The sequence below is a fragment of the Prionailurus bengalensis genome, chromosome A3 (assembly GCF_016509475.1).
Source record: "Prionailurus bengalensis isolate Pbe53 chromosome A3, Fcat_Pben_1.1_paternal_pri, whole genome shotgun sequence".
Lineage (NCBI taxonomy): Eukaryota > Metazoa > Chordata > Mammalia > Carnivora > Felidae > Prionailurus > Prionailurus bengalensis.
This window is the reverse complement of record NC_057354.1, coordinates 12,176,392-12,445,452: the sequence shown is the minus strand read 5'-3', so window position 1 is coordinate 12,445,452 and position 269,061 is coordinate 12,176,392. Positions and strand designations below refer to the sequence as shown.

At 48.9% G+C, this 269,061-nt stretch overlaps 4 protein-coding genes, 1 long non-coding RNA gene and 3 other non-coding genes across 11 annotated transcripts; 5 read left to right on the top strand and 3 right to left on the bottom strand.

Moving 5' to 3' along the window:
• The first annotated feature begins 9,185 nt into the window (after positions 1–9,185).
• DDX27 (DEAD-box helicase 27) lies at positions 9,186–27,544 on the top strand. Of its 2 annotated transcripts, none has more exons than XM_043553704.1 (21): positions 9,186–9,367; positions 11,301–11,447; positions 12,135–12,194; positions 12,449–12,614; positions 13,160–13,200; positions 13,327–13,413; positions 14,076–14,181; positions 15,645–15,818; positions 16,439–16,589; positions 19,137–19,236; positions 19,404–19,545; positions 20,420–20,573; positions 21,422–21,503; positions 21,603–21,780; positions 22,968–23,074; positions 23,293–23,395; positions 25,229–25,323; positions 25,418–25,541; positions 26,076–26,163; positions 27,181–27,255; positions 27,382–27,544. In XM_043553704.1, exons 1-21 carry the CDS (start codon positions 9,275–9,277, stop codon positions 27,398–27,400), a joined length of 2,292 nt encoding a protein of 763 aa, XP_043409639.1. In that variant the 5' UTR covers positions 9,186–9,274; the 3' UTR covers positions 27,401–27,544. The 2 variants fall into 2 exon arrangements, with proteins under 2 accessions (XP_043409639.1, XP_043409638.1); XM_043553703.1 differs by having other exon boundaries at positions 12,132–12,194.
• A 1,379-nt stretch (positions 27,545–28,923) lies between these two features.
• ZNFX1 (zinc finger NFX1-type containing 1) lies at positions 28,924–55,719 on the bottom strand. The gene is made up of 14 exons (XM_043553702.1): positions 55,165–55,719; positions 53,058–53,172; positions 48,450–50,258; positions 43,541–43,672; positions 41,982–42,130; positions 41,207–41,356; positions 40,036–40,150; positions 38,501–38,751; positions 36,922–37,061; positions 35,506–35,660; positions 34,992–35,137; positions 34,078–34,188; positions 33,064–33,159; positions 28,924–32,415 (listed from the first exon to the last, which is right to left on the bottom strand). Exons 2-14 carry the CDS (start codon positions 53,116–53,118, stop codon positions 29,974–29,976), a joined length of 5,757 nt encoding a protein of 1,918 aa, XP_043409637.1. The 5' UTR covers positions 53,119–53,172; positions 55,165–55,719; the 3' UTR covers positions 28,924–29,973.
• Positions 55,720–55,877: 158 nt separating this feature from the next.
• On the top strand, positions 55,878–59,133 carry LOC122467292. 2 transcript variants are annotated; one of them, XR_006292884.1, is made up of 6 exons: positions 55,878–56,013; positions 56,359–56,470; positions 57,329–57,396; positions 57,880–57,934; positions 58,386–58,465; positions 58,957–59,133. It is a non-coding gene; the product is annotated as an uncharacterized LOC122467292 (long non-coding RNA). The 2 variants fall into 2 exon arrangements; XR_006292882.1 differs by lacking the exon at positions 57,329–57,396.
• On the top strand, positions 56,195–56,285 carry LOC122467433. Its single transcript, XR_006292962.1, has one exon. It is a non-coding gene; the product is annotated as a small nucleolar SNORD12/SNORD106 (small nucleolar RNA).
• Positions 57,716–57,806, top strand: LOC122467434. Its single transcript, XR_006292963.1, has one exon. It is a non-coding gene; the product is annotated as a small nucleolar SNORD12/SNORD106 (small nucleolar RNA).
• On the top strand, positions 58,164–58,257 carry LOC122467435. Its single transcript, XR_006292964.1, has one exon. It is a non-coding gene; the product is annotated as a small nucleolar SNORD12/SNORD106 (small nucleolar RNA).
• Positions 59,134–112,664: 53,531 nt separating the features above from the next.
• Positions 112,665–213,404, bottom strand: KCNB1 (potassium voltage-gated channel subfamily B member 1). The gene is made up of 2 exons (XM_043553700.1): positions 212,682–213,404; positions 112,665–123,414 (listed from the first exon to the last, which is right to left on the bottom strand). Exons 1-2 carry the CDS (start codon positions 213,246–213,248, stop codon positions 121,408–121,410), a joined length of 2,574 nt encoding a protein of 857 aa, XP_043409635.1. The 5' UTR covers positions 213,249–213,404; the 3' UTR covers positions 112,665–121,407.
• A 9,783-nt stretch (positions 213,405–223,187) lies between these two features.
• Positions 223,188–263,479, bottom strand: PTGIS (prostaglandin I2 synthase). 2 transcript variants are annotated; one of them, XM_043553699.1, is made up of 11 exons: positions 263,290–263,462; positions 254,776–254,899; positions 253,332–253,510; positions 251,326–251,469; positions 247,825–247,976; positions 240,291–240,472; positions 232,022–232,190; positions 230,859–231,040; positions 229,079–229,230; positions 228,136–228,269; positions 226,398–226,589 (listed from the first exon to the last, which is right to left on the bottom strand). In XM_043553699.1, exons 1-10 carry the CDS (start codon positions 263,361–263,363, stop codon positions 228,146–228,148), a joined length of 1,482 nt encoding a protein of 493 aa, XP_043409634.1. In that variant the 5' UTR covers positions 263,364–263,462; the 3' UTR covers positions 226,398–226,589; positions 228,136–228,145. The 2 variants fall into 2 exon arrangements, with proteins under 2 accessions (XP_043409633.1, XP_043409634.1); XM_043553698.1 differs by lacking the exon at positions 228,136–228,269 and having other exon boundaries at positions 223,188–226,589; positions 263,290–263,479.
• Between the last annotated feature and the right edge of the window lie 5,582 nt (positions 263,480–269,061).

The window sequence follows — 269,061 nt, the reverse complement described above, 5'->3', positions numbered from 1 at the left end:
GACTTCGGCTCAGGTCATGATCTCGCAGTCTGTGGGTTCAAGCCCCACGTTGGGCTCCATGCTGACAGCTCAGAGCCTGGAGCCTGCTTGGGATTCTGTGTCTCCCTCCCTCTCTGTGCCCCGCTCCTGCTCATATTCTGTCTCTCTCTCTATCAAAAATAAACATTAAAAAAATATTATTCAAGCCTCCAAATAACCACAGCAATATTGAGAAAGAACAAAGTTGGAGGCATCATGCTTCCTGATTTTAAACTATGTTACAAAGTATGGTGTGGCATAAAAACAGACGCATAGCTCAATGGAACAGAAAGCCCAGAGATAAATCCAGATGTATGTGATCAATTAATGTACAGCAAAGGAGCCAAGGATATACAATGGGGAATCAACAGTCTCTTCAATAAATAATGTTGGGAAAACAGGACAACCACATACAAAAAAATGAAACTGGACCACTATCTCATGCCATACACAAAAATTAACTCACAATGAATTAAAGACTTGAATGGTTAAGACCTGAAACCATAAAACTCCTAAAAGAAAACACAACCAGTAAGCTCCTTGACATTGGTCTTGGTGATGACTTTTTGGATTTGACGCTAAAAGCAAAGGCAACAAAAGCAAAAAAAAAAAAAAAAAAAAAAAAAGTGGGACTACAGGGACTACACCAATCTAAAAAGCTTCTGTCCAGGGGCACCTGGGTGCTTTAGTCAGTTAAGTGTCTCACTTCAGCTCAGGTCATGGTCTCACGGTTTATGAGTTCGAGCCCCACATTGGGCTCCCTGCTGTCAGCACAGAGCCTACTTTGAATCCTCTGTCCTCCTCACTCTCTGCCCCTACCCCACTTGTCTGTCTCAAAGTAAATAAACAAAAACTTAGAAAAAAAAAAAAAGCTTCTGCCCAGCAGGGGAAACCACTGACAAAATGAAAAGGCCACTTACTGAATGGGAGAAAATATTTTCAAATTATATCTGATAAGGAGTTAATATCCAAAATACATAAAGAATTCATATAACTCAATAGCAAAAAACAAAAGCAAAAACAAAACCCCCACAAACAGCCTGATTTAAAAACGGGCAGAGGATCTGGATAGATATTTTTCCGAAGAAACATACAGATAGCCAACAGATACATGAAATGGCAGTCAACATCACTAATCATCAGGGAAATGCAAATAAAAACCACAATGAGATATCACCTCACACCTCTTAGAATGACTTTAATCAAAAAGACAAGAAATAACAAACATCGGGGAGGGTGTGGAGAAAAGGGAACTCTCATGCACTGTTGGTGGGAATGTAAATTGGTGCAGCTGCTGTGGAAAACAGTGTGGAAGTTCCTCAAAAAATGAAAAGAACTACCATATGATTCAGCAATTCCACTTCTGGGTATTTATCCAAAGGAAATGAAAATGCTAACTTGAAAAGATATCTGTTCCCCCATATTCATAGCAGCATTGTTAACAATAGCCAACACATAGAATCAATCTAAGTGTCCACCAATGTATAAATGGATAAAAAAATGTGGTATAAAAGAAAACTTAAATAAAGAAAAGAAAATGTGGTGTATATACACAATGGAATATTATTCAGCCACATTAAAGGAAATTTTGCCATTTGCAACAACATGGATGGACCTTGAGGGCATTATGCTAAGTGAAATAAGTCAGAGAAAGAAAATATCATATGATCTCACTTGTATGTGAAATCTGAAAAAAAAACACCTTCCCCTCCTCTGCTCATGTGCTTGCATGCTGCTCGTCTGCTTGTGCACACTCTCATGCACTCTTTCTAAAATAAAAAAAATAATAATAAAAAATAAGCATCTGGTACCTTGCAGTTTATACAGGTGAGGATTTCAGAAATTGGTGCAGCTACAGGGTTGTGGCTCAGGGTCTCCCAGGAAGTTGTGGTCACAATATCAGCAGGGGCTACAGTCATGTGAAGGCCTGACCGGGGCTGGATGATCTATTTTCAGGATATCTTCCTCACAAGACAGAGGCCTCAGTTTCTTACCGGCTGTTAGCAGGAGGTCTCAATTACTCATTATGTGGGCCTTTGTATAGGCTGCTGGTGTCCTCAACTCACGGCAGCTAATTTCTCCCAGAGCAGGTATTTAAGAAATCACTAAGTATAGCCACTAAATTTTTTATAAACTTCAACATCGTCACCACATTCTGTTCTTTAGAAGAAAATCACTGAGTACAGCCTACACTCAAGGGAGGGGATTCAGCTCTCCCTCTTGAAGGTAGGAAATCAAAGAGTTTGTGAACGTATTTAAAGAGTAACATACCAGGTGTTAGCAACGTAAAAGGCAAGAAGGAACACTAAGTATTATGGAAGTAGTAATTGCAAGGAACAGCCATGAGCTGGGGGGACAAAGGGAAGAGGCTGGAAACACCAACACTAACAAGTTTCGAGAAGCGGGACCTTTGCAGCAGAGAAGCACTAAGCGGCCGGTGTCTCTGAACCCAGAGAAAGTTCTCACGGGGCTGGGATCCAAAGTCCCCGTGGAGGAGGCATCACGGCTCAGCTTTGCTGGTGCTCTGAGCGGGTACACTGAAACTGGTTTCTGTGAGTGTTAAAAAGAACAGTAAAAAACTGCAAACTAGAATCTACTGGAAACTGGAATGATCAGCCATTCTAGGGCGAAGAGGAGCTGTTGGAGTGACACTCGCAGGAACAGGAGGCAAATAGAGCAGGTCCTTTCTACCTCCTCCAGCCCTCGTCTCCCCCATGCGCCCCCTACTGGCGGATCCTAACAGGGAGGCTGATAGCAACGTCCATGTACAGGTTTCCCCCGCTATTCGAAAGTAGAGCATTCCTACCGTAAGCTGAAATATCTTAAAGCGAAGGAGCAATTACTGTTAATTTATATGGATTTTTGTGAGTGGTCCAGACCCCCAAAAACAACCTCTTGGGCTTTTCTGATACTTTAGGACACATCTTGGTAACAGATGCACAAAATAAATTGAGATAAAAGTACGGATGCTCACTGACACATTTCAAAGCTATGGTGGTTTGGGACGCTTGGGTGGCTCAGTCAGCTGAGTGTCTGATTCTTGATTTAGGTTCAAGTTATGATCACAGGGACATGATCCCAGGGTCACAGGATAGAGCCCCATGTCCGGCTGTGTGCTAAGCATGGAGCCTACTTAAGATGCTCTCTCTCCCTCTTGCCCCTCTCCTGCTCACATGCACATGCACATGTGCTGGCTCTCTCTCTCTCGCTCTCAAAATTAAAAAAAAAAAATCACAAAGCTATAGTGGTTTGATGCTAAGATGCCGAGTGTAGTTCCCAGGGAAGGGGCTTGGTGGGGCCACTCAGGCTGTGGCACTGCTTCAGTAACAGCAAAGCTATTTTTGCTTTTTGCCTTTGCTTTGCTTTTTTTTTTTTAAGCGAACATCCTCTTCTGCTTTCTTTCAGTCAGCACAGCACAGCACAGCACTAACACAGGTCTTTCATAAAAGCCAAGTGGTATAACGCAAACTTTTGGAAAGCATTCATTTAATAGTAATTGACATTAAGTGCTTCCAAAGGCCAAGTGCTGTTTTAAATCATGTAATCCAAAGCTCTTAAGAGGTGGGGTGCTTGGGTGGCTCAGTTGGGTAAGCGTCTGATTCTTGATTTCAGCTCCGCTCATTATCCCTAGGTTGTGGGATCAAGCCCAGAATCAGGGTCCATGCTGAGCATGGAGCCTGCCTGGGATGCTCTCTCTCTCTCCTTCTACCCATCTCTCCCACTGCTCTCTCTCTCTCTAAAATAAATTTAAAAAAAAATTTAACTCTTAAGAGGTAGGTGTTATTTGGGGCACCAAATAACAGTTGGTTGAGTGCCCAACTCTTGGTTTCTGCTCAGGTCATGATCACACAGTTCGTGAGTCTGAGCCCTGCAGTGGGTCCAGCACTGCTGGTGCAGAGCCTGCTTGCGATTCTCTCTTTCCTTTTCTTTCTGTCCCTTTCCCCAATTGCACTCTCTCTCTCTCTCTCTCAAAATAAATAAATAATAAAACTTAAAAAAAAAAGTAGGTGTTATTCTCTTGCCATTTTACAGACAAGAAAACTGATACACAGAGAAGATAACTTCCCAAAGTCACAGCTAATAAGAGGTGGAGCCAGGATTTGAACCTAGAGAGCTAGTGTCACAAGCTGTGAACTCAGTCACTCTGCTAACCTGCCTTGGTAACAAATGTTATCATCTTGCTAGGTGGTAGAATAAAATGTTGAGCAAAAACAGACCCACTCTTGGTCTTCGTGGAGCTGATAATCTAGTGGGAGAGATCAAAAATCAGCTCACTACAAATGAAAGTAAAGTTGAACTTGTGTCTGATGCTCCAAAGAATGGCACTGATCATGACAGTGCAATTAAAGAAGGAGGAGGAGGAGGAGGAGGAGGAGGAGGAGGAGGAGGAGATTTGACCTACTTAAGGGTTGGTTGGGAGTGGGAATGGGGCTAGACCAAAGAAGGGCTTATAGGCACCAGAGGAGGACGTTTGTTTTATCCTAAAAAACAATGGAAGTCACTCAAGGATTTTCAGCAGAGCAGTGGGGATGGGAATGGTGAACCAGACTGGATGCAGGGAAGTTGGTTATGAGGTTACTATCCAGGTGAGATAATGGCGATGGTAGAGATGGGGAGAAGTAAAGGGAGCTGTAAGATGAATTAATACTGAGAGGATATGAAGATACGGGAGGTTGGAGAGAATATTGAAGGAGAGGGAGAAATCAAGTATGTAAGACTTCTTGAATGGTGTTGTCACCCATTGAACTGGAGAATGGGGGAAGGTCTCACTGGACCAGTATTTAGGCAGTGGAATAAGATAGATCTTGGAAATTGATTGGATATCAGATTCTAAAGGAGACAGAGGACTAAGTTTTCAAAGATATAACCTGAGGGGCACCTGGGTGGCTTAGTTGGTTAAGCCTCCGACTCTTGATTTCAGCTCAGGTCATGATCTCATGGTTCATGAATTTGAGCCCCATGTCAGGCTCTGTGTGGACACTGAGGAGCCTGCTTGGGATTTTCTCTCTCCCTCTCTCTGTCCCTCCCCAGCTGTGCACTCTCTCTAAATAAATAAAATAAAGTCATTTGAGAAAGATATAACTTGACACAGATGCACTATCAAAAGTATTTGCCTCTAGCCACAAGTAGCTATTTAACTTAATTAAAATAAAAATGGAAAATTCCATTCCTTAACTAGCTACATTATAATGTGCTCAACAGCCACATTTGGCTAGTGGCTGCCATATTGGGAAGGACAGATATGACATTTTAATTGCTGTAGAATGTTCCAGTGGACCTGGGTGCCTGGTGGCTCAGTTGGTTAAGCATCTGACTCTTGATCTCAGTTCAGGTCTTGATCTCACGGTAGTGAGTCCAAGCCTCATATGGGCTTTGTGCTGGGCATGGAGCCTACAGAAAAGAAAGAAAAGAAAAGAAAAGAGAAGAGAAGAGAAGAGAAGAGAAGAGAAGAGAAGAGAAGAGAAGAAAAGAAAAGAAAAGAAAAGAAAAGAAAAGAAAAGAAAAGAAAAGAAAAGAAAAGAAAACGAACCTGGGTGGCTCAGTAGGTTAAGTGTCTGACCTTGGGTCAGGTCATGATCTCACAGTTCGTGAGTTTGAGCCCTGCATTGGGCCCTCTGAGTCTACTTCAGATCATCTGTCTCCCTCTCTCTGCTCCTTCCCTGCTCTCTCTCACTCTCTAAATTAATTAATTAATTAATTAATTAACTAAGAAAGAAAGAAAGTTCTCCAATGGACAGCACTGCTCTACAATTGGCATTATTTGATGTTTTGTAGTAAACAAAGTCCATGTCCATCTTTGCTTTTAATCCAGTGTGATGTTGTCTTGGGTTTCTAAGAATTCGAGTCAATGCTCTAAACACTGACGTCTACCATGTGTTGTGCTGAGCTCTAAGACAGTAAGACTCAAAATATGGACTGTACCTGATGCCCATTTATAATCTGTTCATTACCTACTCAGGACAATACAAGTACAGAAATTGAGAATAAGATTTTAGAAAGTCTTCTAGCAAACTGACATTGCTATAAAATATAAAATTTCATTATATGTCACATAAGTACCAGTCTGCAATGGATTGTTAATTAATTTTTAATTAATTTTTACTTATTTTTTAAATATTTTATTTATTTTTTTAAGTTTACTTATAATTTTGAGAGAGAGAGAGAGAGCAAGAGAGCAATAGGGGCAGAGAGAGGAGAGAATCTCAAGCAGGCTCTGCACTGTCAGCACAGAGCCTGATGTGGGGCTTGAAGTCATGAACCATGAGATCATGACCTGAGCCAAAACCAAGAGTCGGACAGTTAACCAACTGAGCCCCCCAGGTACCCCTTTAAGATTTTATTTTTAAGTAATCTCCATACTCAACATGGAGTTCAAACTCACAACCCTGAGCCACTGAACCAGCCAGGCACCCCTGGATTGGACATTTAAAATGTTGGTCCTTTGTTACAGATGGTGAACTTGCAGTAGTGCTCCAAGGTACAAGGATGAGTTGGACATGGTTCCCCCCTCAGGTAATGAGGAAGGAGCCAGAGCTGATATAAGGTCTAGTTGAGTTGAGCAACCATTGGCATACAGACTTGATATACATCTAAAAATGATTCAAAAACACATAAGGACACTCATCTACTTGTTTATTCACCTGGCATTTACTGAGTGCCTACTATGTGCTAAGCACTATACTAAGCACTACAGATACTGCAGTGAACAAGATAGACAAGGCCCTCACCCTGCTGGAGCTCACATCTAATAAGACAGACTGTAAACAAGTTCACCAAGTTAACAAATAAAATGATCTCCAAGAGTGCTAAGTGCTAGGAGGGAAATAAGAAGGCTGGGATAGGGCACGACTGTAAGATGGGTGTTGCTGGTATACAGGGTGGTCATTGGACTCTCTATCGGAGCTGAAATCTGAGGATGGGAATGGGGCAGTCACAAATTGAAGGGAACAGCATTCTGGGCAGAGGGAATAGTCAGACAAAGGTCCTCGAGTGGGAATGAGACTGGCTTATATGGGTAATAGGAAGGGCAACGTGGCTGGAGTACAGGAAACAAGGGGGAAAGTAACAGTAGAAGCAGATGGGTTAGGCAAGAGCTAGATCATGTTGCTCAAAAGGAATCAGGATTTTATTCTAAGTGTAATGTAGTGTTCAAGCAGGGGAGCAAGGCAATATGACTTGGGTTTGTAAAAGATCTGTTGTGTGCAGAATGGACTGAAAAGAGACAAGAGTAGAATCAGGGAGACCAGTCTGCTGTTGCAGATATCCAGTTGAGAGAAGGTGGTGACTTGAATGAGATGATGGCAGCAGAAGTGAATAGAAGTGGACAGAAAGTGAATCAGATCAAGCCTCTGCTGTCCATTGCCTGGAACAGGGATTTCACTTGGGATGAGTGCATGAACTTCAGGAGGCCAAAAAGGCCCATGTAACTGTATAAAAAGCTTTATGTCTATGTGCTTATGAGAGGTAGATCTTCCATTAAGATCTATAGGTAAATAACACTCAATGTGGTGCTAGTGGTTCCTCAAAAAGCTAAACATTAGAATTATAGTATTACCCAGCAATTTCACTCTTAGATATATACCCAAAAGAAATGAAAACAGAGACTCAAATATACCCTTGTATGTCACTGTTCACTGAAGCAGTATTCACAATAGCCAAAAGGTGGAAGCAACCCAAGTGCCCATCAGCTGATGAATAAACAAAATGTGGTATATACATGCAACAGAACATCAGCCACGGTGATGTTCTGACACCTGCTACAACACATGGATGAACCCTGAAAACACCGTTCAGTGAAATAAGCCAGACATAAAAGCATAAATATTGTGTAGTTCAACTTACATGAAATACCTAGAATAGGCAAATTCATAGAGACAGAAAGTAGGTGAGAGGTTATCAAGAACTGGGGAGAGAGGAGAATGGGTTCATTTGCATTCATGAAAAAATTCTGTAAACATATAGCACTGAACTGTACACTTAAAAATGGTAAAAATCAGGGAGACTGGGTGGCTCAGACGGTTAAGTGTGGGACTTGAGCTCAGGTCATGATCTCCCAGTTCAGTTTGTTGAGTTCAAGCCCCACATTGGGCCGTGTGCTGATAGCTCCGAGCCTGGAGCCTGCTTGGGATTTTGCGTCTCCCTCTCCCTCTCTCTGGGCCAACTTCCCTGCTCGCGCTCTCTCTCTCTCTCTCAAAAATTAACATTAAAAGTTTTTTTTTTAATGGTAAAAATCGCATACACATACGGAAAAGATAACTAAACAATTGGTGTTGATATGGAAGAAGCAAATAGCTACCAAGGATAGGTAGTCTGGGAGAAGTACCCTTCCAGCAGATGTGTAGGGCAAGTTGCCTAGAGGAGGCAATCAGTGAGCAGGCAATCAATGAGCTGCATTTACCAGTAGGATTTCCGCACGCAAAAAAGGAGGAAAAGTTCCTGGTAAGCTCTGGGACCTACTTCCCAGACTCTGGAGCCACTGCCTCGGTTGTGACCTTGGGACCTCTCTGTGCCTCATTCTCCCCGTGTGTAAAATGTCGATAATAATGGTACCTTCTGCTAGGGTTGCTATGAGGACTAAATTAGTTAATGCACGTAAAAGTACCGTAATCAGTTCTAATCAGTTCTCGGCACACCGTAACTTCTATGTGTTAGCTATCTGGGGTGTCTGGGTGGCTAAGTCGGACTTCAGCTCAGGTTCCAGCCCTGAGTCGGACTCTGTGCTGACAGCTCAGATCCTGGAGCCTGCTTTAGATTCTGTGTCGCCCTCTCTGCTGCCCCTCCCCCGCTAGCACTGTGTGTTAGCTATTCTTTTTAACTTTTTTTCTTTATGAAGATAAATGTTAATGTGGAAAAAAAACTAAGAGGAAAATAAAAACACATGAATTCTAGTAGGCAGTGGCATTCCCCGCTAAGAGTTCACTGTACATTCTTCCACAACTGTCCGTAAATACACACGCACAGAGTGGGCTAGGCCGGCGCACCACCTCGCACCGCGCACACTTCGACCGGCGAACCAAGCAAGGCAAAGGACTTCACCGAAGCCCAGCCCCGCCTAGCCCGTCACCCAACACCCGTCACCCCAAGTTACCTCCTAGATTGCCGCGTGCGCACTCCGCGATGGGGGAAGGGAGCGCCACGGGGCCTGCCCCCAAGCGGAAGTGAGGTCGGCACATGCGCAGTGGCGACGAGGAGGTCTTGGGCAAGTTAAGGGCCGGCCTGCGCGCGAGCTGGTTTACGGAAGTGGTGCTGCGGCAGCATGCTGGCAGAGTTGGGTTTAATCGGGACCATAGGCGAAGATGACGAGGTGCCGGTGGAGCCTGAGTCTGACTCCGCGGACGAGGAGGAGGAGGTATGAGCCTATCTGGGTTCGGGGCGCTGCGGCGCGCATTCATATTTCTGTTACTGCTTCCTTTCTCCATGCTTCTTCAGGCCCCTGCCCTCAACTCCTCGGCGGCCTCCTGCCAGACCGGCAAGTGTCCCTGGAAGGGGGCCCCAAGATCTTCTTCAGTTTGCTCGCCACTAACTTTTCATCACCTCCGCTCCGGTGCCGGCAGCGTGCTGTGTCGTCTTGGTGAACTCAGTGTCCATCACTGACCTCATGTTGAATCCACGCCCTGCGTAGTAGAGACCCAGGGGCGAGGCCAGGCCTAATTCCTGATCAGGGATTCGTTCATTAAGCCAGTATTTATTGAACACTTACGTGTGCTACACCTAGTGTTGAGCGTTCGGGACACAGCAGTGAACAAGATGGGCAAGGACACCATTCTCCTGAAGCTCATGTTGGGTGGGACGGTTACAGACTTTAAGCACTATGGCAGTTAAAAGAGGAATCGTGTCATGAAAAAGATGCTCAGCCTTGAAAGATCCAGCCTGGGTGTTTGCCCCATGGTGGCCTCATCTGCCTACAGACACCTCCACTTGAGTGACCCGGGGCCTCAACAAATTCAGCACCAAAGTTGAACTCTGGTCTCCCTCACCTTGCCAATCTGCTCCATCTCAAGCCAGAAACCTGGGTGTCAACCTTGACAGCTTCCTCCTCACCCCCCTCCAGTCTTGTGCAGGCTAGCTCAAGAATCTCTCTTAAGCTTCTCCCCCTTTCTCCAACCACACTGCTCTCACCGTAGTCCATGCTACTGAGACCTTGTGCTTGGGGACCTAGCATCCTAACATATTTGATCTCCAGCTCTTTTCTTGCCACCTCTCTTGCACCCTCTTCCCCCAGGGTGTTCTCTGCTTAGCAGCTAGAATCTTTTTATTTCTTGAATGTAAAACTATCATAAAATGATGACGCCAAAGTTGATATATGAAGTGCTATACAGCTATCGATAGTTAAACTGAGTAGCCAAGAAATGATATGCAATCATTACTACTAACAAAGTTTAGCGTGAGAGTTCTCATGAAATTATTTAACTCAAGTAAGGAAAAAAGTCAGCATAGCACTTTGTAGTTCTTGGAAGCCATAGTTCAGCCAGTCTTCCTTCCTTTCCAGTTTTCACATGTATGGGTTTTTTGTTATTGATTAAAAAAATTTTTTTTTAATTTTAGAGAAAGCATGAGTGGGGGAGGGGGCAGAGGGAGAGAGAGAATCTTAAGAAGGCTCCATGCTCGGCACAGAGCCAGATGTAGGGCTTGATACAATGACCATGGGGTCATGACCTGAGCCAAAAGCAAGAGTCAGACGCTCAACTGACTGAGCCACTCAGGCGCCCCTTGTTACTGATTTCTAACTTAATTGAATTGCAGCAAGAGAAAATAATCTGTGTAATATTGATTCTTTGAAACTTTGAAGATTTCGGGGCACCTGGGTGGCTCAGTCGGTTAAGCGGCCGACTTCGGCTCAGGTCATGATCTCGCGGTCCGTGCTCTGTGCTGACAGCTCAGAGCCTGGAGCCTGTTTCAGATTCTGTGTCTCCCTCTCGCTGGCCCTCCCCTGTTCATGCTCTGTCTCTCTCTGTCTCAAAAATAAATAAAAACGTTAAAAAAAAATTAAAAAAAAAAGAAACTTTGAAGATTTGCTTAAAAGCCTCCTATGTGATCAGTTTTTGTACCTATTCCATGTTTGTTCCAAATACACATTCTATAATGGTGGGTGCAGTGTTCTCTACATGTTCACTGGAAAGAAGCTTATTGTACTCTTCAGGTTTTCTACAGACACTTAATTTTTGTCTGCTTAACCTATCAGTTACTGAGAGAGCTGTGTTAAAATCTGCCACAATTGTAGATTCCTGTTCTATACTCTTTCATCTCAGTACCGTAGTCACTCTGTTTCTCCCTCTTCCCAGGGGCCCATTGTACTGGGCAGAAAGCAGAAAGCCTTGCAGAAGAACCGTAGTGCCGATTTCAACCCTGACTTTGTTTTCACTGAGAAGGAGGGGGCATACGATGGCAGCTGGGCCATGGCTGATGTCATGAGCCAGCTCAAGAAGAAGGTGAGAACTGACAGAGATAGGCAGTTCCAGGCCTGGTAGAGTTGGACAGTAGGTTTCGGAGTCTAGCCTGGACCTCACTGCCTTTTGCCACTTGCTTACATTCAACAGACACTGGAACTCTTGGAAATAAACACGTGGGGTGGGGAGAAGCAGTCACAAATAACCCATAGTCTTGACTAAAACAAACGTGTAAAATATTGCAAAATAGGTGTATTACAGACTAGTTACAAACACATGAATTGATCTACAGATGATCAGAATCTGTATCAGAAATATCTTATTTTTAATGTATCAGAAATATCTTATTTCCTTCATTAGGAAAGGCATTCTCTAAAAACATACTGAAAAGGGGAAAAAAATCACAAATAAATTCTGTCTGATTGGCATGGGGAAGGGTTTTTCTAAGTAGCATTCAGATACAAATGTGACCTCTCTTGGTAATTATATTGTTGTAAATAGTAAACACCTTCTAAAATATAGATGTTCTTGGTTCCAGGTCAGGATTTTTCACAGTTGACTATTTGTTATGTTTGTTGTTGTTCTTGTTGTGAATAATCTGCAGATTGATTAATCTGTCCAAGGACAGACAAGCCTTTTCTGTAGTAACATTTGAGACCCAACCCTCAGAGAAATCTTGCTTTGTCTCTTTCCCATATGTGTTTCTTTTTCGTCTATTTTTATCAGCAGAGGGCAGCTACTACATTAGATGAGAAGATTGAGAAAGTTCGCAAGAAAAGGAAAACAGAGGTGAGAAAGCAGAGCAGGTACTTCTGTGTGTAGTTAAGCCCTGAGCTTTACCCTCAACACAACCCCACCATTTTTCTTTAAGTATGAACTGGAGAATGTCTGGTGCAGACAGGCTTCTCTTTGTCTGTGGTTAATATTCCTTAAGAATCCACATAGAGTTCTGCCCAGGCTGGGGAGCATGAGATTGCTCTTCAGAGGTTCTGGATTTCCTGAAGTTTTGTAGTTGCCTTGCTTTATTAAAATATTTTTTCCAGGATAAAGAAGCCAAGTCTGGGAAGTCAGAGAAGGACAAGGAAGCAAAGGAGGGCTCTGAACTGGAGGAGCAGGAAGACCTTGAAGGGAAGGATGAGGAAGGCCCAGAAGATGAAGACTCAGAGACTGATTACTCATCAGCTGATGAGAACATCCTCACCAAAGCAGGTGGATGCTACAGAGGCGATGTCAGAATGGGGGACAAGAAGTTGGAAAGGGTCTGCCTTTCCTCTGTAGGATTTCCTATGTTCTTCTACACAGTTCCATTTAAGATCTCCTTGTTAAACTCCTTCTAGCTTCTCTTTTTTCTTGGGATTTTGTTATGGTTGTCGTACTTTGCAGGCAGACTGTACCCTTTTCCCCATCCCCAGCCCCACTCAGCTGCTGGCACCTCTAAGATTCAGACCTATTTGGGGTGATAGGGTCCCCCACATCCCACCTCAGATGGGCCCCGCCATGAAAAGGGTGCTCTGTAATTATTTCTTGCAGAAACGAGTGCTAAAATATGATAATACAGCACGGTGGTCTCTGGGACTTGCCCGGTTTGCTGCTTGGTGTCCTCACCTGTGAACCGAGGCTAATGACAGTAGCTCCCTCAGGCTGTTGGGTAGATTCAGTGAGGTGTCCACATAAAGCACTTAGGACCGCATCTAGCAGATTGTACATGCTCAGTAAGCACAAGCCCTGATTGTCAGCTCTGTTTTTCTCCACAGATACACTCAAAGTAAAGGAGCGGAAGAAGAAGAAAGGACAGGTGCGTATGAGCGTGGACAACAGTGTGCAGCTTATTTTTGCATCCTGACTGGATTTTTGAGGCCAGTTAGTTTTCTTAGGCCCATTTTGCTGAATTCTTGGTCCATCTTTTGATTTCCCGGTGTAGGAAGCGGGAGGATTTTTTGAAGATGCATCCCAGTATGATGAAAACCTCTCCTTCCAGGACATGAACCTTTCTCGCCCTCTTCTGAAGGTATTGGCTTCTTTTGGCGACCATGGGATTATTGCAGTCACTGGGCAATAAACTGGCCCTAAACTGGGCTCTTTGCCTCCCTGAATTCTGTTGTCCACACAACTGCCAAAGAACCCTCTTACACAAAAAGTTCCCTTTTGGCTTGTAAGGCTCTGCCCCTTCTGGTCTCCTCTGATATGTCTCCTCACTCTTTGGCCTCCTCACTGGCCCTCAGAAAGGTTAGGTGTCTTCTTCTCAAGGTCTTGGCACTTCCTGCTCCCTCTGCCTGGAAGATTTTTTCAGTAATCTTGTTGGGGTGCTCCTCACCTCTTTCAGGGTTCTACTCAGTGTCCTTTGCTCAGTGAGACATTCCCTGATCCTACTGTAAATTGTCCTCCTCCCAAACCCCCTTGTCTGCTGTAGTTTTCTCCATAGCATTTATCTCCATGTGGCATGTGTTTCTTTCTGGTCTTTTTTTTTCATACCAGATTGTAAGATTGCCAAGGTGGGGTTTTTATTTCTTTGGTGTAGTGCTGTGTCCTCCATGCTTAGAACAGGCCTCCCACACAGTAGGCACTTGATAAATGCGGAATGAATGGGAGGGATTGAAGCAGTCACCACCTGCTTGTTTCATGTTGGGACTCCTCCTCCCCCTCCTGTGTGACCCTGTCTTTTCTGTTCAGGCCATTACAGCCATGGGCTTCAAGCAGCCCACCCCGATTCAGAAGGCATGCATACCTGTGGGTCTGTTGGGGAAGGATATCTGTGCCTGTGCAGCCACTGGGACAGGTAAGAGGAAGAGGCAGAAGGAGGGTGTTCAACCTGCAGCAAGGGTCTATGTTGATTTACCCAAGGGCCACCTTTGCTAAATATGCAAATATAGGGGCACCTGGGTGGCTCAGTCGGTTGAATGTCCAACTTCAGCTCAGGTCATGATCTCACGGTTCATGAGTTCGAGCCCCGTGTTGGGCTCACTGCTGTCAGCAAGGAGCCTGCTTTGGATCCTCTGTTCCCCTCTCTCTGCCCCTTCTCTCTCTCTCTCTGCCCCTCCCCTGCTCACATTCTCTCTCTCAAAAATGACTAAATATTAAAAATATATATATAAATATAAACTGTAATGCAGTAACACTGTATATTCTGTTTATTAATTTCCTTAAAAAAAAAACCCTCAACATTATATTTTCTTATTTTTAAAAAATGTTTATTTATTTATTTTGAGAGTGAGAGCAGGGGAGGGATAGAGAGAGACAGGGAGAGAAAGAATCCCAAGCAGGCTCCACTCTGTGAGAGCCCGATGCGTGTCTCGACCCCAGGAACTGCAAGATCATGACCTGAGCCAAGATCAAGAGTCTGGTGCTTAATTGACTGAGCCACTCAGGCGCTCCTACATTTTCTTATTTTTTAAAATACTCTTCATTTTTAAAAAATGGTTGCATGGTATTCTATTATGTAACTATTTTTACTCTGCAATTAACTGCACTAATATACAAGGTTGTGATGAACACTCCTTTCATAAAATCTTCACTCCTGTGACTGGGGCTTATGTATAAATAACATGACCTTCACCAGACTCCCCTGAAATCTGTGTCCTGTGAATATCCTATTAGGGTATCTCTGTGACCATGACTTCTTGTCGCTGCTCTAATGGGAATAAGGATTTTATAAAACATGTTCATCACGGTGTTTCATATCAGTACAGTTAATTATAGAGTAGAAATAGTCATGTGATAGAATATTATGCAACCATTAAAATAAACGTATTTAAAGAAACAGGAAATCCATTTATTTATTTTTTTTTTTAAGTAATCTCTACCCCCAACATGAGTCTCTTAACTCACGATCCTGAGATCAAGGGCTGCATGTTCTGCCAACTGAGCCAGCCAGGCACCGTTAACACGGTGCTTTTTTTAAACGGGGATTACTGAACAGAATATATAGTGTTATTGCCTTAAATTTGTCTTTTTATATTTCTGTCCGTTCAGAAGAATATTGGTAATATAGATACCATTATATTGGTGCTTTATCTCTGGCTGAATTGTGGGTGATTTTTATTATTTTCATATTTGTTTTTGTACTTCTCAGATTGTTTACGTGGATGCTGTGGTTTAAAACCAGAAAAAAAGCTTTATGAAAAACAAATTTGCTTCATTTCCTCCTGAACAGATACGTAGGTTTTCTGGGCTCAGGTGAATACCTGAATCTGGAAGGGACTGAAGCTCCCCTCACTGCTTTGCTGCTACCTTTTCCCGTAGGTAAAACTGCTGCTTTTGCCCTCCCTGTCTTGGAGCGTCTGATCTACAAACCCCGCCAGGCTCCTGTCACCCGCGTGCTCGTGCTGGTTCCCACCCGAGAACTGGGCATCCAGGTGCACTCTGTAACCAAGCAGCTGGCTCAGTTCTGCAACATTACCACCTGCCTGGCTGTGGGTGAGTGTCTGGCTGTCCCTGAGAGACTGTGACGTGGTGGCGGGTGGGAAAGCCTTCCTACGATTAAAACCACTGAAAAAGCAGATGAGGTGTTGTCGAAGTAGATAGTGGGGGGGGCTTAACTGAGACTTAACCAGCCTTAAAAAATGAAACTTCCAAGATTTGGGGCAAAAAAATTTTCTTGGTACTAAACCAATTTAGGATGTAATTTTTGGTTTGTATGAATAAAGAATCAAATATTTGGGGCAGAATATTTCTGATGATGTTATGTGATAACTGTTCTTTAACAGTTCCCTTCCCTGTGCAGGGGGAAGTCGGAGGTAATGTAGAAAGCATTAGTTTTCACAGCAGCTGCTTCTGTCAGTCCTTGTGTGTTTGAATCCACCTATTCTGAAGTGTCTTCCTGTCATCATCTTTTTTCACACTTAGCACGATTGTAATGTAATGATCTGCCTCTCCCAGTGTCTTTTAAATCCACACGATCAGGGCCTTTGCCAGTCTTGTCCTCTGCTCTTTCCCCTGCATCTGGGATGAGACATGGCAGGTGGCAGGGCCCAGTCAATACCGATGAACCACTGACTGAATTGACCACCTGTCGGGGGGGGGGCTCTTCTCTGCAGGGGGCCTGGATGTGAAGTCTCAGGAAGCAGCTCTTAGGGCAGCGCCTGACATCCTCATCGCCACCCCAGGCCGGCTCATCGATCACCTCCACAACTGCCCTTCCTTCCACCTGAGCAGTATCGAGGTGCTCATCCTGGATGAGGCTGACAGGTACACCTGGAATGGTGAGGCCCCAGGTGCTCTGAGGTCCTGTGGCCACCACATTATTCTGCATGGATCTTGCCATAGCCATGTGTGCGATGCCAGTTTAGCTGCTCACATTTGGACCTCTTCCTCATTAGCCTGGATTATTTTGCTTTTTTTCTCTATAATGTGACAGTGAAGAGGGAGGATAGATCAGATTCTGGCTTTGCCACTTCCTGAGATTTGGAAATATAAGTGAGGGATAAGAATAAATACCCACCAAGGGGCGCCTGGGTGCCTCAGTCAGTTGAGCGTCCGACTTCGGCTCAGGTCAAGGTCTCACAGTTCGTGGGTTTGAGAACCTCGTGGGGCTCTGTGCTGACAGCTCAGAGCCTGGAGTTCGCTTTGGATTCTGTCTCCTCTCTGCCCCTCCCCTGCTCATGCGGTTTCTCTCTCTCAAGAATAAATAAAAACATTAAAAAAAAATTTAAGAATAATACCCTCCTCATGGTGTTGAGGATTCAAGGAGTAATACAGGTGAAGTGGCAGGTGCACGGTGAGGATTCAACAGTCTGTTACTGAGATAGGGGACCCCCTCCTTCCTTCCTTTCTCTCTCTCTCTCTCTCTCTCTCTCTCTCTCTCTCTTTCTCTCTCTCTCCCCCTCTCTCCCTCCCTCTCTTTCTCTCATATGGCTCCCATCTGCTTACCTCTTTCCTTCATGACCAAACAGAATGAACCTCAACGAACCGGACTAATGATTGAGGTGGAGGCAGGGGAATGAGGCGCCTGTTCAGGTTTCCTCTCCAGTTGAAGCATCTCCAAACTAAGCAGGTCCTGAACTGAACTTCTGACCCCATATGCCCCTTCCTCTCTCTTCCCATCTCAGTGCTTGGCAGGCCTGTCTTCCAGTTGTCCTGGGAAGAATTCTTTGCATCATCTGTGTCCTCATCGTCCACCCACAAAGCAGCCATTGGGAAGTCCTGTCAGCCCATGAAGGGGCTTCTGCACTTGCTGTCCTCTCAGCTTGGACTGAACCTTTAGTTCCTCAGGTTTCTGTTCCAGCTGTTACTTACTGGAAGAGCCTTTGCTGGCCCCTCTAACACTTCTGTCTTCCATTCTCTGAGGCGTTACACCTTTCCTACCTCCTACATTGTCACCCGAATGGTTCCGTGGTGGTTGTGTCCCTCCTCTCCCCTGGAACATATTTGTGAAGAGCTTGTTGCTCTACGTCCAGGATTGTGTCTGGTATCTAGCAGATGCTTGGTAAGTGTTTATTGAATAATGGATTAAATCCCCCTGAGCAAATGAACCATTCTTGAGTCCTGAGGGAGGTAAAGGAGATCTTTCTAAGCAAAGGGAACATGATCTGATTTAGGTTTTGAAGGGGAAGGGAATTGTATTAAAAAGTGTTAATGTCTAGAGGCGCCTGGGTGGCTCAGTCAGTTAAAACGTCTGAGTCTTGATTTTGGCTCAGGTCATGATCTTGCAGTTTATGAGTTTGAGCCCTGCGGTAGGCTCTGTGCTGACAGTGCAGTGCCTGCTTGGGATTCTCTCTCTCTCTCTCTCTCTCTCTCTCTCTCTCTCTCTCTCTCTCCCCCTCCCTCCCTCCCCCCCTTCCCCCGCCCTCCCCTGCTCTCGTGCGTGCACACACTCTGTGTCTCTCTCTCAAAATAAATAAATGTTAAAAAAGTTTTTTTAAATGTTAATGTCCCAGAAGACCAAGAAAGTCTGTGGAAGGGTCTTATTAAGGCAACCAAGGACCATGACAGCTAAATGTGGTACCTGATCCTTGACTGGAGCCTGAGCTGGAGGGAGAAACACTGTAGAGGATTTGGTCAGTTGAACAAATTGGAGTTAACGTAATCCTATACTGATTAATATTATCTACAAGAAGAAAAAGGTTCCTTTACAGTGAAGAGAACTGGCAGGTCCCACCTTAATCATGTGATCAAACTCACGTCAGTGACTGTCTGTCTCCAGATGGAGAGGGAGGTGCACAGCCGCATCCCTGCACGTTCTCGCAGCAATGAGTTATTGAATCAGGTCACTGGGAAATAATCAGACAAAGACAGAATGTGAAAAAGCTTGAGGAGACTTTTCTGGATGAAGGGAGACCAAAGAAACATGACAGCCAATGCAGTGTAGGAACTTTGGTTCCTGAACTGAAAACATAAAAAGACAGCTATAAAATGACATTTTGGAGATAGTTAGGGATATTTCAATATGGACTGTAGTTTAGACACTACTCAAACACTTCAACGTTTTGGGTGTGATAACGACATTGTGATTATGTAGGAGAAGGTCCTTAGGGATTGTGCACTGAGATAGTTAGGGTCAAGGTGTGGTGATGTCTGCAACTTATAAATAGCTCTGCAAAAAAAAATAAATAAATAAATAAAAAATAAAAACAAACGTGGCCAGATGATAGTTCTTAGTGAATCTTGGTGAACGGCTAAACCAACAGTACTAATTCATAAGTCAATAAATGAGCCTGCAACATAACCAGTTACAACATCACTGCAACAGATGCAAGCTCAGTCCATTTCTCTTGATTCCTTCTCCCTGCGTATCAGGATGCTGGACGAGTACTTTGAGGAACAGATGAAGGAGATCATCCGGATGTGTTCCCACCACCGCCAGACGATGCTTTTCTCAGCCACTATGACGGACGAGGTGGGCCTCAGGAATTCTGCTGGGGTGAACGGAGGGGTGCAGAGGACCCTGCCTGGGCTGCAGCGGGGGGCCTGGGGCAAACATGGCTTGCCTCCACTGCCTCCTCCTCTCCCCACCTCCCTGCCTCCTGGCAGGCCAGTGAGCATTCGTGTCTTTGTGCTGGGCAGGTAAAAGATCTGGCTTCTGTCTCCTTGAAGAATCCCGTCCGAATATTTGTGAACAGCAACACGGATGTGGCCCCCTTCCTGAGGCAGGAGTTTGTCCGGATCCGGCCGAATCGGGAAGGGGACCGGGAAGCCATCGTGGCAGGTGAAAGCCCAGGGTGCCAGATTCCCTTGGCCTTGTGGGTGGCACACTCTAGCGGTGGGGTGTTTCCTGACACCTCCTCTCTCAGGATCCCCAGACCTGTTGCATGGTACTTGTTTATTTATTTGCTCTGCCACGTGGGCCACAGGTCCTTCCTCCCCTTTCTCTGTCACCTCACCTCTTTCCTGCTGTCCAGTCCTCTTTCGGTCCTGCTGAATACATAGCTATTTCCCCCACCACCACCCCTCTGGCCCTTGGTTCAAGCTACTGCCTCTCTTGCCTGAATTGTTGGCAGTGGCCTTGTACTTGGCTCCTACTCCCACTCTTGTTCCTTGGTAACCCTTTCTCCACACTGCTGATCATTTAAAGTGATCATTTACTAGTGAACATTTGCTCACGTTACCTCCCTATTTACAACCCTCTGGTGTCTCCCCATTGCACTTAGACCACAATCTACATTCCCTAGCAAGTCCCGTATGGTCCTCTGGGACCTGGCCCCTGCCTGCCTGGAGTCCTCAGCCTTGGTGCCTTTGCTCATGATGCCCAGCCATGCTCTCCTGCTTTCGTTGAAACCAAGTTTGTCTTGCCTCGGGGCCTTTACATTTGCTCTTTCCTCTGCCTGAAATCTTCCCCCAAATCTTGTACTTTGTCATTCAGCCTAGTATCACCTCTTTAGAGAGGCCAGCCCTAAAGCTGCCTCCCTGTCTTGCTTTCACTCTCCCACAGCATTTATCACACTTGGGAATTGGCTTCTCTTCTCTGCCCTGGAACGTGAGCCTGTCTTCTCCAGTGCCAGGCACAGCAGCCACTTCATAAGTGAGGGAGTGGAGAGTATGTATTGGAGGTGGCTTCCAGCTCACTCTTCTCTCCTCTCCAGCTCTGTTGACAAGAACCTTCACTGACCACGTGATGCTGTTCACCCAGACCAAGAAGCAGGCCCACCGCATGCACATCCTCCTGGGGCTCATGGGGCTGCAGGTGGGCGAGCTCCATGGCAACCTGTCACAGACACAGCGGCTGGAGGCCCTCCGGTAAACTTCGGGGGCCTGAGGCTCCCCTCCATCCTTCAGAGAGGGCTCTCATTTGAAAGGGGGGAAATCCCACACAGAGGTTACGTTAGAGCAGTAGCATGGAATGCAGATAGCATGACTCCCTACCTCAAAGATTTTAGTTTCACTGCTGTAAGGTTGTCTCAGACACATTCAGAACTCCTTATAGTCCCGCAGATGACACTCATGCCCTAGGATAGAGTGTGGGAACTGCTGAGGGGGCCACAGCAGGAAATTCTGATTTGGGAGGACATAGCATGTGTCTTGTTCTTTATAGGTTTTCCAGAGCAGTGGGCATACCTGGGTCTGTTAGAATGAGATTTGGAATCAAAGCCAGCCACCATTTCCTCATCATTTACTTTGCTGTGCCCTTGCCCTTTGTTTTTCCATGTGTTTTCTTGTTTAATTCTCATAGAATGGAGTCATGCTGGTAGGCAGGGAGAAACCTTTAGAATTCTCCACCTATCCCCATAGATCATAGGCAGCTGAAAGTTATTTTTATAAAGAAAGGCTGTTTTGAACGCGGAAGACATTTGCATCTGCTACTTCCTATAATCTAGCTCTGTGGTTCCTGACTTTCGTATTTGTAGAGTTGGGGCTTATGGTGGTATAAACAAAACTACATTTGTTCTGTGTTACAGGATGTTTAAGGTGTTGTGTGAAGTATTAGATGGTCTGACGTTTAGGATCTTGTCCAGATGGTCACTCTGACCATCTATACTCTGCTGCTTGACTCCAAAGGGATTGGTGTTCTCTCTGCTGGCTCAGGCTCCTGCAAGCGTTTTTGGGCTTAAGTATCCAAGTGAACATCTGTTTGTGGCTATTTCCAGGCGCTTTAAGGACGAACAGATTGACATCCTTGTGGCCACAGATGTGGCAGCCCGTGGACTTGACATCGAGGGGGTCAAAACGGTGAGCAGCTCGTATCTTCCTTGAACTTTTGGTGGGAGTCTTTGTGCCTCCTTGTGTCCCCTTTCCCTCCAACTCCCAGGTCTGACTTTGACCTTCCAGGTAATCAACTTCACGATGCCCAACACCATCAAGCATTATGTCCACCGAGTGGGGCGAACGGCGCGGGCTGGCAGGGCTGGGCGCTCAGTGTCTCTGGTGGGAGAAGAGGAGCGGAAAATGCTGAAGGAGATCGTAAAAGCCGCCAAAGCCCCTGTGAAGGCCCGGATACTTCCCCAAGGTGAGCAGGCACCACTGCAGCAGCTCAGGGTGGTTGGGGTGGGCAGGGCAGGGTCCTAGGTCAGACTCTGTGCGACAGAGCTGGGGGTAGAGGGTAATAGGTGAGAGCAGGTGCCTTGTGGTCAGGAGTCAGGTTTGAATCCCAGTCCTGCCCCTTCCTTGCTGAGTGATCCTGGGCCGGTCTCACCTTGCCTCTCTGGGCTTTGGTCTCTCTCTATGTGAAAGGGAACAGTGACAGACTTGTGCCCTGAGTGCCCCACTGTTAGGTTATTTTCCATCTTTTGGGAAGAGAAGGCTTCATTTTGGGGTAAAATCCCTACTAATCACCCTCCTTCCTTTCACAGGGGGGCAGAGGGCAGCACTTCTATGTTTTAGATATCTTTCATGCTTTTCCTTCTCCTCTGTAGGGGTCATATAAAGCACATCCTTTCTAAAAATTGTTTTTTAAAGTTATAAAAATAATATATATTCAGTATTAGAAAACAGTAAGTGGAAGAGCTCACCGTTAGCATTTGGGCCACATCCTTTGAGACCTTTATTCCGTTCACGATGTCTTTTTCCTCTCGTTTTCATTTTCATGTCATTCATTCTGTCAGCTAACAGTTCCTGGGACTACCAAGTGCCTCGTGCTGTTTATTCTAGGTATCAGGGATATAGCAGAAAGCAAAACAGCTGAGACTCTGGTGGAAAAAAGACAATAAATCATAGATGTGATCTAGCATGACAGGAGGAGAGATGCTACTTTCGAAAGCTGTTTAGGAAAGGCCTCTGAACAGATGGCATTTGAGCTGAGTCCTGAATCAGGAGAACGAGGCAGCCGTGAGTGCTCTGGAGACTGTGTGCCCAGCAGAGGAAAACAGGGTAAAGCCTCTGAGGCAGCAGACTTGGTGTGCAAATTAAACTGAAGGAAGAGCCAGAGGGCCCAGGGCACAGTGAGCAAGGTGGAGATAGGTGCTCAGAGAGGTAGGTAGGGGCCATGCTTAGGAGTTTGGATTATTCCAAGAGCAACAGGCTCTTGGGGGGGGGGGGGGGGGGGGGGGGGCGGGGGAGGGGGTTGTTGTTAAGCGGAGAAATAACATGTAAAAAATCCCCATTTTCTATCGTCACTAAATACACATTTATATTGTTTTCATCAGTTATACAGTACTTATCATCAGCTAAAAAATTGTTTTGTTCCCTTCCCTTGAGATGTCATCCTCAAGTTCCGGGACAAGATTGAGAAAATGGAGAAGGACGTGTATGCGGTTCTGCAGCTCGAGGCTGAGGAGAAAGAGTTGCAGCAGTCGGAAGTCCAGGTGTGGCCGAGTAGAGGGCTGTGGCCCGCAGTACCGTGCAGAAAGCCGACCACAGAGCAGAGCCCGCAGCCCCTGCCGGCTCTGCCCTTCCGAAATGCTGTGTCTGCCAAACGTTATCGGAGCCCCAGACATTTGCAGGCAGCGGCTTCTTGCAGCTGCCATGTTACGTATCCTCAGATGTAGGTTTCACAGCAGCCATCATTTTGCTGTTTCCACAGATCAACACAGCAAAACGGCTCCTGGAGAAGGGGAAAGAGGTGCTGAACCACGAGCCTGAGAGGAGTTGGTTCCAGACCAAGGAAGAGAGAAAGAAGGAAAAAAGTATGTTGGAGAGGTCTCTCAAAAAGCTGACCACAGAATTTTCCTGGAACCCAGCAATGCCACTGCTAGGTCTATTCCCAAAAGAACTGAGAACAGGGACTCAAATGGATACTTCTATGCCAGTATCCATTAAAGCATGATTCACAATAGCCAAGGGTTAGAAGCAACCTGTGTCTGTCAGCAGATGAACAGATACACAAAACGACACAGTACGTGGTACAACCTGATACGTGCTGCAAGGGTGAACCTTGAATACATGCCAAGTGAAATGATCCATACGCAGAAGGACAGATATCTGTGATTCTGCTTATATGAGGTACCTAGAGAGGCAAATCCATAAATGCAGAAAGTAGAATAGAGATTACCAGGGGTTGTGGGGAGGGAGTTATTATTAATGGTTACAGAGCTTTCATTTGGGATGATGAAAGAGTTACAGAAACATCACGGTGATGGTTGTGCAACACTGTGAATGTAATTAGTGCTACTGAATTGTAGATGTAGAATGCATAAAAGGGCAAATTTTGTGTTCTGTCCTTTTTGCCACAATTTAAAAAAAGTAGGTCGGGAAGATATTTATATGTATTCCCTACGCTCCCCCCTTTTTATCACACAAATGAATTCAGATTTTTCTACACCTAGTTTCTTTTCTTTTCTTTCTCGTTTCTTTCTTTCTCTCTTTCATTTTATTTATTTTGACAAGAGAGAGAGAGAGTGGGGGGGGGGGGGGGGGCAGAGAGAAAGGGAGAAAAAGAGCCCAAGCAGGCTGTGTGCTGTCAGCACAGAGCATGACACGGGGCTCAAACCCACGAACTATGAAATCATGACCTGAGCTGAAACCAAGAGTCAGAACACTTAACCAACTGACACTTAACCACCCAGGTGCCCCATATGCCTTGCTTTTTCCACTTAATTTTGTAGCTTATATTTTATACAGGTACGTACCTAGTTAACTTTTTTTTAAATGGGTGCACGGTGTTCCATCACGTGGGTAGATTATAATTTATTTAATTAGTTTACTGTTGAGGGACACTGAGGTTGTTTATAATTTCTTGCTGTTGTAAACATGTAGTGAATAACTGTACAAATGCCCTTTCACAATTAAGCAAGTATATTTGATTTGCAGGATAAATCCCTGAAAGTGAAACTGTAGGTCAGAGGGTGTGTGTATTTATTATTTTGTTAGGGATTGCAAACTTACCCTGCTAAGAGGTTGTATCCGCAGTTTAAGAAATACCACCTGTATTTGATGGGACAAAAAATTAGAGTGTGTGTACGTTAAGTTTCTGTGTTAAAAATAGTTATATTGTGGAAAGGTCTGGGACTGTAAGTGAACCAAATCATCTTTCATAACAGGAGGTAGATAATGTCTCAAATGGGTTGAGGAATAGTGCAATAAGCATGTGATTTAGTGAGATTACCACTTGGTGGAGGTAACCACCAGGAAAGGACATGATTTGCTGCTTCTCATTTTTTTTTTTTGAACTCTTACATACCAATTTAAAATACGTGCACGTCTTTAAAAAAAGATACAAAAGGGGCGCCTGGGTGGCTCAGTCGGTTGAGCGTCCGACTTCAGCTCAGGTCATGAGCTCATGGTCCGTGAGTTCGAGCCCCGCATTGGGCTCTGTGCTGACAGCTCAGAGCCTGGAGCCTGTTTCAGATTCTGTGCCTCCCTCTCTCTCTGACCCTCCCCAGTTCATGTTCTGTCTCTCTCTGTCTCAAAAATAAATAAACGTTAAGAGGAAAAAAAAAAAAAAAGTAAATTGCTTTAAAAAAAAAAAAAAAAAAGATACAAAAGAGTACCGGAAATCTCATGTTGTCTCCTCATCCTAGTTGCCAAGGCTCTGCAGGAGTTTGACTTGGCCTTAAGAGGAAAGAAGAAGAGGAAGAAGTTTATGAAGGATGCCAAGAAAAAGGGGGAGATGACAGTGAGTGGCTTTCCCTTCGGAGTTGAGTCCCGGCCCAGTGGCTTGTGTCAGGGCTTCCTGGTCTGTTCCATACTCACATCATCCTTCTTTCCAGGCAGAAGAAAGGTCCCAGTTTGAAATCCTTAAGGCACAGATGTTTGCTGAGCGGCTGGCCAAGAGGAATCGCAGAGCCAAGAGGGCCCGAGCAATGCCGGAAGAGGAGCCAGCAAGAGTCCCCGGTAGGCAGATGGGACTGCCTGGTAGGAGGCTTCTCCCTGAAACTTGTACTTGTGGTCAGGGAGAAAATTGGAGGGATGATAAGACCCTGTAGTTTTTGAGTAATGAGTGTGCACCAGTGTGTACAGCTGTCCAGTTTTGGGTTCCCAAGTGGGGAAGTGACCCCATGATTAGTGGGGACAGCTAGGATTTGAACCCAGGCATTTCTGACTCTGGAGCCTATGTCCTTACAAACTGCTACTTGGAGGAGTGGGTCAGGGTAGAAAGAAGTGAAGTCAGTCTTTCAGCCCATTTCACATTTCAGTGGTTTTTACTTTGGGATTCTGCAGTCGTCCTTTGGAGTGGTTCTTCAGATGTGGCACTTCTGAATTCCTCATCTCTTTTTTGCTGGGACCTGATTGATGTCTTGTTTCCATGTCAGTAAATCACCAGACCAGAGCATTCACTGAATTTGGAACCATTACCCTGAGCTTAAGGATTGGATTTGGGAGCTTAGGCCAAAGAGGACATATGTAACCTGTTCTTTCTCTGCACAGCCAAGAAACAAAAGCAGCTGAAGAAATCTGTATTTGATGAAGAACTTACTAACACAAGCAAGAAGGCCTTGAAACAGTATCGAGCCGGGTAGAGTTTTAAGTCATCATGGGGTTCTTCATATTATGATTAAAGCTATACACCTTCTTCCTCCTTCTGTGCTCCCCAATTCCCATATACCTGTAGCTTTATAATACTTAATTTTAAGGGCTCTTGTCTGACACCTTCCCCCCTCCACAGCCCATCTCTGGATCCCAGAGTGAGAATAGGAGGAAAGAATTAAGGCCCTCCTACCTTGGAGGAGAAACAGCACATTTCTGGTTCAGAAATAGAATAGCAGAGGATCCCTTTTTACTCATAGGAATGTGTTATACACACCCCACCCCAGGATGGGGATAGATTAAGCTTCCCAAGTAGTTTATTTTTGTAAAACTAAAAAAAAAAATTTTTTTTTAAGTTTATTTTGAGGGAGGGAGAGCAAGCGAGCAAGGGAGGGGCAGAAAGAGAGAGGGAGAGAATCCCAAGCACGCTCTGCGCTGTCAGCGCAAAGCCTGATCTGGGGCTCAAACTCGTGAACCATGAGATCATGACCTGAGCCCAAACCAAGAGTTGGACGCTTGACTGAGCCAAGCCAGTGCTCCAGTTTTGTTTTGTTTTTTAAATGTTTATTTTAGTTTTTAAAAATGTTTAATTTTTGAGAGACAGAGTGCTGAGTGTGAGCAGGGGAGGGGCAGAGAGAGGGGGTGACACAGAATCCAAAACAGCTCCAGGCTCTGAGCTGTCAGCACAGAGCCCGATGCGAGGCTCGAACCCACAAACTGTGAGATCATGACCTGAGCTGAAGTCAGAAAGTCAGAGGCTTAACCAATTGAGCCACCCAGGTGCCCCAATTAGTTTTATATGCATGAGAAGGGAGTCTTTTTTTTGGAGCTGGGCCCTGAATTCCACAGTCCTATATTTAATCAGGGGAAAACACTACGTGTAGAACCTCAGGCCCTGAAAATGATGCATTAGTGATGCCTCATGTGGGAGCAGGCGGTAGGGGTTTTGGGACATCATCTGTCTTTCCAGCAGCCATTTCAGCATCTTACCTTCTTGAACCCACAGCCCCTCCTTTGAAGAAAGGAAACAGTTGGGCTTGCACCACCAAAGACGAGGAGGAAACTTTAAATCTAAATCCAGGTAATATTTGCAGTTTTGGAGGGCCAGAGGTTATGACTGGGATTGGAGAACAAACCTTTCATGGGAAAGCTCCACCTTGTTTCTGTCTTTGGGAGCTAGTCTTCACTCTGCTGATTTTCTTTGTAGGTACAAGAGGAGGAAGTAGCTGTGGTGGCCTGGAGTTCGTGGGGCAGCCCTTAGATCCCTTCCTTATGGGAAGTCATCCTGGCTTGGTCTCTTTTCTCCATTTGTAAAAAAAACTTTAAAAAATTTAGTGTGTCATTTGTACATTAAAAAAGAAAAAAAGGTTGGGAGTGGTGGTGATATGTAGAGCTATTTCCTAAGCATCCTTGTGAGTCAGCCAAGGCTCACTTCTTACTGATTAACTTTCAAAGAGTACCTGGTTGGCTCAGCTGAAGGAGCATGTGACTCTTGATCTCGGGGTTGGGAGTTTGAGCCCTATGTTGGGTATAGAGATTAAATAAAACTTAAAAAAAAAATTACAAGTTAAAAATGTGTGTACGTGTGTATATATAATATATACTACACACACACACACCCCCAAACAGAGGAAGTATATTTTGGGAGAGAATAAACCGATCTGAATTGTAGATTTTATTCCTGTCTCTTCCCTCAATATAGTCTACCCCATATACTTCCTATGCATCTTATATGCTTATAGAGGAGTGGCTGTGGAGGATGTTCTTGCTAGAAGTTCTCTTGATGTGTCCTAAGACCTAAAAGCTATCATTTAGTGACCATCTGCCATGTACCAGACGTTTTGTGTACGGTACACAGTCTCCTTAAATTCACTACACCCTGTGAGCGAGGTAGTTAGCCCCATTTTGCAGATAAAGAAGCCAAGGGAGTAATTTTCCAGAGTTACACTGTTGGGAATTCAGGTTTTTGAAACCAGGGTCTACCTGAACCCATACTCTGACAGACTGTGCTGTGTGGAAGTGCTACTGGAGAGATGGAAGCTCAAAGGGACCTAAGGGATGAGTTAGCTCTTTGTTGCAAAAACCAGCTTTTACCCTGTAGAACAGAGGTTCTCATCCTTTCTCAATCATAGGTTCCTTTGATAATGAGAGTGAAGGGATCCCCCTTAACAAAATTGTATGTTTGTACTCTGTCCTATATAATTTCAAGGAGTATACACTTCCCCACCACCAGCTCAAAAATTTTAATAGTTACCAGTAGCACAAACCCTTGACACTTTTAATAAGTGTGTTCGAAGCTATTCATTTAGGCTGCACCTAACAGTCACCAGCAGAGGGTTTCATTCCAGTAAATAATGGCACACATGCATGATGGAGTAGGGTTCAGGCTCCTCATATGTATATGCTTACAGAAAGGTCCCCAAGCTAAGTTGTTGGGTTAAAAAAAGCCAAGTGCAGAGCTGCGTACTTTTTTCTAAGAGTTACATACATTGCATATGTATAGCTTACCTCTGGGAGGACTCATGAAGCTGTTAACAGGGTTGCCTCTAGGGAAGCAAACTTCAAGTTATGCTTTTATACAACAACAAAAAATTCTTTTTACCATAAGTACAGAGGACTCACCAGCTAAATAAAAACTCCATACCACAGAAACCAGACTGGCCTCCTCGTAGGCAGTGGCTCCATCCCCATCCTCATGGTCTCAGGCTGCCTGAGCTGTTTCTAGAAGCTGACAAACATGGACCACTGATTTTCTCAATCATCATTTTTATTAATTGGCTTTATAGGCTAAAGTGCATAGTAAAGACAAAAAAGGAAATGCATACATAGGAAAAGGATATTTTTCTCACCAACATTAGAAAGACCTGAGATGCCTAAGTGTCTGTTCTAGGAACACTGGACTGAGGGAATATGTATGCAGGCAGCAGCAGGCCTGGGGGCTGGCTTCTGGCAGGGGTCTGGGGCCTGCAGAAGCTGCTGGCATGCTAACCCTGCCCAGGCAAAAGCTGTAGTAGTGTTGGGACAAAAGGTCATACTTTGGATAGGTGCTGCTGGTTTAGTTCCATTCAGGGCCTTGGGGAACCAGCACTGCTACTGAACTCCTGCAGGCAAAGAAACCACCATTCCAAAGTGCCAGTCACAGGAGAGGGTATGAGGGATCACTCCTTAGTCAGCCTGGGCCTGCTGCAGAGCCCCCAGCTGTGGGTAGTCGCACTTTCCCACTCTGTGAACATGTAACTGGGTCAGGGTTAGTCACGGAAGTCTTTGTCTTATCACATGCCTCCATCTCCGGGAGTGAGGATGCCCCAGGAGGAGAGTGGGAGGGATTTTTGTGCTCCTTGAAAGGATAAGCAGTTCATAAACAACTCCTCTGGGCCTCTGTTTATTGGAATTAAAGTTAGTCTACAAGTTAGGGCCTGGCAATTAGAATGAGTCTGCTTCACTTGAGTTCATACTCTGTGCCCCCGGAGCACTGCATTAAAAATATCTGAGTCAGGACCCAGAGATACCAGTAGGTAGCCCTAGGTGGAAGCCCCAAACATGCTCCAGAGAGCCTGTCCACTAACTTGCAGGAGAAAAAAAGAAGGTATCTGTTAACTTTGCTCTCAGTTCTGGAGGTAAAGTGCTTATTCTAGCGCAGGGGAAATCTAGAAACAAACGTGGGCAATCCCTAAAAGTGGATCCTTAAATAGGTACTAAGACTAAAGGACAATAATAAAAAACAAACTTCGGTTCCTTCGTAAGGGAGCCGATCCCAGCCGGGTGGTGGCTAGGCACAAGGCAGCGGTGCACCATCTTCCTACATCATCCTCCGGATCTCCTCAAAGTTCATCAAGTTGTTGGCCGTGTCAGACCAGGCAGGGTGCTGGGCTCCATCCATCTCAGAAGCAAGCTGATTGCTCCTTTCCAGAGTATGATTTATGCCCCCGATCACCTCCTTGCAGTCAGGACATGTGCCCCTCTGCATGGCTCCCCCACAATCGCTAATCACGTAGATGTGACCATTGGGGCACTTGAACCAGTGGCCCCGAGGATAACCCATAGCATTGACTATCTGCACTCGTTCTTCCTCTGAGATGCCCAGGCCAGAGCAGGGAAGAATGGTTTTCAGAGCTTCCATCTTTTTCTGCACAAACTTTTCATCCTCCTGGGTGAACTTACATGTTCTCTCGAGGATCTTCCGGACACTGTAGACCTCTTCTGCTGTGCTACCTCTCAGCTTCCCCTCTGCTATCTTGCAGCGGGACAGGAGGTTCACCAGGTATGTGAGCCTCTGGATTTCACTTTGGAGGTCATCCAATTCCTGGCTGGTAAAGCTCAAACGCTTCTTGGCTAGCCAGTCATGGACTTGCTCTAGTCGACTCCTCACTCTCTCTTGTTCTAAGACATGCACCTTTTTCAGAGAGTCTGACAGGCCAGCCAAGCGGTCGTAGAAGCTGATGTAATTCTCAACAAGGCCCAGGTCCTTCACTGACAGATTCTTCTGGGCCAGCTTCTCCTTTAACATCAGAAAGTCTGTAGGAAGCAGCTGGTGGAGGAGGCTCTTGCTCTCCAGGAGGGCCCTAAGTCGTTCCTGGCTGGTTGCAATTTCCCCTGCTGAGCCCTGAATCTTTTCCTTGACGATTTCAATCTCTTCCAGCCGCCGTTTGATGCTGGTTCCATACCTCAGGTTTTTGCGGATGGGCACCTGGCAGATAGGGCACACTTTCAACTTGATGGCAACTTCATCATCTTTCTGCTCATTCATGTAGAAGTCCAGGGCTTGCACCTCAAAGATGTGGCTGCAGTCTTCTAGCTGCACAAAGCGGGCGTCAGGCTCATCTTCAAAGCCAAAGAAGATCTGGGTGACTTCTTCCTGGTGGCAGACACGGCACTTCTTGGGGCACGGTTCCCCACACAAACCGATGCAGGGGTGGCCACAGGCCAGCAGCTTAGTACAAGGCACGTAGCATGGGGGTCGGTCGCAGGGCTCAGAGCAGAGTTTGGTGCACTGGTAGTGCTGGCAGCGCCAGACACAGGGCTCTACGCAGGGGCTGCACAGTTCCCCACACTTCTTCTTGCACTGGCTGTGGACACAGCGGTTCTGACAGGTCCGTTGGCAGGGTGGGCACTCGCCGATGCACGGCTCCTGGCACTTGTGTGAGCAGATGAGCAGGCGCTTGCAGGGCTGCTGACAGCGCTCATGAAAGCGCCCTTCGAAGCAGCTGTGGCAGGTCCCGGGACAAGGATGCCCACAGTCCAAGATCGTGCCACACTTGGTGGTGCACTTGACTGGCAGGTCATACACGAGGTCTTCCACATTACCACATTTCACCTGCTGGCTGTGCCCACACTTGAGTTTCACGGTGACCATTTCTGAGCAAAACCGCACACAGTCTTCACCGCAGGGATGGCTACATCTGTGCCCACATTTCAGAACCTTGGGGCAAGGTTCTTGGCAGCAAAAATCTGACTCAGGCATGGAACAAGGAACCATTTGTTCGTGACCGCACCGAGGAATGATTTTGCGCACCTTCACCTGACAAGGCTGACACTCCTGGAAGCAAACAAGAGGGCACCGGTGCCCGTCTTGACAGATAACCTTCTGGCAGGGCTTCATGCATTGGAACTCCTTGTGTGAGGAATCATAGGGGTGGCAGGCACGGGTGCAGACATGTCCACAGCCCAGCCGGAACTCACAGGGTAGGCTGCAGCCTCCTTCGGGCACTTTTTGGAAATCAGAAGCTTTGGATACTAAGGTGTGGGTATCAGGATGGTTCTGGCAGCACAGCTGGAGTGTGCGGCCTATTTGATTGTTCTCTCGAAGGGTATGGATGATCTTGCTCCACAAGGGCACCTTGGCTAGCATCTGCATGTTTCCGATGCAGTACATACCCTTCTTGGCACGGGACAAGGCCACACAGATGCGGTTGGATATCTGGAGAAAACCCACCTTGCCCTCCTGGTTGCTCCGCACTAATGAGAGGAGGATGATGTCATTCTCTTCCCCTTGGTATTTGTCAACTACATGGACCTTGACGCCAGCAAATGTCTTGGCTGGCATGAGTTTGCGCAGGCAGAATAGCTGCCCCGTGTAGGTGGTGAGGATGGTGATCTGGGAGGGGAGGTACTCCTGGCACAGGAAGTACTTGCACAATTCTACCACAAAGCGAGCCTCATGCTGGTTCTGGTGGCTTTTGCCTTCTTGGATTTCCTGTTCAGGAAAGTTGTGTTCTACAAAGAAAAGGTTGGAAGCGACCCCCTAGAAAGGAAAAGAAATGGTATGTCAGAAGGTTCACTCATACAGTTCTTCCTATTTTCAGATGTACTGGCCACTGACCCTATTCCAGGGAGAGACTTAGCGAGGCTTTTTGTATACTCTGTACCATAATCTTTAATTCTGGTGTCAGTCACTACTGTACGTTTTCTTTTGGGACCATGGCAAGTAGGAAAATGGATACAGAATTTGTCTATTTTAACTTCTAATATATTTGATATTATAATTTCCAACAGCCATCCATAATCCAACTATTACGGTTCAGCAAACAGGCAGAAGTTATGATGATGTTGAGCGAGCAGCTAACTTACAAGCACTCCACTGTGCTGATTGCTTTACACACATTATCTCCCTCAAGACAATAATGTAACGAGGCAGTACCCATTATTCTCACTGTACAGAAGATCAGGACATTCAGAATTGGTGTTATCACTTGCTCAACAGTTACACAGCTGCAGAGCTGGGATTCAAAACCCACGTCTGTATCTCTCAACTTCTACACCATTTCTACTTAGTGACGAGCTTTTAAAAAAGTTGGCTCTAGATCCTTCTGAAAACCCTTTTTCATCCTAAGGTAATACAGCCTCCTTGGTTGTTGATACATCACAGAAAGATCAAATAGGACAGACTCACCTTTATCTTCTCATATTTGAGAACAGAGGGATGATTCTCCAGATCCTGGTAAATGTAGGGGGTCAAAAGCCGGGCAATTTCAGGGCGCATGCGGTGCTGAAATAAGACACACAGGTCATTAGAAACATGGGCAGAAAGAAGGTGCCTGGCTGGCTCAAGTTGGTATAGTGTGTGACTCTTGATCTCAGGGTTGTGAGTTCAAGCCTCACATAGGGTGTAGAGCCTACTTAAAAAGAAAAGAAAGAAACATGGGCAGAGAATAAAGGGACAGTTTTCTAAAGACTAGGTTGCTGGTGGAAAATCTGGAGGTAATGTGAAAGAATAAGGAGAAAAGAGCAGACTGTAAACAGCTCTTTCATCCAACACAAACTCAGCTCATCTTGTGGTATTTTATTTTTTTTAATTTTTTTTTTCAACGTTTATTTATTTTTGGGACAGAGAGAGACAGAGCATGAACGGGCGAGGGGCAGAGAGAGAGGGAGACACAGAATCGGAAACAGGCTCCAGGCTCTGAGCCATCAGCCCAGAGCCCGACGCGGGGCTCGAACTCACGGACCGCGAGATCGTGACCTGGCTGAAGTCGGGCGCTTAACCGACTGCGCCACCCAGGCGCCCCTCATCTTGTGGTATTTTAAAACAGAAAAGAAAAAAAGTCTAACAGTCATTGAATTACTAAGCCAGTTTTTTTTTATTTAAAAACAAAATTTTTTTTAAATGTTTTTATTTATTTTTGAAGGAGAGAGAGAGCATGAGTGGGGGAGGAGCAGAGAGGGAGATACAGAATCCGAAGCAGGCTCCAGGGTCTGAGCTGGTAGCACAGAGCCCAATGCGGGGTTCGAACTCACGAACTGAAATCATGACCTGAGCCGAAGTCGGACACTTAACCAACTGAGCCATCCAGGCGCCCCTAAGCCAGTTTTATTTTTATGAGACCTTTCTTGCTGGCAACTGGCAGGCTCCCAGGAGACTTCTCCTGAACATGTGGTAGGTAATAAGAGAGGTCCGGCTTCTTACCTGGTAATTTAGACGGACGAAGGGAATGTTTACTTTCACCAGTCGTTCAAAGAGGGACACCTCAAGGTTGAAATTCTTGGCTAGATCATACACATTGGCGCTGGGACGCAGCTGAGAAAACAAACATGTTTGAGGACTCTCTACTGACTTATTTTATCCATCCAATCATATACTCACTTAACCACCAACCTACCCATCAAATGTTTTTCAAGTGCCTTCTATAGGCCAGGCACTGCTCTAGGTACTGACAGGCTAAGGATAAAGAGTGACAAGGACATGAAGGCAAGAAATAAGGGTGATGTGATGGAGTGCCCAGGAGTGGTGGTTCCTTAAATAGGCCTCCCTAAAGAGTGACACCTGAGGTGATGCCAGCATGGAGGAAGTTGCCTATCATTTGAAAAGCAAGGTATGAGGGAGCAGGAAGGAGGGCAGGTGGTGGGAACACAGTGAGCAAATGATGGTGATATGAGAAGTCAGAGAAGCAGGCTGAACCTGAGAATATCTGCCTCTTTAGGCTACTTTAAGAAGCTTGATTTCTGTATTAAGTCAATGGGAAACCACTGGAGGGTTTTAAGCTATAGAGTGTCATGATCTTACTTTTTAAAAAAATTTCACTTTGGCCCCTTTACAAAGAATAGATTAGAGGACAGCAAAAATCAAAGTAGGGGAACAAGAAGGAGGCTGTTTTAATAGTCCACTTGAAAGGTCATTATGAAATGAATGATACTATCTCTCAAATATACCCGATATCTAAGAGCACCTGCTCTTAGATTGAATGTGGGAGGTGAGGGAAAGAATCACAGAGAGCTACTAATAAGTTTGAGGACTGGTGAAGCAGAGAGGCCAGGGTCTTCTGTCTGAGTGCAACCCTCCAAGAGCCCTCTCTCTTCATCTTCCAGGGGCACCTGCCCTACCTGCTGGTGGTCCCCAATCAGAATGAGGTGCTGGCAAGCTTTGCTCAATGTAGCAATGGTGTGGGCCTCAAGGACTTCAGCAGCCTCTTCCACAATGACAATCCGAGGCTCTACCTTCTGCAGGATCTGACGGTATTTGGCAGCACCTGGAGTCAAGAGAGAAGAGGCTCCTCTAAGCTGATGCACTGGAGGCTGGAATCTGAGTCTGTGAAAACTGAGTCCTCACATCCATCCAGGGCTGTGGTGGCCACTGAATGAGAGAATAAGTGCTAATGAGTGGTCTCCAGACCACCAACACCCATGTTGGTCATTGTCAGGTTATCGAATGCAGCAGGGACAAGTGGGTGCATTTTATCACGAGTTCCCTAAACATAATACACTTTTAATAGCTTTTCATGGCCTTTCCCTCTAACCTCCTAAAAAAGCTTCTCTTTACCTATCCTAGATAATCTGATAAGAGCTTGGCACCAGGAGTGAATGGCTGGATCTGGTAAACTTCCCCAAGCTTTCTTACCTGTGGTTGTCATTCCTACAACCTGGGCATCTTTCAGGATGTGCAGGTCTTCCTGGAGCCTCAGCTCAGCCATTCTCTCTGCTGACGTGCGGTACTGGCGCTCATAGTTGAGGATCTTTCGGCGGGTGTCAGCCTGGTACATCTGTAGCCACAGCCTGGAGAATGTGAAGAACCAGAGAAAGAAGATGTGTGCTCTTTAAGATGGTGGAGGAACCCCCTGCAGTGTGTATGAGGTGGAACCGAGACCCTTGAGGAGCTTACGGGCCACAGAGGGAGAGGAAGGAGAGACCTAGGTTTGCAGGGAACCAAGATTCCAAAATGCCCAACAAAAAGAAGTACAGAGAGATGTACACAGGTGGCTAGGAGCTAAGGAGGAGAGTAGAATAAAGAATATGGGTTAATTATTGAGAAGAGAGTAAGGGACTTCAAAAGCTTCAAGAATTTCTCACAAATTCTCCTTGGCACATCTCTGAGTCCCGTTCCCTAATTCTCCAGTCTCATTTTACAAGTAAAACAGATCATGTCACTACTCTGCTACAGAATGTTCCAAGAGCTTTTCGGTACTTTTTGAAAAGTGGCTTTTGATAACCCGGCTCCTCACCTTTGCCCCATGAGTCCCTGCAGTTAGGCCCCTCCCACCTCTCTGACCTCACTTTCCATTTCTCTGAGCCACAGCTATGCTGGCTGCCTTCTTTCAATTTCTCAAATAGACATACTCCTTTCCACGTCAAGGCCTTTGTGTATGTGGTCCCCATAATTTCATCTGCTCCCCATTCCCTGCTGGTCTTGTTAATGTCTACTAATCCTTCACATCTTGCCTTGTCACGTTCCTGGATACCTCAGACCAGCTCAAATCCCGTGTTCATATTCTTAGCACTCATTGTTCTTTTATTTCTTAGCGGTTATGCCCATTTGTTAACTTTTTATTTGTGGAATTAACTAATTTGTCTCCCTGGATAAACTCTAAGCTCCATTTAAAGGTAGAGCCAAGGGGCGCCTGGGTGGCTCAGTCGGTTAAGCGTCCGACTTCGGCTCAGGTCACGATCTCTCGGTCTGTGGGTTTGAGCCCCGCGTCAGGCTCTGGGCTGATGGCTCAGAGCCTGGAGCCTGCTTCCGATTCTGTGTCTCCCTCTCTCTCTGTCCCTCCCCCATTCATGCTCTGTCTCTCTCTGTCTCAAAAATAAATAAACGTTAAAAAAAAAAAAAAAAAAGGTAGAGGCAAGTGTCTATTTTATCCCATGTCTGCACCCCTAGCACTCAGTTCACTGGGGATATGCAACCAATCATTAGTTAACACTGTTGAAGGTTGGGGTGGAGGGATGGGGGGGTTATGTTGCAGGAACAGAAAAGGAACCCTTTGGGGTAATCACGTGCACTGGTTGGGAGTTAGGGGGAGGAGGCAATGGGCATAAATACCTATATAGCTGCCAGCGAGAATTCAGGTCCAGCTGCCAAACATCTTGGATTTCACTGGCCTCAGCCTCAGTCATGGTGTTGAGTTTGCGAAGTTCAACCTTCACTTTCTTTTTCATTTTCTTTTTCTGGCTGCGCTGAGTCTGTGGACATCATTAACAGCCAGGGTTACCATCTGAGCAGAAACTGGCTCAGTTCTAAGACCAAGGTTGAGACCAGAGCACATTAAAAAGGGGCTGTCACCTCGGAAGAACTTCCTTGAATGTCTCAAACTCTTCTAACACATATCCATTGCAAAGTGGCTAATTGGGGGCTCTGGATCCAGTCTGCCTGGGTTCAAAGCCGCATCTACCTCTAGAGTAAGTTACTCAACCTTTATGTACCTCAGCATCGCCTGCTACAAAATGAGGAATAATAACAATACATCTTTGCAGGGTTGCTGACTTGACTAAAGGAATAAATACAAGAAAGCACTTAGAATAGTATTGACACTTGTTATCACTGAATGTCCTTTGACCACATTCTATTTCTCATTCCTAAAACATGTCATGAAAAGTAGTACAGGTAGGTCTTTCTTGTTAAATGCTGTACAGGGCCTGCTAAGATGGTCTTAATGCCATCATATCGAGACAGTACCTTTCACAAGAGGGTGAAAGGCACCATTTAGGAGAAAGTGCTCTCCCCTGGCTCTGTCACTAAGGACTGGCATGAAAGATGGATGTCACAATGTTATGAACTTCCCCTTAGTTCCAAACCAAACCAATCAACTCCCCCTGAGGCCACGTGGCAGAGAGATGCCCAACCCATAATTCCAAGTATTAGGATCAGATTTGAACTAGAAGATCAAGTTAAAAGCTAGCAGACCAGGGAAAATTGCATCCAAAGTTGACTTTGAAAGTCTCTTAAATCATGAGTTTAGAAAATGTTATTTTGAGTATCCAGTACTCTACCGTCATAGTAATGAATGGTAAATTTGGAGGACCACTTGGTTCTACCAAAGGAATGACCAGAGGAAAGTCTGGGCATTCACATTATTCTGGCTTTAAGAGAAATATCCAATTCCAGAGTGAATAAAGGATGAGTACTCCCTCCAGCCTGTAAGGCTTGCTTCATTCTGCTTTACTTGAATTCTCTAAAATCTTAATGTATTTTTCATAGATTCATTCGTACTTGAGAAGATAATATCCATGAAAGCATCAAGCACTGAGACTGTAAGTGTTTGATCTGACCCATATGTGGTGCATTTTTCTGAAAGTTCAAGAGAAGCCATTTGGCCACCTGCTTCCTGTTTTTCTAAGTTGGAATTTCTTGCCAGCGCCCCTCTGAAGGGTCATAATTTTTATACTCTTGGGAACTGGACCCATCTTATACTACAGTGAGGACAAGGTGAATACCTTGTGAGGACAAGGTGAATACGCTGCTATAACAGAAATGGGTGAAAATAAGGGGCTGCAGTTCTAGTCAGAACAGATGTTCTCAGGCCTGTTTCAGGAGAGTTTAACCCCACCATCTGGCAGTAATAACTGAACTCCCATTTCCCATTCTGTCAGGGCTTCCAGAGGCCATGAGGAAGTGAGCTTACCTCCCACTCTCCTCCAGTTTGCTCCTGACCACCTGTTGTCCCGGGGCCATAGTTATCGAGCCTCATGGCCAGAAGCACTTTAGCCAACTCCTGGACTGCCCCATTCTCTTCCTTCTTCCGCCGACGAAGTCTAACCACCTCTTCCTCCTCAATCACCCGGTCTGCTTGAATTAGGTCAGCCTCCTCGGCGATCTCAATCAGCGAACCCTCCTCTTCTCCTTCTTCTTCCTCCTCCTCCCCTTCTGCCTGGGCTAAGAGGAAAGCAGGCAAGACAGGGGTGAAACTCTTGAAGCCAAAGAATGGAAGGGGACACTTATAAGAACTTAGATGTACGAAAACATTCTCAAGGGGTTTAAGTGGTTACTTCTAGCAGGGGAAACTGGGAGAAATGAGTGTTAGGGGAGGGAGACTTAGGTTTCCTTATATACTTTTTTGTTATATTTTTAAATATCATATAAACATATCCCTTTTTAAGAAAGGTTTCACTTATGTCAAATACACAAAGGAAGATATATGATGTAAACGGGCAACTTAAAGGATAATAACAATACATAAAATGAACATCCAGGGTTGCCTCGGTGGCTCAGCTGGTTAAGCACCCGACTTTGGTTCAGGTCATGATCTTGCAGTTTGTGGGTTTGAGCCCTGTGTTGGGCGCTGTGCTGACAGCTCAGAACCTGGAGCCTGCTTCAGATTCTGTGTCTCCTTCTCTCTGCCCCCATTCCCGCCCCCGCTCATGCCCTCTCTCTAAAATAAAAACATTAAGAAAAAAAAAAAAATGAACAACTAGGTACGTCCCACCCAATTTGAGGAGAAAATCCCCAATTTCTCGAAGACACTTGTGGGCCTGTCTAACCTGAATTTTGTATTGCTCATTCCCTTCCCTAGCTTTTTGAAATAACCTTACTATATACATAATGCATACACATCTCTAAACAACACATCATCTAATTTTGGCTTTTTTTTTTCATTTCTTGAGCTCTACATAAATGGAATATATGTATTTTCCTATACCTTGCTTTTTCATTCAGCCTGTTTTTGAGATTCATGTTGCCATATATGCTGTAATTCATTCCTTTTCACTGCTGTACAGTATTTCATGATCTGAATGGACAGTAACTGATCCATGTGCTGTACAAATATTGATGAATATTTGAGTTTTCTTTTTCTATTATTTGAAAGTGGTGTACCAATTAATATCCCCACTAGCAGTGTATCATAGTTCCTACTGCTCCACCTTCTTGTCAATATAGCAAACTTGAAAATTTTTGGCAATCTGATGTGTAACAGCATCTCATTGTGGTTTTATTAGCTCTTTTCTAATGAGTACTTTCCATATGTTTATTGACCATTACAATTTCCTATTTTGTGATGTGCTTGTTAAGTGTCTTTTATTTACTTTACTATCAAGCTATTGTCTTTCTCTAATTGATTACAGCTCTTTATATATTCTAGGTATTACTTTCAAGTTTTAGTCTCCGGTCTTTACCATGTTCCACCTTAAGATGTGATTCTTGGTAAACATGCACTCTTACCTGTATTTTCAGGTCCTGCTGGAGCAACACTTTGGGTGAAAGAACCGACACCCAGGCCCAGCCACTCCAGCATCATGGAATGCTTCCAGCCCTGGAAGCAAATCCATTCACTATCCTGAGGAAGGAATTAATTATCAGTCATGAGAATTCCATGACAACCAGTGTAAAGGAAAGGTTTCTGAGAAGGATCAAAAGTAGTTCTCTTAAAATTCAGAGGCTGCAAGCTGGCAACCCTTGGGCAACGGGACCATTAAATACAACTTGTAGAGAATTTTAAAAATAAAAATTTCTGCTCTTGACAAAATCAGGATCTATGGCAGCAATGAGCCTGCATCTGAGATGGCAACAAATGGCTAAGAGTGGGTTGCTACCATTTCTTTTCCAGTCTGCCAAGTCCTCTCTACTTTCCAATGTCTCACACCCAGCTTGCTTTAGTCATTTATAGATTGACTGACTGACCCCTTCAGGCTTCTGGGTAACCCTAGAAATCACCAACTCAATGATAACAGAGCTACCATTTCAATGGGTTCCTGGCCAACCACTTTACAGGAATTGTGTCAGTTACTACTTAGAACATCCTTTGAACGCAGGCATTATTACCCGTTTGACTGTTGAGAGACTGCTGACTATCATACTGGCCATGGCACACAGTCTATGTTACCTTAGGTCACTAAGGTCACTAAGCCTGACTTCCAGGCTCTCTATATAGGCTGGGTTGCCTTATGATTTTGCTTTATAGAATAATCTCTTATAGCATACTAATTAAGTGGTTTATAAATACTAACTTGTTTATCCAAATAATAGTCCTATACCAATTACATTGATCTGTTACAAACCGCCATTTCTGCAAGTCAAATTTACAAATATTAGCAATTTCATATGGTTCAACTTAATGTTATTATTATCCCCACTCTATAAAACAGGAAGCAGGCACAGAACAATTAAGTAACTTGCCAAGTGCAAAATCAGAATTCACATCCAGCATGCTGACTCCAGAGTCTTGCTCTTGACTAGTATACTCAGCCACCTCTCCTCATGAAAAGGGACTTCTCACATTATGGCAGCATCAGATTATCCTAACAGCTAATGCTTCGCATTGTTGCTTCTGCTAGAGACTGCCTCCAAGTACTGAGGCAAGAGAAATGCTTACAGCCCCCAGGATGACCCCTACCTGTACTGGTCCATTCATCAGGCTTTTCCAATGCTGGGGGGAGATGTACTTCTCCAGGTGCTGTTCCCGTAGTACACCACGCATGGTACACTCCAGGGTCTGGGCCCCTTCATGCAGCTCTTGCTCTGACTCCTTCATTTGTGTCACAATCTGCCAAAAACAGAGGGAAAGAAATGATAAGCAAGTGAGATCATCCCCTAAACTCAGTTTCTGCCATGAGGGAAAACAAAGCTAAAACAGGAACAGCAAGAGAGAAGAAATAAATAGACCAGTCAAAAAAGTCTTAATTTAAATAATCTTAAAACTGAAGGGTTACTATCTAAAACGTCTAACAGACTCCTACCAACCAGTAAGAAAAGGAACAAATAACACAACAGAAAAACAGGCTAAGGATACTGTTGTGGAGACTACTTCTCTTTTTCTTGGTAATAGGGACTCAGAGTTTTGCTTGGGTACACTGCTGCCCTGCTAGAAGATGACATTACGCTGGCCAATGGGCTGTAAATAGGGCTGTTGGTGGTTTGCGGGGGGAGTAGCCTTAAAAGGTCCTGGCAGGGGCTGGGAGGGGTGGTATGCTCCTTTCTGCCCTTTTTCCATCTTGATTTTGAGGGCAAAGGTCACACCATGGGATTAACAGATGGAATGCTGGAAGGAACCTGAGTCCTTCACCACTTTGTGGAGCACCTATTTCCTCTGGACTGCCTACCCAGAAAGCCACTGCTACCTAGTCTATTTCTACCATGAACTATCTCAGATATCCAAAGCTGGGACTCACACTCATGTAGGCCCTTCGGAGGTGCATGGGGAGGTTGCGACGGAATTCCCGCTTGTTCCTCAGCTCCCTCAGGGTGAACTGCTTCAGGATTTCACTGTTACTCCTTCCACCCACCCGCACGATGCTGGTCTTTTGACACTTGTAGATGCCTATGGAGCAAAGTGGAGCATAGCAGAGGTGAGAGGAGCCACGCTGGATTCCCTCAGGTGAGAGCTGTATGTGTTTCGGATTGTTATCTCAGCTGGTTCCTTAGGGAACAAACTGGTACCTACAGGAATCCACCCTATTAATGACCAAAAAAGCCTCAGAGATGATATGACCTGTAGAGCAGTAAAATGTGTACTTAAGAACACAGGCTTTATTTTTTTGAGAGAGTGAGCGAGAGCAAGCTGGGGAGAGGGACAGAAGGAGAGAGAAAGAATCTCAAGCAGGCCTCACATTCAGCACGGAGCCCAATGCAGGGCTCGATCTCACAACCGTGAGACCGTGACCTGAGCTGAAATCAAGAGCTCAACCAATGGAACCACCCAGGCACCCCAGAACATAGGTTTAGAATCAGATATCTGGGAACCCAAACCTTGACTTCACCACTATTGCTATGTAAACTGGGGCAAGTTTCTAAACTTAAGGCTTCAGTTCTTCATCTGTGATTTGAAAGTAAGCACTTAGTAAATGTTCTCTGTTATTCACTCTACAGGTATTTACCAACTGGTCACTATGTGCCAGGCATGTGCTAGGTTCTTAAGATATAGCAGGTAAAGCACAGACTCTATTCCTAATTTGTTCTCAGGTCTCACACTCTGGCACAGAAGATACACGTTAAACAATTTCTCATAATAGCAATAAGTACAGTAAGTACTGTAAGTACATGATGCTGTAAATATATAAGAGGGCAACTTACCTAGTTTGGGTGGGGTAATCTAATATTTAAACTGAGATATTTAATCTGGGTGAAAGGAAGATATGGAAAATAATATTCAAGGAAAAGGAAAAACATATATTTATTCATTCATTAATACAATTAGTATTTTTTTGAGTGCTAGAATCCATAAATATAGCAAGAAAGAGGACCAACCCACACAGTGTTTATGGTCTAGGGTAGAAACTCATACAATAAATTGTTACATATGTATTAAGTCTCTGAAGAAAAAATACAAAAGGAGGCTTAACTTTGTCTGGGGGCAACTGGAAAAATACACCTGAAGAGATATTTAAGGGGAGATCTAAAGAATGAGTTGGAGTCAACCAGGCTAGATGATAGATGAAGTCAAGATGCAGAGAGAAAAAGTGTCTTCTAGAGATGGGGGAACAGCATGGCCCAAGGGAGAAGCTGGAGGAATTCAAGGAACTGCAGACAAATCAGTGTTGTTGGAGTTAGGAAGAACAAGGGAAGAGGAAGGAGATAAGGTTCAGAGTTGGCTGGAGCAGACCAGACAGAGCCTGCAGGTCATGGACAGGACTACGGGCTTAGTTTAAATAGCAATAAAATTTAAGCTACCGAAGTTGGTGACGGTTCAACTATAAATGTCTTGATAGAGAATAATTTTGCCTAGAATTACCTTCCAGAAACTGGTCCAAAGCATGATTAGTATAACATACAACCAAGATGGGGAATTTCTGGACGCTAATTTGCCAGACAGGCTCATTGGTTAGAAGTGCCTGAACGATTTTTAGACCAACGTAGGTTTTGCCTAAAAAAGAAAGAAAAAGGAGAGTTAAAAAAAAAAAATAAAGACTTTCTAGAAGGCGTAATTAATTACTTACAGCAAATTATTATTAAAAAAAATTTGAAGTCATACACTGAGATGGTTTAAAAATCCAAGAAGCACAAATGAGTATTTTACAAAAAGTGTCCCTGCTCTTCTCCCAGTCATCCAGTTCCTCTCTGGGAAGCAAACCAGTATTACCAGTTTCTCCTGTAACTTTCCAGAGTTAGTCATTCTATGCAAATGCAAACAAAAAATGAATATAGTCTTTCTCTAGCCTTCCCTTTTTTTTTCAATGCAAATAGCTGCAGACTATTTTCACTACTCTACATCTTGCTTTTTCACCCAATGTACCTTGGAGATAGCTATCAGCACATAAAAAGAATCCCTTCTGTTTTTTGCAGCTTTAAGATATTTTTTCACAACTGTAAGGTATTTTTTAGCCAGTTGTTTACTGGCTACTTGCTAACTCTCATCTAGCAAATTATTTAGAAATGCTTTCAATATACCACAGACTTGCCTTTGTGAAAGGAGGGAAAAACTCAGAAAAATCAACATTCAAGTTAGAGTTATGGGCTCATTAGTAAATGGCCAATAATTAATTAATTATGTCTACAAATAGCTAAATCCTTACACTGTCAGGTTGAGAAGTTAGCCACTGTTCTCAAAAAATCAAAGGTGAGTGAGGTAGCAATACAAGAAAATCAAAGATTTCAGTATAGCAAGATAAATAACAACAATTTCTTCCTTCCTTTTTTCCCTTCGTTTGGGTTTTTTTTTTTTTAAATGAAGTAGGCTCCACACCCAACATGGGATTTGAACTCACGACCCTGAGAGCAAGAATCTTGTGCTCCACAGGGGTGCCTGGATGGGTTAGTCACCTTTTTCCCCTTCAAGTAAGTATTGAGTGCCTAACAGGTGTCAGGCACTGGGTTAGATGCAAGAAATACCATAGTGAGCATAACAACTATGGTTCTTATTTTCCTGGAAAATACAGACTTGTAGAAGAGAAAGATAATCACAGAAACAAATGTAAAATCATAAATGTGGGAAATGAGAAATACCCAGTACCAAAAAACCCATATAATTGGGATTCTGGCCTAGTCAGAGGTTAGAAGAGACTTCTCTGGGGAAGTGAAAACTGAGTTAAGAGTGGGCAAGAAGGAATAGGGATAGGGTTGGGAGGTTTCTGCCATATTCCAGGCTAAGGCTTGACTTCAGCGGGAGACGGGAGATAAATAGGCAGACAGGGGAGAAGTTTCAGAGGTAACATTGACTGGAATTTGATAATGGTTTGGCTAGGGTGGGGAACAGAAAAGGAAAATTAGGTTTCTAGTTGCAGGACTGGATGGATAAGGATACCTCAGAAGGAAAGAAAATCTTTATAATTTAACATTTACTTTGGCTCCTTCCTTTCCCTTAGAATAGATACTTTTTGGGATTCCCACCTCAAAAAGGACCCCCTTTACTGCTTCCCCCTCATATTCACCAGTTCTTCCCTAGTAACCATTTATGTGTGTGGCTTAAGCTAGCCTGAAATTATTACTACACTTGGAACTAATGAGTCCTAATTCAAATGATAACATTAAGGGAAATTAACTGCAACATGTAGATTTTGAATATACAAAAAGCTCCTCCAAAGCAGTAAGAAGTCATTCAAAAAGAACCCAATCCACAGAAGTAGTAATATAAATAGCCAATAAACTGACAAAAGGATATTTAATTTCATTCTTTCAAAAAAAAATTTTTTTTTTTTTTTTTTTAAGAGAGAAAGAGCAAGAGACTGCGAGCGGGTGAGAGGGGCAGAGGGAGAGAGAAAGAATCTTAAGCAGGGCTTAAGGAGCTTGGCGCAGGGCTCGATCACACGACCCTGGGATCATGACCTGAGCTGAAATGAAGAATTGGATGCTTAGAGCGCCTGGGTGGCTCAGTTGGTTATGCAACTGACTTCGGCTCAGATCATGGTCTCACAGTTCATGAGTTTGAGCCCCACGCTGGGCTCTGCACTGACAGCTCAGAGCCTGGAGCCTGCAGCCCTCTTTGGATTCTGTGTCTCCCTCACTCTGTCTCTCTCAAAAGTAAATAAACGTTAAAAAGAAAAAAAAAATGTTGGATGCTCAACTGACTGAGCCACCCAGGTGCCCTTCTAATCTCATTCTTAATGAAAAAAATACAAATTAACCACCGTGACATAATTTCCAGGGAGTGATTTGGCAATATCTATTAAAATTACACAATTATATATTCTTTGATCAGGTTAGGAAATTTCTCTTCTGCATATGTTTTGTTTGTATATGAAATGATTCACAAACAAGGCTATTCACTGAAATATTGTTTGTACTAATAAATCTTTCCACACGGGACTGGTTAAAGACATTATTCCACTGTATGGAATATTATGCAATCATAAACAAGAGTTACTACTTATGTACCAATATGAAAGGAACACCAAGATATTTTCTAAATGGACCAAGCAACATGTACAAGATGATTTCTAGCGTAATGGGTTAAAAAAAAAGTAAGGGGTGGGGTGCCTGGCTAGCTCAGTCAGTGGAGCACACAACTCCTGGTCTTGGGGTTGTGGGTTCAAACAAGCCCATGTTGGGTAGAGAGATTACTTAAAAATAAAATCTTAAAAAAAACAAACAAAAAGAGGGGTGCCTGGGTGGCTCAGTTGGTTAAGTGTCTGACTTCAACTCAGGTCATGATCTCACAGTTCCTGAGTTCAAGCCCCACATTGGGTTCTCTGCTGTCAGCACAGAGCTCACTTCAGATCCTCTGTCCCTCGCTCTTCCCTGCCCTCCCCCGTTCTGTCAAAATAAACTTTAAAAAATTTACAATAAATAAATAGAAAGAAAGAAAATCATAAAGTACAATAAATATATTCAATTCAACCATTTGCTTGAATATTTATAGAATACCTGTGGAAGGATCAACAGGAAGATAACATTGTTTTAGGGAAAGGAACTGAGTGGAATGGTGGGAAGAGAGATTTAAAAAAATTTTTTGAACCATTTTTACTAAAACATAAAAAATAATGGTTCAAATTTTTTAACCTCACAGATCAGCAAAACCTGCTGATCAGCAAAAAACATTGAGATAACACACAATACTGGAGAAGATATAAGGAAATTGGAACACTAGTTCATTCTTGGTGAGAGTGTAAACTGGTACATCCTTTTTTTCTTTTTTAAGCCTTGAAAGCATCTCTTTAATTATGCATATTTTTCCATTATATAGGTGTTTCTTATCAGAAAAAAGTTTCCATTCAGTTACATAACTTTTTTTTTTTAACGTTTATTTATTTTTGAGAGAGAGTGAGCCAGCAAATGGAGAAGAGGCAGAGAGAGAGGGAGACAGAATCTGAAGGAGGCTGTAGGCTCTGAGCAGTCAGCAAAGAGCCCGATGCTGGGCTCGAACTCACAAACGTTAGATCCTGACCTGAGCCAAAGTCGGAAGCTTAATAACTGAGCCACTCAGGTGCCCCAGGTTATATAACTTTTTATTGTGAGTTGCTATTACTTTATCTGTGTTTTTTATTTTTCTAAAGATTTTAAGTAAATTCTACACCCAAGATGGGGCTCGAACTCAGAACCCTGAAATCAAGGGTCACGTGCTCTACTGACTGAGCCAGCCAGTCAATAACCCTATTAGTGTTTTTTAAAGACCTCTTTCCAGGGTTTTTTTGTTTTTTGTTTTTTTGCATGTGTGTGTATCCTTTATGGAGGATAATTTAGCAGTACACACTATAACTATTAATGTGAATTCCCACTTTAGGAAATAATAAGAATACCTAAATATAAACACATACCAGATACATAGATATATAGATGATGGACACTTACCAAAGCACTCTATGTAATGACAAAACAAACAAACAGACAAACAAAAAACATCATGGTACACTCACTCCTTACAGTGAATGCAGGCATAGTAAAAAGAGTGAGACACATTTCTAAATGTGACTGGAGTGTAACGAATGTAAAAAATGTCTGTAACATGTTATAAAAATAACTGACCATTTATGTTATTGAAAGAAAACAAAAAGTATGAGTGCATGTATGTAAACATAAGAATACAGACACAGAGATAGATCAATGGTCACCTTTGAGAACATCTGGAAAGATACACATCAAACAATAGCAATTATCACCACAAAGTAGGATTTAGAGTGGCATATGGGGATGAGGGTGCAGAGAGGCATATTTCCATGAGAAGTATGGTGTAGTAGTTACAAGAGGCAGGACTCTATAGAGTCAGTGCCTGAGTTCAAGTCCTAGGTCTATCACTTACCACCTTTATGAACTTCAACATATTATTCAACCTCTTTGTCTTAGTTTTTCATCTGTAAAATAGAATGGTTTCTACTTCACAGAGCTGTTGTGAGGATGCAATCAGTAGATACAACACTACTAGCAAGTAGTAAAATGCTACTTGGCACACAGTGCTAATGTTATGTATTTGATATTATTTAATTTAAAGTAATATAAAATTAAATAAAAATTAACATAGCCTTTGATGAAGCAAAGGTCATGCATCTTCCTAAATTTGACCCCTCAGCAGTCTTCTCTAACCTAGTGACTTTTATTACTATGCATACCAATGGCTGCCTACTGGAAAATCACCATGAACAGCTTTGTAAGTAGGTTTGATGCCCATTTCAGGAGAATGTTTCTAATCAAGACACTCAAGAAACCTAGAGACAAGCCTCCCTTACCTATCTCATAGGGAAGAGGTCACGTGATCTGAAAAATTCTCTTACCTGTTCCAGGAGGTCCTTGAATAATAGCCAGTTCCCTTGTGAGAGCAAACTGCAAGGCTTCCATTTGGGAGTCATCCAGCTTCAGGGCTTCTTTTGAGGGCCACTGGCTAGGATCTAAGACATTCACTCTGGGATATCTTAAGCCTTCGGCATTCCTCAGAGAATCCTCAGTGGCTGAGGGATTCTTCATTAAGGGAGTGAAATCATATCTGCCCCCCATTAGCAAGTACCTTGGCTCCCTCACGTAAGAGTCACATTCCACAATGTTCCTCTGGAAGGGGACATCCTCCTCCTGGACCTCCTGAAGTCCTTCCAGGACATGCCTATAGGCCTCAAAGTATGCAGTTGTCTCCACCATAAGGAAAGAGTCAGAGGGCTGGACCTCCGCTAGCAGCTGTTGGCTCTGCTCATTGAAAGAGAGCTGGACAATTCCTCGGCAGAGATCTTCCTGCTCCCGATTAGACACGGTGGCAAAAAGAAATGTTTCAAAGTTGTCCTTGGACATGCACACCAAAGATCCATAGAGCAACCGCTTGGAATTCTGCCAGCGAACAAACTTTAGTGGTTTTGTGTCAAACTGCACCTTGTAGACAATGCCTGATGAGGAACACACGGGGGTGATAATCCTGGTATCAAAGTAGATTCGAATGTCATCAAATTTTCTCTTCCTGAGGCCTTGGTCTTCAAAGCTTTGGAGAAGTTCCAAAATGCCTTCACGTAGGGGTCTAACAAAATCTTCTCTCAGGAGTCGGAAGTGGGTATCCAGATAGATAGCAGTGCTGTCGTATTTTCCGGTAATGATGTTGGGACGAAGGAATGGCCTCTCATCCAAGTGCACTTCATTGTAAGTAGGATAAATGGGCATGGTCCTGTAGCTCTCAACGTGGTCCTCTGCCTCAGGCTGCACTAGAGTGTAGGTATCCACTCTTAAAGTGCCCTCTCGCCTCTTCTCCTGCAGATGTTCGATGATGGTCTGCACCTTTTCCAGGTTCTTCTCTGTCTCCTCTTCTATGTCAACCCCAGAGGCTCTCAAAGCGTTAAGAGAAGCTGGCAGGAGGGAAATGAGCATGGAAGTTTCCTGCACAGAGCTGGCGGGGAAGACACTTACAAGGTCCTGGAGGAGAGAGATGATGTTGCTAATGTGTTCTGGATATTGGTTTCGAATGTCAGGGATGGGTTCAGTGACCATTCCTACCACATAAGTTGGTAGGCAGACTTTGAGGAATTTGGAGTTCTTCAGTATGCCCAGGACATGGAGAACACTCTGGCGGTCCATTTTGGAACTGCAAGCCTTCCTAAGAACCTGGCAGATGAGCTCAAGGAAGTTGGATTTCATAAAAGAATGAGACAGGAGCTCTTTCAGCCCTAAACTTGTGGCAAGAGTGATGACCACCTCAGAAGGGTCTTTCTGCAGAAGACTTTCTAGGAATTTGTAGCCCAGTTTCTTCACTTGCTGTGGTTGTTCTGCAGGCTTCTGGTGTGGGGTTCGCCACTGCTGGAAGTTTTCATCAGACCACGGTGGTCTGTGGTTCCTTCCCTCCTGGTTGCCATTTCTCCGCCTAGCATCATTTTCCTGACCACGTCTTTGGCCTCTAGGTTCATCACTAGTGCGCCCCTCATGGTTTCTCCTTCCCTGATGTGGATTCCTGCCCATAGCCCCAAACCTTTCTTCTCTTTGCCGTACAGGAACAGCATGGTTGGTGGCCCTAGGCTGCCTTCCAGGCTGGTTAGCTCCTCCTCTGAGAGCATTCACTGGTGAGTTATTGGCCTGATTTCTAGCTCTTGGTGGTAATTCTCCATCCACAGGCCCTAAACCACACAATGGGAATACTGGGTAAGCACAAAAGTCAAGGTACAAGGAAATCTAACAGAACAACAAGGGACATACTCTCATTTTCCAAAACAACAAAGGAACTTAGTAGGTTTTCTTTGCAGAGAAAAAAGACTTCCTATGAAATCATGTAATAAATGCAAAATAGATTACTGTGGTTGCAGCACATACTATGAAAACATTGTTTTTTCAAAGGGTGCAAAAGGGAAAAAGAATAAACATTTGTTGGGGCGCCTGGCTGGCTCAGTCAGAAGAGCATGCAACTCTTGACCTTGGGGTTGTGAGTTCAAGCCTCATGGTGGGTATAGAGATTACTTAAATACATAAACTTTAAAAAAAAAAAAAAAAAAAGAGAAACATTTGTTGAGTGCCTAATCCGTGTTAGAGGATAAATACTTGCAGTATCTCATTTAATCCTCATGAGCTGAGATTATTTCAGAGGGTCAAAAAGATCAGTTCATTGCTTCTGAGTCTTCTGCCAGTACCAAATAATAGCCAAAGCATGAATTTCAGAGCAAAACAGTCCTGATTCAAATCTTGCCCTTGCCACTTCCTCACTGTATAACCTTGAACAAGTCAAATACTTTCTTTAAGCCTAAGTATCTATGTAGGTGTAAAGACTAAACGTTTGTAAGATGCTTAATAGTATACCCAACATGTAAAAAGTTCTCATTAATGTTATTACTAGTGGCACTAGTAATACTTTTCCATTGGGAATACTCTATTGATTTCCAGGCCACTGGATCTGCCACTAAACAATTATGTTACAGTACAGGCAACACAGGCATCAAGTGGGATAAAATTACAGGAGAAATGCTTCTTGAAATTTGTCCAGCATCAGATGGCAAGGGGGAAGGTGGGGTTTCCTTTACCAAGATGTTTTTGAGCTAGTCAATACATTGAGAATGAAACCGAAAAAGGAAACTCAAATTTGTTTTAGGAAACTGAAAAATGAAACTCAAGTTTTTCTCCTTTCTGAAGCACAAGTTCATCCACATAGTATTATTTACTACCAGCCCTCAGATAAGAAGTTGTTGGGGGAAGGAGGAGATATACCAAGTCCACACATGAAAGCTAACATCACCCTGTGGATGAAGCTGAACTTGTCTTCCTTAATTTGCCACACCTTTCAGAAGTAAATTTGGCCAAATTAACCAAGAGCCCACTGTCTTTCACTTTCGTTTCCTATAAAATTGATGGAGCTGACCCAACTTGGCAGAATTACTTGGAGCTTTTAAATACAAACAAAATAAGATTGTGTACAATGATGTGAGAATAAAAATGTTATGAATGCACATCATATTCAAGATGACTGTACCATTTCATGACATTAGATGCTAAATCTATTTATGTGCACTTTTCCTTGTTTTGTACTTTGCAGAGAAAATTTTGAGGTGACAACATAAAGGAACATTTGGCAAAATATAAACCCTGTATTACTGAAGTCTAAATTTTATAAGTGTTACCTTATTTACTTTTCAAATTCTCAAAATATCAAAAGAAAGTCCTTCTAATATTTCAATCTGACCCAAAGACTTGATGTTTTGAAGAATTAAAATTGGTATTGTTTCTCATTCTTTGAATAGTCACACAGCTCATAAAATTCTACAGTTCTTCCTCAATTATTCTACAGCTAAAACTCAGATGACATGTTGCAAACTTAGGGAAAAACAGGAATCCATTTGGTTTTGTTTGAAAGTTCTAAGCAAATAGAAAAATCATAGCAGTAGAGTAATGTTTTTGGAATGAGCTTTACTTTGGTGACTAGGATTCTAGACATATGCCATTAAATTAAATACATATCCATTAGCCATGTATGGTTATTAAGAATCTTAGACATGGTTAGCCTGAATTAAGATGTGTAACTTTGAACACTGAATACCAAAAATAGGGTAAACATCTCATTAAAGTTTCTTTATACTGATAACACCTTAAAATGATAATATTTGAGGAGCGCCTGGCTGGCTCAGTCAGAAGAACAGGCGACTCCTGATGTCAGGGAGGGGGGTGGGGGGGTGTCATCAGTTAGAGTCCCACCTTGGGTGTAGAGATTACTTAAAAATAAAATCTTTAAAAAAATGATAATGTTTGAGTATTTAGGGAAGTAAAAATACTGAAATTATTAAAGTACTTGACAATAAAATGTTTGTATTCAGTTACTACAATAAATGACATTATTTGGATATACTCATTTAAACACATGTTAAATTACTATTAAATTTTTAAAATGGATTTCATGTGTTTCTTTTTGCTTTTTAAAAAATGTTTATTTATTTATGTTTGAGAGAGCAAATAGCATGAGTAGGGAAGGGGCAGAGAGAGAGGGAGACAGAGACTCCCAAGCAGGCTCCGTGATGTCAGCACAAGGCCAGATGCGGGGCTTGAACTCACAAACCACAGGATCATGATCCAAGCCAAAACCAAGAGTTGGGACACTTAACCAACTGAGCCACCCAGGCACCCCCATCTTTTTACTTTTTTAAATGATGCTACTAGAAAATGAAAAATTACATTTCTGGCTTGCATTATGTTTCTTTTGGGTAGTACTGCTCTAAAAATTATTTCCAATTCAGACACCTTATCGCTGTCTTTGTTAATGTGAACTATACCCATTCATCAGCTCTTAGGAAAAAGAGAGGGTTGTCTATTTTTCAGTCATTCATGCTGTGGCTAAGGAATAAGCCATTCTTTACTTAAGAGAGGCTGTTAGTCTTAGGCGGGTCTGCTCATCCATAGGAATTCAATTTCCTTCCCATTAAGTAGAAAATCTTGCTCACCTCTGTGGTTAGTATAGGGATTTCTTGGCCTGGCCTCCAAACAAGGTCTTCTGTCCTCCATGTCTGAGTTACCTGAATTCCTCCACGCTCACGTTATTTTCGGTTATCTGGAAATCTGCACAGATTGAGAGAGATCAAGGGCCCTGAAACACAGCAGCTAGCAGAAAAATACCCAAAACAGCATCAAGCCAATCCTCCTGCTTCCACATCTTAATGATTTGTAAACTAAGAGTTAAACACAGATTTAATCACAGGCACAAGTGTTCAACTCTGTGAATGCCCAGTATGATATAAAATGTTAAATTCACCATTTAGGTGATTTCAAATTCCTCCCTCCCTCTTATCCTTGCACTTCGTTGGGGCAGAGGGAGTGTCATCAATTCCCATTCAGAACTACTGTTTGGTTTATGTCTTTAGCCAAGTTACTTAATCGGTTGCTAGGTTTCATTTTCCTCTCCCACGAGGCAGACAAATATTGTTGCCAGGGAAGAAAGAAGCACATTTTTGTTAATCCAAAAACCATGTATTCACCATGCCATCCAACAGTTATGCTATACAGAACTCTATAGCTTACAGTATTCTACAGTTTGTAAATAATTAGTGAGCAGTTATCCCTTATCCTATCGTTTGGAACGCAGCCAAACCGATTAAGCCCTCTGTTCTACTGAATCAAAGAGAAAAAATTACATATTTCAATAACCAGAGGCTTAGCATCTACAGAATGCTGTTTCCCCAGGACCAGCTAGAAATCTGCAGTTTTTTCCTTCTCCTTTCTTCTTAAAGATTTTTGACAGTGATCCTGTAAGAGGAAGAGGAAGCCCCTTTAAGGGAACTTCTCAATGCAACCCATACATGTCATATGAGCCGAGGCTAGGGAATGAGTGGGTGACTCAGAGTCCCCAGCAAAGGGATTTTTGAGACTGTCCCTGTAACTGACTTTTAAAATATTCATAGTTGGAAACTGTGAATAGATTTGGCATTATATGAGGAGTAGCTTTTATCCTCTTCAGAAAAAGGAGTCCTTTTCCTTCCTGCCGGGAATATTTTGGGTGAATCTCTTCTCTCATCTTATCAAACCCAGCTCTCAAGTGCATTCAGTATTTTGGGTGTGTGTGTGTGTGTATGTGTGTGTGTGTGTGTTTTAATTAAAAAAAAAATTCTGAGGAGAAAATGCCTTCTCCTCTGGTTGAAAAATACTAAAACAGAAACTCAAATTTTCTGAAAAGGGGTAAAAGAAATGGGAAAAAAGAAAAAGGGAGGAGCAGAGAGAACAGGAAATGCTATGAAAAAAGGCAGACTAAAGTGAGTTTCTTTGGGAATCAAGGCCTAAAAGGGCAGGAAGAAGAAAATCAGTGATGGTCAAGGTGGTAGAGGGGTCATATCAGAGAAGGGTAATGGGGGGGGGGGGTAGGAGGGGGGATGGAGGAGGCTGAAACCAGAGGCCGGAGGTGGGTTATCAGGGGGATTCTCCAGGGTCCCGAGAGGATAGAAGGAGGGACGGAGGGGTCACCGGCAACCAGGAGCCCAGGAGTTTCTGATGGAGATATTATGGGGTCGGTGGGGGGGGGGGGGGGTTAGGGTTAGGACCGGGAAGTGGCTAGGCTGGGGCGGAAATGGCAGGGAGGTAGAGGGGCTTCAAGAAGGTCTGGCTGAGCCCCGCTGGGGGGGGGGGGGGGAGGCCGGTGTTGGAAATGGGGATGAGGAACCCAGGTGCTGAGGGTGAAGGAGGCGGTGGCCGGGGAGGACACAGGAAGACGAAGGGGGCGGCCGGGGCAGAAAATGAGGGCAGACATGGGGGTGGGAGGCGGAACTAGCTGATGGGGCCGGAGGCAGAGGTGGCGACGGGGGCGCCGAGGGGGTGGAGGGGCTCTGAGGGACGAACGTGGGGCTCTGAGGTGGGTGATGGGGCGGCGTCCTGAGGGGGCGGCGGGGATGCTGAGGCAGGTAGGGGGCACTGGGGGCTGAGGAGGCGGCGGGGACGCTGAGGCGGGCGCCGGGGCTCGTGGCGGCAGATGTAGTGGCGGGGCGGCGCGGGCGCCGGGGCTCGCGGCGGGCAGAAGCAGGTTCGGGGCCGGGGCGCGGGACGGGGGGGGGGGGGGTCACTCACCCGGCTCCGGCGCTTCTTCTCGCAGCCACAGCCGCCGCCGCGACTGGTGCTCGGACTCCGGCCCAGGCTGGTCCGCGGCCCCGCCCGGCGCCGCGCACTTTCGGTTTCCTTTCCCCCCGCAGACACTGGGCGGGGCGAGGGGCCGAGAGGAGGGGAGGAGGAAGAGGGGAAACAGTGGAGTTGAGCGGGGGCGGGGAGGAGGAGGAGGAGGAAGAGAAGGAGGAAGAGGAGGAGGAGGAAGAGGAGGAAGAGGAGGAGGAGGAGGAGGAGGAGGGGACCTCTGGGCTGCGAACGATGCTCTGCCGGCGCCTCCGCCCTCAGGCCCGGCAGGGGCGGGTGGACGGACTGGTGTCGCCTCAGCTCCCCACGGCGGCGGGGCCGGCGGGCTCGGGCGGGCGCGGCTGAGGGGAGGGGACTGAGGAGGGCGGGTTAACAGCGCCCAGGGCCGTCGCAGGCCTGAGCCCGCCCCGGAGGAGGGGGAACCCGCCGGGTGGCTTGGTGCGTGTGAAGCGCGACATGGCGGCGAGGCCGACGAGCCCTTGTGGCCCGGAGTGTACCGGGAAGAGGGCGGGGCTAGGGCGGCCTTGACAACCATAAGATAGCCTTCGCCTCGGCGACCCCGAGACTACATTTCCCAGAGAGCCCCGCGTGGCGCGGGAGGGAACGGGAAGTGCCACCGGCACAGTGCGCAGGCGCGAGAGCCTCCTCTGGTTATATAAGAGAGGTCTAGGGCGTTTCTCGTTCTTTCGCGTCTTTGGCCCTGGTTCTTCTACCTCGTGTTGGGTCGCACCTCAGCCGACCCATCCGATGAAGTCTGGGCCCGGAAACTCGGGTTTGCTACTGTGTGTGGTGAGTGGAGATCCTGTTGTTTTCTCTTCGAGATCTCTGTTCCTCCTTTTTCCTCTTTGATGTCGCCCCTGCCCGGTCTCTCTCTACTGACCTTAAATGGGCCTTAAGGCTTTGAGGAGACGAGTTTAAACTGGGAAAAATCCGCGCCTGCCTGCGGACCTGAGGAGTCCTTGGCTGGTGGGCTGGTGTAAATGATGACTTCGCTTTTTTCCCCATCAGATCGACAATGGTGATGTCTTTGAACACTTGCCAGTTAGTTCTGATACACCAGCCTCACGAGGCCCGGCCATGTTCTTTTCCAACCGTGGGAAGGATGGCGATTGATGCCCCTTTTTTGGTTCGCAGGTTAGCGCGATCAGAGGGTACCGAATGGATCTTGGAGGAGGGAGGCACTCCCTGCTGGGCCTCCAAGAGACCCCCACGTAGACGTCTCCAGCCTTCGGTCTCCTGACTTGGGGTAAGCATAGGTCTCCTGGCCTATTGTAGGAAATGCGTGCTGTGGGGAGCCTTTTCACCTGCTAAGCAGACTTGGGGGGAAAGAAATGATTTTAATTTTTGACAGAGCGTGAGTGGGGGAGGAGCAACAGAGAAGACAGGATCTGAAGCGGGCTCCGTGCCCATTGCAGTGAGCCCCATGCAGGACTGGAACTCGCCAACTGTGAGTCGTGACCTGAGCCAAAGTAGGACGCTCAATGGACTGAGCCACCCAGGTGCCTCTCTCTGTCGTAATGTTTATTTTGAGAGAGCATTCCCCTGAGTGCAGAGCCAGATGAGCGACTTGATCTCATGAATTGTAAGATCAAGGCCTGAGCAGAAATCCGGAGTTAAGAGGCTCAACTGACTGAACCACCCAGACGATCCAAGGAATGATCTCTTTAAGGTGAATAGATGCTAATTTTTTAAGGCTTATTTTGAGAGTACGTGGGAGCGGAGGTGAGACCAAGAGAGAGGGGGTAAGAGAATCCTGACTGAGCCACCCGGGGCCCCTAGCTCATTGTTAAATGCCTTAGTGCTCCTGAAAGCACATTTTTGGGTCCCATTTCTTCACATGTGATGTGGGTTTTTTGGTTTTCGTTTTTGTGATACACCGTTGTGTGCACTTAGATTTCCAAGTGGATGGATAACACGAGCATGGGGCAGCCTGGTGCGGTGGAGGCCGAGGCTGTGTGTGCTGGTGGTGAAAGGGTTCACCTAAGGCAGAACAAGGGAGATGGAATACGCTGCAAGGGAGAGACCGGCAGGAGGCAGTGCGGGGGTGGGGGTGTAGTTACGAGAGACTTTAAAATTCTAAGTAGTCTCTACACCCTTTGTGTAGCTTGGATTCCCGACTCCAAGATCGAGTCACATGCTCTACCAACCCAGCCAGCCAGATCGATGCCCCACGTAAGGATTTTTTTTTATTTTTAAAGAAAAGCGAAGTGTGTTGACCTAGACGCTCAAGCTAATCTTGCACTGTATACCCTTTAAATTCACTTGAGTCCAGGAATGACCTAAGCATAGGGCTTAACTGGAGGGACAGATTTTTCTTAAAACCTGCAGTCCCAGAGTGTTTCTGTAAGTACACCCTCAGAAAGCAGGGGTGTCTTAGTTGTTACTGCCAACAGAATACAGGTGCGTTCAAACATTGACTATGCAGGTGTTAGAAGTAGATCAAGCAAATATTCCTTGTTCAGTCCTTTTTCTGTGAGAACAAGAGCTCCCTACTGGCATATATGATGACTGAACTTTTTTCCCCAACAGATCGACCATGTTGATCTAACTTTTCTAAGCCAGTTTTTGTCTGATATGCCAGTTGGAGCAGCTCCTCTATTCCCCACACCCTTGGGCATCTAGCTGATTGGGACCTCCTGTTTTTTTTCATTTCAGATTTACTGTTGGCAGAAAGCAGGCTTCCAAGTGGACCCGGAGTGGGAAGGGCTTGGTAAGTGATGTCCACGTGGCTGAGTAGACACAGGATCTGGAGAAGGGAGAGGTAGTAACTGCTTTTCTTTTAAATTGTAAGTGATCTCTACACCCAGCATGCAGCTCAAACTCAGGACACTGAAATCAAGAGTTGCATACTCTTCGGACTAAGCCATCCAGGCACCCCTACTTTCACTTTAATTTTAAATGTGGGGATTGTCCTCGTGTTCTGTTCTAACTCAAATTTGGCCATTGCAGCTGATGACATAACTTTTTTCCCCATCAGATCGACCCTGTTGATCTAACTGAACCATTAGCCAGTGTTTTGTCTGATGCTTTGGCCCCAGAGATAACTTCTATCTCTATCCTTCTATGTGGGTTTTGTTTTTAGTGGGGTTTGAGCTTGCTCTGCTTTTTTCCTCCCAGGAATTGGGTCCTTTATCTTGGTTTTATCTGCTAACTTCTTACAGGTCCGCAGCCCTGTGAGGCACAGGGCAGTAAGTCAATTGATGTAGACTGATCTGCTTGTTTCAAGTCTGTCCCATAACAGGTGAGGTTTCTGCAAATGGCATTATTTGTCAGTCCCCTTGTAAGAAGGTTAAATGTGCTTCTTCCCCCCCCCCCCCAGTAGTGGTGTTGCATTTGCCCGCTAGGGAATAACCTAGGAACCCATTTCCCAAGTGGGTGTATAAAACAGGAGGGGAGAATTGAAGAAGACTGTTAACCTATTGGTACTGCTAGGTCTTGGAAGAAGGGAAAAAATGAAGTTAATTCTGTCTGTCTTGGCAGAAAATACAAAAAAGCAGGAAGCTCCAGGTCATGTTTCAATTGGGATTCTTTTTTGTAAGAAAATCCTTGCTACATGGACCTCCTCTTGAACATGGCAGCTTGCTTCTAGAATGTTTGGTACTTATTTGTACATCCACCTAGTTCCTGAAGTCTTAACCAGATGTCTCATATCCTAAACAAGGAGCATTTTATATCAGAATTACATGTCAGTATTACTGATTGTAATCTTTTTTTTTTTTTTTTTTTTTTAAGGACTTTCTCAACTGGAGTTTGAATACAAGCCTCGAAAAAGATTGGCCTTGACCTTGTGCTTTTCTGAGAAAGGATAATTAATAGTTCTGGATGAATCAGTCTCACAAGGCTTTTGTGTAACCTGAAGACTGTCTAGGGGCCTGTGTGCATTTTGAAGAATAAAGAATTATTGTTGAACTGTGGTAAAATTTCTAACTTGTATCTCCCAATCTGGAGTAAGAAAATAAAATTCTTCAAATAAAAATGCTCTTATAGTTGGTTAACAGATAAACCTTGAACCCAGGGGTAATTAACAAAATGTCTACAGGGGTCAAACTCCAGGGACAGAGCAAATGGAGGGCAGATCCCAAACTTGGACAAACAGGATTGTATACACTAAAGTACAGATTCTTTGCTTTATAGGTGACTTAATGAGATTAGTAAATGGGATTGGGGCTATACTTGATTTGGAAAATACCAGACTGGCCAATTTTCCTTCTCCTTTGTCTCCTAGTGTTTCTTCCCCTTGCCCAATAATTGTAACAAATGTCCTAAGAGTCTAACCTGAGAAAGATGGCATTCCACACTAGGCCATTTAGCTAGCATTTTTTTTTTTTTTATTTTTGGGACAGAGAGAGACAGAGCATGAACGGGGGAGGGGCAGAGAGAGGGAGACAGAATCTGAAACAGGCTCCAGGCTCTGAGCCTGACGCGGGGCTCGAACTCACAGACCGCAAGATCGTGACCTGGCTGAAGTCGGACGCTTAACGGACTGGGCCACCCAGGCGCCCCCTCACACTAGGCCATTTATATTGCGCCTTATAAGCTAGCTCTTGGTATTGACTTCGGTGATCACCTCTCCTTGAGTGTGTTGGACCTAGTGATTCCAGTGACTAGAAAAACACAGAAGAGGGTAGGTCATGAGATTAGATTCCTGATTTGCTAATTCTCTGGCTAGTTCCCTTCATATCTGTCTTTGTTGAAGCAAGCTCTCCTGTGAAACATCTATGCAACAAGGTGGACTCCAGCCACGGACTGAATTGGGGAGCAGATCCTTCCCCAGACAAATTCTAAGATTAAGTCCCTGAATTCAGCCAGCTGACCTTCCTGAATTTCTTGTCAGCACATTAGAAACTGGTCCCCAAGCTACATTTCCAGACTTGTGTTCCCCTTCCTGTATTCAATTTAAACTTAAAAAGCTGAGCTGATCCCTCCCCACTGCCCCTCCCGCAGTCGTATCCCAGGTATTGGCAACACCTTCAGTCTAGTTGCTCAGGCTGAAAACCTTGGGAATTAACCCTTGACATTTTGCTTGTGTGAATCCTGTTGGTTTCTGCCTTCAAATTAATCTGAAGTTTGCCCCTCTTACCATCTGTTTCTGTCACTGCTGATTCAAACCATCCTCCAAGCTTTCATTACTGTCCTTTCTACTACCACTCCCCCTTAAGATCTGTTACGCAGCTGGAGTGATCTTGAAAACCAAAGAATCACTCCCATGTCCAGCGTCCCCACCTCACGCAGAGTAGAAGCCAGTCAGCAGCCCGCACCATCTTCCTTGATTTCTGACCTCCCATCCCTTTGTCTCAGCCATCAAACTTCCTTCCACTTGAGGATCACTCCTACTTCAGAATATTTGGACTTGATGTTCCCTCTGCCTGGAGTGACCAATCCTAGCCTCTTCATATCTTTGCCTGGTTCACTCCCTTGTCTCAATCAGCTGTTTATTCAATGTCACCCTCTCTGGGGACCTATCTAAAATAATCTGTTCCCTTTCTATTCCTTTACCCTGTATTTTATTTTCATATTACTACTGCCTAATAAATAGTACCTATGCATGTGACATTTTTAATACATATATATATATATAGTGTGTGTGTATATATATACATATGATATATAGTATGTGTGTGTGTATATATATGTATATATACATAGTATGTGTATATAGTGTATTGTCAATGTTCCCTCACCCCCGCCCCTATTAAACCAGAACTCCATGTAAGTAGCAACTTTCCCTTTGTAGCCCCTCCACAGCAAGTGGCACAGTCCCTGGCATGTGGTAGGCCACTCACTAGGTATTTGTTAAATGAAAGAATGAATCACACACTTCGCCTTTTGGCTGGACTGTGCTAAAGCACTTGACATGCACACTTTGTTACTCATCACAACAGCCCAGTGAGGAGAAAACTGGCATGATTCTTACCCCAATTGTACAGGTGGGGGAGTGACCAGTCAGTTCCCCAGCTCTATACAAGAGACAGAATTGGGTCACCAACTGATGTGTTTGATTCCAAAGCGCCCCTCCTTTTTCCTCTCCAACTTATTGCCTTCTACTAGAACAGGAAGGTTTTCTGTTCTTATCCTCTGCAGTTTCCAGACCTATTCCTTGCATATAGTAGGTGCTCAATAAGGCAAAAATGGCCAAATGATTCCTTTGGTCATTGAATTATCACTCACAAACTGGCAGCATGAAGACATAATCCATTCCATAAGTATTGAGTGCCTACCATGTGCCAGGCTCTGTTCTAGGTGTGAGAATATAAATAGTGTGTGTGTGTGTGGGGGGGGGGGTTATTGCCAACGTGGAAAATGAACTTGCCAATGGAGGAAAGAAGAATAAAAAATAATAGTATGTTGGGGTGCCTGTGTGGCTTAGTTGGTTGAACTCTTGGTTTCAGTTCAGGTCACGATCTTGTGGTTCGTGGGATGGAGCCCTGTGTCGGGGTCTGCTGACAGTGTGGAGCCTGTCTTTCTCCCCACCTCTCTGCCCCACCCTCGCTCATTCTCGCCCTCTCAAAGTAAAAAATTAAAAAAAAAAAATAGTAGCCTGTTATTTAATGATGAATACAATAGAGAAAACCCATTACAGTGGGGAAAAGGGATAAAAATGGAAATGTCAAGGTGGACATTTGGGTACAGAGCTGAACTAGATCAGAGGGTAAGTTGTGTGAATATCAGTGGGATAGTACATTGCAGGCCAGTGCAAAGGCCTTGAGGCAAAAACATGCCTGTTGGTTGCTGTGTTGAGAGTAGAAAGGAGGCCAGCGTGGCTTTGAGTGGAAAATTGGAAGGTCTGGTCATCGTGGACTCGTTTTCCTACCTGGTAATAATGACTGTGGCTGAGTAACATCCATCCCTTTGGGCGGGGATGCCCTTGTGCTTTCCAGGTCACCACAGGTCTCACCATGGTCTGCTTCCCTCTTAGGTACCGGCCCCTGCAGTAATAATCATAGTAACCACGGCTAACATTTACTGAGCCCTCACTATGTGTTAATTACAGTTCTTTACATGTAATAAAATATTCTTCCAACAACCCTGTGAGGCAGGCTGTGTTATTAACCTCATTTGACAATTGAAGGAATTGTCTCAGGTGAAACAACTTGCCCAAGGTCAACACAGCTGGTAAGAGTGGCAGAGCCAGGATTCGAGCCCTGTCCGTCTGGCTCTTAAGTGCAGCCAATAGCTCGTATGCCGCCTAATGGATGTAGGAAAGAGTCAATTTTTGGCTCTTAAAAGTTCAAATGCTTTTGCTGGGTTTCCTTGTTGGAAGAAGTGGCCCCAAATGCCTGCCAGCTAGGGACCAAAGAAGCTCCTGAGAAATCTCCCACCCACCTTGTTTCTTGGGTTTGCTGTCACTGCTTCCCTGAGCTCCAGGGCCAATGGTAGGTCTCGGATACCCGAATTCTGCATCCTGTCTCCCTAGCTTCAGTCCCACCAAACAGTTGATGCTTCAGTCTTATTTTACTTCTTTGTCCTAGCAGAGGGATCTGGCAAATAACTTCACCTCTACAAGCCTCAGTTTCCTCATGTGTGAAATAGGGGTTCATAACAATATCTACTTCCGATAATTTGTAAGGTTCACTAAACTCATGTCTGCAAAGCATTTAGCCCAAGGCCTGGAAAATAGTAGGGACGCAATACATAACTAGTGAATAAACAAATCTTCCTGCCACACTGAGATGGAAGGAGGTCTGTGTTAGGGTACTACAGGGATAAATGTGTTCATTGAGTGCTTATCATGTGTGATATTTTGTTAATTATTATTTAATCTATATCCCAACCCTGCTTGTTATTACCCCATTTTATTTTTATTTTTACTATCCCATTTTAAAGACAGGAAAACTGAGGCTCAGGGAGGTTTACCAGCTTACTTGATGTTACACACCTTGGGAGTGACAGCTAGGATTTGAACTCCATCCTGGGCCCCTAATTTCTATGCTCTACTGTCTTGCAAGGGCTTTTGCTTGAGACCCTCACTAGCTGCATGAATGGAATCACAAGCATTTCTGGGAGGCTGTGGGGAAAGATAAAGACCCACAGATCATCTTGCAGAATTCCAGCCAGGAGATGGTATTGTCTCCCCCACACCTCACTTTTTGTTGTCCGGGAACAGAGCAATTTTATAAATGGTTCTGAGTCTCGGACTAGTCCTAACCCCTGGCATACAGCCTGTGACTTCTACCAATCTCCCATCTATAAAATGGGTATAACATTACCTTCCTCTTCAGAATCTGTGAGGATCAAATGAGATAATGTCAAAATGCTTAGTATAGCCTTGGCACAGGTTAAGTGTTCAATTAGTTATAACCATCTTCACCTAAGTAAAAAGGAATAAACTTGTGATACAGGTAACAATTTGGATGAATCCCAAGATCTGCGGAGTGAGGGAAACTAGCCTCAAATGGTTACATACTGCATGATTCTATTTATTTGATATTCTTGGAAAGAAAAAACTATAGTGATGGGGAACAGTGGTTGCCAGAGTTAGGATGAGTAGGGGATGTGAATATAAAGGAATAGCACAAGGAAGTTTTGGGGTATCCTTATTGTGGTGGTGGTAACATGACTTTATACATTTTTTAAAGTTTATTTATTCTGAGTGGGGGGGGGGGAGCAGGGAGTGGCAGAGAGAGGGAGAGAGAGAATACCAAGCAGGTTCTGCACTGTCATTGTGGAGCTGATGCAGGGCTTGAACTCAGTGAAACCGTGACCTGAGCCAAAATTGAGTCAAAACCAGTTGCCCCTATACATATGTCAAAGTTTGTAGAACTGTGCACCAGAAGAAAAACTAAAGTCAACCTTATTGTATGATAATATTAAAAAATATTAACAACAGGGGCACCTGGGTGGCTCAGTCAGTTAAGCATCTGACTCTTGATTTTGATCAGGTAATGATCTCATGGTTCGTGAGTTCGAGCCCCGAATCAGGCTCTTTGCTGTCGGCATGGAGCCTGCTTCAGATCCTCTGTCCCTCTCTCTCTCTCTGTCCCATTCCTGCTTCCACATGCATGAGTGCTCTCCCTCCCTCTCAAAATAAATAAACATGAAAAAAATATATATTAACAAAAAACATGGGCTGTAGACTTGCATTTCTTGGGTTTGAATCATAGCTCTGCCCTTTATTAACCATGCAGCTTTGAGCAAATGATTCACATCTCTGAGCCTCAGTTTCTTCATTTGCAAAGTAGGAACATGGATAGTATCCAGCCTTTGGGGATCTTTTGAGGCATAAAAGAACACATAACTCTGCTTGGAACATGGAAAGAACTTCTCACACGCTTGTTATTTTTTAGTTTCTTTTAATCTTCCTTTTTTCTCCTTCTAGATTTTGTCTACCTCATTTCTAATTATGGCTACACAATTGCCAGGGAAGATGGAGAGGGGTGCCTTCCAGGACTTGCAACTCCAGCCTGTGTCTCTAGGCGGCACTGTGGGCACATATTTCTCCAACTGGTGGGAGCAAAGCCTCCACCCTTGTGCTGGGAAGAAGGAAGATGGCCTGGTAGTGGCCTTGCAGATGGGCGAGCTTTTCAGATCGTGCAGCTAGCACTTCTGGGGTCGAGTGCAGCAGCGAAGCCTGAGAAAGGGCACATTCCCCAGGCCCGAAACGTGGGCTACTAATGGTGCCACCACTAGGCTCATGCAACAAACCAGCCAGAAACAAGTGTACCCACAATCCCTTCAATCTAACACATCAGTGATCAGTTTTCACTTTCCCACGTTCCCTTCTGTCCCCATTATGTTATCATAGGAGGGTGGTTAGTAGCAGCACGGCTGGAGCTTCCCATTCTTAAAGGAAGCCAGAAATCCTTAAACTGTTCTCAACCGATTCCAATTTTACTAACTGCGAAGACTTAGAAAATGCACATGTATGGGCCTCAGATGTCCAGGAGGCTGCCAGTTTGAGCCTGTGTCCACAGGCTCGGTTTGGGCTGTGTCCCTTCAGGACCGCCCTCATCATTCCTGAGCCCAATAAAGCACCTGATGCCCTGTTAAATGTGAATTTCAGATAAATAACAAATAATCTTTTAGTGTAAGTGCATCCCATGCAATATTTGGGACACAGTTAAAATTGTTCGTTGTTTATCTGAAATTCACACCTGACTGGGCATTCTGTATTTTTTTTTTGAACTTTATGTATTTATTTTGAGAGAGCAAGAGAGAGCTAGAGCACATGCACAGGGGAGGGGCAGAGAGAGAGGGAAACAGAGAGAGAATCCCAAGCAGTTTCCGCACTGTCAGTGCAGATCCTGATGTGGGGCATCATCCCATGAACCTGTGAGATCATGACCTGAGCCGAAATCAAGAGTCAGTGGCTTAACCGACTGAAGAGCCCCAAGCATTCCATATTTTTATTTGCTGAATCTGTCAACCTAATTCCTTGGGGGCACCTGGCTTGGGAACATGGCATCTACTCTTTAAGATGAAGATTTGATGGACTTTGTATGTTCCGAGTAACTCATTTCTCCGTCAACTTGGGTATTTTCCTTCAAGATTGTCTGGTGTGGGTGGGAGGGGGTGGGAATTGGGTTTTTCGGGTTTTCCCAACAGTTTCTAAACTGGCTTCAAAGCCTGGGTGGATGGAATTGGCAGGCCCTGTGGCCCACCCATTGGATGGGTCCCCCAATCAATTCCTCCCAAGTTCCCAATGTTAATTAATTGCTGGTCTATTTAGAAGGTGACTGTCTTTTCTTTTATCTGTTAGTCATGGCAGAAACAGACCATCTTGGGCTTATTTATATCTGTGGCTTTTTTTAAAAGAGAGAAAAGGAGGAATCTGGATCCTCTCACTTGGCAGGCTCATTTAAACAAATGGTCCTTTTGCTAAAACAGACCTGTACCACGGGGCCACAGTTTGCAGATGGGAAGGCTTGGGTTGGGGGTGGTCCTAGCAGGTGAGAGCTTTTCTTTTTTCTCTCCAATGTTAAAGTGGCAGTTGGTGCCGTCTGGAGTTCTGACATCAATTTTGGCTCTGCCTAGGTTGACCCGATGATTTTACAGCAAGAGGAGCTATGTATGAAGTGTGGTGGTATTTGTCATAGTACCTGATGCATAGAGAGCATACCTCTCTCTAAGCCCCATTACTCCCTACTCAAGTCATTCTTGTCATGACCATCATCTGTAATTGTCATTTATTGAAATGTCCTGCCGGGCTCCACACTAGGTACTTCACATAATTTATTCCCTACCTCAATTCTACAAAGGAGGCAATATTATCATCCCGACTTTATGGATGAGAAAATGGAGCTTTCTCCATTTTCTCCAGAGAGGGGAGTGATTTACCTAAGCCAAACAGGTAGTTAATGGCTCTGCCAAGGTCTTCCCTTGCCTCCTCACCCTAGTCTACCTTGCTCAGTGCTCCTGGAGCATGGACAGCCAGAGCCCGTGCTGGGAGCTTCAATAGGAGATTGGAAGGGGGAGTGGTAATTGAAGTTGAGCTGGCCATTCCCCTGGCCTCACCCTGCAGGGTGCTTCTCCACCTAACTCTTCTTCCGGGTTATGGTAGCTTCTCCTTCCCTGGCTCCTTCACCCCCTTAGGGGGTGCCCCCTTCTATTTCCAGCTCCAGCGTTCCTCACTAGCCCTGGTGGTTTCCTTGTATTCTGCACACACACTTGCGGTATTCTCTAAATACAGTCTGCCGGAATTGTTCTCTTTCCAAGGGGCTATGACTGGTACAGAGGCAGAGCTGGATTCGAACCCAAGGACTCCAAAATAACTCTTTGCCAGTGGTCTCCCAGAGATCCTTGCAGATTGCTCCTTCCAGGCACCATGTCTGCCTTTGGCACAGACCGTAATCTGCTCTCATTTCCAGCATTTTCCCACAACAATTGCAGGCAATGTTGTTAAATGTACTTTCTATGCCTGCCAGTGTATATTAAAAACATACACACAAACTGATGCTAGTTTTATATGATGTGTTTTGAGGAGCGAGCTCCTAGTGAATACTTGCACTCCCTCCCCCATGTGCTTGATTAGAATCATTTCAGGACCAAATCATTGAGGTGAGCCAAAGAGGCAACAAGAAGGATAATTATCCGTCAGTTTCTGCCCTAAAATAGCTCACAGCCAAGTCACCAACTCCCTGGTTAATTTTTCAGGCTAGACTATCATGGGGGATAAAACCAAACATGTGGTTTCCAAATCCTATCCTCACATTTGGAAACAGGGACACACACACACACACACACACACACACACACACACACACACGAATTAAAACCATATATGTTAATCAACACCCAGAAAACAAATAAGTCAATTAAAAAATGGGCAGAAGACATTAACAGACCTCTCTCTAAAGAACACATCCAGATGGCCAATGGATACAAGATGCTCAACATCACTCATCATCAGGGAAATACAAATCAAAACTACAATGAGGTATCACCTCACACTTGTCAGAATGGCTGAAATCAACAATACAAGAAATAACAGGTGTTGGGAGAGGATGTGGAGAAAGGAGAACCCTCTTGCATTGTTGGTGGGAAGGCAAACTAGTGCAGCCACTGTGGAAAACAGCATGGAGGTTCCTCAAAAAGTTAAAAATGATCCAGTAATCATACTACAGTGTACCCCAAAATACAAAAACATGAATTCAAAGGAATATATGCACTCCTATGTTTATTGCAGTATTATTTACAGTAGCCAAATTAGGAAACAGCCCAAGTGTCCATTGATTGATGAATGGATAAAGAAGGTATATATATATATGTATATATACATATGTATATATATACATATACATGTATACATATACATACATGTATACATATACACATACATACATGTATACATATACATGTACATATATATATATACAATGGAATATTATCCAGCCATAAATAAGAATGAAATCTTGCCATTTGCAACAACACGGATGGAGCTAGAGAATATAATGCTAAGTAAAATAAGTCAGTCAGAGAAAGACAAATACCATACGATTTCACTCATACGTGGAATTTAAGAAACAAAAGAGCAAAGGAAAAAAAAGAGAGAGAGACAAACCAAGAAACAGACTCTTAACTATAGAGAACACACTGATGGTTACCAGAGGGGAGGGGGGGATGGGTGAAATAGGTGATGGGGATTAAAGAGTAGATTTATGATGAGCACTGAGTAATGCATAGAATTGTTGAATTGGCGCCTGGCTGGCTCACTCAGTAGAGTGCAACTCTTGATATCAGGGTTGTGAGTTCAAGTCCCATGTTGGGTGTGGAGCTTACTTTAAAAAAAAAAAAAAAAAAAAAGGACGCCTGGGTAGCTCAGTTGGTTAAGCGTCTGACTTGGGCTCAGGTCATGATCTCGCAGTTTGTGGGTTCAAGCCCCACGTTGGGCTCCGTGCTGACAGCTCGGAGCTTGGAGCCTGCTTCAGGTTATGTGTCTCCCTCTCTCTCTGCCTCTCCCCCTTTTGTGCTCTGTTTCTCTCTCTCTCTCTCTCTCAAAAATAAACATTAAAAAAAAAGAATTGTTGAATTGCTATATTGTACACCTGAAGCTAATATACACTATGTTAACTATGCTGGAATTAAAAAACTTAATAAAAAACATATATATTAGAGTTCAGGTGGGATATATACTCAAATATATTCTTATTAAAGGGGCATCTGTGTGGCTCAGTTGGTTAAATGTTTGACTCTTGATTTTGGCTCAGGTCATGATCTCACAATTCGTGTGTTCGAGCCCTGCATCAGGCTTTTTTTTTTTTTTAATGTTTTTATATTTTTGAGACAGAGAGAGAGAGTGGGGGAGGGCAGAGAGAAAGGGAGGCACAGAATCCCAAGCAGGCTCCAGGCTCTGAGCTGTTAGCACAGAGCCCGACGCAGGGCTTGAACTCATGAATTGTGAGATCATGACCTGAGCCGAAGTCAGAGGCTTAACCCACTGAGCCACCCAGGAGTCCCCTTGCAACAGGCTTTTGACAGAGACTGCTTGGGATTCTCTCTCCTTCTCTCTCTGCCCCTCCCCACCTCAAAATAAATAAACATTAAAAAATATTTATTATGAACTATGATAACATGCAACAACCTAGACTGATCTCAAGGGTATTATGCTTATTGACAAAAGTCAATTTTTGTCAATTGCATATGTATGATCATTGCATATGTATGATCATTTATATTACATTCTTGAAATGACCAAATTACAGAGGTGGAGAACAGATTAGTGGTTGCCTGGGTATAGGGACTGGGAAGAGGCGTGTAATCCTAAATGGATACCACAATGGAATTCCTTTGTGTCTTGTTTGTGGTGGTTACATGCATATATGAATCTATTTATCACGGAATAAAAACATATAGAATAATACTTGTGTACACGCATACACAAATAAAGATACAAAAAAATGGTGACAACAGAATGAGGTCTGTGGTCTAGTTAAACGTATTGTAACAAAGTTGATTCCCTCATTTTTATATCCTACTACAATTATACAGGATAGCACTCTTGGGGGAAGTTAGGTGAAGGATACACGATAGTCTATGTACTATCTTGCAGCTTCCTGTGAGCCTATAATTATGTCAAAATAAAAAGTTTAGGGGCCCCTGGGTGGTTCAGACAGTTAAGCGCCCAACTTTGGCTCAGGTCATGATCTTGCAGTTCATGAGTTCGAGCCCCGAGTTGGGCTCTGTGCTGACAGCTCAGAGCCTGGAGCCTCCTTTAGATTCTGCATCTCCTTCTCTCTCTGCCCCTCCCCATTCGCACTCTGTCTCTCTCTCTCAAAAGTAAATAAACATTAACAAAAAAATGTTTTTAAATACAAAGTTTTAAAAAAAAACCTTTCATTGTTATCAGAGCAGAATAAGGGCATTATAGAAAGCCATAAATGTAGAACAAAAATAAATAAAACACTGTTACGTAACTCAGAAACTCCACTGTTAAACCTTATTGTATATCTTTCTAGATCTTTTATGTACTTATACATACTATATGTATTTTGGGGGGGGCTATTTTATTTTATTTTATTTTTTTAACGTTTATTTATTTTTTAAACATTTATTTATTTTTGAGACAGAGAGAGACAGAGCATGAACGGGGGAGGGTCAGAGAGAGGGAGACACAGAATCCGAAACAGGCTCCAGGCTCCGAGCTGTCAGCACAGAGCCCGACGCGGGGCTTGAACTCACGGACCGTGAGATCATGACCTGAGCCAAAGTCGGCCGCTCAACCGACTGAGCCACCCAGGCGCCCCATGGAGGGGGTGGGGCTATTTTAAAGAGGATAATATTTTAGAGCAGTTTTTGGTTTACAACAAAATTGAGAGGAAAATGCAGAGATATCCCATATGCCCTCTGCCCCCACTCATGCACAGCCTCTCATGCACCTACACCGACACATCATAATCACCCAAAGTCTGTAGTTTACTTTAGAGTTCTCTGTTGGTGTTGTACATTCTATGCGTTTGGACAAAGGTATAATGACATATAGTTGACTCTTGAACAACATGGGTTTGACCTGCATGATCTGCTTATACATGAATTTTTTACAGTATGGTACTGCAAATGTATTTTCTCTTCTTTATGATTTTCTTTTATTTATTAAGAGATGTACTTTATTTATTTTGAGAGAGAGAGAAACAGAGAGAGCATGAGTGGGGGAGGGGCAAAGGGGGAGAGAGAGAGAGAGAGAGAGAGAGAGAGAGAGAGAGAGAGAGAGAATTCTAAGGAGGTTCTGCGCTGACACAGTGCAGAGCCCAACACGGGGCTCGAACTCACGAACCGTGAGATCATGCCCTGAGCCGAAATCAAGAGTCAGACCCTTAACTGACTGAGCCAACCAGGTGCCCCAATTTTCTTACTTTTTTTTTAATTTACTTTTAAGTGATCACTACACCCAACATGGGCTTGAACTTACAACCCCGAGATCAAGAGTTGCAAGCTCCACTGGCTGAGCAAGCCATGGTTTTCTTATGATTTTTAAAAAATGTTTATTTATTTATTTTTGAGAGCAAGTGTGAGTGGGCAAGGGGCACAGAGAGAGGGAGACAGAGAATCTCAAGCAGGCTCCCGACTGTCAGCACAGAGCCCAATGTGGGCTTCGAACTCATGAACTGTGAGATCATGACCTGAGTTGAAACTAAGAGTTGGATGCTTAACTGACTGAGCCACCCAGGCGCCCCATCTTATGATTTTCTTAATAACATTTTCTTTTCTTTATCTTACTTTATTGTAAGAATACATATATAATACATATACAAAGTAAGTGCCAATCAATTGTTTTATTAGTAAGGCTTCTGGTTCACATAGGCTATTAGTAGTTCAGTTTGGGGGGAGTCAAAAGTTATCCAGAGATTTACAACTGTGCAGAGGGTCAGTGCCCCTATCCCCTGCATTTTTCAAGGGTTGACTGTATATCCAACATTATTGTATCATACAGAGTATTTTCACTAAAAATCCTCTGTGCTCTGCCTATCCACTTCTCTCCTCACCCCACCGCTTGCAACCACTGATCTTTTCATTGTGTCCATATTTTTACCTTTTCCAGAATGTCATATAATTAGAATCATACAGTATGCTACATACATATAGTTAGTATCATCCAGCAACGTTTTGAGATGGGCTTCTTTGGCTTAGCAATATACATTCAAAGTTCCCTCCATGTCTTTTCGTGGCTTGAGAGCTCACTTCTTTTTGGCAGTGAAAAATATGCCACTGTCTGGGTGTACCACAGTTTAGCAATTCATCAACTGAGTGACATCTTGGGTGCTTTCAAGCTTTGCCAATTATGAATAAAACTGCTACAAACATCCTTGTGCAGGTCTTTGTGTGAATGTAAGTTTTCAACTCCTTTGGGTCTTTGCAGGCAGAGCCTGTCTCCCACAATAGAGAGAAATGAAGCCAGGCACCCGCCTTCCAAGCCTCACTGGCAGCTGAAGCATGTAGTCTAGTTCTGACCAATGAGTCACAAAGGAAGCTCAGCTAGAGGGCTCCTGTAGGCAGTGCCACGGCATCTTTTCATATGATTATTAGCAATGACGTGGTTTCATGCAGCGATCAGTTGGGGGAGGTGGCCCGTAGAAGGGTGCAGAAAATCCAAAGCCTGTGTGCTGCTGATAGTTAGAGCAGTGCTTCTCAGACCCGACTGTGGACATCTTGTGAACATGCAGATTCTGGCTCAGTAAGTCTGTGGTGGGGCCCAAGAGTCTGCGTTTCTTGAGGTAAAGTTAATTCGTGTATCAGGACCCCCTACAAGAATGGAGGCTGTCCTACTGGCCCAGCCCAGGTCACGAATCCGGCCCGAAGCCAGCCTGCACTTACAGGAAGCACCTGTCAAGAAATCTAACACGCACCAGCCATATCCTTCAACTCTGCTTTAGTTAGCTTACCACACCCTAGAAATAGGACCTCCTAGCCCATCATCCTTCTGTTTCGAGTTGCCATTGCCTCTTCTAAGCTCTATAAAACTCGAGCTTGCCCCTAATCCCTTAGGAACAGTGCTCTGCTGCTTGCACTGTTTCCCTTTGAATAAAGGGCATTAGACATCATTTGAAACCAACAAGTTTCCCGGGGATGCCAATGCTGCTGATTGTTGGACCACAAATTGAACAGCAGGGTATTACATGCTTTTCACCACAAATCAGAGAGAACCCAATTATATGTGACTGAAACCAAAAGGAAAGACATTCCTGAGAAGGTCGTATAAGATTGGTCGACGCTGTAGTTCAGCAGTCTCTTCAGGGACTCAGGCTCTCTCCCCCTTCCTCTCCCCTACCCTGCTTGGTTTGTGTTTAGTCCTCAGGCTTGTTGTTTCAAGGTCATGAGGCAGCTCCAGGGGCCATGCCCAGACGCTGCTGGACTTTCAAAAGAAGAGAGCATCCCCTTCCATGCATCTCTCCATCGGTGAAAAAATATTACCTAGGATCCACACCCCCACACCCCCACCCTCATCCCAGGGCTAGGGATTTGCACAATCCAGGGGTACCGTTTTAACAGACTACCTGAGTAGTGCATCCCGGGAGGTGCTGGGAAGTCTTCTCCTCGTGCCCGTTGGCCAGAAGTGTGTAATGTGTTCAAGCCTAAACCCGGATGGCAAGGGGAGAATTCCTGTGCTTGGCTTAGACCTGTAGCTCTCAAAGGAAGGCACTTAGAGCAGTAGCATCAGCATCACCTGGGAAGCTTGTTAGAAATGCAAATTCTTGGCTCCACTCCAGACCTACTGAGTTAGAAAGTGTAGGAGTAAAAGGCCCAGCAATAATTTCACAGGGTCCCCACGTGTTTCTGTTGCTGGGTCAGCCCTGGCTGCACATTAAAGTCATCTGGGGGGACGCTTAAACGTACCTGCTAGATAAGAGGCAGGATAATGTTTCCCCCTGGAGGTGGGCTGGAGTATAGACCTGGAAGGAGTATGAGCAACTTGTCCTGGCTTTCCCCGGGGCTCTCTGTTTTGCTACTGAGAGTCCCATGTCCCGGAAAGACCCCTCAGTCCTGGACAAACTGGGACGGCCCATCACCCTACCTTGAAGGGACAAAATGGAACTTTGTGGGGTGCTCTGGGAAATGTTATGTTATTATCCGGGTGGTTACGTGGGTATGTACACGTGTGTAAAAAATACTAAGCTATTCACCTGAAGTTAGTGTATTTTACTAAATGTATGTTATACCATAAAAAATAGTGATGTCCAGGCTGTATTCCAGATCAACCGAATCGAAATTTCAGCAAAGGATCCTAGGTATTGGTATTACGGGAAACTCTCTTCAGGTGTTTCTAATGCCCAGCCAGGGTTGAGAACTAATGTGTTTAAATCACCAGAGATCTTGTTGAAACGGAAATTCTGGCTCAGTAAATCTGGGATGGGGCCTGAGATTCTGCTTTTCCAACAAGCTCCCAGGTGATGCCGAGGCTGGGCTGTGCTCTGGGTAGCGAGGGCCAAGTTGATTAAAAGCTTATCTTCTCGGGGTGCCTGGCTGGCTCACTCGGAAGAGCAAGGGACTCTTGATCTCTGGGTTGTGAGTTCGAGTCCCACGTTGGGTGCAGAGATTACTAACAATAAATAAAAACTTAAAAAAGATTGGAGGGCATTCCCCTGAAACATCTTGGTGCTAGTTATGGAGGAGGGAAAAAAGTTGGGGGGGAGAGATGGACCAGCTGTGGGGTGCAGAACTCTTGTGGTGTAAAGGAACCAATGTTTAGGGTAAAGTTAGAAAGAATAGAAGGGCCCCGTGGGCAACCACACAAACACAGAAGCTCAGACAACTGTTCCCAACCACTGACATGCCAACACGTCCATATTTGCTTGAGTCCTGAACCTAGCAAGTCGGGGCCAAGAACCCCAGCCTGGGCTCAGCTGGCTTGTCCTAAAGTCACCCAGGAACCTATCCCTCTGGAGACGCCAAGTGCGGCAGCCAGAGGTGCTCCGTCCTTCTGCCCCGCAGACTCCACGGAGACCTGACATGGGACTGCCAATTGATTTAATTATCCAGATGGGAAGTTGGCAGGGGGAGCCCAGTCTTGGGCAGAGATTAATGACTCCATTATCTTCCTGGGCAATCATCCTGTCCAGGCCCCAGTCTGGAATGTAGATATTAGGTGTAAATAAAGTCCTGTTCTGAGGAGCACATTCTTCATTGTCTCCAGATGGGAACTTGCCCTCAGAAACCCTTGGCTCAAATCCAGCAGGTGACTTTGTTTGGCAGAATGACCTCGTCCATTTGGGGTCACCTGGGTGGCTCAGTTGGTCAAGCCTCTGATTTCAGCTCAGGGCATCATCTCACAGTCTGTGGGTTCGAGCCCCACGTCAGGGTCTGTGCTGACAGCTCAGAGCCTGGAGCCTGCTTCACATTGTGTGTTTCTCTATCTGCCCCTTCTCCAGTTGTGCTCTTTCTCTCTCTCAAAAGTGAATAAACATTTTTTTTAAAAGATAATAATAAATCGTTATTTTAAGCCTGCATATTCTGGGGTGGTTCATTATGCAACAATAGATAATTGAGGCAGGGGTGAAGGGAGACTGAGCAGCCTTCCTGCCCCCACCCAGAGCACAGTGCCCTGCGGCCCAGACCCGTGGGGAGAGGGGTGCCACCCCTCAGCTGGACAGCTCATTGCATTCTGACGGGTCCGTTTCTCCCTGCTACGAGGTGAATGAGCTTCTCTCTGTGCCCACAAATGTGGCATCTGCCAAGAGCCCCACAGCCCCCAGGACCCTCACAAAAGGGCAGCATGGGAGGTTTCCTGGGAACTGGGTCACCAGTTACTTGGATGCTTCAAACCCGGCAGGACAGAGAGAAGCCACATAAGGAGGGGGGGGACTGAAAACTAAAGGAAGCTGCTGGTCCTCGTCATGGGGCATGCTCGGGGACATGCCATGGTCAGGAGTGGCTGCTTGCCCCCACTTGACCCTTACATCAACAGAGACTGCCTCTCTTTCTCTCTCTCTGCCTCTCTTTCTTGGTAGTGAAAACGTTTGTAAATCAATATTCTATATTATATCAATATTATATATAATATTGCATATTATATATCTTTTATTATATGTGTAATTAAAATCCACCACCCCTTCCCACCCTTCCCACCCCCATTCAGTTCTCTAGAGGCAATCACTTTTTTTTCCCACATTTATTTGAATAGGTAATATAGGCATGAGGTAAACACTTCCAAAAATACCACTTGGCTCCTCTCCCCAAAGGCAACCATTCTTACCAATTTATTACACCCCCTTCCAGAGATATGCTTTGCATATGTCATATAATATAAATATACTTTAACAACAGAAATGGTGACCTGTTACATTGCTATGCACCTTGCTTTTTTGCCTCACAGTGAATCTCGAAGATCTAACACATAAGTACATCAACTGCTTTATTAATTTAGGAGACTGTACAATATCCCCTGATAGGGATGGATCATGATAGATTTAACCAGCCCCTACTCAGGGACGGTGAGAGTGACGCCAACTTTTTGACATTACAATGAAGTAGCAAAGAACCTTGTTCTAATGTTTCCCTGCACATGAGTGCCTCTATCTGTAAGGATCCCTGAGTCAAAAGTATGTGCTCTTATAGTGTTGGTAGCTAATGACAAACTGTCCTCCAAAAAGATTGTGTGGATGTACTTGCCCACCACCTTCGTACTCAAGGGTTCCTTTCTTCTCACCCTCCTCAATTCTATTTAAATAAAAACCAACCTTTCAGACCTTTGCTGGTGTCTCCGTACTTTGATATTTGCAGTGTCTTATTAGGAGAGCATCTTCATATGTTTAGTTGGCATGACAACCACTTCTAACCTTTATAGCTATTTCTTCTAGTTGTTATTTCCATATAGCTAAATAATGTACTTATGTGGACATTTTGTTGATTTATCAGTTTAGACATTATCTATTGATTTTTGCCCCAATACATGAGGCTTTAGTTCACTTATAGTATCCCTGTGTGTCCTTTGTCTTTGTGCCCTTCCTTCCTCCTCCCTTTATTTATGAAAAATATTAATGACTTCCCACTTTTCTTTTGGGGGTGGCTGGGTGGCTCAGTCAGTTAAGCATCTGACTTTGGCTCAGGTCATGGTCTCGGGGCTCGTGAGTTCAAGCCCTGTGTCAGGCTCTGTGCTGACAGCTCAGAGCTTGGAGCCTGCTTGAGATTCTGTGTCTCTGTCTCTCTCTGCCCCTCCCCTGCTCGCACTCTGTCTGTCTGTCTCTCTCTCAAAAATAAATAAACATTAAAAATTGTATTAAAATAGACTTCCATTTGTTAGAGAAGTTTTAGATTCAGAGTACAATTGAACAAAAAGCACAGAGTTCCTATATAGCTCCTGCTCCCCACCCAGATTCCACCACTATCAACATCCCCCACCAAAGTGGTACATTTGTTACAATCATGAACCTACATGGACACATCATTATCACCCAAGTCCATAGTTTACATTATGGTTCAGTCTTGGTATTAGCAGTAGATTCTATGGGTTTTGACAGTGAATAATGACTTGTATCCACTGTTATAGTATCATACAGAACAGAATAGTTTTACTGTCTAAAGATCTTTCATTGCTCCTTTTCGCCAACCCTGGAAACCACTGATATTTTTACTCTCTCCATGGTTTTGACTTTTCTAAATGTCATATAATTGGAATCATGCAGTATGTAGCCTTTTCATATTGGCTTCTTTTACTCAGTAACATGCCTTTAAATTTCCTCCATGTCTTTTCATGGCTTGATAGCTCATTTCTTTTTAGTGCTGAATAATATTCCATTGTCTGGATGTACCACAGTTTATCCATTCACCTACTGAAGGATATGTTGGTTGCTTCCAAGTTTCGACAATTATGAATGAAGCTGCTATAAACACCCGTGTGAAGGTTTTTGAATGACATAAGCTTTCAACTCATTTGGGTAAATAACTCATTTGGGTCAATACCAAGGAGTGCAATTTACTGGATCGTATGCTAAGACTATATTTAGTTTTCTAAGAAACCGCTAAACTGTCTTCCCAAGTGGCTGTGCCATTTTGCATTCCTACCGGTGGTAATGAGAGTTCCTGTGGCTCCACATCCTCGTCAGCATTTGGTGTGGTCAGTGTTTTGAATTTTAGCCACCCTAATAGGTATATAGTGGTATCTCATTGTTGTTTTAATTTGCAATTTCCTAATGACACATGATGTTGAGTATCTTTTCATATACTTACTTGCAATCCATATATCTTCTTCTGTAGGGTGTCTGTTTAGATCTTTTGCCCACTTTTATTTTTATTTTTTTATTTAAATTTTTTAAATGTTTATTTATTTTGAGAGAGAGTGAGCGAGTGAATAGGGGAGAGGCAGAGAGAGAGGGAGACACAGAATCTGAAACAGCCTCCAGGCTCTGAGCTGTCAGCACAGAGACAGACAGGACCCGAGATCTCGACTTGAGCCGAAGTGGGACGCTTACCAGACTGAGCCACCCAGGCGCCCCTACCTTTTCATTAAGAAAAAGAAATTATAAACATTTTAAATGTTTGCACCCTTTTTTACATTTTATTTTTTAGTTTAATTAAAAAAATTTTTTGAGAGACAGTGTGAGCATAGGAGGGGCAGAGGGAGAGGCAGAGGGAGAGATTCTTAAGCAGGCTCCACGGCCAAGGTGGAGCCCAATACAGGGCTGGATCTCATGACTATGAGACCATGACCTGAGCGGAAATCAAGAGTCCAAGGCTTAACCGACTGAGCTATCCAGGCACCCCCAGATAATTCTTCTTTAATGTGTCTTTTGCAAATTCTTTTCTTCCAGTCTACAGCTTGTCTTCTCATCCTCTTGAGTGATATGGTTTTGTTAAAAAAAAAAAAAAAACACAACTATTTTAAGTTTTAAAAGTGAGTCTATTCAAAGAAAAATATTGGTAGGGATATAGCAAAAGATAAAGGTACATCCGAGGGACCCAGGTTTGGACAATCCTGACGACACTCCTAAAGTACGGTAACGCAGCCTGGCTCCCAGGCTCCTTTCCTGGCAATGACTATGCCCACTACTATTTTTAATAGTATTGACAGCTATTGTTGGTATTACTGGTCATATGATTATGATTAGTGGCTATTACCGTTATCACTATAACAATACACAGCACTATCGTCATCTCTTACAACACACTGCTTTGATGAGCCTCTACTCCCTCTAGCTCCCTGGAAACCGGGGGCCGCGGGCCCCCCTTGCGAAGTTGTTGAGGTTATGACCTTTATCTTGGTTCCACTAGCTGTGCAAAGTTTGGATCGGACCGATGGGCGACGGGCATCAGCTCCTTGACAGGTGGGAGGTGGGTCTGGGGACGGGTCGGGCCCGTAGCCTCCGCCCCAAGACGGGGCGGGCCAGGTGGGGTCGGTCCCCGCCGGCGTCCGTGTTCGGTCCCCAGCCTGAGCCCGGCCACGGCCTTGCGCAGCGCGACGCGGGTCCTGCCCCTGGCCCTCGCCCTGACGGTGGCGGCCCGGGTGTCCTGGGCCCGGGGGCCGTCGGGCGCGCTCTGGCCCGGGCAGGGCTGCGCCGCGCTGGGCCGCTGCTGTCCCGGCCGCGATCCGACCTGCGTCGCCCGCGGGCCCCCGCGCTGCTTCTGCGACCAGGCGTGCGGTGCGCTGCGGGACTGCCGCGCGGACTACGCGCGGGTCCGCCCAGGTGCGCCAGGAGGAGCCCACGGGGCCATGGGCGCGGAGGGGAGCGGGATTAAGGGGGTGCGGCGGCGGCAGGAAGGAAGCCGCCCACGGAGGGGCCCTGGGCACAGAGAAGCGCGCGAGCAAGGCGCGAGGGGGGCTCCCGCGCGCAGGACGCAGCAGGGAAGAGCTGGCTGTGCGGCTGCGGGCGGACTGAGATGCGTGCGGCGTGGACAGGGTTGGCCGAATGGAGAAGGACGCGTGGAGAGTTAAGGGCTGTTTGGGAGGTGGGGGCGCAAGGACCGCGCGCGGGTCCAGGGGGGCGGCACGAGGGTGGGGTGCCTCGTGGAAGAGGGGCGCTCGCCAGGCACGGGTGGGGGCGTAGAGCACCGAACGGAAATGGGCGGGTCGGGGCACACAGGGCGAGAGAGGAGGGGGCGCGTGAGGTCAGAGGAGCTCGGGAAGCATCGAGGGGTGCGAGGGAGGGAAGGGCGCTTGGATTGGGGTAGGGTGGCCAGATCTGGCAAATTCAAACACAGGATGCCCATTTAGACGCAAATTTTAGATAAAAAATCGTTTTCAGTCTAAGTATATCCTAAATATTGCATGGGCCATATTGATGTTAAAAAGAGATTGTTTTTCTGAAATTCGAATCTAACTGGGCGTCCCGGATTTTATCTGGCAACGCTGGATGGGGCAAGGATAGAGGGTCACGGATGGGGTGCGGCCGGGGAGCGGGCCGGGAGTTCACAAGGCACAGGGAGAAGGTGATGAGAACCGAGGGGGGCGCTGAAACCTGGAAGGAGCTTGGAGTGGAGGGACCCGGGGCTGGGTGGTCTGGGAAGGGCGGAGGAACTGGGGGTGTGGGGTGTGGCGGGGAGCAGGTTAAAATTTGGGTAGGCCGGGCAGAGGCAGAGGGACCTGATCCATAAGTAGGTAACACAGGCCTGTGGTCGCCAGACCAAGATGTGAACACGCCCTCTAATAAAACCCTGCCAGAGTGGTATCCACTAGGCTTGGAAATTAGGGGCTGCCTTTTTATTTTATTTTGTTTTTTAAAGTAAGCTCTAAGCCCAAAGTAGGGCTTGAACTCATGACCTGGAGATCAAGAGTCCCATGCTTCACTGACTGAACCAGCCACGTGCCCCAGGGTCTGCTTCTGAGATAGTAATGGGAGGACTCTGCCTTTTTCATATTCTGGAAGGAAATTTTTCACAGCCACTGGAGACAAAAATCTAAATTGTGGCACCCTGTGAAGTGATGCGATCCAAATTTCCTTTGTCAGGGAGAAAAGTTGGTGGACTCTTGCACCCTGAGACATCAGTGGGGCTTCTTTCAGGAAATTTACATTTAAAAGAGGGGACGATTTTTAAAAATTCAAAATTGAAGGGACCTGACTTTTGTTATCACCTACCTACTCTGTGCCCATGGGCTGCACTGGGTGTCTCATCAAATCTGATTACTTTCTGCCAGCACTCTGGGGTTCTGGCCTACAATAATGTGCCTGTTCAGTAGGGGCGGGGGGGGGGGGAAGCTTAGCTTGGGGGAGAGGGTTTTGGCCAGCCAAGGCCATCTGGCGGGATTTGGGTCTGGATCCAATCCTATGTCTTCTAGCTCTTAGTGCTAGCTTCCCACAAGTTTGAGTGGCTAATGGTGGACATTCGGGCAACAGTGAGAGGGAAAAGTAATTTGGGGCATGGTATATTCCTAAATCATAGCAAGTGAGCCTCCCCCCCAGATTAAATTTGCTGAAGGACTGTCTTGGGACAACTTTTGTACTCCTTTGCTTTCTATGCAGAGAGAGCAGGCAGCCATGGGGTCATTTAGAGTGTGGGGCTGACATCTCTCCTTTCCCTGTAGCCACAGGAGCTCCCCTGCCACAGCCCAGGAATGGGGGCCTCAGGAAGAGGACCAGGCAGAGGGATCAGAGGGATCACTTTCCCACGGTCTGACCCACACCTACAGAATCACAGGATTTTATCAGCTCTCTAGCGTATTCCTTTGCATAAAGAGCTTGGGCTCATGGGCCCAGGAGCCTCAAAGCTTTGCCTTCCTCTTTGTTTTGTTCTTTTGGGAAGGCAGCAAAAAAGCAGCAGGCCTAGGATCTGCCCCTGTGTCTGGGCTGGGCGGAGCCGAGGGCTTGAATGGAGCCGGGATAGGTTCACTTTCCCACCACCCAGGGGAGCAGGGCAGGAGGGGATGCGGGGACCAGTAGGGAGGCAAGAGATGGGGAGGAGAGAAGAGTGTGTTTTTTTATGAGATATATAGGAGTTCAAATTTACTGACTTCAGTAATCGATGGTAGTGGGCAGTGATGTTGAGGATGATTAAAAACCCCGTAACGTTTACTGAGTACATACCGAGTGACAGGGAGGTACTGTTTTAAGCGCTTTAAATAAATTGTCTCCTTTAAGCCTCATAACGGCCTTACAGAATAGATGGGGTTGTTGTGTCCATTTCACAGATGAAGCACAGAGAGGTGGTGCCCTGCTCCAAGTTGCAAGGTATTAAGCAGCAGATACGGGATTTGGACCCCAGCAGGCTGGCTCCAGACCACAGTATTATATGGTTGCTCGAGGGAGGGGGCGTCTGAGGCATGTTGGCGAGGGAGGCTCGACCCTCCAGGTGAAAGAGCGGCCCTTGACATTTCCCGCATCTTGTGCGGTACAGCAGGTGGTCATCTGCTGTGTGCCCAGGCCAGCGAGAAACAGTCGGGTCTAGGAAGATGAGGCTGTGGTTCGCCTCAGGCTTACAGTCCATGTTTGGGTAGCTACGAAAGAAATAAACACTTTCAGTCAGAGCAAGATGCAGCTTAGCAATGGTTGGCGAGGATGGAGTGGGGGCAGGGAGAGGGTTGCGCTGGAGCCATTAGTTAGAAACCAGTTTCACATTTTTCAAGTTCTTTACCGAATGTTTTCACGTATTTTATACTTTTTTTTTCAATTTTTTTTTTGAGGGACAGAGACAGAGCATGAGTGGGGGAGGGGCAGAGAGAGAGGGAGACACAGAATCCGAAGCAGGCTCCAGGCTCTGAGCTGTCAGCACAGAGCCCGTCGTGGGGCTCGAACCCATGAACCGTGAGATCATGACCTGAGCCGAAGTCGGACGCTTAACCGACTGAGCCACCCGGGCGCCCTATATTCTCTTTAATTCCCACTTCAGGGGCCCCCCGGGTGGCTCAGTGGGTTGAGCGTCCGACTTCCACTCAGGTCATGATCTCACAGTCCGTAAGTTCGAGCCCCGTGTCGGGCTCTGTGCTGACAGCTCAGAGCCTGAAGTCTGTTTCGGATTCTGTGTCTCCCTCTGTCTCCGCCCCACCCCTGCTCATGCTCTGTCTCTGTCTCAAAAATAAAAAAACATAAATAAATAAGAACATTAAAAAAAAATTCCCACTTCAACCCTGTGAGGATCAATGTCCTCACTTATGCACTTGAGTCCTCTTCAGGCATGGCTGATCCCAGGACTCCACGGATGTCGTCACGATTCTTTCCACCACTCAGTTCTGCTTGTGTTAGCTCATTTTCAGGCATACTGTCACCAGGTGGTGGCAGAGGTAGTACCCAACAGCTCCAGACTGTGTCCCTCGTGAAATGAGAGCATCCTTTTCCCAGCTGTTCCAATCAAAATCCTAGGGATGGTTCTGTTAGGCCCCACTGGGTCACAGGCTCATTCCAGATCCAGTCAATTGCTGAGCTGAGGGAGAAGGAATATGCAATTGGCCCTGTCTGGGTCACATACTCCATCCTAGGAATGAGAGCGTGAGGTCAACTCTGTTCAAACCATGTGGGTGGAGAGTGGGGAGGGTTGGTTCCCCAAAAGAAAACTTGAGGTGGTGTTACCAGAAGATGAGGGTAAGGAGGCTGGGAGGGCAGAAATGACAGCTGCCCAAAGTTGAGCTGTGGGAGACCATGCGTTTCAGGAAACTCAAAGTGAAAACCGTGCTGAGATATTAAATGGGAGGAGTGAGTGAGTGACTGCGGTGTGTTGTAGGAACACTTATGAGTTTTAGTCACTAGGCTTGGGGATCTCTATGATCCACTATCAAAAAAGACCTTTGGTGAACACTGCAATGAATAGGAGACAGGAAACACAAAGGATTTCAGGTAACAGTCTAGAGCTAGAACTACATTCCGGAAAAATCCTTTTGGTAAGCAGTGAGGAGGATGGACAGTCAGGGGGCTGGGCAATGGGGTTCAGAGAAGAAGGTGGGGTTTTGATTATTCAGAAAGGATTTCCCCAGGAGCTTGGGCCTGTTGGAGTAGGGGCAGGGGTCCAAAGGGACTGTGGGAAGTTTGGTCTGGCTCCAGCAGGCTCAGATGGCACGATGTTATCTGAGTCTCCAGGGTTGGGTGAGCAACCTTAAACCACCCCCCAACCCCTCTTTTTTTGCTAGAATTTCTCCTTTGCTCAGAAAAAAGGGGCATGGCCTTTTTTGAGAAACACTGCCATCTGGTGGTGTCTTTTTGCAACGCCAACTTGTGGTCCTGTTTCTTTTGCTGTTGCTAAGGCAAGATTTGCTCGTTTGTTATTCACGGACTCAGGACTTACTGGGTCCCTGTGTGCCAGGAACTGTGCTTGGCACTGGGATTCAGCAGGGAACAGGGGCCCTGCTTCCGGGGAGCTGACATTCTAGTGGAGGAGGCTGATGACATACGATTAATCACATGAATGTATTGAGGTCACGACCCCAGGCCCAGGTGAGACGTGATGACCGTTCCCTGGGAGTGTCACATGTGTATCCTCCTTGCTGACTTCACAGATGCCAGCAACATGGAAAGGAATCTGCAGAGTGGTGCTTGCCTAATTTTCTGCAAAATCTCTCACCTGCTTGGTAGGCAGGGTAGGGGATCATGGTGGGACTTTGCCAAGCCAATGCCTGACTGTGATCTGCAGTCTGCCTGCCAGGTTGTCCAGCCACTCTGTGAGCACTTCCAGTGACATAGAACTCCTTTCTTCTAGAAGCTTCTTCTACTGTAGATTATCTGTTCTTGTCTGGACAACAGCAGTGGCAGTCTTCCTGGTCTCCCTCTTTCTGTTCTCACCCGCATGCAGCAGCCAGAGACATCCTGTTAAAACCTGAAATGTGGGGGCGGCTGGGTGGCTCAGTCAGTTAAGCGTCCAACTCTTGATTTTGGCTCAGGTCATGATCTCACGGTTTGCGAGTTTGAGCCCCTCGTCGGGCTCTGCACTGACCCTGTGGAGCCTGCTTGGGATTCTCTGTCTTTCCCTCTCTCTCTGCCCCTCCCCTGCTCATGCTCTCTCTCTCTCTTCCTTCTCTCTCTCTCTCCAAAAATAGATAAATAAACATTAAAAAAACCCAAACCCTGAAATGTGATCGTGTCACTCCTCTGCTCAGAATTTGGCAATGGCTTGGGGCGCCTGGGTGGCGCAGTCGGTTAAACATCTGACTTCAGCCAGGTCACGATCTCGCGGTCTGTGAGTTCGAGCCCCGCGTCGGGCTCTGGGCTGATGGCTCAGAGCCTGGAGCCTGTTTCCGATTCTGTGTCTCCCTCTCTCTCTGCCCCTCCCCTGTTCATGCTCTGTCTCTCTCTGTCCCAAAAATAAATAAACGTTGAAAAAAAAAATTAAAAAAAAAAAAAAGAATTTGGCAATGGCTCTTTTTCATGCTTAGAATAAAATCCAAACTCCCTATAGCAGTCATCAGAGCCCTGGATGCTATCACTATTTCTCCCTCTCCGACCTCACTTCCTATCACTTTCCTTCTGCTTGTTCTGCTCCAGCCACTCTGTCCCTCCAGCATCCAACCTTGACCCTGCCTCGGGGCCTTTGCACCGCCTGATCCCTCTGCCTGGAACACTTCCCCCCCAGACGCTTACACAGCCCCCTGTCTCACCTCCTCAGACATCCTTTGTCACAGGAGCCTTCTGTGACTCCTCCATCTGAAACAGTGTCTTATCACCCACCGCTGCCCCTCTTATTCTGCTTTGTTCGTTGCCAGAGCATCAGTCACTGAACTTGGATAATGTGCTGTTTGCTGTCCGTTTCCCGGATGGAATGTCAGCTGCTCGAGGGCACGGCTTTTTCTGCTTTGCTCGTCTGTGTTCCCAGAACCCAGACCACTGCTTAGCACACGGTAGGCCCTAAATGCATCAAGACCCCTGTCGTATTGAGCATTTACAGTCTGCACAGTGCTTCTCATTTGTCATTGCGCCGATCCTGTGAGACTGCAGTTTGAATCCAACTTCGACGCCAACGCCTTGCCTCGGCTCAGATATTCCACCCCCTTAAGCCCCACTTGCCTCCCCTGCAAGATGGATTTGACAACAGTGCAAATACATTTGGAGCCGGGGTCTTGGCAGGCGACAGATGGTACACCCAGAACAGTTGAATGGAAGAGAATTTGATGAGGGCTCTATTCACAAAGGTGAGGGCAGGGGGGCAGGAGGAAATGGTGTTCTGGGAGCCTGGTGAGAGCGGGATCCGTGGCTGAGACTCCCCCCACCCAGGAGGGAGGGCTGGGCTCTCTTCCCTGCTGGTTCCTGCCCCCCCCCACCCCCTCCCCCAAGTCACCTGGCAGCCAGCTGCCCAGGGAGCCTCTGTGATGCACAGGTTTCCTGAGGGCACAGGACAAAGAAGGATCCAGGAGAGCACAACATCCTAAGATTGTTGGCAGGATTACATGAGGTCAGTATGTGACTTGCCTGGTCCAGCACCAGCGACATAATCAGTGTCGTTATTAGGTGGATGGTGAAAGCAGTCAACAATTTTGAGGTGGTCATACCTCATTCATGTTGCTGAATTGGGACATGTCTCATAGGTGATGAGTGCTTTGCATGAGGACAGACTTCATCTTCCTTGTTCACCCCTGGACAGTGCCTGGCTCATAGCAGACTCTTGGTAAGTATTTGTGGAATGAGTGAATGAATTCTGACAGTTGTAACTGCCTTGTGTGTGTGTGCGCGCGCATGCGCGTGTGTGTGTGTGAGTGTGCTGACACATCTGTAGAAATTCTCTTCCTGGTGAAGTTCTCAGATCCTGTGTTTTGGCTTGATTCCCTTCTCTGTCTCATTTGGTCCCGTTCTGATCCGGGACTATGGAATTGGATAAAGATGTTGAAGGTCCCAGGGGCTCCATCATCAGCAAATACCTACCCAACACAGCCCCCAACCGTGGTAGGCACACAGAGCATCTCAAGGACCCGGACACCCAGCGCCTTCCCTCTTTCATTGTGATGAGCCATTTCAGACATGCTCCACTACAACAAACCATCATGCGAAGCTAAGAAACAAGTCTTGAGGAATGCCACTGTGGCACTTCTGAGTTCCCCTCCCCTCTCCCCCACCCAGTGGCTCTCCTTCCTTCTCTCCTCAGAGGTAACTGCTATGCTGAATTTGGTATTTACAGTTCCCCTGCATATGTACGCCTGTGTTTACATACACAAATATATGCAATGAATACATATGTACGGTCTGTTCTCATGATTCACAGTAGTTATGTTCCATGAAATCACAGCAAACACTGACTTAATGAATACCGAACCATTGCTCCTAGGGAAATAAGCACACCTATATCTCACAGAGACTATGATCTTAAATCCTAAAGCCACTCATTTTGGTAGATTCTATTTCCTTTGGTTTACAAAAGAGGAAGCTGAGGTTCAGGGGTGTCAAGGGGTTGGCCCGAAGCCGCCTCCCTACCGGGAGCCAGAGCTGGGATTCAGACCGGGTAGACCTGGCCCCAGGGCTGAAGCTCCACCCGCGGCCTCCACCCAAGAAGGCACATCGGCCTGTTTGACGTCAGCCGAGAACGTGTGACTCAGAATTTTTACTGCTCTGCCCGTGTCGGTGAACGGCCGCCGAAGCACCTTAAAGTATTGATTTGGGGGTTACAAATAAATTTTAGCAGAAGGTGAATTGGCAAATACAGAATCTGGGAATAATGAGGATTGACCATATATATTCTCATGTATATGAGTCCTGTATGAATTAATTTTTTTGAGTTTTATTATTTATCTATTTAGAGAGAGAGTGCGAGCCGGGGGAGGGGCAGGGAGAGAGGGAGAGGGAGAGAATCCCAAGCAGGCTCCACACCAGCAGGACGGAGCCCGATGCAGGGTTCGAACCCACGAACCGTGAGATCAGGATCTGAGCCGAAACCCAGAGTCAGACACTCAACTGATTGAGCCACCCAGGTGCCCCTACCTGTACGAATTCTTAAACACCGTAGAGCACCGTCTTGCAGGTTCTAAAACTGTAAATACTATCACGCCAGAACTGGCTTCTGCAAGAGGTTTCCTTCCACCCCATGATGTTGCTAGTGCAGCTGTGGTTCGTTTCACTGCTGCAACAGAAAAGCTAGTGTTTATTGAGTACTTGCTATGTGCCAGGAGCAAGCGCTTTATGTTCATATCTGACTGAATCCTCAAGGCCCCCCTATCACATGAATATTGCTATTATTTCTGTTTGACAAAGGAAGAAACTGAGGGATGGGGAGGTGAAATCAGTTGCCATTAAGAGCTTAGGAAACATTTAATTGTTTAAAAAATGTTTCTTTTATTTTTGAGAGAGAGAGAGAGGGAGAGAGAGAGTAGGAGGGGGAGGGGCAGAAAGAGGGGGAGAGAGGATTCAAAGCAGGCTCTGTGCTGACAGCAGAGAGCCCGATGTGGGGCTCGAATTCACAAACGCTGAGATCATGTCCTGAGCCGAAGTCAGATGCTTAACCGACTGAACCGCCCAGGCGCCCCAGGAAACACTGATTGAAAGAATGAGTGATGAGACAGCCCAATGGTCACCGGCAGGATGATGGGTAAATAAAACATGAAATTCCAAGTTTCCTTGGACCTATAAACAGTGGTCATAGAGGAACTTTCAAGGAAGGCAGGGACTCAGGTTTGCACGAGTTCTAGGGGCCATGTGGTGTTTTGGGGGGGTTGTGTGGGGAAGGTGAAGACCTGGCCGCTGGCCAGCCACATTCCGCACAAGTTACCCTTGGAGACCCCGCCTTCTCTTCCAGGGGTCTCCTGTGTCGTGGCCGAGTGGAGTGGCTGGGGTCGCTGTCTCAAGCCCTGCCAGCTCTCCCATCGCGTCCGCCAGAGGCATGTCCTGCGGGAGCCAAGGAACGGGGGTGCCCCCTGCCCCCCGCTGGAAGAGCGGGCCGGCTGTGTGGATGACCAGAGGCCCCAGGGAGCAGAGTGCCAGCAGTCTCTAAGTGAGTTGGAGCGGCGCCGGGGTGGTGGTGTGGGGCAGCTGTCGGGGGGAACCACCTGGCTGGACGTGGGGGTCTGGGTGGGGTCTGAGTTTAGGACTTTTGTCTTCGCTTACCCTGATTTGCCCTCCTCACCTTGTGAATGAGGTGAGGAGCTCTGGCTTCCTCTGGGCATCTCGGTGCCAAGCACTTTGCCACATTATTGACTCTATGAGGCCAGTGTTACTGTTTCCATTTTACCGAAGGGAAACCGAGACTCAGAGAGGCGCAAAACTTGCCCAGGGTGCACGGCTCGTTCTGTAACATCTTATTCAGCTCTCACCATAACTCTATGAATAGGTACTAATATCATCCCCATTTTGCTGACGAGGAGACTGAGGCTCAGAGAGGAGTAGGAACTTGACCAACATCACTCAGCTGTAAGAGGGAGAGCTTCTCTGCACTCTCCTCAGGGCCGTAGGTTGCACCAAAAAAGGCACTACGGATGTTGGAAGAGAGGAGGAAAGGCCAATTGTTATTACATATGTTATGGCAAAGACCAAACCCAGTCCTAATGGCAGCAGCAGGGAGAGAGGCCTGGGATGCCCTGGTGCGGCCCTCGTCTAGGTCACAAGCATCATTTAGTTCAACGCCGAATCATTCAGGGAATGGGGCAAGGTAGGGAATGTCCTTTGGCTTTTTTCTTTTTTTAATTTTTTTTTTAACGTTTATTTATTTTTGAGACAGAGAGAGACAGAGCATGAACGGGGGAGGGGCAGAGAGAGGGAGACACAGAATCTGAAACAGGCTCCAGGCTCTGAGCTGTCAGCACAGAGCCCGACGCGGGGCTCGAACTCACGGACCGCGAGATCGTGACCTGAGCCGAAGTCGGCCGCTTAACCGACTGAGCCACCCAGGCGCCCCTCCTTTGGCTTTTTACTTTTCCTGAGGAATCTCCACTCTCTTATGGACCAACTCTCTGTTCACCTCCTCTTTGCTCTCTGTCTGCTCTAGGAAGAAAGAAACCTGGCAGTTGGCTCAACAAAATATTTTTATTGGTTCATTTATCCATTCCCCTGTACCTTCTTTCTTCCATCCTTCCATCTTCCTATCCACTCATTCGTCTGCTCATCCGTCTACCTTTCCGTCTATCGATTTCTTTTCTTCATTCATCTATCCATCCACCTGTCATCTCTCCATCCATCCTTCTTTCCATTCATCAGCTCTTCTACCAATCATCTATCCTCCCACTTCCCCATTTATTTATCCGTCAGCCATCCATTCTCCCTTTCTTTCTTCCATCATTTCAGCTAGCCAGCCATCCACTCACTCCGCTGGGAGGTTTTATCTACTCTGTTTTACTCATTCATTCATGGAAATCATTCATTTGAAACCCTTTTATTGAGACCCACTCCGCAGCCCACTGTGCTAGTCCCTGAGACACAGAGATCAATCTGACCCTGCCCCCAGCGTTGCTAAATGGTACAAGTGGGGCTCACCTACCCAGTTACCAGATCCCACGTTCTCCTTTGGGTTGCCATAGAAATAGCTCAAACACCAGCAGTATCTGACCCTGCTTCCTGTGGTGTCATAGTCTGGGGGGTGCTGGGCTACCTAACTCTGTTTTCTCCTTGGCCCACAGTCCCTGCTCTGATAGCCACAGATAGCTATGGGAAAGAGCGGAAAAAGCAAGGTGTCCCCAAGGAGCAGGAGACACTAGGGTAAGTGAATGCAAATAAACCCAAAGTCAAGGTAAAATTTGTGAACACTTTTCCTTGGATTAAATTTCCATCCTGTCCCTTTCTCTTACTTTGATAGCATCAGCACCTCCCCATTTCTTGTCCTGGTTCATTTGTAAGCTCATTAACATGGATTTTGAAGTCCTTAATAATGGGTCTCCATTCAACTTTGTTTATTTGTTCATTCATTCACTCGGTGTTTATTAAATGCCCGTTATAGGACAGGTACTTGGGGCTAAAGCAAGGAACAAAAAAGGACAGAACTACTTGCAGGGTACTCACAGGATGAGGGCAAGAATCCTCCAAATAAACCACCAAAAGGGGAAGAGAAAGTGTACTGGGAAGACAAATGTTCCAATTTCCACAGGCTTTTGGTAAGAGACAGATTCTGGAGGGTTCTGGGGCAGCACAGAATGGAAGGGGCTGTGGACAGCTCTGGCTTGTCCTGGAAAAGTCTATTCCTCAGGCCTCCCAGAGGCTGCAGCCACCAGGGGGCAGCAGCCCCACACAGAGTCTCCCCCAAGTGCTCCACAGGCTGTGTCTCTTCCCCAAGGACCGGGGCGGTGGGGGGGGGGGGGGGGGGGGGGGGGGGGGGGGGGGGGGGGGGGGGGGGGGGGGGGCATTTCCTGCTAATTGTAGAAGAAGTTGGGTAGAAGTAAAATTGTAATTCGCTCATTATTTCAGATACTCCAGAATGGGGGACTGCCCTTTTAAATAATTCTCCCGATACATCTTTTCTATAGAAGAGGATTTTTTTGTAAACTGCAGTGGCACCCTCAAGAGTGTCAGCTTGGGCTTTTTTGGGTTTAGGTGGTTCCATTTTAGGCACCGCCACTTAGTTGCTGTGTGACTCTAGGCACGTTATCTCTCTGATGCTCAGTTTCCTAATCTGTAAAGTGGGGCAACACTTCAATGATTCATTCAGCAAATTTTTATGGAGCTGGATACTATTCTAGGAGTTGGACACACCTGTGACCAGAATAAACAGGAGTTGTGCCCTTGTGGCACTGGCATTAGAGTGGGGACGCAGGTGAGAAATAAGCCACATAATCTTTTGGATGTGATGCTTGAAGAGGCTTGATACACAGAAATCCTCAGTGATGTTAGTTTTTTTTTTTAATGTTTATTCATTTTTGAAAGACAGAGCACAAGCAGGGGTGGGGCGGAGAGAGAGGGGGACACAGAATCCGAAGGAGGCCCCAGGGTCTGAGCTGTCAGCACCAGAACCCGACATGGGGCTCGAACTCACGAACCGTGAGATCATGACCTGAGCCGAAGTCGGACGCTCAACCGACTGAGCCACCCAGGCGCCCCCTCAGTGAGGTTAGTTTTAAAGAGTAGAGCCGGTCTTTTGTTTTATGCAACCATATTCAATTGATGAATATTGGGCTGCCAGGAAGGTTTCTATTCTCAGGGAGAGACTGTACCAACGTGGGTCTACGTAAGGCTAGGTACCCAGCAGGTGCTCCATAAATGCTCACGGGTGTTTGGGGGTGGTGTCTCCCTGTGTGGCTGCAGGTCCTGTGTTCGGTTCCAGCTGGGGCCCATTCCAGGGAGCTGCCGGCAGGTGAGGGCACTGCATGCCCGGTGGACGAGGTACCTGACCCGAGGCCACACGGTTTGTGTGAGGTGTGAGTGGCCTGCCCAGGACGCCAGGAGCCGGTGCTGCTGTGGGGATGGCGGTGGGGCTGGAGGGTAAGCAGCGGAACTTGGGCTTGGGGAAGTATGATTGTAGAGCCTGCTGCCTGGGAGACAGAGGTGCTGTAGGAGTGAGATGCTGATTCCTGGCTGGCGTGGGGCCCGTGAGGGTCCTGGCCCCAGTGTCCTAGAAGGAGCAGCTCCTGCTTCTTCCAGCTGCGTGACCTGGGGCAACCTCTCTGAACTCCAGTTTCTTCATCTGAAAATGCAGCTAATAAGAGGGCCTCCTCATGGGACAATGGTAAGGGTTAAACGGAATTTTGCAAATTGAAGGGAGAGCATAGTTGCTGGCATCCAGAAAGCACTCAAGGGAAGGGAGCTGGTATTATTATTGAATCCTCACAATTCCCTTAAAAGCCAGCTTTGGCTACCCTCATTTTATAGATGGGGAAACCAAGGCTCAGAGAGGCAGTGTGACTTAGTCAAGATCACACGGCAGGATTTGACCCAGATTTGGCTTTTGTCAGCCTCTTACACTGCCTCCTAGAAAGGTAGATGTCTCAGAAAACACTTAGTATATTAGTTATAATAGTAGCTAACACTTACTGAGTGCTTACTATGTGCTGAGCATTATTCTAAGGTCTTTTTTTTTTTAATTAATTCATTCATTCATTCAGTAAATATTTGTTGAGCACTTACTATTGAGCATGTGCCAGGCAATGTTTTGGGCACTGGGGAGACGCAATGAACAAAGCAGATGTGGTCTCTTCTCTTATGGAAACAACATTCTGCTGTGTGGAGACAGACATTAGGCAAGTAAGTCTGTAATTTGTCAGATGCGAGATACGCGTTAGGGAAAGAAAGCAAAACCGGGCGAAATTTTGTTATTTTTCGCGGAAAGCGATACTAAGGAGGTGACATTTGAACAGAAATCTGAAGGGAATGAGGACATGGCCATGTGGCTATCTGGGGAAAGGGAATTCCGGGCAGAAGGAACAGCAAGTGCAAAGGCCCTGAGGTGGGAGCGTGCCTCCATCATGACCAGAGTGGAGTGAAAACATGGGGGAGTGTGGAAGGAAGTGGGGACACATTAACACATATGATGCCATTGAAACATTCCAAGAACTCAAAGTGGACACTTTTAGGACTCTCTCTTTCCATCTGGGGAGATGGAGGTGTAGAGAGGTGCCTAGGGTCACACACCTAGCAAGTGGCAGGAACGGGATTTGAACCCGAACTGATCCGACCCCCGAGCTCTAGAGACTACACTGTTTCTCGCTGACAGCGCTTTCCTAATTCGGGGACTATTATATGAGAGTCTCTCTTCTGGGGTCTGACCGGGGAGTTATTCTCACACTTGCAAGGGTACTAATTTCCTTCCTTTCCAAATTGAGCGGCCCTGGAGCAGGGAATGCCAATGCCAGATGGCGCGTCAGGGACGGATGTATCTGAACAACAGGCATTGTCACTGCACAGATCTGGGTTCCAAACGCTGCCTTTGGCCCTTCCTAGCCGCGTGGCTCCGAGCAAGCCTTCCTCCTGACCCCGACGGTCTCCACCTCTCAGACCGGCAGAAAGATCCTGAGGCCTTTGCACAGCACTTGGCCCCTCGGAGATGCTTAGTGGTGGAAGCCGCTATCATCACACCTAACCTATAAAAATAGGTATAATAATATGTACTTTGTGAAAATGAGATGGAGTGGGCGTGGTGACTCTGGTGCGCAGTAGGTATCCAATAAACAAGTGGCAGTCATTACGATCACCCTCTAGGGAGGCCCTGTCTGCCCACCTGCCTCCAGCTTCTCTCCCACTTACCTTAGACCGGAGGCTTTGCCATTACAGATTTGTTCTTTGGGTTAGATGCTCGTTACTTAGAGCCTCCGTCTTTCCGTGCATTTTTGGATAAGCCTTTCTAGCCCCCAAACTCTGATTAGTCTTCAGTTTCTCTTTTGGATGCAAACGCTCCAGGATGAGGAACGTGGCACTTTGGTGAGGCTGAGATGGGGGTCACAGGAAGCCCTGCTCCCACTGGGGATGGGCAGCATGGAAAGCAGAGTCTGGGCCGTGCTGGGGACACATCTCTTCCCACCCCGCCCTACCGGGGGCCAGGCTCCCAGAACAGGTGATGGAAGGTCTGATTGGGACATGAGCTCACCAGGCAGGACTGGGCAGGAGGGGGATCAGAGCGGGGATGGAGACAAGCTGTCAGCCGGATTCTTTCCGCGGGCAGCTGGTGAGGGCGGGCATGCAAAGGGCATGGGCCTGGGGAGGGATTAGCCTGTCGGTTGGGGATTTCAGGAGGGTTTATTTAGGCTGAGAAGTGTCCGTGAGTTGGGGACAGGCGGGAGGAACACCTGCCGTAGCCATGCACCTACTGTGTGCCGTGTGCCAAGTAGGTGCTTTACACGTGAGTGCTCATTCAGAGCTCACAAGCCCTTTTGAGGCAAGGGGCATTAACTATTTATGTAATGAGGTTGGCAACAATAATGGTACTTCGTGAAGTCCCTGTTATGTGCCAAGCTTAGGACGGTGCCCGACATATAATAGGCCCCAAATCAGTGTTGGCTGTCATTGTTAGTTCTTATTTTGCATTTTGTAAAGATTTGAATTATACCTACAGAGAATTGGTGGAAACATATACAAACAGCTTAACACATGTTTGGGGGCACCTGGGTGGCTCAATGGGTTGAGCGACCGACTTCGGTTCAGGTCATGATCTCACGGTTCGTGAGTTCGAGCTCCGCGTCGGGCTCTGTGCTGACAGCTCGGAGCCTGGAGCCTGCTTTGGATTCTGTGTCTCCCTCTCTCTCTGCCCCTACCCCGTTCACGCTCTGTCTCTGTCTCTCTCTCTCAAGAATAAATAAATATTTTTTAAAAATGTTTTTAAACGCTAATGTTTGGAAAGGAGACACGCATGGATAGTCACCACCCAGGCAAGAAACAGAACCTGGGCAGCCCCCCTCCCCCCGCCCCTGCTAACCGCAACCCTTCCCTTCCCCATAAAGGACACAACCATCCCGACTTTTATGGTAATCCATTATATAGTTTTCTTTTCTTTTTTTAAGTTTATTTATCTTTGAGAGAGAAAGAAAGCGTGCGTGCAAGCGAGGGAGGGGCAGAGAGAGAGGGAGACAGAGAATCCCAAGCAGGCTCAGCATAGTGCCTGTATCGGGGCTCAAACTCACAAACCCATGGGCTCATGACCTGAGCCGATATCAAGAGTCAGATGCTTAACTGACTGAGCCACCCAGGTGCCCCCCCCCCCTTAAAGTTTATTACAGCTTTCTTCTTTTTTTAATTTTTTAATGTTTATTTATCTTTGAGAGACAGAGAACAAGCAGGGGAGGGGCAGACAGAGAGAGGGAGACACAGAATCTGAAGCAGGTTCCAGGCTCTGAGCTGTCGGCACAGAGCCTGACGCGGGGCTCGAACTCACAACCGTGAGATCATGACCTGAGCTGAAGTTGGACGCTTAACCCACTGAGCCACCCAGGCGCCCCTACAGCGTTCATTCTTGTTGCCGAGATGGTTAGCTGATGTGTCCTGATCGTTTTTATTTCCTCTGCACAAAGCATCTCTCAGAACCCCGCCAGCGCTTCAGAGGAATGAAGGTTATGGACAGGCGTGGGCACTTCCAGGAGCTGGGTCGCACACACCATTGATTCCAGAGCCTGTGTTCTTCATCGCTGCACTGTGTTGCCTTCCAGCAGGAGGGGGAGGGGAAACAGGGAAGTTAAGCAACTTGCCCAGTTTGCCCAGCAAGGATGTGACCGTGTCACCTGACCAGACCCTCCGAGCTGAGTCTGGATTGCTCCCTTGTGGCCTCTGGGGTCAGTGCTGTGCCGTCAGCTCGGGACTAACTCCTCTATCAGGCCGCAGCGCCCGCACGCTTTTAGGGCCCACGAAAATGCTTTGATTTTAACTTCTTTTAAAATCAGAAGAAAAAAGATGAATAATAATAATGAAGATCTAATTGTAAGTCCAGCTTGGATTATATTTGTCTTTACACGATACAGCCGCACGCTATGAACATAAAACATTTTCTCGGGCCGAAGGGGCTCACAAAGGCAAGCGTCTCTGGAGCCCGGGGAGTCCTAAGGCCACTGAGTCAGTCCTGTGTCTCCCGGTGCCGAGGGACCTGGGAGAGGCTCGGGCAGCTCCGGGACTGTTCCTGCCCCGAGGTCCACAGCCTCGTCTTCATCTAGCGCCCGGAGCCCCGTCACTGCCTAGAGCCCCTCTTTCCCGAGCCTCCCTGGCTGGCAGGGAGATCCCCCAGGGCTTGGGCTCCCAAGGAGAAGGCAGTGGGGAGAAGTGTGCCAATGTGGGACTGGAGGAGCTGCCCTGTCCTGCTGACACTGAAAATAGCTTTGTGCTTCCCTCCGTGCTGGCTGAGTCACAGCCTTGCTGACATCTCCTGCCAGTTCAGGGCGGCCCGAATTTCATCTCTGAAAAACACACTCGCCTGACTTTTACCCTATTCTCCTTGCCTGTAGACTTACCTTTTCATGTTTTGACTCTCCCCCCCTACTTTTTTTTTAAGATTTTATTTTGAAGCAATCTCTACATCCAACATGGGGCTCAAACTCACAACCCCAAGGCCAAGAGCCACATGCGCCTCTGAATGAGCCAGTCAGGTGCCCTCACCCCTACCTTTTTTTTTTTTTTTTTTTTTTTACTTAAATAGATTTGTTTTAAAAGGAAGCTTACACTAAAATGCAGGTGTTTGAAGAGGGAGTGTTTTGTCCTCAGAAATAAGAACAAACAACGGCAGCCAACTTGTTTCAAGTACTTACAGTGCGTCAAACACTGTCCTGACCCTTGAAACCTGTTGCCTCGCTGGATCCTGAGTGAGGATCTTGAGGCCCGGAGAGGTGAAGCCACGAGTCCGAGGTCACACAGGTAGTGGCAGAGTGAGGCATCTGAACCCAAGAGCGACATCTCCTGCTGAGATTCCCTGCTTTAGTAATGCATCAGCTCCGTGAGGGCAAGGTTTTTGTCTTGTTCCCTGCTGTGTCCCCTGTGTTTAGAACATGCAGTAATGCTCAGGACATATTTGTTGAATAAATAACTGAACGAGTGAGTAGATGAATGGTCTGTTGCCATACCTCGAAGGCAATCAGAAAAACAAATACAGCGGGAACCAAACAAACCTGCCCAAGGAGTTGAGCATGGAGTCTGCTCTCTTCTCCTTCAAACAGGAAATTAGCATGAGTCTAACGGAGACTTGTTCTTTGACAAATGGAAAGAATTATATAAGGGGCTTGAAAGAGGGACTGATTTCTCCCTTTGGGAGTCAACTGTTATCAATATACTTTTAAACACCTTTACTGAGATAAAATTCACGTACTGTACCATTCACTCATTTGAAGCGGACCATTCCGTCCATTCGTAAGGTATATATATTCTGTATATTCATAGGGGTTGTATAAACATCCCATGGTCTAATTTTAGAACACTTTTTAAACTCTCCCCCCACCCCCCCCCCCGCAAGAAGTCTCCTATCAAGAGTCCTTACCCCCGACTCATCAGATCCCTCCAGTCCTTAGCAACCACTAATCTGCTTTACGTTTCAAAGAATTCGCCTATTCTGGACATGTATGAATAGAATCATACAAATGGTCTTTTGTGTCTGGTTTCTTTCACCTAGCATCATGGTTTCAAGGTTCACCCATCTTGGAGCAGGTAGCTGTCCAAGAATCAGTTCTTCCACGCCCCATGCTGGGTTTGTGTAAAATCATCTCAACAACCACTTTGGGAGGCATCGCTGCAACGGAGAGTTGTGGCTCGCTCCCTGCTCAGAGTGGTGCTGGCCCAGCTTTCCCTGCCTTTGGACCCAGGAGCTCCAAGGTTGGAGCTGGGGGAGGGGTGTATCTTTCAGCTGTCCTTGGGCCTGGGCAGGAACTGGCCCACAGGTGGCTTCTACCTAGCTCTCCTTCCTCAATCAGGACTCTGGGCACTCCTGGGAATCGCTGTCTGTTCCCCTCTCTGGGAGTGCGAATGAGTCACTGGGCAAACCTTTGAGAAACACCTGTGTGTGCCAGTCTGGGGCAGGAGCTGGGGGCAGTGGAGGGGAGAGAGGTGCACATGGGCCAGGAGGCGAGGGAGGGCACGGCTTGACTCACATCCAGGCCAGGCTTTCCCTGCCTTTGACCCCTCCACTTGACTGCAGGAGGCTTGTGTGTGTGTGTGTGTGTGTGTGTGTAGATCCTTTTGTGTGTGTTTAGCTGCTGTCTTCCCAAGCCAACCATAAGTGCCTGAATTGCCCAAGCTCTGAAGTATGTACTTTTTGGAGCCCTTCATAGCTACCACTCTTACAGCCCCCAAGGAGTGATGCCTGTTCTAATCCCCTCAAGGACCGTGTAAGTTAGGTGATCTTTTCCCCATTTTCGGAAGAGGAAACTGAGGCTGAGGAAAGTCAGGTGACAAGGTCTCATCAGAACAAGGTCTCATGATTAGGAAATGCTGGAGCTGGGATTCAAACTGGACTCCAAAGCCTGTGCTCTTGACCGAACAGGAAGGCAGAGGCTGTAGAGATGCACAGCTGGGTAACGGGTGTCCAGAAGGCAGAGCCGTCTCTCGGGTATCCCGAAATGGGGCATTTTCCTTGGGTACCCCCTCTGGAGAATGTTGCTGGAGCTTGCGCAGAGTTGGGGAATCTGCTGAGGAGGGGGAGGTATCTCCATGCAGCCAATACTTTAAAAAGATCAGAAATGTGTTGAAGACGGAGATGGGGAGTGAGCAGTGTGGTGTTCCTGGAACCTTGCCCCACACTACGGACTTCAAGTCAAAGGCCTTTGGGGATGAGTGACCGAACTCAACCAACTTTAGCAAAAATGGAAGACCACTGACTCATTCAACTAAAATATCCAGAATAGGTCGACCTTCAGGTTTGGCTGGATCTAGCGTTTTAAAGTTTGAAGCTCATCGTATCCTTTTCCTTTGGCCATGCTCTCCTCTGTGTTGGCTTTATTCTTAGGCAGACATCTTGTGGTGGCATCGATGGCTGCCGGGAGCTGTAGACTTTCTTCCTCCCAGTCCAGCATCTCATTCCCAAAAGCCTTATCCTTAGCTAAAGTGCTGGGGTCGCTACTTACTTGTCTGGCTCATCTCACTTGCTTATCCCTGAACCAATCAGGCAGTAAGTAGGGAATGGACTGCTCTGATTGACTGGGACTGCACCGAGCATGCGTCCCTGGAGATAGGGGAGGGGGTCACTTCTTGAACCATTTAGACCAAGAATGGGGAAGGGGTGGTACCCTCAAGGAAAATGCAAGGTGCTGGTAGCAGCAACAGCAGGAATGAGAGCTGGGCAGGTCCCAAGACCACAGATGTCTTCCTCCTGGCAAGTGGAGGGGCTGTTATCCAGCTGTTTGGCTTTGCCACCAACTTGCCGTGTGGCCTCGAGCAAGCCCTTTCATCTCCCTGAGCCTCAGTTTCCCCGTCTGTATAGCGATCATCTCCACGGATTCATCCAGCTCTGCGCTTCTGAGGCCAATAGGCTTCACTTAGCCAATGGCCCTGCCTCCTAGCTTAACAGATGCGAGCTGCGGCTAAGGAATGCATGGCCTTCACAAACCCTGAGGTTGAACTTGGGACGGGACACCCAGCCTCCCGTTCTGCCCATCCTGGCAGGGTACAGCCTGTGATGGTGGGAGGGTAGGGCTCCAAGGAGGTTTCTTTGCACATCTCCAGTGTTCTCCATCTATAATTGGCTCCGAATGAAATGATCTCATCTCTGAACACTGAGGAAGAAGGGCGGCTTGGGGGGGGGGGGGGGGACAGCTCACTGGCAGCATCTGACATAATTTGTGACTAACCCGTTTCTCTCCGGAAAGAGAGATGGTCTGCTTGCTCGAAGAAGACGTAAAAGTCTGAAAGAATGCCTTGGTAATCCATTGAGAAGCCTCCAGCTTTTCAGGCTTTTGAGAGGCCCGAGGTGTTTCTCCTCTCCGTCTAAACCAGGTATCTTCTGAGTGTTGCTCCCAAGTCCACTTGACCGCCTGTCACGTCAGCCGCTGGTCAGGGAGGAGGGGAGCGTGGCCAGTCCATCAAGCAATTTATCTCGTATGGATTCTTGATGGGCTTTTGTGGCCAGCTGAAACTCGTTTAAATGCCCATACATTAATTTTGAAAGATGGGCTCCTAATCAACTTTGAAAAAGCTTGTCACAGCACCATCTGTTTGGCGTTTCTCACTATTGCATTACATAAGAGGAAAGACATTTTTAAAGAATGCGGCTGCATTTAGTAATTGGATCGCCGGAGAGGAGCCAAGCCGGGGCGGATGGCACCGTGATTCAGAAATGCCACAGGCCCTTCTCCCGGGTGCGGTGGCCTCCCCAGATTCCACTCAGTTTTGTCAGAGACCAGCTTGGGGGGGGGGGGGGGGAAGGCCCGAGACGGCTTCTTTTCTTCTTATCTTTCTCTTCCTCTCTTATTCTCCCCTTCCTCCCATTTGTTCTCCCTCACCTGCCACCTCAGATCAGTTCCAGCAAATATTAGCAACAGCCAAGTGACTTCACTTCCCTAAGCCCCGATTTCCTCATCTGGAAAATGGGAATAATAATATAGTGTTGCTGTGCAGGTTAAATGCATTAATATATCCAGCTTCACACTTTGGGCCTACCCTTGTAGAGTTATAAACATCATTTTGAGGGAAAGAGCTTCTGTTCCTTAAATAGGCCAAGTCACCCCTGCCTCAGGGCCTTTGCACACGCTGCTCTTTCTTCCTGACATACTCTTTCCCTATATCTTTGCATGGCTGTCTTCTTATTTTGGTCTAGCTCAGGTGTCATCTCCTCAGAGAGGCCTCCCCCAACCACCTTTAGTAAAGTAGTCACACACATTCACCTATGTTATTTTCTTCCCAGAACTTGTTTTCCGTCTCCCAGAGGACCTGGTCTGTCTTGGTCACTGCTGTATCCTCAGCACCTAGACTGTTGCTTGGCACATGGTAGGTGCTCAATAATTATTTGTTGAATGAATGGCTGAACTCATTAACTCTTCATGACTGTCCTGCAAAACAGGGGCAGGAGGGGAAGTGACTACTCAGGGTCACAGACCCAGGGAAGGGGCAGGAAGGGAGATGGGGATCTAGGTGCCCTGCTTCCAAGCTTCCTGTGGCCCCCAGGTGGGAACAGCATAGACATGTGGACCTTTGGGCCCACCCTGCCTCCCTGGAGGGTTCAAGCGAGGAGTAAGGCCCAGGGAGCAGCCTCTGAGAGTGGTAAGAGTGAGCCAGCCAGGCAGCCAGGAGGCAAGACTATTTACAGGAGCTGGGGCCATCTCCATGACAACTGGACAACCCACAGCTTCCTGCATCCCTAGGGAGGAGGTCTACTCTTGGCTGGGATGCAGTCGGGACAATGGGGACCCTAAACGCCCAGTATGGGGGAAGGAGGCCTTGTTTCTGAGAGTTGCCTAAAGGCTGGAAGGGTCTAATGAGGCTACGTAAGTCTGTGTGCGTGTGCATGTGTGTGTGCGTGCATGTGTGTGCACGCGCGTGTGTAGGGGAGAGTCTGGGCTGTGTGCAGCCAAGCTGCCTGATTTGAATCCTGACTGTACCACTTCTGCACCGTGACACCTTGTGCAAGTGAATTATTCTTCTGGTGCCCAAATTCCCTTCAATGTAAAGACAGCATAAACAGTAGTGTCTTAGAGGGTCGTTGGGATGATTAAATGACAGAGTACTCTTATAGCCCTTAGAATGTGCCCGGCATGGTTACTGAGTTCTGGAAATCAGCTTACATCTGACTTCAGGTGGCCTTCCTGCAGCAGTAGTGGGGAATGTGTTCTCCGTCATTCTCTGGGATCTCCACTTCCCTGGCTTTTTGCATTCATTTAACAAATATTTATTGAGCAGCCACTATGTGCCAGGCAATGTTCTAGAAGCTGGGAACACAGCAGGGAACAAAGCAGACAAAAATCTCTGCTTGCGTAGAGCTGACGTTTTTGCAGGATAGATAGACATTAAATATGAGAAAAAGGAAACATGCTATGTCAGATGATTTTAAGTGTTAAGAAGAAAAATAAAACAAGGTTGGGGGATGTGGACTGGGAAGCAGGGGTTACAGTTTCAGACAGTGGCAGGATGTGAGGGGGCCAGAGTTTCAATAAGAAAGGGACCTTTGGGCACAAGTTAAAGGAGGTGAAAGAGGGAGCAGTGTGGCTAACTGGGGCAAGAGCATCCTAGGCAAAGGGAACTGCAAGTGCAAAGGCCCTGGGGCAGGAAAGTGAGCATGTGTGGCATTGTATAGTGTAGTTATATCTCTTGGCATGTCCGCATGTGATGTTAGGTGACACACATTTAGTGGTATGTGGGTGGTTCTGGATGGAGATGTTTGTACATGTTTGTTCATGCACAGGCCTGCTGTGTCCAGCCGGAGGCTGTGCCTGAACAATTCAGGGGATGCCATCCATGTAGATTACAATGGAATGCGACATCCTAGAGGTGGCCCCATGCATATTTGTGAGTAAATATTATAAAAACATGTCTGTAAAAATGTCTACAAGTGCATGTGTCTGGACATTTGGATATAAATGATACGTAAATGTGTGTATATGGATATATCTTTATTTAAAATGTTAATATTTTGTTTATCATGCATTTTTGCATTCATGTTGATTTTTAAAAATAGGATTTATCTCAATTACTGAGTTTTTTTGGTGCCCTCTTACATTTTATGCCATGGCAAGTGCCTTACTCTCCTCACCTTAGTCCTGGCCCTACTCTGGCCCAGGGATGGAAAATGAATGTGGGGGAGGCTGGCTGAGGCAAGGGAAGCCTTTCCTTCCAGTTTCTTCCAGCGTCTGTGCTCAACCAGAATCCAAACCCAGTCTGAGCACTTCCTGTTCCTTGAAGATAAGATCTACTGAGTGCTGACTACATACCAGGGACTTGCATACATTATTTCGTTTTATTCTTACAACCAGCTTCTGGTGTAGATATTTGTTCATTTGACTGAACATATATTTATTTAGGGCCTACTATGTGCCAGGAGTATCATTTGGTATTCCTGCTCATCCAGCATCTATGCCTTATTTTTCTGGTAACAGCACCCCAGTTTTTCTTTAGGGAACCTAGTCTCTTCCCCTCACAGTCCAAGTGGTTCAACCTGGGCTTTCTGTACCCCTCCCCCAGCTCCACAGGTAGGCATGCAACTTGGGCGGCCCAATCAGCATAGTCTATCCCTCCGGCTATAGAGATGGAGAGATTGATTATGGGATGAGCATATGACCCACATTGTTCCAGAGTGAATTCTGGCTCTTTTTGCTGCCTTTCTGGGAAAAAAAAGACCTCTCTTTCAACTAAGATTTGTAGCAATATGAATGGTATAACCCTGGAGCTCCTAGTGAAGGTCCGGTACACGGAGAGGAGTAAAAAACTGAGCCCTTATAACATTTTTAGAGCCCCTGGATCCAGCCATACCTGAAGCCATTACCCTAACACTTTCCAGTTCTAAGACTTTACTTAAAAAACTTTTTTTAATTAAGCCAGTTTGAGAGGGCATCTGAAATCCTGTGCTTGGCATCTTTATACATTATCTCCTTGAATTCAGAGATGAACTCTGTGAAAAAGGGGCTAGGATTCAAAGAAACTGAGCCTCGGGGGGGGGGGGGGGTAAGTGGCCTGTCCAGGGCCACACAGCAGGTCAGTAGCTGGAGCTTGGACTTGAACCCAGGTCATTCTGACTCCTGAGACTTTCTTCCATTCCACATTGTCCGAGCTCTGGACAAGAGGCTCTGCGGGGGTAATAGACAAAAGAACTGAGTCTCAAATTAGCCACCATTTTTCTGTGTGACCTTGATCAAGTAATTTCTTCAATATGAGCCTCAGTCTCCCCATTTGTGAAATGGGGAAAATGGTGGTGGCTATCCCACTAGGTTGTCGTGAGGGTTAAATGTGATAACCAATGTAAGTAAAGTGCTTAGAACAGGGCTGGGCTTGAAGCAGTGAGCATGAGCTGTTGTTACCATGGCTCTTTTTCTGAGGGAAGGAATGGGTCTGGGGGCTTCACCCCTTGCCCACAGCCAACGTGCTCCCTGCCCCCCTGCTGGTCACAGGCTCCCAGCAGCCCTCAGGTGGTGCCCTCGCCCATCTCCTGCCAGATGCGCAGACCTGGCTCATTGACCCGGGAAGTGGGCACTTAAGAGCCACTTCCCCAGTTTCTCTTTTAATTTTCGTTACATAAATTTCACATTTCCTGGAATAGAGATCTTGAACGGCTGGACTCATTTGGAAATCGAGTCTGCAAAGGACCTCATTTATATTAATGGGACCTCGAGTCTGGCTTGTAGGGAGGCTGAGACGAGGATGGATGGTAGGGACTCCCGGGCTGAGCTGCTCCAGGCCGAGCCCAGACGCTGCCTTGGATAAGCAGATGCCTATAGATTTAGGCTGGGACCATTCCTATTATGTGGGAGGCTCCTGGATGCAAGGACTGTGTTGCTATCTGGCTTACCTCCCCCAGTGGCTGCCCACTGCTCAAAGTAACCCTGCTTGACAAGGTGCTGTGTGATGGGCCCCAGCTGACCTCTCCCATGTCCTACCTACCCCTCTTCTCATACATCCCTCTCCAGCCAAGATGGCCTCCTGAGAGTATTCCTGCCTCAGGGCCTTTGCACTTGCTGTGCCCTCTGCCTAAAATGCCATTCTGCCAGCTCTTGGTGTGGGTGGCTCTTTACTGCCAATCAGATCTCGTCTTATGATCACCACCTCTTGGGAGGCCTTCCCTGATTGCCCATCTAGAGTCCTCAGTCACCCTGTATCTTACAGCTTACAATCTGGTGCAGAGAGGGACAAGCCACAGTAACAAACACACGTTACTGCTATGACAAGGACTTTACAAGACATAACACAATCAGCCCTCACCAAAGCCCTTGGAACTAGCTGTTTCTAGTACTAGTTCAGGTAGCACAGAGAGGTGAAATAACTTGCCCAAGTTTACACAGCCAGAGACTAGAGGAGCCAGGATTTGAACGCAGGCCATCTTGCTCCCACATTGGCTGGGTTAACCAGCTCACTGAAATCACAGGAAGTTAGAGCCTCCTGCTGTAAGGGCTGCACTGGTGTAAGCTTAGGAGGCCGTGGGAGGCCAGGGAAAAAAACGCCTGATCCTGCCTTTGAAGGATCAACAAAACTCCCTAAGAGGTGGTGCCTTAGCTGTGTCTGGAATTTACTTATTTTTAAGTTTACATTACAGCTTAAGAATTTTTAACATCTCCACACCGTCCACAGCTAAATTTTTAAGTAATGCATATTATTCTGGGGAGAGACAGTGCTATTCGTCATTCTGGGCAGGTGTGTGCTTGCAATTTTGATGTTCTCCCAAATGCTCCAAGGATCGACTCCCTAAGCTTAGTGAGGCAATGGAGGCCTTAAAAGCTTGGGCTCCAGACCTGGTTTCAAATCCCAGCTCCTCCCCTTGGCTCCAGGGGCGTCTCCAAAGTCACTAAGGTGGTTCAATCATCGATAACCAGAAGACCCTGCCCCCTGCCCCTCCACGGTCTATGCTGTGGTGCCAGGTGAGAGCCAGGCTCCCCAGACCCAGGAGAGGCTGAGTTGACCTCTTCTCCTGCTTGGCAGATCCTCGGAAATTAGGTTGGTTTAAGAAAATAAAGAAATGTGGCATTTCTTTTTTTTTTTTTTTTCAACGTTTATTTATTTTTGGGGACAGAGAGAGACAGAGCATGAACGGGGGAGGGGCAGAGAGAGAGGGAGACACAGAATCGGAAACAGGCTCCAGGCTCCGAGCCGTCAGCCCAGAGCCGACGGGGGGCTCGAACTCACGCGAGATCACTCGAGATCTCGCGAGATCGTGAACTCCCGGACCGCGACGCTTAACCGACTGCGCCACCCAGGTGCCCCGAAATGTGGCATTTCAATGAGAACTCGTAAGAGTAGCTGGTTCTGCAGAGGGAAACTGGGTGGTGAGTGAACGGGGTGTGAGGGAGATTCTCCTTGCGGACCCTTTCACACCTTTCCAATTGGCATCTCTTGAAATTATTACCTGGTAAATAAGTAAACATTAAAAAAAAACTTGAAGGGAATGTGTTATTTTCACATACCTCTGTGCATTAAGCTTCATTTAGTGTGTTCATTTTCTTTACTCCCCTCAACAACCTGGGAAGTAATTATTGCCCCTGCCTGATAGCTGAGGGAATTGAGGCCTGGAGGGGGGAGGCAGGGCCTTGCCTAGGGTCACATGGTAAGTGAATTAGTGACACTCCAACCCAGGCCTCCTGACCTTCTCTCCAGTGGAAGCCGCGTTGAGGTGTGGATTGAGGGGTGCTAATACCATAGAATGGGTATACCTCAACTCATCGTGATGTGGGTTCAAGTCCAGGGTCTGTCACTTGCCTGTTGTGGGACCTTAGGTAAATCACCAACCCCCTGGGGACCCAGTTCTGCAGTGGCCAGCCTGCAAGACGGCGTCCAGTGATTCCCGTCTCCTCCTTTTCACTCCTTTGGGTCATCTCCTTCCACAGTGAATAGAGCTGACCTGCGTGGCCTATAGGATATTGCAGAAGGGGCAGTGTGTGTGTGACTTCCAAGTCTGGATAATAAAAAGACAAGACAGTGGAGTATTATTGAGCCTTAACAAGGAAGGGAATTTTGACACAGGTTACAACATGGATGAACCTTGAGGACATTATGGTGAGTGAAACAAGCCAGGCACAAAAGGACCCATACTGCGTGATTCCGTTTATGTGAGGTACTGAGAGCTGTCAAAGTCATAGAGATGGAAAGTAGAGGTGTGTTGGGGCGCCTGGGTGGCTCAGTCAGTTAAGCATCGGAATCTTGATTTCAGCTCAGGCCATGATCTCACGGTTCGTGGGCTTGAGTCCTGTCAGTGGGGAGCCTGCTTGAGATTCTCTTTCCCTCTCTCCCTGCCCCTTCCCTGCTCGCTTACTCTCTCTCTCTCTCTCTCTCTCAAAAATAAATAAATAAACTTAAAAAAAAGAAAGTCAAAGCATGGTTTCCAGGGGCTGCATGGGGGGAGAGAGTGGGGAGTTCTTATTTAATGGGGACAGAGTTTCAGTTTTGCAAGATGAAAAACTCTGGGGATGGACGGTGGGGATGGTTGCACAACAGTGTGGGTATAATTAATGCCACTAAACTGCACATTTAAAAATGGTGGGGAGGGCTCCTGGCTGACTCAGCCGGTGGAGCATGTGACTCTTGGTCTTAGGGTTGTGAATTTGAGCCCCATGTTGGGTGTAGAGATGGCTTAAAAATAATCTTTGGGGAAAGAATGGCTGGGGATGGTAAGGTTTATATGATGTGTATTTTGTCACAAAAAAATAATTGGGAGGGGCGCCTGGGTGGCGCAGTCGGTTAAGCGTCCGACTTCAGCCAGGTCGCGATCTCGCGGTCCGTGAGTTCGAGCCCCGCGTCAGGCTCTGGGCTGATGGCTCAGAGCCTGGAGCTTGTTTCCGATTCTGTGTCTCCCTCTCTCTCTGCCCCTCCCCCATTCATGCTCTGTCTCTCTCTGTCCCAAAAATAAATAAACGTTGAAAAAAAAAATTAAAAAAAAAAAATAATAATTGGGAGGAAACACATTGTAGCTTCTGTCTTTCTCTTGGATCATTCACTCTGGGGAAGCCCCCACTGGTACATAAGGATGCTCGCTCAAGGACCCCTGTGGACCAGTTCACCTGGTGAAGCACAGAGGCTTCCTGCCATCAGCTCTACATCTCAGCCTGATAACCATGTGGAGACGCCATCTTAGAAGTCCGCCCTCCACCCGTCAAGCCTTCAGATCCGGCTGACATCTTCATTGTAACCTCATAAGTTCCAGAGTCACGCAGCTAAGCCACTCCCAAATTCCTGAGCCACAGACCCTGTGTGAGATAATAAATACTGTGTTGGGATAATTTGTTACTCAGCAGTAGATAACTGACATGTTTCCTCGTCTGTAGAATGAGGATGATGTTCAGTTCACAGGGTTGTTGGTAATGATAATCTTCTGATGATACCCACGATGATAATTTCACAGGCTGTATTTCATAGAGTTGTTGCTAAGAATTAGCGAATGCATGTAAAGTGCTTGGAGCAGTGCCTGACGTGCAGTAAACCTTCTGTAAATGTTAAGTGGTATGGTTTCATGTGCTCCGTGATTTCTGGCATTGGTAGGAGCTCAGCCTAGACAATAGATCTCTATGAAAGAATGGGTCTAGGCTGTATGTTGTAGTGGCAATAAAAATTGTGGTAGCTATGAGAGCTACAGCTCTATCCCAAGACTTGGGCTAAGCAATTTACGTCTTTTCATTGCAGCCCTCCAGCAGCCCCTTGAAGTGCATGCTATTGTTTTCCTATTTTACAGACTAGAAAACCAAGGTCCAGAGAGGGAAAATGACTTGCCCTAGGTCACACAGCAAGGAAGTGCCATAGCCAGAATTTGAACTCAGATGCTTCGGACCCCAAGTTTTCTCTTGGGCACCACTAGCCCAAGCTGCAGATTGACGTACCCCCCCTCCCACCCCAAAGCCCATTGTTCTCCCTCAGCCATTTCCTGTTCATCAGCACAGCGGTAAAGTTGCCAACACATTTGACCAGCAAATAATTTGCTCCTGCGTCTCCCTTCTGCAAATGTCAAGCTCCCGTTCCCTCCGGAGACCAGAGAGCGGGTCCCTTAGAAATTTTCTTCTTCTGATTCCAGTGTCCTCTCCCAGACCCGCTCCTTCCATATCCAGGGTTGGGAACAAGAAGAACACACACATCCAGAAAAGCACAAAACTGCCTGCTCAGCCCTCGTTCCCTGTGGTGGCTCCTCAGAGGCAGCTTAATTAGCCCCAAACCTTTGCAGCCAGGCACTTCCAGACACGCTGCCAGCTGGCTCCTCACAAAAGCTCTCCTAATATTTGCTGTGGGGACATGTGGCCATCAGGAGGGGCATGTCCCCAGACAGACGATGAGCTCAGGACATGGGCATCGCCACACCTGCTCCTCTCCCCGAGGAGGGGGGGGGGGGGAGAACAGTTGGGTAACCCCTGATAACACAGCCTTTTCTGAGTCTGTGTGTGTACTTGTGTATGGGCAGGAGGGCAAATGGGGCCTCGAGGGAGGGACAAGGGTGCTTGCACCTGCAGTGTGCTAGTGGCTGTGCTGGGTCTGCTTTCTCCCATGTCACTGCTTCTCAGCTATTTCTGAATTGCAGGAAGAAGTACATTTTTTCGCCATGACCTGTAACACACACAATTGGAAGGGAAGTTTCATGAATCTGAACCCACATTATGAGCAATGCATGTTCTGTTCTATTCTATTCTGTTCTATTCTATTCTATTCTATTCTGTTCTATTCTATTCTGTTCTAGTCTGTTTCACCATGACCTGTAACACACACAATTGAAAGGGAAGCTTCATGAATCTGTACCCACATTATGAGCAATGCATGTTCTGTTCCATTCTGTTCTATTCTATTCTATCCTATCCTATTCTGTTCTATTCTATTCTGTGCTATTCTATTCTATTCTATTCTGTTCTATTCTATTCTGTGCTATTCTATTCTATTCTGTTCTGTTCTATTCTGTTCTATTCTATTCTGTTCTATTCTGTTCTGTTCTATTCTGTTCTGTTCTATTCTACTCTATTCCGGCCTATACTGTTCTTTCATTTAAAAAGTACTAGTCATGGGGCACCTTGGTGGCTCAGTTGGTTACGTGTCCAACCCTTGATTTTGGTCCAGGTCATGATCTCACAGTTGGTGGGTTCGAGCCCTACATTGGGCTCTGCGCTGACCATGGGGAGCCTGCTTGGGATTCTCTCCCTCCTCTCTCTCTCTCTCTGTTCCTCCTCTGTTCTCTCTCTCTCTCAAAATAAATAAATAAACAAAAAAAAAGTACTAGTCATGACCCATGAAATAAATTTCAAAGTTCCCTAATACCAGGTTTATGACGTGGGTCTGTGAACTTGCATGGGACAAAATTCTGTATCTTTATCTTCACTGACCTCTGGCTGAAATGCAACACTTCCTTCAGTTATGAATATGGGCAGCAAATCATAGTAGTATTAACAGTACTTGCGACATCGTCACTAATAGAAATCATAGATTTTTCTGTATTGCATTATGGCTGTTGCAGATGACTCAAAGCAGCATTTACGCTCTGCATGACCTCAATGTTTTGGTAATTACTAGACCCACTGCTAGATCTTGTTATTTGTTAATAAGGAGGCACATGTATTACTATATCACAGTGTTAAAATATTTCAATAGGCTTCTTTTGTAAACCCATGTATTTTATTTCATGCATTTAAAATTATTTTTTTGAGGTGACCATGGGGTTCATCAGACTGCATGGGGGGACAGGGCACACAAAGTTGAAGAGCCCCTGCATGAGTGGGCCCCAGCTCATGGTTTATGAAACACTGTCCTAAGCTGTAAGCGTCAGGGGAGCAGTGCCCTGGGGTGTCTAACCCGTGTGTGGTCCCTGAGCCAGCACTGAAACCACATTAATAGCCAACGTTTGTGCAACAAGGTACTTAATGCAGATCATTCAGTTTAATCTTTACACCAACCTTATAAGGTGGGTGCTATTTTGTTGCCCCATTTCTCTCTTTACCCAATTTTATCTTTTCTTCTTTGCAGCCTCCCTCTCTAGGACCTGTTATTCTTTTCACATTTCTTGCAAGGCAGGTCTCCTGGCAACAAATTCCTTCAATTTTTGTCTAAGAAAGTCATTATTTCTCTTGCACGTTTGAAGGGTAATTTTGCAGGGTATAGAATTCTAGGTTGGTGGGTCCCCCTCCCCGCCCCCCCCCGCATCCCCCCCTCTGTACCCCCTCCTCCCCCCGCCAACACTTGAAATCTTCAATTCCACTCACTTCCTGTTGCATGGTTTCTGAGAAGTCAGATGTGATTCTTATCTTGGGTCCTTTATAGGGTGTGGTGTTTTTTCCTTTGGATTCTTTCAGGATTTTTTCTTATCTTTGATTTTTCTGTAGTTTGAAAATGACATGCCTACTGTAGTTATTTTGGGAAAGTAATGCTTCTTGGTGCTTCCTGGATCTGTGGTTCTGTGTCTGATTTTAACTTTTGGAAATTCTCAGTCATTATCATTTCAAATATTTCTTCTGTTTCCCTCTTTCTTTCTTCTCTTTCTGGTATTCCCATTATGCAGATGTTATTCCTTTGGTAACTGTCCCACAGTCCTTGGATCTTCTGTTTCTTTTAGTCTTTATCCTCTTTGATTTTTAGTTTTTGAATTTATGCTTTACTGAAGGGAGGGATTTATGATCTATTGGAGGGAAGTGAAATATAGTGTGTCAGAGATAGTGTTATGGAGAAACAACAAACGCATAAGGGGACAGAGGTGACAGGTGCACGTGTGTGTGCGGGGGGCGGGGAGGTTGCCATTATACCTAGGATTTTCAGATAAAGGGGATGCTGAGAAGGTGAACTTGAAGCTGGTGAGGGAATGAACCATGTGGCTAGCTTGGAAAAGATGTGCTAGGTAGAGGGGACAGCCAGTGCAAAGGCCTTGGGGTGGAAGTGTGCTTGGCGTATTCGAAAATTGAATGGTGGCCACTGTGTCTGAAGGGGAGTGAGGGAAGGGAAGAGTAATAAGCTAGGGGATCAAAGAGGATTGAAGAGTCTGGGAGGGAGGCTGGAAAGGGACAGCGTCACTGGGCGAGTCCACACTGGGCATGTCTGAGGAACAGTGAGGAGACCAGCGACAATGGAGCCCAGCACCCTCAGGGGACAGCAATGGGAAGTGAAATCAAAGAGACAGGTGGGACCAGGGGATGTAAGGCCTTGCAGATAGTGCCAAGGACTTTGGAGTTTATTCAAAACGTGATGAGAAGCCTTTGGAACATTTTGATGACGAAGTGACATGATCAGACTGACAGTTTGACAGGATCCCTCTGGCCACTGTGCTGAGAAGAGCCTGAAAGGGATCGAGGGTGGAACCGGGAATGTGGTCTGGAGGCTGCTGTAATCATTAGGCAATAGACAATGACGGTGTGGCCCAGAGCTGTGGCAGTGCAGGGCCGAGGAGCACAGATTCCAAATCTATTTTGGAGGCAGAGCCCACAGGAACCGCTGACAGGCCATTCATTTTAGCACTGTTTGTTATCACAAAAGTTTGGAAGCAACCTTAATGGTCAGCTGTAGGAGACTGGCCATTACTGTGCATAATAGCACACAGCACAGGCTTCCCAGGAGAATGAGAAAGCTCTTCGTGCATTAATACAGAAATACAGAATGATTTTCAAGATATATTAAATGACAAAAGCAATATGCAGAACAGTTTATGGTATGTTACTATTTGTGTGGGGCAAAAAAAAGAAAAAAAAAGCAAAACACACAGATACACACGTGGTCCTTGGATGTTCTGTTTTGTTTTTGTTGTTGTTGCTGTTTTGTTTTTTCAGTCTTTATTCTCTCCGCTTTCCAGGTTTGGAATCTGTGTTCCTCGGCCCTGCACTGCCACAGCTCTGGGCCACACTGGAGGGAGGGATTTATGTTCGATTGAAGGGAGGTAAACAATAAACAAAATACACAAATAAAATATAGTGTGTCAGAGGTGGTGTTATGGAGAACAATGAGGCAGAGAAGGGGACAGATTGTAAAAGTTGTGTGTGTGTGTGTGTGTGTGTGTGTCCCCAAGGCCCCATGAGACACTTTGATGAGAGAGTGGTCGTACGGCCGAGAATACCCAGGTACAGCTGACACGAGAGCCAAATAACCAGAATTTGGACTTTGGTCCATGAACACAGCATGGGGTGGGTTACCGCTGCTTGCCTACTGGGGTGACAAGCCAGTTACATTTTCGTACCCTCTTTCAGGTGAAGGCAATCAGTGCTGCCCCCACGTCCCCCAATTCAGCCTCTTGTGCAGATCTTCACCCGCCCCCCATCTCCCTGTGCCCTCCGGAAAATAAAACAAACCCCACCAAGCTTGTTTTCTCCATACCTTTTTATTGAACTGTGCATACTTCATTAAAGGACCATTTGCTTAGAAATTCTTAAACATTTGGACATATTTTACAAGACAGGACAGCAGCTGGAGGTCACAATTTCATCCCATCACATGCATAAAAAGACACGGGTTTTTCTGTTTGGTTTCTTTGTGTGTGTGTGTGTGTGTGTGTGTGTGTGTGTGCCTGAGCACGCACACACAATGCTCATTGTCACCTTTACAGGAAGGACTAGAGACATCAACTGACCAGAGATGAACAGGACCCACAAATGCGACCCCGAGAGAAGAGCGGCTAAGGACATTGGTCACTTATGGCTAATGTGATTGGCTTGGCCCCCATCATGGGTGGGGTAATCAGAATGGCTTTGCTGGCAGAAAAGCCTCAACCTCACACCATAGTTCCTGGGCGAGACAGAGGGTCTTAGCTAATGGAGTTGGGGCACATGCTACCAAGGGAGACACTGGGGCTCAGAAAATAGGAAAACCCGTTGGCTCTCAAAGTTGGAGGGCAGGCTGGCCCTCTTTTCCAGCTGGACTCCCATGGCTCAGGGATTGCAATCCAGTTTCCAGATGTCAGCTCCCAAATTCCTGCCCCAGCAAGTCCCAGACCAGGAGAAATCCCTTCTTTGTGAGCTAAACTAGAACATGAGGCTGAAAATGCAGGATAGGAGAGTAGGAAGGAGGCTGGGGCTGCCCCATGGGGCCCCTGGAAGTGTTGCTCTGAGAAGACCAGGGCCCTGAGGGCAGACAAGTGTCAAATGTGGACATCACCTTGGCCCCTAATTGAATCAAAGGCTAGATGGCATTGGTGGAGCTTAACAGGTTTTAATGAGAGCCCCCTCTCCCCGCCCCATTTCTCTTTCCTTCCCAGTTAGCAATACCTCAAGCTGGGTAAGAACTAATGAACTCCTGTATTCACTCACACATTCGCTCATTCAGAAGTCAATCATTTACACATTCATTCACTCAAAGGAACACGGGTTGGGTGACCACTATGTGCCAAGGGCATACACTGGGGGATAACCCTGAGTTCCTGGTGCAGAAAATGGTGTTTCCAGCTCTTGCCTTTGGATCAAAGCCAGGAGGTCTGGAGAGCAAAGAGACCAACTTGCTCCCAGCTCAGCAGCTGCTGATTTTCCTTTTCTCCACCCATCAGGCACCCGGAGCTTAGATGTCAAGCCTACCAAAGAGAGAGCCCGAAACCCTAGTGAAGCCTTAGGGGCCCACGATCCAAAGCCATAGAGAAGTCTGAATCTCTTGGGCATCTTCTCTTGTGCTTCCTTCCTTGTCCAAACCTGGATTAGCTCAGGAGGCAAGAAGCGTGGGACGATCCACATATGATCCTCGAGAGCATCTTAATGGAACAGAATTGGGAGCCTCCTTCATTTTCTAGAACCGTCATGCCTCTGGAGCCGTTAATGTGAGCTATTTCTGCAGGACAGGGCCTCAAAGGGGGATCTTGGGAACTGGGTTTTTGTTTCATTTTGTTTTGAAGGCAAGTAGCTGATCAGGCTATCCATGCAAACCTATTGTCCTGCCTCACTTCATAATAAAACCACCTATCACTGCCTGGACTTGGGGTCTTCCTGAGGAGGAAGGCCCACCTCCTCCAAACCCACCAGACATAGTTGTGTGTGTGTGTGTGTGGGGGGGGGTACTTTAAAACTTCTTCTGTCAAATGGTCTCCTTGGAGAATGCAGTATCCAGACCCACTTGGGAAGGGGCTAGAGATGTGGGCGACCGGGCAGCTGAAGCCTAGTTTTGCTGTAAAAATGGATTACATCTGCTTCTCTCTTTTGGTCCTTCTGGATTTACTTCATTGGGTGGGGATTTTCAAACATCTTAAATGGGATTTTCTGTTTTGTTTGCCGGTTGGGGGGGGAGCCCTTTTGGAATGGTGCCATTTGCTGTTGCCTAGGTAGTTAGGCGGCTGGCTAATGGATAAAAGATCATTGCATCTCTTGCACAGAAAGCCTCAGGCCCATGAGGGCACAGGGTCTGGGCAGAAGAGCAGCACCGTGACATGGTCAGCCAGAGAGGGACTGTTCCTTGGCTGGTCTGGGGAGGGCAGCATAAGCCTCATCCCAGCCAGTGTGGCTCCTGTTAGGGCACTGGGGACAGGTTGGGTCATTAAAATTACCCAAGATAGGAAGCAGAGGGGAAGCAGGGTATCTTGCTGCCACTTCCTTCCCTGGCACCCCTGCAGAAAACTCCAAATCCTAGAATTTGAATTCCTGCTAACTGTATTCCCTGCTTTTGCCTCAAGGCTTTGAGCCTGTGCCTAGACGTCCAAACCACACACACACACACACACACCCCAGAGAGAGAAGGAGAATTGCCCTGGTTGTTCAGTCCACTTGCCATGCAAAGTGAGGGTCTCTCTGCAACATCCATTTTGTGCATGAACCACCCTCTTTTTATCAGCTCATCCCCCAACACGGCACCGACTTCCATGGTGAGGCAGCCCCACCTGCGGGAAGCACTTTCTTAACTTGAGCTGAAACTGACCACCTTGTTCCTCTCACTCAAGAGAGAGGCTTCACTCAGAGGCTTGCTCTCAGCCATCCCGCAGGCAGATGACGTCTTCTTCAGGAGAACTGCCCCCCTCCCTCCCCATCCTGGCCAGCCCTTAGAAGATCTTTTCGGGATCTCCGCAGAGAAGAATGGAGAGTTAGAATCGGAGGGAAGAAAAAGATGAGGGACCGCTGGATTCACCAGAGCCCCTTCCAAATCCATTTCGTCAGGTTGGCATTTGGGGAAGTCCAGGAGAAATTCCAGGTTAAGACAAAAGCAGGGGCAGTGGAGGGAAGCCCAAATGACACAATCTCTCTCTAGATGAAAACAGCCACAGGCTAGACTGTTTGCTTATCTGGGCATCAAACCTAGCAAACTACTAGGAGACAATTTTGTTTTGTTCTTGTGCAAAAGTTTTTAAAAATCTCGTCTGTTTTATTTGGCTCTGGTCCAAACCAGATTACCAGGAACTTTTGGGGGTAGCAAAACTCCAATTAGGGTCATAGTCCAGAATAATACATTTGTCCTTCGATTGGTTTCCTCTTGGGGTTTATCCAAAGGGATGGTTCACTGCCATGGGGGTCCAGATTCGGCTCAAATCTCTGATCTGGCCAGAGGCCACAGTCCTGAAGCCAACAGTGAGGCAGGTGGGGGTATGAACACCTAAATGAATGGAAGCTGAAGATTATCTGGGTTTTCTTCAATTTCCTGTAGGAGTTGAAGAGTGGAGAATCACTTTCTGCTGAAGATCCTGCTTCCTGAGATGTCCTCTGCCCACCTGAGGCTGGAAGCTGCTTGGGGGGGGATTCATCAGGACACTCCAGAAACTCCCCGGGGCCTGGATAGGTGGGAACTGGAGAAACACCACTGCCCTTGCCACACGTCTCGGGTGCTAGGGAGCCAGGCGGCTGGGAAGGGGAGGGCAGATGTGCTGGCAGGTTCTGGGGGACACGTCTTCTCAGGGTTCGGCTGCAAGCTTGTCTATTGCTTTTTGGTGAGGCTGTTGGAAATGGATTAAAATGAGGACCTGGTAACAAGTTCATGAGATCTGAGGCCCCAGCATGTTCTCCGAGGTTTGCAAGAACCTGAAAATGCTCTGGCCTTCGGATCCAACTGATGTTACAAGGGAGCAGGGGTGTTGCAACAGGCCAGCTGAGAGGGGCTTAGGTGTATCCTGGACCCCAGCAGGAAGTTTGCTTGCAAGAGATTTTTGGTTCCAAGATCTCTGGGGATGAGAAAATTCAGTCTCTTCCAAGTGCCAGCAGGGTGGGGAGAATGAGCTGAACCAGCCCACATTCTATCCCCATCTTGAGGGCCATCCACGGCCCTGCTTCTCCTGGTCTCACTCCTGCATCCAGGCCCAGGATTGTTAAGAACAGAAGAAACACACGGAACGAGGGAAGTAACAGTGTCCACAGACTCTAGGCCAAGTGTCAGGAAACGCCTGCGTGAGCAGGTCAGAACCCCAAGTCTTTCCCTATCCCCAGAAAGTCAGAATCAAAAGGAAGAAAAGAAAGCAAGCCCAAGGGGCAATGGGAGGAAATGAAAAAGACCAGAGAGTATCAGCTATGGTGATGACCCAACAATTAAACTCCTAAGACGTTATTCTAGATTACAAAAGTAGCCATGAGACGAAGCGGCCCTATTACAAATTGGCTAAAAACACCTATGTACCTATATACTTTTTATCTGAACAGAAAAAGAGGCTACTCTGAGACACATGGATATCCTACGATGTAGACCCGCGTCAGACACTTCTAGAGCCAGAAAAACAGCAACAGAAAATGCAGAGGTAACTTTTTTATTTCTGGGCGTAGCCAGGCTGGGCTGGGTCCCCCTGGCTGAGCGAAAGCATTTGGATGCGGTCATGTATGTGGTGAGAAACGGGAAACTGTAACTCAGGGCTGGAGGCTCTCCACTGTCCGGTTGGGGGTGGCGGAGGTGACCTCTTCTTCCTCTGGCCACAGGAAGAGCCATTTCCCAAAAAGGATCATGCCCCTCGAGGCGGTTTGCCTGGCTCTCCTCAGATTCAAAGTTACCTAACTGGAGGCTGAAGCCTGGGGTTATGTTACTTGGGGCTAGTTAGCAGAGAACTAAGAAGCGAGGGAGGGGGTGGGGGGGGGGAGGAGGAGAGAGACGGGGAGAGAGAGAGAGACCTGGCTCCAGTGACCCTTGTCCGCGATGAAGTTTGAATTTCCCCTTGTCCATGGACTAGACACTCCAGCCATGACTTGGAGCAAGACAGAAACGTACGATAGTTACAAACATGAATATGTCACAGTTTTACAGAAGAGAATACTGTTTCTTTTTCTCCTCAGAAAAGGGGATCTTATTAGGAGAGAGGGCAGGGCTGAAGCTAGTCACCAAGAGGCGGTGGAGGAGAGCTGGGAGTCAGTTTGGCCAAGTTTGTGGTCGCCAGCACTTTGGGGGCGGGGGTGGGGGGTGGGGTGGGGGTCAAGCCGGGTGAGTTGAAAGGAAGTGGTCTCCTCAGGATTTTGCCGTTCTCCGTCGTCTTCTTTCTTCTTGATCCCCAGTGCTTCTAGAGAAAGGGCCTTCACGGGAACAAACGTCCTCTCCTCTTCTTTCTTTCCCCGTTAAGTGTGCTTAAGATAAAATTCCTAAAGAAGGCACTGAGAAATCTACTGCACCAAAGCCCTGTTTTTTTCTTTTCTTTTTTTTTTATCCAAAGATAAAAAAAAAAAAAAAAAAAAGTGAAAAAACCGACTCCTCCAGAGCTGGCCCTCCTCTCTCTGCAGGTCGCAGACTCCCCTGTGTGATCGGGACACACAGCCGCCTGGTCCCTAGCCCTTACTGATAATGGCGGAAGTTGGAAGCCAAGTTCGGCTGGGTTCTCGGCGAATTTCACGGAGTTCGCCAAAGGGACCAGGCATCCACCCGCGCGAGCCCCTAGCTTGGTTTCTTTGGGTTGACTTGTTTTTTTCCTCCCCACCCCCCCCCCCCACGCCGTTTTTGTTGGTTCAGGAATGGGTGCCATATGGATCACCAAGGTAAAGTGGTATTTGCCTCCAGACCATGCCTTCCTCTCTTCCGTGAGGACCTGTCTGTCAAGGTCAGCTTCTCAGTGGAGACTCTTAGGTAGATTTCCCAGTGCATATACACAGGTACAGGTAGGGTGTACACGTATTAAAAATCGGGGTATGCTCCTTTTTGGCAGGTGGGGCCTGGGAAAACTTACAATACTCTATTTTGAATTGGGCACAGGGGAAAAGCTATATTCCCACAATACATACACAAGTAAAAGGAAAAAAAAAAAACAAAACATAATGCAATACTTTCTAAGCATAGTATATGCTGAGTTTCAATTATTCTGTTTCTATAAGAACTCTATAGGACTCTGGCTAGTAAGCCTGAAAAGGTAGGTTCTTAATGATACTTCTGAATTCGTCCTTCAAAAGTGACTCCATAAAATGCTACTTTAAGGTCAGACAAACTACACAGGGAAGGAAGGGCCAGGTCCTGTGTGACCACACAAGGCAGAAAGGGCCTTTGGTTACAAGGAGAGTTGCACCAATTGGTTATTAGTTAAAAAAAAAAGAAAAAGAAAGAAAAAAAAATCATATCCAATCTGTACACTTCTCATCGGCTTCAACCAACAAATGAAATGCCTTGATTTGAAGAAGGGGTGGTAAGTTCCTTCTCGCTGTATATGGCTATATTTAAACATGTTCACTTTCCTGATATGTAAAATAGACTATATTACTATTGTTACTAATTTTTACAGATAGCATCAGCTCTAAAAATATCGGAATCGGAAATCACAACTATTTACTTTTATCAAAAAGCATTTGTTTTCCCTGAATTTTCACGTTTGTGCTGATGGCCGACGTAAATGGTCACGAAAACAAAGAAGAGGCAGGTGAGATGAGATGGGCCGGGGAGGACTGTCCGTCGGCCGCTCCTCAGTAGGCCCCCAGCCCGCGCTGTGTGCCCGGCAAAGCGCTTGGGGGCGTGGCTGCTTCCTCTCTCTCTGGTGCTACCAGCACAGGATGACCTCACACTTTCCCTGCCCCTTAAGTCCCTTTGCAGTGGCTGCGAGGATGCTCTGAAGATACCTCAGAGTGGCAAGATACTTCGGCATCGGCATCGTAGCCTTTGTTAACACAGCAGAGAACAGGACTGCACCCTCTTGGAAGGATCCACAGTCCCCGGAGACACTGAGAAGCAGTAGGAACCAGGTACATATTCAGCAGAGCACAGGTGTTTTTAAGGGCGGTGGGATGACTCCCGTGGACACCTGTGACAGGTGGTCCAACCGCATGCCATTGTGCAGAGGGCAGGCAGAATGACTCTGATTATTTGTGTACTGTCAGGTGGCTCATGCCATCACACTCACAGGCAGACCAATGACACATTGTATGAGGAACAGGAGACCCACACCATGTTTGTTCCATCAGGAAGACGTGTGCCTGTCACCGTGTTGTGGACCGGCAGATCTACACTACTGTACTTGGGACATCGTCCATCCACGTTGTATTTAGGGAACGACATCGGTCCGTTGTACTAAAGACAGGCAGATAGGTCATCTTGACTGACAGATGGGCCAACAGCAGGGCATCATGCTAACCGGTGGCTCAACCCAATGTGTCTGAACTGAGGAACGGCCAACACCACTGTCCTTACTGGACCCAAATCAGGCAGGCCAACGCCAAGTCGTCGAACTAGGACAGGGAGACCAACACCAAGAAATACACCGGAACCACTCACAACGCACACAAATACTTATTGCTTTTGTCTGTACTAGCTGCATTGATGGCTGCAGAAAGGAGAGCTGAGTTTTAGTACAGACAGTGACACTGAACACATACCAACAGCTGGTTGACGAGAAAGAGAACAGAGTAAACACCCAGTGCCCACCGCCTACTGTGTTCTTCCGAGATGCGCGTGTCTCCTGCACACGGGACTCTGTGAGAGGCCCCACTCCAGGGCTCAAGTACCCTTCCTCGCAAGGGGGCCAACAGGAAGCTTCAGAGGGACAGGGAAGGAGCCCACAGACTTCAACATGGCGGACAGCAATACCCGCACAACATCACCCACCGTGGCCCGACACAGGCATGTAGTTAACAGCCCAACTGTAGTCCCCAAAAGTGGCCCACGGGAAATAGTGCTTGTTTTTAAAGTGCAAGATGTTGACACTGTCCCTGGTAGAACCTATTTTGAAAAACATAAAGTGCTTTTTATTTTAACTTTTTTTTTTTTTTAAACTTGAATACCACAGGAAACAAAAAAGAATTTCTATCATAGTAGATGCTTTCCCTGCTGCCACAGGAAGTATTCAAAAGTCTGAACTGGGCATTTCAGTTGGGGATTTTTTTTTTTTTCCATTTTTGCAGGTTAAAAAAAAAATCAGATTTTATTCTGTTCTTCGGTAACATACAGTCTCTTTGAATAAGCTATTTCTTTTGCATATTTGACTCTTGCATATCTTTTGAGTCTGCTAGTGATGTACAGAGAGGGTTTTCCTTATACAACCCTAAAGCAATGTTCACAGTTCACACTGTTGGCTGAGTGCCTGCCGTCTGAACCCTTCCCACGTTGCCGGGGGGCAATTAGAATCGGGAACAAGTGGTGCAACTCACCCTGATGATATCTCAAAATAAAATCTCAGGTACTACGGAACACTGAAGTCGATGAAGACATCTGAGGAAGGGTTTTGCGCTGGGACCGTGGTTTATGGCGCAGAAGTTTCCCCACGACACAAGCATCCTCTGCAGCCTTCTGACAGTGGGATCCATCCAGGAGGCGATGGACAGGAGTTCCTAGAGGTGGATGGGCAATGCCCAAAACGAAATTGGTCAACCCGGCCACTTGTTGTTGTCCAGCGTCCGTCTCCAGCCGAAGCCCAAGGGATGGAGATGTTGCCCCCTGAGGCTGCGATGGACAGCCGTGACAGAAAAGTGGGGACTAGGTAGTCTTGGTGAGGTCTAGCATGTGGTAGTGGTGGCTATGAGTTCTGCCCATGTCATCTCCCAAAGAGGGCAGCAGAGTTGTTACAAGGAGACGCCATAGCCTGTGGCTTGGCCCACTTCGTCCTGCTGTACCTGTCATGGCTCTCCAGGCCCTAGGGAGCCTCCTCTGGAGTCTCTCTTCTGCCTGGGGGCTCTGCAGAGCCTGTCTGTCTCTGCGGCAGGTCAGCTGAACGGCACGCCTCTTAGGTCTTGCCACAAGTCTCTGCTGCAGGAAGGGTAGCTCAGAGGCTCTGATCCCGTGTGCTTCCGTGGGCTCCTCCCCCTGGCAACACGCGGACGTCGGGGGAGATGTGGTTCTCGAGTTTGCACTTTTCCTGACCACTGGGGCCTTTTCCAGTCAATGCTTCTGTCGAGTAAATACAGTTCTGCCTTAAGAACTTAGGGGAGGTGGGTAAGGGGGAGCTTTCAAAGTGGTTCTTCTCTGATCTTGTCCCGACGCTGAACTTGGGACTGGTGCTCACATGCACGCTCTTGGGAGGGCTGGAATCTACACTGTAGAGAACCTGCCCCTCATCGTCTGTGTCCGCATCAATGTACTGGTGGATACCTGCTTCGAAGTTGAATGCTATTGCTGTGTGTTTCTCAGGCGACCGGGGGGGTGTCCTAGCACTTGCTGTGGTATAGATGGAGGACTCTGGGCTCAGTACAGGCCTGTCCAAGAGTGTGGCACACTCTAGCCCAGCGACAGCAGCTGCACCCCCCCGGTTCCTAAGAGGGTCATGGTACATCCCCAGAACGGGGACTAGTGGACTGGGGTCACCCTCCATGAAGTTGACTTTAAGTGCTCGTAGCTTCAGGGGGTTATTCGTCTTCATAGAACTCTTGGGGCTCTCAATGAAGAAAGAAGAGCATTGGCTGGCATCAGGGGTGGGGTTGGCCTCCACAAATCTCCCACCACTGGCACCCAGAGCTCCCCGCCAGCCCACCTCTGGGGCCATGCTACCCCCAGTCTTGCTGGGGAGTGAGGCCAAAGGGCTGTGGGAGAATCTGGTGGCTTCGGGGAAGTCTGTGGCACAGCTAATGAAGCTATCGATGCTCGACATGCTTCGCATGTCGATGACCCCTTCTGTACGAGTGGGCAGAGGGGCTACAGGGCTGGGGATACTCTCCATTTCAAGTTCTTCCTTTGGTTTGCTCTGTGTTGTTGACTCCTTGGTATTGAGGATGGGTTGAGATTGGGTCTTGGCCATCTTATTGTACATGTCTTCCAACTGCTGGACGTTCAGGTGCTGAGGACTGGAAGATGATCTGGCCTTCTCAGGGGATCCCTGCTCCTTGGTTTCAAAGGACTTACTTGAGCTAGTTTCAGATAGTGTCCTCTTTGTCCATTTCCATTTGTTGGGAGACAAGTGATTATCTTGTACTTTGTCCTTCTTACTCATATTTTCTCCATTTTTCTCTACCACAATGTCCATCATCTCGATGCTCCGGGCGAAAGCATCTTTCATGTTCATGGAGACAATGCTGCCATTCCTCTTGGCTCTCTCCAGAGCCTCCCTCCGCTTGATTGCTTTCTCCTGCCTCTTCTGCTCCTTGTAGAACTCAGAGAAGTTATTGACAATGATCGGGATGGGAAGAGCAATCACCAGGACACCTGCAATGCAGCAGAGTCCTCCGACAATCTTCCCCAGGAGAGTCTTGGGGTAGATGTCTCCATACCCAACCGTCGTCATGGTGATGGTGGCCCACCAGAAAGAGGCCGGGATGCTTTTGAACTTGGTGTCATCCTCGTCCTTCTCGGCAAAGAAGACAAGGCTGGAGAAGATCATGATGCCCATGGCGAGGAAAAGGATGAGCAAGCCCAGCTCATTGTAGCTCCTTCGCAGGGTGAAGCCCAAGGACTGGAGGCCGGTGGAGTGGCGCGCGAGCTTGAGGATGCGGAGGATACGCATGATGCGGAAGATCTGGACCACGCGGCGGACATTCTGGAACTGCAGCACGCTCTTGTTGGATTCGGTGAGGAAGATGGTGACATAGTAGGGCAAGATGGCCAACAAGTCAATGGCGTTGAGTGGGCCCTTGAAGAACTTCCACTTCTTGGGTGAGGAGAGGAACCGCAGCAGGTACTCCATGGTGAACCACGCGATGCACACGGCCTCCACGTGAGCCAGCTGGGGGTTGTCTGTGGTCTGGCCGAACTCGTCAAGACTCTGCAGCTCGGGCAGCGTGTTGAGCGACAGGGCAATGGTGGAGAGGACGATGAACATGATGGAAATGATGGCAAGGATCTGCAAGGAGAAGAGAGCGGGACTTAGTTACCGACCTCCAGTAGGATGATCATCCTAACACCCTGACTCTGCGGGGTGCTCGTCAACAGTTCAAGGGCACTGTCACATCTCACTTGTCACGTAATGACTGGTTGTTCGAGCTAAAAAGATCATTTATTCAAATCCGTTTTTGTTTTTTTGAATCCATTCAAAACCAAAGCCCGGAGACCGCAATGATTTCAAGCTAACTATTCTAGCCCGAGGGGTCAGCAGTGAGGACCCAGCAGGTTTGAAAGACAGCGTGAGGAGCAACAATTTAAGAGCTTGGACTCTGGTGTCAGGTTGTTTTGGGTTTAAATCCCAGCTCTGCCACTTCCTTGCCTGGAGCCAGGTGTTTATCCTAAGCCTCAGTTTCTTCATCTGCAAAATGGGAGGGCAAATACAGTGTCTATTTCAGAGAGCTGCTATGAAAAGTCAAGGCGTTAACGTGTGCAAAGTGCTTAGGACAGCTTCCAGCAGCACACGGGGAGTGTCTGATAAACACCCGCTATCTTCGTGGGGGTGACCTCTCAGCCCTCACCCCACAACATGCCGTCAGCTGAGACCACCCAGGCTCTGCGTGGCTCAGCTGGCCTTTGTTTCCTGCCCTGTCCCCGAATGTCCTGTTATATCCTGTGAGCAAATGCCACTGCTGCTTGCATGTGAGAGTTTTCCGTCCTTTGCAATCAGTCCTCACGCACAACACAGGGTGGTCAAGCCTACATTTCTACTTCGACCCCTCTCTTTGGGTCTCTCCTGCCACAGGTTCCCAAACGTCACACTTCTCTGGCCACACGCCATTTTTGGCCCATCCCGCATGTCTGTGCCATCTTTAAAAACCCAGCCCACGTGACCCCTCTCTGTAGAGGTCATTCCTGGTGGGACTGGCCGCTCCGTCCTTCGGGGTCCCTCACCACTTCGCCTTCCCTTGCGTGCTTTTACAACACATCCCATTACAGAGGCGTGTGTGTTCATCACTGCCCAGAATCCGCGAGCTTCTGGGGGGACGAGGGATGGGTTCAGAGCTTTGTCTCTGCACCCCTCGCACCTAGCCCAGGGCAGGGGCTAGTCCAAGTTCACAGAGTGACAAGCGGAAGGAACAGGACCAGAATTCAGTTGTCAATCTGGCTACTATTTATTGATCATGTACAACATGTGAAGCACTTTGCTAGGCACCGGGGGCACCATTAGCAGCAAGAAAGCTCTTTCTCCACCAGCCCAGATGCCGAAAGGATGTGTTATGCATTTCTCCAACCTCAGGTGCTCTATCAACTTCCTGGGGTTTTTTTTGTTGTTGTTTTTTTTTTGTTTTGTTTTTTTGTTTTTTTTTTTTTCAACGTTTATTTATTTTTGGGACAGAGAGAGACAGAGCATGAACGGGGGAGGGGCAGAGAGAGAGGGAGACACAGAATCGGAAACAGGCTCCAGGCTCTGAGCCATCAGCCCAGAGCCCGACGCGGGGCTCGAACTCACGGAGCGCGAGATCGTGACCTGGCTGAAGTCGGACGCTTAACTGACTGCGCCACCCAGGCGCCCCTTTTTTTTTTTTTTTTTTTTTTTTTTGCTGTACTCATGTTCAACGTATTCTGTGTCTTTTATTTTTTCTTTTATTTATTTTTAATGTTTTTTTTTTAAATCTTTGAGAGAGAGAGTATGAGCATGGGACAGGCAGAAAGAGGAGACAGAGGATCCAAAGCAGGCTGCATGCTGACAGCAGAGAACCCCATGCGGGGCACGAACTCGTGAACTGTGAGATCATGACCTGAGCCGAAGTCGGACACTTAACCGACCGAGCCACACCAGGTGTCCCCCCCAAGTACCCTGTGTCTTTTAAACAAAAGCTTTTGAGTGTTAATACCTTGATTTGCACTCACCGGAAAAGTAAAATTCTGTAATCACTTTATAAAAAGAAATATCCGATACACAAAAGTAGGTCAAGTTTATATATATTTCCGAACCATAATCAAAAGAACACCCACGAACCCACCACCCAGGCGAAGAAACAGGGTACACAACAGAAATGTTGACACTTCTCACAGGTCCTTCCCCACCCTGTGGGTAACCAGAAATTTTTCTCCTCCCTTGTCTTTTCTGTAGAGTTTTTTTTTTTTAATTTTTTTTTAACGTTTATTTATTTTTGAGACAGAGACACAGCATGAACAGGGGAGGAGCAGAGAAAGAGGGAGACACAGAATCGGAAGCAGGCTCCAAGCTCTGAGCCGTCAGCCCAGAGCCCGACGCGGGGCTCGAACTCGTGGACCGCGAGATCGTGACCTGAGCTGAAGTTGGATGCTTAACCGACTGCGCCACCCAGGCGCCCCAGAGTTTTTTGTTTTTTTTTTTAAGAGAGAGAACTCGAGCAGGGGAGGAGCAGAGGGAGAGGTAGAAAGAGAATTCCAAGCAGGCTCCACAGTGACAGTGCAGAACCGATGTGGGGCTCAAACCCACGAACCGTGAGATCGTAACCTGAGCCGAAACCGAGTCGGATGCTTCAGTGACCAAGCCATGCAGGTGCCCCATCTGTAGTGTTTAATGCAGAGGCAGATGGCCCTCACAAACTAGTACTGTGTCTTGCTCAGGACTGACGTCCTACTGTATGTGTCCTTTTGCTGCCTGTGCTCTTTACTCAGTAGCAAAACAACAACAACAACAACAACAAACACGGCTCACCTTCCTGTTCTATTTTAGTCTCGTCCTGAGAAATGACATTTGCAAAGATGCTGAGTTTGGGTGCCAGGGAAAGGGATGTTAAACATTCATCAACACAAATATGTGCTTATTGGAATAAAGCATTTGGGCAGCATACTTTGGCAACTCCTGCACTGAGTTAGGAGCGTGGGTCCTAGAGGTAGAACCCAGCTGGGTGGCCTTGGCATTGAAACTTTGCCTGCCTCAGTTTTCAAATGTGTAAAGTGGGGATATTCTAGTCATTCATGACTGGGGATGATTTTGACCCCCCCTCCCAGGGGATATTTGGCAAACTGCACAGAAATTTTTGGTTGTCGCAACTTGGGGGAGGAAGATCACGGGACAGCCTCACAATGAAGAATTACCTGGCTCGAAATGTCGATAGTACCACGGTTGAGAAACCCTGGGGAATACTGGTAGCCAGCCCCTTATAAATTGTAGAGTGGGGGACAAGGAGATTACGCACGTAGAGTTACCAGCACAGGTGGGCCTGACTTTGTGGGGGCGGCCAGCCAGGGTCTTGGGCTGAGCCCGGCAGGCTGCGGTTCTAGGCGCTGACCCCCCAGCCAGGAGGGAGCCTGCAGGAAAGGAGCTGATTCCCGATTCCTGGGGAGCCTGTTCCTTTAACAGCTGGGAGGTCCCATTTCCCCCAGAGGCTGGCAAGGGAAGCCCGAGCCAGTTTCCAACCCCTAGACAACTCCAGGGAAGGCCCACATAATTGCTGTTCTGCTGACAGACGCATGAATTATGCACCCGGCATATTATGTACAGTCCTTAGGGCTTGTTATTTTAAGGCGGGCACCACCTTTGTACCTGAGAATGCGCCCTCCCCGTCCCTCCTCTCAGCCTCAGGATGCCTAGAAAAGAAGAAAAGGGGGCGGCGGCCTCACTGGGTCCTGGGGGAGGGCTGCCTGCTGCTCAGGGCTGTGTTGGGAAGGTCAGAGCACCTCAAGCCTCCTTCCCCGAAGGCAGCGTGCAGGGTCTTTCTCTGCACCCTCTCCTGGCCCTGCTCACAAGATAGTTTTCTTTCCTGAACCCACTTGAAGCCTTTAGAGTCAGGGCCACACTTCCCCAGCCAGGAAGTGGCTGGGGACCTTCCAAATGGGTGTTGAACCTTCTGTGCCTCAGTTTCCTTATCTGTAAGACTGAGGGGTGGGGGAGGAGGTGTCCGGGGCAAGGCTGCAATGAGAATTCAGTGAATTCTCAGCTTTTGTTGCTATTATCCCCAGCCTTACACTTATTTATGAGCTGGTTGGACAAATCATTTCCCCTCTCGGAACCTCCATTTCCTTGTGTCTAGAATGGAGATGGAAGCAATTGAGCACTCACCACATAACAGCCACTTAATACACATTATGTTACTAAGTTATTATCTGGGTAGTTTATCATCACCCCCACCCCCAGCCCCTGGACTGGTTGCTTAGGTCTGTGGACCCCAGTGCCTGGCTAAGGCAGCAGACATCCTACAAGCTTGGGCTCTGTTCTCAAACCCAGACAGTTTTGACCCAGTCTCCGGATGGACCCCAGGGATGGGGGGACTGGCCAACACCCAGAGCCCTCCCAGGTTTTGCTCAAAACTCTGTCTGGGCCTCTGCATCTCCAGCCCTGTTTGCCTGGGATCTGAGCCCAATCAGGTTTGGGCAGGACTCCAGGAACCCGGGGAGCAAAGGCAAAAGCCGGGACAAGGGACTTGGAGGCAGTCCTCAAATTCCCTCCCTGTGAGGAGATTCTGGATCCTGGAACCCACCTGTCTGCACCAAAATGGGGGAGGAGGCTTGGGCTCTCTCGGGGGAAGAGAGCAGCAGCGGGAGTCCTCAGGGTGGGACCCAGGGGGTGCTGGAGCCAAGCCCTCCTCCTAATTGTCGGCTCTGGTGGCTGATCACGGGGATGCCCACCTTTGGCTCAGCAGCTATAAATACAAACTGTTTATCATTTCCTGCACACATTCCCCTGCTCTTCCAGGAATGTGAACAAGGCACAGAATATCTGTGCATAAAAGGGCACAGGCTCCTGTCTGGAAAGATGGGGAGACTCAAGCAGAGAGGGAAGGGACCCTTTCATGGTCACACAGCCCACTGGGGTCAAATCCGTACAGTGACCAGAGGCTCTGCAAGCTGAGAGCTGTTCAGGGCTTGGAAGCTGCCCCACCCTTTTTTAAAAAACAAATGTCATAAACAATTCTTCTAATTTTAACTCCAATATAGCTAACATACAACAGTTCTCTTAGTTTCAGTGTACAATACAGCGATTCAACGATTCGATACATTAATACATTACTCGGTGCTCATTGTGGTAAGCGCACTCTTATGAGGAAACTTCTTCATGCACAAGCATGTTCATAGCAACATTATCCGTAAATTAAAAAGTGGAGTGAACCCAATGTCCATCACCTGATGACTGGACAAGCCGTGGTCTATCCACACAGTGGAATAGTATTTATCCAGAAAAAGGGACGAGGTGCTGACATCTGCTACAAGGCAGATGAACCTTGACAACATGACACTAAGTGAAACAAGCTAGACACAAAAGGCCACATACTGATTGGTTCCATTTAAATAAATTATCCAGGGGCGCCTGGGTGGCGCAGTCGGTTAAGCGTCCGACTTTGGCTCAGGTCATGATCTCACAGTCCATGAGTTCGGGCCCCGCGTCGGGCTCTGTGCTGACAGCTCGGAGCCTGGAGCCTGCTTCGGACTCTGTGTCTCCCTCTCTCTGCCCCTCCCCTCCTCATGCTCTCTCTCTCAGAAATAAACATTAAAAACAATTTAAATAAAGTGTCCAGAGAAGGCAAATCTAGAGGGATACAAAGCAAATTAGCGGCTGCCAGGGTGGGACTATGGATTAACCGTTGTCAATGGGCATGAGGCATCTCACTGGGTGACAAAAGTGCTCTAACACTGAGGTAAGGGCGATGGCTGCACAACTTGGCAAGTTCACTAAAAAAAAAAAATCACTGAGCTGCACAGAAGGGGGGGAATTGTATGATATGTAAACTAAGCCTTGGTAAAGTTATAAAATTTTTGCTTTCCATAAGGAGTATCCCATTGCCTTTTTTATTTAAAATTTTTTTTTATATTTATTTAATTTTGAGAGACAGAGCACAAGTCAGGGAGGGGCAGAGAGAGAGAGGGAGACACAGAATCTGAAGAAGGTTCCAGGCTCTGAGCTGATAGCACACAGCCTGATGCGGGGCTCAAACTCACAAACCATAATATCATGACCCAAGTCGAAGTCGGACGCTTAACCAACTGAGCCACCCGGGCACCCCTGTTTTTGTTTTTGTTTTTGTTTTTAAGTAGGCTTCACATCCAGTGTGGAGCCCAATGTGGGGCTCGAACTCATGACCCTGAGATCAAGACCTGAGCTAAGATCAAGAGTTGGATGCTCAGGGCACCTGGGTGGCTCAGTCGGTTAAGCATCTAACTTTGGCTCAGGTCATGATCTCACAGTTTGTGAGTCTGAGCCCCATTTTGGGTGAGCTTGAGCCCCACATCAGGTGGGCTCAAGCCCCATATCGGGTGAGCCCTGCTTCTCTCTCTCTCCCTCTCTCTTTGCCCCTTGCTAACTTGCACCTTCTCTCTCAAAAAAAAAAAAAAAAAAGTCAGATGCTCCCCTGAGCCACCCTATCCCATTGCTTTTGATGTTCACAGTCATATTGATAGATCATAGGGGAGAAGCAAAAATCCAAGCAAGCCATAGCCCTGCTGTCAACCCTGCATGGCTCTCCAAGCTCTTGGATAATGTTCTAATTCTCTGCATATAGTTGGCATGCGTTTACTGAGCACTTACCAAATGCTATGCTAGTTGCTGGGGATGCAGCACGGATAAGAAAGACCATTTTCTGTGGCCTCAAGGAGCCGCTAGGGAGAAGTGGACAAAATAATCCATAGGCCCAGAAAGAACAAGATGATGTCAGATAGTGTTACGTACTACACGTTACTGAGAAAAACAAACCAGGGGGAATCAGTGAAGAGGCAAGGAGGGCTGTCCACGTGAGGTTGGGTAGTCAGAGCAGACCTATTTTGGGAGGTATCCTGGTTGCTTAGACTTGAGGATGATCAGTGCGTCGTTCAAAGATCTGAGCATGCCAGGCAGAAGGCATAGCATGTGCAAAGGCCCTGAGGTGGGAATGAGTTTGGCCTGATCAAGCCATGGAAAGAAGCTCAGTGTAGGTGGGACTGAGTGAGTAGGAGGGAGAGTTGGAGGAGATGAGGTTGGAGAGGCAGGAGGAACTGATGAAGAATGATAAAGAGATTTGGATTTTTATATTGACTACCTCTCTTCTCTCTCTCCATATTTTTCTGAATTTCCCACTGCATATTCCATACCGAATCCTGCTGTACCACCCTGGTTGCTCATACGTTGATATTCTCACCATGCTGTTCCCTCTGCTCTTCCTCCCCCACTTCTCCTGGCTGATTCCTACTGCCCCATGAGGCCCCAGCTCAGGGGCCATTGCTCTAGTGAGCCTGCTCTGACCCCCAGGTCTAGGTTGGGTATGTCCATCCTCCAAAGCCCCACATAGCACTGATGTTGCTGAGCTGGAATTTTCTCCTCTGTGCCCTGCAAAGAATGTCAGTTCCTGAGGACCCAGGCTGAGTCTGTCTTCCACTGCTGTGGCCTTGGTTCCTGAAACAGTGCCTGGCACAGCGTATGTGCTCCCTAAATAGTTGACGAATGAATGAACAAGCAGATGAATGAAACGGAGGCCCAGAAAATGAAGTGACTTTTCCAGGGCCACACAACACGTGAGAGGTAGATCTGGTCCGTGGGTGTCCTGAAGATGTTTTCAAGGACACAGGAGGAGGCAGCTTCCGGACCATCAAACCTTTCGCTCCTTTTATGGCCCTTCCGCTTCCGCAGCTTTAAAGGGGGATTACAGCCGGGGAGTTTTAATTAGAAGGGTCACTGGTGCAGATCCGATTAAAGGGATTGGGAGCAGGCTGATGGTCTGTCCCCCCTCCCCGGCTGGTGGGGGCCGGCAGTGGGGGATAGGTAAGAAGTTGGAATCAGAAGCCTGCAGGTGGCGCTCCTGGGCACAAAGGGACGGGAATCCAGGGACCGTGTGCTTGGACAACAAAAGAGGAAGGCAGAGGCCTTGGGGTGAGCCAAGCAACAGCGGCCTTCGCCATCAGAGGGCAACCGAGTCACAAAGGTGGAAAAGGCAAGGTACAGTGGCTTGGCTGGGGTATCCTAAGCATTATAAACCAGAGGCCTTGGGGCTAAGAAGTTTATTTTTACTTATTTGCCTAAGTTTCAAAATTGCAAGATTTCACATAAAAATCTAGATTTTCACATTCCCTTGGAAAATCAGATGATACCTACACTCACCCTGCATTCCTGACAGCAACCACTGCCAGGAGCTAAGGAGCAGCTGCCCCTTTAGACAGGGCATGGGCTCCCCAGTTTCCCTAGAGGCCCCTTGACTCCTTTTGTTATCTGTCAGGTCACTGTAGGGGTTGGGCTTGCAGTTCTAGACCCACTGACACAATATCGAAGATCGTAACCACTTAATGACTTGCTACTGTATATGAAGAACTTTCCAGACAAGATTTGCATCTAATTGCACAAGAGAGGAACCTAGGGGTCCCCCTCGTCCCCATATCCAACCCCCCACCAAGTTGTGTCAATTCTGGCTCACAAACATCTTTGGGTCTGTTCCATTCCCTCTACCTGTGAGCCACCACCCTGCCCCAAGCCACCATCACCTCCCACTGGACCCCTGCAAACAGACATCTTCCTGGTTTCCCCAAAGACACTCTGGCTCACTGTGGCAAAGACCACTAGATGTCCTCAATCTCTGTTCTTCCCTTCTTCCGTTGTCATAAAGTTTTAGCTAGACACGAGCTACCCAGAATGAAGACTACATTTCCCAGCTTCCCTTGCAGTTCAGTGTGGTCATGTGACTAAGTCTGGCCAATGGAACACGAGCAGAAATGAAGCCTGTCTTTGTGTCCTCTTTCTTGCTGGCTGGGAGGCAGAGGTGATGGGCAGAGTTGAAGCAACTATCTTGGATCTGAGACGGAAGCTAATCCCAGCCCTAGACTGGCCCTTTAGTGAAAAAGTTTGCCAACTCCTGGTCTACCTTATAGTATCTATCTTGTTTAAGCCACTGTATTTTGAGGTCTCCCTGTTACAATCACTTAGTCTATACTCTGCTGAACTCTCCAGCCTCATCTTGTACCACGCTCCCCTTTGCTCTTTCACCTCAGGTGCATGAGTCTTCCTTTGGTCCCTCACGGTTCTCATGATCCTTCTTGCCACAGGGCCTTTGCCCATGCTGTTTCTTCTGTCTGGAATGCTTTTACCTCCGCTCTGTCTGGTCAGCTCCTAGTCATCCTTCTTAGCACAGGCATCACCTCCTCCAGGAAGCCAACCCTGACCCTGATTTGCTCAGATCAGATCCCTGATTACAGGCTTTCTGAGTACATGTCCTTCTATTCATAATGCTGTCCAAGTTGCAATTTTACAATAACGTCCACCTCTACAGAACGTAAACAATTTAAGGGCAGGGGCTTTGTCTGATTTTTCTGAATCTCGAATCCTCAGAGCACACCATAGATTCCTGATCCGTATTTACAGAACGAAGAATCATTTCATCCCAAAACCCACCTGCAGGTTGTGCTGTGCCCTTGCCACCATTTTATAATTGGGGAAACTGAGGCTTGGAAAGACAATATCCAAAGTGACAACGAGGGAAGTGGCTGAGGCAGCGTTTCATACCATATCTACTAGTCTCTAAAGCCCTTCTTTGTTTTAACACACGAGGACCTTTCTTACCCTAGAATCCTGGGGTTCAGGTTATAGTTTCTAACATGTCCTCACTCGAACCATCTCCCCCAGGTGACCTGACTCTTCTCTGGGTTGGGCATCCTTCGCCTAACCGGTCAGTTAAGCTCCCGTGAGCCCTGTCAAAGCAGGGATTCTGGGAGCTGGTGACGTTACAACCTCCTGCCCATCGAAGGACAATGTCTCTGGTGGTGGTGGTGGCGGTGGAGACCTGACTCCGGTCCCTGCAGAGGAAGGGGGTGATAGTGAGGAGCGTGATCAGAGCAGTGTCCTTCCTGCCTGAGTGATCGCCAATTCCCTGTATTGGCTGAAGGCGTGCGGAACTGAGGAAGGGACCGTCGGTCTCAACAGTGATGAATGGTATCAGTCCATCCATGCTGCAGAGAGCAGTGTATTGAATAAAAACGAAGAGAACAGGAAATGTTAGGTAAGGATAGTGTCCACGGGTCCTGCTGAGCCACAAAGCTGTCCCCTTGCCCCCTGAATCTGGCAGGATGGGGAGCGGGGTGGGTAATGTTTGAGAGCCTGGCCAGAGCAGCTGGGGGTGTTAAGGGAAGCTAAATACATTAGTCTGGATGCTGGGATTGGACACCACTCTGGCTAATGTCAGAATGATGGTTCCATGAGTGGTCATTCTCAAAAATAGCCATATTTGCTGGTTAATGTCCAATTTACATTTAGAAGGAGACAGTGGGGTGGCTTAACAAGAGATCTTTCTCATGTAGCATTTTTTTTTAATGTTCAGTTTTGAGAGAGAGAGAGAGAGAGAGAGAGAAAGCACGGGGGAGAGAGAGAGGGAAACAGAGGATCAGAAGCGGGCTCCATGCTGACAGCAGAGAGAGCTCACGTGCTCACAAGCCGTGAGATCACGACCTGAGCGCAGTTGGACACATAACTGACTGAGCCACCAGGTGCTTCTTTCAGGTAGTATTTTAGTCTCACTAGAGATTCACGCTGAGGTTAAATGGACGCGCACCGAGGCAAGTGTCTTCGCATCTCTGGTCTTTCTCGCCGAACAGCCACTGAGAGTCTGCTGGGTCTCCAGCATAGCTCCTTTCCAAGCGGCGACTCAGGGAACCGGTGGCTCTATCCTCTCAATCTGTGGCCTCCATGCTTGCCAAGGCATGGGAAGGGATAGCATGGAGAAGTCACACTTGCCCGTGGCCAGAAATGACACAGGTCATTCCCTCCCCTGACAGTGAGGTCTGAGATCTACACCCTGCCTCCCTCATGGGGAGGAAGTAAGTGCTCTGAGACCTATAAAATGCTTCACGAAGGCTAAGGAGATGGCCTCCAATGCAGGTGTGTGCAATGTGATGCACTGGGGAGGTGCAGGATGAAGTGGCTGGCACTTGGTGAGGAAGTCCTAGACGCCTGCCAGCCAGCATTGCACCCAGAGTCAACAACACCGCAAAGCACACTAACAAGAGGGCAGATCTCGCACTGAGTGTTCTCATAATAAAAATAACTGGGATAGATTTAATGAAAAATGATACCATTAGAGGCAGATTTAAAAAAAAGAGAGAAAATGCCGGCATTTCTACTTTTTAATGTAAAGAAAATAAGGGGGCGCCCGGGTGGCTCAGTCGGTTGAGCTTTCGACTTCAGCTCGGGTCATGATCTTGCGGTAAACGAGTTCAAGCCCCACGTCGGGCTCTGTGCTGACAGCTCAGAGCCTGGAGCCTGCTTCAGATTCTGTGTGTGTGTGTGTGTGTGTGTGTGTGTGTATGTATCACTCTCTCTCTGCCCCTCCCCTGCTCACGCTCTCTCAAAAATAGATAAAACATTAAAAAAATTAAAAAAAAAAAAAAAGAGGGGCGCCTGGGTGGCTCAGTCGGTTAAGTGGCCGACTTCGGCTCAGGTCATGATCTTGCGGTCCGTGAGTTTGAGCCCCGCATCGCACTCTGTGCTGACAGCTGGGAGCCTGGAGCCTGCTTCGGATTCTGTGTCTCCCTCTCTCTGACCCTCCCCTGTTCATGCTCTGTCTCTCTCTGTCTCAAAAAAATAAATAAACGTTAAAAAAATTTAAAAAAGGAAGAAAATAAGAAATCCAGTTTCACTGACATTGAGTCCACGTATCAACTCTGGCATCCTGGTCACTCTGTACATGAGACAGCAGTAGGGGAAACAGAAGTGCCCTGAAGAAGGCAAGGGAGACCTTCCTTGGCTCAGCGGGTTGGCAAAGAAACCCTCACATCTTTGACTGCAGCAATGCAGTATATATATGCCTGGGGTGGAAGAACCTTCTAGCACTCACTCCTATCTGGCTCTTGTCTTCTTCCTGGGCACGTTGGAAGGCTCTGTTTTCTCTGTGCAGAAGGTGTGGCAGGCTGTGGTCCATGGGCTGTGTGCAGAGATGATGTAGGTCGCTTCTGGGCTGAGCGTGAGTGAATGTGGTTGTCTTCCTGTCCTCAGCAAGAATGGAGGTCTTGGGCACCTGGATGGCTCAGTCAGTCGAGTGTCTGATCTTGATTTTGGCTCAGGTCATGATTCCTGGGGCATGGATGGAGCCCCACATTGGGCTCTATGCTGAGTGTGGAGCCTGCTTAAGATTCCCTCTCTTGTTCTGTCTCTATCTCTCCCCCCTCTACTGCTCCTCTCCCCCCCCCCCCGTTCCTTTCCCCTGCTTGTGCATCCACGCTCTAAAATTAAAAAAAAGAATGGAGGTCTCATGTTGAGATGACAGCTATCGGATCCTGAGTCACCACTTGGAAGAGAGCGGTGCTGCATGGTTCCCGGATCCTTAGTGGCAATCACACAAGTGAGAAACAAAACTTCAAAGTGTCAAGTCATGAGATGGTGTGTTTCTTCATCACTGCAGCATAATCTAGCGTATTCTGGCTAATTCATCTAGTTGAGTTGGAGTGCAGATTCTGTTCTCCATTTTTAAGCAAACTAGTCCTTGCAGACAAAGACTAATGGCTTACAAAGGTCCTTGTAAAGACACAACAGCTTGGAGGAGGTATTAGAGATGTGAGCCCAGGTAAGCATCAAGATAAGAGCTAAACTGATACCCCTCCTGGTATGAGCCCATCGGGGACTGACAACATGAGGTTAAAGACAATGATGGTCTCATCAGATCAGACAAAAAGTTAACTAAAAGGGTCAAAATTACCAGGAAGACTCTGTAATCTGAATTTCTGAATTTCATCCTGTCTTTTACAGTGAACCCTGTCTTCATTCATCTATCGAACACAGAAGGAAGGCAAGATAAATGAATAGAAAAACGAATGAATAAACTAAGTCCAGCAGGAGGGAGGCACTAGAATGTATCGGTTAAGAACTTGGACCTGCATTCTAATCCCAGCTTCCCAATTTTCCAGCTGTGCAACCTTGGAAAAGTTACTTAACCTCTCTGAGCCTCAATTTCTTCATCTGTGCAATGGAGATCACCATAGTTCCTACTTCATTAAGGATTCAATGAGATGATGCATGCATGTGGTGCCTGCATGTAGTAAGGGCCCAGGGAATGTTTGCTGCTTACTTGTTTTAAACTGGAAGAAAGATGCGAGCTCAATGTAAGACCATTCTAATGCAGGCACTGTTGCAATAAGCTATTATTACTATTCATTGGCAGGGCTACTGAAGAAAAGAGTGGAGTTGGTGAGGTCTGGGTTCAAGTCCTGCCCCTGGACAATCAATGTTCCCCATGGGCCCCTTACACAGCTGTATTAAGTTTACACAAGAAACTTCACCTGAGCTTCCATTCCCTCATCTATAAAAAGGGAATAATCATATGTACAAGGTCAGATTTTCATAAGGATTAAACTCGCTTGTTCATTGGTCCATCCATCCATCCATCCATCCATCCATCCATCCATCCATTCGTTCAATGATGTGCCAGGTACCACCTGAGGTTCCGGATACAGCAACGAACAAAGCAGGCAGAAATCCTAGCTTGTGTGGAGCTGACCATCTTATAAAGGGAAAGGATACACGGTGAACAATAAAGGATCAACAGGACAATTCTGGGTGATGCCAACTGCTTCGAAAAAATTAAGCAGGTTGGTAGGAAGGGAAATGACTAGGAGATGTGTTTACTTTACCTGAGGTGGTCAGGTAGGGCCTCTCGGTGGAGGTGACATTTGAGCGGAGACTCGAATAAGGAGGAGCTGCGCATGTGACCATCAGCGGGAAAAGCATTCTAGGCGGAGGGAACAGCAAGTGCAAAGGCCCTGAAGTGGGAACATGCTGGGCTAGCGTGGTTCGAGTAGGGCAAGTGAAGAGAAGATGCATGAGGCAGGACAGGGAACGGGGGCAGAACTTCAAGGGTCTTCAGGCCTCCCACGCACAGTGCAGAACACCGTATGGTTCTCATTAATATAGTTAGCAGTAGTCTTCCTCTGACTCCTTCTTAATGCCCCACCAAGGGCCTGCTTTGGACAATAAGGACAATCATTCTCGTGTCCAAGAAGAGTCCCTCAGATGTTCAGATACTCAGCCAGAATCCCCCCTCCCCCATTTTTAAAAAACTTTACTTTGAAAGAGTGTGAACAGGGGAGGGGCAGAGAGAGAGGATAAGACAGAAGCCCAAGCAGACTCCATGCTGCCAGCCTGGAGCCTGATGTGGGGCTTGATCCCATGACATGACCTGAGCCAAAATCCAGGGTCAGATGCTTAACTGACTGAGCCACCCGGGCGCCCCCAGAATCCCCCTTAATGTGCTGTTTTCTCTTAGTGATTTTCCAGCCACTCCTTGGCTGTAAATTCCCACTGGCCTGGGCTGTACTGGGAGCCGAGTCCAACCTCTCTCCCCGCGGTAAGATCCCATCGCGGTGGTCCCTATACGGAGCGCAATGTCCTGGATAAAGTCCGCCTTATTGTCTAGAGCAAGTGTCATTAAGTACCTTTAACACCTTCCTTCTCTGGATCCTCTGTAGCCTCTCATTTTCCTGTTATAAAAGAGAAGTCAGCAGAGCCCTCAGCACGATGCCTTTGCTGTCCCTTGGGCCTGGAGAGCCCCTTTCCCGTCCCCTCTTGCACACCCAGTTGGCTTTGTCTTTCTTCCAGGACTTGGCAGAAACGTCATCTCAGAGAAGCCTTTCCAACTTTTCCCCAGACTGAATTACATCCCCTTCTAATGTGTCACTCAACCCTTTCATTGTCCTTGTCATAGCAGTCTTTAAGGGAGGAACTAGGTCTTGTCACTCTCTTTCTTAAAACCCTCCAGTGGCTTCCTCCTGCACTCAAAACAAGGTCCAAACTCTTACGGGGCTTACAAAGCCCTGCCCGATCTGGTCCCCATGTTGACCTCTTATATTTGCTCTTTCCCACTCTCCTCCAGCCACTCTAGCCATCGATCTGCCCCTCAACATGCCAAGATCATCTCTGCCTCAGGACCTTTGCACTTGCTATCTTCTCTGCCTGTGATGCCCTCCTTCCAGATTTCTCTAAGGCTGGCTCCTTCATATCCCTCATATTCCCTCCTTACAGGGGCTGTCCCTGACAACCTGATTCAAAATAAACACCCCCCCGGGGGCTCTTGGCTGTTTTAGTTGGGGGAGCAAGTGACTCAGGGTTATAGGTTCGAACCCCATGTTGGATGTACAGATTACTTAAAAATAAAGTCTTAAAAAAAATAAACTCTTCCCATTACTCATTCTTCCCACATTGTTTTACCTCCTTGGTGATTTGTCACAATTTACAGTCATTGTGTTTATTTATTTGTTCACTCATTTATTTTCTGCTTTCCCACCGACCCAGATTAGTTAGCACTGTGACGGCAGGGACTGTATCTGTCTTGCAAAGCTGGATCCCCACTGGCCGGCACAGAGGTTTGGTACGGTGTTGGCACTCAACGAACACTTTACATTAAATGAAAAGTGGATGGATAGATCAATGGATGGTTGGAAGGATGGGTTTAGAAGGCATGGCCCAAGTTGGACCACTCAAGATGCAATGTTTATTGAGTCCTCACCCTGTATGAGGCACTATGATGAAATACGAGCTTCAATCAGCAGCTGAATGTCTAATAACAATGACATAATAATAATAGCCAAAGTGTATTGGTTCCTCCCCATGGCAGGCACTGTGTCCACTGCTCTACATAGCTCGTCTCATTTACTTCCTTTTTTAAAAAATGTTTATTTATTTTTGAGAGAGAGACAGAGACAGAGCACGAGCGGAGGAGAGGCAGAGAGAGAAGGAGACACAGAGTCCAAAAGAGGCCCCAGGCTCTGAGCTATCAGCACAGAGCCCGACGCGGGGCTCGAACTCATGAATGGTGAGATCACGACCCATGCAGAAGTCTGATGCCCAACCGACTGAGCCACCCCAGGCGCCCCTTGTCTCATTTCTTCTGATGTCAACCCCAAGAGGCAGATGCTCTCAGAATCCCAGGCTCACTCACAGAAGTGAGGCTTCATGGAGGAGGAATCATTTGGGCTGGGCTTTGAAGGATGCATTCCAGCAGGCGGGACGGGAGGAGGACGAGTTTAGGTAGAGGTAACCACGGGTGCAAAGGCTTGGGAGTGGGGAATGACAGTCAGCCCAGTACGGCTGGGACAGGAGTGCACAGAGAGAGAAGGCTGGTAAGAGTGGAAGTCACCACTTAGTGAGCGCCTACGGCATGCCATGTCCCAAGGCATTTGCTCATAACCCTCCCAGGAGGCAGGGCCTCTTTTCATTTCCATTTCTCAGAGGGGCAATCTGAGGCCTAGAGCAACTAAATAACTTGCCCAGAGTCACGCATCAGAATTAGGATTGAACTCAAGGCCGCCTAACTCTGGGGTGGACACGCTGGGTCAGAGAGGTATTCAGGGGCCCAAGAGGGAGAAGACAAAGGCAACCGTTTAGCTGAGCACGTACTAAGAACCAAGCACAACATATTATCGTGTTCCATCCTTACAAGTACCCAGGAGGCATTACCGCAGTGGATATGACTTTGGGCTGCTTAGCATCATTTTTTGAGAATCACCCCACGTCCACTCTCATGTACTGAGACAAGTTGCCTTTACTCCCCAGTCCCAGTGGGTAAGAGTGAGACCCAAGTTTACCATTTAGGATAATCCATACCCCTAAACCACAGTTTAGTAGTGTGGACATGACTCACACTGGCCAATCAAGTTTCATCCTGGGTTTTTTTTTTTTAATTTTTAATGTTTATTTTGTTTTTGAGAGAGAGAGCACACGCGCGAGAGAGTAAGTGAGCGAGAGAGCGCATGAGCAGGGGAGGGGCAGAGAGAGAAGGAGACACAGGATCAGAAGCAGGCTCCAGGCTCCGAGCTGTCAGCACAGAGCCCGATGCGGGTCTTAAACTCACAAACCGAGAGATCATGACCTGAGCCAAAGGTAGTGTTTAAATGACTGAGCCACCCAGGTGCCCCTCATCCTGGGATTTTTTTCCTGGAATTATTGGGGAAGAAGTGCTCCCTTTCGTCAAGGGCTACTGACTTATCAGGATGTCAACCTGCAGAGGCCAGAGTCCTCATTGGCCCTCTGGAAAGAATCTTCCAAAGAATATAGCCAATGCTGAGGGACTTTGTGCCAAGGGACAAAGGCAGGTTGCTGATGACCCTATTTAAGCACCTGGATACAGCCATTCCTGAAGCCAGTATCCCTGGATTTTCCAATGACATGAACTGATCAATACCCTATTTTGATTAGGCCAGTTTGGGTTGGGTTTTTGACCCTTGCAAATGAAAAGTGACCTGGCCAACAAAATTCTCATCTTCATTTAGCAGGTGAGATAATATATTCAGAGAAGTAAAGTGACTTGCCTAAGATCCCACAGCCAGGAAGTGGTTGAATCACACTGAGATATCACATAGAAGGTAGCTGGCATCTAATAGGTCCTCAACAAATACCATGTTCTTTTCTTCCACTGACCAAGAAACGGTGGAGCAAAGGACTAGAAAAGATATACCATGTGGAACCCCGGAGCTCCAAGCTGTTGGGCAGATTCTGGGTTCCTTCTGGAATCCTCTACACTGCACTGGGGTCTGGCAGGAGCAGGAGTTGGCAAGTAAAGTGAACTAGCTGCCAGGATGTCTGCATGTGAACAAAATTCCTGAAGTCCCCACTCCTCCAAAAAGGCCCTCTGAGGGTCCTGGCTGTAACCCAGGGTTTCCAGGGAAAGACCTGAGGTCTTAGCACTTACTTACTTACTTACTGATTTAAAGTACAGTTGACCTTCCTTCTTTTTTTTCCCCTTTTAACTGACCTAACACTTCTTAGAGACTGACACTTGGTAGGAGCTCGCACAGATAACAGACTCAGTACCGCCGAAGCCTCTGTGGTCATTCGCATTTTTCAAAGCTCCTTCACACTGGAGCTGACCAGCAAGTAAGGGGTTAGCCTGCACACTCTGATGCTGGACTTGGAATTGGCTCGTGGCAATCCTGGCTCGTGTGAGCTTGGTGACCTCCGATATGTTACTTAACCTCTCTGAGGACTTGGTTTCCCCTTGAAATGGGGAAGGGGCAGATTAGGAAGAAAGAATAAGACAAAGCAACAGACGCTCTCAGGACAGACACTGGGACCTCTTCAGCTTTTGGGCCACGCAAGCGAGTGCCACACATGGCGTGGGTAATTAAGTCGACTCTCTGAGCCTCAGCTTTCTCATTTGTGAAATGGGTGCTTGTGAGACAGCAATGAAAATCGTGGGTGGAAAATGCACCCAGGGCATGCCTCTTGGTGCCAGGGAAGGGTGAGTGGCCACGCCACGTGGGAATCGAGGCCGCCCTGCCAGCTGGAGGGCTCCACCTACCTGTGGGCAGGTTGTTTGGGCCCACACAGTGGATTATTTGCCAACACTTCTTTCCCCCATGAATCCAGATTTCCAGCTTCTCAAAAAAAGAAAAAAACAAAGCTGTAGCTCTGGCTACGCTGGACGTGTCTTCCTCGGCGGCAACCGGGCAGGATCTGAGCGCCAGCTAATCCGGGCCTGTGCTTTTAAAGTCTTACACACGGCCCGCAGGAGTTGTTTATGAGGCCTGCTTGGCGTCTGCGAGGGATCTCGGTTTGTGAGCCTGGGAATAAATCATTACAAGTGTGGCCAGCGATGAGGAAACAGTCACGGCTTCCTCAGAATGCTGGGCCTGCAGCGGGGTGCACGGTGTGCTCCGAATCAGGCAGGTGGGGACGGGAGCCCCTCACCCATCTGTACCGTGGCCTGCTTGTCCTGGTCTGCTGGGAAGCCACGCTGCCACTTCCTTGGAGTCCTTGGCTGCATGTTCTCCCCTGTCTCTCCTGTTTCCAGACTTCTTGAAGCCCCTTCCCATTCTCCACCACCTGCTCTGCTGGTGAAACAAAGTTATGACATAACAAACAAGAGAGTGCCCCAGGAGGGCCTCTCTGAGGAGGTGACATTGGAGTGGGGATCTGACTGACTGAACCACCCAGCTGCCCCTCATCCTGGGATTTGATCTGAGGACAGGGTGTTCCAGGAAGAGGTAGCAGCAAGTGCAAAGGCCCTGAGGCAGAGAAGAGACTGACATATAAGAACAGAAAGGAGAACAGTGTACCAGGGACATGGCCAAATGTGGGTTTATAGAGCTTCCAGCTGTGTTTGCTAACAGACTGTAGGTGGGTTGGAACAGATGCAGGAATCTAAGTGAGGAGGACTGGCAGGTGTCCAGGTGAGGGACTGTGGCTGTTGAGAAGAGAGAGGACAGATTCAAGGCATATTTTGGAGGTGGAACTAACCAATTTGCTGATGGCCCAGATGTGTGGGGTGAGGCAAAGAAAAGTCCAGGAAGAGTCCTGGGTGTTGTTCTAAGCAACCAGGAGGATGAGAGTGGCACTTCCCGAGATAGAGGGACGGGGCGGAACATCCTGAAGAGGCTCGAGGGGTACCTGGGGTCAGATCAGGACAGGTTGTGAGCACAGGCGGAGGGGTCTGGATGAGACCCTGTAGGTAATGGGGAGCTACGGAAGGCTTCCTGATATGTTCCCTTTGATACTTCGGTTTCCCATTGTTTATGGTTTAGGGTTCACTGTTAATAAAACAGTGTTACAAGAAAAAAAGAAAGGAAAATGGAATACTCATTCAGTCTTTTAACACACGTTTGTGGAGACAGGCGGTCCACTTTTGCTCTCTCGCAGACAGCAAAGCTCCCCCAACCAGCTATGGGTTTGGGAGTACAAACCACCTTCCTGGAACCAGGGTGTGGATCAAGGGATCTCACCTGCTGACCCATGGATTCCCTCCCTTTCCTTCTCCATCTCCTCATTAAGGAGCCAAAGTGCCTTCAAAAAATCTTTATTGGATTACCGACTGCCTGTCTTCCCCTCTGAAAGCTCCGTGAAGGTAGGGACCATCTTCAAGATCTCCGTGTCTCCCGTTGCCTGGACCGGTACCTGGCACACAGCTGGTGCTTGATAACCATTTACTGAGGAACTGAATTCAGAAGAAAAAGCCCCCGTCTGCCATCTCTAAGGATCAACTGAGATACTATGACGTGTCTGGCTCGGGGCCGGGTATCCGTTAGGCATTCAAGAAATGGAAATAAGAGTGCACAGAAAATAGTCACACTGTCTGCAGCCCCGGGCCAGTCTCTGGTGGGTCTGGAGGCTTCTCCAGGGGCGGACGGGCCTGAGGGGTGGGAGGGAGAGGCGGCCTGTGACCCATACTCCCGGGCCCCTGTCTTGGGCCTGGACAGGATAGGCGTGGCGTGTGGACTAATCCCGGCTAAGCAGCCGGATGTGCAAAGATGTGTAATCCAAGGCCTCAGCGTCCTGTCCAGCCGGCTTTAGCCTGACCTTGGCTGAGGATGACCCAAGTTAAGGTGGGTGCCCTGGCCTCTCAAGGCTCCCCAGAGCTGAGACCCTTTATATAGCCAAGGACAGAGACCAAAGGGAGGCCTTTTTGGAGCGCAGAAGGCGGCAGGCTCCCCCAGGGTTCCCCCACTCTCCACCCCTGCAAGTCTGGAAAGTGCATCTCTGCACTCCTCCCCTGTTCTTGTATCTCTGTCCTACAGCCCTGTTGGGGGAAATGCTGTACAAAGACTTTGTGTCGGGGAAGAAGAGAGGAATCCGTTCATTCATTTAGCAAACATTTACGAAGCCCAAACTAAGCGCCAGACCCTGGTCTAGATTCTCAGGATACAGCAGTGACCAAAGCAGATCTTGTCTTCAGGGAACTGACATTTGGGTGGGGGCGAGCAGATATGAAATGAGGAAACATGAATTAGCAAGGTCACTTTGGACACTACAAAGGCAAGCAAATGGGCTACTGGGATAGAGAGTGAGTGGGTGTAGGGGGGGCATCATTAGCTATGGTGGTCAGGGAGGGCTTCTTTGAAGAGGTGACATCTGAGCTAAGACCTGAAGGAGAAAGATCCAGCTCTGTGAAGATCCAGGAGAGGAGCATCCGGGCAGAGGAAAGAGATTTCAATCCTCACAAATCACGTTTGACATTATTACCTCCATTTATTGAGCACTTACTATGTGCCAGGCTCTCTTCTAAGAACTTTACACGCAATACATTGTCCAATACTCCCCAAATCCATGACTGTCATCCAATTTTACAGATGAGGAAACTGACTCACAGAGAAGTTAAGTACTTTGTTCAAGGCCACACAGTTAGCAAGTAGAAGAGCTGGGATTTGAACCCAGGTCTGCTCTATCTTCCAGCTTATATAGGTTGTTCCCTATCCTCAGAGCATAGGGAGGAGAAAAATTAATTGTTGAGCACCTACCAAGGACCAGGCTCTTTGACTTCTATCATCTTTACCTGCTCTTACCTCCGAAGACTATCCATGGTCCCCTGCCACGCACCCCTGCCACGTACGTCTCTTTCCTCCTCTCTGTCGTCACCTGTATCTACTTCCAACCCCAACAGTGGCCATGCAACCCATTCTGGTCCAACCCCCATAGTTCAACCCTTCTAGTCATAGTGATTGGCTGAAGGATGGGCATGTGACCAAGATGGGCCAATGAGAGCAAACCCTGGGACTTTGGCTGAACTGCCAGGGAGGATGAGTTCTTGTCTGAGGGGCACAGTCTAGCTGGGAGGCTGGAAGTGTGGAAAACCAGAGAGCTTGGCTGAGAGTGAAGCTGGCCCAGGGGAAGGCAGAGACAAAAGACAGGGAGAAACTGAGTTGCAATGACAAGTCCTGACAACATCGCTCGAGGGGCTGTGTGTCTGGAGCTAGAAGCCAGAGCTCCTTCTGGACTTGCCAGTTGCTTGAGCCAATAACTCACCCTTCTCCTTCTTTTCTAGCTTAAGCCAATTTGAATTGGATTTCTGTCACTTGCCACTGAAATGCGAACATTTTTTTTTTTTTCTCCTGGAATGTCCTCCCTTCTCTTCTCCCCTGCCACCAAGTATTCTTCTTCCTACCACCAGGAAATAACCAGCACTGCCGTCACCTGTGTACCTTTACAACTTTCATTAATACCTGTGTTACCACCGCCAGCAATAACACCATCACTGTCACCGTGAACCCAATTACCCCTGGGGCCATGATCGCTCCTACGACCGATGCCGGCACCTCTGCAAATGTCACATTCTCCCTCTGTAAATCTGTCCCCAGCATACAGGACACTTTCACAACCCAAGCCAGGTTCCACTGAGGTCCCATTGGAGGGGCAAGAAAACTGAAGTTTGCAAAGAGGATGGAATCTGCCTACAGCCACCGGCACGGCTGCTCAGATTTTCACTCATTCATTCACTCATCTCCTCATTCGTTTCTTAAAGAAACGTCACCGACTGCCTTCTGCGTGGAGATGGGCTCCCCTAGATGCTAGAATGCCTGGGTGAACCCAGGCCTGGTTCCTGCCCTCACTGAGCTGGGTCAGGTGGGCTCTAGGACATTCCAAGGAGGCCCCCTTGCAGGCTGCACAGGAAGCCCGGCCAGGATCCTTCTCTCCTCCTTGGGGTTCTGAGACTATGGTGGAAGCGCCCAGCTTGTAGGCAGAATTGAAGGGCTGCTGGGATTTTTTTTTTTTTTTTTTTTTTTTTTTACCTCTTACCTGAGCTGCCTTGTGCAATGGACAGCCTCTGATTCTTGTTCTCCAGCCAGCCAGAGAGCTCCCTGTGTAGGTGTGTTGGGGTGAGTAGGGATCCTTTACTGAGTTGACTTCTCTGTCTCTGCACAGTGCCAAGCTTGGGGCCGCGCACACAGCAAGCGCTCAGTAAATGCTTACTAATGGATTGTTTCTCAGAGACAGAACTAGGGATCCTTCCTTCCACGCACCCACGCACCCACGCACCTCTCCACCTGCCCATCCTTCCTTCCCCTTCCCTTCGCTCCTCTCCCTGCCTTCATTCTGTCCTGTGTCTACTCATCTCCATTTTTAAATTCACCCATCTTCCACCGACCTCGCCAGCATCCAACGTCCTTTAGTTCTCTATCATCTACTTATTCACCCCTTCCTCTCTGTGTTCCCTTCCTGGATTTGTCTTTTAAATAATCCATTATTTAAGTCAATTCTTTATTCATCCCTCCAACCTGTCAGGTCTTGCGTCAGCTCAAAGTGACCCACCATCGCTTGATCCCTTCCTGGGGTGGGGAGTGTGGGGGTGGGGGGAGGGGAAGCATACTTGAACGTCACCCCGTCCCTACAGTCTGTCTCCTGAGCTCTCTGAGGGACCCCAGCTCTCATCCAGGCACACGAAACTCTTCAGCCATTTTCCTTTCCTGCCTGTGTTTGGAATCCTCCCTAGGGTTCCAGGCTGCAGACCAGGCAGAGGTTATAAACACAACCACTCTCTTTGGCTGTTCGGGGAGCCGTTCTTAACCCCTGCCTTCAGAGAACACAGCCCTGGGCGGGGCCCAACTGCTGCACAACTCTGTGCAGCTGCATACAAAAACAATACGGTACTGCTTAAGCGCCTACTGTGTACTGGCATCACGGGGAGTGTAATGAGATCAACCTTAAAAATTTCTGAGCCTAAAGGCCTCTTCCCAGATCAACCCTACCCTTTTCTTTCACCCATTCCCCGGGAGGAGGCCCAGAGAGGGGATGACCAACCGGGCCGGTCTGTGGCAGAACCTGGACTGGAGTCGGGGGCTCCCGACTTGGTGCTCTGTCCCCCACCTCACTGCCTCCCAGCCCCTACCCAGTCTCATTGGGTGATGAAGGATGATTCCAGCCTCCAGGTTTTCGTTCCTGCTACGCCTCTTCCCAGCCTCCTTTCCTAGATTGTTAGCGTTTTCCCAGCTCTAAGCAATTTGCCAGGAGCAAGCAAGACTGAATAAACAAACAAAAACCCTGATTCTCTGAGCCACTTTCTGGAGCACTCTGAATTCCTACAGGACTTCTTATCTTTCCTGACAACCCAGCCCCAATCCCGTGCTTCCTTTTAAAAACCTTCCTTCCGGTTTCCTGAGTGGTGTTCTTCTCCCCCCCCCCACCCCGCCCCCCCAACACCACCCCCAAGCCCTTGCAGGCAGCCTGGGGTCCAACACGCAGCCTTCAACAGGGGCCAGGCAGGAAGTGCGAACAACCAACGTCGGCTGGATGTAAAAATGCCAGGAAGGGTGAGGGATGTTCAGGCCACCTCTGGCCAGCTCCAGGAGGGAACAGAGATGGCTCAACGGTGGCCTCGTTTTCCAGCTTCTCAAGAGAAACAAAAAAATCGAGTTCTTCCTGCTGAAATCTTCCAAATTGTTAACGCTGGCAACTAATTAAAATACGCAAATGCAGTTCAGCTCAAACAATACACATTAAATGGCTAGATCTGCGCCTTTCCCCTTGACAAGTCGTCCGTGAGCCGCTCCCTCCTCCCCCACAAATTGCCACCAGAGAGCCTCGGCTCCAAGAAGAGTTTATCGCTTTGAATACAAACGACTTAATAACAACAGTAGCAGCTACCGCGACTTGGATATCCAAACACTTCAATCCCTCCTAGCAGATACTTTTATTGCCATTTTACCCAGGAGGGAAACAGGAGGCTCAGGGGGGTTAAGGAACCTGCCCAAGGTCACATAGGTAAGTGACAACTTGGATTTGAGCCCAGGTCTGCGTGACTCCAAGACTGAGACCTAGCTCAGCGGGCGGTGGCACTGACCCCTGGGAGGCACTTTAGAAAAGTGAGGGTGGGCAGGCATTTCTGAAGGTCGCGGTGATGGGGTGGGGGGTGCTGCTTGTCGGTGGGTGGGAACCAGGGACGGAAGACGCCCTGTGATGTGCAAACAGCCCTGCGTCCTGAGCTTCCATCCGGATCCCGTCCCCGTGCCAGTGCCAGTAGACAACGGCAGCCATTATTGAGTGCCAGCTGTATGCCAGAGATTTGAGATCCAGTAGCCTGGACGTAGATAGTATTAGCATCCCAACTTCAAAGAAAGAAAAACTGCGGTTTGGGGCTGGGGTGACTGAACAAAGGTTACACGAAGTAGCCCAGGGCCAAGACCAGGGTGAAGCAGTTTGAGGGAGTCCCCCAAACTCAGGAATCCAGATAAGTAAGCCCTTAATGCACTATTTTAGAAAGTCAAAAAAGTTCAAGATGAACACAATATCTCAATCTTACGTAAAGGTAGCCTCTGCCATGTCGAGCCATCCCCGGAGTCTGAGAGAAAAGGCAAATCAATCACGCGGACCCTGGGTTTTTTTTGTGCCTGGGGTAAGGGCCTCACCTACCTCCCCCTAGTCCTGACCCTGAGCAAGAACCAGGGTTTGAACCCAAGGCCTTAGGTACTGATGGTACACCCTGGGGCCTCTCTATCACTAGCCTCAATAAGCCGGGGAGCGGGGCAACCAGTCCTCCCCCCTCAACTCGCCAGGCCTTGATTGTAACTGGTTAAATTACAGGCCCCTGAAAGCCATGATTTGTAGAGCAGAAGACAGACAGGCCTTTAATTAGAGCCAGGCGGGTGGGTGGCTGGTTAATACTAAGTTCCGTAATAAGTGCTGTATTTTTGAATTTGTTGGCTCGATCACGCACATTCTGGAGGCCTCTTTGGAAACCTGTTCACAGAAAATAGGGTAAACAGCTATTTCCACCCTGAGAGAAGGAAAGTGACTTTGCAGCAGGGTGAGCGGCACGAGATTGGGCGCTGGGGGCAGCGGATCTGGGACCAATCCCAGCCCTGCCGGGACAAGCCCTCTCTGAGCTCCTGCTTCCTCGTCCGCACCATGGGAACGGGGAGACCCTGCAGGTGGTGAGGAAGATGGGAAGTAACACCCAGGACAGGCCCGTCTCCCAGGGGTTTGCCCCAAGGGTGTCGTTTAGGAGGAACATTCTTCATTTACTCTTGAAAATCCCTTTCAAGGGGCGTGGGTGGCGCAGTCGGTTAAGCGTCCGACTTCAGCCAGGTCACGATCTCGCGGTCCGTGAGTTCGAGCCCCGCATCAGGCTCTGGGCTGATGGCTCGGAGCCTGGAGCCTGCTTCCGATTCTGTGTCTCCCTCTCTCTCTGCCCCTCCCCCGTTCATGCTCTGTCTCTCTCTGTCCCAAAAATAAATAAACGTTGAAAAAAAAATTAAAAAAAAAAAAAAAGAAAATCCCTTTCAATTGTGACAACCCCAACTCGCAAGTCCAAAAGGCGAGACATAACGAACTTTATTTCACATGCGGCAGGATGTACATGTCTGATGGGGTGGGGAGCGTTTAGGGAAAGAGGAAGAAATACAGGCGAGGGTAAAAAAATCTTTAGCGAGAGAGCGAGAGCAAGGAGAGAGGGAGGAGAGCGAGCGGGGGAGGGGCAGAGAGAGGGAGACAGGATCCGAAGCAGGTTCCAGGCTCCGAGCTGTCAGCCCAGAGCCCGACGCGAGGCTCGAACTCACACGCTGTGAGATCATGACCTGAGCTGAAGTCAGATGCTTAACTGACTGAAACACCAAGGTGCTCCTCTCTTCCCAGTTCTCATGCTGGGATAAGAAAACCTGTTCCAGCTAAAAGTCTGGCATGTAGAAAAAGCTCATTACGGTTCCAGATCTAGGAAACAACAGGCAGGGGTTCCAGACCCCACGAGCTCCCTGTGTGTGGCTCGAATCCCAAGTGGGAGCTGGCTAATGTCCACAGTGCTCGTCTGGAGTGGCTGAGAGTCCTTAGTGGATCCAGCCAGGAGCTGCTGACTTCCATGGGCATCTCCAGCAGGGACGAGTAGCGAGGCTGCTTCGGACCAGTCAGGAGATAACGTGTGCTGTTTTTGCCTCCTTGACCTCCAAGGGCAATTACCAAGGCTGTGCACAAATTGGACACAAAGACAAGCCCCTCACAGCGTGCAAAGACTCTAAGGCAGTGTAAATAAATAAACCGCTAGGTTGAGAACGGACAGAACGACAGATAGCAAACACGGCCCTCTACTCAGAGACTGGCTGGCTGGTAGCTGGGGGTTGGATCCAGGGATTCGTGGTGGGGCGGTACTGCTCAGCGAGTGCAGGTTCTGGAAATCCATGAGGGTGTCCTGAGGATGGGAGAGGACGCCTCAGGCACTGAGTGGGTGGAGGCTGGCATGCCAGGTGACCTTTAATACCCAAGACGGTGCTGCTTAGGGCTTCCTGAACCTAGACTCTGACTCCGCTTTACATATAAACACAACGAATATCTTCTTCTTCTTTTTTTTTTTTTAATGTTTATTTTGGAGACAGAGAGAGACAGAGCATGAACGGGGGGAGGGCCAGAGAGAGGGAGACACAGAATCCGAAGCAGGCTCCAGGCTCCGAGCTGTCAGCACAGAGCCCGACGCGGGGCCCGAACTCACGGACCGTGAGATCATCACCTGAGCTGAAGTCGGACGCCTAACCGACCGAGCCACCCAGGCGCCCCCACACCGAATATCTTCTGCCAGGGTTTTAATATACCCTGAATTTTCCAGAAATGCAACCACTAGGTAAAGCAGAAGCACTGTACTTTTTTCGGCTCAGAACTTTCTCAAGAGTTAGTCACCCCATCTGAAAAATCACGTGGCCGGCTGACGGCAATGCCGCTTGTGGTGTGTGAGATGCCAACCTACCTGTAGCTCTCTGTTTCTGTCACTGTCACACTCACAGTGCTTCTGTGTATAGTGGAAGCACCTGACACTTTCATGGTCTTCTGGTGTCTCTGTCGTGATCAGGCATTTGCATACTGAACTGCATACTGGTTTAGTATAAATTACTTCCCTCGTCATTGTCCTTTCTGCTACAGGCAGCGTGTCCCCTGGAGAAGGGCTGTCACGCTGGGCTTGCAGTGGGGTGGGGGTGAGTGATGCCTAGTGGCATCTAGAGGGCAGAGGTCAGGGAGGCTGCTAAACACCCTACAGTGCACAGGACAGCCCCACAGCAAAGAATTTTCCTGCCCCCAACATCAGCGGTACTGAGGTGAAGATGTCCGCATAAAAATCAAGTCCTGCTTCTGGGCCACATCGGCTCCTGGGAAGGTCCCGTCGGATCTCACTGTCTTTCTACTTGGTGACTAATCACCAGCCTTTCTACCGCAGTCTGGAACTGGTCTGGAGAAACCATGCTTTCTCCCCACACTCCCGGGGATCCCCGCTAGCCCCCAGCTCTCCAGCTCACACTTTGATTTCTCTGGTTCAAACGTCAAAGCGCCCTGGACATAGGTGCCTGGATGTTAAGACCCCTCTTTTGCACACAGGCAGAGAGAAACAGAGAGAGAGTCACCAGCTTGACCAAAGTCACACAGAGAAGTGCGGGGGGCTGGGATTTGAACTCAGGCACTGTGACCCCCAGCACATTCTCTGAAGTCGCGTTTTGAGAAGTGACCTCCTCGGGGGTTCAGGTTCCTTGTGACCTCTCTGCTCGCCACTTTCCATGCTCTTCTGGTTAGAAATGAGCCCTTAAGTTACAGTGGAAACAGAAACAGAAGCTGGTTTTGAACCCTCCCCCTCCGTGATAGGCTGAGGCTCTGAGGTCGATCTTGGAAGGTCTTCCTAATGACGGCACGTTACGTACAGTGAAATGGAGGAGCGTGTCGTGAGCAGCACAGCACGGGGGCTGAGGAAACAGACTCTGGCTCCAAACTGGGGTCTAGTGTCTGGCTTCCAGCCCAGACCCTGGAGAAATTCCTTCAGCTTCCTGAATCTCACTCTCCCCATCTGGGAAATGGAGCAGTGATACTTCATCAGTCATTGAGTTCTGAGGATTTGATGAGACTATTCATGTGGAAGGCTGGCCCAGGGCTTGTTCCATGACGGGAGCTGGGGTGGCTGTTAGCTCCAGGGTCTGTGGAGGCAGGGGGATGCTCTGGAGAATTCTAGAAGGTGGCAGTGCGTCCTCACCTCCAGAGAGTCGAGGAAGGAAAAGGCAAACGACGGTCTTGTTTTCTCTTTTAAGAATTCTCTCCAGCACCCCTCTTTGCCTATGTTCATGCCACAAAGTCATCATGCCAAACCCTTAACCAGCAGCCCCCCCCCCCCCCCCCCCGCCGGGCACTGAGTGTTTAACCAAGAGGGGACCCCAGAAGCTTGGCTCGGCCCTTCTCTGGCTCGGGCATGTTTTATATTTTATGTTCATTCAGTCACCGTATACTGAGTACTTTCTGTGTGCCAGGCACTCTGCTAGGCTCCGGGGGCAGAACGGGAATGAGGCAGCGGTCACTGTCCTAAGCAAGAGAAGGAGTCAACAAACACATGCATGGACAAACAGCAGAGAGGGAGTTCATGGGTGATGGGGAGAAGTGTCTGTGGGAGGTAGGCAGCTGGTCAGGAAAGGGCCCCCTGAGGACACCTGCTAAGCTGAGGTCTGAGAATGAGCATAGAGTAAGATAGCCGGAACAGCAAGTGCAAAGGCCCTGAGGCAGGAACAAGGTGTGTTTAAGGGCCAGAAAGAAGGCCAGTGTGGAAGAAGCAAGGGAAAGGGGTCTCAGAGATGATGACGGAGAGGCAGGCAGGAGCCAGATCATGCAGGGCTTTGAAGGCCAGAGTGGGGGAAAGGGGAGCTTCCAGTTTATTCTAAGAACCCAGAGGAAGAGAAGGCTCTGGGCCCTGAATGGAAGAGCTGCCTTATCTCTTGGGAGCACCAGGGCTCACAGGAGAACCTGTCACCCCTCCCCTGGAAATCTAGCTGGTTTGTGTAAGCCAGCCCCTGGGTACGATACCTCACTGCACATGCTGGCCTCATTCCTGCCTTCCCACCTTTTCTCAGGCAGGTTCCTCTGTCTGGAATGCCCTTTCCTTTCCCCTAACTGGTCCAACTTCTCCTCATCCCACCCTTCCTGAGGAGGCCCTCTCTGACAGCTACAGCCCATGGCGACTTCTTCCTCTCCTGAGCACCTCTCTGATACTGAAATCATTTTGCTGGCAATGTAGATTCCTGGTTCTCCCCAGAGAGACTGATTCAGGAGACTACGGTAGGGCCCAGAAATCTGCATTTTAGACAAACTCTTCAAGGGGACTCCGTGACACGGCCTTGGAGAGACCCAGGTGCTGAGGTTTTCCCAGAGCCAGCTCAGGCAGTAGGGTGTGAGGGGGGTGTATGGAGGGGGAGGGGAGGGGAGGGGGGCTAGTCAGTGGAACCAAAAGACTGCAGGCTCAAACCTCAGCTTTGCGCCTTATAACCAGCTGGGTGCCCTTTGGCAAGTGCCGTCACCTCTCTGAGCCTCAGTTTCTTCATCTATAAAATGGGGACAGTCACACCTAACTCGAAGTGTTGTGGAGATGACAAATAGATGCGGCTCCCCCAGGGGGTGGCCGGCTGGCTTAATAAACGCAGTGTGGTCCCCACCCCACAGCTGCTTCCCAAGGTCCTGAATACAAAGAGCTATAGCACGGGGCACCTGGGTGGCTCAGTCAGCTGAGCGTCCGACTTCGGCTCAGGTCATGATCTCGTGGTCCGTGTGTTCGAGCCCCGCGTCGGGCTCTGTGCTGACAGCTCAGAGCCTGGAGCCTGTTTCGGATTCTGTGTCTCCCTCTCTCTCTGCCCCTCCCCCGTTCATGCTCTGTCTCTCTCTGTCTCAAAAATAAATAAACGTTAAAAAAAAAGTTAAAAAAAACAACAACAAAGAGCTATAGCACACTGAGGCTTGCTGTGTACAGGCAATGCTCTCTAGCCCAGGGGTCAGCACACTTTTCCTGTAAAGGGTCAGGTGATGAGTATCTCAGGCCGCGGGCCATGTGCCTGTCACCACGACTGCACTTTGCAGCCAGAGACAACCCGAAACAAACTGGCGTGGCTGCATTCCGAGGCACCTTTAGGGACGGACGCTGAAATTTCAATTTCGTATCATTTTCACTTGTCGTGAATGGAACTCTTCTTTTGATACTAAAAGCCACGGTTAGCTTGACACAAAAACAGGGCGTGGGCTCGATTTGGCTTGTGGGCCCAGGTTTGCTGACCCTGTTCCACACGCTTTGCAGGGATTCGTGCCTGGGACCCTCACGAGATAAGCGTGTGGTCACAACCTTGGTTTCAGACGGGGGAAACAGAGGCTCGGAGAGACTGAGATGCGCGTGCTAGGTCCATTCGGTCTCTGTTGAGGGCAGCAGTGGTAGGGTCTGAAGTCGTAGGAGGCAGATTCAGGGCCCTTGCTGTTCACCACTGTGCTCTGCTACCTTGCTGGGGCCACACCAGCCTCAGATGCAGACGCCACATTTCCAGAACCGGTGACGTCTCTTTACTGAGAAAGAACTCTGATATTGTTCAAGTCACTGCTACTCGAGTCTCTGTCGCAACAGCCAATCTGTATCCTAAGTGATTCTGAAAATGCCGGGGAGTCATACTAAGTGGGGTGGCCAATAATGGCCTTTCTGAGACGAGATGCTTGAGCTAAGAGCTAACTGCGTGAAGGGGCTGCTTATGAGAAGCACCTGAGGCAGAGAACCCCAGGCAGAGACCGGTAAGAGCAAATGCCCTAGGGTGGGAGGACCCCCTTCCCCAGGGCTTCTGTCGCTGCCAGGGCACCTCCCACCAACAGGCTGTGTTATGATCATCCATGGGGCTCTAACTTCTGTGGCAGGTGGCTTGATTTCGTTGAGCCTTAGTGTTCTCAGCTAAGAAATGGGATAAACGGTACTCTTTTCATAGGGCTTTTGTGGGGACTGATTGAATTAATGCACATAAAGTTCTTAGGAAAGTGTCTGGTGCATAATACATGCTCAGTAAACGATGGGTTCCCTTCCCTGTCTTCTCTGAAAAGAGATGGTGTCCTAACTACATGCTTCCCAAGGTGAGAGGGGAGCCTGATGACTTAATGTGCAAGAACAGCTTTCTCAGATGGAAATTCTCTCTCACACCTCTCTTATTTCTTTTTCTACTTCATCCATCCATCCATCCATCCATCCATCCATCCATCCGGGAAGCATTTATGGAGAACTGTGCTAGATTCTGAAGATGCAGAAACTAAATAAATTCAATCTATGCCCTTGAGGAGCCCAAAGGCCCTTATGCAGGATAAGTACCTAAGTTGCCTTATAGAACATGACAGAGTGTTGGGTTTGCCACTTCTCCCAAATGGCCTCAAAGTAGTGATTTCGCCTGTCATCTCTAACTTCTTACCAGTAAACCAGAGGTGATAATCCCTACCCACAAAGATTAGATGAGATCAGAAAGTTAAGTTACTTTCTACAGAGCTTGGCACATAGTAGGCATTCAAAATATGGTTCCTGTTATGCTAGTGGATACCCCGGAAGGTTTCTTGGAGGCTTCCAGGCTCGCATAAAAGGATGGAAAGAATTTGGATATGCGAGAGTGGCAGAGGGGAAGGGGAATCCCAGGAGGGAGGGCAAAGAGCAAAGGCAAAGAGGCAGAGAAATTCAGCGTTCAGAGAGGGGCCAGAGGAAGAGGAGTGTTCTGGTTTCCCTCTTTCAGTGTTCTCAGGGCAGCGGGGTTCCCAGAACTGAAAAAGATGGCTGGGGTAGGATGGGCTCCGAGGGGTGAGGTCTTGCAGTCTGGGTGACCCAGATAGCCGGAGGCAGACGAAAATGGGTCATGAATTAATCACTGCCACAGGGCGGGCTCCCCTCCACCCACCGTCTGGGCTGGTGGGGCCTGGCTGGGGAGGAGGAGATGTGTTTGGACACCTGGATGTCCCATGGGCTTGTCAAACTTAACGAGGTCGAGTGGAGGGGGTGCCTGGGCTGGCTCAGTCGGTAGAGCATGCGACTCTTGATTCTGGGGTCATGAGTTCGAGCCCCACATTGGGTGTGAGCCTACTCAAAAAAAAAAACGAAAACTGAAAACAGGATCAGTGAAGTTCTTGATAACCTACCAACTGCTCCTTGCTGGGTTCTTCCTGCTTTGGCAAACGGCAGCTCCCTCCTCACGGATCCTTGGGCCACAAACCCAAGAGGCCTCCTCGACTGTTCTCTGTCTGCCAGCAAAAGCTGTGTGGGCTCCACCCTCAAAACAGACCCAGAGTCTGACCACTTCTCACCTCACCGTCACCTGGTCCAGGCCACTGACATGTCCCACGAGGACTATTCCACCTGCCTCCTCACTGGTGTCCCTGCGTCCTCCCCCACCCCTACCATCCATTCTCTACAGTTTGTTTTGAGAGAGAGAGAGAGAGAGAGAGAGAGAGAGAGAGAGAACACACAAGCGAGAACAGGGGAGGGGCGGAGAGGGAGGGAGAGAGAGACTCCCAGGCAGACTCCACAGGGTCAGCACAGAGCCCGCTTCAGATCCTCTGTCCGCCCCCCCCGCCCCTCCCCCACTTGCGCTCTCCCAAAAATAAACATTAAAAAAGAAACCACTTGGGGGCACAGGGCTGGACCCGGCTGGCAACACCCTCTTCCTGAGCTACTGACTAAAAGGACAGAGCAGGGATTGGCACCGTGGAAAAGCAGGCGGCTAACCCTCCTGAGCTCTCTGTGCCAGGCCTTGTTCAGGACGCGTTGTGTGCTTTACCTGTTACGTTTTGCTCCAGCCCCAAAAGGCAGGTGCTGTTCACCCCATGAGCCCCTTCACCACCTTCACCCCTACGAGCAGTGAAGCGGGCTGCCCACGGCTTACCAGGGGCAGAACTGAGTTCCCTTGGGGCAGACCGGCTTTGGCCTCAGATCAGGCTTCTTGGCGGGGTGGGCAGGTGGGTAAGGGTGAAGAGGGGCCTGAGAAGGGGATCTTTGAGCTAAGACAGACAGGGGCTGACCACCAAATGATGGAACAAAGAGTGTTGTAGGGTGGCTAGAGGGGTGTATATGCCCAGCCCTACTGCAGTCCCCCCCCAGGTTCCCATCCTTCCTAAAATGTGCTTGGCCCAGGCCAGTGTGGGCACTGGGATGGGCCAGAGGCAAATCTGCAGAGCTGTGGCAAGGCACTGGGCTCTTTCCTTTCTGGGGGTGACCTTGGGGAATGCTCTAAGAGGGGAGGGACCACCAGTCTCTCCAGGAACCAGAGGTCAGGAGAGGGCCATGTCTGTCTCTTGCAACATAATGTCTTTTCGGTTGTCATAGATGTGGCTTCATTTACTCACTTAATCCCACCTCACCATGGCCCACTCGTGCCCCTCCGCCCCCCACGGCCTCTTTAACCTCATCTTGTGCTACTCACCCCCTCACATGCTCCAGCCACAATGGCTTTCTCGGTGTTCTCCTACTGTGTTGAGCTCATTTCTGCCCCAGGGCCTTTGCACTGAAGTCCCCTCTGTCGGGAACGTTCTTCCCCCATTTTGTGACGTTATCCTCAAACCCCAGCTTCCAGGAAAGGGTTGGGAGTGTGCAAAGGAGAGGCCATTCCTCCCAGACCTCACAACCCCTAAAGGGCTTAAACAAGAATTTTCATGATAGAGACTTAAGATTACTCACTGCACCATAGCTTATTAGATCAGAAAGTTTGGAAACAACCTCAGTGTCCATCAACAGGGGAAAAGTTAAGTCAACAGTGGGCCATCCACACAATGAAATACGACGCAGCTATGAAAGAATGAGGTGGCCCAATATGCATACGTAGGAAACAATTCCTATTAGCAACAAACAAAGCAAGATGAGAACATCACGTACAACCAGCTCCCATTTCAATAAAGCAAAGAAGGGGCGCCTGGGTGGCGCAGTCGGTTAAGCGTCCGACTTCAGCCAGGTCACGATCTCGCGGTCCGTGAGTTCGAGCCCCGCGTCGGGCTCTGGGCTGACGGCTCGGAGCCTGGAGCCTGTTTCCGATTCTGTGTCTCCCTCTCTCTCTGCCCCTCCCCCGTTCATGCTCTGTCTCTCTCTGTCCCAAAAATAAATAAACGTTGAAAAAAAAAATTAAAAAAAAAATAAAGCAAAGAAAAAAGAAGGTACACATATGGATTTGGATTTACTTATATATGGATACACTATTTCTGGAACGGATCAGAAGAAATTGGTAACAGTGGCTGCCTCTGGTGGGGGGGTGGGTAGCAGGACTGGGGACAGGGGCAGAGGGAAGGACTTTTCACCGTGTGCCCTTTTGAACACTTTGACTTTTATACTGAGAAAATATATTACCTATCCACAGAACTGGCATTCCAACATTTTTAGGATTTTGACCTTATCTCTAAATGGGTTACGCACACAAACAGAGACAGAGAGGGGATGAGCAAAGGCTAGGTTCATTGAGCCACGTCACCCTTATATTCTGTCACCGGCTCACTCGGAGAAAACACCGTGAATTTCAGATATAAATGTATAGATAAAGAAAACAAATCCCGCGGTTATCTTGTGAGCCTCACACTTCTATGTTGCATGGTAATTTCATGCACGTGGGTCAAAAGCACGAGTTTGGTCAATTGAATATTTTAAGTGAACCGTAACTTTAGGGATGTCTTCTTCTTTTTTGTTTTGTTTTGTTTTTAGATAAATTAATATTCTGGGAGTCTCAAAAAATAGAAGTCTTAGAAGTCTCCCAGGCTTCTGTTGGCCCGAGGGGACCTGGTCCCAGTTCTCTTCAGGGAGAGACCGGGGAAGCTCGGAGGACAGGAACAGTAAATCCACAGTTCCACATTTAGCTGCCCCTGGGGGACAATGACCAGAAGCAGGGCCAGCCCTGCCACTGGGAATGTGGCTCCTGATAAATGTGGGCACAAGCGAATCCCCAGCTTCGAAGGCCGGTCCTGCTATAAACTGGGGGGACTACCTGTTGTTTCTTAGCTGCCTCTTCTGGAAACAGCCCCTCACAGTATGGAGCTAGAAGCTCTCCTCAGTTCTGTCCAAATCCAGGGCCTTTTAGCCACTACGTCAAAGTGGAGGATGCTGATTTAGCCATGGCTGTGGCCTGACCTGAGCCAAGGTCAAAGTTTCATGAAATGCTCAAACCACCCTCCTAAGGATACCTAAGACTTTGACCCGTTCGTGAGTGTCGACCTTTGCTGCCTCCGAAGCTCATGTCCAACCTGCATCTCACTGGATTGTCACGACTCCTCTAGGAGGTAGCCGGGCTGGCTTCATAGCTCCCATTGTACAGACAGGAAAGCTGAGATTCAGAGGGGGAAGGGACTCGTCTCAGGTCACACAGCTGGGGGATGTCACACATGGTTAGGTTTTCCAGTCCAGAGCTCTCTCTGAGACACTACCTGGAGGACACCAGGGGAGGTCTAGCTCGGTGCCTGGGTCCCAGGCATGGATGTGCGAGGCCCCTTCTCGCCCGGTGCGCAGAGGCCAGATGGGTCCAGCCACCGGTCCTGCTGAGCCTGGTAATGAGGGACTCCTGTGGAGCCACCAACAGGGCATCATAGAATATCTACAGGCTCAGCAAGCTCTGCCAGATCCGCCTCCAGAAGGTATCTGACAGATACGTGCCCACCTCTCACCTCGGACGGCCCCTGGGCCAGGCCACCATCCTTTTCTTCCTGGAGGAATGCAGTCACCTCCTGTCTTCCTCCTGTCCCCCACGGTAAAAACACACTCCGTTTTGCACTTTCCTGTTTTGGGGTCCTGCGAGAACCTAACCCACATCTCATAATTCTTCTTTGTTCAAAACACCCCCATGTCTTCCAGGCACTCAGAGCAAAAGCCGAAGTCCTAACAATGACCCGCAAGGCCCTGTGTGGCCTGGCCACTCCTTACCTCTGTCCCACATCTTTCCACTCCTTTCTCTCACTGCATCCTAGCCACCCCGGCCTTCTGGCTGCTCCTGAAACGTACCCAGCACTCTCCTGTCTCAGGGCCTTTGCACTTGCTATCTCTCACCCACGTGGACTCCTTTCTTTACCGCTTTTATGTTTCTGCTCAAGTGTCACATCCCCAGAAAGGCTTTCCCTGACCTCTGTATTTCAAACGGCACCCACCCCAGTTAATACTTGCGCCCTTACTTCTGACATATTACATCTTTGGATAGATATATTTAATCGTATCTTATTGCTTATTGTTCTTCTCTCCCTTCTGGAATAAACTGTGGGGTCTCGGTCCTTTTCTTGACCGCTGGAACCTCAGGGCCTGGCAAGGGGCTGGTATACAGTAGATAACAAGGATTTGTTGGAAGGACAAACGTGAGAATTCTAGGTCTCCAGATGAACTTCACTGGGCTCTGACTGAGCCTTCCCACTGAGGCTGGGCAGTTTACCTGCTGGCCACATGTCTGAGACCACAGTGACAGCACCCAGTGAGTACGTTTTTCTGATTGGAGACAAAACACACTCTGTTTCCTCAAGGTAGTCAAACAAACGCAATGAGAACTTTCTGGAGCTCAAGGTAAAATGTGTACAGTGACATCTAGTTCCAAATGTGTGGTTTACGAGGGACCAAAGAGGACCCAGGGATTATTTCTTTGAAAATAGTAAATGAGATCTTATGTAAAGTTGGCTTCCCTTGGGGTGGCTCCCATTTCCAAAAACCTCATTATTATGCAGAAAATAATCATTCATGATAGTTACCATTAACTGAGCAGCTATTATGGGGTGAGGCACTGTGGACTGCTTTGGGTATACTGTCTGCTCAATCCTCAAGATATCTTTGAATAGTATCCCTGCCTGAGAGAAAAAGGAAACCAAGGCCCAGGGAAGTGAAATGCTTTGCGGGCTGTTCTACAGCCACGAAGAGAAGTCAGCACTCAAACCCTGGTCTTCTCACCCTGAATCCTAGAAAAGGTCCATAAAGAACCCTGGCCCTGGCAATCTGCTGCTGAGACAGCCCATGCAGATGAGCACAGGCCTGCCGACCAGGGCCTGAAAAAAAAAAAATTCTAGGTCGTCCAAACAACAAAGCCAGTCAGTCATGCAGCACTGGGTTTGGGCTGGGGTTATGACTCACTGTGCGTTCCTAGAAGGTATCCAGAGAGCTCTGGCCATTTTCTCCTAAAAGCTTTGGTGAAAGGTGAGGGAAATTGTGTTTGGGAAGCCTTCTTTGGATTCCATTAAAGCAGGTGCTAGGGGCCTAGAGCAGCAACAGGTGCTTTGTCTCCACCAAATCAGCTGTGGGTCTTTCTAGTTCTCAGGCTGGGCAAGAAAGCCTGGATTTTCAAGGACACAGTCCCTTGGGGGTGGGGATGGGGGTGGGGGTGGGGTAGGGGCACTGCCCTGGGGGCATAGAACAGACAGGGTGGGGACTTGCTTCAGGCTTGCCCCATAAGGCAAAATGGAATTTGGCCCAAACCAACTTTGGCCAACATGAAGTGGTAAGGAATGTCTTATTCTGAGACGGGCCCATATGGTTTAACAGTCCTGTGGAGCATTTTCCTCCCAAACCTCTCGACCTACTGACATCACTTTCCAGCCACGTGGGTCTTCAAACATCACCCCCACTTTGCCTGCCACTCCTCTATCAAAAGGCAAGGGTTATGCCCCTTCCTCTTGAATTTGGGCTCTGCAATTGCTTATTCAGCGGACTGTGGCAGAAATGACATGGAACCCAAACCTTGAGAAACTGGCATCTTTCCCTTCCTGTTTTTTGGTCTGATCACTCTTGGAACCCAGTCGCCCTGCTGTGGGGAAGCTCAAGCTACTCGATGGAGAGAAGATGCCAGCCAGGAACAACCCCATGTCGTGGGCGAGCCCAGGTAAGCCACCCCCGCGGACGCCATGTGTGGGGCAGAAATGAACCGGCCCCACACAGCCCTGCACCTGCTGCAGACCCATAATAAGTGACTGATTCTGTTCCAAGCCACTAAATTTTGGGGGTGGCTGTATGTTACACCCCAATAGGTAACCAGAACACCTTCCCAAATTAGAAGGAATTCCTGGGTCTCGCAGCACCCCCAAATCCAGATGGAGGACTTTAATAATAACAGAGAGGTCTGGCCGTTTGAAGGAAGGCTAGCAAATCAGGTCGGAAAACTTCATCTCATCGGTTGGAATAGCTAAGAATAGTCTTGGGCTCTTCCCTATTGCAGATAGAATCCTCGGTCAACCAAACACACCCCTAGATGCTCTGTGGTCGGGGGTTAGGGTGACAAAGGCAGATTTCCCTTAATTCAGGATTTTAGATATTTTTCACGGAATTACCTGGTAGTTACCATCCTATTTGGAATATCAAAGGAAATAAGGCCACTGTATAGGAAAGCACCAGAAACCTTTCCTTCTGCTCTTTTAATGATTGTGTGGGGCTGCCATGGAGATAAAACTGGGAAGAGGTGGAGGAAGGCAGCCTATAAAATCACTGTGCATGCCTCTTTTTCTGGGGCTTGGCCTGGCTCCATGGAAGTGGGTTTGTCATGTGATTCAAAAAGGCTCCAAAACTCTGTCTGCCAAACTGTCCCTCTCTCTTAAGTTAGCTAGAACTCCTAAAAGGACCATGACAACGGGACAATGCCCAGGAAGCACCAAGGCAGGGATCTGAGGGCTAGCAGTCAGTGCCTGCTCCCTAACGGACAGAGCCCCCAAAAGCTTCCATCAACAGTATGCTGGAAAAGACAGTGAAGCGAAGGTGACTGGATACAAACCGTGGTCCATCCGAATGTAAGACTACTCAGCACTAAAAAGGAAGGAAACACTGCCAAGTGCTACGTAATGGACAAGTCTCCAAAACACGACGCAGAGTGAAAGAAGCCAGACCCAAAGTGCCATATATTGTAGGATTCCATTTCCACAAAATGCCCAGAAGCGGCAAATCCATAGAGACAGAACACAGATCGGTGGTGGCCTGGGGCGTGGGAACGGGGAGGGAATGCACGTAGGCATACGGTGTCTTTTGGAAATGTTCTGAGATTGGATTATAGCGATGGCTGCACAACTCTGTAGGTTTGCTAAAGAATATACTGAATTATACCCTTAAAATGAATGAATTTCATGGTATATAAATCAGTCCTCAATAAAGCGGTTTAAAAACGAGAATCCAGGGAAGTCAGAGGGAGGAGACGGAGGTGAACGCTGGGGGTTTTTAAGGCATCGCGGAACCTAGGAGATAAGTGGTTACGTACTGCTCGGAAGGGATAGAAACTGTGATTGTCTTGTCACTAGCTGGGGAAATCACAGAGCAGAAGACCTCTGACTTCCTACTAGTCAGGAAGAGGTTATACCACGAGCAGGATAAATGCTGAGAATCATAATGATAACGGCTAACACTTATTAAAGTTCTGATTCTATGCCAGGCTGTGTAAAGCATTTTATACGTATGGACTCTTTTGTTCCCCCCCACCAGCCCTACACAGAGATGTTGGGAGACAATTCTCCACGGGCCTCTTAAAGTCTGCATGTTTTCTGAGCAAGAGACACAGAGAGCTTTGCCCTGGACTATCTTCTCAAGATTGTCGTATAGCAAACAGCCTTGGAAGAGAAAAACCGTATCTCCCTCTGGGGTAGAGGGCAGAGGGCAGAGTTGTTTCCTAACCAGTATAATAAAGAACATCTCTCTCCAGGGCAAAGGCTGGGCAGGTCTGCCAGGAGCCCCCCTTATAAGACTGGGGATTTCCTAAGCTTTAGGATCCCCAGTTGTGGCAAACGCAGGTGGTGTGGGATCTATGTGGGGTGCTTTGCAATGCTCCCGTGGAACTTAGGGGCAAAGAGAACTGATGTGAACATGAACTCATTCCACCTGCTGGACTGTGAGTAATAAAGCCCTTTGTCTCTGACCCAAGAGTCTCGTGTTTTCTGCCAGCACTTATGAAACCGGCAGGCTCACCTGTTAGCTTATAAACAAAGTAAAATCTCAGACCCTCTGCATTTCTTTTTCTTTCTTTTTTTAAAGTAGGCTTCACATCCACTGCAGAGCCCAACGCGGGGCTGGAACTCACGACTCTGAGCTCAAACCCTGAACCGAGATCCAGAGTCGGATGCTTAACCGACTGAGCTACTCAGATGCCCCTGAGACCCTCTGCGTTTGTTGACAGTCAGCACTCACATCACCCCATTCTACAGATGAGGACTCTGAGGCCCAGAGAACTGAATGTTCTTGCTCAAGGTCACACAGTTAGCAAGTGACGGAGCTGGGACTGAAACCCAGACTGACTGGGAAAGGCAGGAGACCTGAGGAGGGGGTTTGGTGAAGGCACCAGCTGATACTGATGAGAGCTGAAAGCTCCAAAGATACACAGAAGGTCGTACCTCTCAGCCTCCTCACCCCGCACACCCCCAGATGCTGCCTGTCCCCACATCCGGCTGCTGGGGCTGAGCAGCCAATTCGGGACGGCCGCGATATATTTAACGGTGAGTCACGCTCTCCCCCAGCAGTCAGCAGTGGCAGGCTTGGAGGATGCAGGGAGCATCTCTGGGAATCCATGCTTGAGGGTTGCCATGGCAACCCACCCGCCCCGCTTGCCAGCAGCTGGGATGCCAGCGCCTGAATCGAAGCAGAAAACAATCTCACGGCCGAGTGTGGCCAAGGACAGTAGCGGGCCCGCCACACGCCATCAGCAGCGGGGTCACCAGGGGTTGCTGTGGGGGGTCGTGGGGACTGGTGGGAAGGAGGTCTTGTAGGCATGCGTGTGAGCTCAGAGCCAGCCCATGGAGGCCCAGCGTCCCTGGCTGGCTGGGATGAGCGTACTTGACTGAGGGTTATTTTGCTGAGTGCCACCTCTTTTTGCCTCGGTTTCTCTTGGTTTTTCTCTCTCATACACACCCACCCTGACAAAGACCCCTCTCCATCTGAGCCTTCTAACCAAGCACAATTACAACAGCTAAAGGCAACTTGGAGTGTTGACCACAGATCTGTCTTCCAGGGTCCTTCTGAAGACTTGAGAACGTATGACCCATCGGCACCCCCCACACTGGTATGAATATTCCAGTGAAAGCAGTTTGGAATCCATCCATCCATGCATCCTCTTAACTGTTCCTTCTGAATTATATTCAGGGTCTAAGGGCCCTACATAGAGCTGGGTTTGGTTATCTCTATCTCCTTCCACTCTCCCCCCTCCCCCCCCCTTACTCCTCTCTAGCTCACTACCTTTGCTGCTGTTCCTTGAACATACCAGGCACTTCCTGCCTCAGGGCTTTTGCATTTGTCCTACCTCCTGAACCATTCTGCCCTCAGATAGCCACAGCCTGACTGCCTTACCCCCTTTAAGTCTCTGCACAAATCTCAGAGAGATACCATTAAGTCCACCCTAGGAGAAAGCACCCAATCTGGCCCCAGGGAGAAGGCCAAATATACACACAATCTAACACAAATTATGACTTGGTTTCCTCTGTTTATGGTAAGGAGAGGGAAGTGGAAAGTTAGTGACTTACAGATTGAATATGGTCCACAGATAGGTTTCGTTTTGTCTGAATGGTGTTTTAAAAAAGTTGAATTCGTCGCTGACATTTATAGAATGTGGGAGATTTCGTTTTTAAATCCCACTTTTCAACTTCTCTTGAAAACCCGGAGGATCAAGGTGCACATTCGTGCGTTTGTAACGGCAACTGGCTGGGGCTGAGTGGAGGTCACCCCTTTGGACAAGGCATGAGCACTCTGGTCTGCCAGGGGCCCCGCTTGGCCCTCATCGTTCATTTATGTGGCCGCAGACACCTCTGTCACTCTGCGCTTACAATCTGGGCCTCCAGTCGGAGCTCTCTAAGGGCCTTTGGTTTGGGATGGAAGGAATAGACAGCATGGCAATCGTTTTGCTTCCATCAGAAGAACTGAGTTTCTGGACTCATCCAGGCATCCCAGGTGAAGGCACTGGGTAAACCAAAGCTCAGAGGTATGAGAATGTAGGGCAACCAGAAGGATGGCCAATAAGTAGTCTGGCGTGGGAAGAAGCCAGCAAAGTCATTTGGGACCAGAACCTCGAAGGGCCTTGAGTATCTTGATAAATCACTTCAATTTCTGAGGATAATGGGGAGCCACAGAAGATTCTGGAGCACGAAGAGAGGCACGATCAGAGTTAGCAGTAAGATGGGGAGGGGGAATGAGAATCACCCTTGATATCGAGTCTGGCTCAGGGTTCTCTTGGGGCCAAACCCCAGTGTGGAGCGTATACAGGGGTGAGAGGGCTGTGTCTCCCACCTCCGCGTGCGGCCCCCCGGCTCCCTCCTGGCTGTCTTATAATAACAGTGTTTTCAATCTGGACATTCTGGGTCCCCTGCGGCGGATCTCTCAGACATCCTTCTAGAGAGAAAACAAAAAACACTGTTTTTCCGTGTCTATTTTAGGCTGCTGCCTACATCTTTGTTCTTCGTGAGGAACACGCACTCCTGGGGGGCCCCGTTCTCAGCTGTGGCCCGGCAGCCAGGTCTGGACCACCAGGCTGGGTTCCGCTATGGGAAAGAACCAGCAGATGTAATGGAATCATGCCAATTAGGCCGGGAGCGGCACGGGGACGATGGTGGTCATGAAGTCCCCGAGACGTGGAGGTGAGGGGGAAGGCAGCTCGTTCCGGTGCACGTGCCCCTCCTAGACAGACGCCCTTTGACTGTTCTGAGCAACTAGCACGAATCCACTCTCCTCGTCCCCCGAAGATGCTGCTGGGGCTTGGAAAGTCCGTATCGTGTCGCACATTCGTGCCCGTCTTACTGAGAGAAGCAGAGATCCACCTGTACCTGGATGGATCCTGCTGACTCATTTTACAGATGGTAAACTGAGGCCTGAGAAAGAAGCACGGTCTGCTCAAGACTGTAGAGCAGTTGGCCACAACTTGCGACTGAAGAGATCAGACTATACAGTCTCACAGGGCCTGGACCTTGTCTGCCTTGGTCACAACTCCATCCCCATAACACCTGGCAAATGGCAGGTGCTTGATAGACACATGTTGGAAGAACACATCACATCTCTGCAGCTGCTCTCAGCCTTTACGAATAAGTCTCTCACACATTCCCATGATTATCTTTCCAGCCAGGAATGACATTTCTCCTCATGTTGCAGGTTCAGAGAGGTTTGGCCGCCTACCTGAGATCACACAGCCTGGAAGTGGCAGGGGCAGGATCTGCACCCACAGCATCTTCCCGTAAAGCTGGTCATCCCTTGAATCTCCAAGTAGAGGAAGAGACCCTGGAGCCCCCAGCTATGAGGTGAAAAGCCTGATCCCTGAGGACAGCTCTGGTCTGAATTCCACTAGACAATCTCCGGGGGGAAGAGGGAGACTAAGAGAGCAGTTTCCCAAAATGCTAAACAGAGTCGCCCTCTGACCCACTCCTGGGTAGCTACCCAAGATAGCCACACAAAATTGTCTACCCGCACAAAACCTTGGACATGAATGTTCACGACAGCATCGCTCATAATAGCCGGAAAGTGGAAACAATCCAAATGCCCGTCAGCCGACGAAGAGCGAACACAATGTGGTCTATCCGTACGATGGGACAGGATTGCGCCAGGAAGAGGGAGGGAGTACTGACACCTGCTACAACACGGACGAGATGTGAAAACACGAAGCTGAGTCAGAGAAGCCAGACACAAAAGGCCACAGAGTGTATGATTCCATTGATATGAAATGTCCAGAAAAGGCAAATCTCCGGAGACGGGAAGTGGGCTGGTGGTTGCCAGGGGCTGAGGGAACGTGGGATTGGGGAGCGACTGTTAACGGGCACGGGGCTTCTTTTTGGGGTGGTCAAGATGTCCTCAAATTAGGTCGTGGTGATGGCTGCACAACCCCGTGACTGCACTAAAAACTACTGAATTATACATTTTAAATTGCCATGTGAATTATGTTCCGACCAAACCATTTTTTAAGGAGACCCAGAGACGCATTTCCATGACAAGGGAGTTTTAGAAGGGGGAACACACAAATGAGACAATGTTCCCGGCATGGGCAGTCCCGTCCTGTCTTCCTGGGTGTCTCAGGAAGGATTTCGACCCCAGGCCCCGAGGACTCGCCTGAGGGCTTGTTCCTAGAGAATTGAGAATGTGCAGTGCACCTCTTCCAGGCAGCCCTCCCAGATATCCCACTCAGGGTCAAGAAAAGGAACCCAGTATGATGACTGGGCATTGCTCGGGGTCCAGGGGCTCTGTTGGTGATAGGTCACGGAAGCCATGCGACAGACAGCCCTGCTGTGTGCAAGGCAGCATCATCACCCCATTATCCAGGCAAAGAAACAGAGGCTCAGAAAGAGGAAATGACTTCCCCAAGGTCACATGTGCTGTGACCTTCACCGTCCGGGTAGAGGTTTCATTCGGTCGGAGCATCCCCATCTGCCACTGATATAATGGCACTCCACATTTCATCAGATTTCATTTAAACAAAGCCAAACATCTTTCCCAGGGCCCCACCTGCCACGGATTCCAGGCTTGATTGTGCTGTTTTTCTCGACTCTATCCTGCTAATGTCTGGCACGCTGCTGTGGGCCGTGGACTCTGTCACCACGTCTCAAATAACCCTGATGTGGGGTTCAAGGAAGGAGACAAAGTTGCTGCCTTATGAAGCATTTGCATGATGAAATTTTTATGTGTTCTCTCCTCTCAGCACTAAATGAAATGAAAGGCTCTCCCTTCTTCTGATGCTTTAGGTGCAGCTCTGGAGTTTAGAGGTCTGAGAGCTGGCCGCCAAAGTGCACACGCAGAGCTGGAAATACACACCCTTTCACGTCTCCATCCATCCATCCATCCATCCGTCCATCCATCCGTCTGTCCATCCGTCTGTCCATCCGTCTATCCATCCACCCATCCATTTCCCCACTTACTTCATTCCTTCATTAATTCAACATTTATTGAGGGCCTACTATGTGCCCGGCACTGGGTTAGTCTCTGGGTACAGTAAAAGAAAAGATAAGACAAGCTTTGTCCTCATGGAGCTCACAGTCTAGTGGAGGAAAACAAGCCTCAGTAGACACACAAAATGTTAACATACATTGGGATGAATGTCACTGAAGAAAAGTTCGGAATATAAGGGGGACCTAATTTCATTTGCGGAATAGGAGAGGACTCTGTGAGGAAGTTGATAATGTGGGATAAGGAGGATTTATGACTTATCAGTGAGGAGTGTGCTTGGTTTAAAGAAGTAGAAAATGTTGGCTAAAAGGGGTTGAAGGAACCAGGAGATTTATCATCCCACATATTCAAAAAGTCCTGAAACAAGGATCCAAGTTCTCTACCACCTGCTCTACTGTCCTCTAAGGACTAGTTCCATTCCCAGGCTGGCTCACCTCATGGACCCAATGTGGCTGCCACTGCTCTAACCATCACATGAAGACATGACCACACCCAAGAGTGGGGAAAAAAGATCCTCTCATTCTCCTATTATTTCCAGAGATAGAGGAAAACCTTCTCAGAAACTTCCCGGCAGACTTGGTGGGTGGCCACCCATCACATATCCAGGTGTAAACCATCACTGGTAAAAGGAATGGGGTCACCATGATTGTCTCAAACAAGCAGTTCTTATCCAGTGGTAATTTTTCCCTCCGGGGAACATTAGGAGACATTTTGGGTTGTAATAGTTATCATGCATGCGTGTATGTGTGTGGGGTGGTTGCTATTGGTATCTAATAGGTAGAGGCCAGGGATGCTGCTAATTATCTTACAGTACCCAAGACAGCTCCCACAACACAGAATGTTCCAGATGTCAACGGCGCCAAGGTTGAGAAACCCTGCCTTGGGCCAATCAGAATCAAATCCTGAGTCACGGGGGCACCAAGTGGAAGCAGGTGGGAGAATTGGTTGGGAAAGGTTTCCTAGAGGGTACAATAGCTCAGCAGAGTCTAGAAAGATGAGCTTTGGCTAAAGCGATCCAGGTAATGAGTCAAGCCTCCCACCTGGCCATGTGGATGAGCAGAAACGCAGATGACCTCCTCTGTCTTTGCTGCCTCTTCCAGTGGGAGGTGAGTCCACGTGGGCAGGGAGTCTCCTGTCCCGCCCGCTTGTTTATCCCCATTCCCAGTTCAGGACCCGCCACAGTAGTTGTTCAACATACTGCTGTTAAAGAATAAGCAAATCAGATGGTGGAGACCCGCTCTTGACCGAGAAACCTCAGCTCAGGAAGCTCCTGGGTGTCACACAGAGTGGATGCTGTGGACACATTCCGGAACAAGCAGAGGAGGGGCGGTCCGTCGGCACCAGCAAGACTCCATCATTGTACAGATGGGGCGACAAGCCGGAGGAGAGGAGACCGTAGTCTGAGATTACTCAGCAAGTTGGGGACAGAGGCAGGCCAGGATCTATGTGCCCTTTCCTAAACCTGGATCGACACCAATTCGTAGATCCAGAATGACTGCTCAGAGACACACGATCTGGCCGATCAGTTTCTGGTTGATAAATCTAAGTCTCTTTGGGGTCCCATCTCCTTACAAGGCTGTCTTTCTAGGTTCCCTTCCCTCATGACCCCAAAAGCACGCCGAGTGGGTGGCGATTTTGTCAGTGAGATGCTCTGCTCAGTTGCAAAATGGCAGCGAAAATGACTGGCCCATGAACCCACTCAGTTCAACAAATTTTATTGTTTGCCTTCTTTGCCAACAACATAAATAACTGGGACAGTGTGCCTATAATCCAAATTTCCCACTTCTCTTGGGCAATCAGAAGGTTTGGCAACACTGTACCCATTTTTCTGCATGGCAGCCATTTCTTGGAGGTGGATGGTGGGCGCCCCTTCAGTAGGGATACCAACGCTCCGTTCCACCCCAGGGCCCCCGTAGCCCTCGCCCATGTACAGGCCTGCCTAGTCCCAGGGGTATCCTGAGATGGCAACCCAGCCTCAGCTGATGGGTCCAGCGTGAGGGGCCAAGGCCACGAAGGGACCCCAGGCAGGACGCTCTCCCCCCGTCTCAGAAGGAAGCCCTCGGTGGCCATGGCAACACGTTGCCACTGGTAAACACGCCTTCCACCTGAATGCACAAGTGACGAGTACATCTCCCTTCTCAGCTCAGGCAACGTCAGCTCCTGGCACCCCAAAAATCTAAGGCAAGAAGGGGGAGGAGTGTGATCTGCCTTCTCCAATCTGGCCCCCAAATGCAGACGCCCCAAACACCCCCACGTGTTCAACCAAACGAGAGACGGGGCGTTGGGGGAAGGGGGTTGTTTGAGATTCCATCTTATGTAAAACAACCAGAAAGTGTTTGATTAGAGACAGAGGAAGGCGTGGGTGTCTGAGCCGGGGCTCTGATTCTGGGCAAACGTACACATTCCCCGTCGACGCCCTCCCCTTCACTTCCTCTGGGCAAAAGCAGACTCTCCTTGCAGCTCACGGCCGCCAGCTTCCCCTCAGCCGTGACCCAGCCCTTTGTGGCATCCTGGAGTCCCCAGCGCATCGGTAGGTTTCTAGGCTGCTTACACAATCAGGAGGAAATAAATGCCATGAGAATCCGTCCGAAATAAGGAAATGCCCCACGCAATAGTTCCCTGTGAATCGGAGAGGCTGAGACCCAGCACAGCAGCAGAAACTGGAAGCCTCGTTGAGAAAAGGCACAGAGAGAGGAGTGCCAATTAGCACCCAGGTCCCCTTCTGAGAGTGTCAACCATAAATATTAATGGCCATAATCGTCTGGTATTAGTCATAAGGCCGTGTAAATTAAGGTCATTTTACTGGGGGTAAATAGCCGCATTAATGGCAGCACAAGGGAACGGTGCCGCTGGCCGCTAGCCAGGTGTGGCCCTCCGAGGCAATGGCATAAATCAGAAGTGGGACAAGGCATCTAGGGCAGGCGGGGTGAGGGGGCAGGAGGCGTGGTGAACCCTCTCTGTGTCTGCTGCCTCCAAGCGGAGCCCTGGGGCAGATCTGATCTGCGAGGCTGAAGCTTCAGGCGAATGATGTCTGGAGATTCGAGAGGAGGAGCTTCCAGGGAGGGGTGAGGCCTGGTGGGCAGCGAGAGGGGTTCTCAAGGGAGCCAGCCCCAAGGAAGCAAAGGCTTGGGCTAAGGACAGAGGGAGGGAGTTCAAGTCGCTGCCCGTAATTTTTCATTTTGCAGCTCCTTGCTCCTCTCCCTTCTTCCCTCCTCCTCATCGTCCCTCCCCGCCTCTCCCCTGCCAGGGCCCAAGTCTCCATTAGGCACAGGAGATACAGAGCCTAGAACTCACAGACACCTGGGGCCCCTCCCCAATGTTTTCATTTCTTTTATAATTAGAAGGGGGAAAATGAACTTTTAGACTGCAGAAAATATTTTGATTTGTAGTATTAATACATTTACCTTTATACCAATGCAGCTATAAAATATAAGCTTTTATGGAGAAAAGGCACAAGGGCCCCAGGGCCCAGGAAACTCATCACATGCTCCTGCTTTCTGCTGTCCCCCTCTCTCCCATGCCTCCATTCCTTCTCTCCTTCTCTATCTCCTCCCCCTCCTCCCCGAACCATGGGATCTTAGGCAATCAGCCTTGCTTTATGGAGTCTCCGTTTCATCCTGTGCAAAACAGGCTAATAATAATAATTAATAACAGTGACGATTGAGTGAAATAACATCAGTGGAAGCTTTTGACACAAAGTGGTATTCAGAGGAGTTACTTCCCTTCCTTTCCAGAAGGTTCTGGGATCCTGGGAGCCAGAAGCATGATTTATTTGAAAATCTCAGGGGAGACAGAGTCTCCAGTAACGTGGTCCCTCACCTCCCCCTGCTAAGTGCACCATCAGGGCCTCTCCCCTCTCTCTCCCTACCCTCCTTTCCTCTAAAGGGTAAATGCTTTTCTTGACCTTCTGAGAAAATTCACAAGGCACTTGACTAGGCTAGATACATCAAATAATGCCCCTAAATTCCATCAGAAAGAGAGCACCCATTATGGCTGGCTCAGGCAAGGGAGGGGGGCTGCCCAGCTTCTGTCAGCCAGGACTGTATTGTGGATACACAATTGGCAGCGCCCCATACAGAATGAACCACTGCCGATCGCAAACATCACAGACCAGGAGCAAAAATAAAATGGAAGCAGAACAGTCAAAATAATAGAACCCCAAATTTCTCAAGCACTCGATATATCCTGGCCTATTTGAATGCTTACACCAACCTTCTGAGGTGGGGCCCAGGATTATCTCCCTTGGACAGAGGAAGAGACTGAGGCCTAGAGAGGTAAAGTCGCTTGCTTAAGGCCACACAGTCAGGAGGCAGCAGAGCGGGGCTTTAATGAAGGCTGATGTTGGACCAGAGCAGGGAAGGGAAAGGGGGGTCCTGTTTCTTCCTTTGAGGCAGGGACCCACAGACCCGTAGGGGATGCTTCGTCCTGGGAATGGAGTAGCGAGCGTGGGTGACAGAAGTGAAGAGTATGGCCCCTGATTGAGTGCTAAGGCTGAGTCCCGAGGCCTGTTGTAAGCCCTATGTTAAAACCTGGGTTCTACCAGTACATCGACCTGGAAGGTCATGCACCCTGATCTGTGCCTCCTCCCGACTTTGCTGACTTCACCTCCTGCACCCTCCCTTCCCTCACTCCATGCCAACACACTGGCCTCCCTAGTGTTCCCAGAATCTACCAAAGGCATTCCCACCTCAGGACCTTTGCACTTGCTGCTTCCACTTCCAGAGCACCGTCATGCACCTATTTGCAAGGCTACTTGTTTTTCTGGTTTAAATTCAAGGGCCACAAAGCATGTGTGTGTTGGGGGGAGCGTGATAGGTCTTCTCTGACTGCCTCACCTGGTAATATATGTAAAGTGCTTCCACAGCACCCAACACTCAGTAAACACCACAGAAGTGACCAGAACTGTTTCTATCATCTAAATTTGCAGCCCCTCCACCTGTCACTCAGTTCCCCTTTCCTTCTCTGTTTTTCTTCATTGCATTCACCCCTTCCTGAAATTATCTTACATGCTTGTCTACTTTGTGCCACCTGTCTCTCCCACTAGAGGGTGGGCTCCATTGGGCTGGCACTTTGTCGCAGTCACTTTGGACTCCCAGAGTCAGCACAGGGCTCTGGTGTGCTGGGGCAGGAAATCAGCTCCCTGAGCCTTGCTCTCTTCACATGTACAAAGGAGGTACGGCAGCCCCCACAAAAGCTGAGGAGCAGAAGGAAGGGGGGAAGGCCCTGGCAGGGTCCTGTGATGCCGGTGAGGGAGCCACAGCAATGTCCCAGTTCCTAGAGCTTAGCTCTGAAAAGCTGGCCATAAGTGCCGGTCAGTGGCCCAGACTCGCCCAGGATGTCAGGACTTGCTGCCCACCAAGCCTCTTCCCACCCAGCTGGCCATCGGCTGCCTGAGTCAGCACGGAGGGCCGGCCTGGCCTGACCCGGGAGGCTGTCCAGCCTCGAACAACATCCTGGGGGTCACCCGGGCTCCAGGCTTCAGCCCTGCCGTGGCCCAGAGGGCAGCTGAGGGGGCTGGGCCACGCAGACCCCGGTATGGACCCTCACCTCACAGCACGTCATTTGATGCACAGGGAAACGCAAGTCAAAAACACTAGGAACAGGGGCACCTGGGTGGCTCAGTCAGTTAAGTGTCCAACTTCGGCTCAGGCCATGATCTCACAGTTTGTAAGTTCGAGCCCCGAATCGGGCTCTGTGCTGACAGCTCAGAGCCTGGAGCCTGCTTCGGATTCTGTGTGTGTGTGTGTGTGTGTGTGTCTTCCCCCCACACCCCCCCCCCCGCTCTCTCTCTCTCTGCCCCTCCCCTACTCATGCTCTCTCTCTCTCTCAAAAATAAATATTAAAAAATTTTTGAAAAAAGGCTATGTCTACACAAAAACTTGTATACACATGTTTGCAGAAACATTATTTATAATAACCAAAAGTGGAAACAATCCAAATATCTGTCAATGATGAAGGATAATCCAAAAGTGTGATATCCATACAATGGACTATTATTCAGCTATAAAAAATAGCAAAGTACCGATCTATGCTACATGGATGAACCTTGAAAACATCATGCAAAGTGAAAGGAGCCAGACATCAAAGGCTGCATATTACATGACCCATTTATATGAAATGTCCAGAAGAGGCAAATCGAAGAGACAGACAACAGATGGGGTTCCTCTTGGGGGTGGTCAAAATCTAAAGTCGCTTATGGTGATGGGCACACAAGTCTCTATGTACTAAAAAGCATTGAATTGTATACTTCAGATGGTTGAATTATATATCCCCGCCCAGTAACATCTCAACTAAGCTGTTGTATATATGCAGAGAGATGATATGTTTATGAAGTGTCTACTGAGTCAAGTGAGCCACACAGAAGAAAATCCCTGCCTTGTCAGGAAGTTAACAAGGAGGAGACAAGAGTACATCTAAAAGTGTAATTTTTGGAGCTATTTTAGATGGTGGAGGAGAGGAATCAAGGTCTAGGAAGGCCACTCTGTGGAGGGGACATGTGAACAGAGATCTGAGTAAAGAGATAGAGGGAGCCACAGATACCCGGTGAAAGAGCACCAGTAGACGCAGCAAGTGCAAAGGCCCTGAGGTGGGAGCAATAGGCCAGTGGGAAGGTGGCAGGAGATGAGATGAGAGAATTGTCAGGGGCTGGATCATGGAAGGTCTCATAGGAACCCTTATTTTATTCTGTAGGAGCCACAGGAGGTTTTAAGCAGAAGAGGGATGTGTTCTCACTAAAGTGTTCACGGAATCCCTCTGGCTGCAAATGGAGAATGGACAGGGGGGAGGAGGTGGGCAGGATGGAAGGTGGGAGACCAGCGAGGAGGCCACAACAGACCAGGTGAGAGACGATGGGGGCTCGGCCCGGGGGGTGGAGGCAGAGAGGAAAGTGTGGAGAAGTGGTCGGCAGACGATGCCCTCTGTGGCCTCGCCCAACCGCCCCACAGCCCCGATGTCTGCAGGCGACACTGGCTGCCATTCAACATGAAACCAGCGGTCAGCTGGGAGCAGGGCTTCCTTTAACAGTCCGAACTCCTCCCACTCTCCGAGGTCCATCCCACATCCCCAGCCCCTGCCCAGAACTCTGGAAAATCCCACAGATCCGTTGACTCCAGATCTTGCTGCTTCAGCCCCTGCATCCAAGTGTCCTGACCCCATCCGGGCCCTGGTTCAGCCCCCCACCATCAATTTCCATGAGACACTTAACCCCACCCGACTCTTGATCATTCTGGCAACAAAAGACTCAGCTTCTAGATCTATAAAATGGGGAGAATAACAGTAGATGCCTCCGGTGACTGTCGCCAGGGTTAAATGAGTGAATGTACATCAAAGCACTTAGAACAGTGCCTGGCCCTCAATAAACGTTGGCTGTTATTATTATTGTGCGGCTGTATTCCCATCAGTGGCGAGGGGTATTTGGTAGGTGGCCAGGCGAGGGGGGTCATGTCGTCAAGGACGCCCGCCCGGAGCAAATTACCCTAGTCCCACCAACAGATTCCTCTGTCACCTGTGGCACGATCTCACCCCCTTTCTGGGCAGCACTGGCCCCACCCATCCACACCCCAGAGGGGCTCACTCATTTCAGGAGGTCTTGAGAAGCCATCCAGAGCAGCACTTCTCCTGCCAGCCGCGCAAAGGATAGATCTGTATCTTGTTCACGGAGACGGAAGCACAGAAAGAGGGGGGAACAGGCCCAAAGTCACAAAACTTAGATGGGACAGCGCTGGGAATGTAATCCGCAGCTGATGCTAAGTGGCCAAAGACGGAAAGCTGCTTTTGTTGAAAGCTTATTATGTTCCAGCTGCCTCTTTAAAGACTAATTTTACACAAGTTATTTTTTTTGAAAAGGTGCATACAGTTGGAAAAATCAAAAAGGTAGAAAGGAATATACAGTTAAAAGGGTGTCTCTCTTCTGTCCCCAACCTTTGTCATTCAGCTTCCCTCCCCCCCCCCCCCCACTGCAGGCAACGACTCTTCCTATTTTCTTATGGATCCTCCCAGTGATGGACTACCCGATGTCCTATCCAATATCCATCCTCCGCCTAAGAGAACCCCAATTTTGTTCAGGCGACAATGTGTCAAAATTAAAAATACTCAGGTTCCTAGACTCCCTTGCCACTAGGAGCAGCCATGTGACCCAGCTCTGTGCCATAAAATGCAGGTGACAGTCCCTAGGCAGGGCATTCCTTTCTACCCCCCTCTCCCCTCCCCATAAGACAAGGCAACTGAAAGAGAAGACTTTTGTCTTTTTCTTTTTCCTTTTGCCCTTCCTTTTTCTTCCTGCCTGGAATGTGGACGTGATGCCTGGAGCCAGAGCAGCCATTTGGAGGACATGAAGATCAAAGTCTCATGCTCAGAATGGTGGAGTGGGAAAGAGGAGGACGCCCCAGTCCTTGAGCAGCTGTGCCAGCACCGGTCCACCCGGCTCTGGACTTCTTGTTGTGTTTGTTCAGGCCATCACTTGTGGAATTTTCTGTTCCTCGCGGCTGCATGCTTTCCTAACGTGTGCTTGCCTGTGTGCATGCCTTCCCCGTGTGCTGTGCATGCATAACCATTTATACTTATCTACATTCTTTCTTCCCCACAAAAATGGTAGCATACCCTATGCTCACCCTTCGGGATCTTATTTCTTCACTTAACGACGTCTGTTAGAGTTTGTTACAAATCGGTAGGCACAGAGCTGCCCAAGCTTTTTAATTAATGTGTCAAAGGCTTTGTACAGATGCCCCAGAGAGCCTTCAACCAGTCCGCTCTTGGGCCACATTTGGATTGTTCTCAAATTCGCAAAGATTATCCAGGTACATATTTCATTCCCCACGTGCAAGGGTTTATCTAACGGAGTAGAACTGCCGAATGAAAGAGGTCTGGCCGATTTGCATTCCACCGGCTACGTGTTAGCCTACCTACACACGGTGTCTAACCCCTTCAGCAACAAAATAGAGTAACGCTTGGGGAATTGTCCGTGGCCTTCCCAAGGGCATTGCAGGCAACAGGTGGAACTTTCCACGTAGGGTGGATTTCAGGGCTTCTCAGCAAAGCGGGAAGAGTGAATACGACCGGGTCCTGGTCCTCACCTGGGAAGGACCATTAGAGTGAAGCCGTGGCAAGATCCGCGTGTGTCCTAGGCTGGCTTCCAGCTCAGGTGTGCCACTGCCTTGCCGTGTGAGCAAGTCCTGCCTCCTCACTAGGCCACAGTCTCCCCATCTGTGAAACGGACCACTTGGAGCTGTTGATCTCTAAGACCCTTTAGTGCTCAGCTTCTGGAAAATCCCCACGTCTGAGGGTCTCCCGGGAGCTGCTTTTCAGCCCCGAAAATGGAAACAGTCTTCTGAGCAATTTTTCCTCCATTCCTGACCGATCAGAGGTCAGGCGCATCCAGGGGGTTCTATTTCTATCTGTGGACTGTGGCCACAATCCCTGGGGGAGGCCACGCTGCGGGAGCAGGGAACAGCCTGGCCGCCCTGCTTTCTCCATGGATCACATCTTCCTCCAGCTCTCTGACACCCAGACTCTCAGGGCAACGATTCCAATTATGGTTTCATATACCGAGAGTTCGCGTCGGTTAGGCCCTTGCCAAAATTCTTTACAAATATAATCTATACAAACCTGGAGGAGAGGGACCATCCTTATTCCCATTTTACAGATACGGCCAAAGAGGCACAGAGAGGTTAAACAAGTTGCCTAAGCTCACTCAGTCAGCAAGTGGCAGGCCGGGGTTTGGACCCCAGAAAGTCCGGTGCCCTTAACACAGGATTCCTTCACCGTGGCACTGGTGACGTTTGGGGCTGGATCCTTCTTCGTTGTGGGGAGCAGGATGTCTAGCAGCACTCCTGGCCTCCACCCACTAGATGCCAGTAATTAATACCCATTCTCCTGGCATGACGACCAAAAATGTCCCCGACACTGCGAAGTCTCCCCCGGGGGGGGGTCCAAATCGCCCTTGGCAGAGAACCTCTATGGTAACCACAGCTCTGGAGGAACGGATTCTGTGTCCTTTTGGGGACTCCTAGCCTCCTGAGCCCAGCTTTGGCTCTTGGGAGGCACGGCCAAAGGCTGCGAGGACCTTGCCCGAGGACCACGCCCTGCCAGGCCATGCAAGTGTCACAGGGCAGCCTTCTCTGAGACGAATGAGGGGAAAACTCAGTGAGGGGCACCGGCGTGCAGGTGGTAGGGAGGGTTTTGGAGGTCAGCTGTGTGACCCACATGAGTGTCTTAACCTCTCTGAGGTACAGTCTTCTCAGCCGAAATCAGAGATTACTGCTCGCAGAGTGAAACGTGAAAAGCTGAAGTAACGTGTCATCATTACGGGTGAGGAAAAACGAAAGCCAGAAACTGCCTCCATGCAGGGTCTAGTTACATAAATTATGGTACATCTATAACACGGAAGATTATGGAGCCATCAAAACAAATGAGACTAATGTGTTTTTGCTGATGTGGAAAGATCTCTAAGATTTATTAGCTTATGTGTAGTTACAAAGCAAGGTACGGAGCAGTGTCTATGAGACAATCCCATTGGTGTTAGGAAAAAAAAACCCCTGAACTTTCAACATACCCTGATCGGAAACTACTCCTGGCCACGTACTGTTCTAAGCAGTGGGAACACAGCATGGACAGAACAGACACAAACCCCTATTTCCACGGAGCTGGTAGACTGTGGCTATAAAAATGCAACACGTGAAGATGTTATAAGGGCGCACAAGCGAGGCTCTTCTTTGAACCCGTTGAAGCGGGGGTGAGATTTCTCTCTCTCCCTGGCAGACCCCTGGGTATTGTTTAAGCCAGTCTTCACTACTTGTATGCACCCACGTTAATTTTCAGTTTTTAAAAGACTGCATCAGAACATAATTAGAGGGAGGGCCCAGTGCAGCCCCTGGTCCATTGGAAATGGTTGCTTTTAGTACGATCACATATTCCGTAAGTGTTCCTTGAGCACCTTCTATGTGCAGGTACCATGCTGAGGACACAGCAGGAAGCAAGAAAGATAAGCCACCGCCCTCAGGGAGTGGACAGTCTAGTTGGTGGGGGAACACGGCCATTAGGGAAGCGACTTACAAGAACCAGTACTCTCACAATGGAGGCGATTAGGGAGGCGTCAAAACCTCACAGAGGGGTGGCCTACCGATCTGGGGAGGAGGAGCTTGGGCCCTCTCTCGCCGATGTGACTTCTACCCTGCACTGTTCACAGGGTGTGGCCCGTATGTTTGTGCAGCTAATAAGACAGCTAAAACTGATGAAGAAATGCCAACCAACAAGGCACTCTGTAGGCACCTTGCACGTATCAGCTTATTTAATCTTTACTAGAACCCCATGAAGTAAACACTATTTTTGTCCCCATTCTGCAGATAAGAAAGCTAAGGCACAGAAGGGGTGAGTAACTTGCTCAGGGTCACACAGCTAGTGAGTGGCAGACCAGAACTGAAACTGGGTTGTGTGATTCACACTGTAACCACTTCTTTCCTGACTCTCTTCGACTTTTCCTTCTCTTCCCTGCTCATCAGGAGCAGTCCCCTGCCTCCACACCTTCCCCCAGACATGAGGCTGGCCTTCTGGTCTCACCTCGGCAGAACATGCAAGGATTGGAGAACAACCGTCCACACCCTCACCTGCCCCAGGGGCTCACGAGGCATCTTAGTGGTGTCGTCAGAGCCCAGGTGGCGGAGGGAGTAAGGATGAACAGGAACCACAGGAGCATATTGGCCCCTCTTCCCACCTGTCCTTTAGGGTTAAGGTATCTCAGTTGACTCTTACAGCCAAGGATCCAGACTGAATGTAACTCCAGCCCCTGAATGAGTCCTGACTGGAGACTTCACTCTGGTCATACTGAATCTGGACTCTAGCCACAGATTCCTTCATGACTCTGGTCCTAGCCTAAACCCCGACCCTGGCCAAAACAGAGCTCTGACTTTGGTCACAGACCTGATCCTAGGCTGAGTCATGACCCAGGTCACACATTAATCCTGACCCTTCTCATTGGTTCAGACCTGACTCTGGTCACATATTGAGTTTACTTTGACCTCAGATACACAGCCGTCTCCAAATGCTGCTGTCCACTGTCCAAGGGTCTGCAGAACTCCCAGAATGCCCCCTTCCCATCTCCCCCAGAACTTGGACCAGTCATCCCCTCTACCTGTGCAAGGACTGTCCAGCCTGCTGTCTCCAAGGGCCAATCTGGGGGGCCTGGGGAGCCAGCCCTAAAGGAAGGCATGATTTAGACAGAGCTAAGTTTTGGGGAGGTCCCTTTTTCTGTCCAGAGGCTCTCACACTCCAATTTCTCCCTGCCCATCTCCTGCCACGTTCATGCTTGTGTTTATCCCAAAATAAAATTCATCAGCGGAGTTCTGTCTTTAAGGAAGTGGGGGTCAGACGGCAACCTGCCCAGCAGCTGGGCAGGATCCTATCATCAGGAGGCAGTGTCACCAGCAGGAAAAGACTGTGCCTTCTCCCTCCCAGCAAAGCATTACTCACTCTGCCCTGGTTCATTCTGAGGGACTGTGGAGTTCCTGGTGCTGGAGGTGTGCTGACCCAGGGAGCCTGTCCTCCCAGCATGGCTGTCTGCGCCCCACCCCCGTCCTGGGAATCAGCCCCAGTGTCTGAACAAGTGTGTCGAGATTTGTGCTTCCAAGGATGACGTCGGGAAAATGTCCTTGTGGCATCTTGGAGGAGTGAGGTTGCCTCCAGGCCCCGGGTGTTCTCAAAATGGGGCTGGGGAATGGGGTGGGGAACACACATTCATCGTGCCTTCCTTACCCACACAGAGTGCAGGCATTTGAAATCGAGGAAACTGAGCAGGTGCTCAACTTTCTGCCCCGTTCCTCTCTCGTCTCTGGAAGGGAAAAGACTTTAGCTCCTCTGGGTTGAGAGTGGGGAGAGCCACGGAAGGAAGGAGAGAAGCGTGGGGATGTTCCAGATGTGCATCATCCAAGCCCTACCACTACCTAGGACAGCCCCTCGGTAGTGTCCTCCTTGGGGAGTCAGGAGTCATAGCCAGTGAGCCAGTCAGGTGCACAGAGAGGTGGAAAAACAGCTGGTCAGCCATCTTGCCAGTCAGATACCGAGAGAGATGACAGTCAATCACTCATCCATTTGATCAGACAAATGGTCAGTCAGCCAAACAAGGAGATGGACAGACTTTCTGTCCTCATCTGTTAGATACAACAGACACCTAGCAGACAGACAGACAGACAATCAGGCTGTCTGCAGGCATCCTGTCAGTCAGACATGGAGACAGCTAGCAGGCAGGCCAGGAGATGGAGAGACAGGCTCAGGTCATTCACCTAAGTACAGACAGCCAAACAGACTGTCAGCAAGTTGGACAGACATGGAGACAGGCAGATCATCTGTCAGTCGCTCAGTCACTGGGTCAGACACTCAGAGGCAGACAGATACGTGGCCAATTAGACATTAAGAAAGGCATTTTTTAAAAAAAAATTTTTTTTTTCAACGTTTATTTATTTTTTGGGACAGAGAGAGACAGAGCATGAACGGGCGAGGGGCAGAGAGAGAGGGAGACACAGAATCGGAAACAGGCTCCAGGCTCTGAGCCATCAGCCCAGAGCCTGATGCGGAGCTCGAACTCACGGACCGCGAGATCGTGACCTGGCTGAAGTCGGACGCTTAACCGACTGCGCCACCCAGGCGCCCCAAGAAAGGCATTTAAACGAGGAAATGGGCAGAGAGGAGATTTGTTATGCATCTAATTAGATACAACAGCCAATCAGACAGGCAGACAGACGGTCCACCAGCCATCCGTTTGGTCAGAGCTCTGACAACACAGTCAGACAGGGAGACAAACAGCCAATCACCCATTCAGGTGGACACATGGCAGTCAGCCAGACACCTATGTGGACAGAAAGACAGTCAGACAGCCACCCATCCAGTAAACCATCCGGCCAACCAAACACCCAGGAAGGGGGCCAGACAGACTGACAGTGATCTAGGCATGTAATCAGTTTGTTAGTTGGACAGATCATCAGGCAGGCGGACAGCCAGTCATTCAGACACTCTGTCTGTCAGCTAGTGGTGTGGTGGACAAATCAGATGTCAGACAGTGTCAAACAGACCCAGCCTGCCCCCTGGCCAGTCACCCAGCTGGTTGTTACGAGGACATTCAGGCTGAGCAGAGTTGTAGCTGGACACTGTGAGGGATGTTGGGAAATACGACAGGTGGTCCCGAGCTCACAGAATGACTGGGGTCAGAACACGCCTCTCAAGACTCTGACACAGCCCTGGAAGCAGTCAAGGAAGGCTTCCTGGAAGAGGAGGTAGGAGGACCAGGGTCAGCCGGCAAGAACAAAGCATTCTGGGTAGGCTAGCTGCCTGTTCCCTGGCCAGGATTTGAGGCATTTTTCCTGTTTGTACCCTCTTTTCCTTAACCCCAGTGTTTTTTTAGCCAAGGGGATGGGGTCCACACACATTCCCCCACCTCTTTATCCACAGCATGCCCCCCCCACTCTCCCAGCAGCCACCGCTTCTCCCTCTGAACCACAGGAACACATTGCCAGGGCCTGGGAACACCCCAAAGGCTTACTATTTTTACAGGCCACAGGACTGGAGAAGGGGCTGCAGTGAGTGTGTGTGTGTGTGTGTGTGTGTGTGTGTCTGTGTCCGTTGGGGGGGGTGTGTAGAGTCTTGTTGGGCCCCCTCCTTTCTCCCAGCTCTGCCAAGTTCTCGCTTCCTCCCTCCTCCACTGGAGCTGGGGGTGGGGAGGCCCTCCCAGGCCTCTTCCCATTTTGGGAATTGGGCTGAGAACTATGCAAGGAGACAGAAATAATTCCTTTTTCGAGCCTGGCCAGGGCCATAGCAGCCCAAACACTGGCACAAAACCAGTGCGGGCGGGGGTGGGGGGAGTAGGGGGTGCTGTCCAGGAGGGGGAGGGGCTCACCCCAGGGGCCCCAGGAGACAAAGGCCCGGTGTCTGCAGAAAAACTTCCTCACCCAGCCCCAGGGCTGGATACCAGGAACCTGGAAAGCTCAGCAGCTCCCAGTGGGGAAGCTCAGCTGCCAGGGCCGAAAAAGGCTGGAGGGGTGGGGAGCTGGAGACAGAAAGAAAGAGCAGAAAAGGAGTCACAAGCCCCAGGAGGGGCAAAGACAACTTGAAAAATAGACCATTTCTGGGAACCAAGAAGGGATCTCTGATTATCTCCTGAGAACACGGGGGCATCTGCAAAATGGGGCAGACCCACTGACTACTCAAGGAAAAAGATGGTCGGGGGTCGGGGAGCGGGGAGCGCGGCGCACAGATTAGATGCACACTTAACGCAAGTGTCCTGATCAGAAATCGAACACGGCCAGCTTCGGGCCCCTGCTGTGTCGCCTCCCAGTCTGTGACCCTGCGTAAGCCACTTTCGCCTGCGTGGTCTCCTGTCTCAAGTCTGTAAACCGGGAGCAAGGACAGAAGCTGCTCTCCAGGGTGGCTACAGGTTTAAGTCACGTGAGGATGTGGGAAACCTAGCACGGGGGTAAGGTGTGCAGTGCATTCTCGTCTTTCCTTCTCCCTCCTCCTTCTCACCGCGTTGTTATTATTTCGGTGGGGTCTTACAGCAACTCAGCCCAAGGCAGATCTCCGTCTGCGTCTTAACGGTGACACCCACCTGGAACCAGCCTCTTCTCTCTGAGCCTCAGTTTCCTCCTTGCACTAAATGCCCGTGAAGGACAAGAGGAGACATGGTGAAGACATCCCTCCCCGACCTGGATCAAACCTCACCATCCAATAAATGCCCTTTATTGTTTATGTCCGCTTGATCGGACTTTCTGTTTCTTGCATCCAAATTCGCCCTTGCAGACATATTTCCTTTACCAAAGTTTTTTTTCCCCCCAGTGTTAACCCTCATCATCACCCTTCTGAAAAGATGTTATTGTTCTTCTCAGCTGAGAGATGAGGAAGCTGAGGCTCAGAGAAGTGAAGTGACTTGCCCCAAATTTGAACCTGGAAATGTCTTATGCTCCTTTCAAGACCTCCCATTTCTCATCTACCTCTGAGCAAGAGAGAGGGAGAAACACACTAACAGACACTACCAAACTTCAGTGATAAGTGTCCCAAGGAAGACAAATCCCATAATGTTGAAGCCTGGAAGAAGCTTAGAGATCCTCAACGTTCCCATTTCAGAGATGAGGAGACTGAGACCCATAGAGAGGAAGTGTTACAGGGAGCAGGAGGCAGACTGGAAGCCAGGGCCTGTGAGGGCAGAGGGGTCCTCGGCTGTGTCACGCCTGTTGGGGGGCTTCCTTGTGGTAAAAAAATTCCTCTCAAGCTTTTGGGAAACCATCCCTCCACTCTGGAGCGACATGCCCCTCCTGAGGCTAACCCCGGGCTCTAGCTCCAGGCCTGGCCAATCAGAACTGCATATTCCCCCAGTGATGCCACTTGGCTGGGTCTGGGCACTGACTCAGGCCAATCAGAGTGAGTCTGCCTGCCAGCCTAACCAAGCTCTGTTCTTAGCACAGAAAATGGGCTCTAGGTTCAGAACCTGTGGCAGGCCACGGGGGCCAGTTACAGCTTGACAATCTAGTTCATTTTCACGATATTCATTTTTAAAAAATGTTTATTTATTTATTTTTGAGAGAGAGAGAGAGAGAGCCAGCAAGCACAAGCCAGGGAGGGACGGAGAGAGAGAGAGAGAGAGAGAAAGGGAGACACAGAATCCATAGCAGGCTCCAGGCTCTGAGCTGTCAGGACAGAGCCCTACTCGGGCCTCAAGCTCACAAACTATGAGATCATGATCTGAGCCGAAATCTGACACTTAACCGACTGAGCCACCCAGGCACCCATCGTAGTATTTATTTTTAAACGTCTTCCATTTAGGTTGACCTACTCAACCTGGTTTGCCAGGATTTTAAAACCCTGATGTTTAAATGGAAAAGTTCCATGTCCTGAGAACCGCCTCAGTTTCCAGGTAAATGGGGGCCGGGACAGGTGGTCACTCTACTTCAATGTATGGGTAACAGATCCCAGCTCCCATTAATGGCAGGTTCCTTTTACAATAAACTTACTTAAATTTAAAAACAGAGCTGGCTAAGGGAAAAAATACTAACAAAATAGTATACCTTTAGTGAAAGGAAATGGCAGAAAAATCACGAAAGCTGCTCGTGGGTGTGAATTGTCGTTGGAAGATACTCAACGCCTGCAAGGTTGGAAACCCACGCTCAGTCCCTGGGTCAGTGGCCTACTGGCTGTTTGACCCTGGATAACTTGCTCATCCCCTCTGAGCCTTCGGGTCCTCCCCAGAGGCAGGAAGGGTGTGGGCAGGAAGGCTCTGTTAACTCGCTAAGCATATAGGCTCTTCTCAGGGCAAGACCTGTAGCCAACAGCAGCTCACAAATCCTTGGGAGGCCTGTCACCTCCCTACTGTGCTTGCCTGATGGAGCCATGTCTGCCTGAAACAGTGCCCGGCATGTGGTTAGTCAGCTCTCAATGAATGAGATCTCATATGGATCATTTTTCCCCCAATACTCTCTTATTAAGGTATGATTTACACATCATAAAATGTCGAAGTTTTAAGCGTTCAGCGCTTAACCATTGATAAGTGGTTACACCTGTGTAACCACCACCCCGGCAAGTTCCCTCGGGCCCCCTTCCAGTCAATATCCCCAAAGGCAACCACGGGTCTGATTTCTCGCACCACAGCTTAGTCTTGCCTACTCTTGGAGTCCACATAAATGGAATCATACTGTATGTTCTTCTTGACGATAACTATTACGCGAGCTCAAATGTGGGCACGCGAGTGCGCACAGACACATACACCTGCACACGTGTGCCCGGGAACTCACGGACGCACCCACGCACACAGTATTTCCAAGCTGTAAATCTCTCGGCTTCAGTCTGCAGCTCGGCTTGGTCCCCCCCCACCCCCAGGCTTTCTGGTGGCTCAGGGAGGTAATGGGGCTCCCATCCCTGGGTCCAGACCCTGGGAAGGCTCCTCCAACATCTCCTTCAGCAACTTCTTACTGGATGACCTCAAGCAAACACTTAAAATCTGTTTTCTCCTTTGTAAAATGAGATGATTAACACCCACTTCATAATAAACAACTTCCCCGGACTGACCACTTACTATCCTGCCAGGCATTGTTTTAAGGGATGCACCGGTCCTAACCCAAGTCCATCCTTCCAGCAACCTTAGGGTCTAGGTATAGTTATGTCTGACCCCTCTCTTATAGGTAAGGAACCCGCGGCACAAAGAGGTCCAGCAGCTTGTCCGAGGTCACACGGCAGAGGAAACGGCAGAGTTGCACATGAACTCAGTCTGGCTCTGGATCCTCCCCTGGCCACCATTTCAGTATCACGGCTCACGGGGAGACTATCAGGGCATTATCGTCTTTGTCCGTGGGCCCCGGCACATGGCAGGCGCTTAGTCAATGTCTGATGTGGCTACTACCAAGAACATCTCGGTATCTGCCATCTCGGTAATGCCTCAGAACAACCCCATTTTGCAGAGGAGGAAACTGAGGTTCAAAGAAGTCAATTGCAAAAATTCCAGATCTTCTAATTCTGAATCCCACATTCTTGCTATCTTCCCCACTGGTGGTGATGTTCTCCCCACCAGGGAGGGATTTTGCCTGTTTTGTTTACTGCTATGTTCCTGGCACCTATAAGAGTGCCTGGCATATACCCAGTACTCAATAAATGTTCTTCCAATGGATGCGTACAGCAGGGAGCCCAGTGCCCTTCTTTACAGCAGGAGGGCCTAAGACCTGGGGAGGGGTGTGACTTGTCCAAGGTCACACCATGCCTTAGCGCCCCTGAATCTATCATTTTCTCCCTGCCTGGCTCACCCTCTCTACTTCCTGACCTGAGCAGGCCAAAAGATTTGGGAGCCCCCGACGCACTCGCAAAGGCCCACATTAATGGGAAGCTGGCACGGAGCCTCCCCAACTTCATTACCCCGTCCAAGGTCGGTGCAGAAGCCTGCCAGGCCAACACTCAGGAAATGCCGGTCAATGGGAAACAAGGCCCCGGCTTGCCAGAGCTTCTCCATTGGAGAGGGGGAGCATTCCTGGCAGAGAGGGTGGGAAGGGAGGGCCAGGCCAGCCTTTAAAAGCACTCTGCAAACACATGCTTGGACTGCAGCCCACTCTGGCCATGGTCCCCACCAAGTCAGCAGAAGAAGCAAAACTCTTTGGGCCCTGCAGGACACTGCACGGGGTGCGGCCTGGGGGGGGTGGGGGTGGTCTGTGTTCGTGAGGACTGAGCCAATAAGAGCCCACCCTGAAGATCGAGGGGAGATGGCAATGCTGGGGGAGGGGACAGACTGCCCTAGGCGGAGGGTCACTCTTAATTGTCAATCCCCAGCACTTGCACATGGATGGAAGTTTTAAACACACTGATCACTTCCTCTCAGGATTCAGGTGGGTGCTTCCAGACGCAGAGCCTGAGGCGAGGATTGTTAGGTAGCAGATGCATTGAGGAAGTACCTTTGGGAGAAGGGAGAGTGAGGGAAGCCGGACACCTGCATTGGAAAGTGGTCTCAGCAGGCAGCTCGCTCAGCTTGAGCCCACGGGGAGCTCAGGAGTGTGGAGAGCACCCGGAGTTGGTCTCACCTTAAAGTAAGAAGGCCTCCGCACCCTTGATTCGGTGAGTCACTGGCTGCAGGCCGCCCGCAGCGGGGTGGGAGCTATTGTGGGCTGCAGACCCCCAGGCAGGCCACTCCCACTGGCCGAGGGTACTATGAGCCATTAACAGTCGGTGGGCGGCGCCAGCCTGGAAAGGGGATGTGGGTGAGGCCCCATTGCGCCCACCACTCATTGCAATGACTCCCCCCCCCTATTGCATTAATTCATCGGTACCTACACCTCCCCACCTTAGGGCCACCCCTCACGAGAAAGGAGGAAAAAATTGAAAAGATATGATGTTTTTTTCTGCCCCCCTCCATGGCAGGCCATTGCATCCGGTGTTTGAAGAACAACAACAACAAAAAAAAATCAAACCAAAATAAAGAAATAAAAGCACTTCACATGTTCAGACTAACAGGATTCCAGAGTCTGCAAGGCACCGAGGGTAGCACATTGGAAGCGTGGCCTCCAGGCTCTCTGAGCTGATATGCCCGCTGCAGAGGCCTGACCCAGGACAGGATGGGGCCCGGCTCCAGGACCAGGCAGGGCAGATGAAGTTACAAGGTCAAGAAAGACAAAGCGGCCTGGCTGGGCCTCAGGGGAGGCTCTGGGACCGTCCAAGGCGGGGAGGGGGGTGGGGTGGGGTGGCAGACCCGACCCTGTGGGGAGGTGGCATGATGGAGTAGGAGCCAGGGGGCAGAGGGTCCCTGGGAAGGTGACAGCCTGGCCTGCAGCCCCCATCCCAGCTGTGAGCCCTGAGCAGCCCTGAGCAGGGCCTAGGGCAGGGCCACTCCTCACCTTTACCTCTGCCAAGTTGAACCCTCCCTCCCCTGGGCACAGCGCTCTACAGTGAGCAAAACACCTGCAGCTCAGCATGTTGAGGTGGGTGAGCCAAGGGCTCAATGCTACACATGGGGAAACTGAGGCTTAGAGAGGTGCACAGTGACCCCCTTGGTTAACAAATGTTGATTAAGCACCTACTGCTGGGGAGACTGTAGTGAACAGAAACCCCGTTCGCGTGGAGCATATATGCAAGGGGTTCAGGGCTGTGGAGAGCAAGACGGTAACAGTTGCCCTGGAAAAGTAACAATAAAGCGGGGAAGGGAGAAAGAGTGCCACGGTAGAGCTGGCCGTTTAACAATGGACGGTGAGAAACGGGAGAACGCCAGCTCTCGAGTTTGGCAGGTTCAGTGTTGAGATCCCAGCCCTGGCAGAGTCTTGGGCAAATGACTGGGTCTCTCTGAGCCTCCGTTTCCTCACCTGCAAACAGGAGGCTGTTGTGAGGAGGACGGGGCTCGTATGGGCTGCACCTCTGGATAAGGGGCTCTCGTGATGAACCCTAAGGCACAGGCAATACGCTTTTAAAGCACACTTTGAGGGCCGCTTCGGTCAGCAGCAACGGAGATCCTTGTGAGAATGTATTTCCACTAGAGACCTCCATTCTGTGATCTGGGGGGAGAGACCTGGGAGTCTGAATTCTGCTCGGGTTTGGGAACCCCTGACCTCTCAGGCTTGGGTGTGGGGTTGGCCCATGGCTGCCTCCCTGATGGAAACTCACAGGTGCCCAAAGGGGAAAGGCACTTAAGGATCACAGGGCTCAGCCGTGTGCTCCCATGATGCAGATGGGGAACCTGAAGGAAGACCAGAGAAGCTGGGTGACTTGTTCAAGGCCACACAGCTAATGAGCACCAGAGCTGGGTCTGAGGCGGCTGACGGACGGAGAGAGTTACCAGCTGGTTCAGGTACCGAGCAGTGGGTCCCAGATAGTGGGGGTGGGATCAGTGTGAGAGCTGAACTTCACCCCAGGAACCTGCACTTCCTTCCCATTTGAGAGTGTTAAATGGCCCTCACCGGACGAGAAACAGGATCCTACTCTCCGTCCCACTCTGACTGGCCCAGGGCAGCCCAGTCTCCCAGTGAGCCCCTTCCTGCAGCCCGGTGGACCCTGCCCATGCCAAAGTGGGACACATACCAGCAGCGCTAGAGGCACTAAGATCTGGATTTCTCAGCCTCGCCGTTAGTGGAATCACCTTGGGAGCTTTGAAAAATACCAGACTGTGGGGCCCACCCTAGAGATTCTGATTCAATTGGTCTTGGTGGGGGGGGGGGTGGTGACTTGGCATTGGGACTTTCAAAGGTCCTCAGATGGTTCTCATGTGCAGCCGAGACTGGTTTAGCCACACGGGGACAAGACATCAACTCACACTGATCCAGTGTGAGCAGTGCTAGCTTTTCCGATTCTCCTTCAAACCTTTGGACTCCCTTAAGGGGAAAGTCCACTTTTAAAGCTAACGGGATTTTAACACCTGTCTAACACATGTACATCTCCCCTTTTAACCCGAAGAAAGCAGGTGTCAGCCTCCAGCATCGGGCTAGAATTTCACAACATGATTTATAACTAATGGTACCAACTCTCTTCATGATACCAAATTTCCCCGCAAAACAACTTGATTTCAGTAAAATAAGTGAATTAATTTAAAGAAGAATATTAAGCAAATTCTATTTCGGGTATTTCCCTTGGACGCAGTAGTCTATGACTCAAACTGGTCTCACTTACGTTCTCCTCTGGCCACAAGAATTGTTTCAGAGGTGAGCACGTGACTAAAATGTAGCCAGTCAGAGCCAATTCTGGAACTTTTGCTGGAATAGCCAGGAAAAAAGGCCTCTCTTTCTGCTGGCCTTGGTGCTTGTAGGATGGAGTCTGGAGAAAAAGTCACTTCAGAGAGGAGAGTGACCTCCTAAGGCCACAGGCACTAGGGCTGGAACTGAGATTTGAACCATGTGCCCAAAGGTAGTACGACTTCCAAATAAACCACATTTCTGGGTTTAGAGTCTTTACGTGCAGCGTTTGTTGAAGAAAAACTCAATAGCACCCAAGCAGGTACCTTTAAAGGCTGATAAAAGACACTGTCATTATCTTCAGCACATTCTGAGCACCAGAGAAGATGTGGCTGTGTGTAAAGATTTTGGCACCCTTGTTCTTTTCAGGGTTGGATGGTAAGAAACTTCTGGTTGGAGTCTCAGCTAGACATTTCAGACTATCTCACCCACACCCCCCCGAAAGGAGTGTGATGTCTGCCTTCTGCCTACTGTGATAACCTCTGAATCCATCCATCCCTCCCTCCGTTTTTCTGTCTGTCCATCCATCTATCCAACACGATTTTACAAAACACTCCTAAGGAGGGAGGCCCCGTGCCAGGTGCAGGAGAGACAGGTGAATACATAAACAAGTCAAGCCATCAGGGAGCCCACAGTCCACTCCAAGTGGGGGAGGGCAGGCAGTAATCAGATAATTGCATGCATGAATGTGACATTACAGTGGGAACAAGGCCAAACCAAGGGAGACAGGTAGAACTTTGAAAACCATAACTGGGGATTTGGCCTATTCAGAGATCAGAGAGGGCTTCCTGGGTGAAGAAGGCACATTCGATCTGAAAGCTTCAGGATGAGCAGGCAATACCTGGGTGAAGTAGAGAGGAAAAGCATTTCAGGCAGAGGGAACAGAATGTGCAAAGGCCTTTAGTAAGTATGTGATCAGTGTGGCTGCACACAGGAAGCCAGGAGATGAAGTCGGGGGTGAGTGGCTGGTCACATGGGGCCTTTTGGACCCCTGGGAGAAGAATGTGCCCTCTTTCCTCGCCCCATTTTCCTTCCAGTCAAATGGAAAACTCCCACCTTTCCCCTCCTCCCTCCCTTACATGATAAAGATGTGAAGAAACCAAACACAACGCTGCCCTTATGATTTCTGGGCTTGAGAAGTACAGCAAAGCATACGCACGAGAGGGAGTTTGGGCTGCTTGCGGAGAAAAGGGAGAAGAGAAGAAAGAGAAAGACAAGCAGTCTAGGAGTGGAGGGCGTGCAGTGGCTCAGTGCCCGGGCTCAAATCCGCACCTTTTAGCTGCATTCTCGCATGTGTCACTCGACCTCCCTGGGCTCAGTTTCCTCATCTGTAAAATGGGGGATAATAACAGTCCTTTCCTCATAGGGTGCAGTGAGGGCTGGATGAATTAACGAGTTTACCAGTCTGTCTGTAAAGAGGGACGTAGGAGTGACACGTGGGTGATATGCGGGTGTTGTCAGAACCCAGTCTGTCTCTAAACTCCTCAGAGTCCCCAGGACAGCTGGAGGGGGAGAAGTAGCTGAGGGGACAGAGGGCCCGTGGTGATGAGCTGTATGGGACAAGCTTTGGAAGGCAGCTAAGAAATCTCCCGGGGAGACCAGAACTCCTCCCTTGAGCGAGAGCATCTCATATCTGGGGGAAGGGCCAGGTTCTACAGTTTTCTGAGTAAAAAGGAAGGGGCTCTTGCCACCTCCCTCATAAGAAACCTCTAGTTCAGGGAAGATTATCCCCCACTGTTGAACTTTGGAATCCAAAAGCACTGACCGAGGGGGCTAATGGCAAATTCTTAGAAAAAAATGCCAGGGCCCATCATGAGGGAAATGACATTCAGTTTGGGAAGTCAGGAGGAAGATATTTAAGTGGAGTCCTAAAAGATGAGTTAAGGAGACCAAGGGGGCCAGGGTGGGGGGGGGGCTGCAAGATTGTTCTAGTTAGCACAGCATGTGCAAAGGTCCTGAGGTAAGACCCCGAATGGAGTCCTGAGGATCTGAGAAAAGAGATAGGGAGTCATTTAAAGTGTATAATATGAAGGCAGGGGTAGTTCTTATAAGCCCTTAGTGGTCAAATAAGGGCTTTGGAAATTATCCTGAGAGCAATGAGAAATCATGGAGGGGTGAATGCCCCTCCCTCTTGCCACTTCCCCTCATCCCCATCCAAAACCTCTGTACAGATAGAGTGGATGAGACAGGAGGCAGACTCTGCATGAAATAATATGAGGCTTGAAAAACTCTCTTAAGTATCTGAAGTGGCAACGTTCATTCGGTCAGTCAACAAATATTTATTTAGTGGCTACTATATGCTAGGCACGGTTTTTTTGTTTTTTTTTTTAATTTTTTTTTCAACGTTTATTTATTTTTGGGACAGAGAGAGACAGAGCATGAACGGGGGAGGGGCAGAGAGAGAGGGAGACACAGAATCGGAAACAGGCTCCAGGCTCTGAGCCATCAGCCCAGAGCCCGACGCGGGGCTCGAACTCACGGACCGCGAGATCGTGACCTGGCTGAAGTTGGACGCTTAACCGACTGTGCCACCCAGGCGCCTCTTTTTTTTTTTCAATATATGAAATTTATTGTCAAATTGGTTTCCATACAACACCCAGTGCTCATCCCAAAAGGTGCCCTCCTCAATACCCATCACCCACCCTCCCCTCCCTCCTACCCCCCATCAACCCTCAGTTTGTTCTCACTTTTTAAGAGTCTCTTATGCTTTGGCTCTCTCCCACTCTAACCTCTTTTTTTTTTTTTTTTCCTTCCCCTCCCCCATGGGTTTCTGTTAAGTTTCTCAGGATCCACCTAAGAGTGAAACCATATGGTATCTGTCTTTCTCTGTATGGCTTATTTCACTTAGCATCACACTCTCCAGTTCCATCCACGTTGCTACAAAAGGCCATATTTCATTTTTTCTCATTGCCACGTAATATTCCATTGTGTATATAAACCACAATTTCTTTATCCATTCATCAGTTGATGGACATTTAGGCTCTTTCCATAATTTGGCTATTGTTGATAGTGCTGCTATAAACATTGGGGTACAAGTGGCCCTATGCATCAGTGCTCCTGTATCCCTTGGATAAATTCCTAGCAGTGCTATTGCCGGGTCATAGGGTAGGTCTATTTTTAATTTTCTGAGGAACCTCCACACTGCTTTCCAGAGCGGCTGCACCAATTTGCATTCCCACCAACAGTGCAAGAGGGTTCCCGTTGCTCCACATCCTCGCCAGCATCTATAGTCTCCTGATTTGTTCATTTTGGCCACTCTGACTGGCGTGAGGTGATACCTGAGCGTGGTTTTGATTTGTATTTCCCTGATAAGGAGCGACGCTGAACATCTTTTCATGTGCCTGTTGGCCATCCGGATGTCTTCTTTAGAGAAGTGTCTATTCACGTTTTCTGCCCATTTCTTCACTGGGTTATTTGTTTTTCGGGTGTGGAGTTTGGTGAGCTCTTTATAGATCTTGGATACTAGCCCTTTGTCCGATGTGTCACTTGCGAATATCTTTTCCCATTCCGTTGGTTGCCTTTTATAGGCACAGTTTTAACACCGAGAAGACGAGAAGACACAAGCAAAACCTGACCGACTCTCTCTCTGATGGAGCTTATAATGTCGTGAGATGAGTCAGATAAACCTAGAATATACCAGGTGGTGAGAGGGGCTTGAAAAAAACAAAGGGATGATAAAGGAATGGAGTGTGAAGGTCGGGGAGGGAGGAGGTGAAGGTCAGAGAGCAGGGCGCGTGAAGGTCGGGGAGGGGTTGTCTAGCATTTACTACGGGGTGAGACCTAGCGAGCGACCTGTCCCTGCCAAGCGCCACTGAGTGCCCATCATGTGCACATGCGCACGTAAGTAGGATGTAAAGACGGTTCCCTAGCACCTGTCCACTCCACCGTCAGTGAAGCTCCCCGCCCAGCTGGCACTCACAGTGCATTTGTGGGGACCACAGTGACCAGCACACTATTCCACTTCTCCACAGGCTGCCGCCAGCCACGCCTCTCAAGAGCCAGGAAGCCACATGCCCCTGGCATCCTTTCGGACCCTTGCCTGACACCGTTTGCCTTTCTCTGGATAATGGGACAGTGAGATCATCCGGGTTGCCCGCTGCCCCCCATCCCCCACTCCCTTGGGGTTGGTAGGGCTGCTTCCCTGGGCCCGCTCCAGGTCAACCGGCAAGAAAAAGAAGATTAAATGGAGTTGACAACAGGTCAAGGGTCTCTGGCTGGGGAGTCACTGTGCAGCCGCTTTCCTGGGGATCGTGTCACTTCTCACAGCACCGCCTGAGGGGACGGGCATCAGAAACAGGAAGAGAAAGAGGCGTAAGTAACAAAATCTCACTGGCAAGATGGAGGTTTGGGGACTTTCTGTGGTTTGCATTTCCTCAGGAACTGCTCCCTGGAGGGTGGATGATGAAGCATTAATGACACACACGTAAGGGATGAAACCCACAAAATAACGAGTCAGGAACAAGAGTTCTGACTCCAAACATCAGTGTTCTCAGTGCGCCTGCCAGAACGCCAATCATGAGCGCCACTGAGGTGACCTGACCTCGACCTTCAAAATTCAGGCTCTGAACATCAGTTCCAACTTGGAACATCAGCGTTCCGACCTTGCCCGCTAGAGTTTCGATCACGAGTGGCGATACCCTGGCCGTGTACCCCTTGGGTCCAATTACGGATTGAGGATTCTGACAATGGATGGCAGCCTTCCCACCTTGAATCCCAGAACTGCGACCCTGAATAGCGGTGTTCCAACAACGAACATCACTGCTGTGATCTTGAACATCAGAATTCCAACCCTGGGCACCCCGTCTCTACCAAGAATTCCCGAGTGTTCAAGCTTCCCAGCCTGAATTTGTAAAGCTGACATTACTTTGCAAGGATATAAAGTTTAATTCTATACAATAAACTCTTCCATGGGCCCACAGTCCCTAGAAATAAGCCAAATGCTTGCATAAGGAAGAAAGATGAAAAGAACAGTAAAAATAGCACCAGCTCATGTTGGTTGCACATCAGGCACTTTGCTGAGCACTTTCCATGCTTTTTCTCATTCAGTTCTCTAGACGAAACCCCATTTTACCGATGAGGAAACTGAGGCTCAGATCCAATCCAGTTTGCTGACTTAATATTCAGTGCCTTTTACAGCAACTGCAGTAGCTTTTTCTTCCTGCTCTGGTTGGAGGTTGGGTAGGGGGATGTTGGATCCTATTAGCTAGTTAGTTAAGGATTCACCTGTGAATTTCCCTGACTTGTGTTAACATCCACCGGGGATGACTTGGGTTTTGAAGCCAAGTCCCAGCTGGGTGGGACACTCATTCATTCAACAAACACTTGCCACCCTGTCTTGTGCTGGACACCAGAGAGTAAGAAAAGGGGAGGGGGACCCGTTGCTTCTGTCCCCCAAGCCCCACCCTCACCTCTCCCTTCTAGGCGGGAGGGCCTCAGAGGCGAGAAATGATTCCTCCTTCTCCTTCTAGCCATCAGAAGGCTCAATGCTTCAAGGATCAGATGTGGAGCCCTAATGGCTGAAAGTGGTCCACAAGACCACTCTGTCTGGCCCACTCAAATCTTTTAATTTTTAAAAAACTACTTGTCAACATTAGTAACTTGGGATGTCTCATATGGAAAATAAAATCGCGGGGTGGGCCCAGAACCCAGCCCGGAGCTGAACAGCAGCTGCCTCTCTTGATGGGCGCATATGCCCCAGTCCCCACCACTCCCTGCTGCCTCCTTGACACTGAGGCTGAGTGTTAACTGTCTTGCTCATTGAACTTGCCCTATTACAGTTCTTCCATCCACCTGCTTCACTTGTTATCACTACCCACCTGGCCCCTGTGGCCATCTGAGTCCGAGGTCCCAGCTTTGGCCTCCGTGTCCCAAGGCAGGGAGCTTGGGGAGGTACTTTTTCCTTGATAGAGTCACCGGGACTGAAGGACTTTCCACACTCCTCACCCCCAGGACTTCTGAGTCTTTCTTCCTAGCAGGCAGGGCCGGCTTCACGGGGGGTGCAGCCTGCATGGTCCCACGGGGCCCTGCGACCAGAAGGGCCCCGAGTTTGGCTGCGTGCTCTGCTGTCGCTGTCTTGAAATGCTTAGGGGTTTTTGCACAAGGGGGGCTGCATTTCATCTCGCAGCGCACCCCTCCCGCCACCCTCAGATTCTGCAACCAGCCGGGTCAGCATATCACTCAGTCATTAGGGGCATCCGGTACGCGCGCGCGTGCACGCGCACGCACGCACACTTCTCTAATCTGTCTGGAAAACCACCTCTTTGGATTGGTCTGTTCTCTTAATCACGAGGCCGTCAAGGGTCTCAGACTTTTATGTAGGGGTGGGGGGCGTGGGGGCAGCAACCTGGACGGAGAGGGAGGGGGACTAGGGGACTTGCCTTGGGTTGCATTTACACAGAGCTTTATGTAAGATAAAGCTGCCTACCCTCCAGCCACTCCCTGGCACAGGCGTCATGCGAAGAATTCGGGCAGGCAAGGTGTCATCAGAGGCCTCGTTGGGGCAAGGTGTGGGGTCGACTATCTTTCTTCTCTCCCTCTTGAGAAAAGGAGGCGAAGATGAAAAACAACATCATGAACCCAGCACGTGCGCTTGGCCCGGCTCAGTGCTGGCCGCTCCGGCGCGCACATCTTTCCTGCTTGACGATGCCATACCCATTTCCCAGCTGAGAAAGCTGAGGCCAGAGATGAAGGGTCTGTCTGCCCAGGTTTTCGTAGCTCATATGGGGCAGTGTTGGGATTATGAACCCAAGCGTCCAGAGTTCTTTCCACTTATGTACCAGGGAGGTGGCACAGCAGATGAGGGAAAACACCAGTGAGGAGAAGGGTGTCGGCGCCCAGGTGGCCCTAACTTCAAAATAAAGCAGAGAGACATCCTATCTCGGGAAGAGTGTAAGGGCCATCAGATCCAAACTGGTCGTTCAAGGTCAGGGAGGGCCTTTCTGAACAGGTGACATAGGAGCCGAGATCTGAAGGATGAGAAAAGGCAGCTGGTGTTGCAAGATCCGGAGTCAGAGGACCAGAGAGGTTAAGTAATTTGCTCAAGGTCACACAGGTAGCTTGAACCTTCATTCCCTCTGGCCATCCTCCAAAGCCCTCCTGACAAAGCCCCTACTCTGCATCAGGCCCCGAGGCGACTTTAGAATACAGGCCGGCAAACTTTTCCTGTAAATGCTATTGTAACTAAAAGCAGGTTCAGATAATAGGTAAGTGAATGTGGCAGGCGTTCCAGTAGAATTTTATTAATAAAACAAGCAACCCACCTACCCGGCTTCAGAACACAGAAATGAATACAAAACAGTCCTAGATTTTGAGAACTTCCTGCCTTACTCATGGAGATAAGACAAGGTCAGAAGAAAATAGAATAGAACCAAGAGGAAGGATGCTAAATGGCGCAACAGAGAAAGAACTTGAAGAAAGATTGCTTCTGCAATTCGGGAAGGAAGGAGGTCAAGCACAGGTTCTCAGAAAGGACCATCTACCCTGTGAGGCCCTCTCTGACCACATCCTCTTGTTCTCTGTCAAAATACCTTGCTTCAGGGGCACCTGGGCGGCTCAGTCGATTAAGTGTCTGACTCTTGGTTTCGGCTCAGGTCATGATCTCGCGGTTTGTGAGTTCGAGCCTCATGTTGGGCTCTGTGCTGACAGCTCGGAGCCTGGAGCCTGCTTCGGATTCCGTGCCTCCCTCTCTCTCTGCCCTTCCCCTGCCAGCGCGCGCTCTCTCTCTCTCTCAAAATAAATAAACGTTAAAAAAATTAAAAAAAAAACCCACCTTGCTTCTGTCCTTCACAGTTGTACACATTATGCTCTGTGATTATTTTCATTTACTTTTTTTTTAATGCATCTCTCTCTCCAGTAGGCTGTAAACTCCATGGCGGCTGTAGATTTGCCAGCTTACGTTTATTTCCCGTCTTGGTAGCAGCACTTAATCTCTCCTTGGGGTGCCATCTCCTTTACTTCCATCTCGGGGTCCCCTCCCAGCTCTAAGATGTGATCCACACTTAGCGAAGTGATTGGCTTAGGGACAGGCCAATGAAAACAGCCCTGGGGTTTTGCTGGATCTATTTGGAAAGAAACTTGCTTCCCACTCCCTCCCCACCCACCATGGAAGCCTGCAGTTGCTGGAGATTATCTTTCCGGCCATGTTACAGCCTGCTGAGAAGCCAGAGCTTAGAGATATCGGAGACTAAGTATTGATGGCATATTTAAGCCCCTGGATCCAGCCCTGCCTGAGGCCATCCCTAACCCAGGACTTTTCAGTTACATTTTTTGCTTAGGTCCGTTTGAGCTGTATACTTGTTACTTGCAACCAAGAGAATCCTAACCAACGGATACACAAGTGCTTCCCAAGCACCCAGCATGGTGCCTAGCATATAGTAACAAGCCCGTGGATGTTTGTCACACAAACAACATTGTGGCATTGAAGCAGGACCTCAAAACAAGCACACGTATCCGTATAAAGTTACAAGAACCAGAGGAGACCAGAATGGAAGCTAACTTTGAATCCAGGAATGGGAGAGGATGACTGAAATTGTGGTCACCATTTGAAACAATAATAAATGATGTGTACGCATATGCACGGCACAGGAGATGGAGGAAAGTCGATCCCTCCAAAGAGACGCTGGGAAGTCCAGGCATGAAGAGAAGACGGAAGACAGGACCAATATCATCATCCCATCTCTACCTTCTTTTTGCTCCTCACGTGCCCCTGGCAGGGGAGTCGTGGGCTGCCTCACTGGGGCCCTTGGGTCCACGAGGACTCTACGAGGCAGAGCTGGCCAAGGTGAAGGGCCCCGTGGATCACAGAGGCCTTGAACGACTCCAGGATGGGCCCTGGGTAGCAATAAGTGAAATATGGTGACCTATTTTTAGAAGCTGTTTGATTCCAGGTCCATTACCTGGTGGATGTGAGTGATGGTGTGGAACTGGCAAACGTAACATTATTCTCGTAGACGGCGTCCGCCTGCCAGGCCACAGTGGGCAATTATGGTGGAGACCAGCCTTGTTGCAGAGCAAAAATGGAACAGTCAGGGCATGAGGAAAACACCTCAAGTGTCTAATTTAATTGTGTCTCCTTGTTGTGAATGAAGGCCAGAGGCCACTTCTTCCTGGCCCAGGAAACATGGGCCTGAGAGTGGGCAGGTAGAGACCAGGAAGGTGGGAGGATACGGAGGAGGTACACCTGAGAGACCCTTGTTTGTAGGGGAGATCCCTCTGACCAATCATCACATGATCATGCAAGTTTCCACACTCATTCACTCAACAAACATTTACTAACACTTAAGCAAAAATAACAACAACAACAACAGTTAACTTGTACTGAACACTTGCTGAGTGCCCATGACTGCTCTGAGTGCTTCAGATAGAACTGTCAGGGTGCCTCGGGGGCTCAGTTGGTTAAGCATCCGACTTAGGCTCAGATCATGATCTTAGTGTTCATGGGTTCGAGCCCCGCATCAGACTCTGTGCTGACAGCTCAGAGCCTAGAGCCTGCTTCAGATTCTGTGTCTCCCTCTCTCTCTCTGTCCCTCTCCCACTCATGCTTGGTCTCTCAAAAATAAATAAACATTAAATTTTTTTTTTTTTTTTTTTTTTTTTTACATAGAACTGTCACCCTGGCTGTTGTGAGACTCCTCAAATTATGGATCGGGAAGTCAAAGCCCAGAAAAGTTAAGTCATCCTCCCAAGGACACACAGCTTGAATCGTCACTGAGCTGGGATTTGAGTCTGGCCAGTCAGGCTGCAGAGCCTGCTTTTTTAAGCATTCCTGTCTCTCTGTGGGCCAGGCCTGGCATCACATAACCACCCAGAAGCTACACTTAACAGTGTTTTGTGCGAGGAAGGTATGAACGTCAGGTTTTTGGAGCACAGAGGAGGGAGCAGCCAGTGCTGCCTGAAGAGGATGTGGGTGGTGAAGGAAGAGAAGCTGTGGGTAGAGGAGAGGAAGAAAGGGGACAAGGCAGAAGAATCAGTCGGGCCCAAAGTATGGAGCAGGACTTTTGCATTCTGGGAATGCAAAAAGCTGAGTACGGTATGAGTAGAGGGGTCGTGGACAGGGATGCGCAGAGTGAGTATGGAGCGGTTGGCTGGAGCCTTGAAGGCCAGGCTAAGGAATTTGGGCTTTACCCTGGGAGCAGTGAGAACCACGGAGGGGTTTTTGGAAGGGGGGATGTGAGCAGATTCTATCCGAGAAAGATGCCTCTTGGTTCTCTGCAGAGGATGAACTGGAGGAGGAAGGCTGGAGACAGGGAGGCCAGTGTGGAAGTTCAGTGGAAAGGTCAAGTTCCAACAGTGACAGGTCACCCTCTGATCTTATCTCCCCACCTCGCGGGCTGGCTCACTCTGCTTCAGCCACACTGGCCACCTGGCTGTTCCTTGACTGACCCAGACATGCTTCTGCCCCAGGGCCTTAGCACATGCTGTTTTCTCCATCAGGAACACTCTTTCCCCAAAAGTCCACATACCTCCTCCTCTCCTCTTCTGATAGTCTTTATTTAGTTGACATCTTCTTGGTAAGCCCTTTCCTATGCCCCCACCCCCACCCCGGTCAAATACACTCTCTCCTTCCTGCTGACCTTTCTTCATGGCATTTGTTATCAACCAAAATACTACATTATTTGATCTTGTACTCTCATGCAAAATACTCCAGTTTGTATCTCTAAAAGATGAATATTTAAAATTTTTTTTTAACGTTTATTTATTTTTGAGAGAGAGAGAAAGATTCAGAGCACAAGCAGGGGAGGTGCAGGGAGAGAGGGAGGCACAGAATCTGAAGCAGGCTCCAGGCTCTGAGCTGTCAGCACAGAGCATGATGCGGGGCTCGAACCCACTGACTGTGAGATCATGACCTGAACTGAAGTCAGACGCTTAACTGACTGAGCCACCCAGGCGCCCCTAAAAGATGAGTATTTTAAAACACAACCACAATAACATGATCATACCTAAAAAATGGCATTAAGTCCTCAATAGCACCAAATATCCAGCCAATGTTCATCTTTCCCGGTCATTTCATGACTCCTTTTTCACAGTTGCTTTGCTCTGGTCAGTTTCCGTATTTGTTAATGCTTTGAATGGTTTCACTCTCTCCCCTACTAGAATATTAGTGCCATTAGAGCTGGGATCTTTATTTTGTTCTCTGCTGTGTCCCCAGTACCTGGCACAGGGCCTGGCACACAGTAGGTGTTCAACAAATCTTGCTGAATGAACACAGCCAATCATAATCATACAGCTGATACTGATCTTGTGGGCATTACATGTTTCTTATCGTTATTTACCCTACTACCTTATCTAATCCTCATAACGTCTTTGTGCAGCAGGGGCTATGATTGGACCCATTTTACAGAAGGGGAAACTGAGCCATGTGGCTCAAGGACTCACAGCTAGAAAATGGCCAGGGCATAAGACCTGAGACACAGACTGGGCGTCCGTGGATGCTGATGGAGGCTGAGGGTTTATGGCTGCCCAGAAACTGCCCCCACATCCCACACAGTCTTCACAGATTCCTCTGCCCCCACCTTCCCCCACCCAGGCCGCCATCTTCTCTTGCTTGGAACATTGCAACATCCTCCTGGCAGCTGGTCATCCTTTATTTCTGTAAAATGCCCACTTTCCAGGCAACATCCAGGGGGTGGACGTCCACGATGCACAGGACAGCCATCTTCAAAGGTCCAAAGTGCTGAGGTTGAGAAACCACGCTCTGGTTGAGAAACCAGAAGTGTCCTGCATCCAGAGCTTAGCTGAAGTCCATGCGAGTCAGACTTCCAAAAATGTGTTAGTGATAGCAAGCCAAATTGCTTTTTTCACCGATTAGTGTGTATTCTCAGTTATCTTTAGGATAACACCTTTCATTCCTTTGACAAACATTTACTGAGTGCCTGCTCTATGGCAGGCACTGTTCTAGGCACTGGGGACACAACAGTGAACAAAACAGCCAAAGCTCTGCCCTTTGAAGCTGGTATCCAAGTGGGGAACAGAAAAAGTAATTGCATAATTAAGTAATTATATGCTATGTCAGGTGGAGAAACATAAAGCAGGAGAGGGGAATGGAGAGTGTCGGGGATACTGTTTTATAGGGTGGTTGGGAATGCCTCGCTAAGATGACATTCGAACTGAGATCTGAAGAGTGTGGGCAGAGAGTCTTACGGCTGTATGCAGGAAGACTACCAGGCAGAAGAAACAGCAAATGCAAAGGCCCTCAGGTGGGAGAGTGGTATGCCTGAGGAATAGCAAAGAGGCCACTGTGGGTAGACTGCAGTGACGGAGAGAGGGAGGGTGGTAGAGAAGGAGGCCGGAAGGACGTTGGAAGAGAGAGGAAAGATGCCAGACAAGGGCCCTGGATGATAGGACTTGAGCTTTTTCTCCGAGGGAGATGGGAGCCATGGGAGGATTCTGAGCAGGGGGGTGAGCAGATCTGACTCAGAAGTTCCTCTGGCTCCATGTGGAGGACAGACTGCGGGGGTGTGGGGAGGTGGGAGCACAGACAGGAAGAGGCTCCTGCAGTGGTTCAGATAAGAGAGGAGGGGGACCTGAGTCAGGAACACAGCAGTGGGGCAGTGAGAAGTGGCCACATTCTGGACAGGTGTCACTGACGTGTGTGTGTGTGTGTGCGCGTGTGTGTGTGTGTGTGTGTGTGTGTGTGTGTGTGACTGGCATTCCACAAAGCTTTCTTCAGTGGAAAAGGAGAATGGGGGGGCCATGCTGGATGTGTCAGGGACTGTCCCTTATCTCTGTCAACAATTACCCAGACGGCACCTCTCTACATCCCCAGCACGGTGTGCAGAACTCTACATCTGTCAGGACCTCTGACTCTCCTTACCCCAGGGCTCTTCCCAGGAGTCAAAGTCATCTGGAGCCACAAATGGTGCTGGGAAAACTGGATGCTCACGTGCAAAAGGATAAAGTTGGTCCCTTACCTTACACCACACACAAAAATTAACTCAAAGTGTTTCAAAGACCTAAACGTAAGACCTAAAAGTATAAAACTCTTAGAAGAAAAGATAGGTGGAGGACATTGGATTAGGCAAGGACTTCTTCGCTTCGACACCAAAAGCACAGACAACCAGAGAAAAAAATAGACACATAGGACTTCATCAAAATTAAAAACTTAGGTGCATTAAAGGACACAATCACTCAAGTGAAAAGGCAACCTACAGAATGGTAAAAAATATTTGCAGGTAGGGGCGCCTGGGTGGCTTGGTCGGTTAAGCGCCTGACTTCAGCTCAGGTCATGATCTCACGGTCTGTGAGTTCGAGCCCCGCGTCAGGCTCTGTGCTGACAGCTCAGAACCTGGAGCCTGTTTCAGATTCTGTGTCTCCCTCTCTCTGACCCTCCCCTGTTCATGCTCTGTCTCTCTCTGTCTCAAAAATAAATAAAACGTTAAAAAAAATTAAAAAAAATATTTGCAGATCACACATCTGATAAGGGGTATTATAATACCCAGAATATATGAAGAACTCTACAACTCAACCACCAGACACAAACCACTTGATTAGAAAATAAGGAAATTACTTGAATAGACATCTCTCCAAAGAATGTGTACAATGGCCAGCAAAGCACACGAAAAGATGCTCCACATCACTCATCATTAGTGAAATGCAAATCAAAACCACAACGAGATACCACGTCACACCCAAAAGAGTGGCTGTTATCAAAAGAACAGAAAATACCAAGTGTTGGTGAGGACTGGAGAAATTGGAACCCTTGTGCACTGTTGGTGGAAATGCACCATGATGCAACAATATGGCGGTTCCATGGAGGTGATCGAATTACCACACGATCCAGCAATTTCACTACCGGCTATGTATGCAAAAGAATTAAAAGCAGGGTCTTGAGGAGGTATCTGTACCCCCATGTTCATGGCGGCATTGTTCACGGTAGCCGAAAGGTGGAAGCAAGCCAACCATCCATTGATGGATCAAGGGCTAAACAAAGTATGGCCCGCACATACAATGGAGTATTATTCAGCCCTAAAGAGGAAGGAAATCCTGACACAGGCTATAACATGGATGAACTGTGAAGACGCTGACCTAAGTGAAATAAACCAGTCATAAAAAGACAAATACAGTATGATTCCATTTATATGAAGTACTTAGAGCAATCACCTTCATAGAGACGGGATGATGATTGCCAGGGGCTGAGAGGTAGGGAATGAATTTAACAGATAGAGAGTTTCAGGTTTGCAAGATGAAAACGTTCTGGAGACTGGCTGCACAGCAATGTGAATACACTCAACCCTATTCAACTATACACCTAAAAATGGTTAAGAGGGTGAATTTTATGTTATATGTATTTTGCCATAAATAAAGCAAGAAATCATCTGGGGTTATATTCCTACTGTGGGGCCCAGGCAGAAGTGTTTCTCAAAGTTCAAGGGACGTGGACTTTATCGGTGAAATTACCTATGAAAATAATGCTTGATGCTAACCCTGTGTCTCCAGTGGTCCCATCCAGAAGCCTTTGGGGGCAAGGTCCTTATGGATCAGGAGCCAGGAACACCCCCAAGTCAGGTGAGAGACACCAAATACACCTCTCCCCTCACAGCATTCTCCCTATGGTGAGAAGGCAAAGCTGGGGGTGGCATCCTGGGCTCGCTTCTTACTTCTGGAAGGCTAGCCACATGGCACAGAGGCCAGACCACGGGCTCCCGGTCAGGAAGTCCTCCTATTCCCTGTGTGACCGTGGGCCAGCCACTTTGCCTCCCGGGGTCTCAGTTTCCATGGCGGCAAGACGAGGATAATTTTCCCTCCCTCACTGGGTGATGTGGGAATCGGATCTGGAGGGCATGTAATGTTCCTTGCACTGCGCTTGGCTCTCCTCACTGGAAGCCGTGAGTGGTAGCTACGGCTGCCATTGTTTCTCATTTCATCGGGGAGGGATGGGGAAGGGGCCGACACAGCCCGCTGGCCCTGGGTTTTCTTCTTTTAAGACCATCTCCGGTGGGGGTGTTGTCGTAAGAGGCCTTTCTGGCCCGCAAGACAATACTAGGACACTGATGAAGAAACATTTCCCACAGATCTTTGGCTCGCTCCCCCAGGACCAGATCCGAAGTCAGGGATCCAAGCACAAGCAGCTTATGTGGGAAGGGATCCCAGAAAACCCTGGTAGGGGAGAGGGGACATGAGACGGGGAAGGGAAAGAAGCAAACTGGGTGTATTGTCAAGCAAGGAACTACTTACTGTAGGCACCTGGAGCTTAATTCTTCTCAGGAACTCTGGGGCCCAGTGTAGACCATCCGGTGCTGAGTTATACCCCCCTCCAGGGTGAGGGAACTGGAGTGTTTGCAACCTTCCCCCATCAGGCAGCAGTTGAGGGCTGCTCTGGGTGGGGCATCAGGTCTCTGTCTTTACTGGACTCCACCGGCCAGAGGGAGCCTCTAAGGCAAAGAACAGTAGGTGCTGGTGGCTGGGAGTTGGGCTAGTGGCCCCGAAATGGTAAGAGCTAAAAGGATCTGGGTAAGACCTGCATGGCCTCTATCAGGGCTGAGTCCCGACGGCCCCTCTTGCTGTTGAGCAAGTTATAGAACTTCACCTTACCATGAGCACGTACCATTTTAAAAGAAGAACATTTCTTTGAAAAGGAGCTTATTTATCTGGCAGGATCATCAGGAGGATGAAATGAGACAATGACAATTAAAAGCAAAACAAAACAAAACCCCCCGACAGTTACTGAATGCTTTCTCTGTGCCAGACCCTATTCGAAGTGCTTTGCGTGCATTAACCCATTTAATTTGGTAGCAATTCAAGGAGACAGGCACTGTTACTGCCCTCATTTTATGAGCGAAGGACCCAGGGCACAGAGAAGCACAGCGTTTCGTCCCACGTCACACGGTTAGTGAGTAAAGGAACCAAACTTTGAACCTGGGCAATTCAGCTCTAAAATCAGGGCTCCCATCCATGATACATGATACTATTAAGTCTAGGAAGTACACAAAGTGCTGGGTATGGAATTGGTGTTTATTATTCTCTTTCAGTTAATGAAGCTTTGGCCAAACGTTCATTTGGCCAACACTTTCCTTCCTAAGCATTTTCACATTTTCACATCTTGGAGCCTTTCAAAACCCCCGGGAGACCCACTGCCAAGGTGCGATCCTGATCGATTCCAAAGGAATGGAAAGATCTTTGAGCCTTGATGAGGGTACCAGTGAGGTCAGAAAGGCCTGGAAACGGTCCCTGACCTTTCACCAGCTCGATGCAGGACCCAGGCTAGTTGAAGCATCCTCCGTGTTTCCTTGTATCAAAAGGGGGTACGGCATCTCTGAAGCCCGACTTCAATGCCTTACATCCACTATCTTACTTAATCCCTCGGGCAACCCCATGAGGTGGGTTTTATTATCATCCTCATCTACCGATTAGAAAACGGAAGCTACGGTTGCTGGGATTCCAACCCAGGACTGTGTGACCCCACAGCCAGGATTCTGGATCTCTGCAATTTCGCCTCCAAGGAATAAATACAGACATCTAGGATGACTGACCTGGGGCTGGCAAGAACCTCAGCCGGACGACTTAATGATAATACATGAAGCCCCCTGGCTCAGGTCAAGGAAGCAGAAGCATCATCACATTAGAGGCATGAAGTCCCAAAGGGGCAGGCAGTGACCCGGCAATTAACAACACTGTAATAGGAGAGGTTGCCAACCAGGGGTGTAGCAGGTATAGAGGAATTCCGTGATAACGTTAATAATCACTGTTGTCATTTATCGAATGCTGACCACGTGCCAGGCACTTTATGCAGCTTATCTCCTCATGGCCCTCTGAGGTGGGCTCCCTTATAATTCCCATTTCCTAGATGAGGAAACTGAGTCACAGAAGGAAAGGAACTTCCAAGGTCATATTACTGGCAAGCCATGGAGTTGAGACAGAATCACATCTGCTGGACCCCAGAGATGATTCTTTTTCTTCTTTTTTTTTTAGATTTTATTTTTATGTAATCTCTACACCCGAAGTGGGGCTCGAACCTACAACCCTGAGATCAAGAGCTGCACACTCCCCAGACAGAGCCAGCCAGGTCCTGCCCCCACCTTTCACCTGAGATGATTCTTAAGCAAATCTGTGGTGGGCAAAATACTCATCACTGCCATTACATAAAGACCATTCCTGCTTTTGAATATAATAATATATAATGATGATTATTCACACATATAAAGTACTTTCCACTTGCAAATTATATTCACATCTGAAATCTCACTGAGTCATCAAAACAGCCCAAGAGGTGGGCATGGCTATAACTACCATTTGGCCGATGAGCTTACTGAAGCTCTGACAGCTTGAAAGGTCTACCCAAGATTCCAGGATTAAGAAACGCAGGCTGGGAGCCAGACCAAGCTGGGTTCAAACCCTGGTCCAAACCCCATTTTCATTCCTTCAACAAATATTCGCTGAGCATTTGCTTATGTGAGTTCTAGCAAATGACTTCACCTCTCAGAGTCTCCATTTACTCTCTGTGAAAGAATCTGTTTAAAAAAATTTTTTTTAATATTTATTTTTGAGAGAGAGAGAGAGCATGAGTGGGAGAAGGGCAGAGAGAGCCAGAGACACAGAATTCGAAGCAGACTCCAGGCTGTGAGCTGTCAGCACAGAGCCCAACACGGGGCTCGAACTCACAGACCGCAAGAACGTGATCTGAGCTGAAGTCAGACACCCAACTGACTGAGCCACCCAGGTGCCCCTGAGTCTTAATACCCCTCATCAAAGCCATTCTTTCCAGCATCTGAAAATGCCACACTTGCTTCCCCCAGGCTTCCTTGCAGTGAGAACATGAGCATGTGACCAGATCGTGGCCAATAGGATGTGAAAAGAAGTCTCATAGAGCCTCCTGGGAAAGGTTTGCCTCTCAGAGAAAAGGTGGGACACAGGAGGAAATATCCCTCTTCACTGGGTGGATCTCATGGGCCTACATTAGCCCTCTTGTGACATGAGGCATCCAGCCTGAGGACCAAGCCAGCTGGAGGACTCTAGATTCTAGAATCCTGATGGCATCATGGAGCCATTAACCAGAAACCAGCTACCTTGGAGCTTTCTGTTATGTGAGAATCTTCCCTCTTGTAGAGGCCACTTTGAGTCTTCTATTTTATTACTTGCAGTCCAAATTGGCAGATTATCTGATAGGATTGTTGAGGGGATTTCAATGAGATAGGACATATAAAGTACCTCTAATCAGTGCCTAGCACCATAAACAGTAGCCAATCTGGAAATCAGGAAATTATCTCAGACTGAGATATATGCCGTGAGACTATTCCAGGGAGGGCAGACACTCCTGGCCTCGCAAATTATTTTCCTCTTGCTCTCCTGCTAAGAAAAGCCTGTAGAGTTTTCCGAGAAAGCAGAAACCCAGTGGTGGCCCAGGACCACAGCCCTGCCGCTCCGACGGGGCTGACCCCAGCTTCCCAACAAGAATCAATCACGTTGCCTTTTGCCTAATGGATTTTGATTTCCACGCCCCTGACGGTGAAGGCTAGGGCCTGTGCTTTGGCTTGCCTCCCGTTGCCGAACATCCCATCGGTTGTTAACAGCGTCAGCGCTGTCTTCCAGTAGAAGGAAATAGTTTGTCGCAACTCAGCCCACCTGGTCATAGAGAAGGGCCTGCGCCCATTATTTATAGCAAAAAAAGCCCCCCCTACTCCTACGCGCCCTGTGCTAAATCTTGACAAACATGATTTCTTGATGACCCTGCAAGGTGGGCCTTTTAGCTCCAATTTATAGGTGGAAGGCTAGGGTTTACGGAGGCGAAGAACCTACGTGAGGCCCGAAACTGGGGAGGTGATGCGGCTGGGCCTAGACCCCTGGTCTGTCCTTGCTCTAAACGCATGAGGTAAGGTTGTTTCTGTATCTCACAACCACCTGGGAATGATCCTTCATTTGACCATTTCCTTCTGTGGTCTCCAAGAAATTTCCATAGGCTTTACTGTTCTGACCAGCAAGACAACCAAGTGGGGGGAATGGACGGGGTGGGATGGGCAAAGTGCAGACAACTAAGGAGGCCAGAGGCCCGGGAAGCTGGGCCGCAGGCAGGCAGTGAGGAAGGAGAGACAGAGCCCCCACACCTGAGACACCCTGACTGGCGGATTGCTTGATCCATTCATTCATTCATCCATTCATTCCACATGTAGTTATTTGGAGCTCCTCTGCACCGGGTACCTTGATGGGTGCCGGGAACAGAGCAGCAAACACAACCCGTGGCACTCACACTCTTGAGGGGGAGAAAGGAAAGGAAGCAAATGCAATTTCAGAAAGACCCTGAGTGAGGTCGCAGAGAGTAAGGAGGAGGAGGCTGTTTTGGACTGGAGTTAGGAAAAGTCTCTCTGCGGAGGGGTTATTTGGACAGGGACCTGCTCAAATGAGGAATGAGGAGAAGCAGCTGGCCACGGGACAAGTTGGGGAAGAGCGCTGTAGGCAGCAGGAATAGCAAGTGCAAAAGTCCTGAGGAAGGCTAAAGCCTGCCCTGTTTCAGGAATAGCAAGGAAGCCAGTGGGTCTGGAGCCCAGTGAATGACAGGAGACTGAACGGGTGAATTCAGAGAGGACGTGGGGACCGATTCAGTAGCGTCTGGTACGCCATGGTGGAGGGCGTGGATTTTATTCAGAGTGTTGTGGGAAATCTCTGGAGGATCACAGATGAATAATGTGATCCAATTTATATGTTGAAAAGCTCACTCCGGCTGCTGTGTGGGCAACGGATCGCAGGGGGCAAAAATGGAAGCGGGGAGACTAGGGAGGAGTCTGTGGCATTAAATCATTATGGAAAGAACAAGGTCTTCAAAATCACACTTGGGTTTGAACTTCTGGCTACTCCTGTTTGCTTGCTGTGTGACCGCAGGCAAGTTATTCAACCTCTCTGAACCTATTTGTGAAAGGTGGGATAACAACAGAGAGCTGGTGTAAGGATTAATTGTGTTGTTACATTTCGTACACAGTGAAATATCTGATCAATGGTGGTCAGGATTTCTGCTGAGGATCAATGAGCCTGCCTGCCTCCCCATCTCAGTTCTGCCTGAAGAATATCCTAGACTGTCCATCTGCCAGGAATGTGAGCTGACAGCCTGAGCCTGGGATCACGGAGAGGTCATGAAGCTCGTCCCTGCGAGCGGATTAACCCGAGGGCAAGATGAGGCTGTTTATTGCCAGACGGCGTCTTTTGCAAGCCTGAGCTCCCCTATCTTGCTGCCAGACTCCAACCCAAACACGGTCCTTTGCCTGCTTCTTCTGTGGGAGGGCGGCTCGACCCCTGTGGCCCCTCAGTCTCATGTCTTAGGGACAGGACAGGGAGGGGGAAGAGTCATGTTTGGACCCAAATAGGGTGTGTGTAGGAAGAACCCATGTCAGGCCTGGAAATAGCAAAGTAAGTCTGCTGATCCTAAGCCGGTTAAGGGTGAGTGACTGTCTTAAGAGGGAGGTTTTTTGGACACGAAACCTAGGGCAGGATTATGGTCAGAGGCAGCCCACAGAAGAAGAAACCAGGCCTAGAAATCTGTACTTAGGGTTGCCAGGGAAGAGAGAAAACCTTCAGGCCTCCCTCCACGATCCTACCAGCCACCTCCTCTTGCATTCCTTCTCAGAGGCCTCTTCCTGGGCAGCCAGATCTAGCAAAAGGACCCAGCCTTGCAGGTGGATCTTCAGTAATGGGCTACCTAAGCCAGGGGAATCCCACAAGGAGAGGCCAGGCCGGGCAGGAGGCAACCTGAGCAAATACATGATGCTGATACATATGCTTCCTCCTGCCTTTTTCTTTTTGCCACGAATACATTTACCTACCTGCTCACTCCACCCCCACCCTCCTCTTGGCCCCACTCTTCGAAAGTGAGTTATGTCCAACATATCTTTCCCAAAGTGGTCTTCCTGGATTTCAACATCAACACTTCTCTTTTCTGGCTCCCCCCGGGCCTCCCACAACCTCTTTTAGAGTGCTGAGCACACTGTGTTATCATTCATTCCCGACACCCTGCCTGTTGGCCACCTGAAGACAGGCCCCATCTCTCCGAGGCATTCCCAGAAGCCAGCTCAACACAAAGAAGCCGCTCATCAACCAGTGACCCCCTTCCCTGGCCTGTCCCCCCGCCCCAAGTCTTCCTCAGTCTGTTACAGCCTCTGCCTTTACCCAACAGCACACTGGTCCACTCAGTGTGACTGAAGCCTTTCTGTCTCCTTCTGCTTCATTTTCCACATTGCCTCATTTTTCTCTCTCATTTCAAAATTTACACCCTCTTCCGACAGCCCAAGCATCTTTACAAGCTGCACCAAATCATTCTTGGAATAAACTCACCAAACAAATAAAGAAAGAACAAACCAGGGGTGACCCTTCGCCCACAAGCATCCACAGCCAGCATTCGTCATGCAGGCACACACCCACCCCTGAGACTCTTTGCCTCATTTTCCTTACTTATGTTAAAACTGCCTGACAGTACTTCAGTGTCCTCCACGCATGTCTGTAAGCTGCTTTCATTCCTTCCTTGGGGCAAAGTGGGGTTATGAATACAGGGATAAGTATTAGAATCGCAGGTGACCACCCCCCCTCCAGTCTGGGTCGAGGACTCCACAAGGGAGCACTGTGTATACAGACCACACTCTATTCCATCCCAGCAAGGCTTTCGCGTCGCTCTGTGCTTTCTTATTTACAGCGCCCACCCCTTTGCTGTGGATTTTTTATGCCTCCACAAATCCTTGTCTCCCACAAAGTCGAGGTATTGAATAATGAAGGGATGAGGTCACCAACGCAAATAGGAACAGTCCAAAGGGGCTGGTCCTCATCTCTGACGCCTGGGCCATAGCCCCTCCCCTTTCTGGTCTCATTTGGGAACTAAACCAGAGGACACCCCCCCCCCCCCCCCCGCCCCAACACACACACCAGGCCGTGGTCCTCGATCTGGAGACACAAGCAGAGCCACCGATGCAATCTCCCGCAGATCCCAGACTCACCTTGGCAGCCACGGAAGAATTGGGCTTCTCCAGGAGGTCCCAGAGCTTTTTCCTCTTCTCTGCACAGCACGTGTTATCGAACTCCTCCCCCTCTCGCTCCCTCAGGGTCTCTGCCTCCCGCTTGAGCTCCTCGTTCATCTGCTCCTTTTTCTGGTGGTAGCGGGCCTGGCAGCAGGACTCCAGGTAGATTTCGTCGATGCCCCAGTAGTCGAGTTCTTGGCTGAAGCTCAGCGCGCACATCTCCTCCATCATGTGCAGCCGCCCGGTGCGGTAGAAGTTGAGGATGGAGGTGAAGGCGCCTGGATGGCGGTCGAAGAAGTATTCGTTGTCGTCGAGGCTGTAGTCGTCGCATACCTCGAGCAGCGAGTCGTGCGTGTTGCAGTCGCGCAGCTTGCCCAGCCGCGTGCGGGGCAGGCGGTCCAGGGTGCGCCAGAGCACCTCGTGCGCCAGACCCCCGACGTTGAGGCGGACGCGCCGTGAGCACGCCTTGCTGCGCACGATCTCCATGGGCTCGGGCGGCAGCGAGCTGGTGGAGCGGGAGCCATGCTTCGTCATGCCCGCCGGCATCGCTGGTCCGGCTGCCCCCGCCCCCCCTGCCCCCCCAGGCCGCTGTCACTGGACGGCAAGGCCGGCCGCCGCGGGGGAGGGGGGCAGGGAGCGCTGTGGGCTGCTGGGGGTGCAGGGGGCCGCGCGGGCGCGCGTCACGGCCGTCTTCTCACCTCCATCCCGACCGCTGCAAGGCAGGAAGCGGACGCGGGTCAGCAAACAGAGAGCTGGGCGCGGCCCCTCCCCACCCCTCCACCGGGACCCCAAGCGGCCTTGACCTTCCCGGTGCTTAAGCGGCTCAGGGGGTGGGGGTGGGGGGGTGGGTGCAGAAAGGCTTGGCGCTGTCCCTCCCGCCGGTGCTGAAGTCCGCCCCACCCCATGGGTGGAGGGAGGGGCCGCTCTTCGGGGCGGGGAGAGGGCCCCCAAGAGACGCTCAGGGGACCCGGGAGGCCCCACCCCGGGGTTCTGCGGCCCAGGCCCGACCCAGCCGCCCGGGGCGCTGTCCTCCCCTTCGAGTGCTGAAACTCTCTTCTTTCCGGGTCTCCCCGTCGAGTCCCGAACCAGGCCCCGCAATGGGCAGAGAGGGGCGCTGCATGAAAAACTTTTTTTTTTTTTTTTTTTTTTTTTTTAGATTTCACATCTATTCCTTCCCCCCGCTCCGAAATAATTAGAATTTGAGCTCTGGGGTGGGGGTGGGGGTGGCAGCGGGTTTGCTTTTTCTAAACCTTGAAAGCTTTGGGGGAATTTTTTGGTGGGGGTCCAGGTGCCCACCTGTCGGGGGTCACAACAGATGGGGTGGTCAAGACCGCGTCTCTGTTCCGGAGCGACCCCGCTCCCTAAACCACGGGAGCGTCTCTTGAGGTCGCTCTGGGGACTAAGTGAGCTCTGAAGATGCCAAACCGAGATCTGCAAAGGAGTCCCGCCCCTCCCTCTGCGCCCCCTACCCCACCGCAGGAGGGGCACGCCGAGTCCTGCGGATCCACCTGCTCCATTCTTCCTTTCCTCCTTCCCCCCACCCCTCCTCCTCCTCGCTCCTCTCCAGCGATGGCTTTTTATAACTCCGGGTTCTGCGCCTTTCCCGGGGCTTGGAAGGGAAGGGGTGGGGGAGGTGGGAGGCGGGGAAAGGAGCTGAATTTTCTGGCCTTTTCAAAACGTGCCCTCCTCCCGCCGCGCGCTAGTGATTTCGGGGGCAGTCCTGAGCCCCCCAGCATATGAGCCTGACGCCCTCTCCCCTTGCGTCTCCCCAGGCCCCAACCCTTGCCCGAAGACCCCCCCCCCGACACACACACACACACACACACACACACACACACACACACAACCCCCCTCCCCGGTCTGAAGCCGCGGAGCCCGGGTAGACCAACAGGCCGAGCCGCGGCAGGCGAGCCCCCTTTCGGTGTCCCCACCTCCCCCCCCCCCCCGTGTCCCCGCCGCTGGCCTCGAGTCTCAACACTCACCCCCAGGGCGGCCGCTTCCCGGGGCCAGGGACCGCGCATCGCCCCGGCCGCCCGGGCGCCCCCGCCCGCGGGCAGCGGCGGACCCGGGGCCGGGCCGGGCCCGGCCTACGCCGGCCGGGCAGGCAACGCGCTAGGGCTGCAGGCGCCGCGGAGCCGGGCGCCCTCTCCGAGGTTGGGGGCGCGGGCGAACGCTGGGTGCGCGGGTGGCAGGTCCGCGGTCGGGCGGCGCCTCCTGCTCCACCTCCTCCTGCTCCTGCTCCTGCTCCTGCTTCTGCTCCCGAGGCGGCGGCGGCGGCGGCGGCTGCTTGAGCGAGATCAACAAGTCGGGGCTGAGCTTCGGCTCCGCGCTGGCTGCGATTCTGTCCCGCACTTCGAAGCGCCCGGAGTCTGGCACAGAGGCGGGACGGCGCCACCTGCGGGTCGGAAGCGTGAGCACCGCTTAACTCCTGCCTGCCCGGCCCAGCCTCCAGGTGAAGCTGGGGGCAGGCTGGGGCTTTGGGCGAAGGAGATGCACCTGGCGGTCTGGCCCTTCCCACCTGGGCTGCCTTCCCTGGCTGAGTCGCAATCCCTCCATCCTTTGTCAGGTCAACAACGTGGGGGTGCGTGCCTTCTATGTGCTAGGCACTAGGATCAACGTCTGAGAAACAGCTGTGAACCAAACACAAACGTTCGGCCCTAGTAGAACTGGCTGGAGACAGATGAAAAACAAGAAAGTCAAGTAGTAATATGTCAGGCAGTGATAAGCGCTGAGAGGGTAAGGAAGCAGAGGAGAGGGAAAGAGGCAGGGCTGGGGTGGGGGCAGACTGCAATTTTAAATAGCCCTTGCTTTCATGAGCTTCCATGCTAGTTGCTAAAATCTAATTCCAGAATGGAATTCTGGGTTCTAGTGGAGGAAGACGGACAATGAAATACATCAACAAATAAATATGCAATGTGGCAGCTGGTGATAATCACTAAGGTGAAAAATAAAGTAGGGTGAGAGGAAGAGAGAGTGAGGGGTCAGCTGATTTATATAGCCTGGTGATTCATTCATTTATTCATGTTACCTTGGGCATCTGGTTTTTGAGAACGTCCTGTGTGCCTGGCCCTGTGCCAGGCTCAGCAAAGGAAGCATCCTCCCTTGGATCTCCTGTCCAGTGGAGGAGACAGAATCCATCAAATAATCTCCAGAAATGAATGTAGGACCAAAGGATTTACCTGAAGAGATGAGCAAAGCTTCCCTAAAAGACAAAAACTGACTAAAGCCATAGGGCCCCTTCCCCTCTCTGGCTCTTCCCTTCATTTCTTAAATGAAGGGATTCGTTTCCATAGTGTTGTGCATAATATTACTATATTTTTAAAATTTGTTTACTTCTCATCACCTCCATCATCATGAGCCTTGTCCAAGGTGTCATCATTTTGTGGGTAGAGGCCAGGGATGCTGAGAAACATCCTCCAGGTGCATAGGATGGACAGACAGCCACAACAGATAATTTTCTAGCTCTAAATGTCAATAGTGGCAAGGCTGAGAAACCCTAGATTAATTTAGCAGAAGGCAAAGGTATTCGCTGGTCTGGAAACGCTATTCTCTCAACCAATAATTAGTGAGCATCTACTATATGCCAAACGCTACTCAAGACACTGGAGATACAGTGAGAAGAATAAAACGGGCAGACCCTGTGTTCATGGACTTATATTCTGGTGGGGAATACAGTTAATAAACAAGCTAAATAAAGAAACCAGATCACTTGGATTGTAATAAATACCATGAAGAAAAGTACACAAGTGGAAGTGATAGAGCATGTCTGAGAGAGGTGCCAGCAACTTTAGAGTGGTTGGACAGTCAAGGAAGACTTCCCAGAGGAGGTGATATATCTAAGGTGAGAACCTGAGGTCAGGGACAAGACAACCATGTGAAGTTCCGAGGAAGGGGGGACAGGCAGGGGAGCCAAGGAGAGCAAAGGCCCTAAGGAGGAAATGACCTTGGGAAGGGAGGTTAGAGAGGTGGACGGGACTAGGTCATGCAGAGCCTTGTTGGGATTTTACTCTCAAGTTCAAGGAATGAGTTTGAGTTTTTCCTAATCCCGATGGGAAGCCATGATAAGAGTTTTAAGCAGGGAAGTCCCATGTGCTGATGTATTTTTTGAACTGATTCTTCCAGCTGCATTATGAAGGGTTGGGGGACAAAGGTAGCAGGAAGATTCCTTGTGAGACATCTGCAATTGTCCAGGCCAGAGGTGATGGGCTTGGGCTGGGATGATGGTAGTGAAGGTGGCTAGGTAATTCACAGCCACAGGGTTCTGCCGGGGGAGATTCTTCCCCAAGCCCAAGGCTACTTCTAGATGTTCCTTGTCATTCATATTCTCCCCTCTGGGTGACCCAATTCCTGCAAAGTTTGGTTCCGGATTTAGATAAAGAACATCTAGACCCACGCCTGGATCTTGGAAGTGCAGACAGTGGAATAGGTCTAGTCTCTCTCTGTTTCCCCAGGCTCTGCACTGTACCCAGTTTAGAATTTTTATTTTCTGAATGAAGACTGTAACTATTTGGAAACATCTGGCCTTCATTTCCTAGAATTTTCTGCCATCATAAGAAGAGAGACTAGCTAGAAATAAAGCCAATTCAGGGCAAAGTAGACCCAGAGATTGAGATACTAGTCCTGACAATAGCATTAGAACTTCTGGATCCAGATGTGCCTGAAGGTAATACCCCTGGATTTTTCCAGCTGTGTGAGCTAGTAAATACTCCCTTTTTTTCCTAAGCCAGATTAAGTTATGATATTTTCCTTTATGTCCCAAAGAGGCAACTGATACAATTCTTTCTCCACAAACCAAAATTTACCATCTCCTTAGAATGTACTTATAAGAAACAGGAGAAAAGAAAATGAACTCACAGGACCCAGGGCAAAAAGAACAATAAAATTAAAAATGTTTTATAGAGAAGGGGTCCCCCCGTAAGAGTTCAGGTCATTTTACAGATGGGAAAGATACATGTCATTTTACAGATGGGAAAGATACAAAGCCCACAAGGGGAACAGCATCCCAAAGGTCAAACCAGAGAGTGGACAGCTGAGTACCAGCAGCAAGTCACAAACCCTATCTGTTCATGGCCTCTTGGCAGACTTCCTGCTAAAATGTGTTGAGATTTTTACCGGAGGCTGAACGACATCAAATCAGCCCAATTCATCACTGTAAATACAGGTGAACCCCCTCTAAACTGTGGTAGCAAGTGATCTATCCACTCGAAGCCAGTTTTTCCTTCTTAAACTCCATAATAACAGCCATCACTTATTTATAACCCCACGGAGTGTCCTCAGTTCTCTTGGCACTTCTGGGCACTGAGCATGACTAATTAACCCCCTTTCCCCTCTCCCCCACAGACCCCTGGGAAGGAATAATTACTCTATGAGGGTAGTCATGGGGGCACCCAAAGGCTCAAGGGAAATCATTGACATCTCTGAGTAGATGTCAGTCAAGACAACTGCTCTTTGCTGTGGCTTGCCCAAACTCCCAGCAGCCCCAGGGAATTTTCCACCAGCTTGAACTCCAGTCTTCTTGCCTGTTTCTCTGTTGTCACACCCAATAATAATAATAATCATGATCATGAGTAAAATGGGGCTAATGATAGCATCTACCTCTCGGAGTTGCTGGGGGGACAAATGAGATAATGCATATGAAGTGCTTAGCACCACGATTAACACTAAGAAGTACACATTAATGTAACAGTAGTACCGACAACTGTAAAATAGCAGCTAACATTGAGCTGTTACTATGTACCAGGCATTGTACTAAATGCCTTGCATGTATCTAACCTCACTTAAGAGTCTTTCTAGCTCTCTCACCCTTTGGCTGAATATTCTAATATAAATACCTATTAGCTGTTGGATGACCCTTGAGCGACCAGATGTCTGATTCTAGTGCCCATTCTATGCTAGCCTGATAGCCTTTATCAAGCCCTGGGGTTCCTGGCCCAGGTTCCTGGTAAATGGGTGAGTCTGGATTTCTTACCAACCCAAACATTTACCCATTCTCCTTCCACCTTTTCTCTACCACCTACCCATCATTCAGCCATTCATTCAACCATCCATATACTATCCAACCACACAGCCACCAGACTATCCAACTACACACTGAACCATTTATCTACCCACTCATCTATCAACCCATGTACTCATGCCCTCACACATCCATCTTTGTTTCTATTCATTCACATGTTCCATTCACTACCCATCTTTCCACCCATTCATTCACCCACCAACCATTTATCCAACCATCTAACTGTTCATTTATTTACCCATCCACCCACCCACCCACCCACCCACCCACCCATCTACCCAACTACTTACCCACCTACTCACACATCCATCTATCCATACACCCACTCATGCACCTATCTACCTACTCATTCACTCATTCATCCCCCCAACATGATCATCCAGTCCAAATATCCATCCGTCCTCCACCCACCCACCCACCCACTCACTCGGCCATCCCCACTCATCTACTACCTAACATTTTAAAGCGTTTATTACACGTAATGCTCTCTGCTAAGCCCTGGCTCCCTCTCTGGGAGGAAGTATGGGTACCCCCAGAGGACCACACAGAGGGAGATAGGCAAAGCTGCACATAGTCCATTGAACCCCTTTGTGGCCCGGACTTTGCCAAAGCCAGTCTCCCAGGGTCTGTGGCCAAACAATGATGGACTGAGGCACGGGCTTCCAGCAAAGCAATTAAAGGTAAACGAATATCTCTTTCCCGCAGATAGCCTGGGAACTCCAAGATGTGATAGAAAAGGAGCAAGTCAGCAAAAGGAGGAAATCAAAGCTACAGTGATCAAGAGCTAATGAACTGATTCTTGTAAGATAACGTTTCTTTGACATCCAGATCCCCTGCCCTTGGGGACTGAGGTCTCTTACCTGCTTTCCACTGCTCTTGCCCCCCCTTCCCAGTCTTGTCTGCCTCCTCTCTGATTTTCCTCCCCTAGGTGCATCCTTCCTCTAACCCAACCCCTCCCCAGCTACCAGGGTGGACCTTTAAAGGCAGAAGTCTGACCATGTCACTCCCCTGTTTATAAACCTTCATGACTCTTCACCGTCCAAGGTAAAGGACAAACTCTCCCACAATGAGGAAAAGGCCATTTGTTCACTTAGTGCATATTTTCCGAGCACCTACTATGTGTTGAGCTTATGTTGCATGCTGGAAATGCAGGAGCAGTGAAGCCAACCCACCCTCCTGGAGCTCACATTCAAATGGGAGACATAAACAGAGACATTTAAAAATAATCTAACACTGATAATTGCTGAGCAGGAAATGCAAAAAGTATGAAAATGGGAAGGAGGGGGTGGTGATGTTGCAGATGGGTGGTAAATCAGAGTAATCAGTAAGCCATAAAAAAGCAGGGGGAAGGGCATTCCAAGCTAAAGGTAGAAGGGAGAGCAGATACAAAGGCCCTGGGGCAGGAGGGAGGGTTGAAGGAGATGTGAGATGGTGGATGTGGTCAGAGCAGAGTTGGTGAGGGCAAGAGTGGTCCAAGATGAAGTAGGAGAGAAAAACAGAATGAGAAAAATCATGTAGGCGAGGGCTGTGGGGAGGTATTTGGATTTTATGTCACGAGTGTTAAAAAGTTTTAAGCAGGGAGTAGCTGATTTGATTTTTACCTTTAGGATGTAAAAGACTGTTTTTTTTAAAGACTTTTTAAAGAAATTGAGATCTCAATTTCTGCTGTGGCAGAGGGAGGGAGAGTGCTGGCCCCTCTGACACACAGTGGGTCCTAGATGGCCCCTAACCATCATCCCCCTCCATGGAGATGGGGAGACAACTGATGGCATTTTGGGTTTGAGGAGACAGTTGCCAGAATTGTGGTATTTCTTTCTCACAAAGATGGGGTGCTTCTCCCCCCCCCCCCCCCACCAACTTGGGATTGCAGGGCATGGAAACTTGCATTTGACCCTTGCCCTGTCTGCTTTTCCAGCTTCATCACCCACCACTACATCTCCACGTTGCAGGCAAAGACTTTCCGACTTCTGGCCCAGTAGTAGCTGCTTCCCAAAGATGGCCCCCCATGAGCCTGCCTCTTGGTAGGCACACCTTGCCCAGTTCCAATCCACACTGACTCTGGGCTTGGCCTTGTGACTCATATTTACCAGCAGAACACGACAGAAGTGATGCCATTTCCAAACTTAAGCCCTAAAGAAGGTCTGACAGCACGCACTTCTGTGCCTTTGAGAGCTCTGATACATAAGCCCCGATTCCCTGCTGGAGAGGCCACATGCAGAGTGAGAAGCCCTGAAACTACATGAGAAGAGACAGTGACTCAGCTACCTCGACATCCCAGCTGAGCACAGCCTGTCAAGTGTCCCTGCCAAGTCACCATCTGAGATGTTACAGATGTTACCTGCATCTGACTACAGTTACTTGTGAGATCCCAAGTGAGACCAGCAGAAGAACCATCCAGCTAAGCCCCACTCAGCCCATAAAAGCATGAGAAATAATAAAACGATTTCATTTTTTAAAGTTTATTTATTTTGTATGTTTTATTTAATTTCTTTGGTAATCTCTACACCAGATGTGGGGCTCAAACTCATAACCCTGAGATCAAGAGTCACATGTTCTTCCGACTGAGCCAGCCAGGTGGGCCTACAACAGTTTCATTTTAAATCGCTACATTTTGGGGTTGTTAAACAGCAACAGAAAACTGATATACACAGGGCCTTTGTTACACTGTTTCTGTTGCTTGGAATGGTCCCCCAACTCCAACCATCGGTTTTTCCCACATGGCGGGCTCCTAGTCACCTTCCAAAGTCCAGATCCAGTGTCCGGTTCCCTGCCTCCTCATGATCCGGATTAGTTTCTTTCCTCTGGGAAACTCTATTGTGAGGCTAACTTAGGATACTCATTTTCCCTGTCTCTTCCACGGGCTGTGAATGACAATATTACCTCATCTAATGCTCACAAAACCCTATGTCATTGTCCTTCATCCCTATTTGACAGGTGAAGAACCTGGACCACAGAGACATGACCCAAATCACCCTGATATGAGGTGGCTCAGCAGAGATTCCCACCCAGGCAGAGCCTGTGCTCTTAACCACTATGGTATGTGGTCCCTAAGTAGAACCTGAACAATGATGACCTTGATTATTCCATTGAACACAAAATCCAGGACTAGGTGATGCGAGGGTCTGTCACAGCAGCAGAGACCTCAGGATTCTTGGTTTTCTCCGAGATTCTCTTATCTTCATGATCACACAATGGCTGCCATGGCCATGGCATGACCACCCCGAGAGAAGGAGGAAGGAGGAAATTCTCCCACACTTCTGAAGCTCTCCACAGACTTTCCTGATCATCTCATTGGCCTGTACTGGGTCACATGACAACTGCTAGCCCAATCACTGACTAGAGGGGCCTGATACCTGTTTTTGGCTCAGCTCCAGATCTTGATTTGGAGGTTGGACCTATCTTCTCTGAGCACATGGCTCCCTCATATGTGAAGGAAACCAGGGTTCTTTCACAGGGATATTTGGGGTTTGCCCCTTGGCCAACCCATCAGTATTTCTCCGCCAGTGGTCAGCCCGCAGAACCCCTGAAATAAAGTCATACAGACAGCCCATTCTGCACAAGGATCCAGATGCCCCAAGGGCTCCCTTCTCAGGTTTGCCTAATGTAGGAACACCTGCCTTGTCTTTCCCAGGCCACGTAGGCCACACTGGGGTCCTCGGGGAGGTCCCAGGGCAAGCGGATAGCCCCCCACCTTCTCCCCCCACTTGGCACCCTCTTCCCCACACACGCAGATGACGGAGTGACCAGAAGGGCCTGGTGATGGCGTAGCTGCGCCTCCACCGCTGGGGTCCCATATCTGCGTGCAAGGGAGAGAAACGTCTGTGTTGAATGTAAACATTTTATGTGCAAAGTGTTGCTGTCTTACTTGAGAGGTCTATCCGAGCCAAGTTCAATCCCACCGAGCCTGCCTCCATGCCCCCTCGAGGATGAGGAACCCGATGTGAGGGACATTTGCCTGCAGAAATTATTGTTTACTCAAAGATTTGAGAGGGAAAAAAAACCAATCGTCTCTTTTTTATCTTTCCCAGATCTAATTCATTTCCCCTCTTCTTTATTATATTAAGACAAGTGCATAGATTATGGTGAAGGAGAGAGAACCTCCAGTGAATTTTTAAGAGATTGTTTTCTGCTTGTCTTCCTTTGGGTTGTGAGCCCCCATTTCCTGCCATCGGGAGGATTGCGGATAGAGGGATCCTGAACACGGTCTCAGGAGGCAGAGAGGCCTATGCTCAACTCTTGCGGCTACTAACTAGCCATGTGGCCAGCCCCTTCACCTCTCCAGCAGCCAGTTTCTTCATCTACAAAACTGGAGATAATAATATATGCAGGGCAGCTGGAGGTACGGCTGGATTCTAAAGGCCCTGTCCCAAAGCTGGCACCCAGTAGGTGCTCTGTTGTCTCTTCCCAGAAACCAACCTTGCCATTCCGGACACGGCCGACGCTCCACCTAAATCACACTGAGGCAGTTCGACAAACAAGGATGATTTAATACATTTCAGCACATTTCTGTTCAACAATATCATATGAAAATAGAACTCTTTATTACAACAGCAAGGCATAATAATCACGGCTACTCCCGAAACACGGTGTTTATCAAAAAACAAAAACAAACGGGTGGGACGTCCCCAGCTCACTGCGAGCAGGGCTGGCTGGTGGCAGGAGAAGACCCTGGGCTCAGACACACACCCTCTGCCCCCTTCACCTGTGACTGTCAAGGAGAAAGCCTCGGGTGATGCTGGCCTGGCTGTAACACCCCTGGACCGCCTCCTTGTCTCATTTTGTAACAGAGAAGAGACAGACCTCGGGCTCTGAGCCTTGGCGACACGGCACGGAGGCCCTCCCACCCCGGCAAATTTATATTTCACAGCCACTTTCTATTTTTGGCAGTGAGAGATACATGTTGTCCGTTACTGGCAGTGATGGAATAACGTTCCCTTTTAAGCAAATTTAAGTGTAAAAAATGAGTCTGTTTCAAGGAGAATATCTGGTAAACAGCAATACAAAATATAGCAAAAAAAAAATGACAATGGGAAGGAAACACTTCATTAGGTCAACCTAAGAGCATTTAAAAAAAAAAGTTTATTTATTTTGAAAGAGAGAGAGGGAAAGGGAGCGTGTGTGAGTTGGGGAGGGGCAGAGAGCGAGGGGGGACAGAGGATCCAAAGCTGGCTCTGCACTGATGCGGGGCTTGAACCCACGACGCGCGAGATCATGACCCGAGCCGAAGTCGGACACTTAACCGACCGAGCCACCCAGGTGCCCCAACCTAAGAGCATTTCTAGCATGTGTCCTGCAAGTTTGTGATTCTAAAGCAAAATATGAAGAAATACAACGATGTCCGGGGACCTTCCTAACTGACCTGTGGCAAAAGGAGCGAACACACTCACCTTTCCCCCTTTTCACGGTACCTTATGTTTACATTGATTTCTTTTTAAAGAAAAAAGGGGAAAAGAATAAAGATTAAAACAAAGGAGGATTTAAAGCGTCACCTCTCAAGCTCTACTCCAATATCTCTGGTGCCAGCTGGGGCTACCTGGCGGGAGACCCATCTCTTCCTAATGACTGTGTCTCCAAGGAGCTGCCACCTTTAAACGCAATTGGCCTTTTGGGGACATGGGTGAGAATCTAGTCCCGGGGACCACGCAGCCCTGATCCGTGGGGCGTCATCGGGGCTTTTCCCCAGCGCACCAGGGTGCAGCCCTGCACGAGAGATCTTCCTGCAGCTACTTCTGCCAGCCTTCTTCCTTCCCTTCCAAGCCAGGAGGAGGCAGCTACAGTTGCCATGGAAACCGGCACCGTCCTCCCACAGAAGGCTGCCAACCCTGATTTCCTGCAGAGTTAAGAAGCAGGTGGCAGCAGGGGTCACCCAGGCGTGAAGATGGGTTTCCCTGGGGATATCCTGCCTCCTGCCAATCACAGTGTCTGTCTGGGAATCCTGGGGGTGCCTGGAGGCTGAGGGCCAGGGAAGCCCCCAAGCCCCTGGAACGTTTGGAGGCCTCAGGTTCTCTCCTCCCTCTAGCCAGAGCTACGGGGACTGAGCTGTACGTACGTGTGTGTGTGTGTCTGTGTCTTGGGCGATGCTAAACAGGACTGCCCCTCCACCACCCGCCTGGAGCCCAAGGAACACAGAGCTACCCACCCAGCATTTGCTACTGGGACACGAATTCTGCCAAATCCTACCAAGTCACGGCACCTCCCTGAGTGCCCCTCCTCATCCATAAAGAAGGCATAACCGTCCTCTCTTCACAGAGATGCCGTAAGTAGGAATACCGCATCTACTGCACCTGTCACAGGCATTTAGCGGGTCCTCAGTAAACAGGACCTCATGTTAATAACAATACTTAACATCACAAGAAAGGTTTCCAGGCAGTTTTCTCTTTGATCTGTCCCCCCACCCCCCGACCACAAAGCTGACGCAAAAGCAAGTTTTCATCCTTGATCTGTTTGTACGAAGGGGGGTGCACCCAGGACCGGTGGACCATGGGTCTGAGGACCAATTAGTAGGTTGTTACCACCTCCTACAGTATCACTTCTAAGAGTTGGAAGAGGGTTCTCAAACTGGAGTGCCTTCAAGGGCCTGGGGGTACTGGGAATGGAAAAGCAGAAAAATCTCCACCAAGTGGAAACCCTAGCGAGCCAGAATGCACGTGCCCTGGATAAGGGAGGTGGCCGTATCTCAGCTCTGGCCAATAGCCGCCCTTGGGAATATGGGCCCAGTGTGGCCAGGCTGTCCACGTTTTCAAGAGAAGCTGGACATTTTAAACAGACTCTCCCAAAGAGGACACGGTAACAGCTAATGTATTTTTTCGAAGTCTGGCCACACAAAACAGGTCTGCCACTGGAGCGTGCAGCAGCTGGCGGTTCCAGGCTAGGGTGTAGCAAACCAACACCTCCTTTTCTGGCTCCACCAGCCCAGGGAGCCCTGGCTGGTTCCTTCCAACGGGGCCAGCCTGCTGGGGCTGTCTTTCTCATTCACTACTGAAGTCTGGACACTGGGAAAGCTCTCCCATCTGGAGCCCATACATCTAGGACAGAGCACAGAGCCCAGACTTTTGGAGGAGCGCATGTTCTGTGCCTTGAATATTCGCCTTTAGGAAAACCTTCCTGAATTTTCTCAAGCATTGGTGTGAATGGAGAGATAAGGCAAGTGTGGCAAATGGGGCCCGTGGGTAAGCAGACAATTAAGGGACTCCTTTGGCTTAGGCTAGTTTAATGGTAATTTGGGGACAGAGCCTGTATCAATGGACACATGGCTAGGCCCTGATTGGCCTTTTTATGGCCAGCATCTGCTTTGACAGGCTAAGGCCTGGACCACATCACTGTCGAGGACCTGGCCCCTTGGGGAGTGGGGGCATGGCAGACCAGTCAAGACTCCTCTGCTTCTGCCCCGTGGGTCCCAGCTTTTGTGGATATCATGAGGTGGGGGGCAGGGCAAGGTGAGTCGGGAGAGAAAGAGACTCCTTTTGAAACTCGACTAGAACAGCAAACCATTCACAGAGCTTCTGGTGTCCCTTTTCCATTCACCCCCTCTCAGCTTCCCTTCGTTCCCCTCCCCTGGACATAGCCTTCCAAGGAAGAATCAGGAAAGTGGTCATGCGGGCGCCGTTGAGTGTTCAAAGCTCCTGCACCCAGGGGAAATGCAGACACAGAAAGCCGAGTGACGGGGGGGGGGGGGGGGGGGGGGGGGGGGCGGGCAGGCTGGGTGGAGGCAAGTGCACGGCAGAGCTCACAGCCGGACGCGGTAACGGACAGGCACGTCGTGTTCCGGCTGCATCAGCCCAAAGCCGTACCTGCTGAGGTCAAACTCGGGGATCTCCGCGTCTGGGTTGATCAGCTCCAGGTCAAAGTGCACCAGCACAAGGAACACGAATCTGCAGAGAGATGGTGTCGCAGGTGGGAAGGACTGGAAGACTTGGGGGTCTCCTCTGGAATAAGGCAGGGGGGCAATGGCTTCCTCCTGAGTCTGACCCCAGCTCTCGCTTTGGGAAAAGTGGGAGGAGAGCAAAAGAGCACAGGTGCTTCCTGCCCAAAGTCCATGAGCTCGTTCACCCCGGCCAGCCCCTGGGGCTAGGAGGCCCGCCGGCCAGTTCTGCTGACAGGCGGTGACCAGAAATGACAAATGTCGATTCCACGCCAAGGACTGCTCGGCCGACACGAGACTGTCAGCGTGTTCTCTGCCTGATGGCTGCATGTGCCTTGTGTTGGGGTGATGGGGCGGGGAGATAGAAAGAGCTTGGCCCTGAGTCTCTGTGTGGAGCGGAGGGACCCCCAAACCCACAACCTGCTTTGTATGAGTAGGAACTACACCTCTGTTGTGACAGGCCAGAGACTTGGGGGTCATTTATTACAGCAGCAGAGCCTGACTCCTCCTGACTCAGGGACCCTTTCTGACTCTCCTGCCCGCCCCCTGTCCTCTCCCCACCCCTTGTCCCCACGCAGCTCCTGGAGCCCTCACTGTCTGCTCTGGTCAGGGCTGCTGCTAAACCAGAGGCTGCCTTTGTGAGCTTAGGGAAAGGTACCCTGCCCCCAAGGCCTCTTACTGCCGTCTCTGGGGAACCTCCTGACAAGCATACGAGCCGGGGGCAGGGTGTAATCGTGTGCCGGTAAGTGTGGAGGCAGCCCTACCTGATGTGAACTGGCCCCAGCCCACCTGCCTTAGCTCACTTCCTGTGTCAGTGGGGTCAGGACTGGATCTTCCACTGCTCAGTGTCCCTTCACCACCCCCACCGAGACCCAGGTGCCAGTGTGGGACTGAGGACGCTTTAACCTCGCTGAATGGAGAGGAGGGAAGGCGAGGACAGAGCCAAGTCCACACCCCAGGCAGCAGAGCTGGATGAACTCAACTCTGCCTCTTAAGTTTCCTCCCCACCCTGGGCCTCAGTTTCCCTGTCCGGTCAAAGAAGGCCCAAGAGGTGGGACGAGCCCCTCCCACCTCTGAAGCTGTAGGATGCTAGAGATCAAGTTTGTATCGGGCAGGGAGCTCTGTGCTGACACCTGGATTTGGATCCTGGCACCTCCCCTCACCAGGTCCATGATCACGGTGGCAAATGATCTGACCTCTAGTCAGTATCAGGCTGACCCCTGCCTAGCGGGGGTGCATGGCAGTGAAGGGAGATAAAAATACCAACAAATTAGCTAATTTGCTGAAACCCTAGGTGCAAGGCACCGTGCTAAGCATTTAGTATGCGTGATCTCTTTTTATCTGTCCAGAAACTTTCCGAGGTAACAACTACAGTCAGTTCCGCTACACTTTTGAACACGTGAGTCTATTCCAACCTGATGGATACACTGGGACACCAGGGGGGCCTCATGCAGATTCCGCATGCATTTGCTTATGGGTTTCGTGTGGGAGAGGCACAAGGAGAAAGCACATAACACGTGTGAGCCTGTACGACCATCTCTCCCCTGGGTTCTTACCTTGCATGTGTTACTTCACGAGGGTTTTTTTGACTATCGGATCCCCGGCCCCATTTTTCCCACAATCCCTGTTGATTTTATTGTGTGGCTTCACGTGGGTGTGAGTTTTACGAAAGCGCATGAAGCAGAACTTACCGCCGAGAAAACCAAGACCAAGAGGTTAATGCAACGTGCCCACCCACCTAGCATAACTCTTGCACGTTAGTAATAGTAATGTGAGCAATTGTAATAATAACTAACACTTATTAAATGCCTACGATGAGCCAGGCAGTGGGGTAAGTACTTTGGAAGACCCAATTCCTAGATTCTGACACCACTGGGGACACAGCAGGATTAGGAACCCCGCCTTGAACAGTTGAGGAAACAGGCACAGAAGGTCACCCAGCTTACGATTACACAGGGGCAGGACAGGACAGGGCAGATGTCATAACCCTGTCTGTGGTCCGGGGCCAAGGCTCTTGGGATCCAGGGAAGAGAATTTATAATGCACTCCGGCCCACAGGCGTTGAAATAACCAAGAGGGAACAATGACGTTCGGCCAGTTCCTGCTGAGAGGGTTCTGAACACGCACAGCAGCTGTGGATAGCAATGGTCAGCTGCACAGAACGTCCAGTGTTTGGTATTCTGGGAGTTTGGTATTTGGACACCAGGCTTGCAGGGAAGAGCTCATTGCCAGATCTGATGATTTCAAAAGAGATCAAAAATCTGGCTTTTTATGCGTGATCTTCTGATTCTTAAAAAATTAGCACACATTTTTAAAAACACAAATAAATAGATCTGTGGGCAGGAGAAGGCTCATGGGCTGGCTGTGTGGAGCCTCTGCCCATTCTCCTGGCTGAGAACCCTTGGTCTCCGGAGAGGAGGGCGTGTGCCAACCAGCTGGAGCAGGAGCCTCCCCCTCCAACCCCAGGCCTGCACCCCGTGCCACCACCCCCACACTCACTGTTTGATGCTGCTGATGGCATAAGCCTTCCCCAGGCACTGGTTGTGCCCAGCGCCCCAGGGCATGCTGTAGTGTTTCAGTCGCTTCCCGTCCTTGTAAAAGTCTTTCTTCTCTGACCCATCTGAGTTCAGGAATCGGTTATACTTAAACACCTGAAATAGAAATGAGGCCCATTTCTGGCTCCACCCCCCACAACACGCATGCCGGGAGAAAACTGTGCGAGGGTGTTCATCGAAGTCTTGTTTACAAGAGGGAAAAACGGAAAGCAACGTAAAGGCCAATCAACAGGGCAGTGGTTAAAAAATTACCGCAGCTTAGGGCACCTGCGTGGCTCAGTCGGTTGAGCATCCGACTTCGGCTCAGGTCATGATCTCTTGGTCTGTGAGTTCGAGCCCCACGTCGGGCTCTGTGCTGACAGCCCAGAGCCTGTTTCAGATTCTGTGTCTCCCTCTCTCTCTGACCCTCCCCCACTCATTCTCTGTCTCAAAAATAAATAAACATTAAAAAAAAATTTTTTTAATTACCTCAGCTTTTTAGAAGGGTAGGCTTGGTCTGTGTGTGCTCACACAGAAAGGGTTCTTTTTTAATTTTTTTTTTAACATGTATTTACTATTGAGAGACAGAGCATGAGCAGGAACGGGGTAGAGAGAGGGGGAGACACAGAATCCGAAGCAGGCTCCAGGCCCTGAGCTGCCAGCACAGAGCCCAATGCGGGGCTCGAACTCACAAGCTGCGAGATCATGACTTGAGCTGAAGTCAGACACTTAACCGACTGAGCCACCCAGGCGCCCCAGAAAGGGTTCTTTAGACTGGTTGAGTTAAAAAGGCAAGTTTCAGAATAGGATGTATTGTGTTAGCCTGTTCACACACCTATTTATTCATACGTGTGTCAGCGTGGTATGTGTGTCTGTAAAGGCATAAAAATAATTTAAAGGATACACTCCAAACCATTGTTAGGGAACTCTGTAGAAGTGGAGAGTAAAGGCAGTGAAGAAAAGCTTTTACTTTTAAACATATGTGTCTGCATATTTCTACTTTACAAGTATATATTACTTCGGCAGGGTAAATTTTAAAATTATTTTTAGAGGTGCCTGGCTGGCTCAGAAGGTAGAGCATGCAACTCTTGATCTCAGGGTCATGAGTTCGAGCCCCTCACTGGGCGTAGAGATTACTTAAAATCATTTCTTAAAAAGAGGATGTCAATTTCCTTTGGTTACATTGTAGGGTAAGGTGAAGACAGTGTCTGAGAACAGGGCTTGGCACAGAGGAGGAGCTGAATGAAAGATGGGCGGAAGGACAAGCAAAAGGACCAGGGGATGCAGAGATGGAAGTGGGTAGGTGGATGGATGGACGGAAGGAAGGGTATGTGGATGGATGTACAGCACAGGGCCTGGCTCATGGTAAGCACCCACATCTGTTAGAAATTATAAAAGTTTGACCCATCTATCTCCAAGTCCGAGGAGAGAGAAAAGTGTTGAGACGCTGACATAACATTCTGAAAAAAGGAAAATCGCTCAGCTATCACTTACAAAGCATTCCATGCGTGCCAGGCACTGTGAAACCCTTTCGTACACGCTCTCCTTTAATTTTCCTGACAACCCAATGAGGCAGGTGCTATCATGAGGTCCATTTCACAGGTGAGAGACACAGAGAGGTGAAGTAATCTGGGCATGGTCACACAGCAAACAAAGAGCAGAGTTGGGCTGCCACTGAGATCTGGCTAGTCCCGAAGCCACTGATTTTTTTTTTTTTTTCCCACAGTCCCTGGTATGCAACTTACCTCTGGGTCTGTGTAGATTTCCGGGTCTTTCTGGGGACTCAGGAAGGGAAAGAGGAGGAGGCGGTCTCCACGTCGCAGGCTGAATTCCCGCCCATCTGCCATGGGCATGGCCAGGTCCACCATGACCTCCCGGGTAATGAAGGGTGCAGCAGTGAGCCTGAGGCTCTCACTAAGCACGCTGTCTGCGTGGGCAGGTACCAGGAAGGGTCAGCAGCTGTCCTCACACACACGCAAATGCCACCCCCAGCCCTCACTTTACCGAGGAAGGTGGGCAGGCTCAGAGAGGGTGCATAACTTGCCCCCCATCACACAGAGGAGCCAAAAAAGGCCAACTGATGAGATATGATTACTATGGTCCTCAGATATTGGATGTGAGGGTTTGGGTCTGACTCTAGAAGCTGTGAAGGACTGTGGGAGCCAGGGAGATATCAGGGGAGACTGGGGAGAGCAGGGCCATCAATGTCGGTTGTTTCTGTTTGACCAGCTTACACTCCCCATCTGGAAACAGTTCCCTGATCTTCTTCTGGAGACCACTCCTCTCCCGCTGTCAGAGGTTGGGCTGGTGACTTCACTCCCAATTCCATGGGCTGTGTGTGATTGACCAATCAGAGCATTTCAACCCTCTGAACCTGTCACTGGTTCAAGATGGGCATGTGACTCGAAGACAGCCAATGAGACACAATCCTGGGACTTTGGGTAGGAACATCTCAGAGAAGCACCCCCTCGTAGGACTGACAGTACGTCAGCCCGGACTGGTGGCCATCCTGCTGACCTGAGACTGGAGCCAACCCAGCAGGGCAGGGCCCAGAGAGGGACAGACTGAGTCCTAATGATGTTGTTAAAGCACCTGGGTCCACCTGTGCCTGAAGTTAGCTGTCCTCTGGACTTCTGAGTTAATGCCCTCAAAGAAAGTCCTTTGTCTGCTTCAGCCAGTTTAAGTTAGGTTTTTTTGCCATTTGCAGCCAAAAATCTACAGAGACCATGAGTCCTGGGCAGCTGAGTGAGGGGCACAGAGATACCAGGTCTAAGAAGATAGGAGGTCTTGGGAGACCCTAGGTCAGAGGACACTGATGGACTCTGGATGATGGGAGTCCATGTTGGGAAGGGCTTAGGGGGCCCACGATGACCCAGTCTTTGGGGCTAATCTGGAGGGTCTGTCTCACCAAGCACAGGCATGCTGTCCAAAAGCTTCTGGGGGAGGGTGGTCATTTGCGAAACAGTCTGTTCTGTTCTGGAGAGGAGCTGCTCAAGCTCTCCACGGACAGCAGCCAGGGCCTCAGGATTCTTGAGGAGGAAGAGCAGAAGCCAGAAGGCAGCAGGACCCATGTTGCCCTGCAATGAGAAGGAGCCCCTGTTATACCATCAACAGGGCAAACCTGGGGTGAGAGCTGACTGGTCCGTGCCACAGCCACAGCCCTGGCCAAGGCACAGGGGTCAGTAGGCCTGGGTTCCCATGCCTGCCAAACATCTAGGCATGACTCATGTTTATCTTCAGCTCAGGACATGGCCCAAATATGCTCTGGGGCTTTGGTGTAGCCCAATGCCTACTCTCAGGGCTATTCTTGGCATCCCTGACCTTGGGCAAAACCCTGAGCTGAGCTCACACAGGTGATCTTCATAGCTAATCAGCAAAGAAGTGTCAGTAGTAGGAACAAGGTGTATCAGTTAAGATTATTGTTAACATCTAGGACGACCAAATCCTTAGCTCCGGTTCTCCACCCTTCCCTGTATCCGTGCCCCTTGACACAGACTTTACTCTGCCTCCCATTTCAGAGGCACAGTGTATTTCCCCAGCCCCCTGAATCTGGGCTCCGCTGTGTGACTTGTTTTGACCAACAGAATCGATCAGAACTGACCGAGCAGCAGCTCTGAGCACGGGCCTTAAGAGACCTTGTCTGTTTCCACTTGCCCGATGGCTTGCTGGTCCCACGAGGAGGATGAGACACACGTGGGACAGAGCCGGCTGTCCAGCTAAGCCTTGTCCGGAGCAGCTGACTCCCAGCAGACCCACAGATGTGGGAGTTAAATAAATACTCATCAGTGTGTGCCACCAAATTTTTGTGGTTTGTTGTCACACAACCATATCAACTGATGTAATACCTGGGTATCTACTTTCAAATATTTGCACATTGTGTGTGTATGTTGCAAAGAAGCGATAATCAACGATGACCATGAAAGCTAGTAATTTCTTGAACAAAAATTACGTAAAAGTTCTCAATAGTTCAGTAATTAGGAAAATGGATAAGATCTCTTGCTCTAGGGGCACCCGGCTGGCTCAGTTGGAGGAGCATGTGACTCTTGATTTCGGGGTTGTGAGTGTGAGCCCCATGTTGGGTATAGAGATTACCTGGATAAATAAAAAACTACAAAAAATATTTTTAAATTTCTTGTTCCAAGACTTCAGCCTTAGCTGAACACTTTAATATTCAGGTATTTCCTGCAGCTAACATATGTGTGGGGTACCCCAAAATAAGCTCCAGGCATGGGTGGAATACCAACTAACCTTGATACGGGGGACGATTTTTGTCTACCATCCCATCTTGATGATAGTCATTAAACGCCGTATTTCCCCAGTAATTCTATTACAGACATAATTGCACACGGACAAAAGGACATTTGCACAAGGATATTGATCACAGTGCTGATGTAACGACAAAAGATTGGAAGCAAAGCCGGCCTATCAATAGATCAATGAGATAGATGATGATCCCTCCATAGAACGATGATACAGGAAGTCATTAAAAGGCAGCTGGCTCTGTGTGCACTGATGGGACAGTAGCCAAGATGCCCTGAAGCACAGGGGGACGCAGAACAGGGACTCACTGTGCTCCCATTTGTAGGTCTGAAGAGGGATCCCATGAAGAAGCACGGACCATCTCTACAAGGAGCCTCTGGGACCGAAGCGGGAGGGGCGGGGGGGAGTGGCAGGTACTGGTTCTCACTACATATGCGCTTTTACACTGTTTGAATTTTTTTAATGGATGCAGTACTTTTAAGCCAAAGAAAAGTGGGGTGATTTTTATACTGATCTGCAATGACATGGAGAAATGCTCGTGACATGATAGTAAGTAAAATTAAAACTTGGATTTTAAAAACTGCATGATCTTGGGGCACCTGATGGCTCAGCTGGTTAAGCATCCGACTCTTGATTTCAGTTCAGGTCATGATCTCATGGTTTGCGAGATCGAGCCCCGAATCGGGCTCTGCGCTGACAGGGCAGAGACTGCTTGGGGTTCTCTCTCTCCCTCTCTCCATCTCTGCCCCTTCCCTGCTTGCATGCACTCTCTCTCTCTCTCTCTCAAAAAAGAAAAAAAAAAAAACCTAAATAACAACAACAAAAAACTCCATGATCTTAATCACAGAAAAGAAATGTACAGAAAAAGGCAGAAAACAAATGGACCAAAGCATCAATGATGGTGAAACAGATTTTCTGGGTTTTTTTTTCTTTAGCTGCTGTGAATTCAGCACCAAGGAAGTGCCATTGTTCCCTCATTCAATTCTCCCTTCAAGCAGGTACCATTATCACCCATTTCACCGAAAAGGCCAACTAAGCACTCCCCAGTCCCAGCACACAGCAGGAGTTCAATGGTATTTGTGGAAGAAACCTCTATGTCCAAGGCAGCCTGGGAGGTGGGCTGGCAGAACCCTGGACTGGACCAGGCAGAGTTGGGTTTACAACCCAGCTCCCCACTTTCTGTGACTCTGGACAAGTCACTTCCCACTCTGGGTCTCAAAACCTCCGTCCTGGTTAAGTGGGGTAACATAAGCCATCTCCGCCTGCTGGGCACAGAGCGGGTGCTCAGAAGTGGTCTCCCCTCCCAGCACCCCTCCTCTCCTCCCCTACCCCGTTTGAGAACGAGGTGGGGCCTTGGACTCCGAGATTTCCTCTGGCACCTCAGGTCCTACAGAGACAAGCAAGGTCACTTGCTGTCCATCATTTAAACAGCCAGGGGGGTGTAGGTGATAAATAATTCAGCCTTGGGTGAACCCAGGGCCAAGGCCATTTTGTCTTGCCTGGACAGTCTGATGGGGGCCACCGCTCATTAATCACAAAGCATGAGGGGAGCATGAGGCTGCTCAGTGATCTCTGCCTTCCAGAAAAAACCGTGGCAAGTTAGGGAGGCGGCAAGGACTGCCTTCCACCCACTGCACAGACGTGTGAGTGTGCACGTGTATGTGATCACACCTCTACAAGAGATCTTGAACTCACTACCCTGGAAGCCGAGCTGTCTCCCATAGGGCCCCGCCTCCGTTTACCCAGGAGAATACGTCTCGACTCGTCTAGCCTCATTCCCCACCCCTGCAGCCAAAGTCCGTTCACCCAGGAGCGCCTGTCCTCTGCTCTACCTTTCCTGTGAATGGCAGCAGCTGACCTCCAGGGGGCGCTCAAAGTGCACCGGACACGGCACTGGGATCCTGTGCTCCACTTTGTGGCCACCTCACCACACAACCAGGCGGAGTGGGGGACACGTGCACCCTGCCTGCCCTGCTTCCACTCCCGTGCCTGTGGATAGCAGCACCCCATTTTCCTTCGAAGAAGTACCTCCTACCCCACTCTGGGCATCTGGGGCTGAGCCACACCCTCCAGACCTCAGGTGTGGCCTCGTTACCCGGGCTGGGCCACTCGGTGTTATACTCAGAGGGGACGTGTGACTCGGGCTGGGCCAATGAGCCTCAGACCTGGGATTTGTGGGAGAATCCATGGGAAGGAGAAGCCCTCCTCCACGGGGGGCTGCCCAGCTGCCAGGAGCTGCTGGCACCCTTCACGGCCACCCTCTGGGGCCGCCCGTCTGGGCCTGGAGCCACCAGAGAAGAAAGCAGAGCTGAGGGATGGGAGGTCACAGGTGATATCTCTTTTCATTTTTTGTGATTAAAAAAAAATCTGTTATTTTTAGGGTCGACACGGTCGCCCCTCCCCCCGCCTAATGCCTCAGAGCTGGGAGGGAAGCCTGGGCCGCCGTGGGCCTGCCAGGCAGGCCTTCGTGAACGCCTCGCTCTGCCCACCTCACCCCTTCAGAGCCAGCCCCTTCCCTGACCTGGGCGGCCCTCTAGCCCCCGGGGGCTGGAGCCTCCGGGCTCCACTCTGATCTGACGATAGCAGCCAAGCTACCATCTGGCCACATCTCAGAACTTTCTGCAGCTGGCCTCTGGGTGGCCCCCTCCCAGTTCCCCTCCCACAGCCCCCCGACCACTCCTCCTCGGTTTTCAGGCAGACTCCTCCTGAACCCCACAGCTGGAGCGGCCAGGGGCTGGGTCCCCTCTCCATCCCCCTGAGCCCCTGCGGTCTCCAGACCAGTGGCTGCCCAAACCACCACCACACCAACACCTCCCGAGGGCACATCTCCCTCCTGGGCCTCAGCCCTGAATTCCATATTCTTCTTCACTCCAGCTGTGTCCCCCACCCCCTACCCAGTTCTCTGTTTCAAACTCACACACCCAAAACCAACCCTCTGATTCTCTCCCCGCACGCTTGCCCCGTTCACCATCTTGTTCATCAGTTAACAGCATCTTTGTCCTTCCTGTTGCTCAGGCCAAAACCTGGAGGCATCGCTGTTGGTACCTTCTCTCAATGTCCCATCCAACAGCAAATCCTGTTGGCTCTACCCAGAAATGTGTCCAGAATGCACTCACTCCCTCTCTTGGCCTCGGCACCTGCCCTGGTCCAGCACCATCCTCTCTTGCCTGGACACTGCAGTGGCCTCATCTCTGGTCTCCCTGCCTCCACTTCCCCCCCTACAGCCGATTCTCAGTGATGTAGCCAGAATAATCCCTCTAAAGCAGATGGCAGGCTATGTTGCTCCTCTGTTCAGTGTCCTCAAAGAATTCCTTTCTCAGAGGAAAAGCCAAAGTCCTCCCCAAAGCCCACAGGGCCCTGTTACCTCTCTATCACATCACCCTGATCCCCACCTCAGGGCCTTTGCACTTGCTGTGCCCCTGCTTGGATGCCCTCATCCTATGTATCTATATGGCTCCCTCCCTCCCTTTATATTTCTGCTCAGATGTCACCTTCCTGGTGAGGGCTTCCTTGGCCACCCTATATAAAGTAGCCCTCCCCACCCCTCCCCCACTTTATCGGTTCTCTACAGAACTTGACTATATTTACCTTGGCTATATTTTATATGCTGACTTGTTTACCAAGTGTCTTCTCCCAGAATATCAGCTCCGTAAGGGCAGGGGTCTTTGGTCTGCTCACTGCTCTATCCCCGGCTTCTAGAATGGTGCCCAGCACACAGTGGCCATTCACTAAATAACTGTTGAACACGTCTAGTGAGCTCTAGTCACCTGCCCAGTACAATTACAGGTTTGCCATCATCGCTTTCTCCCATCCTCACCACAGCACCTTGAGGACGGTACTGACTGCCACCTTCACTTTACAGCTGAGTAAACTGAGGCACCAAGAACATCAGGGACTGGTTTGCCAGGGAGTGGCAAAGTCAGGATTCAAATCCAGGCAGGTGGGTCACAGGGTCTGTGCCCAACACCACGGGGCTTCTCAGCATCTTGGCCCTGCTCTTAAGACTCGAGCCCTCGGGGCGCCTGGGTGGCTCAGTCTGTTGAGCGTCCGACTTCGGCCAGGTCATGATCTCATGGCCCATGAGTTCGAGCCCCGCGTCGGCCTCTGTGCTGACAGCTCAGAGCCTGGATGGAGCCTGCTTCGGATTCTGTATCCCCCTCTCTCTCCACCCCACCCCTGCTTGTACTCTGTCTCTCCCTGTCTTTCAAAAATGAATAAACATTAAAAAAATTTAAAAAAAAGACTCAAGCTCTCGAAGCATCTTGTCACCTGCCTGAATTCTGCACACTGTCAACAATGCAGAGTCAGAGGATGTCCTGTCTCCAAGCCCTGCTCAGTTCTCCTGGCCCCACCAAAGGCTGTTCCCCAGACTCTCTGCCACTCAAGCCCCCAAGCCAGCATCTAGTTCTGCTGACAGAGGTCATTCTGCAAGGGATTCTGGGGGCGGTTGGGAGCTCCAAGTCTCTACCCATAAATATGTTATTAGGCACTAATGGGGCCCCAACTGCTGATTAAACCCAGCCCTTGCCCCTTGCCAGCCTTTGCCTGCAAGGACAGTTAATGGCTCTGAGAGAAAACTAAAAATAAGCTGCAAGTCGATGGGAAGGGAATTACCCAGAAATGTCAGTCTGTGCAGCTGTCACTGCTGAGGAGGGGCCAAGAGAAGGTGCAGGGCTCTGGGGTCCAGGAGAGGACAGGAACCAGGCCTCGAGAGGTAGCATCCTCCGCCCTGCTTTCTCTCACCCCAGTATCTGGTCCATTACCATACCCACTGGCGCTGGCTTCTGTTTCCAGAATTTCCTCTTCACCTCCACGGCCACCACCTGGTCCTACCGCCACTGTCTCATCGGTGTCCTTACTTTTGCCTTTGCTCCTGAGATCCTTTCCCTGCTTTGCTTAGAACATTCCCAGGGCTCTCACCTCAGCCACAGAAAAACCCCAAGTTTTTATTTACTGGGACCCACATGCCATCCATGATCTCTTCCCTCATTCCTACCCCTCCTCACTCTGCTTCAGCCACACTCAACTCCTTCCTATTGTCCAAACACTGGGTATGATGCAACCCCAGGGCCTTTGCACTTTCTGTTTCCCCTACTCGGAATGCTCTATTCCCACATCTCTCCCAAGCCCCCAACTTCAGCTCTTTCTTATCAGCCAAACCTCTCCTTCTCAGAGAGTCCTCCTCAACCACCTTGATGACAACAGACCCCTAGGATCTCTCTATTCCTGACTCCATTTTACATCCTGTATATATCCACATCTAAATTCACCCTGTACAGGGTGCCTGGGTGGCTCAGTTGGTTAAGCGTCTGATTCTTGATTTTGGCTCAGGCCATGATCTCACCAGTCTCCTTGTTGACAGCACAGAGCCTGCTTGGGATTCATTCACTCATTCTCTCTCTCTCCCCCACTCCCTCCCTCTCTGCCCCTGCCCCACTTGTGCAGGTGCACACACACTTTCTCTCTTTCTCAAAATAAATAAACTTAATAAAATAAAATAACATAAAATAAAATAAAATAAAATTAATTTAAATAATAAAATAAATAAAATAAAATAAAATCACCCTGTATGCACTTCCTTGACTGTCTGCACCAGCTAAAACATAAGCAACAGAAGCAGATCTTTGAGGTCTAGGTAAGCACTCAACGGAACTTTTAAATAATTCTTCAAAATGACTGTTCTGCATACTTCAAAAATGTCAAGGTCATGAAAAACAATGAAAGGCACAGAAACTGTTCCACATTAAAGAAAACTCAAAAGACAGAATGACTAAAGGCACCGTGTGATCCTGGATTGGATGTCGGACCAAGATGAGCCATAAAGGACATTGTTGGGACAAGTGGCAAGACTGAATCGGGACTATTAGATAATGATCCTGAATCTGGGTTAATTGTCCTGAATGTGATCCTCGTACTGTGTCATGTAAGGGAACCTTCTTGCTCTTAGGAATATACACTGAAGTAATTAGGGATAAAGAGTCATGATGTCTGCTACTTGTCTGCAAACGACTCAGTAAAATAACCCCAGTAGGGAGATGGGGAGGAGGAGGAGGGGAGGGGGAGAAGGCACATGTGATAAAATGTTAAAAATTGGGAACTCAAGGTGAACTGTGTATGTTTATTAAACTATTCACACAGCTTTTCTCTCTTTTTTTATTTTTTATTTATTAATTTTATTATTATTTTTTTAAATATTTTTAACGTTTATTTATTTTTGAGACAGAGAGACAGAGCATGAATGGGGGAGGATCAGAGAGAGAGGGAGACACAGAATCCGAAACAGGCTCCAGGCTCTGAGCTGTCAGCACAGAGCTGGACCTGGGGCTCGAACTCACAGACCGTGAGATCATGACCTGAGCCAAAGTCAGAGGCTAAATCGACAGAACCACCCAGGCGCCCTCTCTTTTTTTTTTTTTAACATTTATTTATTTCTGAGACAGAGACAGACAGAAGATGAGTGGGGGAGGGGCAGAGAGAGAGGGAGACACAGAATCCTAAGCAGGGTCCAGGCTCCAAACCATCAGCCCAGAGCCCGACGCAGGGCTCGAACCCACGGACCGCAAGATCATGACCCGAGCCAAAGTCAGTTGCTCAACCGACTGAGCCACCCAGGCACCCCAACACACAGCTTTTCTCTAAGTTTGACATTTTTCCAAATTACAATAAATTAACACTGAATGAATGATCCCATTCCCGATACCGTCTGATGGTTAAGAAAGTCCGGGAACTGGGGCAGACAGCTGGGTATGTTCACACACCCACACCCACGCTCATGTGGAGAAACACTCTCAGATGCGCACGCCCACGCATGCACACTCCTATGCACACTCACACGTGTGCCTGCGTGTGCCTGATGGCACACACAGAGACACATGCACTCACACGCACAACCACACCCGTGTGCACCATCCACCCACCTGTGTGGCCCAGAGCTGCAGCACCAGGGCCCGGGCCTGCATGTCCTCCGGCACCCCTATCTCCTCCAGGTACAGCAGGTAACTCCCCAGCCACTTGCTCCGGTGGGCCCGAGCAGCAAGTCTGGCTGGGGACAGCAGCTTCCACAGGTGACCTTTGACTCTGCACACGCGGTCCTTATCCCCTACAGGGACAGAGCACAGGGGGGCGGGGGTTACAGATCCACCCCGGGCCCAAGGCCACCCAGCCCCAATGTCCCGGGAGGCCAAGGCTCTTCTGGGTGTCACTCCTCGGGGTGGGGAAAGAGGGCCCAAGAAAGGCCTTCAAATGCCAACTTGTTATTATCTGTCTCACCCCAGTGGCCAGGAGTGAGGGGTCCTGTCTCGCTCACCTCTGTGAGCTCTGTCTCCAGCACCTGGCCCGCAAGAGGTGCTCTGTTAACACGCATTAAATGAACGGTGTTTCTTACACAGCAGGGGAAGGAACAGGAAACGTGGTCTCCCTTCCCAGGGTCCCATCCCAAAGCAACGCCAGCCATGTGCACAAGGAGACGACATGAGCCGACTCGCACAGCTCCGTTCAGGAGACGTGGGAAATGACCTCACTGCTATCGAGAGGGGAAAGATGGGTCTAGGGGTCTCAAACTCAACTACCTCCCGAGGGAAGGCAGGTAAAGTAAATGAAGGAGGAGGGCCAGGACGGGGCCATGGGGAACAGGAGGGTCGGGGTGACCACCAGCCTGGCAGAGGAACTTGGCCCAGCACGGCCAGGGAGCCTGAGCTTTCAGAAGAAAATGAAAGTCCAGATGTTCACAGGGAGTCTTCCCATGTGCTTTAAGGCCGGCATCTGGGCAAGAAATGTTCGTCACTGTGCAGGCCACAAAAGCCTCTCTGAAGGGCAGCTCTGGCCCACGGATTACCAGTTCACAGGCACCTTTAAGTAAACAACAGGGTGTTAGGCTCTGGGGCACCACAGGCGGTGGAAACCGAGGTACGGATCCAGATGGGCCCGGCCGGGCAGACTGTTGAGGGCACAAAGCCAGGTGCTTATTATTCATACACTGTGTTCACACTGCAAGACGATGCTGTATTTACAGATGTACGTGCAAATAAGAGATTTGGTTCTTCTGAAATCACCCCTTGGAAAAGTGGGTGTCGCTTTGGATGGTTACAAAATTCCCAAGGACTAGAGATGCTCTCACTGGCTTTTTGGGACCACGAGGCAGTGTTTCAGGAAGACCCATCCACCCAATGGTTCTAGACTGGGTTGCATATCACAGGGTATTCGAAAGGGTGGAAAATGTAGGGTAAACTTATATTAAAATATACATATATTTTAAGCATATTATATTTTCAAATAATATGCTCCATATGCTTTTCTTCAACCTCCGGACCTTTTCAGGTGATATACTTCTCAATTTAATATTTTTTAATGTTTATTTATTTTTGAGAGAGACAGAGCATGAGTGGGGGAGGGGGAGAGAGAGAGAGAAGAAGACACAGAATCTGAAGCAGGCTCCAGGCTCTGAGCTGTCAGCACGGAGCCCAACACAGGGCTTGAACCCACAACCTGTTAGATCATGACCTGACCGAAACCAAGAGTTAGACATTTAACCGAGAGAGCCACCCAGGTGCCCCTGTACCTCTCGATTTAAAGCAATGAGCCCAACTGTTCATCTGAAATACATTATCTTCCTATGTCTCTCAACTTTTGGGGCACTGGAGAATCGCCCAGGAGCTTTAACTCTCTGGATGCCCAGGTCCCACTGCAGACCAATCTTGTCAGAATCTTGGGGGCATGGGACCTGGGCATGTGGAGGTTTTCAACAAGTGAGTGGAGGGTAAAGGAAGTGCTAAAGGCCCTCGGTTGATGCTCATGCTGGATTTGTAAGAGTTAGCTGATGAAATAGCTAAAGAAGGGAGCAAAGAAATTTAACACAGATTTGGAAATGACTGGGATTCTTTGAGGTCTGACAGCACAATTACAAACCTTGAATATCACTGTCAACACAGCTTCTAAGGATGACTTTAAAAAGCAACACAGTATGAAAAGACGATGAGCAGAATGAGAGAAAATATTTGCAAATCATAGATCTGGTAAGGGTCTAGGATCCAAAATACATAAAGAACTCTTGCAATTCGACCACAACAAAAACCCACCCCACCTCACGACTCCTCAGTTTTCAAACCTGTAAACTGGGATAACAGAAGTACCCACACAAAGGGTTGTGCAGAAACTGAATGTGTTAACTTAGAAAACAGACAGTGATTCCATGGAGAATATATTCATGTATTGTTTCTCTACCTAGCAAATAATAATAATATGTGAAATAAAGAACACACAGTTGGCAGCCAGAGACCCTGGTAGAAATCCTAGCCCTGTCCCTTCCTAGAAAGATCATCTTTTGCAAAGATTTTGGATCTCTGAGCCTCGACCTCCCCATCTGTAAAGTGGGGGCAACCGAGCTCATGGGATCACTAGGAGGATATAAACACACAGAACACACTTGGTACTGGTAGCGGCCTAGCATGTCATGCTTGCTACATTCTTGCCATTATTCGTAAGTATTATTTATCAGCCCCAGTGTAATGACTCAGTGCTGTGAATCAGAACGCCCAGGCCCGTGTAACTGGCAGTTGCATTAAAGGTTCAAATTCCAGACCTCCCATGCTGTGTGGCCTTGGCCAAGGCCCTGTCCACCACTGGGTCTCAGTCTTCCCATCCGTAAAACGAGGGGCCCAGAGTTGAGCACCTCAAGTTTTTCCTCAGAAGCCCCTCTGTGCCCTAGAAACCTGGGCATAGTCCAGAGAGGGACATATCTTTAAAGTCCTGTGTTTTCGGGTTCGAGCCCCACCTCGGGCTCTTGTGCTGACAGCTCTGAACTTGGAGCCCCCGCTTCGGATTCTGTGTCTCCCTCTCTCTGCCCCTCCTCCACTCGCACTCTCTGTCTCAAAAATAAATAAACATTAAAAAAAAAATTAAAGTCCTGTCTTTTCCCTATAAAATGCATTAGATTTTTGCATTAGACTCTGTGATTCCTTCTTTTTCCCTTCTTTCTTTCTTTCTTTCTCTTTCTTTCTCTTTCATGTTTATTTTTGAGAGAGAGGGAGAGAACATGAGCAAAGGAGGAGCAGAGGGAGAGGAGGACAAAGGATCTGAAGTGGGTTCTGTACCAACAGCAGAGAGCCCAATCACAGAGTCAGATGCGGGGCTCGATCCCCCGAACTGCTAGATCATGACCTGGGCTGAAATCAACAATCAGACACCCAACCAACCGGGCCACCCAGGCACCCCTAGACTCTGTGATTCTTTATTATAAGGTTGCTTTTCCTCCCAAAACAATAGTCAAAGAAAACACGCCCCTCCCAAATAATTTAGTAAAACGAATGTTCCAGAAAGCAGTATATTTAGCTTGGGGCTCTATCTGCCCCCAACTCCCTCCTATATGAGAAGCACCAGACTCTGTGATCTAAGCATCCCCCAAAGGGTCAATTTTCTTTTAAAATATGTTTATACATTTGTTTTAAATGGTGCTTTTAGATGTTTATTTATTTATTTGGAGAGACAGAGAGTGAGAGCAGGGGAGGGGCGGAGAGAGAGGGAGGGAGAGAGAATCCCAAGCAGGCTCTGCACCATCAGCAGAGAGCCCAGTGTGGGGCTCCATCTCATGAACCATGAGATCATGACCTGAGCCAAGATCAACAACAGTCAGACGCTTAACCAACTGAGCCACCCGGGTGCCCCGAAATGTTTATCATTTTAATAGTGGAGGAGAAATAATGCATCCGCGTGGCAAAAAAAAAAAAAAAAAGAAGTAAGAAAAAGAAAGAAAGCACCTCTAAGAGTGCACACGGGCATTTCCATCCCATCTCAGCCTTCTCAGAAGCAAAATGTTCCCACCGGCTTCGAAAACAAAGATGTTAACCACACTCACCGTGGTGTTCATTTCACAATATATGTAAGTCAAGTCATCATGCCGTATACCTTAAACTTACGTGGTGCCGTGTGTCAATCACTTCTCAATGAAACTGGAAAAAAAAATAAACTAAAAAATCCCACAATATGCCCACTCTTCTGCATGGTTTTGGCATATCCCGTTCTACTTGACGGTTGCTGTTTTCCTTTATGTGAATGTGTAACTTCTTTCATCAGTCCCCACGGGTGGACACACAGGCTGTCTGCAGCATTTGCTATTATTATAGGCAATGAGGGTCTTTGCGCATCTCTAGATGCGTGCAAGCACTGCTGTAGGATAATTCCTAGTAGTAGAAGTTCAGGTTCGAGGGAATGAGCATTTCTGTTTTGACAGGTTCTGCCACATCACTCTTCCAAAGAGGCTGCCCTCTTCACAAGCCCAACAAAGTCTGAGGGCAGCTGTCCATCTGTCCAGCCCCAAGAGGAGAAACCTTCCCCAACACTGCCACCTGCTGCCCACACTGGGAAATGCGGCTTTCCTATACCCAGCCCAGGGCGGCTCCCTGAATGACCCAGGGTCCCCTATGATAGCGTGGGTATGGATGGATGAATGCGCGATGGAGAAACCACTCTTTCCTGGAGAAGCAACCGATGCTGGGAGGTGCCAGGTGCTTTACACACAGGATTCTGCAATCAGACCAAGTTTTTCCTTTAGCCGGCTCTGCCTCCTAACAGTTGTGTGTCCCTGACAAATGACTTCATCTGTCTGGGCCTGTTTCCTTACTTGCAAAATGGGTATAATAATATCAACCTTCTAGCACTGATGGTTCAATAAGATCATGAATTGTCTCTAAAAGGATGATAAGAGGTAACCCGCGGAGAGGAAAAGCAAATGGCTAGGGAAACACGAAAAGCTGTTCCATCACAGTGATCAGGGAAATGCCCATAAAGCCAGATGCCCTTTTTTGTCCATCAGGTTGGCAAGGTCTTAAAAATCTGATAACCGTTTGTTGACAAGGCTGTGGGGAAATGCAAATTAAAACAACAAGTTACCTGCCTCTGCCCATCAGATTGGCAAACAAATGCAAAGACTGATAACATCTGGTGGGAGAATGAGCAGACTCCTTCCCTTTGGGCAGGCGTATGAATTGCTCCATGGTTTTGGAAATGATGTGGCCGCAGCTAACAAGAATTTTAATGTGTATGCCTTCTGACATGGCAAACCCACTTCCAGGAAACTGTCGAGAGGAATAAAATCACCAGATGGGAGCAAAGATACGAGTTCAAGGGAATACTAAAGTAGCCACACACACACACAAAAGGAAACAATTATAAGTATCCATTGGAGGGGGGTGGCTGCCTAAATCCTGACATGCAAGAGCTGCAAAGATGACTCAATTCTCTGCGTGCTGATTTTATATCCTTCTACTCTGCCAGTCTTGAGTTAACAGAACTTGAGTTAGTTCTGTCATGGATTTCCTGGGGTTTTCCCAGCACAGTATCAGATCTTCTGCAAACAGGGATAGTCTTACGTCTTCTTTACCCATTAAAAAAAAAATTTTTTTTTAACATTTATTTATTTTTGAGAGAGAAAGAGAGACAGAGCACGAGTGGGGGAGGGGCAGAGAGAGAGGGAGACACAGAATCCAAAGCAGGCTCTCCAGGCTCTGAGCTGTCAGCACAGAGCCCGACGCAGGGCTTGAACTCAAGAACCGTGAGGTCAGGACCTGAGCTAAAGTCAGACGCTTAACCGACTGAGCCACCCAGGCATCCCGTCTTTACTCATTCTTATGCCAGTAATTGATTTCTCTTATCTAATTGCATTGGCTAATACCGCTAGAGGATACTTGTACTGACAGGGAAGAATACACAGCTATGTTGTTAGGTTAAACAAAAAACCAAGCTGCAGATAACAGATATAATTCCTTCTTAAAATACACCCAGTGACACTCTAGATATGTGTCTTTGTATTCCTACAAAACAGTGTGAAGGGATATATACCAGCATGTTAACACTGGTTTCCACAGGAAGCTGGGCTTGGAAGAGTATTATTACTTTTGTTGTGTACATCTTTGCATTGTTAATCACGAGAAGGTTTCCTTCTTAAACAATCTAATGGGCTAAAGCGTGGTTTTTAAAAACTACATAAATAAAGGAAATGGGGTGATAAGCTGTTGTGAGCACTGAATGAGACCATAGTTAACCTGGTATCTGGCACCTAGAAAGTGTTCAACAGAGAAGTGTTTTTTCTTATTACCTCAGCCATTCCCAACAGTCACCCTGCAGGAAGATCCTATTGTTCTCCCCACTTTACAGATGAGATCGCTGAGGCACAGGGACACTATATAGGAGCCAGTAAACTACCTCAAGCCATCTGAGCGGGCCCTTCAACTGCCCGTCTGGAGAAAGGACCTGGGGTAAAAAAAAGACCAGTAACTTGCCCCAAATCATCAGCTCAGAAGCCCCACAGTAGGCATCTGAATCCAGATTTTGCTGCCAATGTCTGGGTCCAGGATACACACGACTTCTCAACCTTCCTGTGCCACTTAGAATACATGCAGTTTCCCGACCTCCCTGGAGACTTGGATTCAAGTGGACCGTAAGGGATCTGGGGGCTTGTATTATTAACAAGGGCCGAGAGGATTCTTCTCACGAGAGAAGTTTGAGACACAGTGGCCAGAAGAGAGTGCAGCCCAGTGGTTCACATGGCCCCTGGGCACTGAATCCTGCCGGAACCTCTTTACCAACACCGAGCTCCCTCTGTAGCCACAACAGTAAGTGGGGTGGATTTTCACAGACCCAAGCTGAAATACTCCAGATGTGGAGTTCAGGGAGAATGCTACGTGGTCGGACGGCTCCTTCAGTGTGCAAGATCAAGGTCAGAAGAGTGCAGGGCTGATAACAGAGAGGTGAAGGCAGGTGTGCCATGGGAGGCAGGTACAAAGAAGGTTCACAGAAGCCCGATTCACAACAGCCCCAAACTGGGAACGACCCACACATCCCTCCACCAGGGACGGACAGACAGACTACTCTACTGAAATGCTATGCCACGGGGAAAACAGACGACTGATACATACGGCCACCTGGCCGAAGCTGACAGACGAGAGGCTGAGTGAAAGAAGCCGGGCACGAAAGGACACATGCTGCGTGATTCTATTTATGGGAAATTCACAAACAGGTAAAATGAATCCGAGGCGACAGGAACCAATATGGCGGCTCCCTCTGCGTGGTGGGTATTGACTGGGAAGGACACGAAGTATTTAGATTTACCTCTCAGCTGTGCATTTAGGACCTGGGTGCTTTCCTGTATGAAAATCATACCTCAGCAGAAAAAAGTAATAGAAACCTTTAAAAATAAGAAATAATAAAAATAACACACAACGAGGTCCCCAGGCCCCACTCTAGATGTAACGCATTCACCAGGAACCCCAGCTCGGGCCCAAGCCCTGCCTCCTACCACTGTACTCTTGCATATGCCCGGTGACAGGGATCTCACTGCTGCCCAGGGCATGAGAATGTCCTTCCGCCCATGTGGCCTGTGAGCCTTCAGCTTGAGTGTGGGCTCCCCCTCTGGGTCCCTCTGTCGGCCTCACCACCCACCAGGGTCCCCACGGTGCTTACCCACTGACAGGGAGCCACGTGCCAGTTTGGGGAGCAGGAGGTCGAGCTGGCGGAAGGTGTGGAAGACATCGGCCGAGTGGGTGCGGTCCTGGGCCCGGCTCTCACGGGTGCGTGGCAGAGCTTCGACTCCGTACAGAGTCAGGTAGCCGGCTCTGGGGGAGGCGAATAGCGGGTCAGGGGGTCCTCCTTGGACGCTTCTGGCCAAACCCTCCCACGGTGGCCTACAAGCTTTTCTTCATGCATACAGCTAATAGCCACCTGCCTTTCCTACTTTCTGCCTGGACTGTTCTGGGCCAGGGAGTCAGCAGTGGAGAAAACAGACAAAACCCTCAGGCCCTCAGGGAGTGGACCCTCTAGTGCGGAACACAGACAACAGGCAACAGACTCAGGCGAACGAGTGATACACCAGCTGGGGCTCAGAGGTGCGGACAGACAAAGCCGGCTGGAATGTGGCGGTGAAGGGTGGGGAGGGGCTCAGAGTCGCAGAGCTCATGACCTGCCCACCCACTAGACTAAGGCAGCAACCCTTCCTTCAGAACAGCTGAACCTCCCGGGGTCGTACATGCGTCTGTGCGTCGGCACAGAAGGAATCCCACCCCACCTCCCGCCGCTCCCCCGGTCACGTAAGGCCCTGGGTCCCTCTTCTCCACACCAGTGCCCTCAGTTTCCTTAAGGCAGAGCTGTAAAGGTGTAGCTCACAAACTGGATTCATCCACCAACATGTTGTGTTTGGTTAACAGAATTTTCCTATGAACAAACTGAACAATTGGGGAACCACACAAAAGCTTAATTTCCCCCTCATCTCATCTTGAAAACGGAGAGACTTTGGGCCCCTGGGAGCCTGTGGTCCCGCCTGCCAACCCTGGACAGCAGAGGAGTCACAGCCGCTCCCTTGTCCAGGAACAAGCTGAGTCAGCTGGCCCTGTGGTCTCTGGTCCCATTTGTGCTGGTTTTTTCCTTAAAGCAGAGAACCATTTCCCTGTATATATATATTTCTATGAAAAATATGCAATGAAACTAAACCACCAGAACCCCAACAAAACCCAAGAAGGCAATGAGGTTTCACACTGTGGAAGTGAAGCCCCTTCCCAAGGCCACCTGCACTTCTAAGTGACACAGAACTTGGCGGAAGATAGAATAAATCGTCATGTGTTAACACCATGTGACCTATAGGTGGCGCCAGGAGCCATGAAGAAGAATAGGACTGGACTAGAGCTGGGTAAAGAGAGGGCTCTCAGACTAAGTGGGGGGGAGGTCAGGAAAAGCCTCTCTGAGGTGACACTTGAGATGGGAATGAAGTGAGGCGAGAGTCATGCAGACATGTAGGGAACAGCATTCTCAGGCAAGGGAACAGAAACTGCAAAGGCCTTGGGGTGGGAGTGTGCTGGGCCGGGGCAGATCACGCAGGATCCTGCGGCCCGGGTTAGAACTCCGGATGGGATTCTGAGCAAGGCAGGGGTGCCATAGGACAGGTTGGGGGGCTTAAGTGGTGGCATCTCATGGTTTGGGGCTACATGAACCTGCACCTCCTGTCATCCAACCTAATCATCCCCTTCCTGTCCCAGGGGCCGCGGACGGCACCAAGAAGGCCCAAGCCCACCAAGCCAGGAAACAGGAGCTCCAGCCCAGCCAGGCCTCAGACCCTGAAGACACAGGGGTCCATTTACATCTGACTCCCCCCCCCCCCCCGCAACACACACACACTGCTGTTGCCAGGGGCCCAGACAGCCCAGCCACCACCCCACTGTCCCCACTTCCCTGATGCCACAGCTTTGGGGCCACAGGAGCCAGGAGACGTGGGAGATGCCCTGCTGGGAACTTGAGGAGTGGTTTTAGCTGCTCCTCTCTGGACCTCGGTGTCCCCATCACACGAGGACAGGGTGGACCAGACCAGCATCACCCAGATGAATTACAGCCCTTGATGGTGTGTGCGCCACTCCAGGGTGACAGGAGAAAAAACGCGGGCCACCGACACATCAAAGGTCGTGCTGGAAAGCGTGGGCTCTGCGGACAGCCCTGCCAGGACCCCCGCGACGGGACTCGAGGCAAATGCCTTAGGTTCTCCCGGCCTCGGCTTTTGCATCTCTCAAACGCAGTTTGTACAGTCCCAGCCTCGGAGAGGGGTTGTGAGGGCGAAATGTGTTTACACCCCTTGAGCCCACACTGCGTGCACATACATAGCTGTCCCAAACGTGCCTGGGTCCCCATATGTGGCAGCAAATGCCTCTCCTTTATTCTGAAACTGTGTCTCCAATTTTTTTGAAGCAGCTGAAATGAGCTTTGGTTTATGAAATGCTGGTCAGCTAACGGCACCAGCAGCAATCAGCGGGCTGTCCTTATTCCTCTCCCCACTCACAGCCCGCACCCCCGCTCCCCTCCCCCCCACGGCCCCAATCAAATCCTCAGCAGGTCCCGTCAGCTCTGTCCCCCAGAAATACCCCATTGTTGCCATCTCCCCGTCACCTCTGGGTCCAGGCCCCCAGTCTCTCACCTGGGTGACTATAACAGCCTCCCAACGGGCCCTCCTGGCTCTCCTGCCACACACCCACCTCAGGTTCGTCTCTGTCCACAGCCAGAGAGAGCTGTGAAGCCCAAGTCCAATCACGTCAGGCCCCTGCTTAACCCTCCCCCCGCCCCCAACCCTGATGTCACGCATTTTACTGAGAATGTATTCCAAAGCCCTTCACAGCCTCGGGGCTCTGTGAGACTCGGTTTCCGCAAGTGCTCTGACTCATCTTAACCCCACTGCCTGGGTTCGCTGCGGTCAGCCACAGTGGCCCGCCGCCCAAGCTTCCTCCTACCTCCGCGACTCTGCACCTGCTGGTCCTACCGCCTACTTGTGGCCAGCTCCCAACTCTGAGGCCAGGCCCGCAGAGAAGCCCTTACTTTCAGCCTGGTTCAGAGAGCTCCCCACACACAATCAACCCATCTGCGGATCTCCGTTGTCTGTATTTGTCACTCTCTCTGACATAACTGTCTTTATTTACTGGTTTATTATCGGTCTCTCCAACGAGCGTCAGCCCGGTGAGTTTCAGTCTGTTGTCTGTCTTTCCCCTGCTGTACGTCCAGTGCCTGGAATAGTGTCTGGGCCTCCTGAAGGAAGGAACGTTAGTGCAGTTTTTACTATAAGTTTACAAGTTCTGACAAAAAGTTGAAGTCCTGGGTTGGCCTCCCGAACATTTTGTTTTCCTGGTCCGTGAAGTCTAAGGTTTGGAAACCACAGGAAAAGATGGTCTCTGAAACCCTGTTTTGCTACTCCCTCTCTGGACAGCTGGCAAGGCCCCTTTTCCTGACTTGCGCCTCCTTTACGACTCACAGCCTGAGCCAGGTGCACGCCTGGGGTCCAGACACGAAAGGTCATCTTGCAGTCTTTGCTTCTGAGTGTCCCAAACTGCTTCCCCACCCACAAAGTCTTCATGGTTCCCGTGGCCACTATTAACGGCTGACCCGGGTGCAGAGTGCTGGGCTCCACTCCCGACGAGGGGAGCCGCACCGGCTCACCTGAGCAGGAAGTTGTAGGAGAAGTCGAGGAGACCCATCTCATGCCAGCCACCGCCCGCTTCTGTGGCGTCCCCCAGCAGGACAGTGCGGAGGTTGGTGTACATGGCTTCCGTGAGCGCCTGGAGGTCCTTGTGGAGGAGAGTCCTGGGGCAGGAAACAAAGTAAGAGCACAGCTTCCAGCGGGAAACGTATGCACACAGGCGCCCCTATTCCCAAAGCTCAGGGTCCCAGGGCCCCAGGGCCCCGCTGGCAACGGGGGCCTGCGGACAACTGGCTTAGCCACGATGGTATTATTATTAATATCATCCTCAATGACAGTGACAGTGACTCTTCACGGTGCTAAGCACCATGATCCTGTTTCATCTTTTGACAACTCTAGGGAATCACAGTTGCTGTTATGACACCTATTTTACAGACAGAGAAACTCAGGGACAAGAGAGGAACGTGACTTTCCCAAGGTCACCCAGCCACAGAGTCTTGAATTCCTAACCGTGACAGTCTGCCCCTCCTCGGGGCACACAAGCTTGGATAAGGAACCCAAAGACGTCTGGAAGAGAGAGAAACAGCAGGCCGACCCTTCCTCCTTGAGACCCAAAGTTAGGCACACCTGTTTGGATAAAGTGTCCCCTGACCAATGATGGCCGGGTAGGACACAATCCTGAGTGACCCTGATCTAGCTGTTCCCTCGACCCCACTCCAAGCACTTGATGGAGACAGTAGCCCTTAGCAGATGCAGGAGCCACGCCCAGTAGACAACATGCGGGCTTAGGAGAAACTTCCAGAAACTCTTAGGGCAGACACTGGAGGAAAGTGGGGTCCTCCTTGGGTAGCGGGGTAGAATGCAGCGAACCGAGGAATCTTATTGCTAATGGGACCCAATGGCCCCCCTAGAATGCCAGGACCTAGGACACTTGGGCTCAGAAATCTCCTAGCGGCCATCCCACAGAGCCAAGTTCAGACTGGGTACTTCCTCTCATCAGCATTCACCTCATACTCTGGCCTTTCCTCAGCTTTAGCAGCCCTGCAAAACCCAGTCTTCTAGAGACTTTTCCTAACCCCAGGAGGCCACCCTTCCTGGAGACAGATCACTAAGGATTCCTGTCAGACTGCACGAACTCTAGGGATGCACACACTGTCTTATTTCCTCAGCATCTCAGCTGGAGTCTGCAGACCTGGGTTCAAATCTCAGCTGTGCCATTTGCCAGTGATGGAACACGCACGTCACTTCACTCCTGAGTGTAGGATAAAAATATCTACCTCTTGAGGTAGATCGATTGCACAGAGATGTAAGTGTTCCTATCAAACACCCGGCATACGACTGGCATCTTCAAATTGTGGTTGGCATCGTTCTGGGCCCCCTGCATCTAGACCAGTGTATAGAAAGTCCTCAGATATTTGCAGAAGTAATGAACGCAGAGTACATGTGCCCACACGTCCTCATGTTGATATAATTATTTCTTATGTTTCAGGACCTACATCACTTCCTCGCTGTGTGACCTCGGGCAAGTCTTCTCTGAGCCCCAGTGTCCTCATCCATAAAGTGGGGCTGTAAGTTACTCACCCTCCAGCATTGTCATGAAGACTAATGAGACCACAGAGGATGGGCTCGAAACTATTAGCCCCCCCCCCCCCGCCCACCTCCCTTCCTTTCACACGAGGAAACAGAGGCCCAGAGAGGGCAAGGGATTTGCCCCAAGTCACACAGCTAGGAAGTGGGGGAGCTGGGATTTGACTCTCGGTCTGGCTGACCCAAACCCTGGGCTCCTCCTACTGAAATCAGACCTGTCTCCTAAAAGAAGTAAAGATGAGAAGAGCCTTTCTTCAGCCTAATTCTTTGGGGCTGGTTTTTTTTTTAGGTTTCCTTTGTGTCTGTCTTCTCAAAACAAATGTCTTGACCGGATACCTGGCGTGGACACAAACTCAAGCCACTCAGCACCTGGGCTATGCAGGCAGAAGCAGATCATGCCCTCCCCGCCCACCCACAGGGGCCACCTTGAGCCACTCACGGTTTCATCTTGGCCTTTTCATCACTGGGGCTGTAATGTGGGAGCTGCAAGTCAAAAATCCTCTCCATGAGGAAGACAGCATAGGCGTGGAAGTCCAGCTTGGTGCGAGGCTCCCACACCACCGTGTCATAGGAGTGGGGGTCCAGGAGGACAGTGACATACCTGCCCCCCACCAGCACCTGTGGGAAGTCAGCAGGGACGAGGCGAGGAGAAATGCCATCAAGGACAGGAGCTCTCAGTGGTCAGGGGCCTACCCTGTGCCAGGACCTGACATTTCACAGACAGTGTTCTCCCATCCACTCCTCACGACTGTCTGTGACGTGGGGACCACTTATAGCCGAAAACTGAGGCTGACAGAAGGCAGGGGATTGCTCAAGATCACACAGCTGAGACACAGTAGAGACAGGACTGACACTCAGCATTTTTCGGTAGCAAACATTGGCCTCTCAACCACCTCACTCTTCAGCACCTGCCATCATTATCTTGGTTACTGTCATATCTTCAGCATCCGGGAGAGAGTCTGCCCACAGAAGGCAGCAAATGGGTGTTGTGCGTATCATGGGTGGAGAGACTGGATAGAACAGGTGGATGGATGAGTGGATGCTGTTGGATAAATGCTAGTGAATGTGCCAGAAATACCCACTTCTTTGGGAGGCCGAGCCCTGAATGTAACCTGCTGCCCAAGAAGGTAAGGAAAAGAGAAAGAGCTGTAATCCTGTAATTAACAAAGGAAAGGGGATTTTCCCTCAAATGTCTGTGTGGCGGAGTGGCCACACAATTCTAAACACCCACGCAACTGCCTCGGCCCTGTTTCCAAAGTGTGATCTGGGAGTCATGTTACTCAAACTCTCTTATAAAATGTAGGCCAAAATCCAAGAAGAATTTATGCTACTGGATGGATTGTTGGGTAAACGGAAGGATATCAGTGAATGTATGTTGGATGGAAAGATGAATGGATGAGGAGGTTAGATGGAAGCTGAAAGTGTGGATGCACGTTGGGAACATGGTGGCAGCAGGCTAAGTGGGTACCGGGGAAAAGGACCGGAGGATGAGCGTTGGATGGGTGGAACCCAAAAGAATGCCTGAAGGTGGATGGGTGTGGTGGCTGTCTGGATGTTGAAGAATGGACGGACGGATGGATGGATGGATGGATGGATGGATGGATGCTGGATAGATGGAAGTTGAGTGGATGGATAGAGGTCAGTTGGATGGACGAACAAGAACTTCATAGACACTGAATGACTGCATCACTTGATGCTGGGAAGAAGGAATGGATGTTACTAAGTGTTGGCTGTACAGTTGGATGGGAAAATGGATGGAAAATTGGCAAGACCACTGGATGGTAGGTTAGGGTATGGAAGGATATAGAAGGAACCAGTGAACACCAGACGACAGGCCCACCTGTTCACCCCCTTCCCTCCCTCGACGCACATGAGGCACTTACAGTAAATATATCACCGTGCTTCTCCTTCATCCTGGTGAGGAAGCTGGCAGCATCTTTTCCAAATTCCAAGGCATGGCCCAACCACGGGATACTGCCCACGTCCAGAGGAGGCTCACCAGGTCGCCTGCAGAAGCCACAGTACTTATCACTATTTGATAAAGTAGGGAAGAAGAAAAAGAGTGTAGGGCATGGGGTATGACTTTTCAGCAGAGAGGGCAGAGAAGGCTTCCCTGGGACATTGGAGAAAGACCTGAAGGTGGTGAAGGAAGGAGCCACATAGATATCTGGAAGAAGAGGCTGCCAGGCAGAAGTAACAAGTGCAAAGGCCCTAAGGCTGGACCATGCCTGGCGTGTTCCACGAACAATAAGGAGGCCAGTATGGCTGGAGTGGAGGGACCGAGGAGAACAGGAGACGTTGAGGCCAGAGCAGGAACAGGTGTCAGACCATGCAGAGCCTTGGAGGCAGCTGTGAGGACTTTTAACTTTTTCCCTGCATGAGGTGGGAGCCATGGGAGAGCTTCGAGTTGCACAGGGACATGACTTGACTTAAGTTTTTACAGGACCCTTTTGGCGGCTGAGTAGAGGAGGGACTGCAGGGGGCCAAGAGGAGAAGCTGGGTGACCAGTTGATGTTGGTACATCTTAGGGAATCCAATCGAGGTGGGCTTTCCCTGTGGGTGGGAGAGCTTTCTAGAACCCAGAAGGAAAAGGACACAGAGTTCTCTGCCTGAGCCAGCGTGGACAGGGCTTTGGTCATCTCACACCCCCTGCCATGCCCACAGAGAAAGGATGAGACTGGAGACACGGTCGAGTGATTGAGTGGCAAAGGGTAGCAGACCCCTGGCTGTCCCTGCCCCACCATCCTCTGGGGGAGGGGCTGTTCGCTAGGGAGAGCTAATCACGATCACGAAGTGGGCCTCAAATAGCAAGACCGCTGCTCATGGTGGACCCCTGGGAGGTCCTTAAACCCAGGCTAGGCCCCCTATCTTTGTCGTAGAATGATCAGAACCACAGGCATGCAGAGAGCTCCCTGTCTGGTGAATAGTAAGCCATCCCTTCTCTTCTCACTCGCTCACCGAATAGTAACTAGGAAGCAGGCCCTGCTCCACGTGCTGGGGTTACAGCAGTGAACGGCACAGGCAAGGTGCCTGGCTTCATGGGGCTTACGTACTAATAAGGGGAAGGCAGACAAAAGCAAAAAAAAAAAAAAGCAAAATCATTTCAGAGAGTGACAAGCGTGATAAAGAAAACAAAGGAGCTACGAGTGAACGATGAAAAGACAAATAACCCGATTTTTAAAGGCACGAAGGATGTGAATGGACAGTTCTCTGACGGAGATGCACAAATGGCCGGTGAACAGATGAAAAGACGCCCGACATCGTGAGGCACTGGGGAAAAAATGCAAATCAAAGCCACAGTGTGGCACCATTTCACACGGAGATGGCTCTCCTCTAAAAAAAGAAATAGTCACTGTTGGCAAAGATGTGGAGAAATGGGGATCCGCATATAGTTCTGGTGGGAATGTAAACGGTGCAGCTGGTGTGGAAACCAGCCTGGCAGGTCCCTGAAAGGCTAACAGAGTTACCACACAACCCAGCAACATAAACATACCCCAAAGAACTGAAAACGTAAGTTCATATAAACCTGCACGCTGCTGTTCACAGTGGCCAAAAATTGGGCCCAATGCAGAAGTCGCTGACTGATGAGTGGACAGACAAAATACGGTATGTTCATGCCGTGGGACATTATTCAGCCATAGAAAGGAATGACTGATTGATGCCACAGTGTGGAAGAACTTTAAAACCATTATGCCGAGTGAAAGAAGCCAGACACAGAGGTCACCTCTTGGGTGATCGACTTCTATGCAATGTCCAGAAAAGGCACATCCAGAGGGGCAGAAGGTAGATTAGTGGTTGCCAGAGCTCGAGGGAGAATACGGAGGGACTGCTTATGGAGACAGGTTTCCAGGCTTCTTTTGGGGAATGACAAAAAATATTCTGGAGTTAGGCAGTGGTGAGGGCGGCACAACCCTACAAATACTCTAAAAAGCACTGATTGTACACTTTATTTTTTTTAATGTTTATTTATTTCTGAGAGACAGAGAGAGAGAGTGGCAGGGGGGAGGGGGGGGCAGAGAGAGAGACACACAAAACGCAAAGCAGGCTCCAGGCTCTGAGCTGTCAGCACAGAGCCTGATGTGGGGCTCAAACCTACCAACTGCAAGATCCTGACCTGAGCTGAAGTCGGACGCTTAACTGACTGAACCACCCAGGTGCCCCTGAATTGTATACTTTAAAATGGTAAATGTAGGGGCACCTGAGTGGCTCAGTCGGTTAACCATCTGACTTCGGCTCAGGTCATGATCTCACGGTTCATGAGTTCGAGCCCTGCATCAGGCTCTGTGCTGACAGCTCAGAGCCCAGAGCCTGCCTCAGATTCTGTATCTCCCTGTCTCTCTGCCCCTCCCCTACTTGTGCTCTGCCTCTCTCTCTCAAAAATAAACAAACATTTAGGAAATTTTTTTAAATGGTAAATGTTATAGTGTGTGAATTATATCTCAGCAAAGAAAAAAGAGAGCTAGGTGACAAGGGCTGGTCAGGGAGGGCCTCCCTGTGGAGGTGCCATGTGAGCAAAGACCAGCAGGATGAGAAGGGAGTGGAGTGCCAGAGTGGGGAGAGAAGGAATTTAGGCAGTGGGAACAGTGAGTGCAAGGGCCCTGGGGTGGGGGGCTTTCCAGACAGCAGGCACTAGTGTGGCTGGAGTGGACTGTAGGGGTGAGAGGCAGGATTTGACCTGCAGCCAGGGTCAGGTTTCCATGCCCAGTATGATGGGGAGCCCCCGGAGGGTTGGAAGGGGGGGCTGGAAAGTGATGTGATTATGCTTTTAAAAAGTCACAACACAGATCATCCAGGAGCGTGACAACGGAAGTGGAGGTGAAGCTAGCATCCGACTCCCCCACTTCCAGGACGGGGGGCTTCTTCCTCTAAGACACCTTTGCGGGTATGAGCAGGGGCTATGGCTTCCTTTCCCTGCTCTTTGTCCAGGCTGCGGCCAGAGCTCCCCAGTGAGCCAGGTGTTATTTCTGGCAGCTTTCATCTTTCCCCAGAAAAGTCCCAAGGAGGCTCAGACAAAGGCAGGAAGCTGGGAGCCCAGGAGTCTGACCCGCGCGATGTAGCCGGCTGGCTCTTGGATCCTAGGCCCTGCATCCAGCTCGGGCCCAGGCCACATTCCAGGGTGACTCAGCCGTCAGCCAGCAGGGATGAAGGAGACTCTATTTTGGGGTCTGCGGTCTCCAGCCTCGCCCACGGACACCCTCACTGTTTTGAGATACGGCCAGGCCCTTGGAGAGGAGGGAGGTAGGGCTGGACCCCCTCATCCCCGGCTCCTGCCCACACAGCCTGTCCCTCCGGTTTCAGATGCCAAGACACCTTTTCTGATTCCCCACTTCCCGTCACATGGGCCCCTCCCCAAACTGCCCACTCGCCACTCACAGACTCCATGGCCAACCTTGCCACCTGGCCTCCTCTCTCGCGCTCAACCCTCTGCAAAGTGGGGGAGAGGGTTAAGGATGGGCAGCACCCAGCTTTGTGCCCTGAAGTATCACACCCACACTGGACGGAAGTTCCACGAATATAGGCACTTGACCCCCAACACTTAACAACAGTGCCTGGCACAGAGAAGGCATTTAATAAATATGTCAGATGAATGATTTGCGTATACAGGTGGTGCTCAAAGAGCAGCACCTGCCCCTCCCCCCACCCGCCAGAGTCTGCCAAAGGGGTCAAGGGACCCAGCGCAGGTTAAGTGCCTGATACACACAGCCCACATTCTGGTTCGAGGAGAAGCGGCATCATTTAGCTGTGCCGTGTTAGTGGACTGCCTCACATCTCTCTGTCCAGTAGTTTCAACTCAACTCAGGGCCTCAGGCTCTGGGAGGATTTCATAGGAGGGGGACCGCAGGGTTTCAGCAACCTGAGCGTCTATTCCTCCCCAGGGTTCACCCACAAGCTGTCGGCCATTAACCCTCTTCCCCTCCCCCACTCCTTGCCTCCCACTTCGTAGACGCAGCATGCGGCCACTTTGCTCTAGTTTTTGTTTTCCTGTTTTTGTAACTGACACAGAAGGTTCGGAGAATTCTCAACGTCATAGGAAAATGGTTAGGGCAAGCAGAGTGACAGAACAGATGCAAACTGGAGAGACAACAGGAGGGGTGGGGACGGCAGCAAGGCTGAGAGAGGGCTCTCCTAGGGAGTCCCCAGCAAGGGATGGTCCATTGTCGCATTTTGCAGAAGCTGGAGACCCGGTGTTTTGTACGTGGAACACCCTAATTTTCTCCTCTTGCTGTGTGTGGTACACAGCAGACCCATCTGGGCTGCATCCAACCTCGGGCCACCACTTGGTGGCCTCTGGTCAGTGCGGGTTGGAACAAGGCACATTTTCTGTGCCCAGAAACTCCGTACCCTGCAAGGGCCCAGATCTTTTCTTGAGCCACCGGGAACCGTCACCTGATGCCACCCACAGTGACCTCCCCACACCTGGAGTGTTCTTCCAAGGCTCTCTAGACCAGACGCACAAGCCCAAAACGGAAAAGAGACACACGCAGCCCGGCGGGGTGGCCAGGGCATGGGAGATCGGCTACGTGAGACTTGGTGGACAAACCAAGGCCCAAAAGGACAGCAGGAAGGATGTTTCTGACAGCCACATGCAGGTCATGAGCCCCAGTGGCACAGAAGTCAGACTCGTAATTCCGGACCCAAGGTCTCCTAATTCCAGCTTACAACCTCTCCCAAGAGAAAACACTCACGGTTACCCAGGCGCGTTTAAAAATCTTTGCTGTAATTGCCAAAATTGGAATTTGGACTGGAGACTACACAATATTAATCATTTTTGTATTCTGAGGTAGGATAAGAGAATTGTGGTTGTCATTTTTTTTTTTTTTGACATGCATTCTGAAATATTTTCTGGAGAGATATTGTAACATCTGGAATTAAAAAAAATTTTTTTTTTTTGGGGCGCCTGGGTGGCGCAGTCGGTTAAGCGTCCGACTTCAGCCAGGTCACGATCTCGCGGTCCGGGAGTTCGAGCCCCGCGTCGGGCTCTGGGCTGATGGCTCAGAGCCTGGAGCCTGTTTCCGATTCTGTGTCTCCCTCTCTCTCTGCCCTTCCCCCGTTCATGCTCTGTCTCTCTCTGTCCCAAAAATAAATAAACGTTGAAAAAAAAATTAAAAAAAAAAAAAATTTTTTTTTAATTTGGGAGAGAGCATGAGAGTGGGGGAGAGGGGCAGAGAGAGAGAGAGAGAGAGAGAGAATTAAAATCTTAAGCAGGCTCCATGCTTAGTGTGGAGCCTGATGAGGGGCTCAATTTCATGACCCTGGGATCATGACCTGAGCCAAAATCAAGAGTCAGATGCTCAAACCGACTGAGCCACTCAGGCACCCCGATCTGTAATTTTTTGTAAAAATGTTAACCATCAAATAAGGGGATGGTTACATGGGAGTTCTTATACTATTCTTTTATTTTTCTGTATAGTTGAAATTTTTTATCATTAAAAATTTTAACTTAAAAAAATGCTAGAGGTAAAGACAGTTGCTGACTGACTGAAGTTCCTTTTTTTTTTTTTTTTTCTTTTTACTGAGAAAAGCATGAGTTTTGGAACTGACTGGAAGGGGAATATAATTTCAGTGTGGCCCTAAGGAGGTCGCTTAGCCCTTCTAGGCCTCAGCTGTAAAACAGGGTGATGAACATTACCTCAAGGGTCAGTGAGGAGAAAGGAAGGTGTGGGGTCTTGCTTGTTTGATTCATTGTCTACACAGCATCAGCATCATCCACCTCTTTTTCCAACACTTGATTATTTGTCCTTAAGAATCTTCTGGGGGCGCCTGGGTGGCTCAGGGGTTAAGCATCCGACTTCAGCTCAGGTCATGATCTCACGGTTCATGAGTTCAAGCCCCACATTGGGTTCTGTGTTGACAGTGCGGATCCTGCTTTAGATTCTCTGTCTCCCTCTCTCTCTGCCCCTCCCCTACTCTCTCTCTCTCTCTCTCTCTCTCCCCAAAATAAATAAATAAATAAACATTTAAAAAAAAAAGAATCTGGGAGTAGCTGCAACTTACTATCTTACCATCATGTGGTTCTAAGACTTTTGAGCGTTCAGATTAAAAATAAAATGTGTGGGAAGCATGGAAATTCATTTTTCCTGGGAATTACAAATCCCCATAGCCCAGATGCGTAATCCAGGCAGATCCTGCACAAGTTGCTTAGCTTCTCTGAGACTCAGTTTCCTCCTCTGTAAAATGGGAGTAACAAGAGTGCCCCTTGCTGAGATGGGAGGAGAAGAAAATGAGATTGGGGCCTAGACTGGGGTGCCCGTGGGGTCTCCCCAGGGTCCACCCAACTAACTGCCCCTGAGCTCTCAGTGACCCCAAACCCACACTGTTGACCCTCCCAAGCCACCAGGTGTACAAATCAACGACTCACCCTCAAAGATAAATCAGCTCTCTGGATTACAGCAAGAATTTGCTAAAATAATGTTTAACTGGCCTTTCTTCTAACCCAGAAGTTCCATTCTCAACCACCATCCTCATCAGCATCCCCATTTTAAAGATTGAGACACTAAGGCAGAGAGCGGTTACCCAATTTGTTCTTATTCCTAGAGGCTGAGAGTTTCCACACGCTGAGCACCCAGGGACCCTGCTTCCCAGAACCCACGTAGCTTACAGCCACCACCTCGGCTGGGGCGGGGGGAACACAGAGCAGGAGGCCTCACAGGAAGACCACAGCACATTGTCTGAAATAGCCAAAACGCTGGAGACAGCCTAAGGGTCCATCAGTTGAGACAGGAATAAAAAGGAAAAAAATAAACTTGCCATTCATTCATAACATGGAATACTACACAGACGATCAAAAGAATGAATCAGAGCTCCACGCAGCAACATGGACGGACATCAAAACTAAAACCCGCAGAGAAAAAAGCAAATGTGCGATCCGAAAACATCCCTGGACAGAGTCTCCCCAAAAGCCTAACAACTTTGGAAGAATAATTCATTTCTTCACAGAAGAACTTATTTGCGGACTTTTCCTCTTTCTTCCTCATTTTTTTCAGGCAAATGAACGAATACATAGTTTTAAATTTAACCTGGGAGGGTGTCTGGAGGTTAAAGAAAAAGATCACGAGGTTATTGTTTGGAAGTTGAACTAACCTCTTGTTTAAAAATAAAAAGTTTCCAGAAAAGTTCTGGAATTTTCAGACACTCTCATTTCACACACAGACACACACACACACACACACAGTGCCCTGTATTACCTACAACCTCACCGAAGAGGGATCACGGAAGGCAGTGTAGCACTCTGGACTGGATCCTGGCACAGAATGAGCACATGATGGAAAAGCTGATGAAATACAAATGAAGTCTGGAGTTTGGCTCATCTTAACAGACCAGTGCTGGCTTTTTAGTTTTGACGAATATACCACGATAATGTTAAATGTTAACAATGGCGGAAACTGGATGGGGAGGCCTTTGGAAACTGGATGAGGGGTCTTTGGGAACTCTTTGTACAACCTTTGCAACTTTCTTGCAAATATAAAACCAGTCTCAAATAAAAGGCATACTTTTTAAAAAATCTGGAAGGTTCCCCTCCAGCCTTGCTCTGGCCGCGCTATGCGGTAGCCTTGATCAACAAGAAAAGTCTGGAATTGCCGGAAGGGAAGGGAAGGGCAGGGCTTCAGTCTTATCTATAACGGGATAAATATTTAAGTCAAATACATTCAGCTATCCCATGTGCAACTCAGATTAACTTTTTAAATTAACTTTGTAAAAAAAAGGACTCACTGCCACGACACTGATTTCAAGTGTATGAGATTTACTCCTCCGAAATCACAGATTCTCAGTGGAGCAGGACAACCTTTGGGACTAGGAAGCGGAGAAGTTTGGCGCGGGTTCTATCTACCCTGCCCAGGCTGTGGGGTCTCAGGGGAAGGGAGACCCCTTTTCTGGACCAGAGCATTGGGAGATGCGAGTTTCCCCAACCCCCTCGTCCAGGTGGGGGAGGGAGGCCTCCCATGGAAAGTGGTTCCAGGGCTCTGCATTCCCCAGCCTCAACTCGCCCATCTGTGTAATGGGGTGAGGATCAAGGCCACCCCCCCAGGAACCGAGAAAGCCTGGGGATTGGCTCAAGTAGGTGCTGGATCCAGGAGGGGGCTTCTCGCACCCACCCGGAGACCCTCTCCAGAAAGCCCTTGGCAGGTGCCAGCCGAGCGCGTGTGCACCGGGGGCCGTCTGCCGGGTCCCCCAGCCCCGTCGCCCACTTCCCGGGCCTCCACCCCCCGCCCCCCCCCCCGGAGCCTCACCGCCCCCCCCCTCACCCCGGCGGCCTGGCCGTCGTCCTCCCCCCGGGGTGGGGCGGCGGATGGGCGTCGAGCCCCTTCGCCCCGAGGGGCCGGCCGGTGGGGGAGGGACGAGCGGCTCGGGACGCCGGGGGTCGCCCCTCTGTCCGGGCGGGGGGCGAGGGCACTCACCGCGAGCGTCGACGGCTCAGCAGCAGCAGGAGCAGCAGCGCGGCCAGGAGCCCGAGGAGCAGGGCCCAGGACATGGCCGGGCGGCGGGCGGGCGAGGCTGCGGCGGCGGGCGGGCTCCGGGCGCCCAGGTGCCTCTCGGCCCGCGCGCCCTCCCTCCCCGCTGGCCTGGCCGCGGCGGGACGGGGGCGGGCCCGACGACGGCGCCGGGGTCCCGGGGGGCGGGGCGCTCTCGGGGAGCCCCTCCCCCAGCTCGGCGGCGCCGGCCCCCACCTCGGGCTCGGGAAGGGGCTGGGAAATGTGGGGTGGAGCGGAGGGGAGCTGCGGGCGGGCGGGCGAGGTGGGAGGGGGGTGCTGCGAGGGAGGGATTATGTGGGGGGGGGAGGGAAGGGAAGGGAGGGAGGCACTGGGTGGGGGGGGACGGAGGGGTGATGGGGATAGAGCAGGGGGTGGAGAAGGGAGGGGGACGTGGGGGCGGAGGGGGAGTGTGGTAGGAGGGGTGGGAGGGGCCCACGTTCTACCTGAACCGTCTCCACCAGCCTCCTCCTCCTGGCCCCGTCCCCACCCTGGGCCTGGAGTTTTCTGTCCCGTGTGTCTGGGCCAGGTGGGATGGCTGGATGGCACAGCACCGTATTTACCTTCAGGAATATAGTGAAGGGGTTGCAGGAGCTGCTCCAATTCAGCTCTGAGCTCCCCTCCCCAACTGCTGTTAGAGCCAATGACTGGAGCACAGCAGGGGCTCGAGGGTATGGTGGCCATTGCCAAGATCGCCTGGTGCTTAGGGTGCCAGCCTCTAGGTCTGCAAGAGACCACCCCTGGGTGCCAAGGGGAACCCAGGCTCACCACTCACTCCCCCACCGATTTGCACCCTGGGAAACCTTGTGCAGGAAACCTAACCCCTCTCCGAGGCCAGTTTCTTGTCGGGGAACAGACAGGTCAAAGGCGTGAGAAATTGACCAGAGCTTGTCTAAAAGGTTGCCAAGTACTCCTTGCTTGGCACAGGTGAATGCTGTGAGTGCGGGTGGAGGTCTGATTCTAATCCTGTGTCTGTTTCTCACTGCTGGGTGCCTCCAGGCAGGTTTCCTCTCTTCTTCCCAGTAGCCCCTGGAGAAGCTGTCACTCCTCCCCGGTCTCCTGTCTTCAGCCCCCTCCCTCCCTCTACAGAAGGATCCTCTTAGAACCCAAGTCACAACCTGTAACTGGATTTTGCTCAGAATCCTCCATGGCTCCACCCCACTCGTCACTCAGAACACAGCCCCAAGTCCTTATAAGGTCCTATAAGCACCAGCATTTTCTGCCCCCTGCCACCTTTACCTCCCTGACCTCATGCCCCCCCCCCACTCTGCTCCAGCCACACCCATCTCTTGTCCTTTCCCAAATGTGCCAAACTCACTTCCACCTCAGGGCCTTTGCACTTGATAGTCCCTCCGTCTAAAACAATCTTCTCTCAGATACTTGCGTAGCTGGTGCCTTCCATCACCTTCCCCATCCTCTGTCTCTGCTCAACTGTCACCTCCTCAAAGAAACCTTCCCTGCCCACCTGGCCTAAAGTGTTCACACCATCATTCTCTCTTGCTTTAGTTTGTTTGTTTGTTTTCCTTGATGGTACTTAACATTCCTGCTATCATGTTAGAGATTCACTTATTTGCCTGTTTAATGTTGGCTGTCACGGCAGCTGGATGACCTTGTGTGTCCTCTGGACTCAGAATTTCAAGAGGCAAAAAGCACTTCCTGAACTTCTTGTTTATTTATCCAGCTTCTCGGCCTACAAAGCCAACGATCCCAAAAAGGCCACCGAACGGGCCGGGAGGGTTTTCTCCAAATTTGGGGGAGCACTGTGGGGCGGCCTTCTGTCAGAGGGGTTCACAGCCCAGCCTGGCCAATGCTAAACTGTGTAACTGGGCAGTCTGCTCCACCTCCCTGAGCCACGGTGCCTCATCAGTGGAGTGGAGTTGAAGAAATGACCTAATCCAGGGGACACGCCTCTCAGAGTGCTGGATACACAGTGAGCAGTAGTGAAAGTTAACTGCTGCCAGGACTTATTCCCGTTTAGCCTCCCACCGTGTGTGTGTGTGATCAGGGCTCGGCCTCAGTTTTCTCATCTGAAAAATGGGAAGAATAGTTCCTTCCTCACAGGCCAGTTGTGAGGACTGAATGAATTGATGGGAGCGTGAAATCACCCAGCAGGGGGCCTGGAACACAGTAGGTGCTCAATAAATGTTAGCTTTTCCACCCCACATCCCAGGCTGGAGCATAAACCAGTGGCATCCCAATCCGAGTCACTCCCAAATGCATGTCTTTCTTCCCCCTCCCCTCCAGGGAAGGAACACACCAACGAGAGAAGAATGTGTTGGCGCCCCTGGCCTCTTCCTTGCTAATGGAACCTGATTTTATTCAGGAATCACCCACATGTTTAGGGGGGTGGCCCCATCTCCTTCCCTTTGGTCTGAGCCGGCCAGGACTCTCCCTCTTTGCTGGGAACCGTCCCAGGAACCACCGATCTCCAGACTTCTTGTTTAAGAAATGATCAAATGTCTGTGTTGCTGAAGACACCACGAATCAGCTTTTCTCTTACATGCAGCCAGAAACATTTCGAGTTAAGAGGACCTTCCAGTCAGGACCGTGGTGAGGAGCCTGTGAGGTAAGAATGCACCCAAAGCACCTGTCACCGTACTCGCCCACAGTCAGCTTTCAAAAGTGGCACTTCACGTTATTATTCTCACTTTCATTACACCTCGGGCTTTCCAGCTTTATTAGTAGGGTATCGTATCCATAGAGTATCCTAACTCTGATGTCTCGCAGAACAGGCAGGAAACTCCAAACTCCCCTGACTCATGAGGCCTGACAGGGCCCTGCTCTGGGCTCATATGGCCTCAAGACTGAAGGTGAGGGAAAACTTCGCCAAAAGCCACCCCTGCGCGCCATGGTGGAAGGGTTGGAACATACAAGGCTTGAGAGCTAAGTTCAGATCCCAGCATGGCCACTCACTTGCCACATGACCCTAAGCAAGGTTCATCTTGCTGAGCCTCAACTACTTTATCTGTATAATGGGCATGTTGCTGGTAGTGGTGATGGCAGGGAGTCGACCGGCAGGGTTCCAACCCTGGCATCCAAATCTTCATAGGAAAGTAAAGCCTACATGTCAGATGGAGTGTCAGGAAATTCCTTCTTCCTTCCGCCTCTCCCAGAGGCTGTCACCCAGGGACAAGTATCCACACATTCTCCCGTACGAGTCTTGTGTCCAGATGTCCACTGTCCAGTAGAGATAAGACATCTGGGCAACTCTCTGATCCGCCCAACTTCTGCTCTCTCTCTCTCTCTCTCTTTTTTTTAAATTTATTTTGGGTGAGACAGAGACAGCACGAGTAGGGGAGGGGCAGAGAGAGGGGGAGACAGGGAATCCCAAGCAGGCTTCTCACTTACAGTTCGATGCGGGACTCGAACCCACAAAACTGCTAGATCGTGACCTGAGCTGAAACCAAGAGTCAGATGCTCGACCGACTGAGCCACCCAGGTGCCCCCCGCCCAACCTCTGCTCTCTTGTCTGGTTGCAGTAGGGTCATGAGGATAATGTCAAGACCCAACTCCAGAAAATGGGGAGCTCTGCCTGGAAAGGACAGTCCTTGCCGCCCCACAACCCTGCTTTTTCTCTTCCAGGGACCAAGTCTGGTTTGTGTCTGCATCCCAAAGACTATAAACAAATTGTGTTTGGAAAGGAAAATATGCGTATTGCCTTCTTCAAAGCTAAAACCCAGCCCCATCAGAGAAGGCCAGTTTTAAACGTTTTTGTAATGATGACTCTAACTTTAGTTGGTGATTTAGCCCACTCAAAACACTTTTTCATATTAACCCGTCGAATCCCCACTGGACCCAAACCAAGGTCCAGAGAGGCTCAGTAAGTTACCCAAAGTCACACAGCACTTCCTTTTTGCTGTTGTTAATTTTTTTAATGTTTATTCATTTTTGAGAGAGAGACAGAGACAGAGTGCAAGCTGGGGAGGGGCAGAGAGAGAGGTGGGGGGACACAGAATCTGCAGCAGGCTCTAGGCTCCAAGCTTTCAGCACAGAGTGTGATGCAGGGCTCCAACCCACAAACTGTGAGATCATGACCTGAGCCAAAGTTGGGCGCTTAACCAACTCAGCCAACCAGCTGCCCCCCCCGCCCCCCCCTCCGCCCCAGCACTTCTTTTGATAGGCTGTAGCGTGGGGATTTAATGCCTTCATAGGACAGACTCACTTCCCCATGTGGTGTGAACATAGCCTGGACTTTCCTACCTCTATACCTTTATTCATGCTGTTTACCTGCCCTCCCTCTCTCTTCCTTTTGATTTATCCAAATCTGTGATGGGAAGGGACATTACTCGGGGTCCTCTGAGATAGCCAAGGTGGGATGAAATATCCAAGAGATGTATTGGGGAAAGTGAAAAGGGAGACAGAAGAGGCTGGAAGGAAGGAAGGAAGAGAGGGAGGGAAATTGGGTGGTTGTAGACTGCAGTATCATTCTAAGAAATTCCAGAAGGCTGACCAAAGTCCCTGTGCTTCCAGAGGAACCCTGTGTCTCCTGGGAACGTCTCCTCGGGATCCCTGTCTCCTTCGGTGATTAACTGGGAGCAGCCCCTGGGAAGTGTGGTCTTTGGCTCAGCTGTTAGGATGAATCCATGGGCCATCCGTCAATTAGGCTCCACACAGGAGACATAAGAGGTGATTTCCATGGCTGCTGAGTTGAGGAAGTACATCTGTCATCTAAAAAACAACAACAAAAAAACATTTTTAAGCTGATTATATACACTCTAGAGGCATGAATCATATCAGTGCAAGAATGCATTCTTCTATTTACAGACACAGGGGCAGGTTGAGAGGTGGAGGGAGGGGAAGGAGAGACCAAAGCTGCAAAGTTTCTACTGTTCTCATGCTGCTAAAGAGAGGGTAGCAAACTCAAGTCTCCTAGCAAGTATGTCAATGAATGACCATTGAATGCAGGGCGGGGGTGGGGATCGGACAGTGGAAACCCCAGAGCACTGCCCCATCCCAAAGGAAGCCGTCTCTACTCAGTTCAGCCAACTATGGCCGTGAAGAACAATGTGCCCGTGTGGCCAGGTCCTCAGACTTAAGAGAAGCCAGAAATGATAGCTCACATTATTTCAAAACACCCTGTAGGTCAACAACACACATCTGCCACCTGATTTGGGCCCTGGAGTTCGGCTATGACAGAGGCCAGTGGCTAAGCCATTTGGGGCATGCAAAACAGCTCTGGAGTTGAGATATTGAACTAAATTGTCCTGTAGTGTTAAAGAAGAATAATGGAGGTTTAGGGGGAAGCCTGAGAGAGAGGAGGTGGCAGTCAGGCTGACATGGGGGCAGGTTGGCGGTCAATACAGAAAATCTGCCAAGTGAAATTCCCCGTGGAATTAGGAGTGGTCAAGCAACCATTGCGATTGGAGACACGTAATACCGAGTATTTATTTGTTTGCTGTGCGGGGCTAAGCAACACTTGTGCACACGTTCCCACACACTAACCTGTCACCCCAAGTTGCCCCCAAACGTTCAGGAATAATCTGCTGCAACACACAGGGTGACCCAACTCATCCTGCTTTACCTAGACTTCCCGGTTTTCGTGATGAAAGCACCACGTCCCAGGAGCTCCCTCAGTCCCAGACAACCAGGTCAGAGTATCAAGGCGCATCAACACACAGCAGTGAGTGAGTGGGTGAGACTGGCGGAGATTGGTTGCGAGCTGTGGCAGCCATCTTAGTCCCTGAGGAGAGTCAGTGTCAA

Excerpts from the sequence above, each read along its gene's own strand:
- DDX27 (XM_043553703.1), top strand. The coding sequence starts at position 9,275 with ATGCTGGCAGAGTTGGGTTTAATCGGGACCATAGGCGAAGATGACGAG. Across the intron at positions 21,781-22,967 it reads GGCCCGGATACTTCCCCAAG|ATGTCATCCTCAAGTTCCGG; the intron begins GTGAGCAGGCAC and ends CCTTCCCTTGAG. Across the intron at positions 23,075-23,292 it reads TGCAGCAGTCGGAAGTCCAG|ATCAACACAGCAAAACGGCT; the intron begins GTGTGGCCGAGT and ends CTGTTTCCACAG.
- ZNFX1 (XM_043553702.1), bottom strand. The coding sequence starts at position 53,118 with ATGGAGGACAGAAGACCTTGTTTGGAGGCCAGGCCAAGAAATCCCTAT. Across the intron at positions 43,673-48,449 it reads TCAAGGACCTCCTGGAACAG|GCAAAACCTACGTTGGTCTA; the intron begins GTAAGAGAATTT and ends TTTCTTTTTTAG. Across the intron at positions 35,138-35,505 it reads TGTAGGAATGACAACCACAG|GTGCTGCCAAATACCGTCAG; the intron begins GTAAGAAAGCTT and ends TCTTGACTCCAG.
- KCNB1 (XM_043553700.1), bottom strand. The coding sequence starts at position 213,248 with ATGCCGGCGGGCATGACGAAGCATGGCTCCCGCTCCACCAGCTCGCTG. Across the intron at positions 123,415-212,681 it reads ATTCTTCCGTGGCTGCCAAG|ATCCTTGCCATCATTTCCAT; the intron begins GTGAGTCTGGGA and ends TTCTCCTTGCAG.
- PTGIS (XM_043553698.1), bottom strand. The coding sequence starts at position 263,363 with ATGTCCTGGGCCCTGCTCCTCGGGCTCCTGGCCGCGCTGCTGCTCCTG. Across the intron at positions 251,470-253,331 it reads GAAAAGGCCAAGATGAAACC|GACTCTCCTCCACAAGGACC; the intron begins GTGAGTGGCTCA and ends TTCCTGCCCCAG. Across the intron at positions 229,231-230,858 it reads AAATCTACACAGACCCAGAG|GTGTTTAAGTATAACCGATT; the intron begins GTAAGTTGCATA and ends TTTCTATTTCAG.